General features: G+C 39.0%; 2 protein-coding genes and 1 pseudogene across 2 annotated transcripts; 2 read left to right on the top strand and 1 right to left on the bottom strand.

Moving 5' to 3' along the window:
• The first annotated feature begins 86481 nt into the window (after nucleotides 1-86481).
• On the top strand, nucleotides 86482-87060 carry LOC118855841 (annotated as a pseudogene).
• Nucleotides 87061-94027: 6967 nt separating this feature from the next.
• On the bottom strand, nucleotides 94028-269938 carry MCM9 (minichromosome maintenance 9 homologous recombination repair factor). The gene is made up of 12 exons (XM_036768640.1): nucleotides 269635-269938; nucleotides 250495-250808; nucleotides 248905-248986; nucleotides 227538-227738; nucleotides 216719-216844; nucleotides 214809-214928; nucleotides 153066-153240; nucleotides 114964-115166; nucleotides 113258-113461; nucleotides 107235-107317; nucleotides 99117-99262; nucleotides 94028-95990 (listed from the first exon to the last, which is right to left on the bottom strand). The coding sequence occupies exons 1-12, from the start codon at nucleotides 269936-269938 to the stop codon at nucleotides 94433-94435; spliced, it is 3516 nt and encodes a 1171-aa protein (XP_036624535.1). The 3' UTR covers nucleotides 94028-94432.
• On the top strand, nucleotides 192905-208763 carry ASF1A (anti-silencing function 1A histone chaperone). Its single transcript, XM_036768641.1, has 4 exons — nucleotides 192905-193566; nucleotides 198375-198490; nucleotides 203237-203413; nucleotides 208363-208763. The coding sequence occupies exons 1-4, from the start codon at nucleotides 193458-193460 to the stop codon at nucleotides 208573-208575; spliced, it is 615 nt and encodes a 204-aa protein (XP_036624536.1). The 5' UTR covers nucleotides 192905-193457; the 3' UTR covers nucleotides 208576-208763.
• Nucleotides 269939-288358: the final 18420 nt, after the last annotated feature.

The following is a 288358-nucleotide window of genomic DNA, read 5'->3' as shown; positions in this document are numbered from 1 at the left end:
TTGTCTGAGTGATTAAGTCCAGCATGAGAATTTTAGGTTAGATTCAAGGAAGAACTTTTTGATTGTAAAGGTTTTGAGGAAGACTATGAAACCTTTCAGTGGAGAAACTGAAGGAACTTGGGCCAACTATGGGCAAAAGAGCCAGGAAATGGGTTCAGGGAATGGGTACTGGGACAAAACTCTCTAAGGGGCCCTAGAAGGAGCTGCAAAAGGAACAAATTTCAGTCAGACAACAACAAGCATTTATTAAGTGTGGCAGGCACTGTGCCAACAGCTGGGGATACAAATACAAACAAAAAGAAAGAGTCCCTTAGGGAGATTGCATTCTAAAGATTGTACATAAAAGGAAACTGGTGGGGAAAAGCTTACAGAATTTACGGGATCTAGACATAAAATTACATAAAAATCTAGACATAAAATTACATTAAAATGCATATGATGAACATCCAAACATTATGTAACTAACTCTGTGAATATATGTACACATGTGTGTGTATATACATAAAATATACATATATGTATATACATAGTATGTGTGTGTGTCTGTGTGTGTGTGTGTACACTTGAGATCCTTTAGTCAAACCCCGTCTTTTTACGCAGAGGTGGTAAGAAGGAAGGTTGCATATTGCATTTCTCCTGAAGCCAGGTATTAATGTTTTGGCCCCACAGGGAGGGATACATGGTATGTCTCTCTCCCTCTTTCCCTTTTTGCTTCCCTCCCCATTCCTCTTTCTATCTCTTTGTCTCTCCCTGTATATAACCAAAAAGCTATAAAGAACTCTTTAGTACATACATTGTGAAATCTGAGGAGAGGTTGGAGTGATCAGGCCAACTTCAGGAATGGGAAATGAATGGGTTTTTTTCTGATAAAGCTTTATCAAAGAGATGAATTTTGAAGCTTTTGAAGCAAAGGAAGAAGCCTGGTTTATTAGAAAGGGAAAGGGGAAGGAGGAAAGGAATAAGCATTTCTATACTATCTACTATGTGCCTGGCACTGTACTAAGCGCTTTACAAATATCATCTCATTTGATTTTCATGATAACCCTTCAGGACAGGTTCCTTTATTATTTCCCAGGTCTTTTAACTCCAAATCCAATGCTCCTTCCACTGGTCCTTGGTGTACAGTGGTTAGGGGATGGACATGAGCTGAAACTGTGGGAATGATGAGGACATAGTGGTTTTAATTGAGTGAAAGGAAAATCTCCGATTGATTCTGTGAAATGAGGTGAGGGAGGAGAAAGAGAAGTTAAAAGATGGCTGAGCCTTAGAGCAACAGAGTGGCCCGCTGGATAACAATGGAAACTTTCAGAGATAGTGAGATTTTGTGGGCAGGACAAGGAGAGAGAATGAGCTGTGTCAGAAGCTTTTCTAAGTGGTAATTAAACCATACATGAATTTGGTGCCAGCCAGGAAACCAACCGACACTTTTACATACAATCAGTTCCAAATTCCTGGTGGCATAAAAGGTTAAATAATCACTAGAACCGAAGTAAAATAACTGAGCTTGAGTTCTAGCTTCTCAGCTTACTGGCTGGATGACCTTGGGCAAGTAATTCCACCTCTCTGAGGCGGTTTCCTCATCTACCCCTTTGGATATTGTGAAATAATTGTTTTGTGCATCTCTTAGACCGCTAATTATGGATTATAGTTATTTGTGTATGTGTCGTCTTCCTACTACTATTAGATCGTGAACTATGTAAGAACAGGGACTAGATTTTGCTGAGGGTAATAGCTCCCCTCAGCACCTTCCAGAGTACTCTGCAGGAAGTAGATAGACCCTTACAGTTAGGTGTAGGGTTAGGGTTAGAAACCTTCATCCTTTGATGAAATACCTGCACTAGCTAAATCATAGGGAAACAGCTGGGTGGTATAGTGAATAGAATGCTAGACCTGGAGTCAGGGAGGCCTGAGTTCAAATCCAGCCTCGGTTACTCACTAGTTATCTAATCTTGGGCAAGTCACACGACCTCTGTCCGTCTCAGTTTACTTATCTGTAAAATGGGAATAGCACCTACGTCCCAGGGTTGTTATGAAGATAACATGAGATAATATTTGTAAATTGTTTTGAAAGCCTTAAAGCACTATATAAATGCTAGCTATTGTTATTAGCTAGACTTATTGGAGAACAAATGAGATAATGAATCTAATATCCCACATAAATCTTAAAGGTCTAGAGAGGACAGTTAGGTACTGCTGCTAGAGTATTTACTAGCATACGCCGAGCTATTTCTTCCAGCATGATCTTTAAAATTTCACCCTATTTGTGAAATGCCCAGAAAAGATCTGTAAAGGAAATCTAGTTAATCACCGACCTACATCTCTCTTGGAAGAACCTATCTGTTTCAGTTATTAACAAAAGGGTCTTTTATTTCTCCCCAGGCAGGAAAAAATAGCAGAGGAGCAAAATTTTGATGACATTGTTGAAAGGGCAAAACATCCCATGCAGTATCATCACTCCTGCCACCTGCCCTGCTTAGCAACTCTCCAAGCCAGGAGGCAAACCCCTTCCTAGCTGATAAATTAAAAATTTTCTTTGATCATCACCTAATTTTCTCAGGTCATCAGTTTTTTTTTCTTTTGCTTTCTTTCTGACTATAATCTTTAGACATATTATGGTTTAAAAAGTAAGACAAATTACCCCCCAAATATTTGATGTAGGTTACTTTGTGTGTTGGATTCAGGTTGGATTCTGGGGTTAGTACCCTCCTTCTATTAATTATTTCCTATTTATCTTATATGCAGCTTGTTTGTATATATTTGTTTGCATGTTGTCTCCCTCATTAGATTGTAAACTACTTGAAGGGAAGGACTATCTTTTGCCTCTTTTTTATAACCCCAATGCTTAACACAGTGCCTGGAACATACTGTGTGTATATTAAATGCTTACTGATTAATTAAGTGGGGATATGTGGATATAGCACCTTGAAAACTTTAAAGCACTTTAAGTTATTATTATTCTTAGAAAATCTAACTTAGGGAACATATTAAAGGAAAGAAATTGCTTACAGATTAAATAAATGTCCTAGTAGAAATCCTTGGAAGACCTAATTTGATGAATAGATAAGAATGATTTATAGTTAGTAGATCAAATGTTTGTCTCCAGAAAGTGTTCCTAAGGACCTGAGACTTTGAGAATACTTTAAAAGTTTGAATCTGAATGCAGATTAAGGCAAACTATTTGCTCTCTCTTTTTTCTTTTTTTTTTCCTCTTTTTTTGGTGGGGGGGGGGGGGTTTGTTTCTTCTCTCTCATGATTCATTCCATGGATCATAAATCTTCTTTGCCACTTGACTATTGTATAAATAAGTTTAATGGGAAGGTTTATGTAGAATCTATATCAGACTGCATGCCATCTTTGGGGGGGAGGAGGGAGGGGAGGAAAGAAAATTTGAAACTCAAGAACATGTAAAACTAAGTGTTGTAAACTAAAAATAAAAAATCTAATTAAAAAAACAATGGTAAACTTAAAAAAAAGTTTGTATTCTTGAATAGTTTAACTGTTTCCCCAAATTAGCTTAGTAACACTAAAAATGATTTTATCAAATGCAATTAATCCTTAACTTTTGTGAGGGTAACATTTCTAGAAAATAGCACGAAAGTCAAAAACACAAATGTTGATACATTGAAGCTATGAGAAATAGTGTGTTAGGTTCCTGCAACCACCAAAGCCTATATTCTTTCCCTTTTTCAGCATACAATTCTTTATAACAAAACATTAATTCTGATAATATGCACTTTTCCTAACACAGTAATGGTAACATAACCCATAAAATGCAATACACAAAATAAAATTGGTAACATGCAAAACATTTTTTCTTGCTAGTAATGCCCTACAATTCTGTAACTTTTTGTGCTCTCAATTAAAAAAAAAACATTCATTTCAGACAATATTCACTTTTCATAATACGTGAATTCTATAGTACCATAAATGCTATACAGCAAATAAAATTCTTAAAACAAAAACATTTTTTAACCTGAATCTTACCTTCCACTGTGTCAGATGGTGGTATGAAGGTGTTTTATTGTATGACAGATAGTAGATTCATGTTATTTTATCATTAAGCTACATTACTGACTTTGCATGCTTGGGCTTGTTCTTGCATTATGCTTTGGGGGCATAATTACAACATAAAACTTGAGTTTCAAAGGCAAACAATGAAAATATGCAATAAATCCACGGGGATCTCTTTACAACAGTAGACAGAACAAGACCAGTGAAGGGCCTAGTAGGATTATCAGCTGCTCTACAAACTTACCCACATTGCGCCTTTCATTTTTTTGTTCTACTATGTATCATCCTGAATGTGTGCAGTTGCCAACGAGAAAGTGAAAATGAGGTTACTAATGAAATCATGAGAATGCTTGAAGTCGAAAAAGCTAAACATGAGAATGTAGAGGATTGACCGTAGTTATTTTATAAGTAATCTGCAGATAAGCCCTTGTCTAACTTACCACAAGAGGAGAGTCTGAATCAATGAGGTTTTTCTTCAGTTTGATATTCATACTTAGTTCAATAATAAAGTGTCAGAATCTTTTATAGAGGTGGGTATCCAAAATCTCAATAAAAGCTTGAGGTTTAAGAAAAATTCAAAGGCACTTCATGACCACCAATTCAAGAGGAACTATTCCAAAAGCAAAAGTGATAGAATTCCCTACTGTGGTGCTACCAAGGATCTCCTAATGGCCAATTCCCACGGCCTTTTTTCAGTCCTCCTTCTGGACTTCTCTGTATCATTTGACTCTGTTGACCACTGTCTCTTCCCAGATAATTTTTCCTGCCTGAATTTGCCTGGCACTGTTCCATTGTAAGTCTTCTTAGCTATATCATAATTTGAGATCGACCCTCAAATTGTGGGTGCACCCCAAGGTTTTGTCCTGGACACTTCTCTCTTTATATTCTCTAACTTGGTGATCTCATCAGCTCCCATTGGTTCAATGATCATTTCTAAGCAAATGACTTCTAGTCGCCTATATAGAACTCTAGAATCTCATTTCCTGTTGGATGTCATGTAGAAATGTCAAACTCAACACATCCAAAACATAACTCACTCTTTTCCCCAAATCCTCTTCTCTTCTTATTTTTTCTCTTTGAGTTGAGGGCACTACCGTTAATGATGGTGCCTCATATTTTCCTAGAGCACTTTGTTCTGAAACACCCCGCCTGTATGAGACTGACCTGTGTACATGTTATTATCACTCCTCACAAGGATTTATTAATGTGCCAGGCTCAGTGTTAAGTACTGAGTACGCAAAGAAAAAGTAGAAAAAGTTCTTGCCTTCAAGGAGCTTATATTATATAAAGGAACAAGCACCCAACTATGAGCATACACGATATCTACAGTGTAAATGAGAAGTGATTGCATAGGGAGATTAGAAAATACGAAGGACCCAGGTTGTGAAAAACTTTCAATGCCAAACAGAAGAGTTTCTATTTCATTGGGAGCCACTAGAGAGATTCCCCTTTGTAGGATATAAGTTCTTCTAGGGGTAGAGATTATATTATTTTTAAAACTGTTGTATCCCTAGCAATTAGCACAGTTCCCTTATACATATTAGGCACTTAATATTTCTGAATCAAATTTTCAGCAGCCAAGAGCCTCACAGAACTGTGTCAATGCTTATATTTCTAATATTTCACTCACCTTGAAACACACCCAGACTACCTGGGTTAGGTGACCCAAAGCTAACAAGGATTCTTCTATTGATGTCATTTAACTCAAGTCCTTTTAAAATAACGCAAGTTTTCTATTCACAACAAAAACACTACATACAGCTATTCCCCTTCTGTTGTATGAAGGTTAATAGGAAAAACATCTGCATAAAGATCTGGAAAGCTGATTGGGAAGATGGGAATGCTAACAAGAAAACAAGCCCACCTATAGTAGTGTAACCCAAATCAGGAAATCTGGTTTCTTGGCTGAAATTTCAGTAACGCTACTCCTCCTTGCTTTCCCAGGCCATCTCCCCTGTTCTGGCCTCCTTTTCCTCCCTTTGAAATCTTGACCCTAAAGTTAACCAGTCCAAGGATACACTGTTCTCAACTCTCAAGTCCCTTGCCCCTTCATCCTATCATAGCTCATTCCTTTGCAAAACTCAACCATGGATTCCTTCTATCATCTGCTTTCTCCTCCTTCTCCTTTGAAGCTGGAGGAAGTTGCACAAATATTGGCTGGATCTACTACAGATTTATGATATCTAATCTTACCCAGGTCCTCACAGCTACATAGCAATCCTTTTACTATTCCTATATCATGTGCTCCAAACTTTCTCTTCTCTCTTCAAATCATCTACAATATCCTCTCCCTCTCAGAGACCTTCCCTTACACTTTGATGTGAGAACTGAAGCCATAAATATTAGCTTTCTCTTCTTTTCATTTTATATCTAAAATCTCAACATTCTCCATTCCCTAATCCTTAGCTCTAACTCCAATCCAATCCTAATCCTGTTTTTGAAGCTTTTTTTTTTACTTCTAGTTTTGAACTATCCACCTTTGGATTTAGTGAAATCCATCAGCAGTTGTTTAAAAAAAATAAGAAAGATGACCACTTTTTTCCAACAATTTTCTTCCAGGAATTGCATTCCTGATTAGTTGAGGACAGTGTGCTGGTCAAAACCCAATTTGTGCTGCTCCCTCAATCTCTTCTTTTTCTCTGTTGAAGAAAAGGACTATTGGTCTGGGAGGTACTGCCACCTCGGAAAAAAAAAAAAGAAGTCCTATTCTTGCTGAAGTCAATCCCTCCACTTATGCCCTCAACCTTCACATAGTACCTGGCTTATAGTAGGTAGGTGCTTAATAAATGTTTATTGACTAACTATTCTCTTATGTCTCTTTCTGGAGCTTGACTCCTTCATCATCTTTCTTTCCTTAATTCTCCATCTCGTTTTTCCCATTGGCACCTTTCCTGATGCTTACAAACATGTCCAAATCCCCTCTGTTTTAGAGAATCTTCACTTGACCCTGCTATTGCTTCAGGCCATTATCCTATATCTCTTTTCTTTTTCATAGCCAAACTCCTAGGGGAGAAAAAAGATCTATTCTGCATACCCTTTCTCACCTACCAGTCACTTCTCAAATTCTTACAACTTGACTCCGGACTTCACTGTCCCTTCATTTACCAAAATCAGTAATGATCCCTTTATTTCTAAGTATAAATGGCCTTTTTTTCAGGCTTCATACTTCTTGACCTCTCTTCTGTTAAGCTGGACTAGCTGAAATAGCAAGGCGCCAAGAGGGAGAAACAGAAAGTAGTATATGACACACAAATCAAATCACCATCACCACCTTGACCACTATTTCCCATCGAACCCTAATGGAGACAACCTAGGACCCTAATCCTAAAAGCCTTGGGCATATCAGGGCCCCTCCTCCCCACCAAACCTCCAAACTTGTTTCCAGCTTAGCCCCCACAACTATCACTGAGGAGAGAAATCACTGCGGAGAGCACACAGTCTCTCCCCTCTCAATAGCCTTAGAGAGCATCACTGTCATCTGGTTCAGTATAATCAGAGCTAAACCTGTGTCATGAAGAAAAGGATAAATTGTGCCCAATATCATCTGTTCAAGAAAGCAGGAAAGTATGTAATACATTTTAGACATTTTCATCAGAAATCATTGAAATATATTTCAGATGATGATACTTCAAAACAGATAATCTGGCTTACAATGGTGAAAAATGAGGCATCATTGTATTTCTATGGGAAAATAAATTAATTTGGATAATGTCAAGAAATTTACTAGACCATGGTGAGAATTTGAGGAAAAACTGAGGGAACGATCCCAGGAGTTGTCAAGTCCGGTAGTTGTTTTTGACCACCTCAAATGGACAATCATTTTATTTGTGGGAACTAATACATTTTACTCCATCTCATTCAACCACTTGGATGATCTTTCATGGCATCATAAGGCCACTGGATGACTCATGATGTTGGGGGGGGGGCGGGAACGAGGGAGGGGGGGAAGAGAAGAAAGGCAGTTGGATAGGAGCCATATGTAACAGCTGCTTTGATTACAGTGACTCACATAGGCTGATATCCTTCACTCAACACCCTGAAACTTCAGTACCTACCTCATCTACCTCTTTGGGCCATAAAGGAGTTATCCCTTATTTGCTCTTATTCAATACCTTTTTTAATAGGAAGTTTCATGAAGTAGTTGGGTTGATCAAGGATCACCATCTTCCCAAGAAATCCATGTGTAGCAGGCGTCTTTTCCCAGGTTATCTGTATCAAGTTTACAGTTGTCATAAATTAATGTTTATTGAACATTAAGTGGATAGGATAGTCTAGCTTCCTTAGGCAATGGAGAGGGCGCAAAATTGGGGAAAAAAGACCAAAGAGAAAGAGTTAGTGTAACTTAGAGAGAGTGGCTAATAAGTTAGGAGAGTGTATTTACGGGTGACACACCAAGTAGGATTATAACTAAAAATAGATACAGCTTTCCAGCAAGGGCCTTGATTTTTAATTCTTTTAAAAAAAATCAGCTGACACTAAAGTTCTTTCTCCCTTTAACTCCTAGAGGAACACATAGGAGAAGAAATTATATCTTAATTTCCTATTTCCATTATGCCTTTGTCAGCCCTCAGATCCTTTGTGGGAGAGAAGGTCTCTCCTACACATGGTTAACCCTTCTACCTCTTACGGTAAGGATAAGGCTTGTAGGATAAAGATATGAAATTCTCACCTACTCTAGCAGACCTGCCTGGTATAGCTGAAAGTACACTGAATTTTGAGTTAGAGGTTTGGATCCTGCCTCTGCTACTTTCTATTAAATTCTGTAAACTCATTGGGTCTCAGATTCCTCATCTGTATAAGGGGGTTAAGTTGAATTTGGAGGTAGGGGAAAGAGCTCTGGGTTCAAATCTGTCTGTGAGGCTTATTGCCTGTGTAACGTTAAGCAAGTTATTCATCCTTTTTGGACCTCATTTTCCTCACTTACAAAGATCTATGATTCTATAATGTTATCAACCCTTGTCCTTTCTAAGGGCATATAGACAAGCTCTTAATTAAGCTTTTGTACATCCAAAGCTGTATGTCAAGCCCCTTAAAAAGCAGAGTCCTGGATGGCAGGCATTATGGTGTATATATGTTCAGCGTGTTGACAAAAGCACTATGAATGACTAGTATGTATTGACCTAACAGACCAAACCTAGAAATCTGTGTCACAGCAACAAAGTCCCTCTACCTCCCCATCCATACCACTCATACCAGTCTCTCCCTATCATTTTCCCTCTCTGAATGTTGTTTTTGCCAAGAGCAGAGCCAACTGGAAGCTCAGACTCCTTATTGCTCTCAAGCCCACAGACATCCAGGCAGTTGCTGGGGTAACCCTCCATCTGACCCAGCATCTGATCCTGCCAGCTGTGGTATGTTAGCATGCCCTCATCACATGCTTCAGCAATGGAGTCGTGGCTGCTGGAACACTCAGCCCAGCAGCTGCAAGATAGGGGTTCACAAGCCCCACATTACTTGGTTTCTCCCAATTAATCTTCCTAGTGGCTTTCTCGTCTGGCTCCTCTGTTTTCGTCTCTATACAGATGGGACTATACACTGAAACAGACTTCGTGATTTCATTTTCTCTCTATTCTCTCATCCTCTTTTTGTTGTCGTCATTCAGTAGTTTTCAGTCATGTCCAACTCTTCATTCCCCAATTCGGGGTTTTCTAGGCAAATATACTAGAGTAGTTTGCCATTTCCTTCTTCAGCTCATTTTACTACATAGTACTACACATAGAGGAAACTGAGGCAAACAGGATTAAGTGATTTGCCCAGAGTCACACAGCTAGTAAGTGTCTGAGGCGCTCTATCCCTAGTTATTTTCCCTCTACAATTCCCATCTTCTTTCTCACTTACTCTTTTATCTCTCTCTATCCTCCCAGTGCCCACCCTTCTCCTCTTTAAAGTTTCCAGTTCTTATGCAGTTTTTTTTTTCTTCAGCTGGGGTGGGGGGGACCATTTTGTGATATTAGGCTTGCATCTTCTCTTCTCTCTCACCCCATAAACCCTTGGTATAGGAAAAGCATAGCTCACCTGCCCTAAGTATAAAAGATCTTTCCTTCTTTCCTTTTTTGGAGGCAATCGGGTTTAAGTGACTTGCCCAGGCTCACACAGCTAGTAAGTGTCTGAGGCTGAATTTGAACTCAGGTCCTCCTGACTCCAGGGCCAATGTTCTATGTACTGTGCTACCTAGCTGCCCTTCTTTCCTCAAATGAATAAGAAAGATAGTATGGTGCTATGGAAAGAACACTGATTCAAGAGTTAAAAGGCCCAGGTTCAGATCCTCCCCTAATGTTTACTACCTGTGTGACTTTGGGCAAGTCATTTAACCCTGTTGGATCTTAGTATTCTCAACAGTAAAATAAGGGGATTGGACTAGATGGATTTTGAGGTCCCTCCCTGGTCTAAATCAACAGTTCTAAAATTACTAGGGAGAATTCAACTTTATGTACAGAGCAGAGGTAAGACCACAAAAAGATATCCACCCTCCGGGGAAAAATCAAAATGCAGGGCTGGGTATCTGGGCAATGGATTGCTAATGCACCTTATAAACCTCACAGCACCATGCAAATATGGATTATTAGGTTTAGGTTTGCAAGAGCTGGAATGGACACTCAGGTGTCCAGGGAGAACATTTCAAAATGGCATCCACCCTCTATCTGAAAATTCTAAGCCCTTTGGGTTGCTTCCCAGGGGAGGTTATGAGCTTTCATTGTAATGCATGCGGTTTGACTTAATACAAAATAAATGTCAATGAGCTATAGAATTTTCTGATATTAAAATATGTGCATTTATAAAAATAGTGAGTAGCTGGGTGACCCTGGACAAGGCATTTAACCTCTCAATTCCCTAGGCTCCTTTCTAAAACTAAAAATTGCAGAGCAGTTGCTGCCTCACACATTTACTAGCTGTGTGACTCTGGGCAAGTCGCTTAGCTTCTGTCTGCCTAAGTTCCAACATCTATAAGATGAGGGTAACAATAGCACCTACCTCCCATGATTGTTATGAGGATAAAATGAGATATTTGTAAAGCACTTTGCAAATCTTAAAATGATATGTAAATGCTAGTTATTATGATTACGGTTGGTAGAGGGAGTGTCCTAGACAAATGAAATTACAAAGCCCAACATAGATAGATAGGTAGATAGATAGATAGACAGATAGACAGGTAGATAGATAGATAGATAGAAAGACAGATGATGGACAGACAGACAGACAGGTAGATAGATAGATAGAGAGATAGATGGACAGACAGACAGGCAGGCAGGCAGATAGATAGACAGACACCGACAGACAGACAGACAGGCAGGCAGGCAGATAGATAGACAGACAGACAGGCAGGCAGGCAGGCAGGCAAGCAGGCAGGCAGATAGATAGACAGACAGGTAGACAAACAGGCAGGCAGGCAGGCAGACAGACAGACAGACAGATAGATAGATAGATAGATAGATAGATAGATAGATAGATAGACAGAAAGAAAAAGGGTCCCTTGTTCTTTACTCCCTACCATATGTTATACTTTATATGGTTCCCTGCTTTGCGTATGGTTTCAAAAATAAAAACTTTTAAAAATAGTCACAGTCCAGGAGACCAACAAAAACATCCCCAGCTCCTGTGATAAAAACAGCCAAATACTGACTTTTGGTAACCTTGATCTTCAGTTCTAGCTCTGCAGGAAGCCAGCATCAGGGTTAGGTGAGGTTTAAGGGAGGCTGCTTTTTACAGGGCATGGTGACATGTGTTTGTCATAAACTCCTCTGGGGTAGGGACTTTCTTTTAATTCCTCTCTAATCCATGATATACCAAGGCTAGTGACATGGTCACAGCCAGTGCCTAAAAACGGCTTCAAGTGACTGTGTGAGGCTTTTATTTTGGAGGTGTATCTTTTTTCTGCTGTGAAGTCTGGGATTCTGTGCCAATTTTTCTTCTTCACAATTGCCTTGACTTAAGGATCTGTGACAACCATTGACATTAAAATATTAAATGAAAAATTCTAATTCTGTCTGTGGATCAGATACTGTGGGCCGCAACCTCTTCCTTCATTCTCTCTCTGCTCTCAAGATCACATGACAGACTGATTGAATTAAAGTGGAATATTTTGCAGGACTTTCCCTCCTACCTCCTGGCGCATTTCTCTGAATGCTTCTTCCGAAGGGGGTTGGGCCTCAGTTACACAATATGTCCACCATTTCTGGTATGGTCTGTGACCTTGTCAAGTATTCTGTACACTTCACAAATAGCTTCTTTGCAATTCTGAGGCTGCTAAGAAATATAAAGCCATTACCACCACTTTCTAAAATGGCAATGCCTCTGTGTATTCCAGTAGTTTGGGGACTCGTAGGAGGTTTTCACAGAATAAACAGGCCAGTCAGTGATGCCTAAGGCAATAGGCTTTCATCACGGTGCATCCTAACTCACCCAACAGATCTGAGGAATAGAATGAGACACACAGGGACAAGGCACACAAGGCATGAGACATGCAAGAAATAAGGAAGAAGAATGCAGGGCAAAGGAGATCATTTAGTCCTTGTCAAGACTGGTGGGGGTGGGAAGACAGGGATGAGGGCAGACTTTAGGGCAATAGCCTTTAGCAAGAGAACATAGAGAACCAGGTATGATCCTGTGGAGAAGCTGTCTTCAGACGTGGCAAACCCAGCCACATCAGCCTTCTTGTCTCTCCTCCCTATGGGTGATACAGGAGAATTCTGTCCTATTCCACTGTGGGACAGCTGGATGTTATAATCATAGGGCGTGGGTTTGATGTTTGTAAGGGAGAGAAGAGATGTTTTTGCTTAGATGCCTCTGATTGGTTTCCCATCTCTGATGTCACAGGCAGAGAGATGCTAGGTTTTGACTGGCAAGGTCTTGAATGTATGGGGTATATGGAGTAGGAGTATGTCCCAGACAGAAAGAAGCTAGGGCTTAGCTGATGAGATCTTGTGATATATAGGCCCTAGGCACTGGCACAGAGCCAGTTCCCAGAAAGGGGCCAGAAGAGTGAGTGAGTCCACAGTAGAAGCTGTCTGCCACAGGAGCTTAAATGTCCTGCCCTCCCTCTCCCCCCCCCAAAATACAGCTCAGTCCCTAGGATCAAAAATATAGCTTTGCATTCCTTTATTATGAACATGAGCAATGGATAGACCAGCAATTTGGGAAAATCTTATTAGAAAGAAAATCTAATTAGGAAAGGAACTCTTGGAATGCAGTAGTAGGCACATTCAACAAGGTTTGGATGGTGGTCAATATTTAAGACCGTTACTTGGTGGGGAATTTTCTTCTGCAAAGAGTACAAAAGTGAGAGACCTCTGACTGAACAGCTGTTAGGAGCTTAGCACTAATAAGGCCAAGAGGAGAAGGAAGATGCAGGTATTGCCCTTTCCTCCTACCTTTCACCATTGCAAGGGCAATCAAAAACGGGGTAGAGTGAATGCTGGGAAACATGTAAGGGCATCTGAAGGTAAAGAGGGTATTGGTGTAGGTTGTTCTTGTTGCTGCCGAGTTGTGTCTGATTCTTCGTTCTTGACGATAATACTAGAGTGGTTTGCCATTCCTTCTCCAGCTCATTTTACAGATGAAGAAACTGAGGCAAGCAGCATTAAGTGACTTGCCCCAGATCACACAGATGGAAAGTGTCTGAGGCTAGATTTGAACTCAGGTCTTCCTGACTCCAGGCCCAGTATTCTATCCACTGCACCATCTAGCCACCCCTTGGTATAAGTTAGGAGTTTTTAACTTGTAGTCTAAGAATTGTATTTAAATGTAATAGGTTCCCTATGTATTTTATTTTATGCATTTAAGAACATGATTCTGAGCAGATGTCCATAGGCTTCACTAAACTGCCAAAGGGGCACATGGCACCAAAACAATTAGGCAGTGCAGCGTATAGAGCACTGGGCCTAGAGCCAGGAAGACCTGAATTCAAATCTAGCCTCAGACATTTACTAGCTATGTGAACTTGAGCAAGTCACTTTACCTCTGTCTGTCTCAGTTTATTCAACAGTAAAATGTGGGTAATGATGGCACCTACATCTCAGACTTGTAGTGAGGATCAAATGAGAAAATATTTGCAAAGTGCCTAGCACAGGGCCTTGCACATAGGAGATGCGTGATCAGTGCTTTCTCCTTTCCCTTTCCCTCCCAAGAACCCCTGGTGTTGGTGGTCTTGAGAAGATGGAGGCTAGGCTGGGTGCTTTAAGTGCAGCCTAAAAATCATCCAAATACTGACATTTCTATAGCACTTTAAGAAGGAGAGGCAGCCTGGAGTAGAGGATAAAGAGCCAGCATAGGGTTAAGGAGACCTGGTTTCACATCCTTCCTTGGACAAAATACTGGCTGCTGACTCCGGGAAAGTCACTTAACCTCTAAGCTATCTACGACTAGAGGTAGCAGAATAGTTGCTGATATAGCACACAGTAGGCACTTAAGAGTCAGACCACCTCTAATCCAAGTATAGGCATTTATTGAGATGGATGCCTCTCATGGAGCGGGCTAAGTTCCAAGTTCACTCTAGGTCAGTTCTTTACTATCACTGTGCAGGTGCACCTTAGGGAAAGTCCCTTCTATCATTTTGGGGTCCACATCCTGCTTGACGTAACAACGATGTTACTTGCAGCCATTGCGGAGGTATAAGGCCAAAAACACCGGCACACAGGAGAGCCGCTAGCACAAGTTTTTTGATCTGCTTTTCTAAAGGAAAGCAACTTTAAGGGGTTAACAATCTTACTTTAATTAAACATACATATATCATTCACTTAGTTGTTCAGGGGAAAAAGTCAGCACCCTGAACTTCAGAGCAAATACAGAGAAAACAACACAAATCAACAAACAGGCTTCTGACTGCCTGACTACATATAGAGATACCAGAAAGAGAAGCACCAACATCTGGGTTTTCAAAGCCAGGGGGCTCCTTAACAGCTACCCAGAGTCTTGTCTGGCCAAATCACAAGAACACTCTTCGAATGAGTGAAACCCAAAGCAAAATGCTAACTTCTGAGTATATATACACTTCTTCAGGACCAGAGGGCATCACGACCATGTGACTCAAACTCATATGACTTAGGCTTTCTTGTGACTTAAGCAGGTCATCAAAGACTCTTGATTCAGTCATAGACTCGATTCAAACAAAGGCAAGACTCAATCAAAGGCACTTGATTGCCTTAGTGCTGAGAAGCACGCCAAAAGAAAAAAAACAGCAAAAAGGCCCACTTTGCTTGCCATTATACTTGGGCATCCTGGTGGTGCTGCTTTGATTGGTTGACTATTGTGGTCCTGTCTGAGACTAGATGGATGTGGTTGTGGTTGCACTCATGGACACAACTGCTGTTTCTGTGGAAAATATAAGGAATGGATTTGGGGGCAGTAGCTAGCTAGGGACAGTGGCTGGGATCCTATCACATGGAGATGCCTGCTGTTCTGTGAGAAATATGAGTTCGTGGACACACCTGTTGTTCTAATGAGCAGTGAGGCATATATGAAGAAATTAGGATATTGAGTGGGTGTGGGTGTGTGTGTGAGTGGCTAGGTAGTTGGCAGTGGGCCTGCTGTTCAGTGGGTCCTATAAGAAAGTTAGAATATTGGGCCGGGGGGGTGCAGCTTTATTAGGATTCCATCAATAGGACAGAAAAAAAGAATGATAAATGTTGGAGGGGATATGGGAAAATTGAGACACTAATTTGCCATTGGTGGAGTTGTGAACCGATTTAACCACTATGCAGAGCAATTTGGAACTATGCCCAAATATTTATAGCAGCTCTTTTCTGGTGGCAAAGAATTGAAAATCAAGGGGATACCCATCAATTGGGGAATGGCTGAACAATTTGTGTTATAGGATTGTGATGGAATACTATTGTGATATGAGAAACGATGAGCAGGATGCTCTCAGAAAAACTTAGAGCAATGATGGTAATGTATAAAATCAGATTTTTTTGTTCTACTGTACCATATCTAAATCACTGGCATAACTGAGCTTAATGAAGGGCAGAGACTGGTTAAAAAGACAATAGGAGACAAAGGTCTACTGTTTTACAGGCCAGCACGCTCTTCTCTCCCAACAAAGCTTAGAAATATCAACTAGGAATAAATTTCCATCCTTTCAAGGGCTTGTAAGAAGGCAAGATGAGGGTGATTGTGAGCCCATCCAAATTAATGCAATTTTCAAATGATATGCCATCACCTCTTTGTCCTCACTATCTACCAACCACCACCTCCCCTTTCTAAATTAGTTGTGGCTTCAGGCAAAGTTTTCTCATTCTCCTAAGTGTAAAAGTAATCATGGGAATAAGAAAAACTTAAATTATGCCAAATTGACCCATCAATGGCAAGAAAAGAAAAATAGAAAGTAGAAGGGGCTAATATAAAATTTCATTTAATGTATTTTGATTTTAATAATATTTGTATCATATTACTTGTGTTAGTGTTTACCTGTGCCTACCTTTGGTACTTAGAGAAATGATTATTAATAACTAATGATTTGGGGAGATTCAGAGTTCCCCCTTTTCTCTATTCTCATTTCAAGACTTTAGTCTCCGAAAGTTGAGTTAACCTTCTCCTCTATCCAACCCCAACCAATCTTACAAGAAATCTCTAGTCTAAGGTGAATGCCATTCAATCAAGCTTGGCTGGAGACAGATCCTTTTGTCTAAATTGCTCAGGGCTGGGGGGGGGGGGGAGGGTGGTCTGGGTATAGAGGTAGTCTGTCTTTCTGTCCAAGGGAGACATGATGTCACTCTCAGCCCCTCATTGTAATAGTCATGCTCTCATTAATTGCTAACCAATCAGAGTTGATTGCCATCCTTTTGAACACTTCTCTTCCAAAAGAATATAAAAGCCACCATAATTGTTTTTGGTCTAAGAGAGAGACAGCCAAATGACCATTCTTTTATTAAAATGCTGGCATTATTAATAAAATGATTAAATTATGTCTCTAGAACCTTTTTAAACACCACAGGTACTCTAAATAGCAACACTGTAGAGCGGAATGAAAAAATTAATATGTAATTGAGAAATATTTAACAAAATAAATAAAAATAAGATAGATGATGTTGATATGTGGTTTTCAAAGTCAATATGATGCTGGCAGGAATCCTTAGGTATGGTTTAGTGGCTCCTGTTCCTGTTTGATTTCGATGCTACAACCCTAAACAATTAAGTTTTTTCACCCTAGTATAATAGTATTATGGTAAAATTTAGTAAAGTGTGAGATTCCCAAATGAAAGTTTTGATTTATTATGTACCTCAAACCAAAACCTCTTCGGAGAGTCTTAATAAGAGGAAATTGATTCTTTATGAGAAAAAAGTTTTTTTAATGTTTTTTGACATTTCTTTTCCTTTTTTTTTTTTTTTACCACAGTCTCATTTCCAGATATATCCCCATCCCCATTGAACCCTCTCTTAATAATGAAAAAATTAAGTAAAACCAACCTACAAAGAGACTAACAGCATTTGCAGCAGTTCTCACCACAGTACTCCACTTCTGTACTGAGAGGAGGAAGATAGGTTTCAAACTCTGTTCTTTGGAACCAAGATTGGTCATTATAATGAATAACAATTCAAATGCTTTTCAACATTTTTTATTTTATTTCAGCTATCACTCACATTGTTTTCTTGGTTCTGCTTACTTTACTCTCTATCCATTCATAAGATTATAGGGTCATTTCTTTATCTGACAATGACTTCCTGTCTGTCTACCTCTCCCTAGGCCTACTATTCATTCAGGCCCTCCCTATTCATAAACCTACTCTCCTAGTTGAGATCCTAAAAAAGATCTTCATTGTCTGTTTCACAGTCTTGTCTGTTTTAGCAAATCTGGCCCCATCCTAGCTGTATAATCTGTTTCCTACTAACTCCTCAATAAGCACCCTGCTCTAGTCAGTCTGGCTTTCTTTTAATATTTAATACCTCCCAGGGAGGTTATAAGGTCAAATGAGATAATAATTGTAAAACAATTAGCATAGTGCCTGAAGCATAATAAGCAGTATATAAATATTAGCTATTAATAATATTTAGCTCACCTGGAGGCCATATTCCCTTCTATTATTAATGGCTTCTTATTGGTTTATCTGCTTCTGTTTAAGGTCTTCAACTGAGTTTTCTTCTTCCTGGGATCTTTAGTAATTTCCATCTTTTTTCCTTATATTTTCCCTATTGTTCTCTTTCTGACACCATCCTCCTTGTGGTTTCCCTGAGAACTGGAGCTCAAAGCTATCTCAGTCTTCTCACATTTTAATGGCTTCAGTTCCTACCCCAAGTGATGTATCAGTAATTAAGGTGGGACTTTTTTTTACTGTTTTCTCTTTTGGAGCACTTATTTAATCAAGGGCCCTTGATGAGGCCAGCCTTTGTTTCTTTGATTAAATCAGGAGTCTTTGATGACCTGCTTACCTCAAGGGAAAGCATATTTTACATGAGTTTGAGTCGAATGTTTGTAATGCTTTTTGGGTCTGAGCCGCATGTTGTGATGCCCTTTGACCCTGAACAGGGTATATAAACTCAGAGGTTGGCGTTTTGCCTTTGGTGCTCACTCATGGAAGGAGTGTTGAGACTCTGGGCAAGCTGTTGTAACTGTCCCCCAGCTTTGCTAACCCAGAGCCATTGGTTCTTCTCTCTTTGGTGACTAAGTATGTGATGTCTTGATTAGACAAAGCCTGTATTTTCAATATTGTTATTTGATTTGTTGATATTTTCTGTTTGTAATTTCTATTTCTATTTGCTCTGAAGTCCAGGGTGCTGGCTTTTTCCCCTGAACTAAGTGAATGATATATGTATGTGTGATTAAAGTGAGATTGTTAACCCCTTACAGTTGCTTTCCTTAGAAAAACAGATCAAAGAACCTGTGCTGGCAGCTCTTGTTGCTGGCCTTGTTGGGTCTTACGCCTCAGCAGCAGCTGCTAGCAACGTTGTTGCTACAAGTGACCACTGGGGGAATAGAACTGGTCCCAGATGGATGCTGGGCTCTAGGTTAGTGGAGTCCATACATTCTGTTCCTCAGTTCTTTGGCTGTGCTTTACTGTAACAGAGCACTGCCATACTAGAGTCCCAGCCAGAGCAAGTTTCTTGCTTTTTGACTTTCTGGTGAAATTGGGAAACCATGGGAGAGGAGACAGAGTTGAGTTTTGTTTCAAGCCTGTGGATCAATTTACGCACCTTGCCAAAGGAGTAGCTGGTGGAGGAAGGGCACAGAGTGAGAACGTTAGTCCTCTTGGCTGTTAGTACACTGTGAACCTTCATCAGAGGTTGTTGGCATCTTAGGTTCTGGAGACAACTGAAATTGCTTTATCTCTCGCACACTGTTCCTATTTTCTAGAGGTTTAAGGGATTGTGAAGATTAGAAAAAATGTTTAGTCCTCTATCTTGAAAGTCACATCATCAGCCTGGTTTTCCACCAGTCCTTAGAAGACCCACACTACATGCACTTCCACCTCTGTGACTTTGCTGCTACTGTTCCTCCCATCTGGAGTGTTATCTCTCCTCTGCTCACTCAGCCTTACCCACCCAGGCTGGCCCAGTGCTGTCCCCTTCTCTTTTACGATGCTTTCTTAGATTAGTCCAAACCCTCTTCTCTATACTCCTGTTACACTTACAGTAGATACCCTATGTTTGAATAATTAATTTCTTCCTATTGTATCATATATTGAATTTTATCTTTTCAACTAGACTGGGTGTGGGCAACCTGTGGCCTCAAACCACATGTGGCTCTCTAGGTCCTCAAGTATGGCCCTTTGACTGAATCCAAACTTCACAGAACAAATCCCCTTAATAAAAGGATTTGTTCTGTAAAACTTGGACTCAGTCAAAAGGCTGCACTCAAGGACCTAGAAGGCCACATGTGGCCTTGAGGCTGCAGGTTGCCCACCCCTGAGCTAGACTCTGATCCTCAACTTTAAGGGACTCAGCAGATTAATCTCCCTGTCAGGGTTCAGTGTGGACAGCGTCCCCAGAATAAACCTTCACTAACCTTGTCTATTCTCAGAGCACCTAGCACAGAGGTGGGCATGTAGCAGGCACTCAGTATATACCTTCTGTCTGATTTCCTTTTATCATTTAGTCTCTAGTGGGGCTTCAGATCTGCTCTTTGTTATGACTTATAGTTGGGTGCTTGCTACCTAAATTATTTTGCTATTTGAGATTGAGTTGAAAGCACCTAAGGAAGAGATTGACCTATTGAGAAGCATGAAATAGAAATAAATTTTAAAATGGAATTTTAAAAAATTTTAAACTTATTGGTACTCAAATTTACGACTAAAAGTCCGAGTTTTATTCTGATTGATTTGTCCTTTTCTCATTACATGGAAACACTGGCACAACAAGACACACTACTTTGTAACTATTTGAAGTGACCTAGGCTTTGTCCAAGGCACCAAAATATAGATTTTGAGAAAATACAGACTAATCTTAATGTCTAGTTAGCAATAATAATTAGTTTTATTGGGAAGCTACCAGATGCTCTTTTCTACCAAGACCTGCCTGGTCCCCTACCTCTTTCCTGAGCGTATCTTCCACAACAGGGGACTAATATAGTCCTTCTCATCTTATAGACATGTTAGGCACTTCCCTGCTGCCCAACCAACTGATTCGCCTGAGGCATCAGCTAGTTACAACCTTGAAAGCAAAATATAAGGTACTGAATTGAGTATTAAATTTGGAGTCAGAAAAACCTAGGTTAAAATCCTGTTCCTGATACTTACTAACTGTATTATCAAGCTATTTAACTGCTCTGAGTCTCAGTTTGGTCATTTGACAAAATAGATCCCATAATAATTATAATGCCTATTTCACAGGGTTAACATGAGACTCAAATGAGATATTTATAGAGCGCTTTACTAATTCTACGAATGTCAGTTATTATCATCTTTATTATTCTTAGTGATGAAAGTCCTTTTAACTTAAAAGAGGTCCTTAATTCACTATTTTTAATCTCCAAGTCATTCGTAGAGCTTCTTGGGCAGGGGATAGATACCTTTGAAAGACAAATAATGAAGTCTTTTAGACTTCCTTCCGTGTTCAAAACTTTAAAGATTGTTTCACTTTTGCTTTTGGAATAGCAAAAACAGAACAAAGGAAATTGAACAAAGAAGAGGAGGCTTGGGTAGTAAGTAAAATGACAGAATGGGACCGCAGATTAGATGGTGGCAGGAGGCCTAGCGCTGTGCCCCTTTTCCTTTCTCATCACCCACAGCTTCGTAATGGTAGCTCAGACAGGAGGCCCCTACCACACCGTTCCTCTTCTAGTCTTAGGTCTTCAGACCTTATCCCACATCCTGAACAGAATATGATTGATTAGGATATGGTTTTTGCAATGGATCAAGCCTATCAAACCCAGAACTCACCTTGGAGCAAGAACAGTAACAACATCTATCATTTTCTACCTGGATTTATTCATCTCCACTTATGGACTGGAACTTCTCTACATAGCAATAAAAACCAAGGTCATTCTCCATACACAAAGTAGGTTATTTTCTAAGGGTACAGTGGGTAAGTAGAAAGACCTTTGGGTTAGACATCAGGAAACATGCATGCTAGACCTTGCCCTGACATTAATTAGCTGTTTGAGAGTAGAAAAGTCATTTGACCTCTCTGAGCCTTAATTCCCTTTTTTCTCAAAGAGGAGAATAATCTCTGTCTATTTCACTGGCTTTTGTAAGAATCAAATGAGATGATGTATATGATAAACACTTTGAAAACTGTTTAGGGCTCCACCAGGGCAAAGGGGTGGGTATCCAGAACACAAACTGCTATCGGTGTTAATTTGGCCGTTATTTTACCTTTAACCCACTCTCTTCCATCTCAGCTGAACACGAGATGTAGCAGCACGATGCAAAAGACAGATTTCAGTCTTGTCAGATTATAACTGATAGCCACCAGGTCCTTGGATTTCCCTGTAATCACCTGAAGCTGTAGTGGTGTGGTATACCACTGACCTGACTCAAAATAGGTGCCTAAGTAATGCTTGTTGATTGATTGATACATGAAGGGAGGAATGTGATCAGAATGGTGAGGAGGCTAAAGACCTTGCCATCTGAGGATCATTTGAAAGAAGTGGCATCAATCAGCCTGGATAAAAGAAGAGTTAAGGGGGACATTAGAGGTATCTTCAAATATCTGAAGGGCATACTTGCAGAAGAGACATCTCACTTATTCTTCTTACTTCCAGACCACAAAACTAGGAACAAGTAGAAGTTGAAGAGAGGCAAATTTAAATGTAATATAGAGGAAAACTTCCATCTGTTGACAATTTCCAAGTTATCCTGTATATGGCTTGTTTGTACATAACTGTCTGCATGTTGTCTCTCCCCATTAGATTATTAGTTCCTTGAGGGCAGGGACTATTTTTGCCTTTCTTTGTATCCCCAATGCTTGGCAAATAGTAGGTGCTTAATAAATGTTTCTTGACTCATAATTAGAGGTGACCTGAAGTAAATGGATTGTCTCACAGGTAAGAGGCTCCCCATCACCAAAGATCTTTAAGCAGAGGCTATCTGAGCCCTTGTCAGGGATTTCCTATCCAGATATGGGTTAGGCTAGAAGATGATCTCGGGGTTTTTCCAACCCTGAGATTCTGTGATTCTAGGAAGAGGAATCTTCTCTTCAACATCCCTGATTCACGGTGGTAGGTCCCCTGACTCCAAGTTCAGAAGTTGTTCAGAAAATGTAAATTCTCCCTAACCCAGTTGCATGGATCCTATACCTTCTTGTATTGTTTGGTAATGGTTTAAGGTGTGCTAAACTTCATTCCCTACTGAGATTGGAAACTCCTCCAGTGCAGGGACTTTTACTACTTTGAGATCTCTCCCTGGGGTTGGTATAATCAGTGCCTGGCCAGTGGTGGGCACTCCATGACCTCTTGACTGATTATTGGATGAAAGTTGAGAATGACTAATTGAAGCTTTGGTTTTGTTTTGTTTTTTGTTTTTATCCAAAATCTGTCACTTACAGTGAGGTGTAGGTTAAAGGGTGCTGGGTTTGGAGTCAGGGCCTTACACTTAATATTTGCATGAGAAATTTGCGTCACAGTCCTCATCTGTAAAATGAGAGAGTTGGCCTAGATGGCCTTCTAATTCTTTATCTATGATCCAATGATTCTTTCTTAAAGAGTTAGAGTTAGACAATATCCCAAACAATCTGCTGAAGAAAAGACTAATTGGAAAGCTTAATAGGCCCTATAGGGACTGGCATACAATTCCCAATCAAGTAAGAGAAGTTCTGTAGAGGGGGTGAGCACCCCTTTATGCATCAGGCACTAGCTTTTCCTGTGTATGTCAAAATTAATACAGCCTGAAAGGCGAATAATAGCTGTGCACCCAAGTAGAAGAAGGCTCAAGGCTGCCTGTAGTTGTTAATTAGGCATGACTAGAAAACTATCCCGAGGGTGCATGTGACAGTGTGTCTGAAGTTATTGAGGGTACAGAGATCGGTGGTATGGTTGGGAGTGTCAGATAAATAATAGTAGGAGTCTGTGAAGAAGGAGATTAAAGAGTGATACAGCATCCCCTCTGGGGTACTTCTTTGGAGTCTTCTGACAACTAGTCTCACTCATTTTTAGATCTCCTATGATTGGCTACTCCTAAAATTTTAGCTCTGACCATCTCTACCCCCACCCATCCACAGACACTGATGTGCTCTTCCTTAAACAGTTGATAAATCAAATAGCTCTTAGCAAAGGCATTTACTAAGACAGAGGAGTAGGAATAGAAACAACAAAATATTGCCCCTCTAAACCTGCTATGACCTGCCTCTCTGCTGGTAAAATTGCTCAGTTGGGCTCCCAGGTCTGCTCCTTACAAGGCACAGTGGTTCTCCTGCAAGTCTGAGAGTCAATAAACATTTATTAAGTACCTCCCTAGTTTCTCCCAGGGGAGTAGGAGCTATTCAGGGAGGACTAGCACCTCCGGTGTGAGGGCTGGCCCAACCCTTTTCAGGGCTGCTCATCCATCTTTGGGGTCCGCCTTTCATCCAACTCTCACCTGTGGCTCTAAGAAGCTGTTGCATAGGCAGTGGCCACACCCAAGGAAAACTGTCTTCACAGAGAAGGGAATCAGATTGAGTGTAACCAACAGGCCTCAAACCTACTGTGTGTTAGGGGAACGCCTACTCCAAACATGTGAAAACTTCCCCCAGCAGAATGGGGGGATGAGAACAATTTGTTCCGCCATGAAGGCGGTTGAAACAGGTGCTGTGTGAAACAGGTGAAGCACTTAGAGCTTGGTCAGACATCAAAGATCCCAAGTGCATCCACTGCATCCAGGGCCATCACCAGTCATCCTGACTTCAGTGATTCCAGAAGTAAGAGTGAGGCTGACGACTTTGTGCACCTCTGCCTTACTTGAATCCAATTCATGCACAAGTCAAGACATCACCCTGTGATGTCATCGGTCCTCTTTCAAAGACAAAGGACAAACTAACAATATTAAGTACCTACTATGTGCCAGGCACTGGATATAAAGTCACTTTGAGTCCATAGCTCACTCTCTTCTCTGCTATCGGAGGTCATGGTCATTGAAATTGCTTCTCCACAACTGTTTCTCAGATTTCTTCTCCAACTGCTACATGGGGTGCCTTGTGGGTGAATAATTCTTTTGCTAGACTCTGTTACTATGGCTGAGGGAAAGAGAAAATCCCCTCCAGTTCCTCCAAAAGTAAAGAGCAGGGGTTCTTTCCAGACTACTATCTTTCTCTTCAACTCTCTAGAACCAACAAATTCTCAAAATGCTTGACTGACTCCAGGGCTTGGCTCTTTAGAGCCATAAGGGGCATGGTTGATTTTCAGCCCAGCCAATTATTCTCACCCTGCAACTCAACCAGAGAGATGTTCATATTTATAAGAGAGATAAGAGACACTGTTGACACCTTGTTAATACAGGTTATCAGATGTTGTACCAGAAGTGAGCGAGACACACCACAGAATATAAGTTTTAAGTGGAGCAGTTATTAGCCGGTGGCCATTGGGGTACTGCACCACAAATCAATGGCCACCGGCTAATAAATTCTCCACTTAAAACTCATACTCTATGGTGTGTCTCGCTCGCTTCTGGTACAACACTATGATGATATCAACTGAGAATGCCTCTTTCCCCATTTTGCAGTATGTATCTCTAGTACTTTGTAGATGAGTGTGTGTGGAATCTGGTAGTTGACTTTGCCCACCTGGTAATTTAGAGAGTGTAAAGTGAAAGTAGCGTTAAGGTGATCTGGAAAGGCTGTCCAGTACCCTACGCCTGTGCAGCTAGTCAATTCAATTGAGTCCATGGTGGGTCTTAGTGCTCTACCTTTTCCCCAATTCCAGTATTCTAGGGACAGTAGTGAAAGTTATAGTACATTGCAATGGCATGGTTCTAAGTAAGACTCTTGGCATAGGAAAATAGAAAGTCTGGGGGATGGGAGTGGGATAGAGGAGCACCAAGGGAATCCAGAGCCCAGAGCACCACAAAGCAAAACAGAATGTGAATGTGATTGTGTCGATGACAACCTTCTATAGAAGACAAGTTCTTATTGTTCATTCTAACAAAATTTCATTGTATTCAACAGTGACTTAATCAGTATGGAAATAAACAAAAATCCTAAAATTTGGACTATTAATTAAAGAACGTATTCTGAAATCCTGAGAGGCAGTGTGAATATAGAGCCAGTCTAGGGATCAGAAAGACTTAGATATATTATCTGTGATAAATACCAGCTGCGTGACCCTGGGCAAGTTCCCAAACTTCTCAGTGCCCCCAGGCAACTTGGTAAAATTGTAAATTGTTGAGCTAGTGCTGATCTGCCTTGGTATAGGGAATTTCCTTATGGGCCATTGCTTATGCCAAGGAAATAATAGGTCTAGTCTTAAAAATTGGAAATCTTCCACTACATGAAAAATGTTCATATGAAATCCAGGAATTTTTAACAAATAGCCTGAAATGGAATTAATTTATCAAACATTTCTATCAAATGGAGGGAGCAGCAGACAGTAAGCTATTCTTGGAGTAAGAAAGAACTGAATTCAAGTCCCTCCTTTGACAGGTATAGACTGCCTGACTAGGTCACTTAATCTGGGGGGGGTGGGGGGGGGCGAGGGACATTCTCTTGAGAATAAATTGTGGTAAATATAGCTTTCTTCATCTAAAGTTCTCTGTACTAATGCAATCTCAAGTTTGGTCCAATTCTATCAAATCGTGGTTGTACTTGGTCTCTTGTGTTTGTGAAGAAATAAAAAACAATGCAGTTTCTAACAATAATACTTGATATTTGCACAACATTTAATAGTGATGGTAGTTCACAATAGCTCATATTTACTGAGGGATTTAAGGTTTGCAAAGTACTTTCCTTACAACAAGACTTTGAGGTATGTAGAAGTATTGTTCCCACCCATCCTCCAGATGAAGAAAATGGAGCTCAAAGAAATGCTTCTAAAGTCACTCAGCTAGAAAGCTGTGGGGCTGGGGCTAAAACCCCTGTCTTCTCACTTTCCCTTACACCAGGGCTGTCCAAAATACGGCCCGCAGTGAGACTTTATGTGGCCAACCTGTGGGTTTTAATTTTCACGAGCGAAAAAATAATATAATAATTTGCATGGAATGCGTGTTAGATTTTTTAATTCCATCACTAATAAATAATCTCGACGTTAATTTTCTTTGGTGTTTTAAAGCAGTATTATGGATGGAACATTTCGCAGAATTTTCAATTGATCTGTGGGATGCATTCCATCTGTACGATGCAGACTAGTCAGTATGCACCTACCTTTATACCTTTGTGTTGTAGCTTTGTTGTTTTGTGTTTGCTTTTGTGCTTTGCACTTTCACCTGTCGTATTGATGACGCGTGTTCCCCCACTTTCTATTTGTGTACTGTATTTTTTATTCTGGGTGAGGCCCTTGAATAATTATTTTATTTTAATTCGGCCCTAAGATAACCTAAGGTTGGACAGCCCTGCTTTACACCAAGATGCTGCTAAGCATCAATTTCCGAACCAGGGGCATGGTTAAGAACTAAGAAGCACTTGATGGATCTCTCTGATCTAGATGACCAATTTCATGACCTCCATTTACCTAAACTTTCTGTATCTAACAACCTTGTACTGCTTATTTTACTGGAGTGAACTGAGAGGAGCTATGGCAACACAGTATGGGGTGAGTGAACTCTTAGTTGAAAGCAGCTAAAATAATTCAACGTAAAATTGAGTCAACATTCACAACTAAGACAAATGCTCTAGAGGTAAGTTACACGTAGCAAGGACTGTGTTAACAGGATACATCCCCTCCGTAGAAAAAGACTGGCATGCTATTTCCCTGTTGAGTCCTGCAGCAGGCAGCCAACAAACATTTATTTATTTGCTTGTTTGTTTATTTATTTGTTGGAGGGAGGAAGGCAGGACAATTGGGGTTAAGTGACTTGCCCAAGGTCATACAGCTAGTAAGTGTGTCAAGTGTCTGAGGCCACTTTTGAACTCGGGTCCTCCTGACTCCAGGGCTGGTGTTCTACCCACTAGAGCTGCCACCTAGCTGCCCCCAACAAACATTTATCAAGCTCCTCCTTGTTATGGGCCCAACACTGCCCAGCAATGAGTATACAAATACAAGCCATAATAAAGATAACCCCAGCATTCAAGGAGCCTTCATTCTAATGGAGGAAGACAACACATAAAAGGTTGATAAAAAGCTGAGGGGAGAAGGAAGGTACCCACAGAAGGAGGTAGAGGAAATGGTGACAGTGACTTTGCTTTTCTAAGAGATGGAGTCAATCACTTCAAAGACACATTCAAGATCCTGCACCCAAAGTATTCCGATAAACGAGGAGAGAAAGAAATATCAAAACCAATAAATAAAGGCAGAATGGAGACAACGAAAAGAAACAGCTGATAACTCATAAGCCGTCTGTCTTGTTAGAATCTTGGGCAACCCTGCCCCCTCTCTCATCCACAACTCCTCTTATCTGGCAATGATGTCAGTCAGAAGTTAGGGTTATTCTCTATGCTGTAAGACGACTGGCAACAAGCCTGACAATCTGGCTGGTTTGTTTTTTTTTTTTTTGCTCTACAGTTAATGAGGATATCAGCTTGCAAGTGTTACTGCCAGGCAATCAGTCAAAAGCTGCTTATTGAGAGGTGGCTGTGGGGCATTCTAAAAGAGAGGAAGACAGGATCCTTGTCACATTTCAGCTAAACTGGGGCTTCATAAATTTTTCCTTTAGGTTCCATTCATTGGGTCAAAGGATCTTAGATGTCATTTAGTCCAACTTCCTCAATTTATGGAGGTGGAAACTGAGGCCCAGCAAGGTTAAGTAACTTGCCCAAGGTCATGGAGGTTTCAAGCCGGTAAGCTGGGATTAAAAACCAGATTTTTAACTGCATATTCAGTACTATTCCCAATATGCCACATTGCCTTCATTCATTTTTTTTTTCCCATTCAATCCTTTCCTCTCTGTGCTCACATCCTAGCCCCTACAACAGCATTATGCTTCAAGCAGAAAGGAGACGGTTGTGGGACGGCAAAAAGAGGTGACTTTTAAGATTCAGTATCTTATTTGGGAGCTGAGGATAAAAAAGGAGCTTTCCTCTGCTATACTCCCACCCCTCCATAATCATTGCCTGTGTTTCCAAGAGTAAAAGTCCAACCCAGTGTCAGAAAGGGCACCTGGAGGATGTCAGCTTTGATCAGACAAAGCCCATAACCAAAGACGCCCTCTGAAACAGGAACTGCCTAGGCTATGATGAAATAAGAAATGGCCAAAGCATCTGGTTGTTTCACTAAGCTGTACTTTATTACGAGGGTACTACTGGGCTCAGCTGGGTTAAAAAACAAAAAAACTAAACCCTACTCAGGCAAAATGCTCCAGGCAAAGTAGCCAGCTGTGGGGACCAGTCTATGATCTCATCATCTCTAAGGGAGCAGACATCTCCAGGTTTTCTCTAACATAGCTTTCCTTGGGGCTGTGCAGAGCACTGGGGTAGATTCCCTGAAAGAAGACTCCCTGGCTTCTAGGATTTGAATAGTGAACTTTTTACACTGACATTATATATAAAAGAACAAAGATAAAGCAGCGGGTTGTTATTTTCCCCATATCCCTGCTCACTGCTTCATCATTGCACCTCACTGTGTGTGTGCATCACTGTGTCTCATCAATGTCTGTTCGTTGGATTATCAAAGGACTTTATTCTCCAGTTTATGTTTTATAAATAAGCTGAGGGATACAGCAACACTGCACTTCTGTGGCAGGCTCCTTGGACACCCTGCCCAGGAGAACTATGGTTTTGAGGAATGTCTTTTCCAGGTTCTGTGCTGCTCTGGTCCCCAGAACAGACAGTTTGGAGACATATAATCTCCACCTCCACCTCACACGCACATAACCCCTGCTGTACCCACCCTTCTCCCAGAACCACCCAGAGATTGCTCGTTGAAGTTTTCAGTTTGTCAAACATGCCAATTATTGGATTTTTCTGGGCACGTTTCCACAAAGCTTACCTTCCCTGAAACGGTAGGCAGAACACACCCCAGCTCCGTGGTTTATCATACTCTCCCTTTAACCCTGGGGGCAAAGCTCACTTCCGAAAACTTTGAGATTCAGTCTGAAAGAACAAAACAGAAACCCAGGCCCCAGGTGGGTTTTAGGATCAATTTAAAAAAAAAATCATGAAAAAGGAAACCTGATCTTCCTAGTACATCAGGGTGTATACGTTAATTTATATACACAAACAAGCAATCAACAAAAATTATTAAGTGTCTTGAAGGCATTGTGGTAGATGTCGTGCATACAAAGACAAAAAATGAGACACATTCTAAAATAGTAAGTTTACCCTAAGTGGGTTACAAAACAATTTTTCTCTACCAATGCTTTCTGTAGTCACACCCCTCAGCCCCCACCCCAAAGGTGACATCTGTGCTTTTAAAAAATAATGGAGAAATGAATGGAAATGAGAGACACTGACTTGAAATGTATACAATTGTATTTTTCATACAGTTTGTTTACAATATTACCCGACATTGTCAGAAGGCAACCAATCTGGGAAGAAAATCTGCTGCGATGATGCGTGAATAAACCCAGCTAGAATGCTAGAATGCATTTTTATTCTTAGGAGACTGAGAACTGGAAAAGGTCTCCTGTTCTAAGTGGTGATTGGATGTGTTATAGCCACTGAAGCTTCAGGTCCCTGGAGATCCGATACCCTCAAAACATCAGCTGCAGGCAAAAGAAGAGCAGCTAACTTGATATCTAATCCATTAATATTAATCTTTTTCACTACAGCTTCAACCCCTTTGACCTATCATCCTTCCTTTCCCCGCTGTGTAGAGTTTCAGTGAGAGACAGTAAGACTGACAAGGTTGTTTCTTTGCCTTCTCTAATGCCACTAAGAAAATCATTAGAGTTTGTCTTTGAGAGGATTCTGGGTAACCTGAGCTAATAGCAGAAGTACATTAATGGTTCGCTGTGAGCTCTTCAGTCATTTTGATCTGTATTTTTTTTAAGAGTCAAAGAGCATTTTTTTTTAAAAGTAAACCGCACTAAACTGGTGGTGATTAAAAGGGAGAGCAATGGAACAATTTTTTACATCAACCTTAATGAAAAAGGAAGACCTTCTAATTACAGCATATCAAAACCATACCAGTGAAAGTTTGATTAGCAGCCTTTAAGCAAGTATATAAGTTAGAAAGTAAATTACCACCACACTCTTTGTTCCTCTTATTAATCACCCAAAAGCAGGCTCCAAGTGTCTATTTGGACACGATGCTGAGCAAAAGGAGCTCCAGACAGAGTCTCTGCTCTCTGGGAACTCCCAGTACGAGAAAGACTGACCTACACAGACTTGCCCAGGATATAGATGCAGTGGGATGGAAGCATTATTCAGTGAATGAAGGAAAGTTAGTGAAGTGTTAGATCATATAGAATTGACAAGTAAGTATGTTTTAGGGGTAGAGACTTGTCCAGGGTCACACTGTCTGTGTAAAAGGCCAGACATAAATCCAGGTATTCCTGACTCCCAAGGCTAGAATCTCCGTCCTGTGGACCAGAGGTTCCCATTTAGTGGCTGGATGCAGGCTGGCTCCAATGGTTCAAGGGTTTGAGCTAAAAATTCTTTAATGGTGCCTTGAGCAGTAAATAATTTCTTATGAATATTACCGGTGGTGTATTAAATTACCCTGTGGGTTTGCAACACATTTTAATTATTGTTATTGAATGAAATCGGATTGCAGAACAAAGAAGGTGGGTATCACTGCTGTCTCCCATACTTCCTCTCTGCCTTACTTGCTAGCTTTTGAAAGTAGTCTTAAAATCTGGAAATATAAAACCAAAAATAAAGCAGTTCCTGCCTTCAGTGGACTTATAGTCTATCAAAAAAAAAAAAGCTGTGTAACCAGATAAGTATAATACAAGGTAAAGTATGAAGGAAACAAGGGATAGTTCCCAACAAAATATACTATAAGAAAAACTGAGGGAAAAATACTTTTTTTAGGGCAACAGGGAAGGCTTCATGGAGGAGTTAACATCTGAGCCAAATCTCACATGAAGAGGAGGATTTTTTTTAACAAATTAATTAATTTATTTTTAGTTTGCAACATTCACTTCCATAAGTTTTAAATTTTCTCTGGCTCCCTTTCCTCCCTCCTCCCCAAGAGACTGCGTGCAATCCTATATAGGCTCTACGTATACACTCTTATTAAATATATTTTCACATTAGTCATGCTGTATAGGAGAATTAGAACCTATGGGAGGAGTCATGAGAAAGAAGAAACAAAAAAAGGGAGCAAATAGTATACTTCAATTTGCATTCAGACTCCATACTTCTTTGTCTGGATATGGATGGCATTTTCCATCATGAGTCTTTTGGAGTTGTTTTAGGTCCTTGCATTGCTGCAAAAAGCGAAGTCTATCAAAGTCAGTCATCACATAATATGGCTGTTACTATGTACAATGTTCTCCTGGTTCTGCTCCTCTTACTTGGCATCAGTTCATGTAAGTTTTTCCAGGTTTTTCTGAAGTCCACCTGCTCACTATTTCTTATAGCACAACAGTATTCCATTACATCCATATACCACAACTTGTTCAGCCATCCCCCAAATGATGGACATCCCCTCAATTTCCAGTTCTTGCCACCACAAAAAGAGCTGCTATAAATATTTTTGTACATGTGGGTTCTTTCCTCATTTATATGATGGGAAGGATTTTAAGAGGAAAAAAAAGAGGAAAATTGGAGATGGCTTTTGCAAATACGTGAAGAAAGGCAAGATTTTTATTTTATCCTAGAGTGGAAAGGGAGCTAGCAAAGTTTTTGAATAGGCATGTGAGACACTCAAATCAACATATTAGGAAGACTACCTTGGCAAGTATATAGAGGGTGGATTGGGGAAGAGGGAGAGCATAAGAAGAGAGAATAGTTAAGGGCCTGTTATAATGGTTCACTGAGAAATTATGAAGACTTAAGAGTGTGAGAAGAGGAAATAGACTCAAGAGACGAAATCGTGCAGGGACATTGCACAAGATTTGGCAACTATATATACATAGGTTTTCTCAGCCTTTTCCGAAAAAAGCGGAAATCCTTGTCAAGACACCAGCAAACAACAGCAACAACACAAAATACCAATCTCATTGGCTCAGTCTGGTTACCAATGCTTTTTTTTCTCCGTGGTAGAAAATCTGCAGCCTAAGATGCCAAGATCTTTAGAACAAAAAGCAGTTCAACTCTGTATTTAATGCCTTTAGAGTTACTCTTTCCTTTGGACTCCTCTTTCTTGTCCAGGAGAAGAAAAAAATGCCTTTCAGTCAGAGACCTTATTCAATTTAGGGTGATTTTCCATATACTTCCTGTTTTCATTCTCAGGAGACTAGACTAGGTAATAGTCCTTTATTTGATAATCAGCAGACAACTCTGAGGGCCTCAGGCCTCCAGTTTTTAAAATTATAATGTTTCTGCCTTCTCTCAGATTAGTTGTGGGGGATGGGGAAAGGCACCTCTGAGACATACCAAAATTCTTGGGACAAGGTCTTTGCTTCCAGCACAACAGAATTCCCAGCCCCTTTATATGAAGACATGTCCAATAAAAGTCTGAAAGGGGCTTTTCATCCTAGACCTTTAATATCAGTAAAAATACTGAAAAATACTTAAAGCCCTTTCCTACCTTTCCAGTCTTCTCACGTCTAACTAACTCCCCTCTACATACTCTGAGATCTAGAGACACTGGCCTCCTTACTATTCCTCGAACAGTCCATTTTCACTGGCTACCCCCATGCTTGGAAGGTTCTCCCACATCGCCTCTGTTTCTGGACTTCCCTCATTTGCTCAGATCCTGTTAAAATCCAACCTTCTGCAAGAAACGTTTTCTGATCCCCCTTAATACTGGTGCCTTCCCTCTGAGGTTATTTCCTATTTATCCTGTATATACCTTGATAGTACCTAATATTTTTCATGTTGTCTTCCCCATTAGACTGTGAGTTCCTTGAGGGCAGGGACTGGTTTTTTTGCTTTTCTTTGTATCCCCAGTGCCACTGCATAGGGCCAAGCATGCTGTTGTTGCTCAGTTGTCTAGTCGTGTCCAACTCTTACTGACCCCCTATGAGGTTTTCTTGGCAAAGATGCTGGAGTGGTCTGCCAATACCTTCTCCAGTGGATTAAGGAAAACAGAGCTTAAGTGCCTTGCCTAGGGTTCACACAGGTAGTGAGTGTCTGAGGCTGAATCTGAAATCAGGTCTTCCTGACTCCAGGCCTGGCACTGTATCCACTGAGCCATCTAGCTGCCTTCTAGCACATAGTAGGTGCATAATAAATGCTTTTTGACTTGAACAGAACTAGGCCAAAGGTTAACATCTCCTGTCAATGTTGTATCAATTCTCTCTCCAGCATAATAGAAGAAAATTGGTTTAATTTCTGTTGTCTAAGACTGCTCTATCTCCACATAAAGTCACAGGATTATAGAGTTAAAGCTAGAAGAAGCCTTAGAGGACATCAGGTCCAGCCTCCTCATTTTACAGATTAGGAAGGTCAGGCCCAGAGAAGTTAAGTCTCCCCAAGGTCAGAAAGGTAATAAATGCCTGAACTGGGATTTGAAGCTGGTTTTTTTTCTAACTCTAAGTGGAGGGCACTATTCAATATACCATACTACCTCACTGCTGCTCATGCCTCATTGTGGTAAAGAAGTGACCTTTTGTTCTTGAAAAAGCATCTACCAAGATGGAAAGGCTTTGAACATGGGCCCAACAACAGACTTAAATCAAGGACTACTAAACTAAAGGCTACTGACCGTAGGAATATTTCTTCAAACTCAGCAGAAAAAAAATGACAGCTGCACAAGCACCATCTGTCACAAGAAGTAAGGTAAGAAAGGCCTGAAAAAACCTCCTGAGCATAGACTAGGAAGGTTGCAAACTAATTTTTTCATTTGAAATCTGATTTCTAAGGCACTTGGCTTTCATTGAAAAAAGTGATATCTTTTCAGGGTTTGATGATCTCCAAGGAAGAAGAAAGGTCCGATTCTGTAAAAAATGAGGAGACAATTTCATTTGCCAAGTGTCTTGCTTCAAATGGAAGGGAAAGATTCTGTCATTAGGACATAGCATTCTGTTTTCCTTCCTTCCTGAATTCAGCACACTAGCTCTTCAGGCAGAAGTTGGGACATTTTCCAAATAATGTGCAAATTGCATAAAGACTGGAATGGGGCTAGGAGTTGCATCCCTATCTCCTCCCCTGACTTTTGTTCCTGAAAGCTCAGTATCTATTCTCAAAATCAAACAGATCTTCTTTGGGGAACTATGGGTATATGTAATGAAATTTCTGTAGTTTTGTAATCAGGACCTTAGCTACAGTGATGGGATTCTGTCTGGGAGGGAAAAGGTCCAAACACTATCCTGGGAAGTCTTCCATTGACCTAAGCTCTGGCACAGAGCCCTTCTCTTCTCTTGTTTTCCTCCACCAGTCTCTGCTCTCATGGTCACTGTTTCTAGGAGGCTGCTTTGCTGTTTCCCATTTTTAATGACTTCATTCACAGTCCAGTGGGCAAGCCAGCTTACAGCTAATATTTGGTCCCAGCCACCCTGTGGAGTCACTGAGAAGTTCACCACAGCTGGGCTAGGGAAATTTCCTAAAGCACCCCAGTTAGAAGCTCTGCCAAAGAGCTCTAACAAGAAAATATATGTCCCAGAGCCAACCCCCATAGAACTAGGGAAAGGGACAGGACAGGAAAGGGAGCACAGACAAAAGAGGAAGAAGCCTGGGGATTACATTTCCTCCCAAGAAAGAGCAGCCACCGTCAAGCAGTGCCTGAGCCCTAGAGATGCATCTGCTTTTTGCTCTGGTGACGTGTTTCTCATTTCCATATCCAGACCTCCTTCTCTGATGATATTTGTGCTTTCTCAGAACCCTGTGCTTGGGCCAAGTGCTCCAATTGACTAGTTGTGAATTCTATGTAACAAAAATGATCCTCTACCCCAGAAATTGGAGCAAATAAGGAGAGAATAGAGAATGATGTTGAGAGGACTTGAGGTATAGAATGGAGGCAAACAGAGGATCCAGTATAGATGACATCAATTTTCTTGATAAGTGATATATTTGAATTCCTATATGCTGAAAAGGGGAAAGAAAAGGGAATCCAAGAAGCTTGAAGAGAAAAGAGAAGGCTCTTCCCAGTGTGGTTTTGAGACATGAGAGAGGTGCAATAACCTAAACATTAGTCAGCCAGCCTTCTGGTGATGATGGGGTACAGTCTCTGGGAACCCCTTGAACTCTCCTTGAATATTCCCACTTGATCTGCCCTTCGCCTGAGGCCATAAGCCTTACCTTATTGCTAGGCCCAAGTGTCGGTTACCCTTAAACCTGCATAGCCCAGTATAGTCTGTTATCTCCAGGTGGCCTTCAGCTATTTGCCACCCTTAATCTCACTCCTGGAGTCTTGACCTCTAGTCACTCCAGTCCCATCGAGATCCTCCTTAGACTCCTCCTCAAGACCCTCCCTAAACCCCTCCTCTAGTCACCCCAGACTACTTGACCACCCCTCAATCCCTCCCATAGTCTTTCTGTTTCTAAGTCTCGTCTTGCCTCCATGAAGGTGCTCAGATTCAGTCTAGCTCTGTAGCTCAATCTGGCCCACTTGTGAAAATGAGCATCACAAATGGTGAGATTTCTTAGGACTACCCGTTATGGTGAATCTTTAATAAACTTTGTTTTTCTTTGGCTATGAGAAGACTTGAGTTGAATTCATTCGGCAGGACTCAATGTGTTGGTATTTTGGGGTCTCAGGCACCCCTAAAAACATACGGTTCCTTAACTTCATCATTTTATTTTTTTTTTGGCAGGGCAATTGGGGTTAAGTGACTTGCCCAAGGTCACACAGCTAGTACATGTGTCAAGTGTCTGAGGCTGGATTTGAACTCAGGTCCTCCTGACTCCAGGGCAGGTGCTCTACTCACTGGGCCACCTAGTTGCCCCAACTTCATCATTTTCTTTAACCTCATAAGTAATAATATCGATCACTGCATTTGGTCTGAGTTCTGCTGCCTTTTACTATTAGATTCTGACTAATTTTAAAACTGTGAATAGAATAGCCAACATAAACTTATTCTCTGTTGCTTCTAGGCACTTTGACGTTGGCTACTTTCAGAAATCACTGATTGAGGACTGAAGTATTGCGCTAACTTGGCCAGCTTCCTTCTTCCAACATGGCAGAAGCGAAATAGTTCAAGAAACTTACAGATAAGTGTTAATATGATGACAGAAAATGTTAATACCAAATGTAATATAGAATGCCACTCCCTTAAATGATCCTTGTAATGCCAGAATTTCAGTAATGTCCTTTCATTCCTATTCTCAAGGTTGAGCTGAACCATACCTCAGTGCCTCACTCAGGGATTTTGCCTTGTGGGGAGCCCATCTCAAATTAGATCTCAGCTTCTAGTGTCCTTGCCCCCTTCCATTGGGATTCATGGCGTGGAGGGCAAAACAGCCACAGTGAAGTGGCTTTCCTTGCCTGGCTTCCCGAGGACCACTGGGGTCTCATGACCAGACTTCGCTACTTCATATTGCCTCCTCCCCCTGTCCTCCTAAAGGCATAAGAAACTTTTGCATGGTTCTTGGAGTTGGGAAATCCACTGGACATCCCCCAGGATGGCAAGTTTTCTACCCTATTATCTCAATTAAAGATGCTTTATTCCTCAACTCATGGCTTTGATTTATTTCAGAACTTGGCAGAACCAGCCAATCTCTATAAAGTCCTTTTCTGGTGCCTCATTGTGATGGGGAGATCCTAGGTTCTTGAGAGGCATGCCATCAGAATTCAAGCTCTAGAAGGTTCTGCCATGCTGGAAAGGCTTTTATAGACCAGGCAATAGACTATGTTTGCTTCAGAGATACTGGCCTAAGTGTGAAGAGGCTTATTTCCAGGAGACTGGCCACTTGATGATGAATTCTTTGGCCGTGACAATTCATCAAACAAAGAAAAAATACAAAATTTCCCTTAACCTTATGGTGTTGTTTCTTCTTTTGCAGTGATGGAGCTAGATGGTGGTAAGAAACACAGTAGTATCTATCTCCTGCACTACCTAGCTAGGCATAGACTATTACAAACTTGTGTGTGTGTGTGTGTGTGTGTGTGTAATATTTTCTTCAAGGAGAGAGTTGGGAAGCACTGGATACTATAATCACTAAATAACATCACTTGAATGACCAGCAGGAATTTCTTCATTTGTAAAATCTACAGAGGAAGACAGCTGAAAATTTTGAAGTGTTTCCTCAAAAAATAAAACAGTGAAAGAAAATACAAATTTACAGAAAGCTTGGCAAGAGACCCAACTATTTCAAAGGCATTTAAGGATGAACCTGGAAGACAAACAACAAATAGAAAAGGTGAATGTATGTATGTATATGTGTGTGCACACATGTACACACATGCATACATACATACAGACATACATGTATGTACATACACATACACATACACATATGTCAAGAGTTTTATAATAAACTCTTCTCCATCAATGCTGGTGAGGCCACTACAGTTGGCCTCTAACATAAGGTATGAGATGGGAAGAGGCAGGGTTTAGCAGATTCTGTCTCATACCAGATCATGTCTTTAATGTCATACAATTGACTGAGCTATAATACACAGAGACATGTGATTGTCATTGCTATTTGCCAGTGTCACGGAGGTCGCCCAGTGAAAGGTCCAAATGCATAAAGCCCTAGAACATTACAGGTCATCCTAAAGGAGAGTCATAGTCACTCAAAAGAGTTTGGCCTATCTAGATAGGACTACGAAATGTAGTTGGATGTACAACCCATATAGGATGTCCATTAGCACATGTACCTTGGAGGCATTAAAGATGGGTAATGAACTGAGCCCAGAATTGAACAGGAGGACTACGAGACTGGAATTGCAGAGTTCTTTAACTACCCCAAGTTTCTTCCTGTAACAGGCGAGTTAGAGCCAACCCCTGCCTGCCCTCCTCGGACCTCCATGCCCAGGGCCTGCTGAGGTAAATTCAGGGCTCTGAGATACAGGAGAAGTGGTCTCGCCTTTGTTACCCATGTGGCAATTCCGGTTCCTTTGTCCAGACCTGCCTGAGCACATGGTACTTCCAGTTCTTTATCTGGACTTACCTGACTTCAGGGAGCTTGGGGGGATGGAGGGTGGGGAAGGGGAGGAGAGTAGGCGGGACCAGGGCAGTCCTAGTGCCTAAGTAACCAAAGATAGTACCTATGTCACCAAAGTTTGCTGCTAACCTGAATAAATCGGAGTTACTGACCACCTTTGCCTCCTGCTCCATTCATTGTCCGAGAGATCAGGTCCTTTGCTGGACAAAGGCCTGGGTGTTGGGGAGTAACAGACCCCAACAAGTTGGGTGTTGGCGATAGTGGACCCCAACATCTTCCTAAATCAATGTCCCATCTGTTAACATCAGCACTCTTCCAGTGATGCTGTATGGCTGTGATTCATGGTATGTCACAATTTCTGAAGAAAGTTGAGAGTCACCCAAAGGTCAGTGGAGAGGTAACTATTCACATAAAATTCAATAAATTCTTTGTAAACCAAAGTAAACATGATGCCACCGTCATCCATCATTGAACCTATCCAGCCATGAAACCATCAGGGTGTTCAAATAAAATATCATTAGAAGGTATTAAGCATATCTACTGCTTGTTCATATATGGATTTCTAATAGGGTATTCCTCAGTGTCACTGGATGAGTAAACATGAATTATCATAAGCAAATGTACTGATGAAGGAAGAGAGGTCGCTATTAATTGACTAGGCAACTCCCTTAATAGTGACAAGTGTAGGATAAGGCACCAATCATGTCCAAGAATGTTTGCAGCCAGTTAAAGTTCAGGAAGGCAAGATAATGAAAGATTAAGCTGCAAATTCATCAAACCATCAGCTGACTAGATAGCCTATTTCATTGTCAATGACGACATAGCAGAAATAATGAATTTCACAGAGAAAATTAGTTTCCCATATGAGGAAATCCTAGTTAAACAACAAAAGGGTATGAAAGAGAGAGAGAATGAGATACCAAGAAGATATAAAAGGGAGAAGTAAAAAATCCAGATATGAGAGGTCTTGAAGCAAATGTTGAGAGTGTGTTACACAGATTCAGTCACTAAACAAAAGAAAGTCCCCATTGGAGATTCTTTAAAAACAGAAGATGCCAAAGCATTCCCTGATCCATCAAAAATTCCTCTTCTGTAAATCACTCTTGTAAATTCCCTTTGTTCACTTTCAATGCCTAGAATTCTTTCTATTCTAACTGATAAATATTATGCATCCTGAAATAATGTTTCTTAATCTTATTAGAAGGCTCATTCAGAAATTCTGACCTGGGCTGGACAAATGTCTCATTAAGATTTTTTTCTGGATTTCTCCATCAGGATTTGGTCTGGTGTATTTTATAGATCTGTTTGGAAGAGTTACAATTAGGAGCTCAGTTACAATCCTTTTTTGTCCTCTGCCATCTTGTCCCTGTCTCCTCCAGTGGCAGGATTTGAACCCAGTTCTTTCTGACTCCAAGTTCAACACAATACCAATGGTCCATCTCTACCTTGAATTGCAAAATGTTACATCTATGACCAGTTCCGAGAAAGAGCCTGGGTTTGTTTATCACAAAACTCCTATATGTATTTATCCAGGGTTGTAGAATAAAAAAAATTTTATGGAATATTCATGTTAACTGAAAGATTGAAGAAAAAGCAGCAAAAGGACTGAGCAGATAGCCCTGTTTTCTCTTTGAAATCAAGATTGCACGTTCTCATAAGTAAGTAGAGGCAAATAGCAGTTGTAATTAGTACATTGACTTTTCCATGAGATTTTCCTTAGTGGCTGACAAATATTTCTTTCATAGTTCTCCAAGTGGGATTTTAGAAACTTTTGTGGACCTACAAGCTAAGGTGATTACATGGAAAAGACTTGAAATAGTCACCATTCACTGAAGACTTACAATTTTTTTTTCCAGAATATCTTTCTCTTTTTTGAGGGGGGAAGCCAGGGCAATTGGGGTTAAGTGACTTGCCCAAGGTCACACAGCTAGTGTGTCAGGCGTCTGAGGCCGGATTTGAACTCAGGTCATCCTGACTCTAGGGCAGGTGCTCTACTCACTTCACCACCTGTGTTGGTAACCAAAAATGGGCTCCTTAGCACTTAGTCAACAAGTGCCCTTGAATAGTTTGGCTTTTTCCCCTGAACTGAATGCTGTTTGTATGTTGGACTGGAGTAAGCTTGTCGGCCCTTTCACCTTGCTTCCCTTGCTTAAGCTGATGGAAAGAACCTGTGCTTTCCCCAGTGTACCTCACACCCCCGCAGAAGCTGCTAGCTGGATGGTTAAAAACAGCTTCCGTTGGAGCCAGAGATAGCTACAGCTACAGCTGAAGCTGAAGCAGGACCTGCCCGGTAGCAGAGCTGACCTACGTGTGGACCGAGGAGTGCTGAGCAAGGACTTGAGGCCAGTGGGTAATCTTTTTACCATAGAGGGGAAGCATGTATATGATTTTGCTTTATACCATCATGCTTCTCTGTGGCCTCCTGGTTACTCTTGTGAGGCGGACTTATTGGGCCTGGAGGCTTTTGAGTAATATATCAAAATGGGGATGCTGGTTTGTGGGTTTGTTACTGTGGAGCTTAAATATATGCTTTGATTCTTCTGCCTCCTACTTTGAGAATTCCTTATATCCGGTGGTTCTGAACCTTTCAGACATATATATGATTCTTTTTGAAATTATAAATTCTGCCCTCATAATACACCACCTAGCTGCCCCAAGAATATCTTTATCTTAATGACCTTTATATCAGGGTCTGGGTTATCCAGGTCTTGATAAATTAAATCCTTGAATTCTCTTTGCTGAAAATAAATTGTCAATAAAATACTGATAAATGCCCATTTGCAGTTGCTATCATGCCACAGGTCTCACATCTGATATCACCCCATCAGTTTCTCTAAACTGATACAACCTATGCCTTTCCTTGATCTCAACTCTCAGGATGCACTACCTTGGCTACAAAACAATTAATTAGGTGAAGAATGGAGTCTGTATTAAACAAATACATAGATGCCCAAAGGTTTTCAGTATTTAGATCATGGAGGTTATTAGAACTAGGAGGAGAAATTTGGTGTAATCATGAGACAGTGACGAGGCCAGGCTGCCTAGAGTAGAGGAGATTGTACCCTGGGGTTAGTGGCACTATAACTGGTATCAGGTGACTTGGGTTTGAGTCTCAGCTCTGCCACTTACTGAGTGACCTTGGGTAAGTCACTTCAACCTCTATTTCCTCATCTATAAAATGAGAATGATAATAATTACACTACCTCCTAAACAAGGTAGTTGTGAGGATTAAATCAAATGAGATAATTATATATATATGTATATATATATATATATATATATAATATACATACACACATGTATATATACATATATATATTTCTAAATAACTACTAAGTGTTATCATATATGTGACTTGTTCAGAAGTAGGGGAAAATAAGTTCAAATAGGTGTTAGGGCTGAGAACCTTAAGAGAAAGAAAGCAGGAAAAGGTATGGGGAGGACACAGAGATTGTCTATCAAAGAGGGTAAAGGCATTCACTTGACCTAGTGTAAGAAACCTATGAGTATTTCTAGCAACGCTTGGAGTATTATTGAATGAATGTAGCTGTGGTTGTTGTCATCACCAGTCCTTTGTGAAGAAGACCATGACATCACGGGGTGATGTCTTGATTTGTGTGTGAATTGTTAAGTGAGGCAGAATTGCACAAAGTCATCAGCCTCATTTTCTCTTCTAGGGTCATCAAAGTCTAGTGGCAAGACAGAAGTCAAGATGACTGGTGATGGCCCAGGATGCAGAGGATGACCTTGGTGTCTTTGATGTCTGCCCAAGCTTCACATGCTTGGGGTAGTTATCCCCTTAACTCAATGATAGGTTTGAGGACTGTTGGTTACCTACCCTCCACCTGGTCGAGGCTGTCTGCTGAGAGAGTTTTGCTGGAGTGTGGCTGCTGTGCATGCTACAGCTTCTTGGAGCCACGGGTGAGAGTTGGGTGCCAGATAATCACCATAAGTGGATGAACAGTCCTGAAAAGGGGTTGGCAAGCCCTAACACCAGAGGTGCTAGTCCTCCTTGAATACTCCATACACCCTACGAGTGTAATAGAAGAGACAAGGGACTGATTGAAGATTGAGAAACATTTATTAAGCTCCAACTATGTGTAGACATTATATGCCAGGCATTGTGCTAGGCTCTAGGGTTACAAACACAAAGAATGAAACAATCCCTATTCTCAGGGAGCTTACAGTCTGACAGGGGAGAAAACAAATACACATATACAGAGGGTTCCAAAAGTCTTAGTTTAGGGTTAAACTATTAAAGCATAACATTAAAGCATGTAAAGTTTCTTATCGCCTTTAAAATTGATCTCCCTGCCCAAGTTTTTCTCCATTCCTGGTGAGGGTACAGTCTCTGGGACCCCCCTTGAACTCTCCTTGAATCTTCCCACTTGATCCAGCCTTGGCCTGAGGCTATAACCTTACAGTATCATTAGGCACAAATCTCTACCTAACCTTGCCCTTTATTGTCCAGCTACTTCCCACCCTTGATACTATCAATATTGATGCCTTCAGCTACTTCCCAACCCTAATCCCGTTCTCTTGGTTCCTGGAGTCTGACCTCATCTCCGTCCCATCAAGCTCCTCCTTAGACTCCTCCTCAAGATTCTCCCTAACCCCCTCCTCTGGTCATGCCAGACCACCCCTCACTCCCTCCCACAATCTTTCTGTATATTATCTCCATTTTGCCTCCATGAAGGCACTCAGATTCAATCTAGTTCAGATTGAATCTGGCCCACTTGTGAAAACAAGCATCACAAAGGGTGGGATTTCTTAAGACAACCCATTATGGTGAATCCTTAATAAACTTTGTCTTTTTCCTTGACTGAGAAGGCTTGGGTCGAATTCTTTCAGCAGGACCCAGCATGTAGATGTTTTGGCGTCTCAAGCACCGCTAAAAACCTATGGTTCCCTACCATCATCATTTTTCTTTAACCTCTTCACTCCCATCTGCCCTTCTTATAACTGCTAAAACAACTTTCCTAAAAAATCAGACCTACTGAGTTACTTCTCTATTCAGTAAACTTCAGTGGTTCTCTGGTGCCTTGAGGATCAAATATAAACTCTCTGGCAACCATGAAGAGTTGAACTTGACTGAAATGACTCAACAAAACAAAACAACCTGCCCAAACTTAACTTTTCATATACATTAGACCTTCCTTGCATCCTGCATGCTGGGGTACAGCCAAACTGGCCTTCTTGTTGCTGCTTCACTGTGCCTTCACAGTGGCTGTCCCTCATGGTTGGAGAGCACTTTTCTCTCCTCTCCGTCTCTTACCATCCCTAGTTTTCTTTAGGAGCTGGTTTTTTATTGCCACCTTCTACATGAAGTTTTTCCTGATCCCTTTTTGCTCAATTGCTAGTTCTTTCTATTAAAGTAATGAGGATGGTATTGATCTATATGAGTAGAGAGGAGACAGATTCGAGAGATTTTATAAAAGTTGAAATGACAAGATTGGGCAGTTGATTAAACTTGTGGGGTGAGGGAGGGTGGAGAATCTAGAATGACACAGGGGTTTAGGTCCAGGCTGATTATAACGTAGCCTGGGACTTTGATGGAAATAGGAATGTTTGAAAGAGGGGTGGGCTTTGTGGGAAAGATAATGGGTTCAATTTTGGACCCATTGAGATTGATATGTCTATGGAATATCCACTTTGAAATGTGCAAAAGGCAATTCGTGGTTTGTAATCAAATCCCATACTACCATCACTCCAGGAAAGGTCTGTTAATTTGCTGCCTTTCGTGTTTGTCTTCCCCCATTAGAATGTAAATTCCTTGAGCACAGGGTTCTTTCTTTTCTTTCTTTCTTTCCTTCCTTTCTTTCTTTCCTTAGCATTTAGCACTGTGCCTGGCACATAGCCTAATAAATGTTTATTGACTGACAATGCTTTTTCATTCATTCATTTATACATTGATGGGGCTGGATATATAGATCTAGGGGTCCTTTCTTATAGAAATTTTTCTCTAGAACTCTTGAGGTAGAAATGATAATAAACTATAGAGTTTGATAAGAGCCTGATTCCCTTCTCTGCCTCTAGGATTAGTCTAAGCTCTTGAATCTAGGGCCAGAGGTTCCCCACCCCCATCTCTTTTTCTGGGAAGATACCTCTTTTTTCCCCGAAGATTCTCAAAGAATATGGAAGCCTACCACAAATTCCAGCTGGTTTTGCCAGGTGTGATGATGGACCTTGTCTTGTCATGTGAAGAACAGCCTAAATACAGAAGGTTTGTCATTAGGATATTAGTCAGAAAGTGATGGATTCTTTTGGCCACAGCAACTCATTAAACTATCTCCTAAAACGTGGGATGCATTCTGCATCTGTGGTATCCACATTGATGAAATCATAGATCCCCAAGGATTTTCAAAGCAGTATACTCAGCACAATGGCTGTGTAAGAAGGGGGAAAGGGATGAGGAGACAGAGATGAATAAGGCATGGCCCCTGTATGTACAGAAGAGGATGCTGGGTACCAAACGGTTCTGGTTGCATGTCTGCTCCATTTTCATTCAGCTTTTAAGGTTCCATAGGAAATGGGGGCAGCCAACGGGTTTTAAGTAGGCTGCAGATGAATAGCAAATTGTCCCAGAAACATAGAAGTGTCTCCCTTATCTGTAAAGAGCCATTTGCTTTGTTTTGCAGGATCTGAGTGCATATTAGCCATGGCCCTGAGGCCCCTTGAAAGCCTTCAAGTAGAATGATTCCAGAAACCATTAAATATCACGTTTAGAAAGAGGAACACCCAGGAAAGGGGGTCAATTTCTAGTTAAGAGTAATTCTACATTAAAAATAAACAACGAAAGAAAAGGAGTCTCAAAAGACCCTTCAAGACTAAAATTCTAAGAGCCTGTAAATCAGATGCCAAATTAAGGAAACACAGTAATGAGACCAGTGACCTAGTACTGAAGCCCTGGGTAACTATGGCTTTATATAGAGTAGGTTCAATATTGTGGGCTCCTCAGAAATCACTCTGTAGCTTGTGCCCAAAACTACAGTTTCCCTTAGAACATCAGAACTCGGTTTGGAGCAGCACGGTAGTACCAGGGATAGAGCAATCGGCCCCAGCTCAAGAAAACCTGAGTTCAAATCCAGCCTCAGACACGTATTCGATGTATGACCCTTCGTTTCTGTTTCAATTTCTTCAACTGTAAAATGGGGATAAATAATAGTTGTTGTGAGGATAAGGTAAGATAATACTTGGAAAACACTTAGCACAATGCCTAGCACACAGCAGGTGCTTAATACATGCTTCCCTTAATACATGCCTCCCTCCCCTACCTAGAAAAAGTGGCAGGGCCCAAAGCTCCCACGCAATCATTCAGGCTAATAACACATTAGACACTGGACAAGTTTTGTGAAAAAAATACAGAACATAAGGGCCTCCTACTCCCCAGCCAACAGTCAAGATCATTCTTTTTTCCTCTCTACCCAATTCTCCAAAAGGGAAAGCACTTGTTTCTCATTGGATCTCTTCAGTCTACATAACTCACAGTACCAGTGAAAGGCAAGGTGTGGGTTTGTTCCTCCACATCATGGTGTTGTTTCATGTTGTTCCTTGGCTTCTACTTCAACTTGGTCCTAGGCCTTTTTTTTTTTTTGAGGGGGGGAAGGCAGGGCAATTGGGGTTAAGTGACTTGCCCAAGGTCACACAGCTAGTAAGTGTGTCAAGTGTCTGAAGAAGGATGTGAACTCGGGTACTCCTGACTCCAGGGCTGGTGCTTCTACTCTACTCACTGTGCCACCTAGCTGCCCCTAGGCCTTCACACCTGTACCAGACCTCCTTTCCTTCTAACCAGGGAGCTAGGTCTAAGAATTCTTGCCATCTGTGGTACCCTGTGATTTCCTCCTCTTGTCTTGGGCATGTGATTCCATGGATAGAGTCTTGGACCCAAGGAATACTCAGACTTCTCTCTATGCAGGGGTGGGGAACCTGAGACCTTGGAGGCCATATGTGGCCCTCTAGGTGCTCAAGTGGGGCCCTTTGACTGAATCCAAACTTCACAGAACAAATCCCCTAAATAAAAGGATTTATTCTGTAAAACTTGGACTCAGTCAAAAGGTTGCACCCAAGGACCTAGAAGGCCACATGCAGCCTCAAGGCTAGGCCGCAGGTTCCCCACCCCAGCTAGGGAATCAGGATTTGCTTATGTCAGATTGGCTTTTTCTCTGTCCATCCTAATTCTATTTCCTTCTGGTTTTATAGATAACTATAAAAATAGCTTCTATTCATATTAAGCTTTGAGATTTGCAAAGCACTTTACATACATTACCTAATTTAATCCTTGAAATAACAATCTAAGGAAGGTATTGTAATCATCCACATTTTACAGATGAGGAAACTGAAGTACAGAGAGGTTAGATGACTTGTCCAGTATCACACAGTTAATAAATATCCGAGGCAGGATTTGAACCTAGGCCTTCTAGACTCCAAGTCCAGTACTTTATTTACTTCCCCAGCTGCCTCTTAGATCTAGATGTGTGTTTACTTTCTCTTAAAGGCCAAGTCTATGTGTTTAGGTCACGTATACAATCGCTATGTGTTAATCATCTTTGATGGTCAACGATGATTATTAATGGATCAGGTACCCAGGGTAAGGGTATTTGTGTGGGGTACAAGACCCTTACCAATATAAAATTATAAAGCAAAGAGGCATCTCGAGGTAAGAACAGAAAGTATTCAATTCTCAGAGAAAGGGGTATCACCTCCACTAGGATGGACTAGCGGAAGGAGGCAAATTACAAAAGGCAGGGCACCAATTTATATCCTAACGAAAAGATTCCTGCCTACCACTATCCCTCCTCTCCATTGGCTGGGAGGTGGGCTTACAATCCAGGCTCGAAAAGCTAGACAAAGAACCAGGAAATCAAGAACAGCCAATCCAAAGCATATCTCCTTATTTAGCAACTAGCTGCTGAGGTAGCAGTAATATGGCTAAGGTAAAGAGGAGGAACGATGGAGGGGAGGGGGAGTCTTCCTGGAGCAGGAAACAAACTACCCGTATGTAGTCCATTATATCCTTATCTGGTAAAAACTTTGTGCTAGCACTAAGGGAGAGAAAGGGAGAGCACTTACTGCCCCAAGTCCAGAATTCCTAAGAGTTAGGTAATCCACTCGCTGCAAGGTTAAATCCTGAGTCCATTTTAATCCCCCCCCCCCTCCAACTCCACTTACTTTAAGAATGAAAGAAGGAAATAATTTCAATTTTCTCTCTCTGTGAAGTCTTCACATAAGTTATCTCCCACTTATATTCATTCACATCCCATCAAGGACAGGTTATCAAGGTCCCAAATGTGCTGTCAATGGAGATGTGTATACCTGCTATTGGGAGATATATTCAATAAAGGTCACATCCTTTAACCTTTACAATCTTGATCATGCCTCTCTTGGTCACACACCCTCTACAACAAATTATTTTTAATGTAGAATTACTCTTAACTAGAAATTGACCCCCTTTCCTGTGTGTTCCTCTTTCTAAACGTGATATTTAATGGTTTCTGTAATCATTCTACTTGAAGGCTTTCAAGGGACCTCAAGGCCATGGCTAATATGCACTCAGATCCTGCAAAATAACTAAATTCCTATTCCAGGGTCTCATGGTGGTATGGAGATGGCTCTTGATTGTCAAAAGCTATACCAGGAGAGCACAGGCTACCACAGAGGTGCTACCAAGCTAGAAAGGTCTTAAGAATGAGACAGGCAAAGAAGTGATTGTCTATTGTGCAAAGACCAGTCAAGCTAAATGCAGATAATCTCATCTCCAGGCTGGCTTTGGGCCACTGCAACTCTAAAAGGGTGGGAGTAGGGGGTAGGGAAGGGAAGAGAAGGGAGGGAAGGACTTTATATCTGAGTTTCTTGAGAGGTTGAATTTGCATCAGTGGAGGGAACTCCCACACTAATGAAATCATAGCTCTTTGATGTACCAAAATATGGATATGTTACCTTGAAAGTGATGTCCAGATTTGACAATGAATTTAATAAGTGGCTATTAAGGCCCTACTAAAATAATTAGAGCTCACATGTTTAGGTCATATTACTTGCGGGAATAAGAAAGTGATAGTTCCACTATACTCTGCCCTCTCCAGACCTCACCTGGAGTATGGTGTTGAGTTCTGGGGACCTCAGTTTAAGAAGGGATTTGATAAACTGGAGAGTGTCAGGAAGAGGGTGATCAGAGTAATAAAGAACTATAAGTCTATACCTTATAAGGATCATAAATGGGCAGGCTTAGCCTAAAGAAAAAAAAACTCAGGAGGATACTATTGGGGTCTTAAGGTATCTGAAGGGCTGTTATTTGGAGGAGGGACTGAATTTTTCTTTTTACTCCCGCAGGCTGAACCAATTGGTCGAATTTGCAAAAAGGCAAATTTAGGTTTTAGACAAGGGGAAGCTTTCTCACAATTATAGCTGTCCAAGAGTGGAATGACCTAGCTCGAGAGGTGACGAGTGGGTGCTTTCCCCTTCCTTAGAGGTCTTCAAGAGAGGCTGCTAGACAGTCCCTTGTTGGGTGTGTCATAGAGATGTAAGGATGCGGTTGATTGATTTTACTCAATCAATCAAATCACTCCCGTCTCACTTGGAGTGGATGATAAAATGACCAATCAATCAATTTCAGTCATGGACCTTGAACTAAGTGCAGAAAGTCTTTAAAGCCATTTGATGAAGTGAAATGACTCTAGATGAGAGGTTCATTCTAATTGGCTGGGGAATTTCATTGCTCCTCCTGGATCGTATACAAAAGTATTAAGTTAGCTGGAAAGGGAGGGGGAAAGCATTTTTATAGCACTTACTATATTATCTCATTTGATCTTTACAATAACCCTGCAAGGTAGGCGCTATTATTCATTATTCTCATTTTAAAGTTGAGGAAACTGAATCACCGAGGATCTAAAGACAAAAACTAAGCAGTTCTTGTCCTTAAGGTGCTAACATTGGGCAGGCGGGGGGGGGGGGGGGGGGGGTGGGGGGGGGGGTGGTGGAGGGAACAACATATACATGGAAAATCAAATAATTAACTACAAAACACACACAAAGTCATTTCCAGGGGAAGGCACAGTTCTAACATAGGGCAATTTTCTTTTTTTTAATGACAGAATGGCGCTTCCAGGGAATGAGATGGAAAGAGGAGGTAGAATGGGTTTGGGGTTTGGGAGGTGTGAGCCTGATGTGGATGGGGATGAATAGAGAGCTGTCTAGAGAAAAGGAGCTTTGAAATCATGGAAGTTCTGAGGGAAGCCAAGCTGCAGTAGATGGTCAGATCATTCACAATGGCAGCGATCTGATTATTCACTTCTAAGGAAGAGGTAGAAAGGTGGGGAGGGGAGGGAGATGACCAATTCCTGGTCCTGCCTGATGACCAAGACACTCACGAGACAGGAAGGAAAATGACATCCTTTCACGTGTCGCCCAACGAGGAGAGTACTATCCTAGTAATAATTCTAACATAGCATTCATTGTCTTTCAAAATACTTTCCCATACATTATTAGCACATCTTGAACTTGGTCCTTGGAACAACTCTGTAAGGTTATGTTCCCCATTAGGCAGATGGGGAACTTGGGGCATAAAGAGGTTGCTCCGGGCACACAGCTGATTAGTAGCAGAACCAGGATTAGAATCCAGGGCTATTTTCTACTTAGTTGACTGCTCTTTCCATAGGACCACACCCAGACATTCTAATGACCTTCATAAATGGTATGGTTTAGACCAACGCATGGTTTAAACTAGACTAGGCCAGCTAGGTACTACAGTGAATTGAGCATCAGGCTTGAAGTCAGGATAGACCTGAGTTCAAATCCAGCCTCAGGGACCTGAGAGAAATTATTATTAAATAACTAATTGTTAATATTAGGAGACTCAGGATTTATCTCTTTCTGAAATCTTATTCTCTACTAGGCCAAACCAGCATCTGAAAGACATTGCTGATAATGAGATTAGATTAACTTTCAACTCACAGGCCCCACCCAGGTGGGGAAGTCTGTTGTGTTCTACTCAGGTTTGGGTGGAGATAAGAAGCTGGGGGTGGTTTAGAAGTAAATGACAGGGTCAAAGTCTCTTCCCCCAGCCCCTCATTAGAATAGGCCCACCTCTCATTATAATATTCATTCTCTCTCATTACTTGTTAACCAATCAGAGTTGATCGCTGCCCTCAGAAACACCCATTCTTCCAAGGGCATGTAAGCATTGAGTGGGTTCCCTGAAGTGTCTTTGGCCTTTAAGGGTGTCACTAACCCCTATTATTAATTTTATGTTAGCCTGATTAATAACACGATTTATCACCCAGAAATTATGTTTCTCAAACTTTTTTTAAACGTCACACCTAACTAGCTGTGTGGGGAAAGTTACCTGGCCTCTATTGGGCTCAGTTTCCTCATCTGTAAAGTGAATGGAGATAGTATAGCACCTACCTCCCAGGATTGTTATAAGAATGAAATGAGATAATAATTGTAAATCACAGTGCCTGGCACGTAGTAAGTGCTATATAAATGTCAGTCATCACTATTACCAGTCACTTCAATAACTCTAGCATCTGACCCCACAGAAGGGTATAGCTACTTGATTCTCCCCAAAATATCATGTAACTTAAGTTTAGCAGAACTCAATCAGCATTTATTAAGTGTCTATTCTATACCAGGCCCCTTGCTAGGCAGAGAGAATACAAAGACAAAAATGCAACTGTCTTTACTGTGGGCTCTGCAGTGGGAGTCAAGAAGGCTTATCAGCTTCTGGGTCCAGAAGAAAGAACTTGACCTCTCTGGAGCTAAAAGGAAAATTTTTCTCTGCATGTTCCTTTCAGATCACCAGAGGGCGCTGCAAAGTCCTAACACTACTGCTTTGGGCCTAAAGTCAAGTTTGGCTTTATTTCAAGTAAAAGGGATTGAGGAGACTTGACAATCAAATTGTGTCTATACAGGAAAAATTGAATAAAATACTAGATAATTGTCCAGTTAATTCTTTATATCTAGGCAAAGAGTCTAGATAGTATAATTAACAAGAAAACCCCCACTTAACAGTATTAAATAACCACAATTATGTGAAATAATTATCTCTTTGTATGTCTATACTGACTATAAAGATAGGTATAAGCCAGAAATACTTCTATTATCCTGTAAAGTCAAATTTATAGGTCTCCACTTTTCATGAAATTTACAAGAGTAAATCCTGGCTTGAGAAGAAACATCCGATGCACGTTAAAAAAAAAAATTGCTTCCAGCTTTTTCTATCCATGTCTCACTGCTGCGAGAGGCCACATAATAGGCAAAAAATGATGAAAAACAAGACAAAACAAAACAAAAACTAGTCTCAACCGGACAAGTCACAATTCACACTGTCTTTAAGAATTCTGTCTAGGAAGAGCAAAACCAACTGGTAGAAGGGTCTTCAGAGCACCCTCTGGTGGTCTGAAATCAACTTGCAGTCAGAAATAACAGTGGCCAGCTGCACAAGGCACTATTAAAGACAGCACTGAGATGTGATCCTTACTTGAGGTTTTCCATACTTCCCTTGTAAACTCCTCCCCTTCAGTCATGCGAGAATCTAAATATTCAGTGTTTTTGAATCAGCAAAGATAAGAATGATAAACTATCAGATGCGGAAGAGACTGCAGAAGAAATATGTGAAACATGAATCTCCTCCACCTGACAAGTAGTCCCAAACCCACTTGCATACTTGAAATGGGGAAAACTCATCATCTGATTGAGCTGTCCTTTCCATTTTTGGACAGCTCTAATTGTTAGGAAGTTTCCCCCTACATCAAACTAAAGTTTATTTCTCTTCATCTTCAACCTGTTATTTCCAGTTCTTGTCTCTGAAGTTTAAACAGGACAAGTCCAATCCCTCTTTTAAGTGCAGTCTTTCAAATACTTGAATAAAGCTATTCTGTCCCATCTGTCTAATCTTCTTCAAGATAAATATTTCCAGTCCTCTCAACTGATAAACCCTACTTAATGGACTCTATATGGATATCTTCATTCCTCTCCACTTCTTCTATCATGTCCCAGAAATTCTTTTGCTGCTGAAGCTCATTCTAGTCCTGGAATTCACGCTGCAGAAGTACCCTCAGCCCCTTTCTCTGTTTGGATGGCTCCTCTAGTATCTCCATTTTTTTTTTTTGGAAGGGAGAAGAGCAGGTAATTGGGGTTAAGTGACTTGCCCAAGATCACATAGCTAGTAAGTGTGTCCAGTGGCTGAGGCCGGATTTGAACTCAGATCCTCATGACTCTAGGGCTGGTGCTCTATTCACTGTACCACCTAGCTGCCCCTAGTGTCTCCATTTAAGGAGGGCACCCAACCCAGTCATATCTCATTCCTCTCCAGCTATACCCCAACTTCCTCTAACATGCTAGAATATTAACTCCCTTAGGGCAGTGGCTATCTTTCTTTTTGCTTGTATTTATATTTCTAGTGCTTAGAAGAGTGCCTGGAACATAATAATCTCTTAATAAATGCTTGTTTCCTGATTGACTCACTGTGACCTTCTCTGGACAGATAGATTCCTGATTATCAGTGTCCTATTGAAAGTTGGGCTGACTAAGTGACCCCATTGTTCCCAGTCCTGCCTGTCAATCAGTGTTGAGGGAGGCACCACTGAGTTTGCAGTTTTTGTATTACCTGCAATCCCATCTAGTAAGCTGGTCACTACCTACTTGTTTGTCATCTTCTACTGGCAATTGGGGAGGAGCTGAGACATAAGGGTCCATCCCCTTTTGCTATCTGACCAGATGAATTGTCTTTATTGAATTACAAAAGTCATCGGTAAAAGCTGGCTCCATCTAGAATCCCCAGCTGATCTTTAAAGATCATTAATCAGGGCAAAAAGAATTTTCCTTTTAACAGTCCTTCCTAGCATATGGCACCCAGAACTGAAGGGAGGAAACAAATACTTATTAAGTACGTACTAGGTGGCAGGTACTATGCCAAGCGTTTTACAAATATCGAATTTGATTCTCAGAACAACCCTGGGAGGTAGATGCTGTTAGAAATACGCTTGACGCTAAATTCAGATATCAAGGGCAATTTATTATTACTGAGGAATTCAAAGGAATTGGTAAATGTTCCTGGCCAGAAGCAGACTCCACCCTTCTTTCAGAAGGGGGAGTAGAGCATACAGGAGTGAGACCAATTTTATTCTGTTAAACTGACATAGATTGACGCATCATCAGCTCAGTACCTCCCTTCAGAGAACGGATTGGTCCACTCCCTTCTGGGTCACAATCTTCCCTATATGCCCCCAATATGCAACTCCTTGTTATGTTCCCCTCTCCTCAACACATGTCCCATGTTCAAAAATGGCGGAAAACTCCTCCCTGTGGGTAAGGTAATATTCAATTAGCCAATTAAGCATGCATGGTAGATATTTGACCCAGTTTTCTCTTCAACCCTGACCATTATCTGGCTGGTTTCGACCAGTTTTCCTAACATCCTGTTCAGAAAGCCACTAGCTATTCTCTCATTGGCTGGGTCCATCTACCCTAGTTAATTTTTATTCCCTTCTTTGTTCAAGCTGACACTTCATTAATTATTCTGTGGAACTCAATTAACTCTTCTGTGGAACCTAACTTTCCCTAACTTTTACCCATCTCTCACAATGCTGTTATTATCCCCTATTTTGCAGTTAAAGAAACTGAGGCAAACAGAGGCTAATTGACTTGTGAGATGAATGAAAACCCTGAGACAGAATTTCTAGGTGACTAATAATCAATTTATTAATTAGGCTAGCCCAGCAACCAATAAATTGATGGTTAGTAGTTTCCCTCAGTAATCAAAGACCCCCAGTGGAGACCCTGAGAACCTTAAACACCCTTCTAAAAGGGAATGCCCCAGACAAGTGAAAAATAACCCTGATTGGTAGAATTGGTAGAATTTAATGAGGACATTTAATGAGTTGGTTAACTGTCTTCAATTCTTCCTGCTGAGAATGTGGCTTGATCATGAGACTCAGCAGCCTCCAGCAATCTGAACAGAGGAATCCATCTCCATCCAGACCTCTCTGGCTGGTTTTCTCCTTCATGAACTGGGCCATCCTAAACTCTAATAGAAGGGTAGAAGGACAGGGGCTCCTTCTACAAGGTAAGGACTCCTTCAAACTGGATTCTGTTTATACTTTAAACAGAAATGAGGTCTCCTGGTTGGGTGTGGTCCTGCCCAAGATTGATAAGCATGTTCCTTGAGGACTAGGGGTAATCTTATCTATCAGTCCTGTCCATCAGAGACTGACTTTGACTAGAGCAGGCATTAATGAGTGTTATAAAAATAATCACATTGTCTAGAAATAAACAATACTCCTTGGAAAGCCAGGAAGCTTTTAATTATATTTTACATTTATTAGATTTGAATTAAAGGGTACGTCCCCTGAACAGAGTAAGGGGAGTACAAGGACTCAGATGGACGCCAGTTCTTTTCTTGATCCCCAATTCGAATCTCCTGCCAGGCACTTCATTGGCTAGATGCAACCCCTTGACTGCCTAGGTCATGCCCTTCTCAAATGGTTCATTTAAGCATGCGTACAAGCCTCTAACCTTTCACCCAACCAGAAGCCTGGTCTCTGCTAGACCACAGCTCTGATTAGAACTAGTTCTAGTTCTAATCAGTCACCTGACTTACATTTTGCTAAAGCTGAGGGGGGAGGGGCAGAAGAGGGATTATTTCAACTCTGTGGAAACAAAACTGCTTCCACTATTTCGTACAATGAGGAAACAGGAGAGAAGCCTGGATCACAAAATAATAATTAATTATTAATATGGCAGCATAATAATTCTCACTTGCCCAGAGTCAAACAGCTAGTAAGTATCTGAGGCCTAAACATAATAATCCAAATTTGGCCATAGTAAAGTGGACATAACATGGAAGTTTCATCTGTTGAAGAGTATTAATAACATTGAAAACATGTATCTTATGGCCAGGGCAAACCTATACCCTTACTCTCACTGTCAAAAGATATCAAGAGTTTAAAAGTTTACTCAAAGGCTATCACATTTCTTGCCTTCTCAATGAGGAGGTAAGTGGGTAGAAGGAGGTAGAGAATTTGGAAATGAAAACAAAAGTTAAAAAAAAATTTAAGGCTGTATAAGAAAAATGTGAGTGTGTGGGATGCAACATACGTAAACTATGGTAAGCCGAAGGGATCATAGATTTAATCGGAGCAGGAAAGAATCTTAGTGACCTTGAAGTCAAAATCTTTCATTTTACCAATGAGGTCTAGAGGTCTAAGAGTGGTTGAATGATTTTCCCAAGATTATACACTGTTCTAGTCTGGGCATGCTTCAGATAAATACCTGCTGTAGTTAGTGTAGGTGTGATTTTGGGACAAAATTATATATTCATATGTCATTCAACAGTTAACAAAAGGAGGAGATTCATCAAGGATTATACGGAGAACACTTTGAATTGATTCAGCTGAGTTCCCTGGCCCATCATGATTCATTAGCCAAGCATCAGAAAGCCCCTGGAAATACTCAAGCAAGCCAAGAGTGAGCTTGAGCTTTTAGTCCTTTGAACCAATCAAGTCTCTAGGCTGGTGTAAAATCTTTTAAGGAAAAGCTAGCCTAATTTGCATGGGGTCAGGGGTTAAGAAAGGTTGCTTCTACCACATATAGGAGGTAAGTAGCTGAGTCAGGATTTGTTAAGATTTTGACATTTAGGTGGCATCCACATAGCACTAAATAAATATTTGGTCATTTGTGGGAATTTTGTCAGTGGAGATAGCTAGGTATGATGGGGTATAGGCTCTTCGAACCCCCTTGAACTCTCCTTGAATCTTCCCATTTGATCTGGCATTCACCTGAGGCAATAATCCTTCCATTATCTGCTAGGCCCAAATCTGTTACCCTTAATTTAGCCTAACCCTCCCTTGTCTGTTGTCTCCAGGTAGCCTTCAACTATTTCCCACCCTTAATCCCATTCCTGGAGTCTGACCTCTAGTCACCCCAGACCCATCAAGATCCTCCTTAGACTCCTTCTCAAGACCCTGCCTAAACCTCTCCTCCCATCACCCCATATTACTTGACCACCCCTCAATCCCTCCCACAGTCTTTCTGTATTTAAGATCCATCTTGCCTCCATGAAGGTGCTCAGATTCAATCTAGACCAGATTCAATCTGGCCTGCTGGCATTAGCAATACTACCTAATATGGTGAATATTTAAAAAACTTTGTTTTACTTTTGCTGGGCAGGACCTGGTATGTTGGTATTTTGGGGTCTCAAGCACCCCTAAACCTCAACAGTAAAATACTTTGAATCTAAACAAAAACACTGCAAAGAATTAATTTTTTAGTTTTCTCCATTAATGAAATTCTAGGTGGGCCTTACATAGCGAGCCAACAGGGTTCTATCCCTCTGGTATCACTTTGGGAAAAGAAGGTTTCTTTGCCACTAAGAAGTGAAATCCCTTTAACAAGAGAAGAAGCTTCTCATTTGCCAGTGACACTGACCTCTTTGCTGCCGTGCAAACCAGACACTTCATCTCTTGGGCAGGCTCTAGTTATTCTCTGGCTGTCCCCCATGCCTGGAACCTTCTCCCTTCTCCATTCCAACTACTGACTTCCCTAGCTTCTTTTAATCCCAACTTCAATCTCACCTTCTACCAGAAGCCTTCCCCAACTCCTCTTAATTCCAGTACCTTCCTTTTGCTAATTATTTCTTATTTATCCAACAATTTGTCCAAGGTCACAAAAGTATAAATGTCAAAGCCAGAATTCAGACCCATCTCCTCTTATTCATCCTATATATAGTTTGCTTTTTATATATTTGTTTACATATAGTCTCCCCTATTAGATTGTAGTTTTCTTGAGGGCAGGGACTGTCTTTTGCCTGTTTTTGTATCCCTAGTGCTTAGCACAGTGTGAAATATTAATCAAGGTGCGACTTTTTTGCTGTTTTAGAATGCTAAATTAATTAAGTGCTTTTGATTAAGTCTTACTAGGTGCTAAGCCCCAGACTCACACCCTTTTGCTGATTAGGTATGAATATATGAATCCTAAAACCCAAAGGTTAGTATTTTGTCTGGGGCTCTCACTTACTGGAAGAGTGTTGGTGTGGAGACTCTGGGTAGCTGTTAAGGAGCCTCCCTCCACCCCCTTGAAGAAACCCAGATGTTTTGCTTGGGGGGCTCTCAGTCACTGGAAGAGTGGCGTGGGACTCTGAGCAAGCCCTTGTAACTGCTCCGGCTTTGCTAACCCAGACCCACTGGTTCTTCAGTAACTGAATTGTGATTTGGTCTGTTTATATTGTCTCTGTTTGTAATTTGTTTATATTTGCTCTGAAGTTCAGGGTGCTGGCTTTTCCTCCTGAACTAAGTGAATGATATTTACATGTTGGATTAAAGTAAGATTGCTAACCCCTTAAAGTTACTTTCCTTAGTAAAGCAGATCAAAAGAACCCGTGTTAGCAGCCCTCCTGTATGCTGGTGTTATTGGTCTTATACAGCCACAGTAGCTGCTAGCAAGATTGTTGCTACATGGAGCAAGCATTTAATAAATCTTTAATGACTGAGTAATAGCTAGCATTTATATAACACTATGTGCCAGGCACTCTGCTAAGAGCTTTATAAATATTATCTCATTTAATGCTGATCCTTACAACAGCTCTACAAGCTATTATTTCCATTTTATAAATGATGAAACTGAAGGGAAAAGAGGTTAAGTGACTGTGATCACACAACTAGTAATATCTGAGGTTGGATTTAAACTCAGGTCTTGACAACTCCAGGCCTAGCACTCTATCCACTGTATTATCTAACCTAGAGGTGAGATTTGAAAACAAAAGTACCAGAAGGAATAAATCCCTTTACTTCAATTTACAATGAGAGACTGTAGGTTCTGACAGTGGAGTAAGTAGAGAGGGACCCAAGGAAAGTGGGTAATTGACTAAGTGGGTAGGTACCACCAAAATTGGGGTAGAGTGAGGAGAGGTAACAGAAAAGGGAATTTTAGGGTCATTGATGACAAACTTTAGGTAGTTTTGCCTATGATTGATCCTGATCAAATTAATAGGCTAATTAACAAGATCAAATTAACAGACTAATTGCAAGAGCTCTATTTATTTCATTCTACGTAGGCACAAGCTGAGGTCACAGACCCACAGTATTGTCTTCCTTCTGGGGCATCACAGCAGCTAGGTGGTGCAGTAGATAGAGTGTCAGGCCTGAAGTCAGAAAGACTCATCTTCATGATTTCAAATTTGGCCTCCCTATGTGTACTAGCTGTGTGACCCTGGGCAAGCCACTTAACTCTGCCTCAGTTCCTCATCTATAAAGTGAGGTGGAGAAGGAAATAGCAAGCAACTCCAGTGTCTTTGCCAAGTAAACCCAAAATAGATGAAATAGTCAGAATTGAGATTACCTCACTTGGACCTCCCCTTCCAGAAAACTCTCTTAACCACAGACTTGTCACAAAACAAATGTTCTCAGGTGATAAGAGTTGTTGCTACAGTAGTTTAATTTGATGAGATTTTACTTTTTTAGGTTAATGAAGTTCTCTGGAAAGTGGGTGGTGGGTGAGGTTACAAAGGGGAAGACAAAAGGTTGACCTTTAGATAAGTTTCTCTGGGAATGGTAGGTGAAGCTTACTAGGGTAAGGAACAATGAAAGGGAATATTAAATCTAGCTTGATAAAGTCGTAGCAAAATAGAATTAAAGTCAATTTTCAATTTTACAAACTCAAAAAACCCCCAGATCCTTGAACACTGTATATTGAATTATTACTGTTGTTTAGTCATTTCAGTTGTGTTGGACACTTCTTGTCCCCATTTAGTTTGCTCTTTTTTTGGGGGGGGGGGGGAACAGATGTTAGAGAGGTTTGCCATTTCCTTCTCTAGCTCATTTTATAGAGGAGGAAACTGAGGCAAATAGAGTTAAGCGATTTGCCAGGGGTCATACAGCTAGGAAGTGTCTGAAGCTGGATTTGAACTCAGGTCTTCCTGACTCTAGGCTTGGCGCTCTTTATTATTATCTATGTTGTATTGTATTTTTTATCTATTTTGTTAAATAGTTCCTAAATACACTCTGAAGTCTGGGCCCTGAGTTTGACATCTCCGTTGGAGAATTCTTTTGTGGGGCAAAGATTGGAGAAGATGGCCCTTGAGGTCCTTTCCAAATCTGAAATTCTTTGAATTTGCTGGGGCAGTAGTGGATAGTTTAGCATGTCAAGAGTCATTCTGTAAATCTTAAGGGATCCAGCTGGATCACTAAGAGAGTTGACATAACTGGTGTTTGTCTTGCAGCTTTAGATTCAGGCTCAATGTGTGTTTTTTAAAAATGCATTAAACATGATTAACATTATTAACATGTCTAATGATAGGAAGGATTGATGGCGATGGGATCTGAACTCCCAAAAGGAAAAGATCATGTCTTTGGGATCTGGACCCCAAAAAGGAAAAGCCCCTGGACTTTCCCAGGTGGCCCAGGTCCCTGGCATTTGCTGGGCAATCAGCCCTTCCCAGTTAATTAACTGCCCTTTCATCATCTGCACCTGGCCCTACCCCTTAATTCTATGTCGACCCCTTCTCTGTTCCCACAGTTTTCTGTATAAAAGATCTATCTTACCTCCACAGAAGTGCTCAGATTCAATCTGGCCCACTTGTCACAAATGCTCAGATTCCTTAAGACTCTGGCCAATATGGTGGATTTTTAGAATCACACCCACCTTCTATCGGTGTTCCAATAAACCTTGTCTTTGGCTGAAAGAAGGCTCAGGTCAAATACATTCGGATAGGACTTGCATGTTGCTATTTCAGGGTCCCCTAAATCTCAACACAATGATTAGACTAGCGGTCAAGAGACCTGGGTTCTAGTCTTAGCTTTACCATTCACTGTGTGATCTTGGGTAAACCCTTTCACCTTTTTAAGACTCAATTTCCTGCTCTATATAACTAAGAATTGAGACTCAATTAATTTTAAGAAGCCTTCAGCTCTGACATCTGGCAATCTGATGATTCTCTTGCAAGGTTACTCCAAAGGCAGCAAAAAAACAAAGCTGTTGATTTACAAACTGTAGTTTGTTCCCGTCTTTTGACAAATGCAGTTTGATTGAATTATTCAAGATGAGGCTATACAGCTTTGGTTGTGAAACTGCCTGCTGTAAGAATCACAAAGCAGTGGCACTCTCCTAATGTGGGAGCTTTGGGCAGCTCCCTTATGTTTCATCTTGGCTGAGAAGTGAGATGGCTGCTAGACTGCTTGTATGTGTGAAAATTATTGGATTTTCTGCTTAACCAAGTGAGAATTAAAGAATATTCGCTGAATATCAGTCTATGAATCTGTAGCTATTAAAAATATTCTTGAGTATATCAAGCTGTAAAATCAAGCATTCATTTATTTATTGATTTATTCATTTTTAATGAATACCTACAATATATTAATTTGATAATTATAATAATGGCTAGCACATAGTTCTTTGAGGCTTTGCATAAATAACATGTTACCTAATGAGAGAAATGATTATTAAATAAATAATAAACAATAAATAAATAAATTACTGGGGAGATCCCTGACCTTTCCCAAAAATTTACCCCACCTAGACTATCTAGGTGGACTTGTTGCCTCACCCAACTAGAAAAACTTACAAAGAAGTTAATCTTAGGTGAATTCTGGCCCATTGTGTTCAGCTCCACAGGTTTGGGCAGGGGGGTAGATTCTTTGTCTAGATGGCCCAAGGCTGGGGGTAATTTGGAAGTAAATGACAGGATCAAAGTCACATTCTCCCAGCCCCTCATTGGAATAGGTCCACCTTTCATTACAATATTCATTCTCATTTCTTAACCAATCAGAGTCAATTGCCACCCTCCAGAACACCCACTCTTCCTAGGGCAAGTAACCATTAAGTGGGTTCCATGAGGGGGTTTTTGGCATTCAAGAGTGTCACTGACCCCTTTTATTACTTATATGCTAGCATGATTCATAAAATTATTAATTACCCAGAAACTATGTCTCTTGAACTTTTTATACCTCACACTCATTAGGGGTGTGTGTGTGTGTGTGTGTGTGTGTGTAAGGTCATTATTTATTTATTTAATATTTTTAGTTTTCAACATTAATTTTCACAAGAGTTTGAATTACAAATTTTCTCCTCATTTCTACCCTCCCCCTCACTCCAAAATGGCATATTTTCTGATTGCTCCTGTTATGCCCTACCCCCCCTTTTCAGTTTCTCCATCTTGCCCCAGCTCACTCTACTGTTTGTGTCCCCATCTCCACGGAAATCTAATTGTGTTCTTTCCCTTTAAATATTCTTTCTCTCCCTTTGCTCAGGGCTGTTCGATTTGAGTAATTACTCCAAACAGTCGCATGCTTCAATAAATCCACATTTAAATTTATATCTGGGTCTTGCTCGCTTTTTTTTGGCACAACACTCCATTCCCCAGTTAGCCCTCCCTTCTGTCACCCCAATCCCCCCCATCCCCTTTGCCCTTACTTTCTTGTAGGACAAGATAGATGTTTATGCCCCATTGCCTGTATATCTTACTTCCTAGTTGCATGCAAAATCTTTTTTTTTTGCACGTCTTCTTTTAAAACTTTGAGTTCCAAATTCTCTCCCCTCTTCCCTCCCCACCCACCTTCCCCAAGAGGGCAAGCAAGCAATTCAACATAGACCACATGCGTATCATTATGTATAACCCTTCCACAATACTCATGTTATGAAAGACTAACTATATTTTGCTCCTTCCTATCCTATCCCCCTTTATTCAATTTTCTCCCTTGACCCTGTCCCTTTTCAGAAGTGTCTGCTTTTGATTACCCCCTCCCCCATCTGTTCTCCCTTCTGTCATCCCCTCCCTTTTTTTATCTCCTTCCTCCTTCTTTCCCGTGGGGTAAGATACCCAATTGAGTGTGTATGTTATTCCCTCCTTAAGTCAAATCCAACGAGAACAAGATTCACTCATTCCCCCTCATCTGCAACCTCCTCACTCCCAACAGAACTGCTTTTTCTTGCCACTTTTATGTGAGATAATTTACCCAATTCTATCTTTCCCTTTCTCCCTCTCCCAATATACTCCTCTCTTATCCATTAATTTGATTTTTTTTTAGATATCATCCCTTCATATTCAACTCACTCTGTGCCCTCTGTATGTATGTATATATATATATGTTCCCTTCAGCTCCCCTAATACTGGGGTCTCATGAATTATACACATCATCTTTCCATGTGGGAATGTAAACAAAACAGTTCAACTTTAGTAAGTCCTTTGTGATTTCTCTTTCTTGTTTACCTTCTCATGCTTCTCTTGATTCTTGGGTTTGAAAGTCAAATTTTCTATTCAGTTCTGGTCTTTTCACTGAGAAAGCTTGAAAGTCCTCTATTTTATTGAAAGTCAAAATTCTGCCTTGGAGTATGATACTCAGTTTTGCTGGGTAGGTGATTCTTGGTTTTAATCCTATCTCCATTGACCTCTGGAATATCATATTGCATGCCCTTAGATCCCTTAATGTAGAAGCTGCTAGATCTTGCATTAAGCTGATTGTGTTTCCGCAGTACTCAAATTGTTTCTTTCTGGCTGCTTGCAGTATTTTCTCCTTGATCTGGGGGCTCTGGAATTTGGTGACAATATTCCTAGGAGTTTTCTTTTTGGGATCTTTTTGAGGAGGTGATCTGTGGATTCTTTCAATTTCTATTCTACCCTCTGGCTCTAGAATATCAGGGCAATTCTCCTTGATAATTTCTTGAAAGATGGTATCTAGGCTCTTTTTTTGTTCATGGCTTTCAGGTAGTCCAATAATTTTTAAATTCTCTCTCCTGGATCTATTTTCTAGGTCAGTGGTTTTTCCAATGAGATATTTGACATTGTCTTCCACTTTTTCATTCCTTTGGTTCTGTTTTATAATATCTTGATTTCTCATAAAGTCACTAGCTTCCACTTGCTCCAATCTAATTTTTAAGGTAGTATTTTCTTCAGTGGTCTTTTGGACCTCCTTTTCCATTTGTGTAATTCTGCCTTTCAAGGCATTCTTTTCCTCATTGGCTTTTTGGAGCTCTTTTGCCATTTGAGTTAGTCTATTTTTTAAGGTGTTGTTTTCTTCAGTATATTTTTGGTTCTCCTTTAGCAAGTCATTGACTTGTTTTTCATGGTTTTCTTGCATCATTCTCATTTCTCTTCCCAATTTTTCCTCTACTTCTCTAACTTGCTTTTCCAAATCCTTTTTGAGCTCTTCCATGGCCTGAGACCAGTTCATATTTTTCTTGGAGGGTTTTGATGTAGGCTCTTTGACTTTGTTGACTTCTTCTGGCTGTATGTTTTGGTCTTTTTTGTCACCAAAGAAAGATTCCAAAGTCTGAGTCTGAATCTGAGTCTGTTTTTGCTGCCTGGCCATGTTCCCAGACAACTACTTGACCCTTGAGTTTTTGTCAAGGGTATGACTGCTTGTAGAGTAGAGACTACTTTGTTCCAAGCTTGAGGGGATGTGCTGTATTTTTCAGAGCTATTTCTACATAGCAAGCTCTGCCACCAGCGCTCCTCCTCCCCCAAGAACCGCCAACCCGAACTGGACTCAAATCTTAAGCAGGCTCTGCACTCCTGCTCTGATCCGCCACTTAATTTCTCCCACCAGGTGGGCCTGGAGCTGGAAGCAACTGCAGCTGTAGTTCTGTAGCGGCACCGAGACCTCCGCCGACCCCCTGGGGCAGTGGTCAAACCATGAACTCCTTTCATTCTATCCCCCGCAGCTTTTCCCCCAACCTTCTCTGTTGTCTTTGGTATTTGTGGGTTGAGAAGTCTGGTAACTACCACAGCTCATTGATTCAGGGCTCTAGGGCCTGTTCCCCCTGGCTTCTGGTCTGGTTGGTCCAGGCACAGCCCATGCTGGGCTCTGCTCCTCTCCGCTCCCAGCTCCATGCGCGATAGACCTTACCCAGCAACCATCCAGGCTGTCCTGGGCTGGAGCCCTGCTTCCCTCTGCTATTTTGTGGGTTCTGTGGTTCTTGAATTTGTTCAGAGCCATTTTTTATGGGTATTTGGAGGGTCCTGGAGGAGAGCCCTAGGCAAGTCCCTGCTTTCCAGCCACCATCTTGGTTCTGCCCTCACTCATTTGATTTTCAAAACAACATTTTAAGATAGATGCTTTTATTATCTCCATCTTACATATGAGGGAACTGAGGCAGAAACTATGACTTGCCCAGGGCCACACAGTTAATAGGAGTCTGAGGCAGGGTTTGCACTAAGGTTTTCTGGATTCTAAGTCCAACATTCTATCCACTGTGCCAACAACCCATTTAATAAGAACAACCACTATTAGGTACCTCGTATGTATAAGGCAAAAATATCAGACATTTCTAGAATGCCTTAAGAGTTTTAGAGGGCTTTCCCTTCATGATCTCATTCAATAATCACAACAACCCCCATGATAAGTGCTCTCGATACTATCATGCCTGTATTATGGATGAGGAAACAGTCTGAAATGTTCAGTGACTTGCCCATGATTACATGGGCACACCACTGGTAGGTGTAGGAAGCCAGATTCAAACGGGATTCTAAGTCCAGCAATCTTTTCACTATACCACACTGTATGCACTGTGCTAGACCTGTGGGGAGGAGAATGATGCAAAGATGTACAAGACAGTTTTTGCCTCACAGTCTCCATACCTCAAAATCTATGCAAAATATGTTGCATATATTCCATAAAAAAGAACCCCAAAAGCAAGATTGCTTTTCTTTCTTTCTTTTTTTTCAAGGTTGCTTTTCTTAAAAGAGAGCTTCCCACACAACAGTGAGAGCAAACCAAGGATGCATTTCACTGATCTTTCAAATTTGGAGATGCACTTCGTGTTCTAGAAAGAGGCAGGAAGCATCTGTTAGGGACACTCTAAGATCCCCACCTTAGGTACTTTAAAATCAACGTTTTTGTTTGTTTTCTGCAGTGATGCAGGAACTCCATTGTTTATTCTCCAGCAAAGGTAATTCTAATAGCATACAAAAAATTCACAGATGTTGTTGACACCCCTCTCCTTTGTAAAGAGAACTTTGGGTGGTGGGAAAGACTTTTTTTTTAAGTTTAATTTTATTTTTTTCAATGAACAAAAATCTATTTTCTCTCTGTCCTACTCTTCTGTCATTGGAAAACAAAATAATAGTAGAGAATACTTTAGAGGTAATGTATAGGCTTACACAATTTTCCCTAAGCACAGGACAATGGGATCTGTGCCCAGTTACAGTGCCAATGGGCTCGTTGGGGCTTCTGAACCTTTCTATTCACATAGATTGGCTCACTCAGGGGAAGACCTACCAGCACGGACTCTACTCTAATGGGGATCTGGCCCCCTTGGCTCATATCTCCGAACCTCGCAACATTGCCCAGATTAGAGAAACAAGACATTGAGAGGCAGAGCTGTAACTAACAAATTTGGCTCCTATGATAAGCTACACAAAATACGGAGTAGGGATGGGGGATTTTGAATCTCAGGATACAAGTCCCCATTAGAGGAAAGAACACCTTGTCAGTGAGGTGGTTTGCCCCAAGGCCGTTGCTGGAGAGGTCATCACTGAGGAGAAGGAACAGAGTAGGGCTGAGCATATTGTGGATGAGGAAAAAGCTCATAAGCTCCCACTGTCTGTTTTCCCCCATTATTATGGGGGAATCAGATTTTATAATCTGATTATATACTATAAAGTATATATACTAATATATTATATAATACAGTTTTATAATCAGATTTTAGAGAGGGATACTTGTACTTGGACAGTTGGTATAAAATATCCCCCTAAAAGTCTGCAACTTATTTTTTTCAACGAACAAAAATCTGTTTTCTCTCTGTCCTACTCTCCCCTCACTGGAAAACAAAATAATAGTGGGGAATACTTTAGAGGTAATGTATAGGCTTACACAATTTTCCCTAAGCACAGGACAATGAGATTTGTGTCCAGCCACAGTGCCAATGGGCTGAGCCCATTCTACCAAAACATACAGATTCCAAGGTAAAAGGGTCACTCATAGTTCCTGATTGCTAGAAGCCTTTTTCTCCCCTTGCAGGGTATTTATGCCCCTTGAGCATGTTATGTCTTTCTTACTGGAGTCCTTGTGGAGCCCTGAATCTCCTTTTCCTAATGACATCCACTCCATTCTCGGATCCCTGTTGCATACATTGCTGGAGCCACTGCTGTTCTATTGGCACCACTAGGATGATGATGGAAAAGGCCAGATCCTCTGGACCTTTAAAGTCCTCAAGATCCTCTTATAGCCAAGATGGGGAGGGAGAGGCAGGAAGACACTCTCTAACATAACCATATAACAAGCCTTGAATTGTGGGGTTCACATATTTCTGAGGTGTAAATGTTCATGCTGAACATTTAACATTAGGCTCCAGAGCTGGTTGGAATAGGTTTCAGCACACCCCAGGACAGTCTTCTTCATGTCTAGTGAACAATCGGGATATGCTCTCACTTAATAAGTGTATCAGGGCTATCCCAGTATGGTGGGATCCCATCCTTACAGAGGTATATTGCCAGCTCTATCCAAGTAGGGCTGTCCCTGCATGGTTAATTCCTAGGCTGTTGACAGGCATATGTAAATCACACTATGGACTCCTTCCCATTTTTACACCTTTTAAAAGGACGAACAGCTTTGAAGAGGAAAAAGAAGTCGCAAATGAGAAAACTTTCTCTATTTGGATGGAATGATGTAGTGCTAGTGTGTGGTTAACAGACTCAAATCTTTTTTAATGCCAGGGACCTGAGCTATCTCCTCCCTGAGAATCATTGCACCATAGCTCCCCCTATTGTAGATATATGACATTTCCCAAAGCTCAAGCCAAGGCATTTGTCCCTAGTATCCTGTGTCCTCAAAGGATGCCTGGGCTTTAAGAGGAGACAGAGACGTGCTCTCTGGGGTCAGAACTTCTTTAAGCTCATTGGCCCAGGTAATACTCCAAGGTCATTAGGGAAATAAAATGTGTCCATAAGCGAGAATTAGGCTGGTGATTTTTTTTTTTCTGAATGAAATGCAGGATTAGTCATTCCAATGGTCTAACACTTTAAAGAATTTTATTTCAAAAATGATCCCTTTCTATTAACTCAGTGAAGTCCCCTAGAAAGTCAGAAAAGATCAAAACTGCTGATTTGTTTTCTTCTAATTAACTAATTCCGAACTCTAAAAGCTATTTCCTTCTGAATGGGGCAAAGATTCCTTGGAGGCTAATTGGAAGTCCTAGATTTTGCATAAAAGCTCCAAGTGATTGTTAAGGATTCTTTTGTGGGATAGAAACTAGAGGCCTTGTGTCATTTAATAATAGTGAATGACCTGCTGTGACTAGGAGGGGGAGATCTATTCATCTGGTTCATAATTAAGCAATAATATTATCCCTAGTGGGACCAAGAGAACCTTGGGCATTGGTTCCTCCAATTTAAGGTTTGCTTTGGAACATCAATTTCATTGATCCAATAAACTTGTTGATCAAAACATTCCTCCTCATCAAAGTGTCTCCATCCTAGTCTTGTCTCCTCCTGTCTTTTCATCTCTGGGTATTTGAGGGTGGAAATTACAAGAAATCCAAATAACCTAAGGCAGTTTCCCTCAAATTGGAGAGGAAGAAGGAAAAGTTTGGTCAGGGGATTCATCTCAAATACCTTCTCTAAGAATGGGTTCCAAGGTCTGTGCATACTTGACTTTTTTTCCTTCTGTCTTCCTGTCTTCTCTTTCTCTTCTTCAATGGGAGCACAGATAGTATAATGGAGAGTCTGGCACAATGGGAGCGTTTGGGGCTTCTTAATGAGCTCCCCAGGCCCCCCAAGCCTAGTTGCAGCCCAGCATGCATAATACATGATCACTGGTAATGTCAGCAGAGTTTTAGAGAAATAACAATTGTTTAGTTACACTAGCAGCAAGGCTCATAAGCATAACAACTTCTGCTCAAATGATGACTTCCCCTCTCTCCTTTTCCTTAATTTATGAATCCCCATTCCTTTTCTCACCTCATCCTCCACTATCATAGCCATTATCCCATTGCCCTCCCTATCACTGCCTCTTCTCTGCTGGATGAACAAAGGGACGATGCTAGCATCACTCTTTTCTTAATAGCATGGGTATCTGGGCTTTGCATGAGTATGAATGTATTTATATGAGTGGGCCATATGGTTAAAATGAGGAACAACTGATGAATAGGCTGCAGGTTCCATTGCCATCCATACAATCTTGTATTAGGACATATTGAAAAAAGTGCTTGATCATTTTGGTTGGATCCCCTGTGCCACTGGTTAGCAAAATGATGGGAAGATACAGATAAGAGATGCACATAAAGAGGCAGCTTGGATGAGTTGTGACCTGCATAGTTGGAGGGAATACTCATGACAGTAAGATAACATATTTTTTGGAGTATTGGAGTATATGTGTATGATGTATGTACATGTATAACTGTGATTTTAAGCTTGGGGCCCTTGCACAAGACTTTCTGATGAGGGCACAGTCTCTGGGAACCCCCTTGAACCTGAAGTACAGTCTCTGGGAACCCCCTTGAACTCTCCTTGAACCTTCCCATTTGATCTAGCCTTGGCCAGAGGCTATAACCTCACATTATCATTAGGCTCAAATCTCTACCTAGTCTTGCCCTTTATTGTCCAGCTACTTGTTTGATACTATCAATATCCATGCCTTCAACTACTTCCCACTCTTAATCCCATTCTCTTTTGGTTCCCAGAATCTGACCTCATCCAGGTCCCATCAAGCTCCTTCTTAGACTCCTCCTCAAGACCTTCCCTAAACCCCTCCTCTAGTCACCCCAGACCACCCCTCAATCCCTCCCACAATCTTTGTGTATATAGGTCTCATCTTGCCTCCATGAAGGTGCTCAGATTCAATCTAGCTCAGTAGATTAAATCTGGCCCGCTTGTGAAAACATGGGTCACAAAGGGTGGCATTTCTTAAGACAACCCATTATGGCGAATCCCTAATAAACTTTGTCTTTTCCCTTGCTGAGAAGGCTTGAGTCGAATTCTTTTGGCAGGACCCGGTGTGTCGGTATTTTAGGGTCTCAAGCTCCCCTAAAAACCTATGGTTCCCCAAACTCTTCATTTTTCTTGACCTCTTCATTTCCTCTTGGTGAAGAAAACGATGACTCAAAACTGCGTGCCTACATGAAGGTCAGAGCTATAGAAAGAGCTTGGAAGAGGAGAACTATTTTTCTTCCTTACTGTTTTGAGTGATAGGTCCCAAACTCTAGGGAGAGAAAAGATAACAAAAGGAAAACAGGGGAAAAGTTGACACCTCAAGGACCTAACTTCCAGTTTGCCTCCCAAGGTACTCTGGGAAATTTCCCCTAGGGTGCTATCCAGGATTCTCTTTCTTGGTTGAGCTGAGAGATCTTGTTCCCAGTAGGAGGACTTATTCACTCTGTTTATTGTCTGCTATATTCTGATCTGTGTAATTTCTCTATTTGCTCTCTGCCTATTTAAATGAATTTACTTACTATTCACTATTTGTGATGGTCTTTTGTTTGACTGGTATTTTTTGGGAAGATACAAGCTTGGGACATCCCTTATTCTTTAAGGGACAATGATCAAAAAAGTGACTTGAACCTAAGGAAAAATTCATTTATCCTAGACTAGTAATATTAAGGGAGGCAGATAGATGTAATCCTAGTCTGGTGTCCTTTCTGAGGAGAGCAGAGTAGCTAACCTTGTGGCACCTGTTCCTTCTCTCATCCAGTCAAAAATCAAAGTATCCCTTGGAGAGTGGTGGGAAAGATTTCCAAGATATTTTATCTATGCCCTCCCTATGATCTGCACTTAAGTCCTGTGGATATATAAATAACCTATGTGAGCAGCAAACACCTTATACATCTATGTGTGGATATGTGTGTTTAATATGTATATTTTGTATATAAGCAAGCTTCCTGAATAAGGATTATTTATTCTTATTTTTATCTCCAGTGCCTGGTGCATAATAGGTTTGTTAATTGATTGATATGTGTGCATATGAAGGCAATATGAGGTATTGATACATGTATGATCCAGTTTGGCTGAATATAGAGTGAACATACTTGATGACTATGAGAAATGAATTCATGCCCCCAATCTGCTTTTTGTGGCTTAACCTGAGTAGGGAGTTCACTTCCCCAAGTGGTCCCTGCCTGGACTAGCCTGAGACATGGCAGCTGTCCAACATGTATTTCCAATATATTAGATTTAATTGCTCCTTGTGGTATTAAAACTTTTTTTTTAGGTCGTTTAAGTGTTTCCTAAAAGGAAATGGCTAGTAAAGGAAAAGCTAAATGAGAAGGGAGTAAACGGTCATCTCTGTTTCTGTTTTTTATGGCCTGATGCCTGCCCAGAGTATGGACCAACTGGTTCTAAAATCCCAAAGGTGATGTGAGCAGACCTGGGAGCACCTGCTGGCTCAGCTGCCACCTTCTAATCTTTCACGCTCTTTTGAAAACCTCTATCCCAGCACAAAGAACGGGAGATAAATAGTGCGTTTGGAGACATCTCTCACCCAAGCCCAGACCACTTGTGATAATGCCATAAATTACTCAAAATAGTTGTCTAGATAACGTCAGTTAGCTCCATTCTTCTGACATCAGTACTATCCTAAAATATATTAACAAGCTCAGAAATAATGTTTAAATTATTACCCAGAGTGATGTCAGGTTAAGAGAAATCATAGAGCCATAGATTTAGATCTGGAAGGGTCCTTAGAGGCTATTACGTCCAACTCTCTCATTTTATAGGTGAGGAAACTGAGGCACAGAGGGGATTAAGCAACTCGTTCAGGGTCACACAGCCAGTATGTGTCTGAGACACTTGAATCCAAGTCTTTGCAACTTGAAGTATGGAGCTCTACTACTCTGAGATCCTTTTCAAAAGTGAGTCTTTATGTACAAGCAAAAGGTATTACCTACCTGACCAGCCTTTAATTTCTTCAGAAAATGGAATCTGATGTTCGGCATCAGTTAAATATGGAAAGAAAGGTGTTTTTGGTGTTTCCCATTCCTCCCAGACATTGGGCCTAACGGGCTATTGTGGTTTCATGTTAATAAAAATTGTAAATGCATGGGTAGTGCTTAATAAGTCCCAGAACCAAGACAGGCAAAAATGGCTTTTGGCAGGGAATCTTACATAAATTCTCCCAAGAAGAAAGGGTAGCTATTAGGATTTGACTAACCATTTATTCCCAATGGGACTATTATCATTATTTATTTGTCTGTGGCCAGTTCAGCAGGGACCTGAAGAGCTACATCTGTTTAAATTCAGTGAAAGACTTTTAATTCAATTTATTCAGGGGGCCAGTGGGTACTGGCCTAAGACAAAAGGGCTTCTGAACATATGGTGAACTGGGAAAACTTGGACTTCTTTGCAAACTTTCACATAAGGCCGTGTTTTTTAAAAGTTACATTTTTGTCTACATTTTTTGTTTTTACACCACCTACATTTCCCAATGTAATACTCCTTCTCTTGGACAGCCTCCTCGTCCTCTTGGACAACCAAATTTTTTAACAAAGAATGAAAAAAAGTGGGGTAGGGGAGAGAAATGTTTAACATACAATAGAAAGAGCACTCACTGTCTCTGGAATTTGAGGACTTGGCTTAAATCCCATCTCTGTCATCTCTTACTCACTGGGTAATCTTGGTCAAGTCACATAATCTCTTTGGGTTTCTATTTTTTCATCTATGAAAAATGAAGGGGTTGGGCTAGATGTCTGCTGAGGTCTGCCAAGATGATCTATGATCCTAAAATTAATCAATATATCAGGAAAGGCTGATATATGCATATTCTACCCCTAAAGTCCAGTCCCCATTACTATAAAGAAAATGGAGGGGGTAGAGAGAGATTAAGAGAGGTCTTTAATTTGCCAGCACTCTAATTCAATTATTTTATTACTTCTGTTTATATTGTGGTTGACATTGTATGTATATTGTTTTCCTTGTCTCCTTACTTCACTTTGCATCAGTTCATATATGTCTTCTCATGATTCTCTGAATTCATCACTTTTCCCAGTGCAGTAATGTTCCATTACATTCAAGTATCATTACTTGTTTAGCTATTTTGTAAGGATAGTTGTTCAGTCATTTTAGTTGTGTCATGTTTAGTTTAGTTGGGTTTTCTAGGCAAAGATACCAGGGTGATTTGCCATTTCCTTCTCCACTCATTTTACAGATGAGGAAACTGAGGCAAACAGGGTTAAGTGACTTGCCCAGGGTCACACAGCTAGTAAGTGTTCTAAGGCCAGATTTGAATTCAGGAAGACGTCTTTCTGCCTTCAGACCCAGCACTCTATCTATTGTACCATGCCATTTGTAAGGAATAGGTATCTATTAAAAAAAAACCTTTGTTGATACATTTTGCTTTTCCACCACCCATTTTTCCTGCTATATCCCTTCCCCTTCTCACTCCCAGAAAATCATCACCTATAACAAAGACCTTTTTTAATTTTTTTTTGTTTGTTTTCTTTTGGAGGGAAAGACCTTTTTTTAAAAGGAGAAAGAAATATATAGGAAAAAATCAGACAACATATGCAATGTTCCCTCTACCTCCGCAAAAAAGTAGGGGGAGTTAGCTTCTCCTATATTTTCTTTAGAGCCAAGTTAGTTCTCTGTAATTTTGCAATATTAATTTTTGATTGCTTCGTGGTGTTCTATTCCCATTGTTGTAATCATTGTATATATCTTTTTTGGCTCTGCTTACTTCACTCTGCATCAGATCCTTCCGTGCTTCTCTGTACATGCTATGGTTGCTATTTCTTACAGCACAGTACTATTCTATTACACTCCTATACCACAGTCTATTTAGCAATTCGAACTGAGGAAAAAGTGGAGTTTAGGACCCTAAAAATGATGCAGGCCTGAACTAAATAACCCCAATTCATCTGCCACTTTAAATAGGAACAACGTAGATCTGCCAAGACTTTTTAACTAGCAATTATGAAAAAATAGGCAACATCCAGTCTATGTATAAGAGGGGAGGCAGTGTGGTATTGTGAAAAGAGCTCTGGCATCAGAGGACTTCCATTCAAATGCTACCCTTAAATGTTTACTACCTATGTGACCTTGGCTAAATCACTTAATTTTCTGGGCCTCAGTTTTTTACAATCATATCTTCATCTGAAAAAATGAGAGGGTTTTGCCAGATGTCCTTGTAGGTCCCTTCCAGCTTTAAATCTATAATCCTATGAGCTCTTTTTTTTTTAAAGTAATTTTTTTTTCCTGAAATGAACCTTGGGCTTTTGTACTTCCTAAGATATTCCCACTTGGCCCCTAACTGGAAGGCCCCATGCTCAATAGCAATAATTCAGGTGTTTGTGGGTATCCCAGAGACATGGGAAAAGGCACAATTTATAATTTATGAAAGTCCTGCCACTTCTATGGAAATACAGAACACTTAATACTCAGTTTACCTCATCTTTCCATTGATAAACACATGCTCTTGGTGATGTCATCCTGCGTCATGTGGGTGGGTCACACATACAATGAATGATTTTTCTAATTACTGATAGACTTCACTCTTCCTTAAGCTGGCTTTTCCTGCTTTTAATTTCACATGTCTTCTTTTGCAAATGACATCATCTCATATTTTTTCCTCACACCAGCCAAAGTGCCCTGAATGCAGCCTAGAGTTTTATTTGGTTCAATACTGGGACAAATCTGAATCCCTATGTAATTATGTTCTAAAATACAGCATAATTAGGCTTCATCAATTTTATAGAAGGCATAGACCCACTCATACCATATGTTCCATTGTGAGAAAATGCAGCAAATTCATTTAGAAATATTAACAGCCCTCCTATTCTTAGCTTTTTAATAAACAGGTGAAATTTAAGACACTCGTTTATCTACTTTGGGTTTATGAAATTTCTAAGGAGAAATAAAAATTTTTCAATGGATTCTTCTCCCTCTTTTTCTACAGTCTTGTGGGGGTAAAATGATGCGTCAATAATGCTGTACGAAATGCGAAAACAACATAGCTTCCAGTGGCATCAGTGAATTTAAATGATTCTTTTTCAATTTTCAGTGCTTTGATAATTTTGGGGTTCTTTTTTATACATAAGGCACATTACAGGCTTTATATCAGAGAACAAAAAAAAATGGACCATATGTGGTAGAGCTCAGAGGAGAAAAAGGCTGCCCACCATAGCCCCTGTCCATCCAACACCCTTATCCATCCTACTTTACTATCACCAAAGAAAATTTCATTTCAGTCAAGACCTAGACTTCTGGCTTTGGTCAAACCCAGAGAGATCCTGGCCTACCTATGATGAACACCAAGAGTCTAACAGTAAGGTAGCCTTCACATTGTCATAGAGAAGAACCAATGCCTTCAACTAACTCTGGCACTGAGATAGCCTTCCCAGGATCCTCCCCTCCTGACTTTGCTTCCAGATTTTGCCACCATACCTTGAAAGATGTAGTCTTATCTGAGAGCTTCTATTAGCACTTGGCGCCTTCTCACCCTATAACATTGTTTTTTCTCTATGACCTTCTCCAAACCATACCAGGGCCCTTCTTCCTTTGATGAATTTCTCCGGAGGCCTCCATTTTGTGGAGAGACCCAGGCAGGCCAACCTCTCTGCCCTTAATTTAATTTACAATGTTGTGATAATCGTGTATATTGTTCTTTTGACTTTGCATTTTAAACTCTCCCTCCTCTGCTTAGAATACATAACTCCCTGGCTTCCTTTAAGTCAACTAAAATACTGTCTTCTATAGCAGAGGTTCCCAAACTTATCTGGCTTACTGCCCCCTTTTAAAAAAATTATTCAGCACCCCCCTGGAAATTTACTTTCTTTAACCCTTCAGTGTTTTGGGTTTTTTTAAATTTGCATCATTAAACATTTTTTTTTTTAAAAAATGACATTTTAAATTTAACATTTTTTTGGTAAATTTGTGGGGTTTTTTTCTGCATTGAAATTTCGATAACACAATATTGCATCATGTAACCATACAGTATCATATCGTAAACAAGTCATTACACGCACATATTCCTGTGGAAAAATGCTAGACTTCCCGACAATGAGTGACATGCTCGCCTGCCAATGCTTGCTTGTTAAGACCTGTTGGCAGACTTGACCACTAATCGGTTATAACATGCATTTTGTGTGTTTATTTGGAAAATAATGTAATCATGATGATTTTAACTCTATTACACAAATAGATGAAACATGTACAAATCATTTTTCAAAATTTTATTCTCTTCTTTCCTTATGCTTCCACTGATCCCTGATTTTTATTCAATACCTCCCAATTGCACCCAAGGCTACTACCACCCCCTGGATCATTCCAGTGCCCCCCCACCCTCTCACCCAGGGGGAACCTATATATGTACAGGAAGCCTTTCCCAAACCCTATTAATTCCAGGGCTTTCATTTGGTTAATTAGAGGGCAGCTGGGTGGGGCAGTGGATAGAGTGCCTGGCCTGGAGTCAGGAAGACTCATCTTCCTGGGTTCAAATCTGTTCAAATCTGGCCTCAGATATTTACTAGCTGTGTGACCCTGGTCAAGTCACTTAACCCTGCTTGCCTCAGTTTCCTCATCTGTAAAATGAGCTGGAGAAGGAAAAGGCAACCCATTTCAGTATCTTTGTCAAGAAAACTCCAAATGGGTTTAGAAAAAGTTGGACACAACTGAAAAAAAAAAACCAGAAATACTCTTATTTCCTATTTTTCCTGTACAGTTTGCTTTGTTTATATTTGTTTGTATATACATATCCCTTAGGGACTCTCCTTACAGATTGTAATGCTGTCCTGGCCCTGAAAGGGGCCATTATTTCTAGAGATAAGAAGACCAAAAACAAATCAGCTGATTAAGTGATATACCTAAAACACATTCTGAGACTCTGGATCCTTCTTAATGTTCACAACTTCTCATTTTAAAAAAATCCCTTGGTCAATCATAGAGATTTATAATCTAGAAGCGGATACCTTATCAAATGGAACCCATTTGTTCACTTCCAGATTCTAGGTTACAAAACTGATGATGCCTAAACCTCACAGTTAAAATTCTGGAGGGAATCCAAGTCCTGTCTGCTCCTTCTTTCATTAGGCAGCCATTGTCATCACCTAGAGAGGACAGATGGGTGTTATCTAATGATCTACTTCCCATGACTCATGTGGATTCCTCACTTTTCATCTGACTCATACTTCTTAGTTATCTGTGTTCTCCCAAAAAGTGTCCATGTGTGACTGATGTACGAAAAAAAGTTTTGATCTTGAAAGATGAATGCTCTGTCTTTTGACTGTCACCTCATAAATTAGTCTATAGTCCTTTTAGTTTATCCATCAGAGACATTAAATATCATCATACTGATGCAGTTCAAAGCCAAGGCTTGACCTATTTCTATTTTTCATGCTGCAGGCTATTTCCTCACTAGGACAATAATTGTTCAAGAAATGAAAGTATAGATAGCTCCTCTTAGGATGATTCTCTAGGGACTGGTTACTAAAAATTCCTTAAGAGGGACACATTCTTTATAGGAACAAGGGAAAATGAGACCCCCAAATTTGAATGTGTTATTAAAAAATCAAAGGGAACCTGTGTGTTTCCCCATACTATGTAATAATGACTCGCTTTTATATAGCTTTGTGGCTTACAGCACTTTCCTCACTGCCCTATAAAGTAAATAGCGTGAGTATTACCATTCTCATTTTGTAAATCATAAGAATAAAAGATGGAAAAAACCTCAGAAACAAATGAGTTTGGTCTCTTCATTTAACAGATCCTAGGATCGTAGAGTTGGAGCTAGAAAAAGCCTTTAGACGTCATTTAATCCAACCTGTTCGTTTTTCAGATGAGAATACAGAGGTCCACATGAGGATTTGCCCAAGGTCACGCAGCTAAGTGTCAAAGGCAGAATCTGAATCCCCAAAATAACTCTCTGTTCTTTTGACCAATGTTCTTTCTATCCTACCAGCCAGAGTAGTCAAGCGATTATGGACTCCCCTACTATGGACACCTAAACATAGCATCTGAGTGTCTATATTTAGTATACTCTTACACTATTCTTGTAGAGAAGATAGAAAGATGTGGACTCAATGTTACCACGATTAGATGGATTGAGAACTTAGCTGAAAGGCTGGACTAAAAGAGTTGTTTTCAATGATTCGGTTTCAATTCGGCATGAAGTTTCTAGTAGAGTATCCCAGGGATTTGGACCATTCATATCCAAATATTTATTTGGATAAAAATGTATTTAATTTACTTGGATAAATAAATATTCATATCAATGACTTGGATCATCAAATTACAAATAATACATTTCTGAGAAAAATTGCTAACACACTGGATGAGGGTTAGCATCTGGAAAGATATTGAGAGGCTAGAGCATTAGGCAGGATCTAAGAAGATGAAAGAAAGTTAATAGGAATAACACTTACACTTGGGTAGATAAAAAAAAGCTCATAAGTTCAAGATGAGGAAGGTGGTTAAATAGCAGTTTTGAAAAAAGATCAGGGGTTTTTAGTGGACTGCAAAGTCTCTATGAGTCAGCTGTTTGATGTGGCAGGCAAAAAAAGCTAATGCTATTTTGAACTTCATTAACAAAGGCATAGCTTGCAGGAATAAGAAGCTGATAGCCCCAGGCTCTGTCCTCCCTAGACTTCATCTGGGGTATCGTGTTCAATTCTGCATGGCACAGTTTAAAGACAATAGTAAGTTCGAGAGTGCCCAGAGAAGGCCAACCAAGTTGGTAAAGGGATTTCATTCCACATCAGTTGAAGGAAATGGGGATGTTTAGACTGCAGAAGAGAAGACTTAGGAGGAACTGGGTAGGGATGAGTGGTAATATGATCCCTGTCAAAATATTTGGAGGAGCATCAAGAGAAAGAAAGATTTGACTTGTTCCATTTGTCCCCAGGAAAGGAGCCAAGAGCAATAGGTAGAAGTTGCAGGGACAAATTTAGACTTGATGTCAGACCTTGAGAGGTGATGGGAGACCCTCCTTGGAAGGCTTAATCAGAAGGCTGGATGCCTACTTGTTATGGATGGGACTCCTTTTGAGTATCATAGGCGTGGTGGATAGAGTGCCAGGCCTGGAGTCAGGAAGACATATCTTCATGAGTTCAAATCTGGCCTCAGACACTTACTGGCTATGTGACTCTGGGCATGTCACTTAACCCTATTTGCCTCAGTTTCCACATCTGTAAAATGAGCTGGAGAAAGAAATGGCAAACCACTCCATTATCTTTGCCAAGAAAACCAAATGGGATCATGAAGAGTTGGAAATGACTGAAAGAACTCAACAACAAATGACTTGATTGCCACTGAGGTCCCTTCTAATTTACAAATCCTGTGATTCTATGACTGGAGGGCAGAAATTGCATGGCCTAGTGACTGCTTGAGAAGAAAAATGGGCAGGCCTTGTTCCATGCTGGTCCTCTTTCTGGCTTTTCCAAGCAGGATTGGGAGAGGAGCATAACTCCTTCTACATTATGTCTAACTATGCCCAGTTTAAAATAGCTCTGTCCCCTTTCACTTTGTGGATTGTTCCTGGGAAGGAAATGAGTCTCATCTGCCATGTCAACGTCCCTTCTGACGAAGTGCTCATGTTTACAGGACAAAAGAATCAAATTCAATCCACATGATTCTGAAATCTTTATTGGGACCAAACCACTGTTTGGATTTTGTTGTAGTATGTTATTTCTGGTCTCTGAGATTTATTTACTTAGTTATTTTACCATATTAGGTCTCATACATAAAGGGCTTGATTTTCCTCTAACAGCCCATACTGTCTTTGTTCAGGTTTGTTGCTAGGATGAAATGAAGTACTTGCAAGCCATTGAAAAGTTAACATGAGGAGGTTTACTTTGCCTTAACCCTGTAAGGACATGCAACAAGGATATAGGGGCTTCTCTAAATACACCCTCCTGGTCCCCCTTTGTCTTCAAATGGAACTGCATATGGATATCAGGGGAGGATGTGGTGAAGGACATAACAACTTGCATCATCTGAAGAAATCCACCAAATCAGAGGGGCCCTGACTGCCCTTGGTTGGGACTACTTATGCGTTTGTTGTTGTTCAGTCATTTCAGTCACGTCCGACTCTTCATGACCCCATTTGAGGTTTTCTTGGCAAAGATACTGGAGTGCTTTGCCATTTCCTTCTCCAGCTCATTTTACAGATGAGGGACTGAGGCAAACAGGGTTAAGTGATTTGCCCAGGGTCACACAGCCTAGTCTGAGGCCATATTTGAACTCATGAAGATAAGTGTTCCTGACTCCAGGCCTGGCAGACTATCCACTGGGCCTATGATACCCAAAAGGAGTCCCATACATGACAAGCAGACATCCAGCCTTCTGATTAAAACCCTCCCAGGAGGGTCTCCCATCACCTCTCAAGGTTATCATTATACTTTTGGACGGCTCTAATTGTTAGGAAGTGCCACCTAGCTGCCCCTTTTATGTTTTTAGGCGACCATAAAGCTGTGTTGGACAGGCTAGGGCCAATCGGGTCTTGGGGACAGTTTTGTCTCTTTTTCAGAAAAACTAATCCCTGTCCAAGGAGGGAAGGAGGAGGGACCTTGGCCTATTCCATATTGAGTGGGGTGAAGGAGTTGGACCAGGAAGGGAGGAAAGAAGTTGCATCAAGGAAACACTGGTATCACAGGAGGACACAATGTACCTTTCCAAGAACGGACAGGACACACCTCTATTCCACATTGAAAGCATCCTGAAGCCAGGACTCATCTAAGTTACCTCTGCTGCTCACACTACAGTGTAGGAAACTTCAGTGGCCAGTCTGAGGTGTGTGTGTGTGTGTGTGCAATGTCAATAGTTCAGAGCTTCACAACTAGGAAGATCAATAGTATCAGTTGGGTCACTGAATAGCCAGACCCCCAAAATAGTCATTAATCTTGGCCCTATGCTGTTTGGCAAATCCAATAGCCTTTTCTCAAGTCTTTGATATCCCTGGTCTCTCTATAGCTTTTGTCACGGCCAACTATCTCCCTCTTTCCTCCCTTGGTTTCCTTTGTTCTCCTATCACCTATTTGACCACTCCTCAGTCTTCTTTTGATGCATCCTCCTACTCTTACCCATCAAGTCTGTGCCCTCCCTAAAGGCTCTGCCTTGATCTCTGGTCTCTCTACTTATGTTATTCTTTGGTGATCTCATCAGTTTCTGTGGATTCCATATATATATATATATATATATATATATATATATATATATATATATATATATATATATATATATATATATATATATATATAAAATATATAAATATAAATATAAAATTCAGCCCTCCCCAGAGTTTCAAGTACACATTAGAAATTGTCTGCTGGTCTTTTCTGGTGGCAAAGAATTGTAAATTGAGGGGATGCCCATCAATTGAGGAATGGCCGAACAAATTGTAGTATGTGGTTATGATGAAATACTATTGTGCTATAAGAAATGATGAGCAGGATGCTCTCAGAAAAACCTGGAAAGACTCACATGAGCTGTTGCAAAGTGAAACGTGCTCTGTACAAAGTAACAGAAATATTGTGAGATGATCAGCTATGAATGACTTAGCTATTCTCAGAAATACAATGATCCAAGACAACTCTGAAGGACTTAGGATGAAAAATGCTATCCATTCCCAGAGAAAGAACTAATACTGTTTGAATACAGATTGAAATATACTTTTTCTACTTTATCTTTCTTGAGGGTTTTTTTAAATCTATGTTTTCTTTAACATGACTATTATGGAAATGTTTTCCATGACTGCACATGTATAACCTATATTGAAATGCCTGCCTTCTCAATGCAGGGGTGGGAGGTGAGGAGGGCGGAAGGGAGAGAGAATTTGGAACTCAAAGTTTTAAAAATTAATGTTAAAAATTGTTTTTACATGTAACTGGGGAAAAATAAAATACTACATACATCTCATTATTGCCATCGTAAAAATAATTGTCTGCCGGACATCATCATTTAGATGTTCACTAGACACCACAAAATGAACATAATCCGAAACAAAATTCATTAGCTTTTACCCAAATCTGTTCCTTCTTTAAACTTCCCTATTTCTGCTGCGAGGACCATAATCCTTCCAATCCCCCGGGTTCACAACCTTGAAGCCATTTTTCTCTCTTCCCTCTCTCTCAACCCCCATATCAGTTTTCAAATTTTGTTGATTTTACTTCCAAAAAATCTTTTGCGTCATCTCCTTCTCTTCATTCACTATTTTAATTCATTATTTCTCACTTGGTCTATTACAATATCTTTTAACTTGTCTTTCTACCTTCAGTTTTTCCCTCTCCATCCTTGATGTAGCTGACAAGTTAATATTCTTTTTAAAAAACATTATTACTACATATATATGTATATATATATATGTATATATTGCATCATTTACACTTTCCAGAATATTTCTTACTCTTCCCCTCCAGAGAGCCATTTGTTAAACAAAGAATAAAAAACAGAGGGAAAAAACAATTCAGTAAACCTAACCCACTTATAGAAAGAGTTTGATGTTACATTCAATGTTCCTTTTCTTTTTTTTTTCTTTGGGGTCATTGGGGTATTGTATTTCACAGTATACATTTTTATTATTTTGCACTTTTATTCACATTGTTGCAATCATTGTGTATATTGTTTCTTGTTTCTGCTCATTCCACTTAGCTGCAGCTTAAATATTTGAAGGGTTGTCACAAAGAAAGGGGACTAGATTTACATTTCTTGGTTCCAGAAGGCAGAACTAGGCTGTAGTTGGGCAGATTCAAACCTGATATAAAGAAAAACTTTTGAAAACAGTTGAGTATATTGTAGAATTCAGATATGGCTTGGATTATGTGGCCAATTTGGTTCCTTCTAATTCCAAGATTCTGAGTCTTTGATATATTCTAGTGGCCTTGGTCGTTCACATGTTCTCAGGGCTATGCGGCAGGTTCACAGTGGGACACAGTATCCTAGTGTATTTCCACTAGATTCAAAACACATTATCCTGCACCCTACTCTTGTATGCCAATGGACTACTTTCATCAGAAGTTTTAGTGGATTTCAGAAAAATCTGGAAGGACTTACATGAACTGATGCCGAGTGAAGTGAACAGAACCAGGAGAAAAGTGTACACGGTAACAGCAACATCGGACAATGACCAACTTTGATAGACTTAGCTCTTCTCAGCAAAACCATGATCTAAGACAATTCCAAAAGGCTCATGAAGGAAAGTGCTATCCACTTTTAGAGAAAGAAAGAACTATGGAGTCTGAATGCAGATTGAAGCACACTCTTTTATCTTTTTTTTTCTTCCTCATCTCTTTTCATATTTTTCCTGATTCTTGTTTTACAACATGACTAATGTAGAAATATCTTTAATATGATTGTACCTGTATAGCCTATATCAGATTGCTTGCCCTCATGGAGAAAAGGAAGGGGAAGGAGAAAAAAAATTTGGAATTCAAAATCTTATAAAGGTGAATGTTGAAAACTATCTTTAAATGTAATTGGAAAAAATAAAGTACAACTAAGTGGGGAAAAAATAAAGATACCAGAATAGCAAAAGAAGAAGGAGCAGGAGGAGGAAGAGGAGAAGGAGAAGGAGAAAGAGGAGGAGGAGGAGGAGGAAGTTTTAGTATAGCTTCCCATCTCCTTGTCAGATGGAGTATTAGGTACTGGATATTCAGCATGGACTTTTTTTAAGCTTCACTTGAGGGAAGAGAGATCATTCAATCAAACAATCTTAACAGAGGCGGGCACCTGAGAAAAGCTTTGAAGGAAGCTGAAGATATTGGGAAGCAGGGATGAGGGAATATATTCAAGCCACAGCAGAAAATCTGAGCAAGTGTAAGCAGGTGGAAACTGGGAGGGTGAGTTCAGGGAACGTAGAACTCATGGAGGAGAATAATGTGAAGTGAGACTAGCAAGGTAGATTGGAGCTAGACCACGGAAAGACTTAAATGCCAGGTTGATGAGTTCGTATCTTATCCTACAGCCACTGATGGGCATTGAACAGGGGAGTGACATGCTCAAACCTAGGCCGTGGGAAGATTTTTATTTACAGCTGAGTAGAATGGAGATCAGGGAGATATTTAGAAATGAATAAATGAACAAATAAAAAAACATTAAATGTTTTCTACATGCAAAGTGCTATGCTAAGCACTGGGGATATGAGGACAGTCTCTGCTCTCAAGGAGTTCACATTCTCATGTGAGGGTGAAGATGACACATATTTGAGCTTGATATCAAAAGAAACTGCCTAATGTTTAGAGCTGTAATAAAGTAGAATGAGCTGCCTTGAGAGGAAGTACCTCACCCCCTCCTTGGAGACCTTTAAGCAGACACTGCACATGGCCAGAGGACAAATGTGAGAAATACCATAGAAGGAGAATTGTTTAGTTGTTTCAATCGTGTTGAACTCTTGATGACCTCATTTGGGGTTTTCTTGGCAAAGACACTGGAGTGCTTTGCCATTTCCTTCTCCAGCTCATTTTACAGATGAGGAAACTAAGGCAAACAGGGTTAAGTGACTTACCCAGGGTCACACAGCTAGTAAGTATCTGAGGCTATCCTAAAATAGAAATACCAAAATCAATTCAAATACTGAAGTCTGATTGGTCCCTATGGGAGATTTGAAAAAAAAAGTTACTTTTTTGAGTCAAATCATTTCACCATTACAGAGAACTTGTAGTGAGGAACCCCCCTCTACCAACGTAGGTCAGTTACTGCTCTGCAGCTTATATAGTCTTAGAAGGTTGCTTGAGACACTCAGAGGTTTAGCGACTGGCCTAGGGTTATGTAGCCAGTACACGCATGCGCCAGAAGTGAACTAGGAACCTAGGTCTTCCTAACCCTGAGGCCAACACTCTATCCACTACCCCATGCCACCGCTTAGAAGAAATCCTTGTTGGTACTATCTTAATTCAGTTTAATAATAATAGCTTTTACACTATTTACACTATATGCTTTGCAACAGGGCTGTCCAAAATATGGCCGTGGGCCGCATGTGGCCTGCAGTGAGATTTTGTTCGGCCTGCCTGTAGGTTTTAATTTTCACGAGTGAAAAAATAAAATAATAATTTGCATGGAATGCGTGTTAGATTTCTTAATTCCATCACTAAGAAATAATCTCGTTGATGTTAATTTTCTTTGGTGTTTTTAAGCAGTATTACGGGTGGAACATATCGCACGGAATTTTCAATCGATCTGTGGGACGTGTTCTGTGTCTGTCTGATGCAGATTAGTCTGTATGCGCCTACCTTTATACTGTTGTTTTGTCACTTTGTTGTTTTATGTTTGCTTTCGCGCTGTTCCCCCACTTTCTATTTGTGTACTGTATTTTTTATTCTGGGTGCAGCTCTCTAACAATTATTTTATTTTAATGCAGCCCTGAGATAACCTAAGGTTGGATGGCTCTGAAGTAGAACATTTACATATCACTTACCACGCATCAGGCATGGTGCTTTACAGTTGTTATCTCATTTGATCCTCATAATAACCCTGGGAGTGGGGGTGCTATAATTATCCCCATTTTATAGATGAGGAAACAGACAAATTAAGGTTATATGACTTTCCCAGGGTCACACAGCTAGCGTATGAGGTTGGATTTTGAACTCAGGTCTTCCTGTCTCCAGGCCTGGTGCTTTATCCATTTCACTATCTGGCTGTTTTATCTTAAAATTTTTAATAAGTCAATTAATTTGGTCTAGATTGAGTTGACATATTATGGACACATTTAATTCAATTGAAGTTACAATTTCATCTCTTTTACAGCACTCACAAAGCAAACAATGACACCAGGTAAAAAAAAAAAACACCCAAGCAGTTTTTTGTGGATGCCTTCCTCCTCAATAAGAGGTCATACTGGGGCAGCTAGGTGGTGCAGTGAGTACAGCACCAGCCCTGGAGTCAGGAGGACCCGAGTTCAGATCTGGCCTCAGACACTTGACACATTTACTAGCCGTGTGACCTTGGGCAAGTCACTTAACTCCAATTGCCCTGACTTCCCCCCTCCACAAAACAAAAAACAAAAGTAATAGGTCATGTTGTGCAGATACACAGTTCTTCAATCTTTACAAGTCCTCAGGGAAACTATATGCAACTGAGCCTCTCTAAGGACTTGCTGTGCTGCTGGCAACAGACCATTTTCCATTCCCTTTGAACGCAACATAAATTGAATACCCTTGAGAGAAGGTGACTACAAAGGTCTTGAGATCTAACAAACCTTCCAAGGTAGTTTTAAGTTACAATTTCTTGGATTCATTAGCAGTTTAATTTCCTTGAGGATGATCAAAAAATCATTGAGGATAAATTTTACATTATTAGATGACCTAAAAATGTTATGAGCTACCATTTTTATTTTAATTTTGAGCAAGAATGGAAATATGAGGACTAAGATATAGAGGTACCTTTTAAAATATATTTCTTAAGGTAACTGTAAAACTGAAAATTTGAAATAATGTTGTACTTTTATACCACTAATATCTTGACTGCGAAGAGGGATTTTTTTCCTCAATGAGCATAAATTCCAGACATGTCAGAATTAAAGTAAACAAATAGACCTCTTTGCATTTCCCTTTCATATAAGAATTTCTGAGAATTACAGTATGAAATACTTAGGATTCCCTTTTCACACATGGGAAAAGAGAAACATGAAGAACAAATTGCCTTAAATGCCACAGTAAGTTATTCCTGACTTCTGTGTTCACTGTCATAGAAATGTGGAGCTGGAAGAGATTATACTATCATATGAGTTATAGTTGGAAAAGATCTTAGAGACCCTGAATCTAAGGTTTAGAATGGACCTGAGACCTATTGTTTTTATAATTCAATTTTAATATCAGTTCTGAAGTCTCTTCCACCATTGAGAAGGCAAGAAAAACCAAACTCATTACAAATATATAAAGTCAAGCAAAACAAATTCCTACATTAGCCATGTCCAAAAAAAAAATATGCTTCAATCTGTATTCTGAGTACGTTAGCTCTCTCTCTGGAGGTGGATAGCATGTTTCATCACGAACCTTTTGGAATTAAGGTTAGATCCACCTATTTTACTCATATCTGAACAGGAATTCCTTCTATAACATCCTCAACGAATGGTTATTCCCTTTCTTGGTTGGGTTGGTGTTCAGGAGAATGTCAGCATGAGAGTCGACATCTGCCAAAAGGATTGGAAAGTATGGATCAAGGAGCCCAAGAGTCAGGACATCTACCTGTGGCTGCTAGTGAAGCTATACTGGTTTCTGGTCCACAGAGCCAACTTTCAACAAGGTTGTGCTGAAAAGACTAATCATAAGCCAGACCAATTGCCATCCCCTCCCCTCCCCCCTTCCTTCTCCATCTCCCTCCCATCCCTGTTCCAGATGATCAGGAAAATGTAGCTGCTGGGCAGGGAAAACAAGACAGCTGTGGTTGCTGGAACTGGGACAGATGATGTGAGGATCCAGGATGTCACTAAGCTGAAGGTGTGCGCCCTTCACGTTACTAGCAATGCCCATGATTGCATCCCCAAGGCTGGTGGTCACTTTTGACCAGCTGGCCATAACCTCATGCAAGGGCTGGGGCACGGTCCTGTTGTCTGGTCCCTGGGTCACCAGGCATGCAGGCATTTTGGGAAGGCACCCCACACTCTCCACAGCCACATCAAACCGTATGTCTGATCCAAGGGCTGAAAATTTGAATGTGCCAGGGACTGCTGTGCCAGCCGGGGCTACAAAAACTAATCCCCTTCCTCCTTGTTATATTAAACGTTTCTGGATGATGACAACAACAACAAAACAAAACAAACAAAAAACAACAGTTATACAGCCTACATTTGAAGACATCCAGTGAAGAGGGGGAACCAACTACCTCCTAAGGGAGACTCATTCAACTTTTGGAGAGTTCTAATGATTAGGAAGTTCTTCTTTCCAGATGAAGTCTGCCTATCCGTAATTTCTACAGATTTCTCCTTACCTTGGGACAAGCAGCAAGAGGGTATTCACCCTTCCTTAAAATAATCCTTTAAATACTTGATGACACCTATCATTTCCCTTCTTTTCAATTGACCCTCATATGGTATAGTCTCTAGTCCCTTTGAAATTCTGGTCATCCTCCAGATCACTGATGTCTTTTCTAAGGTGTGCCATTCAGAACTGAGTAAGATTCTTCAGTTGTAGTCAGACTAGGGCGGAGTACATAAAAAATATTAGTTCCCTTATTCTGGGTACTGTGCCTCACTAAAAGGACCAGGTGTGTCAATTGATGTGAATTATTTCTTTGATAATGTTACTACAATTTCTTCTATCTATGCAAATGTGGGTAGCTAGGTGGTACAGTAGATAGAGTGCCACACCTGAAGTCAGGAAAACACTCATCTTTGTGAATTCAAATCTGGCCTTAGACTTTACTAGCTGTGTGACCCTGGGCAAATCACTTAACCCTGTTTGCCTCAGTTTCCCCATCTGTAAAATGAGCTGGAGAAGGAAATGGCAAACCACTCCAATATCTTTGCCTAGAAAACCCCAAATGGGGTCATGAAGAGTTAGACATGGCTGAAGTGACTAAACAACAAATATACTTTATATATGTATAATTATGAGCAGGTATTATACCACTATCTATTTCTATAAGAAAAAGAACAAGGATGAAAATTTTTATTTCAAAGTAAAATTATACCTGGTAACATTATTGACTTATATTGAGCAGCTCATTAAACCCTCCAGGTCTTTTGAACATACACACAAATGTAGTCATACCTCCTCCAGCCTATATTATTATTATTACAGAGGATTTTTAAAAAAACAAATGAAGTACTGAACATTTCCCCTTAAGTTCCATGTTATTGGATCCAGCCTATCCTTTTAGCCCATAGAGATCTTTTTGAATCCCAACTTTGTCATGCAAACTTGTTAGCCTTCTCTCCTATCTTTGTACTACGTGTAAATGTGATCCATGTGCCCTCTATAATAGTATTGCATAGTGCTTGACCAAGGACTGATCCCTGAGGCATTGTTAGACATATCCCTCCCAGGTGATTATCAAACCATACTCTTTTATTTTAGCCATTGGAGCAGTTCCCAATTTTCTGTCTATATGATTATCTAGCCCATATCTCTCTGTTTTGTCCCAAAAGGTAGTGAGAGATTTTGCTGGAACCTTTGCTGAAATTTAAATATAAACATACTCCTGATCCAATTGCCTTATTAATAAGGGAAATGAAGGTGTCTAGCTGGACTAGACTCCATGAAGCTATAGTAATGTAATAGCCATCATTTCTTTAAGAGCACACAAACTATGTCTTCAAAAGCTTTTGCCAGGAGTAGAAGTCACTAGCCTATAATTTTTCAGACTTTACTCTTTTCTGTTTGTGGAGAAACAAAACAAAGCAGTCCTTGTCCTCCAGGAGCCTATATTCTATATAGACAGATTAATATCCCTGACTCTAAAAGGAATGCTACCAACTCTTAACCTTATCTGACCTCCTCATGAATGGTGTGTTCAAAGATACTTTGGGTCTACAGCCAGAGAAAGAATGGAATCTGAATGCAGATTGAAGCAAACTATTTGCTCTCTTTTTTTTCTTTGTTATTTTATTTTATCTTTGGCTTTGTTACATCTTTCTCATGGTTCATTTCATTGGTTATAATTCTTCTTTTACAACTTGATTATTGGGAAAATAAGTTTAATGTGAAGGTGTGTGCAGAACTGTAGCAACAATCTCGCTAGCAGCTGTTGTAGGGGTGTAAGACCCAACAAGGCCAGCAACAAGAGCTGCCAGCACAGGTTCTTTTGATCTGCTTTACTAAGGAAAGCAACGTTAAGGGGTTAACAATCTCAGTTTAATCAAACACACATATATTAATCACTTAGTTCAGGGGGAAAAGATCAGCCCCTGAACTTTAAGGCAAATACAAACAGAAATTACAAACATCAATAGACAGACCTTGTCTGATTCAAATCTCAATGCATAGTTACCAGGTTTAACAAAGTCCCAACATCTGGGTTTACAAGCCAGGGGGCTCTTAATGGCTGCCCAGAGTCTCTTCAAGTCACACACCACTCTTCCAGTGAGTGAGAGCCCCAAGGGAAAATGCCAACCTCTGGGTTTATATATTCTGTTCAGGGTCAAAGGGCATCACATGTGACTCACCCATGTGACCTAAAAGTGGCACAAACATTTGACTCAAACCCACCAAAGCCTCAGGTGTCAAAAACATCCCTTGAGGCAAAGACTCCTGATCCAATAAAGAAACAAAGGCCAGACTCTTCAAGGGCACTTGATTAAATAAGTGCTAAAAGAGAAAACAGTAAAAGAAAGTCCCAACTTAATTACTGATACAAGAACCTATTGCATGCCATCTTGGGGGGGAGGGAGAAGTAGAGGGAGGGGGAGAAAATTTGGAACTCAAAAACTTGTGGAACTGAATGTTGTCAACTAAAAAAATTAATTAATTTTAAAAAAAGATACTTTGGGTCTTCTGGCCTTAAGACTTGTGCACTTGCAAAAGGTTCTGGGTCTTAATCTACTGTAGCATAAAATTGCATAGCTTCTATAAGAATTGTAGATCATCCAGAACCCATGTGATATTTGGACCTATTTGCCTGAATTGTGGTCCCTGTGTACATAGACTTCCTCACGTCACTCCTGGACTACTGAAATAGCCTGCAGGTTGGTCTCTCTTTTGGTTATGAGTTTCTCTCCACTCCAGTCCATCTTCCACTCAGTTATTAAGGTGATCCTCCTAAAGTGGTGGTCTGCCCATGTCAAAACCCCTCCCTTCTCCATTTGGACAAAAATTTTATAGCAACTCTTTTTGTGGTGGCAAAGAATTGGAATTGATGGGGATGCCCATCAATTGGGGAATGGCTGAAAAAGTTGTAGCATATGATTGTGATGGAATACTGATGATGATGTTTCAATCATACCTAACTCTTTCTGACCCCATTTTTGGGGTTTTCTTGGCAAAGATACTGTAATGATTTGCCATTTCCTTCTCCATCTCAGTTTGCAGATGAGGAAACTGAGGCAAACAGGGGTGTGACTTGCCCAGGGTAACACAACTAGCAAGTGTCTGAGGCTGGATTAGAACTCCAGTCTTCCTGACTCCAAGTTTTGCACTCTTATCCACTGTGCTACCTGAGCTGCCCAATGTAATACTATTGTGTGGTAAGAAATGATGAAGGGAATGGTTTCAGAAAAATCTGGGAAGACTTATGTGAACTGATGCAAAGTGAAGTGAGCAGAACCAGGTGAACATTGTATACAGTAACAGCAATATTGTATGATGATCAAATTTAAATGTCTTACTTTGATACTCTGATCAAGACAATGACCTGAGAGAATTCCAAATGACCCATGACGAGAAATTCTATCCATTCCCAGAGAGAAAATTGATGAACTCCTGAGTATAGATTGAAAAATACTTTTTCACTTTATTTTTCCTGTTTTTTATGTGTGCATGTGTATTTTCTTTTGCAACATGTCTATTATAAAAGTGTTTTGCATGACTTCACACATATAATCAATATCATATTGCTTGCCTTCTCAAGAGGTAAGGGAGAGCCGAGAGGGAGGGAGAGAATTTGGAACTCAAAACTTTAAAAAATGAATGTTAAAATTAAAAAAATGTATTTGCAAAATGTTTAACAAAGTAAGAAATGTTGTAAATTGTTGAGAAGATGCTGACCTGCACTATTGGTAGAGAGGAAGTTTCCTCGTCTTAGAGTTCCCCATGCCAATGAAATCATAGGTTTAGTCCTTTTCATGAAATCTGAGCTAGAAAGGAGATTAGATGAAAATATATGATTTTGACATAATGTATTAAAATTTGCAAAATGCTAATTTGTGTCTCAGAAAAACCCTGTGAGGTAGGCACTTTTGTCATATGCATTTCACAGTTGATGAAAATGGGGCTCAGAGAGGTTGAGGGATTTATTTGCTCATGGTCATAATTAGTAATTCTAACTTGGGATGTGAACCCAGGTCTTTCTGACTTCAGAGTCTAGCACTCCATATGGACTCTCAAGAACCTCGTCTAATACTCTCACTTTATAAAAAGAAGGCACTGAGACCCAGAGAAGTATAGTGGACTTAACCACAACACTAGGAAGGATGGAGTTCAGACTAGAATGAAGATTTCCTGACTGCTCATCCCCATTACCATGCTGGGCCACTTCGTGTCAGTAGGCACTTAAAAAACAAACAAACAAAAAACTCATACTGTATTTGAAAGATCTTGACTGACTTTGGTTACTGCAGAGACAGTAAGTTCATCCCAATTCATAAAGGGCTCAGTGCAAACCCATTGCATCTTGGGAGCCCATCCATTTTTGTAGGACATTAGGATAACACTTAGCAACTCACAACTATAGAGAGTCTCATGGAATGAAACAATTGGTTTGCTTTCACAAGATAAATCATTTCTTCTCTACTTCTTGGTGAGATTAGGACCAATACAGATTTACTAGATATAGCGGATAGAATGGTGGCATTATAGTTAACTGGATCCAATTCCCACCCTTGGCAAAACAACGGCTGTGTGATTCCGAACATGTCATCTGCCTCTCAGTGTCTCAGGCAACTCTCTCAAAACTTTAAGTTGAGAACAGCTGTCGATCTGCACTGACGTGGGGATTTCTTTGCTGGAAGTTCCCTATACCAGTTAAATCACAGGTCTGGTTAAAAATATCAATTTTTTTCCTTTTTGAATATTTGCCTTTATTTTCAAATTTATATTATAATTATTTTACAGCTACAACAATTTCACGTCATCAGAGACATATAACTCCCTATTATAAACACCTATACTGTGTACTCTCTATAAGCATCCTAGGTGGAAAACGGAATAGGGCTGAGGCAGGAGAAAGGAGAGAACTAACTTGAGAGTCAGCTCACAATCTCTAATCTTCCCTATGAATAATCTGGGTGGTTGTTTGGGGTAAGAGTGGGCTTTTCCTTGTATGCCACCAAGGGTTCTCCTCTCTTTATACTATAAGGAGCTTATAGACACTATAGACAGAAGCACAATGTAAGCCTGTTGCCCATCTTTATCCTATGTACATGTACATGACATTTGGGATAGCCGGGCTCCTTTGTGCTCTTTTGCTAGGCAGGCCCAGGGCTACTGACAACCCAACACATGGGGAGGAATGGGAATGTCAGCAATGAAATGCGTGAGATAATGTATGTCAGAGTGCTGTGTAACCTGAAAGTGTTATATATTATTATGCTATTAAATTCAAATTCCTCCTATCTTCTCATACCTGCAAGGTATTCTACTTAGGGGTGTCACCAAGTTTTTAGCGCAATGTGGCCTCCAGCAGATTTTCTAATTTTAGGACAGAGTTAAGATTTCCTTAAAGTTATGGATTTGCTTGAGGATTGGTCTAAGGATTCTTTTGATTGGTGGACGTTTATTTATTCTGTCATTGGTCTCTAAGTCATTCTATCAATTGGGCAGAAAGTACTGTACTGTGAGAAAGGATACATCTTAAATACAGAAATCAAGAGTACTCTACAATTAAAGAGAATTTAACACAAAGTTAGTGCTGAAAAGTCATTTTCCTCCTGTGTTTGTTAGAATGGAAAGTTAATCTTATTCAACTAAGAATGGACTTGTGCTCTTCTAAAATTAGGTATGTCTAGCAAAAAAAAAATTTGTGTATTTTAGTTGACATGGATCAAAGATAACAATCTCATAATACTTGTACATTCTCTTTTTATTTCTCAAAAATATGGAAGGAAAGGCAAGAAGGAAGGAAATCAAGAGGGCAAGAAGAGAAGGAAATTCTTCCACGCCACTGCACCTTGACAGAATGGCACACGGACATATCTTCATTAGGAGAGAGCAGCATTCACAATATTATCCAGTTCGTGTGCTTCAGCATAAGCACATTAGAATTGAATCTGGTGCAGTACAATGTGAAGAACAGAAGATGGTGTAACTTTTAGAGCGTTTAAATGTTCTGACACTATGAAAGTGTTTGCAATGAGATCATAGGTTTGAAATAAAAACCGTCTGACAAGCTGATTCAGAGTTAAGAAATAATTCTTAAACCTTTTTTCTTCCTTCAATATATACTGCTGGCTCTTTATACTATATGTTTTTTTCCCCCAGATGGTTTGAGTAAGCACACAAAATTGAAAATTCATTCTTCAGATAAGAAAAAATCACGATGATGGACCCTGTGAAGCACTAGAAAGGTACATGGAACCCAAAGGAAGAATGTTTGAAAAGAGCTAAGAAAAACAGCTTAAATTACCTCTTGTCACCAAAGACACAATGGGGCCAATGAATCACTCAAGTAGGGCTCCCAATTCCATTTTGTCTATCTGGTTAGCAGAGATATGATGTGTGATTTGGCCCTATCCCACATGCTTTTCTTCTCCCTTCCCATCCCAGAAAACAAACTGAATGAAAAGTACATCGTAAGATAGAAAATGGCATGAGATAAATGAGATGAAATGAGATGAAAAACCCCAGAAAGTTTAACTCAAGGCCAACATAATACAAAGCTAACAAAGAACAGTAATTGGATACGTTAGTCATTATCATGGAATGAGTAAGGCAAATTCATAAAAAAAAAAAAAAAAAAACATTTCAGACGAATCTAAATCAGACATGTGACAAGAAACACAAAAATAACAGGCAAAGAAAGTCACATGATATTTGCGAAACACATATCCCTAGTGGCAGTAATTTCACTATGATATAACCCAAAGAATCAAGATGTAGAAAGATAAAAATTAAGGTTCGTTTGCTATTTTCCTGTCCTCAGCTCTTGTTAACAAGTGACTGAAATAAACGATCCAGGAGAGGCTAACTCAGCAGAAAGCATCTGCTGGAACACAAGTGGTTTGTTAACAGAATTAAGAACAAGGTCACTGAGTTATTTCTTATGAGCAGAAGCCACTAGACTGACTTAAAATGACCACGTCACTTTTTCAAATTGTGTAGAAGCACACAGGAGTTCAAAGTGAAAATCACAAAAGCCTGATGGAGTGTCAGGGATGAGGGTCCTGTCTCTCCTTCATTGGAGACTCTGCTGCTAGTCACAGGAGAGCATATCACTGACACTCTGCAGCTGCTCTACTGAAGGAAGAATGGTGTAACCCTACAATTTGGGGTTCTTCCTCATTTCTTCCTCCCAATCAAAATCTAATGCATCATCATCATCATCATCTAGGTCTGTTAAGGTAAAGAGAGATTTTCCTGAAATGACAGCTTTCTCTCCAGCCCCCTCCAACTGAAAAGTTTTCCTTCTGCCAAGGGCTGCAGCTGGGCTTGTAGGAGGGTGCCTCAGGCCGCCCTCGCTAGAGTTTGTGTTGCCAGGAGTGGGTGGGGTCCCTGGTTTGGATTCAGAAGGGCCAGTAAAGGAGAAGCTTGCTAATTTAGCTAATGTGCAAGCTCGAACCTTGCTTTTAGGATTGGATGGATCCTCCTTTTTCTCTCTCTCACCAGCCAAGAGGCAATGGTTGGCCTGGCTTTCAATCCCAGATTTAGTGTGAGTGACCAGGCCAGATTCTCTTGCCTCATCTTTTTTTTGTGGCTGCTGTGCCACCTCCCTAGTCTCACTGTGCATTAGCTCCATCAATCTTCTCTTCCCAGAAACAGACACTGGCTTTTCTGGACCCTTCCTGAGGCAGGTTTCTTCTTCCTTCGGCTGTCCTTCATTTGTTCTATGGCTAGAAATCCCAGGAAGTGTCACTGAAGTTTTACATGCGGCAGGAAGAGGAGCGTGGTTGTTGTTTCCAGAAGAGTGGGTCAACTTTGACTTATGTTTGAATGTAAACTTGGCCAGCTTTGCCAATGGGGGACCTGGAACCTCATCACTCTCACGAGCAGAGGAACTCCTTGTTATCCTTTCTACCTCATCCTCAGTTTTGTGTCTTTTTCTCATGGCCGATGCCAGACTTTCCTCTGAAGGAGTCCTCTCTGAGGGAGTAAGGTGAGGATGATGAGGGAGAGTTAAACCAGATTCTGAATTTAACACTTCCCCAGTTATCCCAGCAGGAGGAAGAGGCAAAATGATCTGAGAGTCTGGTGCCTTTTCAGAGAATTCCTGGGATTTCTGCTGTCTCTTAGGGACATGCTGAGTAATCACTGAGTCAGGCTCTTCTGGAGACACTGCTTCTTCAGTAACTGTTTCTGACTGGTTGGGTTTTTTTTTAGCAAAACGAAAAGGCCTCTTAAGTACCAATGGAGCATCTGTATCGGCTGCTGCTGGAAGCTGGTCAGTTTCCGCTTTGCTCCTTGCTCTTTCTCCCTTGCCATGGGATTTGTCATTGGGTGCCAATGAAGCCACACTGTCCTTGGTCATCTTGGAAATAGGAGACAGAGCCAAGTTGTTTTCAGATTCTACGAGCTCACTTGCCATGGAGTCAAACCAGTTCAAACCGGTGTCTCTGTCTTTCTGGTTAGGCTTTCCGCGGGTTTCTGTCCTTCTCTTTTCACTTATCCCTTGGTGTGATGGGGACCTGAAGTGTGTACTGCTCTTGGCCTTTTCTCTAACAGAAGAGGTCTGTCCATTACAGTTGGCTTCTTGTTGTTTGGAAGGGTTGGGCTGCAATACGTACTCTGGTTTTTCCATCTGATCATTTCCCAAAGACCTGCAAGTAGTTTCTACTCCCTTCTCTCCAGGCTGTGACATGAGTGAATTTTGGTCCTTTAGCCTAGGAGGAAGAAAAATGGAAAGAAAATTGTAATCGTATAAAAAGGATTCATTTTGAAGTTTTAATTCCTCCTGGCCTGGTGGTAACCCCCTGATGTCAGGGTCAGGTACTGCTTCACAAAATTAATTAAGAATTCATAGGACTGACAGGCCAAAGAGACCTTAAACATCATCTAACCTAACTAACCCACTAATTTTATAGATGAGGAAACGGAGGCCCAGAAAGGTTAAATAACTTACTTTCTCAATATCACACAGAGATAGGAAGAGAGCTAGGTGCCCTGATTCCAGATTCCATGCTCTGTCCACTACATTAGGAAGGGGCATTTTCCTGCTTCAATAATCTCACACAAACACACCCAGACTTGTAAAAGGAACTTCTAGCTATCATTATCATTCTAGCTATTATTAGCACAAATTTAGGTGATATGACATATTGGTAAAGGGGAGCAAGAACAGCTAACCAGCCCAAAGTTCTGAGTCATTCTGGGAGTCCATCTGAGTCACTTAAGACTAGCTGAGGGTCCAGCCACTTCTTCCAATCAGCATTGTAATAATAGTAATAATAATAATAATAGCTAGCATTTATGTAATATCAACTATGTGCCAAGTACTGTGTGATGTGCTTTACAAATATTAATCTCCTTTAATCCTCACAGCAACCCTGGGAGGTAGGGGCAATTATCATTCTCATTTTACAGATTAGGAAACTGAGGCAAACAGAGAATAAGTAACTTTCCCAGGGTCACACAGCTAGCAAGTGTGGATCTGAATTCAGGTCTTCCTGACTCCAGGCCTAGCTCTCTATCCACTGGCCCAGAATAGTGAGACTGTAGGGAAAAGAATTTACAATCTTTGAATTTTAGATCTGGAAGGGGATCCCAGGGGTCGTTGAGTCCAATCCTTCTGCAGAAGAGAAGCCTGAAACCTATAAACGTTAAGTGGCCTGGGTTGGGGGGAGTCAGGGCTAGATTCTTTGCCCAGGTCTCCTTTCATTTGATCCTCAGAAGCACAAACTCCATTTTCCTAGCCAAACGTTTACTTTAATAATTAAATTTCCCCTGTTAAAAATGTCTGCAGTTTACTTTTTTTCCCCTAAACATGGCTCTTATGATTCTTTCTTAAGAGATGATTAAAATGGCCATTATTTGCCACACGGGCTTTTTAAGCATTTAGGGATGAAAAGGTGCTATATAAATATAAACTGTTTGATTATAATTATATAGTTTCCCCAAGGAATAAAGAATTTTTTCCTAAAGGGAAAAAAGCCATCTGCTTCTTGCATTTTCTTACTCTGTGAAACTAGATTATTTCTTGTCAGAATCTCCAAGCTGCATCTGGTTTTGTTGCTCAGAGTGGTTGCAGCAATGAGGCTGTCTTTCAATACAAACATACAGCAGAGAGGAAGGCTTGAAGGCAGAACCATACACTTCTATTTTCCCCTATTCTTCTTCCTCTGGGAGGGTCCTCCTGAAGTTGGGGGTGGGGGGGGAAGGAGTATAAGTCACCCTGCTGGAGTCACACTACACAACACTCATTCTCAGCTGCACATTCTTCCCTCCTTTCCTTCCCCAGACCTCCCTTAAACTACAGGCGCAGGGAACTCTCCTTCATTACTGAGGAGCAGAACTTCCAAAGGCAAAAGGTTAGACCTGTGAGAACCTTAAAAGGAACTGTTACAGCAAAAAGTAAACAACACAAAGGAACAGCTTTGATCTTAATTTGCTTCTCTTGATCAAGAGAAGGATTCCAGCAGGCCAAACAGAAAAAAAAAAAGGCTATTTTTAAATACAAAGTGAAAATTTACTGCAATTTGACTGGGTATATAACATTATTAATTATTTCTGTGAGTAAGTTTGTCATGCTTAAAGTTGCAAAAGCTATTAGCAAAGAAAGCTATGAAATAATTTCCAGTCATTTTTGAGCAATAAAGATTTGGAACAAACAGAAGTACTACTTCTTTTATGGATCTGCCCAATTTGGCCAACAAAGGGTGGAAATTCAAGACACCTGAATTTGTGTGTGTATTCTGGCAGGAGAGTGGTATTGGAGAAGGAATAGGGTGGTCAGCATGGGCTGACAGAGATATTACTGTGTACATAATGTTATTAATTATTTCTCTTTTTAAAGTAACTGAATGAGTCACTTTAGGCATATCAACAAACCAGTTTAAGTTTCCTAATAATATATGTGAAACAAATTTAGTTTTCCATATTGGGATAATATAAAATTAACTAATTACCATTTGTAAAAAACAAACAAACCAGAATGTATCTCGGAAGAATGTTTTCCATCAATGCTAAGAACGCTTTTATACATGTTCAATATTTCTGTATGCTGCCTGCTTGGGGTAAAGGAGTAATAATAGTAATAACTGCAATTATTATTATTATTATTCTTATCCTCATCATCAGAATAATAGTATTTCTAGCAGATGGCACTTTATATACATTATATCATTTGGGCTTAACAGCAACCCTATGAAATAGTTGGCATTATTATCCCAACTTTACAGATAAGGAAACTGAGACTCAGAGAGGTCACGCAGCTAATAATTATCTGAGGTGGAATTTGAACCCAAGTCCTTCTTGGCTCCAGTCCAACACTCTTGTCTGATATGCCATGCTGTATCTCTAGTAGATCCTGCCAAAATATATTTCTCTTGGGTAGGACTAGGAAGGGCTACTCCACTCTCTCTCCCTTTCCCCCACAACATCTCCCTTCTCCTAACAATACTTGCCTTGTCCTTATTTTAGTTCTAACAACAGCTCACCAGAAGAACAAGAAAACCTAGCAAAGGGCACGAGGCAGATTTGCCATCCAATAAATTCTTGTAGGATGGGATTGGATTAGATTAGATTACCAAGGTTTTCTGGCTCACCGAGCAGCCATGTAATGCTTCTAAATTGACTTGAACTCTGAATTTTTTGTTTCATAAATGGGACATTACAACAGAATAGAGAAGTAAATTTTCAGCAAACCAGAAAATTAATTATTTAGCAAACTATAACATACTGTAGTATGTAGAATTTACAGGCTTTTTCCATTTAATATGCTAATTCTTATTACAGTCATTATCAGACGATTATTATTTTTTTTAAGTCTTCTCTGGCTTTTCTTTTCTTACCTATCAAGTCTTCTTAGTTCCTCACTCAGAAGACTCTGAAGCTCCAGCTTCTCCAGAATCATTTCACACTGCATTTGGTACTGCTCCAGGGGATTTTCAGGAAAGGATGTATGGAGTGCATTCACACCTCCCAGAAGAGCACCTCCCTAAAGGGGCCAAACAGTCATGATGTTAACAAAATGCCACCCAGTTTCTTTACATGAGCTCCCCTATCAACACAAGGGTTTTAGCAATCCCAGTAAAGCCGCATTAGAGATTCCAGGGCCTGAATCAGACAGCAAAAACTCCAAGGGCTCAGGTAACATTGTACTCATTTGGGCTGACTTTTTCCTTCAAATCTTCTGTCTTACATCTTCTCTGGAGATATAGCATTGCCTTTCAGGGAAGACTCTAAGGATCCCTGGGCTAAAGAAGATGAAGATGATATCCCAGAACAAGAAACCAAGCTCTCTAGGGCCCCATTACTGTTGGGACAGAGCACCTGCTATTTGAGAGAATGCTTAGAAAGTCCGGAGCCTCTCAATTAAAAAAGGGGCACTTGGCACTAGCCTGACATCTCAACCTGCTCTTCTGTGAGAAATCATGGCAACTGCTTCTGACCTTGAGCTAGTCAGTGCCTTACCACCTGACTTCTTAGCTTCTCTGAGTCTGGTCATCATGACCATCAAGAGCATCATTGGCCATTCCCTACCTCCCTACTCCTACTCCACTGGAGCTTACTATTTTGTAGTATGGAGTTCCTACTTCTTCCCTGCCTTCACCTCTTCTAGCCCTTGACCTCAGCTCAGACTTCCTGATATCAATATCCAAATCATCTGGATCAAGCACTTGCCCAGCCCCATTCTAAATTGCTAGTCTAGATAATAACACCAACCCCAATAGCTAGTTTCCTTCTTTCATATCCACTCACAAACCTCAAGGATCCAACCTCACTCTGGAGAGAAAGTATCCTAAGAGTACACTCATCTTGGCTCCAATTCTCAGCTCTCCCTCCCTATCTAATTAGGCAAAAGGTAAAAAATCAAAAACATGATGACAACTGTTTTAAGCTAATAATCTTAATTATTAATCAATCAATTAATTAAATCTTTAGAAAATATATTCTTGGCCAAAGAAAACATTAACATTATTATTGTCCTGTTTGGTAAATCAAAAACCCTAAATATAAATTAATTTCACTTTATTGTAGAATTTTGTCACGTTTCACAATTACTATAAAATATAAACAGGAAATTGCTTGGGTTAGAGCAAGTGTTCTAATTAGCAGAGGGAATTCTCCCCATCTGAACTTCTCCCTAAGCATAATTATATATATGCACACATACACATATATATACACACATAAATACATATAGATACATATATGTATGCATACACACACATACATCTGTAAAGTATCTTGAGTAACTTTGATTAGAACTCAGAATTCAACAAAACATAACATGTCCAAACACATTAGAAAAATAGTAATAAATGGGCCCTTCCTTAATATAGTAAACATTGTCTATCTAAAACCAAGAACTAGCATTATGTAAAATAGGGATCTTTTCAATAAGATTGGTGTAAAACAAGGATGTGCATTACCAACGCTACTATTTAATAATATATAGCAATAGGTAAAAAAGAAAATTATAGCTTTTTTGATGATGTAATAACAGTACTTACAAAAACCTTAGCTAAAAATTAAATGAAACAATAACTTCAGCAAAATTGTAGGGTATAAAATAAATTCAAACAAATCATCAGCATTTTTAAAAAAAATTATTTATTTTTACCATTCATTTTTTTAAAAAAATTTGAGTTCCAAATTCTCTCCCTCCTCCTAGCGTCTCTATCACGTACTGAGAAGGTAAGCCATATGATACTCATTATACATGTGAAGTCATGCAAAGCATATTTCTATATTAGCCACGTTGCAAAAAAGTAAAGTGAAAACCAATATGCTTCATTTGGCATTCAGAGTTAGTTCATCAGTTCTCTCTATTGGAGTAGATAGTATTTTTCATCATGAGTCCTTTGGAATTATCTTGGATTATCGTATTGATCAGAGTAGCTAAGTCTCTCACAGTCGATTATCACTACAATGTTGCTATTACTACGCACAATGTTCTCCTGGTTCTGTTCACTTCACTTTGCGTAAGTTCATATAAGTCTTTCCAGGTTTTTCTGAAACCATCCCTTTCATCATTTCTTATAGCACAAGACTATTCATATATCATAATTTGTTCAATCATTCCCCAATTAATGGGAATCCCCTCAAGTTCCAATTCTTTGCCACCACAGAAAGAGCTACTATAAATATTTTTGTACAAATAGGCCCTTTCTCCTTTTTATTTGATCTCTTGGGGATTTAGGCCTAGTAGTGGTATTGCTACATCAAAGCATTTGCACAGTTTCATAGCCCTATGGGGATAGTTCCAAACTGTTCTCCAGAATGGCTGGACTAATTCACAACTCCAACAACATAGGGCATTAATGTTCTTCTTTTTCCACATCCCCTCCAGCATTTACCCTTTTCCTTTTCTGTCATGTTAGCCAATCTGATAGGTGTGGGGTGGTATTTCAGAGTTGTTTTAATTTGCATTTCTCTAATTATTAGTGATTTAGATCATTTTTTCATATGACTATTGATAGCTTTGATTTCTTTTTTTCTGAAAACTTCCTGTTCATATCCTTTGACCATTGGGGAGTGGCTTTTATTTATATAAATTTGGCTCAGTTCCCTATATTTGGGAAATAAAGCCTTTGTCAGAGAAACATACTGTAATCTTCCCTCAGTTTTCAGCTTTCTTTCTTATTTTGGCTACATTGGTTTGGCTTGTACAAAATCTTTTTAATTCCATGTGGTCAAAATTATCCATTTTACCTCCCATGGTCTTCTCTATTTCTTGTTTGGTCATAAACTCCTCCCTTATTCACAGATCTAACAGGCAAAATTTTCCTTGCTCCTCTAATTTGCTTATGATATCACCCATTATGTTTAAATTGTATACCCATCTTGTTATACAGTGTGAGATATTGTTCTATGCCTAGTTTCTGCCAAACTGCTTTCCAGTTTTCCTCGCAATTTTTTCTAAGTACTGACAAAGCATGGATCCCCAAAGCATGGATCTTTGGGCTTATAAAACATTAGATGACTATGGTCATTTACTACTCTAAATTGTGTGCCTTACTTATTCGAATAACCTGATCAACCACTCCATTTCTTAGCCATAGCAGATTGTTTTATTATTACTGTTTTGCAACATAGTTTGAAATCTGGTACTGCTAAGTTGCCTTCCTTCACATTTTTTTTTTCACTGATTCTCTTTATATTCTTGAACTTTTGCTCTTCCAGATGAATTTGTTATTATTTGTTCTAGTTCTATAAAATAATTTTTTGGTAATTTGATTGGTATAGAACTAAATTAGTAAATTAATTTAGGTAGAATTGTAATTTTCATTATATTAGCTTGGCCTACCCACCAGCAATTAATATTTCTCCAATTTTTTTAGATCTGTCTTTATTTTTTACTGTTTTGTAATTGTGTTTATGTAGTACCTCTGTATGTCTTGGCGAGTATACCAACACCTCATACCATATACCAAAATAAGTTCTAGATGGATGTATAACTTCAATATAAAAGGTTATATCATAAAAATAAATTAGAGGAGAAAGGATTAGCTCATCTCTCTAATCTATGGACATGACCAAACATGCAACACAAAGAGTAAAACGGACAACTTTGATCACATAAAATTTAAAAGTTTCTGTATAAAATAAATCCAATACAGTTAAAATTTATAAGGGAAACAGTTAATTGGAGGGGAAAAAGTTTCTCTGATAAAGGTCTCAATTCCAAGATACATAAAGAACTGATTCAAATTTATAAGAACAAGAGCTATTCCCCAATTGATAAATGGTCAAAGGACATAAGCAGACAGTTCTCATGCAAAGAAACCTAAGCTATCAACTGAAATGAACAAAAAGTGCTTCAAATCACTAATAATTAGAGAAATACAAATTAAAGAACTCTTAGGTTCTACCCCATGTCCATTAGATTGGCAAAGCTGACAAAAAGGAAAATGACAAATGTTGGAGGGGCTTCAAGAAAACAGGCATATCAATGAACTGTTGGTGGAGCTCTGAACTGATACAGCTATTCTGGAAAGCAAAGTGGAACTGTGCTCCAAAATTTAACCATCCTTTTGTACCAGCAATTCCACTAATTGGCTTCTCCCTCAAAAAGATAAAAAGAACTGGAATAAGATACCTATGTACACAAACATTTATATTCATGACAGCTTTTTTTGTAGTGGCAAAGAACTGGAAACAAAGGGGGCATCCATAAATTTGGGAATGTTTAAACAAAATATGGCAGATGAATATAATAGAATACTATTGTACTGTCAGAAATAATGAAAGGGACGGTTTGAGATTAGCCAGGGAAAACTTGCATGAAGTGATGGAGAATGAAGTGAGCAGAACCATGAGAATAATTTAAATAATGCAATGATGACAACATTTAAAGACTAACTTTGAAAGACTTAAGAACTCTGATTACTGCAATGACTGGCTGTGATTCCAGAGGACCAATGATGAAGAACGTAGCCTAGCACAGAGAGGCAATGAAATAAGACGCACATTTTAGACATCGCCAATGTGGAAATTTGTTTACTCAACTAAGCATACTTGCTTTAAATGTTTTTTCTTTCTTTTGTTTTCCTAGTTGGTGGCAGGGTGGGAGAGAGAGAAAATAAATGCTTGTCAATTGAAAAATATAATTACGAAATATATAAAATATCTGAAATTAAACAAATATACTAAAACATACTTGAGATCTATATGATTACAACTATAAATCTCTTTTTGCAAAAACAAAGTTTAGAGACTAGGAAAAACACAGAATAGATTCTTTTCCACATATATTTCTCTTTCTTTTCACTGCCAAATTCCTAGAAATAAAAGTCTACACTGTCTTTATTTCCTCATTATTCACTTCTCAATTCCTTGCAATTTGACTTCCCACTAAACCACTCTTTCCAGGGTTACTCAACTATTGGGAAATCCATTGGCTTTTCTTTCTGTCAAAGAAAAAATTCTTAAAAGCTCAGCATTTACTATGACCAACAAAACTTGCTCACTAAGTTGTTTTTTTTTTTTAAATCAAGCTTATGATTTCATTAGTATAGTGAACTTTCAATGACAAAATTCTCTTGACCAATATAGATTGGTTTTCCTCTACAGGTTCCATTCAGAATTTTAGAGAATGTCTGGGGCACTGAGGGTTAAATGACTTGCTCAGGGTCACATACGCAGTGTGTGTAAGAGGTAAGAACTGAACCCAGGTCATCCCGGTTCTGAGACTAGCTCTGCATTCATTACATCATGCTTCCTTTCGGCTTAGTAACTATTTACATTTAAATTAAATAATTTCAGTCCATAAAGTATTCTTTCCAGCACTCTCTTAGTCTTCATCAAAATTCTGTTTGTCCATTTATTCTCACTCATTTTTCTTACCTTCTGCTTTTTTTTTTGCTTTGCATTCTTTTATAAAGGTCTTTCCAGATTTTTTTTTTTTACATTTTACACTTACATTTTTACTTTGCTGGCTTTAACTGCATTATAGTATTCCATCACATTAGTGTACCACAATTTATTAATCGGTTCAACTATTGTTAGGCAGGTCATTTCCAATTTTCTGAGATTACATATAATGCTGCATAAGAATCTTTGCATAGATAGCTTTTAAAAAAATTTCTTCCTGAGAACAATTTCAAGGCATATTTTCTTTTTTTTTTTTTGGTTTTGTTTCTTCTTTCTCATGATTCATTCCATTGGTCATAATTCTTCTTTACAACTTGACTATTGTGTAAATAAGTTCAATGAAACATTATATGTAGAAGATATATCGGATTCCATGCCATCTTGGGGAGGGGGGGGGAAGGGGGAAAGAAAATCTGGAACTCAAAATTATGTGGAACTGAGTGTTGTAAACTAAAAATAAAAAAAGAAATCTTAATTATTAAAAAAAAAAAAGAAGTCGAGATGTGCTGAGTCTAACACAGACAGACCGGATGACAGTGCAGGACTTCCTAGGAATTTCAAGGCATATTTTCAAAAATGGAATTATGGGTTAAAGATTATTTTTGTGACGTTTAATATGCACTTCTAGATTCCTTTCTGAAAAGGTTCTTCAGGTTTACAATTCTACTAGCAATGGATAAGTAGACCTTTCCTCTTCAACTCATTTTCATCAGCTTTCATGTATTTAATGTGGCTTTTATTTTTCCCATTGGATGGGTATAAGGTGGCACCTTAAAGTTTTTTTCATTTACTAGCTATTTGGTTATTAGTAAGTTTAACATTTTAAAGTGATTATTAGCAATTTTCATTTTCTTCTTTTGAAAGCTGTTCATATCCTTTGACCATTTGGTCTTTTCTCAGTCTTCATCTTTTTGGAAGCTCTATGTAGCTTTTCAAACTGCTGATTATGTTTAGAGACTCTTTTGCTTTGGCTTCTATGATACTGCTTTCTCTTAGTTCTCCTACCCATCTGACCATTCCTTCTTAATCTCCTTTACTGGATTATCATTCATTTCCTACTCCCTTAGAGTGGGTAATATTCCTCACTCACCCATCTTAAGCTCATCCTCCACACAACTGTCAAAATAATTTTTCTAAAGCACTGTTCTGAACATGTCTCTCCTAGACACAAAAACATCAGAGGCTTCCTATTGCTTACAGGATAAAATACATTCAGCTCAATCAGGTAACGCAAAAAAGCAATTGTTTCTGCTTTGGCCAGACACCCTGAGGACTTCCCTCCCAGCTGGGATTTTTTTTTTTGACTAGGTAAAGAGGCCATTCTCTATCTCATTTCTTATTAAGCCTTAATCACTCAATGAGCGTTGCCTCAGTCAACCAGAGATCTGTTAAAGACTCATTAGCTTGAAAAAGCCAAGGTCCCCTACTTCATCTCAGGCCATCTCCAGTAGTCCAAATTATATCTGGCCACTGGACCCAGATGGCTCTAGAGGAGGGAGTGAGGTTGGTGACTTTGCACAGCTCTCCCTTTCTTAAATCCAATTCACTTGCATGTCATGGCATCAGTTCCTTGATGCTATGGTCCTGTTGGAGAACAAAGGACAAACAATGACAATAACAAGTCCCTTTCCAATACTCTAGTCTTACTTCTTTTGACTCTCCTTCATGAACTGCACATTTCAGTCAACCTGGGTAATTAGTCATTCCCCAAACTCAACATACCACTTCTTGCCTCCATGCGTTAGCACAAGCTGTTATGCTTTTCTGGAACATGCTCCCTCTACATCACTGTTTCACAGAAATGTTGTCTACCCTCAAGGCTCCATTCAGGTACTACTTCCTCTGGGATACCTTCACTGACGCCAAAAGTTGTTATTCCCTGCCTCAATTTTCTTGATTCCATATACTTCTTGGCATACATGTTATACTCCTTCAGCAGAATGTAAGTTCTTTGAAAACAGGGACTGGTTTTTTTTTGTCTTTTTATCCCTGATGCCTTACATCTAGTAAATTAATTATATAGTAGTTATGTGATTAATAAATATTTACTGAATTGAATTATATAACATGAAGAACTGGTTCTAGAAACCCTTATGTTGAAAGCTAGAAGATTTACTAACAGGTTCAAAGTAAAAAGAAATCTTGAATACTTAGACACTCAGACATGAATTATTACTTATCCAATAGTTAAAAACATTAACTGTGAAGGATAGACAGAGGAACAAAGTTTAAATCATCTGAAATGAACAGACAACTAAAGAAATGGAAGAAATATTAATGGAAAAAGTTAGAGAGGCACATATATACAATATGAACTAAATTAGACAAACACTTACTGAGGGCCTACTAAGTAAAAGACACTGTACTAAACTCTAATATGGATACAAACATGAGGAAAATGTTAGCCTCAAATTTACAATTTAGTCAAATGTTTAAAAAATTTATATGAGTATATTACAACAAAGACTTACATGCTTGCCAGATTTCTTTCAAGGTTTGGATCTTTGAACTTATGACGGTTTATTTGGTTACAGAATACTGTTTTTTCCCACCTAAGTGTTTACAATTAATATCTCAGCATCAATACTTACCTGCATTGAGGATTCCATCACGGACACCACTGTAATAGCATCTACCAGCGTCACCGTATCTCTAAACATCAGCCGGGCATGAGCTAGGAAAATGATAATTCATTCAGAGTCACCAGGACACAAGTCATTTGCTTTACATGAATGAGTGGGGATGGTAAATGCAATTCTTCTAGCCCAGGAAAAAAATTTATCTTCTGAATGAACTACTAATGACAAATTAATTTCCCAATAACAAGCATAAAAGAGCTAAATTTAAATAGCTTTACAGATGGTTTCTATAATAATTGAAGTAATATATTCCACCTACTTCACCCACAGATATTTGGTATACTTTGATATAGTAGTTTGAGCTCCTTCAAAGAAATAGGCTGTATGAATATAAATTCAACACTACAAACCATTTTTAAATCCGCCTTTGTGATCTGCTATAATAGTACATTGGTATGGGACTAGCCACACTCATATCTCTCATAAACAGAGGAGAAACCTCAGAAAACCGGGTTCAGAAGGGGCGAGGGTACAGATTGTTTATTTGCCTTCTTTACTAAAGGATTCTCTATGGACAGGTCCAAGTTGGGTTTCATGTGTATAGGCTAGAAGAGGGATTGTTAACCTGGGGTCCACAGATATCCTGAAGGTTTCAAGGGTCCATAAACTCAAATGCGGGAAAAAATTACATCTTTATTTTCACTAGCCTCTAACTGAAATTGAGCATTTCCATCAATCATTACATTAAGGGTATCTGGAAAAGGCTTCTTACAGGATTTAGAGTTTTAGCTGAGATTTAAAGCAAGCCAGGAGATATAGATGAAGAAGAGGAGAATTCTAGGCATGGGGAACAGTCAGTAAAAAATGAAGAATTGAGAATTGGCGTGTCTTGTTCAAGGAGCAGCAAGGAGAACAGTATCACTGGATCATAAAGGAGGTGATTAAAGTATAAGAAAACTGGAAATGTAGGAAGGGACTGGAAGGTTATAAAGGGTTTTAAAAAACAAAGGATTTTCTACTTGATTGTGGAGGTAGCAGGGAGTCACTAGAATTTATGGAACCACATTGGGGCAGGGCAGGGAAGATGACATGGTCAGATCTGCCCTGTCAGAAAGTCACTTTGCAGCTGAATGGAGAACGGACTGAAGTGGGGAGGGATTATGAGGCATGAACACCAACCATAAAGCAATTGCAACAGTGTAGGAGTGAGGTGACAAAGACCCGCACCAGGGTGATAACAGGGGCAGAGGAGAGAAGAGGGAGTATAAAAGAGATGTGGAGACGGTAGAGTCAACAGGACTTGGTAAGATGTCAGATGCGGGGTGGGGTGAGAGGGAGTGAGGAATCGAGGGTGACACACAGATTGTGAGTCTGAGTGACTAGGAGGATGATGATTGTAATCTTGATAGTAACAGGAAAGTTAGGAAGTGGAGAGGGTGTCAGGGGGAAAGATAATGAATTCAGTTTTAGACATGCTGAGTTTAAGACATCTAAAGGGACATCCAGTTTGAGATGTTCAATAGGCAGCTGGAGACGAGAGTCTGGAGAGATTAGGGCTAGACAAATAGATATCAAAATCATGTGTATAAAGATAATTTATGGAATCAAGCAAAAATGGAAGGAGAAGTCCCAGAACTGAGCCTTAGGGGACAGCCACAGTTATTAGGTATGACCTAAATGAAGATCTAGCAAGGAACAGTCAGATGGGTAGGAAGAGAACCAGGAAAGAATACTGTCATAAAAACCTGGAGAGAAGAGAGGATGAAGAAGAGAGTGATCAAAAGTGTCAAGAGGTACAGAGAGGTTAAAGGGGATGACTACTGAGAGAAGGTCATTACATTCGCCAATTAAGATATTAGTAATTTTGAAGAGAGCAGTTTCAGCTGAATCATGGGGTCAGAAGCAAGACTGCAGTGAGAGAAATGGAGGCACAGGCTTCTCAAGGAGCTTATTAGCCACAAAAAGGAGGAGAGACATAGGACAATGGCTAGCAAGGATGGAAAGGGAAAATGTGGGTGTTTTTTAAGGATGGGAGAAACATGGACATGTTTGTATGGAGAAGGGAAACAGTCAGTAGATACAGAGAGAGTTCCCTTTCAAGAAGAAGTTATGGGCTTCTAAGAGTCCTTCTAGGGCCCCATGTTTTTTCTTTATTTGTTTATTGACTCCTTTGGGTCCTTTGCATCTTCTGTATTTCCATGGAATGGAATAAAGGTTGTTCTCTACCCATAAACATTTATTACCCTGAGTGGCTGTATGTGAGCTGGGGACTCTGTTACTCACAGTTGTGGAAACCTAGACATGAACAATATTTGGAGATTTTCCTGGAGTAAGCTTCAGATGGGAGAAATGAATTTTTAAAAGATGAAATGATCCTTTTGAATTTGTGTGAGCCAAAGTCTTGAGGGAGGAATGGTTGGTTATGGGTCACATGGTGACATTATGTATTATTGCTTAAGGAGGAATTTATATGCCTTATATAGCAGACATACAAGAGGCAAATTTGATATTCTCTTAGGAAAGCCAGGTGCCTGACTTGAATAGTCATTCCAGTACGAAGTGGTTATTTCGCTTACACAAAGGAGTAAATCATAGGGATGCCTGAAGTCAGGAACAACATTTTCCCTCAAAAGCTAGTTTTGCATCTTCTTGAACATTAAAATGAGTACACAGTCGAAATTTTAGGATGATAAGACTTAAAGCCAGAAGGGACTTTAGAGATCATCTACTTCAACAACTTCATTTTATAGATGAAGAAACTGAACCTCAGAGAGGAAGTGACTTGCTGAGCTGGGACGTAAATCCAAGTCTTCTGACTTTAACTCCGGTGTTCTTTTCCTTACACCACACAGTTGACAAGCCAGTCTCCTATCTTTTCTGGGAAAAATGTCAAAATTCTCTGAAGAACTGGGCCTACCAAGATGAGGTTGATATATGAGGTATATTACTATAAAAGTAGTTAAGGATTTAACAAGGAATTGTTACTTTGAGATATAGCTCTTCTTACTTCTCGAAGTCATCAATAAGTTATAAGGTTTGTAATCCTGCCAGCTGTGGGAAACCTCTGACTTTTAAAAACGATATACCATTTTAGAGGCTCCTGAGATACGTCCTAAGGCCTTTCTTGCTGTTCATCTTTCATTCTTGAAGAGGACCAATGACATCAAGAGAGTGATGTCTTGACTTGACCAGGAATTGGATTTAAGTGAGGCAGAGCTGGGTAAAGTTGTCAGCCTCACCCTTTCCTCCAGTCACTGAAGTCCAGTGGCAAGAAAAAAGTCAAGACCTCTGGCAAAGGCCCAGGATGCAGTGGATGACTGTGGCCTTTCTAAATTCAGGTCTTTCCCAGGCTTCAGCTTGTCTGAGGCAACAACCATTCAATGATTAAGGGCTAGATATGAATTGAGACAAAAGATGGCTTAATTTACCATCACAAAATTTCAGTCTGGGATGGGAGTAGGGACAATGATAGCCTATTGTGAACAGGAAAGTCATTCCCCTGTCCATACCTTATTTTCTATGAGCAAATTGATTCTGGATGTTCCTGTAGATTGTATTTTGATATTTACTTCGGATAGGGCTAGTTGAAGAAGCTGCTGTGGCCCCTTTGGTTAGCCAGAATGCAATATGGGTATAGTTGGGGAAAGGGACTAGGTCTATGACTTCACTGATATAGCAAAATCCTAGGTGAGGAAACTCCATCTACAAATATTTATTGGCACCTTCTCTGCAATTAATGGTGTTAGCACAGTGCTTGGCATGTAATTAGCACTTGATAAAATGCTTCTTGACTTGACTAGAAAGTTCTCTAGAGAACTGAGAGGTTAGGTGCAGTGTCTTGTCCTGGGTTATACAGTCAGTTTGTGTCAGAGGCATGATGTGAAGCCAGGTTTTTCCAGCTTAAAGGATGGCTCTCTGTCCACTACTGCCACACAGCCTTAAAGCTTAAAACTGCACTAAGACTTTTGGGACATCCTGTGCTATTAAAAATACCCTCAAGTTTTGGCTGAGTACAACAGGGATGACAAATGTATCCAACGGCAGCTAGGTGGCATAAGTAGAGAGGGCACTGGCCCTGGAGTCAGGAGGACCTGAGTTCAAATCTGGCCTCAGACAAGTACTAGCAGTGTAACCCTGAGCAAGTCACTTAACCCTGATTGCTCCCCCTGCCCCACCCCCCTGCACCTCCCCCCAATACCAGATGTATCCAACTTTGATAAAATGACTTCAGAATATGGAGCTGAAAAGAACAGATGAACTACAATGAGAATTAGGTCATGTTTTAAATTTGTGCATATAACAAACTCACCAATACTTCAGGTATTTTAATGATAGGGTAAAATATGGTTTTCCCAGCAATGATCAGCCTCAGGAATATGTCAATTTTTTTGTCACTTCTTGAGGAGGGGGAGTGGGGAAGGCAGGGCAATTGAGGTTAAGGGACTTGCCCAAGGTCACACAGCTAGCAAGTGTGTCAAGTGTCTGAGGCTGCATTTGAACTCAGGTCCTCCTGACTCCAGGGCCAGTGCTCTATTCACTGCGCCACCTAGCTGCCCCGAAGATTTTTCTCAATGGCACATCAGTAGTGTGAGGTGGACTGATTCATGAGAGGCAACCTAGTTCTGTGGAAAGAGTCCTAGACTTAGAGTAAGGAGACCTGGGTTCAAATCCTGGTTTTGCCATTACCTCTCTATGACCTTGCAGGTCACTTCTCTCTGGGCTTCAGCTTCTCTCCCTTTAAAATGAGGGAACTGGACTAAATGACTTCTGAGAGCTCTTCCAGGTTGAAGAGTCTCTGGTTTAAAGAAGTTGGCAAGAAGATTAAACAACTGTCCAGAGGCAGCTGGAGTAAAATGTCTCAAGACCACTAGATAAGCTATACCTACTCTGCACTCTGGCTAAGACTTTCCTTTTTATCCAGGACCTCACTGGCCTCTTGCAGCCCTGGCTACAGCTAAACCTCTGCCCTGGGGCCAGCCACACTGACTCTTTTCATATCACTCCTTACTCTCCTGATCTCTCTTCCCCCTCCCTTTCCACCACCTTGCCACATTGCCCACTGTGTGCACAGTGGGCGCTGTGGCAAGGCAATGGGCACTATATTCCATCATCCCATTCAAGAACAATGACAGAGTTGAATTGATCTTGGTTCATGGTTAAGGAATTGGAGAAAGGGAACAAAAAGGAGGGAGTGGGAAGGAAGGAAAGGCGTGGGATGGGTCAATTTATTCTACAATCTCCACCCCCCCTAACTTTCTGGATCAAAGTGGTCCACCTAGGTCTCCATTCCCCATTTGTGGTTTCTCCCCTATTAATATGCAAGCTCCTTAAAGGGACTCTATCTTGGCTTTTGTATTTATATTCTATTTAATAAATGCTTCTATTTTCTTTATCTCTTAACTTCATTGCCAACAATAAGTCCATTGCTCTGATCTCTCCTCCCCCCCTCCCCAACCTAGCACTCTCCTTCCGGCTTTTCCTCCTGTCCCAACACCATAAACACCTCTAATTTTGTCTTATCTTGCCAAAAACAAGGCTTCTAGGATACTTCTCAGTGAATACTGCACCCACCCCCCTTCCTTTATTCTTTCTGCCTTCCCTTCGGAATTCCTTTCTGCCTTCTTTCCTTCCTTCTTATCTCTCTTTTTTATTCATTCATTCTTGATACCTTTTGTTTTCATATCACTTTCACTTCCAAATATATCCCTCCTACCTCCACTATCTAGAGTGCCATCCCTGTGGCAGAAAATCAAAAAGAGAGGGGGAGAAAAAATTCAGCAAAACTAACCAACACAGTCTATGCAATGCCACACTTGTCGTCTCCCACCTCTGCAGAGACAGAAGAGAGGTGGGTGCCTTTAATCATTTCATTTTCTTGGTCAACCTAAGACTCCTTCATCAAGAACCACTCTCTGAGAGAGCAGAAAGGAAGCTTAGAAGAGTGGAATCCTAAAAGCAATGCTTAAGTTTCACAACTACCAGACTTGACTTTTTAAATGACTATGCAGACCAAGAAGGTCCCATGCAAAACTCACCTTCTGCTAAGCGGATCAAGCTTTCCAGTAAGCGGATAGTTGTCCGGGCTGCGTTTCTACAGTCGCTCTGGCGCTGCATTTGATAGTAACGGAGAAGAACCTGGTTGCTCACATCAGACAGTTTGGGTTGTAGGTTCCTAATGAGGCAGAAGTAGGTTTTCATCTTTTCCATGCTCCAGAGCTTTTTGGATTTGCTTGGGCAACCTGTGGATTAAATCAGTGTTGGGTCCTTCATTTCTAAGGTCAAGCATAAATCTTCATTTTTTTTTACCAATTTCTTTAAAAAGATTGCCTTCCTTTCTTATTCATGTCTTGTGGCTCAAAAAATCAAAATAATACTAGGTTCTAAGTATCTTTCTCTAGAACAAGTACATAAAGAATTAAAGTTATAATAATGGCAAGCTTCCTATTTCTAATGCTGGAAGCTAAAACCATTTATGGTCATTCTGGTCTGTTTCAATATATTGGCCAGCATTTCAGTGTTCCTAATTAATCTTAGTTGGGATATTTTGTAGGTTCAACTTTTTGTTTTATAACTTAGCCCAATTCTCCCTGGATACAAGGTAAGCTGTCTAAAGTCACTTGAGGCCATCCCTTCTCAAAAAGAGGGCTACTATAGAGTTAGTTAATGCCTTGTTACAAATCTCATTCATGCCATAAAAAGATTTGGTCTTCCTCTCTCTGACTCACTTCTTCGCTAGGAATCTACACACGTATTTGTTCTAACAACTATCAATGTTTAGTTTGTGAATCAGCTAGTTGGCTTTTTTTCTCAGACAAATCTCATTTGTTCACGTCTAATCTTCCTTTGCCCCTTTGGCATTGCAGCCTCCCCACGTTCTTTTTTGTTTTGGCCAACTATGTTGGGACCTAACTGGCTAGTGCCATCTACTAGGTTTTAGCTACCACCCCTTTCTTGTATTCACCTATTCCTAGCTGGTTACAGTTTCTTCCTCCCCAATTCCTGTTCCCTGAAAATAGCAGACTGCCACCTTAGGTGTTTAAAACAATATAGGGAAACAACTAAAGGGGGTTGATGGGGGTGAGAATATGAAATGAAAATGAGAAAGAGCTTTATACCTTGTAAGGTTCTTATTATTTTATCCCTTTAGCTTTGTATCTTAGTTTGTTACGAACAGAGAAAAAGTCTTACTCTTTCTTATCTCCTTCCTTCCTTCCACCAGGTCTTACTGTGATATTAGGTCATCTCTAACTCTCTCACTGCATATGTGGATGGCCACACTCTAGTCTTCCAGACCTCTTAATTTTGCTTCTCTGGTCCTCAATTGTGACTTTGAGAATCTAAGGTCTCAAGTAAGTTCCATGAATTTCCTATTGTCTTCCCTGGTCTGGCCATTCCTTAGAATTCTTCATCTTAGACTGCAGGTTTAGAGATCTATGAGTCTAAGTCCCTGGGGAAGAGTGGATATGAGGGAAAAAAGATACATGTAGCTCCTCAGTTACTGGCTTACAGACAAACCTCCAAGGATGGATGGACACTGGATCCAACCACTTCCTGATCTCATGATAAATAATAGCCCACCTTGGGCCACCCACACCTAGGGATATCTCGCCCAAATTACTTGTTTGCACTACCATTATGCTGTAAAAATGCACAAGAACACAACAATATCAACATATTCTTACTCCCAAACCCCCACAATTGGGTAGGATTATTTTAGCACGCCCCCTTTATCTTCACTTACCTTTATTTTCTAAAATAAAAGAAGAAATTATACGATCCCAGTCTTCATTTTTGGTGTCAAGTAAAACCAAGACCAAGTCAAATCTACTTAAGAGCGGGCTTCCTAGGGCCACATTCACTGAGACCGACTCATAGGGGTCATACTGGCCTTTGGGGTTGGTGGCTGCCAGGATGGTGGTTCTTGTGTTCAATTTGCATACAAGGCTAAGGACAGAGATGTTACAGTTCATTTTCTGATATCTGCATTTTTCATGTGACTTATATTTTTAAAAAAGCAACAATAAACTTAATTTACTGATAAAAGAGATTCTTGCTGTGCACTTATACCAAGATGATATAGAGGTAAATAAATGAAAATGTAATTATCATGTGAAAGAAAAAAATGATTCAGGGACATAGCAGAAACATTAAACTTTATATATACACATACATATAGATAGATAGATATAGATAGCTATTATTCTTTAGGACGAACAGCAAAGAAGAGGAACAAATAGTAAGTGATTTGTTTTCATAATTTTTAATGGTGGCTAATTTTTCAAAATAATACTGCAAAATTCTTTAATGAGAGGAAATATAATGTGAAATTTCTCTTTAAAATATGTATATTCTCCATTTGTTTTCTCAATTTGGTGCCTGTTCTTATTGCAGTGGAATACTCCCAGACGAGCAGTTATAACTCGAACTTTCGATGATTACATCAGCAAATTTGTTCTAAATTTATTTTATTTCTGATCTATTTCCAGTTGGCTCTAGATTAGCAATTACCTCATGTCCTGAGCTTTATTGTACCTTAGAGCCAACAATCTTTACTTGTGACAGAATTCACAGGGAAATAACCCTGGCTCCTTGAGGGTAGAGACTGTTTTGGTGTTGTCTTCATAATTCTAAAGTCTATCAAGTGCCTTTCATGTAATAAAAGCATATTGATTTAGATTGGCACCTAAAAGATGAACAGGTACCTTTCACCGAACAAACCACCCAACCCCATTTAAAAACGAGTAACAATGAAAACTAGTGTGTAGGCAGAAGGCATCTTCAAGGGCTGTTCCAAAACTCATTTGTAGCGAAATGCTTATAAATCAGAACCAATTTTCATCATACAAACTAGATTTTATTTAGTAGTATGATTCTCAGGCTAGCCATAAAAAATTATTTAATCTGCAATGAAATAACATTTTTAAAGAAAAATAATGACATTTCTCATTTTTGTATACCATGGGGTATACAATGGGGAAGATGAAGATAAAGGAGACACAGATTCAACTTTCAAGAAGTTTATGGCCCAGTTAGGGATATAATATTAGTATGCAAAGAAATATGATAAAAGAACATGAGACATGACATGAGAGTTACAAATAAAGATCTATGGGTGAATCAGAGGAGGGATATCATATCTAGTTGAGAGTGATCAAAAGTAAATATTCTTTTTGATAATTCTGTGTCTACGTGAATATCTTGTTTACTTCTATTAGGATTTCCTCAGTGTGGTTAAGTAGGGTTAAAACACATTGTTTATAACATGTAGTAATGGTCCATTTCATTCCCAACCACTATGCCAGAGCTTTAAGCCAAAAGGAGTTCTTTCTGACAACACAAGAAGAGAACTGAGCAGTAATAGTGAATTTCTCTACCATTCCTCTACATTATGTTTATGTGTGAAATAAAACATTATTATTAATTTCCAGCAAATGTCCTACAAGATTTTGGGTTCCTTAGCCTTCCTCTCTTTTCACTCTATACTATATCATTTAATTATCTCATTAGCTCCAGTGGATTCAAGTTGTCATTTCTATACAGATGATTCCCAAATATCCAGCTCAAGTTTCTCTCCCAAGCTACAGTCATGGATTGCCAACTATCTATTGGACACTTTGAACTGGATATACGATAGCCATCTCAAACTCAACATACTCAAAATAGAATTCATTACCTTTTCTCTGAAACCCTTCTTTCTTTCCAACTTTCTTATTACTATGGCACCACCATCATCCAAAGGCTCTTAACCTTCGCGTCATCATTCTTGATTTCTCACTCTCATTCACCTAACATTGTCAAATCTGTTGCCAAGTCATGTAGATCATAACTTCACAGTATTTCATACAGATATCCTTCTCTTCACTCACACAAGCTCAGGCCCTCGTCTCTTCCTGCCTAGCCGCCTATTACAATCATCTTCTAATTGGTCTCCCTGCTTCAATCTCTCTCCTCCACTCCATCCTTTACTCAACTTTACCATATCACTCTCTGCTCAGTGAAGTCCAGCGATTTTCAATTAGCTTTACGCTCAAATATAAATTTTTTTTTTGTGGTATTTAAAGTTCTTCATAACCTGGCAAATTTCTACCTTTCCGGTCTTCTTACACTTTACCCTCCTTCCCATATTCTATTATCTATTCACATTTGCCTACTTTCAGTTCCTTAAACATGACACTCCTTCCTCTGGTCTCCACTGGCTGTTTCGCATGTCTGGTATGCTCTGTCTCTTCACCTTCACTTCTTCATTTTCTTGGCTTCCTCCAAGGTTCATCTCAAGTCCCACCTTCTACAGGAGGCCTTTCCTGGTGCCTCCCAGTTGTGAGTGCCTTCCCCTCTCAGATTACCTTCTATTTACTGTTGAAAGGAAAATTCTTAGGGCTTTCACCCTGTTTAAGGACAGAAAACTCAGGACAAAGAGAATCAAAAGGAGTTTATTGTAAGTACTTCAAGGTAGGAACAGGCTGGTCACTGGAGATCAAAGTGGGGCCAGCTTTTATTGACAACTTGCATGAGATAAAGAATTCTGATAGGTCAACCATAAACAAAAGAGGTTGGGCCCTGGCATCTCAGTTCCTCCCTAAGGTAGAAGTACATGACAATTTCCATGTACAAACAGGTAAGGGGTGACTTTACTATGTGATAAATATTAGGGAACTGGGTGATGCCTTTCCCCAACACCAACTGACAAGCAGGTCTGGGAACAATGGGTCACTGAGTCAGCATGAATTTCAATATTACTTTGTATATATCTTGTATGTACCTAGTTATTTACAGGTTATCTTTCCCATTAGAATATGTACTTTGATGCGAGGGACTGTTTTTGCCCTTATTTTGTATCTTTAGCACTTAGTACAGTGCCTGGCATGCAGTAAGCACTTAATTAATTAATGTTTGTTGACTGACCATCTTGTGTCTTTTCCATATACAAACTGAATCTTGAGAAAAAAATGTTAATATACACATTTTGCAAATTACAAATACTTTACTTGTAAAATTTCCAACATATCCCTGTATACTGTCCTGCTAGCAGAGAAGCCATTCCACCTACTCTGTTCTTATATCTTTCTGCCTGTCTCTAATCCTAGTCTACCTCCTTCCCCACCTTTGGAGAGTAACTAAACTGTACTGGACCAATGGTGCCACCTGGTGGTGGGTGAAAGGAATCATTTTACCCAATGAATGAATCCTAGGATGCTTCTTGGGGGTGGGGAAGGGGAGGGAAAGGAAGGGGAGAAGGGGATCACGCATATACTTCATGGTCCATACCTTTTCCTGTCTTTCACCAATCATAACTCAGTCAGTTGCCTGAGACTGTATTTCATTTTCATATACATAAATTATTCTCCCTAACTCTTCCTTCTCGTTTTTCTTCTAATTCACATCCACCTACCTCAGGAAAAATCTATGCTCTTCTCTTTGGTTTTGTGTTCTGTTTGTTTTTTTCCAGTTCCTCTCTGAGACAATAAAAATGCCACCAATCATGATGAAATGGAACAGCCACTGGACTGCAAATCAAGAGAGGTAGGCTCTAGCCTTAATCTTGGCATTGACTGTGTGCAAGGCATTTAGAGAACATATTTAGACCTGCTTCTTGTAAGCATAAATAGTTTCAGATAAACAAAACTGTGGGTGTGGTGGAAAGAGTGCTGGATTTGGAGTGCAAAGACTTGGATTGAATTTCCAGCTTTCTCACTTACTAGCTTAACATTTCCAACCTTGGGTGAGGCCCTTAACATCACTAAGTCTCAGTTTTTTTCATCTATAAATTGGAGATAATAATGTTTGCTCTACCTGCCTCACAGAGCTGTTGTGGGGAAAGCACTTTCTAAGCGGTAAAGCACTACCTAAATGTGGATTAAATTAAAATAATTTCTTATTCAGTTTTACTATTTTAGTTATCAATATTACAATCATATTGCTTATAATTTTTCATCACAAATTTTCAGTATTTCAGCAACATCACGGTTTACATAAAGCTTTGTGCCCTAGCTTGGGAATCTAGCTACCATTGAAAACTTTATTTCTAAGATAGGAATCAATCAACTGACAAGTATATGCATAACTAACATCTGCTGAATGGGTGAATAAAAGAATTAAAATAGATGTGGGCTTCAATTCAATTCAATAAAGATTTATTAAGAGCCTACTGTCTGCCAGCCACTGTGTCAAGTGCTGGGGATGAAAAAGAAGAAGAAAGACAATCCCTACCCTAAAGGAGCTTACAGTCTAAAGGGGGAAGACAAAACACAAAAGGAAGCTGGAAAAGGAAAGGGATTGTGGAGAGACACCTTGGGGTTCCCAGTGAGGGCATCTTGTTCTGTGGAGTTGAAACCAGGCAGAGCTTCACATAGATAGCGGAATGAGTTAGGAGTTCAATTTCTAATCCTCTATAAAGGAAAGCTTTGGGAGCAGTTTAGTATTCTACCCTCCAGTCCTCTCTACTCAGAGATCCTCATAAAGAGGAAGTGTATGAATACCATATTCTACGGTATACTAATCATTAAGTGGGAATGAAATCAGAAAATATAAACCATCGAGACAGGAGTCTCTGAGATTTATAGCCTCCATTTATTAATTGCCCTTTGTCAGGTTACTTACAGACTAAGTGCCATTGTAGCTATGATTGAAAAAAAATTATAAAATCAATTATATACATGTATATGTAAACACACACACGCACACACACATCCCTATCAAAGGCTACAATTTCTAAAACAGCTACATCCTTAGAGAGAAAGAAGAGACCTAAGTGGGAAGCTTCAAACAGCAGAGAGCTGAGTCTGCAGGTATTCATCTCATCATTGGTTGATTTCCCCCTAGTGCCTACTTGCTCCAAATTCCTGTGCTGCTAGCCTTTGCAAACAAGACAAGTAAGTGGTTTTGCAACCGCATCTGAAAGAATACCCACATAGCATAACCCCCCGGACATCTTCTCCAGCCAAAAAAATAATGCACCAAGTTGGCAAAAAGAACTTACATGGAAGGAAAAGAACCCAGAAACCTCAAGCTGACCATGACTGCATCAGTTTGTATTAAATGTTTCTCAGTGACCACTTTAAGCTTGAGCCCTGCTTTGCAGGCACTGCCTCCAGTTACCCAAAGCAGGTAATTGGTGAGTCTAAGGAACACCCACCAGACAAAATCAAGGGGTATAGTCAGAAGCTGCTGGGGGCAGAAAGTTTAAGGGCTAGTGCCCACCACTGGGCTTGAAGAAAAGAAGACTGCCACGAGGAAATAAGAGTTCCCTATTCTGCTACAAATTCAGTCTGACGGCACTGGCAGGGTAGAATATCTTAGTTTGTTCTTTCCATCTGTCTTAATAGTTTGTGGATGGCATATCATTGTGAGGAGGAACTGAATCTCCAGTCTCTTCTACAGGCTCCCATAAAACTATGAGATTCATCAATTCTGGTCCTTCATCTGAAATCTAGGTCACAGATCCAAAGTTCAAAGAGTCCTGAGAGGATATCTTGTCCTTTTACAAGGACTTTTTGCAATTGAGGCCTAAGGAAATTAAGTAATTTACCCAAGGTAACAAAATAAATAGTAGGTGTCAGAGGTCCTCTGTTTTCAGAAGCACTGCTTTTTCCACTGTATCATGCTGCCTCCCTAATGATTTGTGCCAGAAAACTGTAACTATAACACTTTTTTGTGTGTGGTTTTTTTTGGGCAGGGCAATTGGGCTAAGTGACTTACCCAAGGTCACATAGCTAGTACATGTGTCAAGTGTTTGAGGCTAGATTTGAACTCAGGTCCTCCTGACTCCAAGGCCAGTATTCTACTCACTGTGCCACCTAGCTGCCCCAACTATATCACTTTTTAAAAGTCCTAGGCTACAGAAGGAACAGAAGGCAATTTGGAGCAACAGTCAACACAGAAGCAATTGTGGGATGGTAGGTACACTTATGCATTGTTGTTAGAACTGTGAGCTGGTACAACCATTTTGGAATTATGCAAATAAAATGAATAAAATGTCCATACTCTTTGACCCGGAGATACTATTACTGGGCTTATATCCCAAGAAAGCCATTGATAAGAAGGAAGTCCCCACATACACCAAAATATTTATAGTAGCACTTTTTGTGATAGCAAAGAATTGGAAACAAATACGACTCAAAAGAAGAGGTTTACGGATGTTGCACATTTCCCATATTTTCAGACTTTTAAAAGATATTGATAGGTTATACTGGTTCTTTTCCTCTTTTTTTTTCTTGAAAATACTATTGTTATATGGGGTGGCTCTGGGAAAAACTATGATGATGCAAAAAACAAAAGACATCAATAAAAATTTATTTTAAGCAAAAGGTGATTTGGGGCAAGGGATCAGATAACACAATCTAGAAGAATGATTACCCATCCCAATTACAATGATGTGTTCTTGGGACAGCAGCAAATTAGTCATAAGGCCTATTATTATGTAGTACCAAAGTTCTGGGGAAACATCTAGCAGCCACCGGAGTCTCCATGGTCTTCATTAGGGACACTAGTCATATTCATGTGAGATTGTTTGAGAGCAGTCCAGATTCCAGTACCGTTGCGGGACGACATTCTTGGCCCAAGTGTTGTTTCCTGCAATACACTATTCAATTCTCAGCCTCCCAGGTGTATCTATTGTTTTTCTGTACAGTGTACTGCTAAATGCAGACCTGTGTCCACAGAGAATTGTAATCATGTAAAACTGAAATTAAATGACTAGGTGCAATAAGTATGTGTTTAAATGTTGCCATTTTGCTATAGATTTTTCATGTTGAAATACTGCATATGGATTTAGTTTTATAATATAGGTTAAACTTAATAAGATCATAGGTTAAGGCTGGAATAGACCTTAATTCATTTTAGAGATGAGGAAACTGAGAGGTGTTCAATGACTTGTTCAAAGTAACACAGGCAGCAGCACCATGGTGAGATAAATTATGTGGATTGTCCCTACTCTGTAGGTATACTTATATTTTAACATGGAGTTTATGAAACCTAGGTAAGCTAATGCTGTTCTACACTGACTGCCAGTATAATGCTTCCAACTATAGAGAATATGGAAAACATGGTTCGTTTCCTTATATTGTTACACTTGTTGGCAAACTCCAAGGTAACACTCAAGTATCTAAAATACACAAACGGATTTATGATCTCATAGGTTTGGGAGTTCCCTCCAATGATCTTATCAATTGGATATTCCTATCCATGGCTGTTCATCCTGTGTAACTTTTGTCCATGTCCTCTGAAAAGTGTGCCATGGGGATATATACAACATGCTGGAAGCCTTCTTTACTTTTCCCCCTACATTGAGAAGGCACCAGTGAAACACTCTGGCTGTCACCTCTCATCCCTTGCTCTTACCATAAGCTTAGCCCGATTCCTCTTCCTATCATAAAATTCTTTGCTGACACCCTTTACTCCTTTTGTTCTTTGATTTTTTCATTGGCTATCTGTTGTTGCATTCTCACACTTACCACGCACATCTCTGCCACCCTCTGTATGATAATTGTCTTTAAATCTTTATAAGTAGTGATGCTCTTCCTGTCGTATAGTAATACTGGTAAAATGTTAGTACTGAAGAGATGGACTTTTGCTTTCATGGGAAGCTTGGAATCAGAAAAAGCACTTTGCAACTTCCCAAAGGCAATCTAGCCCAATTTCATTATCCTATTTGACCCTGGGTCCAGCTCATTGTCCATCTGTACTGTTTATCCCAAAGGTACAAACTATTGAATAAACTCTATAGGTGTTTATCCAAATGTATGGTAATACAAACAGTAAAATATTATCCCCAATTAAATGACTAATTCATGTAATGAGCAAAGCTTAGTACATTTCAAAACAATGGAGTGGGGAAGGGATAGAGAATAAGCATTTATTAAGCACTTTACAAATATTGACTCATTTGATAGATAATATGCTTGTCTTATTTATGGAGGGTATGTATTCTCTACATACACATGAAATATACATGACAATTCCTAAAAGATGGTCCTAAAGTCTAAGAGAGCTAGCTATTAACAAATGATAAAGCAATTTCCATGAAAACTCACATTATAGGCTATAATTTTAATCAAAATTTTGCCACAGATCAATTAAAATATATCCCTATTGTTGTTCAGTTGTTTCAGTAGTGTCTGACTCTTTATGACCCCATTTTTGGGGTTTTCTTGGCAAAGAGAATGGTAGGGTTTGCCATTTCCTTCTCCAGCTCATTTTACAGACAAGGAAATTGAGGCAGACAATGTTAATTGACTTGCCCAGCGTTACACAACTAGTAAGTGTCTGAGACCAGATCGGAACTCAGAAATATTAGTGTTCCTGACTTCAGGCCCAGCACTCTATCTACTGTACCACCCAGTTGCCCTTCAAAATATATCCCTATGAGACAGTAAAATGAAAAAGCAGATGAATTCAAAGAGTTCCTGAAAAAGATGATTCAAGAAGTCAAATCAAAAAAAGAAACAATAGAAATGGAGTTAGAGAAATGAATAAAGAATTCAGAATGACAAGATAATGGTAGTTCAGGAAAAGAATCCTACTTCACATTGTAGAATCTTTTGTATTTCCTACCCCCAACAAAGCAAAAGCCTGATTTATTTTTTAATGAGATTTAAAAGAAGATTAGGTTTTATTAAAGGTTGTAACAGGAGTGGGTAAGGTTCAGAATATTCTGATTTTGTAGAGCTTAAGATGCACATTGATCTCTTCCTCCTCACACTTATCCTTTCAGGACTACTGTTAATTAACATCCTGTCCTGATAAGCCTTGCACCTGTAGGGACCTGAACTTCAGAATTTAGCATTCAATACAGAACTCTCTATTACATCAGGCAGTGAGACCAGTGAGCTTAAAATGTAAGAAGGGCACATTTAGATTCTGAAAATGAGAGACTGGCAGATAGAATGAGCTAAAGTAAATAAGAGAAGTTCTTTTACGTGGAAACTGGCACCAAAAATGGCCATCAAAAAAATAGGAAAATGAGTGACTTCCAGTCAAGATGGCAAAGTGAGAGATTGAAAGGGAGCCAACCTCTTTAATTTCCCCACAATACAGACACATCAAAAGGATTAGAAAAGGCTAAAAACACTCACAAGATACTAAAAATATGCCCCCAAATAAAAAGAACAAAGGGGATAAGAGCATCTGTACAATAAAAATCCTAGAGAAATGTACAAGAAACAATGAAGATAGAAAAAGAAATTATATAAGATACCAAGAGAGATGTCTTCAAATAGTTAAATGATCCATTTACAGAATTCAAAAGAGAAGTATAATTGGTAAAAAAAAAACCTCAAGAGCTAATAGAATAGCTTTTAGAAATTGAAATGTTATGGGAGGAACTACAGTTAGAATGCTAAAAAATACTGGAAGGAAATAAGAAAAAATGAACAATAGGGGAAAAAAACAGAAGGAATCCAAAACTGACTTAATATAGTAGAAATAAAAAATTGTTGATAACATAGGTGAAGTGAAAAAATAAGCCCAGAAATAACTCAACTACTGTGAAAAGTGGAAAATATGCAAATCTAATTGGCACAGCTAAAAAAGTCAAGTGCAGCAACCTCAGCATTCCTGACATCCTAGAAAATTTGGAAAAAAGAAAAAAATCTCGAGTATTATACTTTGGGAAGTTCCTCAAGAAAATTTGCCAGAAATATCAAAAACATGTCATAATATATAAGCAGAATGAATCCACAGGATTCTGATATCAAAACATTTCCATAAATAACAACACTACAATTACAAAGACAAAATCCTGCAAGCTGAAAGAAAGCAGAAATCACATAGCAGACTTACATGACACATACAACATTCAGATGAATGAGCCATGAAGCTAGAATTATCTTTCCAGGCAAACAATTATGCCCCATGATGGCAAGATATGGACATAGACTAGGCACTTGGACTTTAAAATATTTTCACATACATTCTGTTTTAAAATTAATTTACAAATGAAAAAAAATCTTTTTTTTTGTTTCTATATTACTTTTATTTCTAAATGTCTACCTCTCTCCTCTACCCAGGTATACTATCCTTTGTATGAAAGAAGAAAAGAAAGAAAAAAAGCAGTTCAGTACAATTAATCAAAACATCAACCCAGTCTGACAGTACAGGGTGTTCCTAAAGTCTGGACACACAGGCAAAAATACATATTTTCAAGAAATGAAATGAATGAAATTTTCAACAACATTTTGTTTAATTGGAATATTAACAAATAACATCTTCAACATGATTTCCATCATTTGTGACACAAAGGTTAATGCACTTTGCAAGATTCATGTGAACTCGATACAGTAACTCCACATTGCTGTCAATTTTAGCACATTCACTCTTTATGTGTTCAATCAAGTGTGTTGCATCTGTGATTTTCACTGAGTACACCTTCTCCTTTAGCATACTCCAGAAAAGGAAGTCAAGGGGGCTAAGTTCTGTTAATATTCCAATTAAATAAAATGTTGTTGAAAATTTCATTCATTTCATTTTTGCCCATGTGTCCAGACTTTAGGGACACCCTGTACATTCAGTATGATATACTGATAGTCCTCACTCCTGCAAAAAAGGGTAAGAGATACATTTCCTCATCTCTTCTTTAGGGCAAAGCTTGTTCATTATAATTACATGGAATTCATTTTCTTTCTGTTGTTGTTGTTCTTGTCATTTACATTGTAGTAGTTACAGTATGTACTGTTCTCCTGGTTCTCCTTATTCTGCTCTGCATCAGCTCATCACTCTTCCTATGGAGAGTTGGATGTGATTGAAATGACTCAGCAACAACAAATGTTACTCTGAATCCTCCATATTGGTTCTTGTGGCACAGCAATAATACCACAATTTGTTTACCATTCCCCAGTTGCCGGACATCTACTTTGTTCCTAGGGTTTTGCTAGGGTAAAAAGTGCTGTGAGATACATACATTTTAAATGAGCTATTAAAAAAACAACTAAGCTTTCAGGCAAAGCCATAAAACACTTAAAACAATTTCAAACAGAGATAAACCAGTTGCTAATTAAAAATGAGAACCTTCAGAGTAGTATATTGGCTAAACCATTAAATTTTTCAGAAGGTTGTTCGAAAAAAATAGAGTAGAAGAGAGGAAGGATCAGAGGTAATCCCAAATTAAAGCTCTATCTTCGTTAATTTAGAAATCTAGATTTAAAGATAGCTAGATGGTGCAGTGGAGAGAGTGCCAGGCCTAGAGTCAGGAAGACTCTTCTTCCTGAGTTCCAATCTGGCCTAGTTCCAATCTAGCTGTGTAACCCTAGGCAAGTCCCTTAACCCTGTTTGTTTCCATTTCCTCATCTGTAAAATGAGCTGGAGAAGGAAATGCCAAGTCATTCTAGTGTCTTTGCCGAGAAGATCCCAGAAATGGGGTTACAAAGAGTCAGACATGACTGAAACGACTGAACAACAACAAGATTTAAGGAACCCTAAATAGTTACCAGAATAAGAAAAGAATTTTGAGTGTTCAGGTTACGTTTGGATTAGATGAGTACAAATTGTATCATCTTTTAATAGAGTAAATAATCATTTTATAAAAAATAAAACAAAAGCCAAATTTAGCAAGTATAACACTCACTGTAAATCAACAAAACTCACTAAAAAAAGGGGGCTACGAATGTATTAAAAAGTGGAAATGGAATTTTTTTATGTTAGAGCAATAAGAATCCAGAAAAGCCAGCTATGTCAAAAGTCCCTCAAAGAATTTTAAAACATTGCTGAACGCTTTCCCTTCCAACCCTCCCTTTCAAAAAAAGAAAGATCACCAGAAAAGAGGGAGCTACTGTTATTACTGTAATCATAATAAGCTGCTGCTTATGACACCATGGTATATATTGCTATCCTGAAGCCAGCACTGACCCTGATACTTCTAGTTATAGTATGTTACCACCCCCTCCCAACCGACTCCAACTAGCGTCCTCTACCTACTCATTTGGATTGAGAAGCTACGAGCTGCTTAGGCTTTCTCTTACTCTATTTCCCATCTCATGTGCTGATTAGTCCTGAAGTAACCTTGAGGGTAGTTGTTACCCACGTGCAGGCTCTAGACACTCAGAAAAGAATCTCAACCCTACTTCCCAATTAGAGCCCAGAGTGCCATTCTACCTAACTGACCCAAACACCCTGATCCTGTCCTCCTTGAACCCCATGCCTCACCAAACCCCAGGGAATTCTCAGGCTGCCTTGCCTTATCCCAGCTCATGCCAAGGCAATGGAGAGTCTTCCCGCCATTCTTCCTTCAATCCCATGAAAAGTGATGCCCAAGGTTAAAGGGAGCAGGCATTCTCCCTCCTCAGCCCTAGCCTTATCCTCTTCTGCCTTTGCTAAAAGCTAAGACTGGTAAGGAAGGAGACAGAAGTTCTGGCTCTTCTGCTATACCACTATCTTCCCCTGCCTTGTCTGAAAGCAGCAAGATTTCCTGTTCCCACCCTACCCCCAAAGTGGAGAGGATTCCATGAACCCGAAAGCTGAGGAAGTTCTCTGTTCCTCACAAAAAGTAAGAGGGTCCCTTGCTTTTCCCCCGCTCACCACCAAAGAGAACACAGGGAATACCCTCTATCACTCCAATCCCTAAATCTGGTCAAAGCCTCCAGCCTGGCAAACTACACCACAGAAGTGCTAAGGCTCACACACATATTACCTTAGCTAGACTTACCCCTTCTTCCGCTACTGTCCTTGAATAAAGAAATAAGTAGTAAGTTTTTAAAGACAAGAAAGAAATTCAGTGACACAAGAGATCTAAAAGATAAAATCTCTTCAAAAACACAAGTTAAAGCATCCACGTAAAGAACAGAAGAAATTCCAAATGATAAGTTAAGTTGGATAATAAACAAAGAAATTCAGTTAAAAAAAAGGTCAAAAAGAGTTAAAAGAACAATGAGAGAATTCAATAGGCAACAAAAATGAAAAACAAGCCCAGGATATTTAAAGAACTGAAAATTTAACTAGGCAGGACAAAGTAACAGATTATGAAGACAAAGCAGGAATTATAAATAATTTAATTAGGATCCCAAAAGACACCAAAAGGGAAAAATGCTTGACATAATTAGAAAAAACTTTCCAGAGTGGTCAAGATCAAGCAACATATTGTTTAAATAGGGAGAACATATAAGGCCCCAGAGCATGGAAAAATCCTAATGACAATAAACAGCCACAGAATTGTTAAATTATAGAATTTCAGAGACAAAGGAAAAATTCCCTGGGCATCTAGAAATGAAAAACAAATATGTTAGAAAAAATACTAATTAGAATTACTCCAGGCTTTCAACCACAACACAGAGAAGCCAGCAAGGCTGGACAAAAAAGGGCAAAAGTCTTTAAAATTAGAGCTGGAACCCACAATCATAAAGCCCACAAACATGACCATATTGTTTGTAGACTAAGAATGTACTTCACAAACAAGACCTGGAAGAATGTACCAACAAAAATCCATGATGAAAAACTCAAAAAGCAAGGGAGGAATGACAAACTGGCTAAATGACAGGTGTAACAACTATGATAATATTAAATATCAATAGTCGTAAAGCAAGTTTAATTGATTACATTAAGATTTAAAGTTACATTTATAAAAAGTTATTTAAAAAAAAGCAAAAATATGTTGCTTGGAAGAAAGACATTTAAACCAGAGAACGTTAAAAGAGATAAATAAGGATGGTATAACTATATTAAAAAGTTCTGTTTAAAATGAGACCACATAAATTTTAAATAAGTACTTCTCCCTGAAACACTCAGTCCTTTAACGTACTCACCTTCCACGATTACTCCTCCACCCCACCTCAGCTATACACAAAGACGGTCATACCCTCAATCCTGCCATCACTCATAAATGTACAATCTCCATGTTCAAGAATTAGAAAATCCCCTTATCTCACCATAATCTATTGGCTTTTTACTTCTTCCTCTGCCTTCCTTTACATAACCCTATTCTTCATCTACACGATAATCTCCGTCCTTTGATCACTCAATTCTCTCCCAGGACATCTTCCCTGCACTAGCCACTCTCTCCTCTTCCCACCCTGACTCCTCGGTGAACCAATTCAACTCTACACTGTCCTCCTCTCTTGAATCCCTACCCTCTTAAATCACTGATTATGCCCAGCCAATCTTCAGCCTTGGATCACTCCCATCATTCATCACCTTTGCTCTGAACTCACATGCTGCTGAACCAAGGTGGAGAAAATCACACAACCTTTCTGCCTGGGTCCACTACAAATTTATGTTACATGACTTCAACTGGGCCCTAACTACTGCTATCCTACTATACCTCTCTTATCAACTCATTATTCTGCTCTCCACATTGGCTCTTTCAAACCTTTTCATTCCTCTTCAAACCTCCTATGGTTCCCCTTCCTCCCACTCTCTCACCTGAGAACCTTATCTCATATTTTACAGAAAGAATTGAGGCCATTTGCCATGAATTCCCTTTACTCCCTCCCCTCTTCCTCATGTCCTATCATCCATGTGCCTTCTGCCACTCTCTCTTCCTTCACTCCTGTCTCACATGATGAAGTGATTTGGGGGTTTTTTTTTGGTTGATTAGTTGTATCCGACTTTTTGTGACCCCATTTGAGGTTTTCTTGGCAGAGATACTGGGATGGTTTGCCATTTTCTTCTGCAGATCATTTTGCAGATGAGGAAACTGAGGCAAACAGGGTTAAGTGACTTGCCCAGGGTCACACTAAGTATCTGAGGTCAAATTTGAACTCAAGTCCTCCTGGGTCCAGAGGCAGCACTCGTACCAATAAGGCAAGTAAACACAGCATCAATGATACTTGTGAATATACCCAGCACTCTATCCACCACACTACCTAGGTGCTCTATAAGTGGCCTTACTCCTTACCAAAGCTAACCCCTCTACTTACTCAAGCAATCTCATTCTTCTGTCATCCCTACTCTTTCATTTTTTTTCAGTCTTTCCCTCTTTACTGGCTCATTGCCTACTGCCTACAAACATGTCCATGTCTCCTCTATCCTGAAAAAAAATACCCCTCATTTAAGCCTTCCATCCCTGCTAACTATCATTCTATATTTCTTCTACCCTTTGTAGTTAAAACTCCTTGAAAAGGCCATCTACAATAGGTGCCTCCACTTTCTCTCCACTCACTCTCTTCTTAACCCCTTATAATCTGGCTTTCAACCTTATCATTCCACCAAAACTGCTCTCTCCAAAGTTACTAATGATAGATATCTGGTTGCCAAATCCAGTGGCCTTTTCTCAGCCTTTATCCTCCTTGATCTCTCTGCAGTCTTTACCAGCGCTAATGACTCTCTCTTCCTTGATATTCTTTTTTCTCTAAGTTTTAAGGACACTACTCTTGCCTTGTTCTTCTCCTCCTTATGTGACTGCTCTTTCTCTGTCTCCTTTGCGGGATCCTTTTCCAGAACATACCCTCTAACTGTGGGTGTCTTTCAGGGTTCTGTCCTGGGCCCTCTTCTCCCTCTATACTACTTGGTGATCTCATCAGCTACCATGGATTTAATTGCCACCTCTATGCTGATGATTCTCAAAGCTAATTTTCTTGCCTCAATTTCTCTGCTGACCTCCAATCTTTCATCTCCAACTCCCTTTCAGATATCTCAAACTGTATGTCCACTAGACATTTTAAACTCAGTATGTCCAAAATAGAACTCATTATCTTTCCTGCTGAACTCTCCACTGCTCCTACATTTCCTGATACAGAGGGCAACACTATTTTCCCAGTCCCCCAGATTCATAACTCAGGAGTCATCCTGGATTCCTTACTATCATTCCCCTCCCCACCAAGCTGTTGCCAATGCCGGCCAATTTCACCTTTGCAATATCTCTCAAATACAGGCAGGCCCTCGTCACCTCACAGCTAGCCTGCCGGGGAGTCTTACTGCCTCAAGTCTTGTCCCATTCCAATCCATCCTTCATCAAGTCACGGAAGTGATTTTCCTAAAGCAAAGGTCCAACCATGTTACCCTTTCTACTCAATAAACTCCAGAGGCTTCCTATTGCCTCCAAGAGCACATACAAAACACTCTGTTTGGCATTCAAAGCCCTTCACAATCTACTTTTCCCTCCTACCTTTCCAGTCTTGTTATACCTTACTGCCCAACAGATACTTTTTGATCCGATGACATTGGCCTTCTGGTTGTTCCCCAAATAAGACTCTCCATCTCTTTGCCCAGGTTTTTTCTCTGCCTGTTTCTCATGCCTGGAATGCTCTCTTTCCTCAACTCTGACTACTGATCTTCACGGTTTCCTTTAAGTCTCACCTTCTACAGGAGGGCTCCCCTAAGCCCTTTTAATTCCAGTGCCTTCCCTCTTTTAATTATTTCCTATTTATCCTACATATAGCTCATTTTGCATATATATATGTTTGTACATTGTCTCTTCCATTAGACTGTAAGCTCCTTGAGAGCCGGGACTGTCTTTTGCCCCCCTTTGTAAGCCCAGCTCAACACAGTGCCTGGTACATAGTAAGCACTTAATAAAGGTTTGTTTATTGACTAATTGATGTAAATATGATTCTATAGTAAAATTTATAAAGGAAAAGCTTCCAGCGCTTAAAAGAAGGAACAGATTAAAAAAAATAACTGGAGCTGTTAATAATCCATTCTCAGAATATAAATCTAAGAAAAAGTTAAATAGGCATATAAGATAAATTATAAAGAATAAATCACAGGGAGCAATCCAGTAAGAAAATTCAATTAGCTAAACATTTATTAAGTGTCTATTATGTTCAAGTTACCATGCTAGGCACTGGAGACAAAAAGTTACTTTTAAATTTTTTTAAAAGTTTTTTTGGGGGGGAATCTTTTTTTTTGAGGGGGGAAGGCAGGGAAATCAAGGTTAAGTGACTTGCCCAAGGTCACACAGCTAGAAAGTGTGTCAAGTGTCTGAGGCTGGATTTGAACTCAGGTCCCCCTGACTCCAGGGCCGGTGCTCTATTCACTGCACCACTTAACTGCCCCTAAAGTTGTTTTTTAATATTTAATTATACAGAAACATAACAGTCCCTAATCTTAAGAAGCTTACATGTAGGTGGGAGTGAGGATGTATACAGATAACCAAAAGCAAAGAAGATACCAAGTCGTATGAAGCAAGTTCAAAATGGAGGGCACATTAATAACCAGGCAAGTCATGAAGAGTTTCATGCAGAAGGTTGTGCCTAAGTTGTGCCCTGAAGGAAGGAATTTTGAGAATGGGACAAGGATGGAAAGAATTTGAGACATGGGGTGCCACCTGTGGAAAGGCACGAAGGGGAGAGATGGAATGTGCAAAAAGAACCACTAGCAAAGAAGTCGGACTGGAACAGAGATTGTGTAAGGGAGAGAAATAGGAAATAATCTTAGAGAAGTAGGTGGTAGCCAGATTGTGGAAGGCTTTAAACTGAGAATTATGTGTTTTATTCTAAAGGCAATTGGGAGCTACTGGAAAATAGGGCAGTCATCTGGTCAGATCTTTGCTTTAGGAATATCAGTGAGACACATTATGGAAGATCGATTGGAGAAGGAGAGACTGAAGGAAGGGAAACCAATTAGGAGGCTGATTATTTTGCAACAGTCAAATTGAGACATAATAAAGGCCTTAACTAGCATAGACACTCTGAGTTAATCAGTTAACAGACATGTATTAAGCTGTTACTAAGTATGAGGTTCTGTGCTAAGTACTGGGGATGCAAAGAAAGGCAAAAACATGTTCCTTGCCCTTAAGGACCGCATATTCTGGAGAAAGACAGCAAGCGAACAACAATACATAGAAATGACAAGATAGATAGTATAGATGGGAGGTAATCTCGGAGGAAAGATACTATCAATGGTGGGGATGGGAATGAGACCTCCTGGAAAGGCCTCCTGGAGAAGTTGGGATTTGACGTGAGTCTTGAAGGAAACCAGGGCATCCAGTATATGGAATAGAAGGGGGAGAGCATTCCAGGTAAGGGGGACAGTCCTTAAGTTGGCAGAGATTTGGGAGATGGGGAGTTACGTGCAAGGGACGAGAAGAAGGCAGGTGTTGCTGGATTATAAAGTACATAGAGGGGAGTAAAGTACTAGAAAATTGGAAAGGTAGGAAAAGGTCGGGTTGTAAAGGGATTCAAGGGACCAATAGAATATCTTATATTTAAACTTGTTGGTAAAAGAGCAACTAAAGTTCATGAAGGGGCAGAGGGTGATATGGTCCGACCTTCAGTTTAGGAAAATCACTTTGGCAACTGAGTTGAGAATGAATAGGAGTAGGGAAAGCTTTGAGGCAGGTTTGAGATTGTGATTCTGGGTGACTAGAAGATGATGGAGTCTTCGATAATAATAGGGAAGTTGGGAAGACAGGAAGTTTTGGGGGAAAAGATAATGAGTTCAGTTTTAGACACAGTGAGTTTGAGAAGCTACAAGATATCCAGTTCAAGATGACTAAGAGTTGGTATTATGAGAAAAGAGCTCAGGAGAAGGGTCAGGTCTACATATGGGAATCATCTATGGAGAAATGATAATTGAACCTATGGAGGCTGATAATATCAATAAATGAAATAGTATAGAGGGAGAAGTACAAAATCATGGAGGACACCCATGGTTAATGGACATGCCCAGGATAAATAAGCATAAAGGACCCTGAGGAATAGCAGTCAGGCAAATAAAATGAAAGCCAGGAAACAGCAGCATCACAAAAACTTAGAGAGGAAAGAATATGCAGGAGAAGGTAGCAATAAAGTATCAAATGCTGCTATGAGGTCAAGAAGACTGAAAAAAAGGTCTTTAGATCTGGCGATTAAGAGATTATTTGTGACTTTGGAAAGAGTAGTTTCAGTTAGCAGGTGACAGTCATGAGAGATATGGAGGAAGACTCAACAAGACTTAGCAATAGATAGGAAATACATGGTGAAGGAGAGGGAAAAGTTAAAATGAGTCCAAGGTCATGAACTAGGATGAGGGGGTCCTCAACAGAAAAAAGAGAAAATGAATGAGGGTTGAATTTTGGGGAAAATAAATGAATTCCATTTGGACATGTTAATTTTGAGGTGCTCCTGGGACATCCATAAGAAGAGATTTCATATGCGATTATTAGTGCAGGACTGAACTTCAGGAAAAAAAATTAGGGCTAGATATATAGATTCGATAGTTATCTACATAGAAAGGAAAACCGAACCATGGGAGCTGAGGAGATTACAGGTAAGAGAGCAAAGGGGTCCAAGGAAAAGCTACGCTTGTTAAGTAGGAATAGAATGAGGGAGGCATAGCAAAGGATATAGAAGTAATTGTAAACAGGTAATGGGAGATTCAAGAGAAAGGAATTTCATGGAAGGCAAGAGAAGAGAGAGTTGTCTAGGAAGAGGAGCTGGTCAACGGTGACCAAAGCTGCAGAGATGTCAAAAAGAATGAAGACTGACAAAAAGTCCACTGAATCGAGCAATTAAGTGATCCTTGGCAACTAGAGAAAAATAGTTTCAGTTTAGTGGAGGGTATGAAGCCATATTGCAAGGGACTGACAATAGGTTTAGATGGTGAAAGATACGCTAGAAAATATAGATCAAGCTTAAGGAATAAGCTATAAACTTTTAGGTTATACAAAAACTTCACTCCTATATATTATTAATACTTTTATTAGGAAAAGATCAGGAAGAGTCAGACATTGTGAGCATCAAATAACATCACAAAAATGAAACTGATCATATTTTGATATGAAATGATATTACTGATGTGTGTTAACTCCTGAATCTAGGTACAAATCATAGTGAAAAGTATTTATTAAAATAACAATAAAAGAATACAAAATTAGTAGAGAGAATGAAAATGAGAAAAAGATATGATGTGCAAACTGTTGACACCAAAAATTTGAAATAGATGGAGAAGTGGATATCAACATTGAACAGAACAATTTCCAGAGGGAATTTAAGTGATTTAAATCATTTGTCATAATAAGGAGAACAAAAAACCTAGAAACCCTCTTAGCCAACAAATACAATCTCTCTGCCAAAGGAAGTGAAAAGGAAGGTTAAGGCAATACCAGTTTAGAGTATAAACTTGTTTGTAAAATTTTAGGAAGAAAGATGGTGAGAGTTTACGAGCAGTACCACTTCATAAAACAGTGAGAAGCAGTAGAGGGGAAAATGAGTTTATAGAAAGTTTGGCAAGAGATCCAACTAAGCAAAATCATCCCAAGGGTATGTAAGGATGAAACTGGAAAGATAATAAACATTAAAACTGGAAAAGATCTGTAAACTATTTTTACTAAGATAAGACATCAGAGCCACAATATTTGGATTCTAAGATCACATTTCCAGATGTGCCGCCTGAAGAAGTGGAAATGGCACTGAAGAAAACAAATATGGGACAAGCACTTAAACTAGACCTAGTACACACAAAGAACTGTGGTATAGATAATGCAGCTTGCAGGACATCAAGGGAGAGATTCTCAAGTTATCTGAAAGAGAATGTACCAAAGGGGTGAGTGGGGGGAATTATAGTTCTTATTATTACCAATAAAAATGACTATCAATAATTATTAACCAATATAGATGAATGAATGAAAAAGTATTAAGTGCTTACTATGTATCAAGCATTGTGTTAAGCACTAGAGATTAAAATACAAAAAGTCATATGCTTAGTTTTCTATCTGTAACCCTACTTTTGGCCTGTCCCCGAGCCTAAACCTATTCACAAACTCCTCCAAGTAGTTGGACATCTATATAAAAGTTGTTATAGGAATAGTCTACACCCTAATTGAAGATTTCCTTGGTGATAGCATAAGAAAGGAATAGGTATAGTTTTGCACAACAGGTCACATTTTTATAATTACATAATTGACTGAAGGGGACAGAGAATGCTAATTCTCCCTGTGTTTGTTATTAGTTGAATATAAAAAAAGCACTTATTTTGTGGTGTAAATCAAAGTACCTCCCATATGTATGTCAGAATCATACTACATTCCTTGAAGGTATAACAGATATAATTTTTATTGATTATTAACATCAAGGAAAATATAAAACAGGGAGGTGTATACTAGCCAAAGATTTCTACCACTGTCATGGAGTACATTCAGGGCAGAGACAAGAAAGAAGGATTCCCTACAGATGCTATGTCTTTCCAGATGTTCCTATTTGTTGATATTGTGTTGATTGTTATCAAACCCAGAAATACTGCAAACCCACCTAAATACGATTCAAAATCATTCAAAAAAGTTCACTTTATCTACTGGTACATATATCTTAGAAAGACCATGCGTGGACAATGAGGTAGTCCTGGAGGTGAACAGAAGAAAAACAATGGGCAACTTGATAGTTCTTAAAGACCACAAGCTTCTAACTAAAACAAAAGCTTTTTCACAACATTATTCTTCTAGGGATTTTGTATGAGGGTGAGTCACAAAATACTATTTCCCAAGAATTGTGATTGAGAATCACCCAAAGGGCAATAGAGAATCAGATATTGAGTCTAAGCAGGTTGGATTACATTATGAATGAGAAATTATGAAGAAGTGGGGGAAAAGATACCACTAAAAAAAGGCAACAAGAAAAAAAGGTCAGTCAACTACAGTCAATCACAGGCATTTATTAAGCACTTACTATGTGACAAGCACTGTGCTAGGCATAAGCATAAAACGTATGGACAATCTCCACTGACTTCTATATAAGATCAAGCTGATGCAAGAAAGACCTACTGAATTGGCTGGACTACCTCTGGAATATTTGTTGGAGTACATGGATGACAGTTGCACAGATGGGCAGGCATGGATGAATCGTAATTTACATTCTTGGAGGGAGTGGTCACATCACTGGGATCAAAGATGCATTAGACAGAGGTAGAATAGTTCTTTTTTTTCTTTTTCTTTCTGCTCATTAAGACACAAATGGTTCCGATTTTGGAGTTTTGGTTGGAAATTAAACCCATATATACTTTCATTATTAACTGGTGTTTATTATGAATTGTGCAATTATATTAATAATAATACAATTTTAAAAGAAATAAGAAAATTAATCTAAGAGAGCTAGTACAATTTACCAAAGAGATTTTAAAACTTTAATTATTGCCCAATATGACTCTTATAGGCCACAGAGAAAGAAAAAATAGTAAGAAGGAAAGAAGATTTTTAGATAGACTTTTTCCCTAGTCTCAGATCAGTCTAAGGCCATATCTTCACAGCTTTAATTATCTGAACGACATGTTGCCATTTTTGATTATTACATCATATTTACAGAATGCCATTTCTGCCCAGTTTTTGCTTATAACTCTGATTACCTTCTCATTCTGATGCTCACCCACACCAACTATGTGTAAGGATGGAGGCTAAGAAAAAATTCAACTCCCCACTATTTAATACAAGTGTCAAATGATTGCACATGTATAATCTATATCAGATTGTCAGCCATCTTGGGGAGGGGGAAGGGAAGGAGGAAGGGAGAAAAATTTGTAATTCAAAATCTTATAAAAAGTGAACATTGAAAATTGTCTTTACATGTAATTAGAAAAAGATAAAACACTATTTACATTTTAAAAAAATAGGTGTCAACACATCTCATTAAATTAATCAATCAAAGACTTTAGACTATGTGGAAAAAGTCCTTGATACACTGGTATGACATGGCATAGGAAGTATGTTTGAATTGTCTATGGAAACTTGGTCACATTCTGTGACTATAAAATCTATAAAATATCATTTCAGTTTGGGCCCAAGGAGATTTGAGCAAATGAAGAAAAAAGAGCATGTAAGCTAAATCTCTGAAAAGGAAGTGACTGAAGGGGGAGATACAGAGTCCTAGGCCCTGGTCTCAGTCTCCTCCCCCTCCCTTAGATTAAGGAAATACCTTGTGAACTTGAAAGGACTTCTCATCTTCCTATCACCATTCTTGAGGCATACCAGGATTGGATGATGGTAGCATTTGTAACAGAACTAAAGGTCAGAATGGATGCAGATTCAAGACTCTACAAAGGACCCAATAGAAAAGTTACCTAAGGGGATTATCTTGAAGACTTTAGCAAAAGGACTTTCAGGATATGTAAATTACTCCCTTGCTTCACATAGTCTCTAAATTTGAGCCTATTTTCCTTTGGATTCTATATACTTATCTCTTCCACATTGCTACTTTCTCCATTATGGTTTCGATACATCAATTGGCATAAGAAATTGAACGGGAATGTTTGTGGAGTTTTACAGAAGCTACAGATGACAAAAAAAGGTCAGCAGATGACAGAAAAAGTTTAGAAACTCAGAAATGCATAAAATATACATACAGTTTTATAAAATATCAACATATTTTATCTTTTAATACCATAATAATTCAGATTTCTCTGGTACGAAGAGAGGGCCAAACATTTTTATGCAGATTTTCTAAATTGCAGGAGCACTGTACCCTTAACCCCTGCAATGTAAAAGGGATAACTACACTCCAAATGTTTATGTGGACTATTTGTGCCCAACCTGTGATAGAGTCTTCCAAGCTTATATTGGTCTGCTCAGCTACACTCAGACACACTGTATTTGACTCCAACACAGTGATGTCATTTTGGTCCTCTTAGAGAACAAAGGACAACAACCAACCAACTAACTATACTCGTGAGAATGTGTCACAAACTTTGGAGGGGGTGGTACTCTGTATCATGTCTTCTTATTAGCAACTAGGTGGCACAATGGATAGAGCTCTGAGCCTGGAATCAGAACGACCTGAATTCAAATCTAGCCTCAGAAACTTATTAGATATGTGACTCTAAGTCACTTAACCTTAGTTTGCCTCAGTTTCCTCAACTGTAAAACAGGGATAATATCAGTACCTACACCTAATAGGGTTGTTGTGAGGATTAAATGAGAAAATATTTGTAAAGCGTTTAACACAATGCCTGGCACATGTTATGTTGTTCTGTCATTTTAATCATGTCTGACTCTTCGTCACTCCATGGGGATTAACTTGGCAGAGATACTGTAGGGGCTTGGCATCTCCTTCTCCAGCTCATTTTATAGATGAGGAAACTGAGGCAAACAGATTAAGTGACTTGCCCAGGGTCACACACCTAGTAAGTGTTTGAGGCTAGATTTGAACTCAGGAAGATGAGTCTTCCTGACTCCAGGCCAGGCACTCTGTCCACAATGCCAGCTAGCTGCCCCTGCATGGCACATAGATACTATATAAAAGATTTGATGATGATGATGATGATGCTTAGCAGAATGCCCAGGAAATTATATAAATGTCAATGAAGGACAGTAAAGCAAATGAGACATATGTATATGTAGGGCATGCTCTGAAGCTACTATCCAAACCCCTACTCACATTGACAGTGATAATGGTTGGTAGTGCAGCTGAAGAAAACACTACTTCCTCCACATGAAGTTTCAGGCTTTTGGTTTGGGTTCATAGCCACTGTATGGAAAGTCTATTGTTCTTTCCTAGTTTCATGACCCAGTCAGCTCAACAGCTTAACTCAGAAAGAACCATTTGGTTTCCCAGAAGCTCCTCACCAGTCCATATCTCTTTTGTTGCTCTTTTCTAGTTACTCCCATGTTTTGCCTTGTTTTTTGAAGCTGTTCTTCAGGGCATCTGTAAAATGTTTCTTTGGTTCTGCTTGTTCCCATCCACTCTGAAGGTATCAATCATCCTCTTAGTAGAATATAAGCATGTTGCAGACAGAGACTGATGTTTTTTCTCTGCCAGTCCAGTGTCTTGTACAGTACCTTACACATAGTAGATGTTTAATAAACATTTATTGAACAGAATCATTCGTTTGTTAAATACTTATATAGTGTTGGTGAACTTTGCAAGGTAGATGGCAGAACTGAAATCTGCTAATGCTTCCATGATTTTGAGAGGTATGATGAATAAGATGAGAAATGAAGTGTCGTGGAATTCAAAGAAGGAAATTATGGGCATACTTTTTTGTACATGACAATTAAAGAACAAATACAAGAGATATCATCAATATCTCTAAACTGTTTTGGTTGATATGAAAGTATTTAATTTACTATTTTTCCCCTTAAACAATGTCTTGTTCTACCTTCTTCTTGGGCAGTGCAAATTGCCCAAATGTTCTCACAATCAGAGAATAAAGAAGAGAGATGCGTGATATTATTTATGTCCTTAAGCAGATAAGAAAAATAAAGAATGTTGTAAAATGATTGGTCTAAAGCCCCTGAATTTCACCATTGCTTCTAAGACCCAAGTACTTTCTGGGGGCTAAGCATTGTTCAGAATCTGACAATTTGGATGGGTATCTCAACAAAGCCTTTCCATCGTACTATTATAATGGACAGATAACTTCAGATGGATAATTAATTATACCCAAAATTGCAAGGGAAGAAAAAGAGTAGGCTGGATCATATTTGAGAATCTGCATACTACTTTTAAATCACTTTCAGTTTCTCCCTAAAACAAAGGTCAGTCTTTTAAACATCAATACTCTACTGCTACAAGTGATGGAATACTGGAATACTCATACAAACTGAATTACTCTTTGACTTGAGAACAAAACTATACTTTCCCATTTCCATGCTTTTGCTCACACTGTTCCCTAAGCCTAAAATATACTCCTTTTCATTTTTAAAATTGCTATCTAGAGGGGCAGGGCCAAGATGGCTCTGTGAAAGGAAGGAACTACCAGAGCTCTCTCACAAATTCTGTCAGATAAATATAAAAAAGTGAATCTGAGCAGATTTGAGAAAGTTAGAAGCCACTAGTAGACTGAGAGGGGTAGGAGCACCTGGCACACGGATCGGCACCAGACCAAACCAACTGGGAACAGCAAACCCCAGGCAAATGCAAGGGCACCAGACCAAACCAACAGGGAACAGCAGAGGAATCCGGCCAGCCTACAGGTCTGGGAGAGCTCTGGGTGAGCGAAATGCCGGAGCAGGAACAGGCCCAGGGTGAAAGTATCTGCTATGGCCACGATCGAACCCCAGGCTTCTCAGCCCAGGACGATGGTCTGTCGGAGCGCAGAGCCTGCAGCTGTGGGAGCAGCTAGCCTGGAGGCCTTCAACCCACAGTCTAAAGGTTTGAAACTCACCTTCTTGGACTCCAGGTAGCCAGGACGTGCAGGTAAAATGGCTCATAGCCCTCCCTTGAGTAAACCCAGAAAATAAAGCCTCAGGAGAAACACAAGGGCCAGAAGGGGGGCTTCAGTAGCGAGAGAAGTGGAGGAGAAGGCCCTTCCTGTGGTGGTGGAAGGAGACTAGTACAGGAAGAGAGGTGTCCCAGAAGCCCTCACCTTAGCAGAACAAGAGAGTAACAGCCCCAGGGGGTGGAACTAACTAGCATCAACTCCAGGACCTCAGACTTGGCTTTGCACAGCCAGGGGAAGTGGCAGACACCAACACAGACACAAGCTGAGACCACCTCTGCTATTGAGCAGTCCTAGGGAAGAGGAGACTCCCAGCAAGCAGACCACCACTACCCCACACCTCACAAAACCAGAGGCCATAGCACATAAAGCTAGATCCCAACACAAGAAACTTGGGACAGAGCTCCCTGAGCCTCAGAAACAGAGATCCGCTTCAGAAACCAGGAGAGGAAAAAAAAACACCATGAAAAAGAACTGTAAGAAGCTTTCAAAGACAATTGACTCATATTATGGAGACAGGGAAGATCAAATTACCAAATTAGAAGAGGACAACATGGACACTACACCCATATCTGAAACCTCAAAAGGGAAAGTGAACAGGTCTCCAGACCAAAAAGCTTTCCTGGAAGAATTCAAGGGGGATTTTAAAAACCAAATTAGGGAGGTAAAAGAAAACATGGAAAAAAAATTCACTGGGGAAAAAAAATCTTTAAAAGGTAAAATCGGGGAATTGGTTAAGGAAAATCAGAATATAAATGGAGAAAATGTCTCATTGAAAAGTAAAATCAACCAAATGGAAAAGGAGATAGATAAGACAAAGGAAGAAAACAAAACATTAAAAATTAGAATTGGGCAAGTAGAAGCTAATGACTCTATGAGACATCAAGAATCAGTCAAACAAAATCTAAAAAATGAAAAAATAGAAGAAAACGTCAAATATCTGATCGGAAAAACAACCGACCTGGAAAATAGATCCAGGAGAGACAATCTAAGAATTATTGGTCTACCTGAAAGCTATGATAAAAAAAAAGAATCTGGACAGTATCTTCCATGAAATCCTTAAAAAAAATTGCCCGGAGGTCCTAGAACCAGAGGGTAAAACTGTCATCGAAACAATCACCCCAGGAAAAGGATCCCAAATTGAATACTCCAAGAAATATTACAGCCAAATTCCAGAACTACCAGGTCAAGGAGAAAATATTGCAAGCAGCTAGAAAGAAACAATTCAAATATCACGGAAATACAGTCAGGATCATGCAGGATCTTTCAGCTTCCACATTAAATGACAGGAGAAATTGGAACACAATATTCCGAAAGGCAAAGGAGCTTGGACTACAACCAAGGATCAACTACCCAGCAAAACTGAGCATAATTTTCCAGGCAAGGAGATGGATATTCAATGAAATAAGGGAATTCTAGACGTTCCTGATGAGAAGGCCAGAGCTCAATGAAAAATTTGGTCTCCAAATACAAAACTCAAGAGAGACATAAAAAAGGTAAATGGGGGAAAAAAACCACTAGTTAATCAATAAAGCTAATTAATTACATCCTTATATAGGATCATTTTGTTTTATATATGTTTGATATGTCAATCTTGAGAATAGTATACTTAATATGACAATTGAAAGGGATATTCATAGACTGTGGAAGTCACTATAAAATAACCAATATAATGATGAAAATATAATTATAGAGGTATAAAGGGATGGTTCTGGGAGAAGAGGTAAGGAGGTAGTAGAAAAGGGTAAATTACATCACATGAAGAGGCACAAAAACATATTGTAGTAAAGGGAAAGAAGGGAGCGAGATGAGCAGTATCTGAGCTTTACTCTCATCAGATTTGGCTCAAGAAGGGATAACATATCCAGATAAGCATAGAAATCTAACTTGTCCTACAGGCAGTAGGAGGGGAAAGGGGGAAAAAAGGCAGGGGGGTGGTCAGAAAGGAGGGAAATAGTAGCAAGTGGAAAACAGGAAGATAAGAGAGGGGAGTCAAGAGGAAGGGTAAACTGAGGAAGGTGGTGTTCAAAAGCAAAACTTTGTTGAGGAGTGGAAGGGGAAAGGGAGAAATAAAAGCATAAACAGGGGGGAAAAAGGATGGAGAAAAAGGCACAGATAGTAATCATAACTGTGAAAGTAAATGGGATGAATTTTCCTATAAAATGGATACAGATAGCAGAATGGATTAAAAATCATAATCCTACAATATGCTGTTTACAAGAAACACATTTGAAACAGGGGGATACACACCGGGTAAAGGTAAAAGGCTGGAGTAGAATATATTGTGGTTCAGCTAAAGTAAAAAAAGCAGGGGTAGCAATCCTAATCTCAGACAAAGCAAAAGGAAAGATAGATCTAATTAAAAGAGATAAGGAAAGACACTACATCCTGCTAAAAGGCACCATAAACAATGAAGCAATATCATTGTTTAACATATATGCCCCAAGTGGTATGGCATGCAAATTCTTAGAGGAGAGGTTAAGGGAGTTACAGGAAGAAATAGACAGCAAAACCATAATAATGGGAGACCTCAACCTCCCCCTTTCTGAACTTGATAAGTCTAACCTCAAAATAAACAAGAAAGAAGTTAAGGAGGTGAACAAAATCTTAGAAAAGGTAGATATGATAGACCTCTGGAGAAAACTGAATGGGGATAAAAAGGAATATACTTTCTTCTCAGTAGTACACAGCACATACTCAAAAATTGACCATGTACTAGGGCATAAAAACCTCACAATCCAGTGCAGAAAGGCAGAAGTAGTCAAAGCATCCTTTTCAGATCATGATGCAATAAAAATTATTTGTAATAAAGAACCAGGGAAAAATAAGCTAAAAATTAATTGAAAACTAAATAATCTAATTCTAAAGAATGAGTGGGCCAAAGAACAAATCAGAGAAACAATTAATAACTCCATTCGAGAGAATGACAATAATGAGACAACATACCAAAACTTATGGGATGCAGCAAAAGCAGTTCTTAGGGGAAGTTTTATATCTCCAAATGCTTACATGAATAAAATAGAGAAAAAGGAGATCAATGAATTTGGCATGCAACTGAAAAAGCTAGAAAAAGAACAAATTGAAAATCCCCAATTAAATACCAAATTAGCAATACTGAAAGGAGAGATTAATAAAACAGAAATCAAGAAAACTGTTGAATTAATAAATAAAACCAAGAGCTGGTTTTATGAAAAAAAAAAACAATAAAATTGATAAACTTTTGGTCAATTTGATTAAAAAAAAGAAAATCAAATTACCAGTATCAAAAATGAAAAGGGTAAATTCACCTCCAATGAAGAGAAAATTAAAACAACAATTAGGAATTATTTTGCCCAATTGTATGCTCATAAATTTGACAACCTTAGGGATATGGATGAATAGCTACAAAAATATAAATTGCCCAGGTTAACAGAAGAGGAAGTAAAATTCCTAAATAACCCCATCTCAGAAAAAGAAATTGAGCAAGCCATCAATGAGCTCCCTAGCAAAAAATCTCCAGGGCCAGATGGTTTTACATGTGAATTTTATCAAACATTAATTCTTATACTTTAGAGACTATTTGGAAAAATAGGTGACTAAGGAGTCTTACCAAATTCTCTTTATGACACAAATATGGTACTAATACCCAAATCAGGAAGAGTCAAAACAGAGAAAGAAAATTATAGACCAATTTCCCTAATGAATATTGATGCAAAAATTTTAAATAAAATATTAGCAAAAAGATTGCAGTAACTTATCACCAGAATAATACACTACGACCAGGTAGGATTTATTCCAGGAATGCAAGGCTGGTTCAATATTAGGAAAACTATCAGCATAATCAATCATATCAACCACAAAACTAGCAGAAACCATATGATCATCTCAATAAATGCAGAAAAAGCCTCTGACAAAATGCAACACCCATTCCTATTAGAAACACTAGAAAGCATAGGAATAAATGGAGCCTTCCTAAAAATTATAAATAGCACCTACCCAAAACCATCAACAAGCATTATTTGTAATGGGGATAAGCTAGATGCATTCTCAATAAGATCAGGGATGAAACAAGGATGTCCATTATCACCCCTACTATTCATTTTGGTACTAGAAACGTTACCTGTAGCAATAAGAGAAGAAAAAGAAATTGAGGGAATTAGAATAGGCAAAGAAGAAACTAAATTATCACTTTTGCAGATGATATGATGATTTACTTAGAGAATCCTAGAGAATCAAGCAAAAAACTACCTGAAATAATAAACAACTTTATCAAAGTTGCAGGATATAAAATAAACCCACATAAATCCTCAGCATTCCTATACATTACTAAAAAAGTCCAACAGCAAGAGATAGAGAAATTCCATTCAAAGTTACTATAGATACTATAAAATATTTGGGAGTCTGTCTGCTAAGACAAACCCAGGGCTTATATGAACATAATTATGAAATACTTTTCACGCAAATAAAGTCAGATCTAAATAAATGGAAGAATATCAGTTGCTCATGGTTAGGCTGAGCTAATATAATAAAAATGACAATTTTACCTAAATTAATTTATTTATTCAGTGCCATACCAATCAAACTACCAAGAAAATATTTTACAGAGCTGGATAAAATAGTAACAAAATTCATCTGGACAAACAAGTGGTCTAGAATATCTAGGGTATTAATGAAAAGAAATGCTAGGGAAGGTGGCCTAGCCATACCAGATATTAAACTGTACTATAAAGCAGTAGTCCTCAAAAGTACCTGGTACTGGCTAAGAAACAGAGCCGTGGATCAGTGGAATACAATAGGTACACGAGACGCAGTAGTCAATGACTGTAGCAATATCCTTTTTGATAAACCCAAAGAATCCAGCTTCTGGGCTAAGAACTCACTATTTCACAAAAGCTGCTGGGAAAATTGAAAAATAGTAGGGCAGAAACTGGGCATAGGCCAATATCTTACACCACATACCAAAATAAAGTCAAAATGGGTTCGTGATTTGGGAATAAAGGCTGATACTATAAGCAATTTGGGAAAGCAAGGAATAGTTTACCTATCAGATTTATGGAAAAGCAAAGATTTCAAGACCCAACGAGAGACAGAGAGCATTAAAAAATGCAAAATGGATAATTTTGATTATGTTAAATTGAAAAGTTTTTTGTGTAAACAAAGCCAATGCAACCATGATTAGGAGGGAAGCAGAAAACTGGGAGAAAATCTTTACAACTAGTGTCTCTGATAAAGGCTTCATCTCTAAAATATACAGAGAACTGAGTGAAATTTATAGGAATACAAGTCATTCCCCAATTGAGAAATGGTCAAAGGATATGAACAGACAGTTTTCAGAGGAAGAAATTAAAGATATCTATGGGCATATGAAAAAATGCTCAAAATCACTACTGATTAGAGAAATGCAAGTCAAAACAAGTCTTAGGTACCACATCTCTCCTGTTGGATTGGCTAAAATGACAAAATAGGAAAATGATAAATGCTGGAGAGGATGTGGGAAAATTGGAACACTGTTACATTGCTGGTGGAGTTGTGAACTGATCCAGCCATTCTGGAGAGCAATTTGGAACTATGTCCTAAGGGCTATAAAAATGTTCATACCCTTTGACCCAGCCATACCACTTCTAGGGTTGTATCCCAAAGAGATCACACAAGTGGAAAAAGGACTCATATGTACAAAAATATTTATAGCGGCTCTTTTTGTAGTAGCAAAGAACTGGAGATCAAGGGGATGCCTATCAATTGGGGAATGGCTGAACAAGTTGTGGCATATGAAGGTAATGGAATACTATTGTGCAATAAGAAACAGGGATGATATGGACTTCATAATAACATGGAAAAACCTACACAATATAATGCTGAGTGAGTGGAGCAGAACCAGGAGAACATTATACAAAACCACAGACAAATGGATTCTGTGATGACTAACCCTGACAGACTTTGCTCTTTTCAGCAATACAAGGTTCAAAGACAACTCGAAAGGACTCATGATGGAGATAGCTATCTACATCCAGAGAAAGAACTACGAAGTATGAATACAGATTAAGGCACACTGCTTGCTCTCCTTCTTTTTTTCTCCCTTTGTTTTTTTTTTTTTTGCTTTTGTTTCTTCTTTCTCCTGATTCATTCCATTGATCATAATTCTTCTTTACAACTTGACTATGGTGTAAATAAGTTCAAAGAGAAGTTATATGTAGAAGATATATTGGATTCCATGCCATCTTGGGGAGGTGGGGGGGGGGAGAAAATCTGCAACTCAATATTATGTGGAACTGAGCATTGTAAACTAAAAATGAAAAATCTTAATTATAAAAAACTTCAAAAAAATAAAATAAAATTGCTATCTACCTTTTAAAAATCCAACTCAAATGTCATCCCCTTCATAAAATCTTCCATGATCTCTAGGTTAGTAATGATTTTTCCCCTTGGACCTCTCAAAGCATTTTGTTTTACAACTCTCAAAGGCATTTAAAATGTAATGTTGTACATTATCATTATCTATCTTTGTGTCTTATACTCTACCATAATGCAAGCTACATGAAAGCAGGCAACATATCTACATTTTCTATCTCCCAGTTCCTGGAACAAAGCACTGTACACAGTAGCCTCTTGATAAATGTTTGTCAATTAAATGAATGAATGAATAATGAATGAATTGTGAACTTTCCATCTTGGAGAGAGGGTGAGGATACATTAAACAGATTAAGAGTGAAGTGGGACAACAAAGTGTGGGGGTGGACAGGTATCATGAACTATCCTGACACTACTCTCTCATGTTATGTGAGATTACAGCAAATGAAGCTTAGCAAATTATCCCAGCAGCGTTTAATTTCTGGTTCTTCAGGCAAAAATTTTGGATAAGGCTCACTTTACCACCGTTAATGTGAAAAAATAAAAAGACCTCCAGCAGAAGTGGAAGCCAAAGCTGCTTGCCTCCTCTTTATGCCTATGCTTCCAGGATTATCTGGGAGTTCCTGAGATGTTGTTTCTCTCTAAACTTTCAAGAGAGGGCATCGTTGTGTTCAGCAAGGCATGTAATTGTACATTTTCAGTTTCATACTTTTGGTGATGCATGATTACTATAATAGGGATATGCTATTCAATACTTTAATATGGCTAATATGTCCTTGCAATTACGTTTTCCAAACTAGAGTCTCTGATTTCTTGGTTTGTTCCTCATTCCTCAGCTCACGAAGCCTTCCTTAGAAGTATGAAATCTCTTGGAAATATGCTGAAGTTCAACTGTAATGGGGACAATGTACACCCTCTTCCTCAAAAACATCTGAAATCAGAAACACAAAGGGCAGGCTAACAAAAACCCAAAAGACTCTTCCCACCCTTGTCTATGGCAGAATGACTTAGAGGTTCATTTGTTGATTTTTATTAAATGCAAGAATTCTAGCTTTTTTTTCCTTTTAAGGAGACATTCATTAGCTATATTTTATTTATTTTGCTACTTAGTGATGGTGACAGCTCTGAGCAATCTTATTTAGAAGTCATAAAGAAAAGGAGCCATCAGAGTATGATATAATGTGAAGAGCATTCAACTGAGAGTGAAGAGCTCTAGGATCGAGTTCCAGCTATCTTGCTCACTAGCTGTGTGATCCTGGGAAAGCTGCAATCTTTCTGGATCTGTTTATTTAGCTATAAAATGAGGGTGTTGGACTCTAAGATCCTTTCTAGCAATAAAATTCTATGAAATTTTGTTATCTCTTTATTACAGATATCTGCTCTCACTGATGGATCATGCTTTAGACTACACTGGAAATATTGTTAACTATAGAACTTAAAAACCAAGGTGGAAGACAACTGAACACAGATCCTATTATTTCTATGGTTTTAATGAAAATTAAATTATAATGTTAGGACACGAAAAAGTGACTTATAGATTTATGATTTACATTCTTGCATTCCAATAGAAATTAAAGGCCTTATAGGCAGTACTGGATCCTTGTCACTAAGTGGTTGGCATGGCTGAGGCAAAGAGGAGAGTTAACTTTTTTATCATTAAGAACAGACTAGAAAGACATTTTTGCAAATGTGACTGTTAGTGAATTTGAAGGACGTCACAAGATCCCAAGCATTGTTAAAATGGAACATTAAGGCAGACAGAGCCATCTTACACTTATTTATTGAATAATTAAAAAAAAATGAGAATAAGGTAATATTTAAAGGAGGTTAAAAAAAGAAAAAGAACAAGCCAACCATTGTTGGGCAGCTAGGTGGCTCAGTGGATATAGAGCACTGGGCCTGGAGTTAGGAAGACCTGAGTTTAAATCTAGCCTCAGACAGTCACTAGCTATGTGACCCTGGGATCCACTGGAGAAGGAAATGGCAAACCATTTCAGTATGTTTGACAAGAAAACCCCATACAGGGTCACAAAGAGTCAGATATGACTGAACAACAACAACAACAATATCCATTATCACGCACCCTTTATCTTACATATTCCTTATACTTCCTGCTCATGTTCAAACTTAACCTGAACTCTGACCCACTTCCTCATCCTTTTCATTCTCCTCCCAGTGAATGATGGACTCTGCTCCAGGATGCTGGGCTCTGATGGGTGAGCTTTTGCTGTAATTTGGCTGGAATCAGGCCTGTTCATCATTTCTTGGCCATTCCCAAATGATGCTGCTATGCTTGTCATCTCCCTCCCACCCCCCGGCCACGCTGCCTGTACTGTTTCTAATTCCCATTTATGTGTTGTCTTCTTTGTGGACAGGGACTGTTTTTCTTGTCTATTTGTATCCCCAGTGCTTAGCCCAGTGCCTGCCATTCAGTAAGTACTTAATAAATGCCTTATCATACATTTATTTGTGTGTGGACTTCCATCGTAGCTTGTAAAGCTTTTAAGGCAAAAGTGTCATTATCCCCATGGTAGAAAGGGAAAACTGTGGCTGGGAAGGGTGAGTTACTCAATTAAAGTAAAACAATCAACAAGTGGCAAAACCAAAACTTGTCCCGTAAGTCTTGGATCTCCTTGTTTTTCTCCCTATGTCACAATACACCTTGTATACCATGGAGCCTTATTAAAAGTTCATTGTATAATCAATAATAATTTTTTTTAAAATAAAAAATTCATCAAAACAACGGTGAAATGAATATTATTCTTTTATGCATCTTAAAAGGCTTTTTAAAGATAACAATAACCACAACAAGGCTCTAGAAAGTCAATAAGTACTCACTGAATTGAATTTGTTTAAGTCTTGGTCTGATTATAATGTCTTGAGAACAAACTTCTTTCCATTCTGGAATTTACCAGATAAGAGTGTTAGGAACTATGCATCTGGCAAGTAACACTTGGGGACAACAGCAGTACTGCAGCATAAGCAATCTGAATGGGCTTGTATAGTGCCTTCCTTAGGTCTACAAGATGAGAGCAAGCCCCACCTAGGGGGAGAATTCTTAAATAAACAAAAATCAGAAGTGACCGGAGAAGAGAAAATGGATCATTTTGATTACACAAAATTGAGAAGGTTTTGCACAAAACACCCGATATCCAAACCAGTTAGAATATGAAGGGAAGCAGCAAAATTCTCTGATACATATTTGTTATCCAAGACATGCAAAGAATTGATACAAATACATAATAAAACTAAATGCCATTCCCTTGCGGAAAAGCGGTCAAGGGATAGGAAGAAACTGTTTTCAAATAAAGAAGTGTAAATTATCAAGAATCCAATGAAGAAATGCTTAAATTACTACTCGTAAGAGAAGAATAAGACAGGGACAAGGACTCTAGATCTGTGATATAATTGGTATAGGGAACTCCAGGCTAAGGAAACTCCATCTACAATGCAGGTTATATCTGCTTCTTAGACTCCTAGAGAGTTATCTAGAACATTGAAAGGTATAATGACTATTAAGGGTTCCAAGATGTGTCAGAGATAGGAAATGAACTCAGGGATTCTTAGCTCTTTAGATGGTTCTTAATCCACTACACCCCACTGCCTCTCAGTGATAACAGTAGTGAAACTTATTCAGCCTCATATCTAGCACATAGGCAAAGATAACGAAAGAGGGAAACAGCAATTATTAGAGGGGCAATGGGAGGACAGGCCAACTAGTACTGTTGGAATAGCTATGAACTGATCCAACTATTCTGGAAAGCCATTTGGAACTATTCTGTAGGAGGACTTTCCTCATCCCCCCAGCTGCTTCTGCCTTCTCCTCTAAGGTTACCTTCCATCTCCTGTGGTATTATCAGCTATGTACCTATTTGTGCATAGGCTGTCTCCCCCATTTGAACATGAGTTCTTTGATGGTACAGATTAGTTTGCTTTTCTTTGTATCCTCGGTGCTTGGCACAGGACTTAGAACATATTAAATGCTTAATAAATACTTCCTGATTGATTGATTATATACCCAGAGTCACTAAACTGGGAATGTGGATACTACTAGACATATACCCCAAAGAGATGAAAGGAAGAAGGAACAGATACAAATGCATAAAACTATTTATAGCAGCATTTTTTATTATAGTAGCAACCGGAAACAAACTGGGTACTCATCAGTTGGGGAATGGCTGAATAAATTATGGTATGTGAATATGATAGAACATTATTGTGTTATAAGAAATGATGAAGGGGGTGGTTCAAAACAGAGAAGACTTGTATGTACAATAAAGTGATAAGAACCAGGAAAACAAATTATGCAAGAACAACAGTACTATAAAGATAATTGACTTTGATACAATGACCAACCCCTATTCCAAAGGGCTCATGAGGAAACATGCTATCTCTGCTCCCAAATAGAGAGCTGACAAACTCAGAGTATAGATTGAAACATATTTCCTTTTATTTTTTGGACATGGCTAACAAAGGAAATTATGTATGACTATATATGTTTGTAAAGAGTTTTGTTTTTCTTGCCTTCTCAATGGCTGGAGAAGGGAGAGAATTCAGGATTAAAAACAAAATAAAACTGAATTTTAAAAATTATGACATATAAGTATGTGTTATAATTGTGTTTTAAGAAGTTATGAAAGGTGCAGACTCAGAGAAATCTGGATTTCCACAAAGGAATGCAGATTGAAATGAACAGAACAAGAACAATTTATACAATGACTATAGTAAAATAAAATGACCAAGTCTTATGAACTTTGATCAACACAACGGTCAATCAGGACTACAGAGGACTGAGGAGATGGACTAGATATACAGAATAAAATATATATTCTTCTTTTCTTTTTTTTGGCAGGGCAATTGGGGTTAAGTGACTTGCCCAAGGTCACACAGCTAGTACAAGTGTCAAGTGTCTGAGGCCGGATTTGAACTCAGGTCCTCCTGACTCCAGGGTCAGTGTTCTACTCACTGCGCCACCTAGCTGCCCCAAAATATATATTCTTAGTCATAACTAATTTTTAATTTGTTGTGTTTGTCTATATTTATTGGTTACTTTGGGAGGCTTTTCAAGGAGAGAAATTGTGGGAGTAGTTAGTGATAGTGATGAAAAAAGATGAGCCATCCATGAAACTTTACAAAATTACACAGACGAGAGCAGAAGAAAGTTCAGAAGGGGACAGAGACAAGCAGGGTATTGTTTATACATATGAAACTATGAATCTCATTATGCATTTTAATATACACACATATATTAGCATATATTATCTATCTTATTTATCTATCCACCAAATTCAACAAGTTAATTTCAAAGCAGTCTCACTTGTCTGTGTTGCCCTCTGAATTTCCTTCTGACCTCTGATGTGCATTTTAAAAGGTGCTTCATTGGCATCTTTTTCTTTCTTTCTTTGGCAGTTCTACTAAACTCCCATCTGCCCATCCTCCAAATTAAAAACAACTACCCCTTGTAATAAGTCAGCATAAACAAGCAAAATAAACCCACAAATCAGCTATCACAGATTTCTAAAAAGAAAATCTTACCCAGCCTTGGCAACACTGATAGTCTGTTGTTCCATTGCTTCATGGATACTGGTTCTATCATGCTCCCTGAGGCTGTTAAACTCATCAATACAGCAAAGACCTCCATCTGCAAGGACCAATGCTCCAGCCTCCAAATTCCATTCCCCAGAATCCTTCACAGCAGTCACTGTCAAGCCTACAGAGAAAGGCATGTCATTCAAACTTAATTTTTGCCTTAAGTATAGTTAATGCATATAAAAGGAAGGAAATAAAGGTTGGCATCTATGTGGTGCAAAAGCATTTAACATACATTATCTCAGCTGAGCCTCAAAACAAATTTGTTGAGGTATGTACTAAAAGAATTTTTTAAAAATTATTTTATTCGTTACAGCTTTTTTTTTTTTGAGGGGGGAAGGCTGGGCAATTGGGGTTAAGTGAATTGCCCAAGGTCACATAGCTAGTATATGTGTCAAGTGTCTGAGACCAGATTTGAACTCAGGTCCTCCTGACTCCAGGGCCGGTGCTCTACTCACTGTGCCATCTAGCTGTTATACTAACGAATCTTGCTTCAGTGATTACACTGACCATCAGTGACTATATACCCTTTTACTGGATTCTGGACGACTATTTGATCTACCCTCCTAAAGATCTGATTCTGTTGTACATTCTATGCTACCATTTGCATATATGATTAAAAAGGTCATCCTCAGTTATTAAAAAAATTATTTTATCATGAACTAATTATCATCAACAAATATGAACATTTCAATATGGAAGAAAGAACTAAAAAGGATTATATATGAACCTGTGAATTTTGTTACACATAGAGCACTGGGTTCTAAGCCAGGGAGACTTGAAACAAAGCCAGCCACAGACACTTACTAGCTGTATGACTCTGGATAAGTCACTTAACCGCTGTCTGCCTCAGTTTCCTCAACTGTAAAATAAGGATAATAATACCACTTACCTTACAGGGCCGTTGTGAGGATCAATGAGATACAATTTGTAAAGCATTTAGCATAGCGCTTAGAGCACGGTAGGTGCTATATAAATGCTAGCTATTATTGTTATTATTATATTATTATAGTTTTCTTTTATTAAACCCCAAGATATCATTTTTTAAAGTTTATACATGTGTAGTTATGCAAAATATATCCATAATAGTCATGTTGTGAAAGAAAAGACAGACAAGAAAAAAATTCAAGAAAATATAAAGTTAAAAAAAAAGTATGCTTCAATCTGTATTCGGTTGTCTTGGATCACTGTATTGCTGAGAATATCTAAGTCATTCACAGCTGATCATCTTACAATATGCTGTTACTTTGTACACGGTGTATTTCACTTTGCATCAGCCCATGCAAGTCTTTCCAGGTTTTTCTGAGAGCATCCTGCTCATCATTTCTTCTTGTACAATAGTATTCCATCATAATCACATACTACAATTTGTTCAGCCATTCCCCAATTGCTGGGCATCCCCTCAATTTCTAATTCTTTACTGCCATAAAAGAGCTGCTATAAATGTTTTTGTACATATAGGTCCTTTTCTTTTTGTTTTTTTTTTTTAATCTATTTTGAGGATACAGACCTAGTAGTGGTATTGTTAGGTCAAAGAGTATACATGGTTTTATAGTCCTTTGGGCATAGTTCCAAATTGTTCTACAGAATAGGTGAATCAGTTCACAACTCCACAACAGTGCATTCAAGTCTCATTTTTCCTACATCCCTCCAACATTTGTCATTTACCTTTTCTGTCCTATTAGCCAATCTAATAGGTATGAAGGACTACCTCAGAATTGTTTTAATTGCATTCCTCCAATCAATAGTGAGTTAGAGTATTTTTTCATATGGCTATAGATAGCTTTATTACTTCATCTGAAAACGGATAATATCTTGATCATTTACCAATAGGGGAATGGCTCTTATTTTTCTCAATTTGATTCAGTTCCCTATGTGTTTGAGAAATAAGGTCTTTATCACAGAAACTTGCTTCAACATTTTTTTCACAGTTAATATTGCTAACTGTATTTCCCTCCATCCTATTCCCCACCCCCATTTATTCTATTCTCTCCTTTCACTCTGTCCCTCCTTCAAAAGTGTTTTGCTTCTGACTACCCCCTCCCCCAATCTGCCCTCCCTTCTATCACCTTCCCCCCCCTTCTCTCATTCCCTTCCCCTCCTACTTTCCTCTAGGATAAGTAAGATAGATTGCTATATTATAGTTTTCTTAAAGTATATATTAAGTTTAACACAGTAGTAACAAAATTGCTTCATTTGTGTCTGGTTCTGAGTTTTCTCTATCTCTTCCTGCTGGGTTTTGTTGGTAATATATAGAGGTGCTGATGATCTATGTGGGTTTATTTTATATCTGCAACTTTGCCAAGGTTGCTAATTGTTTCAAGTAATTTTTTGGTTGACTCTCTAAGGTTCTCTAAGTATACCATCATACTGTCTGCTGAGTAATAGCTTTGTTTTCTCATTGCCTATTATTCCTTCAAATTTCTTCTTGTCTTACAGCTATAGCTGGCATTTCTAGTACACTACTGAATAATAGTGGACATCTTTGCTTTCCCCCAATTTTATTAGGAAGACTTGTAGTTTATCCCTGTTACAGATAATTCTTGCTCTTGGTTTTGGATAAATATTACTTATCATTTTAAGAAAGGTTACATTGATTCCTATGCTTTCCAGTGTTTTTAATAGGAATGGGTATTCTATTTTGTCAAAAGCATTTTCTACACTTATTGATATAATCATGTTATTTTCATTCTTATAGTTTGTTATTGCAATGGTCAATTACACTCAGTTTTCCTAATATTGAACTAGCTCTGAATTCCTGGTAAATATCCTACACCAGTATGAGCTTTGTGATTGATATATTTATGTAATCTCCTTGCTAGTATTTTATTTAAAATTTTTGTATCAATATTCATTAGGGGAATCGGTCTATAGTTTTCTTACTGTTTTTATTCTCCCTGGTACAGGTATCAAAACCATATTTGTCATAAAAGGAATTTGGTGGGACTCTTTACCAATTTTTTCAAATACTTTATATTTTGGGCTTATATCCAACCTTCATTTTTTTTTCCTTAGAAATCTTGCTTGTAGTTGCTTTCACATCATTACCTTCTTCTGAGTCTGTATCTTGAGCTTCCCTATCACCATAGTAGCTTTTAATGGTAAGGTTCTTTTGTTGTTGTTTCCTCATTTTTCCAGTCTATTTCTTAACTTCGAATTTTTTGTTAAAGTTGGGCTCTGCTCACCTGGTGGGGGGGAGGGGGGCAGTGGGTTATTCTCCCAAGCTTCAGGCTTTTTCCACATCTCTGTTTTCACAACTATTTCTGGAGATTTTTAAGTTTTTAATGCTTATGAGGTGATGTGATCTGGGGAGTAGTGTAATTATTGCTTTCCTGGTCTGTGCTCTGGTCCTTTAGGGCCTCTGCTCCCTTAGAGCCCAAAGTACCAGGACTCCTCTCTGCACTGGAACTGTGACCACCAGAGCCCCTGTACTCCACTGCGACTGCAAGTACTTCCCTCTGCCTTGAAACTACAACCCAGGACTGAGTATGTACAATGAAACTGCTACACAGCACCCAGTCCTGTGCCCAGTACCAGCACAGAGTTTCCCTGTAATCTTTCTGAACAGTTTTCCAATCCCCTTACCATCTCTAGACAGAGTTCCTAAAGCTGTAGCTGTTGTCACAGTGGCCTTCAAGACTCACAAGTGGTGGTGCTATACCAACTCCCACCCCAGTGTCACAGACTTCTCCTTCTGACTTTCTAAGTTGTCTTGGGCTAAAAAAATGTCTCACTCTAACCTTTTATTAGCTATGCCAATTCAGAATTCAGTTTGAGGCATTATTTAAAGTTGTTCGAAAGGGAATATTGGGAAAACGCAGCTATAGTGTTTTCTCTAATATACCATCTTGCCTCCCCTCCTTCCATGTAAAGGTATCATTTCTACGATACGTAAGGAATTGAGTCAAATTTATAAGAATAAGAGCCATACCCCAATTCATAAATGATTAAAGGATATGAACAGTTTTCAGATAAAGAATTCCAAAATATCAATAGCCAAATATAAAAATGTTCTAAATTAATAATAATTAAAGGAATTCAAATAAAAAACACCTCTGAGGTATTACCTCACACCTTTTAAATTGGCTAAGTTCACAAAAAAAGGAAATGGCAAATACTGGAGGGGCTGTGGGAAAACAGGTATTTTAACGCAGCGATGACAGAACTGTGAACTGGTCCAACCATTTTGGAAAGCAAATTGGAATTATGCACCCAAAGCTATTAAATTGTGAATACCCTTGACCCAGAGATATTGTTACTAGGTTTATACCAGCAAGAGATCAATGAAAAAGGAGAAGGACCCATACGTACAACAGTATTTATAACAGCTCTTTTTGTAGGGGCAAAGAATTGGAAACTGAAGGGATGCCCATCAACTGAGGAATGTCTGAACAAGTTATGGTTTATGAATATGATGCAATATTATTGTACTATAAGAAATAACGAAGGGGATAGTTTCAGAACAACTGAAGAAGACTTTTATGAACTGATGCAAAGTGAAGTGAGCAGAACCAGGAGAACAATCTACATAGTAACAGCAATATTATAAAGATAATCAGCTTTGAAAGACTTGGAAACTCTGATCCACACAATGACCAATCATAATTCCAAAAGATTCATGATGAAATATGCTTTCCACCTACAAACAGAGAGCTGATGGACTCAGAGTGCAAATTAGTGAATGTTCGTTCATTCATTCATTCCTTTTGCTTTTGCTTTTTTTCTTTTGACATGACTAATATGGGAATTTATTTTGCATAACTATCACATTAGTAAGTGGTTTTATTTTTCTTGCCTACTCATGGATAGAGGAGGGGAAGCCTGGAAGGAGAGAAATGAAAATTTATAATAAAATAAAAATGAATATAAAAAAAGAAATCATAGAAGAACTTTTAGGAACTACTGAAACCATACAAATATGTCACCACTGATTAGGAACTATTGAAACCATACAAATATGTCACCACCAAATATGACACAGTCAGAAGTATGACAGCCAAACTCCACTGCTTGCAGATCAAAGGAAAAAACCTACAAGAAGCCAGGAAGATACAGATCATATAACAAGGAATCTCACTCAGAATCACTCAAGATTATGCAACATAATATAAAAAAGGAAAGAAAAGACGAAAAAGAATATGCCAAAAGTGAAGAGAAAAAAATCCAGTATCTAAGAATAACTTATCTTACGAGGATGAGCTCTATCCTACAAAAGTAAAAAGGCGTTTAGTAAAAATCAGTGACTTCAAAGAGGGTGGCTGGAAAGCAGGGACTCGCTTAAGCTCTCCCCTAGGTCCCTCCAAACACCTGTAAAAAATGGCTCTGAACAAATTCTACAGCTGCAAAAACCACGAAATAGCAGAGAAAGCAGGGCTCCAGCCCAGGACAGCCTGGATGGTCTCTGGGAAGGGTCTATTGCATGGTGCTGGGAGTGGAGTGCAGCCCAGCATGGGGCGCCAGGACCAACCAGACTGGGAGCCAGGCAGAACAGGCCGTAGCTCCCTAAATCAGTGAGCTGTGGCAGTTACCAGAGTTCTCAATCCATAAACACCAAAGACAACAGAGCAGGTTAGTGGAAAAACTTCTGGAATGGAGTGAGAGGAGTGCGTGGTCAGGCCCAGCCCTGGGGGCAGAGGAGATGGTGCACTGCTGGGGCTGTTTCCAGAGCTCCAGCTGTAGTTGCTTCCAGCCCCAGGCCCACCGGGTGGGAGGAATTAAGCGGCTGATCAGAGGGGGAGTGCAGAGCCTACTTTGCCCTGGGTTGCAGTCCTGGTTGGTGGTTCTTGGGGGAGGAGGAGCACTGGTGTGGCAGAGCTTGCTGTGTAGAAGTAGCTCTGAAGACAGCAGTGCAGCCCCTAAAGCTTGGGATAAAGCACTCCCTACTCTACAAGCAGTCAAACCCAGACAAAAAGCTCAAAGGTCAACTAGTCAGCTGGGAACATGGCCAGGCAGCAAAAAAGGCCCCAGACTCAGACTCAGATTCTAGAATCTTTTTTTGGTAACTAAGAAGATCAAAACATACAGCCAGAAGAAGTCAAGAAAGTCAACAATCTTATATCAAAAGCCTCCAAGAAAAATATGAATTGGTCTCAGGCCATGGAAGAGCTCAAAAGGGATTTGGAAAAGCAAGTAAGAGAAGCAGAGGAAATATTGGGATGAAAAATGAGAGTGATGCAAGAAAACCATGAAAAACAAGTCAATGACTTGCTAAGAAGAAAATAACACCTTAAAAAACAGACTAACCCAAATGGCAAAAGAGCTCCAAAAAGCCAATGAGGAGAAGAATGCCTTGAAAGGCAGAATTACCCAAATGGAAAAGGAGGTTCCCCACTGAAGAAAATACTATTTTAAAAATTAGATTGCAGCAAGTAGAAGCTAGTGACTTTATGAGAAATCAAGAAATTATAAAACAGAATCAAAGGAATGAAAAAATGGAAGACAATGTGAAATATCTCATTGGAAAAGCCACTGACCTGGAAAATAGATCCAGGAGAGATAATCTAAAAATTGCTGAACTACCTGAAAGTCATGATCAAAAAAAGAGCCTAGACATCATCTTTCAAGAAATTATCAAGGAAAACTGCCCTGACATTCTAGAACCAGAGAGTAAAATAGAAATTGAAAGAATCCACCAATAGCCTCTTGAAAAAGATCCCAAAAAGAAAACCCTAGGAATATTGCAGCTAAATTCCAGAGTTCCCAGGTCAAAGAGAAAATATTGCGAGCAGCCAGAAAGAAACAATTTGAGTACTGTGGAAACAAAATCAGGATAACACAAGATCTAGCAGCTTCTACATTAAGGGATCAAAGGGCTTGGAATATGATATTCCAGAGGTCAAAGAAGCTAGGATTAAAACCAAGAATCACCTACCCAGCAAAACTGAGTATCATGCTCCAAGGCAAAATATGGATTTTGAATAAAATGGAGGACTTTCAAGCTTTCTCAGTGAAAAGACCAGAGCTGAATAGAAAATTTGACTTTCAAATATAAGAATCAAGAGAAGCATGAAAAGGTAAACAAGAAAGGGAAATCATAAGGGACTTATTAAAGTTGAACTGTTTTGTTTACATTCCTATATGGAAAGATGATGTGTGAGACCCTTCTCAACATTGGGGTGGTTGAAGGAAATATACATACATACATACATACATACATACATACACACACACACACACACACACACATATACCTATATGTTAAGTGTCAAGTGTCTGAGACCAGATTTGAACTCAGGTCTTCCTGACTCCAGGGCCAGTGCTCTATTCAGTGTGCCACCTAGCTGCCTGAGCATACAGTTGTTTTTTTTTAGCTTTGCACAGCATCTTTACAAATACTGATCATATGCTAGAGTATAAAGAATGAATAAACAAATCCTTTAAAGATCACAGTGCAATAAAGGGTTATAATCAATAAAGGGAACTTTAAAGAAAGGATTAAGACTTAAATGGAAACTAAATAAGATAATCCTAAAGAATAAGCGGGTTATAAAATAAAAGGACATATCTATAAAAATGAGAGAAGTGGAGATATCTTTCACAACTGTGTCTATGCGAGAATTCCTACCTAAATAAGAGATTGAGATGATTGTTGTGCAGTTACTTCAGTTGTAACTAACTCTTCATGGCCCCATTTGGGGTTTTCTTGGCAAAGATACTGAAGTGATTTGCCATTTTGTTCTCCAGCTCATTTTACAGATGAGAAACTGAGGCAAAAAGGATTACATGACTTGCCCAGGGTAACACAGTAAGTATCTGGGACCAGATTTGAACTCAGGAAGGTGAGTCTTCCTGACTTCAGGCCTGCCACTACATTATACCACCTAGCTGCCCATAGAGGTGATTAAAAGAGAGGAAACGGAAAATTTTGGTCACATAAAGTTGAAAAACTTTTGCATGAACAAAATAAATGCAGTTAGAATTAGATGGGAAACAACTTTATAACAAATGTCTCTTATAAAAATTTAATATCTAATATATAAAAATAATTAAATACAAATATATAAGAACAAGAACCATTCCCTAAAAATAAGTTGTCAAATAATAGTTAACATTTATATAGTGCTTACTACGTTCCAAGCACTGTGCTAAGCACTTTACAATTATTATTTCATTTGGTCAAAAGATATGAATAGGTAGTTCTTAAATGAAGAAACACAAACTATCAATGGCCATATGGAAAAATAATCCTAATCACTACATAGCACTCCCTCTGGTGTTACACCCACAACTTACATTCACACTGATAGGTTGGGTCCCCAAAGATGTTACTACCTTGAATTCAAGAGAAGTCTGTCGGTTTGCACTTCTAATTATAGCTCACAAACCCTCATTGGTACACTTATCTTTAATAGTCAGCCAATATGCACAATTGGCTAAAAACAAAGGCATTTACTAAGATGATATAATAAGAACAATAGCTATAAAATGTTTCCCTCCTCCATAAACCTGGGACATAATATCCCACAAATACACACAAGCATCAATGGTGTCTGTTTGGCAGATTGCTCAGTTGGGCTCCCTGGGCCTGCTTCTCTCTGCTGCTCAACTACTGACTGCAAGGGGTAATCCTATACTTAATCCAAAGTTGGCTTTCTTCTCTGCAACCAAGAGACACCTTTGAGACACCTTCACCAACTTAACTGTTTCCTGCTGTGGGTGGTATCTCCTACTAGGAGAGTAATTCTGATGTGAATATCTCCAAGGCTAATGGAGTAGTGGGGCAAAGAGAGAAAGATGCCTTCTAGTAGAGGCGCAAGTGAAAAGACAAAAAGTTATCCCTATATCAAGAACTGAGTTCTTCCTCTATAGGTGTCTTTCTTCTAGATTGCCAGGGGTCACCCTCCTGGGAGCTGCTTTCTTCCTCTAATGTTTCCAGAGCTAGCAAGCTGTCGAGCTAGCTTTTAAATGGATACCAGGAGCTGTAACCAGTCTTCAGTCAGACAGTTGCAAATTGTTCTATAATTCCATCAGGGAAAGCTTCACACTTCATAAAGAGATAAAAGGGTTTAAATATGTCTTTGCACTTCATTTAACATGCTAAAATTTTGTTGTCTCTGTTATCTTCCTCTCCTATGATTTTATCAACTCAGCCAGGGAGGGGTAGGCTGACCAATTCACCTGCCTTCTACAACTAATAATAAGAGAAACGTAAATTAAAACAACACTGAAGTTCTATCTCAGACTTATAATACCATTAAAGATGACAAAAGAGGAAAAAAAAATTGGTGAAGAAGTTGTAGGAGAAAAGACACACTAACACACTACTATAAGAGCTGTGAATTGGTTCAACCATTTCGGAAAACAATCTAGAACTATATCCAAAAAATCCCTAAATTACATACTCTTTGACCCAGTAATACTACTATAAGGCATATGCCTTCCTCTCCCAAGGAAGTCAAGGATAGAGGACTCATATATACAAGAATATTTATAGCAGCATTTTCTATAGGAAAGAATTAGAAACAAACTAGATGCCCATCAATTAGAGAATGGTTGATCAAACTGTGGGGTGTGTAATGGAATATTACTGTGCCATAAGAAATTATGAATTTTATGAATACTTACCAAAAAAATCAAGATGAATAGAATCCCTAGGGAATGGGGACTGGTGGTAGAAAAACCTTTGTATTTTAAGTCTCTATAGTACATAAATTGTTGATAAAAATAGAAATATCACAATATTTTAATGAGACACATATGGTACTGACACCAAAGCCAAGAAGTGATATAACAGAGAAAGAAAACTATAGACAACTAGCACTGATAAATATTGGCATTAAGAATTGAATTAAACATAATCAACAAAGCTGTAGCAATGTATTTTAAAAATTAATCCGTATCCACAAGTTGGACTTATATAAAGAATGCAGAGATGGTTCAATGTTAGGAAAATGCCATGAGATGCCCAGTGATGAACTCTTGTAGCTGTGTGGGCAGAACATTCATGAAGTTTATCTGAGTTGATACTGTACTGCTGAAACCAAACAGGCATCATATGATTAAATCAACAGATGCAGAGAAAAAAGCCTTTGGAAAAATATAGCACTCATTTATGTTTTAAAAAAATGGAAAAGTATAGGAACAAATGAACTTTTCCTTACCAAAATAAAGAGCATCTGCCTAAAACCAAGAGGTAGCATTTTTTTTTTGAGGATCATAAATCAGCATTTATTATTTAAGTTTCAAAACTGGTTATGAAGGGGGTGGGGTGGAATCCTAGGAGAAAGGGAAGAAGAAAGGAGACAAGGAGACAAGAGCCTCTCATTTGCGTCTTCTCTAGACAGGGTAGATCCTGATTTCTGAGCCTTGGTCCAGGGCACACAATGATGCACACAATAAGATGAGGTTCCAGTGGGTACAGCTTCAGGAAAACATCAAAGGATGGCCAAAGTTACACATCCAACCAAAGGTAAGGGCTGGGATTCTCCTTGGATGAGCAGCAACTGCTTCCTTTTAGGAATTGAAGCATAGTGATAAGTTCCATCCCACTTATTTCAGCGCTTATGAAACATTCTTGTAGTTAAAGTCTTTGTGCTAAAGAATTCTTTCATTGACTCTCTAACTTCTTGTACTTTGCTTCTAGTTTCTTTGAATATGCATCCAATTTGTAGGTTGCCTGCTCAAGAACTGTGACTTGCTCCTCAATTAAAGTGATCTGATCCAGATAAGGCTGAAGTGCTACATATTTCTCGTTTAAGTCCTTTAGGTTTCTCCTTGGGTTTACAGCAATGTCTTTCATTTCTAGAAACTTCAAATCAGTTTGTTCATATTTTCCAGAAGTGTATAGTCTTCACTAGTGGCTGTCAGCTTGCCTGTCAAGTACATGGCCATTTTGGAGAACATGTCCTGGCACAGTCCCACGACGCACGTCTGCGGCTTCGTGGCCTCCTTGGCTGTCTCCATCATGGCAGCGTCTAGGCCAAGGAAAGGAAGGAGAAAGTATGGAAGGAAAATGGGGATGGGGGAGGGGAGGGGAGAGGAAGGAAGAGGAGAAAAGAGGAAGGGTCGAGGTAGCAGTTTTTTTAAAAACAAAAAATCTTAACTCTATTGATACCTTACCAAGGTGATCAGAATTCTGAAGATGGATGTGTAAGTGGTTTTTGGGTAGAAGCCTCCCATTGTTTTGACCTTCCTTGACTCCATTGAGAAATCTGCCCTAAACTGAAGACTGGAAGAAGGCTGATGTGACTAACAGATCCATTCTCTCAGTCTAAAAGACTGTGGGCATTTGAAGCTGTTTGAGTGTTGAGACAGTATACCAAGATGGAAAGCAGCACACAGAAGCAGGAATGGGGGAAAGAAGATGCTACCATGACATGTAACAAAGCTGGAGATTGGAAGAATGGAAGCCACAGAGGAAAGCACCACTAGCAGTGAGTTTTGGACTCTTGTAGCTGTGTAAGCAAATCATTCATGAAGTTTATCAGAATGGCTACTCTGCTTCTGAAACCATCCCATTCCTCCCCTTCCCCCATGGCAATGAAGCTCCTATTTTTCCTTTTCCCCTCTGCCTCTTTTGCAAGAGGGCATCTGCCTGTTTCCCAAAATTTATCAGTTTCTTAAGTCTTTATCTTTTCTGTTTACATTACTTTTTAAGTGTGATAAACATAATTAACCACTGAACTACTAGTCTGTGAGTATCCTTGCTCAAACGTAGTGAGAACGAGCCATAAAGAAACATCTAGGAGGTGAAAAGAGATTTACAATTGTAGTATTTTGCCACAGCCAGTTCTCTGGCTGGGGGCTCAGTGCTGCAGAAAAGAATATTATTGATTCATTAAGACCAAAAACAGAATATTTATAAGCAAGAGTCAAAAATCTGGTTGGTGTGGCTGTGACTAACTGGGCTGATATTGGAGGAAGAGACTTCATACTTTCCTTCCTTCCTTCCTTCCCTCTCTTTCTCTGTCTCTCTCTCCCTCTCTCTTTATGTACACACACACAAACACACATACATATATACACACACATACATACATATATCTAATATGTATATATATATACACACACACACACACACACACATATTACACACACACCGTAGCCCAGTTTGAAAGAAAATCTACTTCTCTGGAGCAAAGGATCTGAGGGAGTGGCTGGAAAGAGCAACTAGGCCAGCACAAAGGTAAAGATAACTGCCTGGACAACTCCATTCACCAGCAGTATACCACACCATTACTATACCTTCATTCTGACTATACCTCTCTCTCTTTACCCTGTCTAGAAAGCCATCCCTTACAACAAAGAATAAAAAAGAAAAAAAGTAGGTCAGAAAAGCCAAACAATACCTCAACCATGTCTGAAAATATATAAACATTCCATATGCTTAATCCCCCACTTCTACAAAGACAAGAGGACAATATGTATTCTCAACATTTTTGTGGGGCTAGGCAGATTCTCATAATTACAGTGTTTGGTTTTGGTTTTTTGTTTTTCTATCTAAATTGTTGTAGTCATCATGTATATTTTTATTATTTCTGTTTACTTCACTTTCTTTGTTTGTACAATTCTTCCCATGGTCTTTGAATTCTTCATACATATTGTCTCTTATCACATAGTAATATTCATTTATATAAACTTACTACCATTTATTTAGGCATTCCCCCAATCAATGGTCTTCTACTTTGCAGAACTTTCCAGTTCTTTGCTACCACGAAAAGTGCTGCTATGGATATTTTGTCTTTCTCTATTACAATGTAAATTCCTTGAGGGCAGGGACTGTCTCATTTGTCCTCCAAAGAATGTTATACTAGAACCATATATAAGCTGTCAGGTGTGATATTGTACACGAAGGGGCAGAGGAAAAAGAGCAGTAGTGGGTGATTCCTTACTCAGGAGTACTGAGGCAGTTATTTGTCAACCTGATAACAACAGAGAGATATGTTTTCTTCTTGTGGTATGTATCTAAGATATGACAGAGAATGTCCAAAGTCATCATGATGGATGAGAACTACCCACTTTTGATGATGCATGTGGACACAAGCAACCCTATCAGAAGGAGCTTTAAAAATATTGCCAATGATCATGAAGTCTTAGGCAAGAAACTTAAAGACAACAGAGGCACACGGGTTGTGTTTTCTTCACCACTGCTTATTGGAGGTAAAAAATAAGTAAAAGAGAAATTAATTTAGGAAGTGAACATACTGGCTAAGAAAGTAGTATCTGAGGATGAGATCTGGATTTCTAGATCATGACTTTCAATAGAGGGTTGATAGATTTTTGGCCAGAGATGCAGTATACCTAACAAAAGCTGGTAAGAATATATTTGCCAGGTGTCTTGCAAATTTAATCAAAATGTCTTTAAACTAAAAAGGACAGCAGAAGGCTGCCTGTGTATATCCTCAAAGTTAGACACTTGTAGCATTAAAATGATTAAAGATCTTCCCCACCCATTCAATAGACCTTGGGTGGGGCTAGGTGGGAAAGCTTAATTATATCTTTGTTTGTAAGTAGGCCTAAAGCCTCTACTTACCAGGTTCTAAGCTAATTTGGGTGTGACCCTAAGGGCCCTAAGGGGAGTTGCTAAGACCAGGGCTAATGGTAGGGGCACTGAATTCTAGTCAATCATGACTTCAGCCAATCAGACACTGCTAGGACTGTATATAAGGAGAACCCAGAGTGTGAGAGAACCAGAACTGAAGAGGGACAGAATTGAAGAGAAGCAGAACTGAGAAGCAGACATCAAGAGGGCACTGAAGAGCAGACACTGAGAGATCCAGTGTCAACAGAGCTGCAGAAGAGAGTGCTGAGCGGACGTTAGGATTCATGAGTGACTATTTACAGGAAGGTCCTAGCAGGAGGGAAGGTTAAAGGATGACTTGGTCCCTCGCTATAATATTGTGTTATAATTTCCTTGTTGCTACATTGAGGCTTACTGGTTTTGGAATATAATTACTGCTATATTGAATTGGAGTTATTGGTCTTGGGATTTTATCCTCTGGAGTCTAAATAAATATTATACTTCTTCTGCCTTCTACCTAGAGAGTTTCTCATACTTTCTGATTCCGAACCACACAAGCATGTTCATGGTCGTCCTCAAAGTCATGAATCTTGCCTTACTGATACAACACTATAGTGAACAGTGTCAAAGAAGGAAGAACAGAAGCTGAAACAACCAGAAACTTACAGGAAATAAAACCCAAGAAAAAAAGCCAATAGTAAAAACATGTACCTTATCCACAAGCATTTATACACAAATATCCAAAGTTTAGGCAACAAAAAGGAATGAGAGATCCTAAGACAAGGAGGCAAATTTGACCTCATCCATGAGAATTAATTAGTGAGATGAAACTTATTATTGAACTATATTCTGGATGAGTACACTTTTTTCAAAAGAAAACGGAGAGGTAAAAAGGACAGGAGAGTTGGGTAGCACCATACGCTAAGAAGGAGAGATTCAATCATTTTCAATTGTATCCAACTTTGTGGCCTCATTTTGGGATTTTCTTGGCAAAGATATTGGAGTGGTTTGCCATTTCCTTCATTTTACAGATGAGGAACTGAGGCAAACATGGTTTAGTGACTTTCCCAGAGTCATATAAGTTCTGAGGCCAGATATGAACTCATGAAGATGAGTCTTCCTGATTCCAACCCCAGTGCTCTATCCGCTGCACCACCTGCCTGCCCTAAGAAGGATACAATCTGGAGTAAGAAAACCTTGAGTACAAATCTGGCCTTGGATACTAGTTGTGTGATCCTGAGCAAGTCACTTAATCTCTGTTTGCCTCTGTTTTCTCATTTGGAAAATGGGAATGATAATAATAGCACCTATCTCCCAGCATTGTTGTGAAATCAGACAAGATAATTGTTAACTGCTTAGCATTGTGCCTGGCACATAGTAAGCGCTATACAAATGTTATTTATTCAAATGAGAAAATCCAGGAACTAGAGCAGGGAAACATGATATTTGGGCAAAAGTCAGAGAGGGAAGAAACAGAAACGATTTTTTTCACTGGAATATACTACAGAACACTTGAACAGAAAGGAGAATTAGATGAGGAGTTTGGGAACCATCACAACTCTGGCACAGTGGCATGATGTAGTAGAGATGGGGGATTCAATTATCCAGACATCTGCTGGAGCTCTTGCTTGGCCAAAGACAGAGCAGCTAACTTCTCAACCTGACTAAGTGATAGTTTCATCATTCAAAAAGTGGAAGAACTAAGACAGAAGGATTCTGTCCTTGAATGAATTCTCATTAACAAAGATAAATGGTTTAGGGTTTATTATGCTAGAGGAGGAGAAAACTTGGCTAGTCTGCCATGCATCCTAGATTTTGGGAAGAGATTATAGTGGGTTCAGAGGAAAGACAGGCAGTAGCCCATGGACTAAAATGCTTCAGGCCAAGTCAGTCCAGGAGGGATGGGAAATACTGAAGAATGATATTTAGAAGACCCTCAAGGCAGAATGTTTTAATGAGGAGGAAAAAATTGGATTTGCTTGAGAATGTGGATGTGTATGCACAAGGAACTCACCAGGCAATTTAGGTTTAAAATGAGAAATGTACAGATGATAGCAGTAAGGTCGGGTAACAGAGGATAAATATAAGAGCTTGACATGGTCTTGTATAATATCAAGAATGGTAAAGCTCAGAATAACCTGAGGCTGGTGAGGGAAGATAAGGACAAAGGAGAGTTTTTAGTTATATTGGGAGAAAAAGGAGGATCAAAGAAGGGAGAGGACCTTTGGGGTAGAAAGGATGACAATAATTGATAACCAAGAGAAAGTATGAGCTGCTTACTTGTTATTTTGTTTCTATGTTCCCTGCAAAGGAGAATGACTTTTACATCAGAAATAAGAGAACAAAAATGACTAACAGGGAATTAGTACCCGATACAAGTAAGAAGATGGTAAAAAAGCACTTAGCTGTCTTTGATGGTTTCAAGTCAACTAGCTGAGGTGAACTGGATTAGCAGATGTAGTAGCTAAGCCACCTTCAGTAATATTTAAACATAGTAGCTCTTTTCCAATATTTGAAGATCACATAAATTGGGTGAAGTACCCCAAGATTGGAAAAGGGCAAATATCTTAACTTTCAAAAAACGTTAAGAAAAAATAGCCTGTAAATTATAGGTCAGTGAACTTGACTTTGATTCCTGGGAAAATTCTAGAGAGGATTATTTAAAAAACTGGGTGGCAAAGAGAGGTCGTAATTACCAATAGCCAGCATGATTTCATCAAGAACAAAGGATACCAGATTAATCTCATTTTTTAAAACAGGATTACCAAGCTAGTAATTTAGGGGAACACTACATATAGAGTTTACCTAGATTTTAGCAAAGTTTTGATAAAACATCTCATATTTTGAGGGGAAAACGGAAAGATATAATTTAGAAGGACAATAACAGAATCAGATTCAGAACTGGTTGGCTAACTGGGCTCAAAAAATATTAACAAACAGCCCAGTGTCAACATGGCAGGTCTCCAGTGGAGTACCCCAAGGATCTGTACTTGACCATTTTAATGAATGACTCGGATAAAAGCGTAGAAGGCATGCTCATCAAATATACAAATGACACGATGCTGGGACTGGGGGGAGCAGGGGAGAGGGAAGGAAGTAACACAGTAGATAATAAAATCAGGATCCAAAAGGTTTGATAGGTTAGATAGATGAACATTGGGCTGAATCTAGTAAGATACAACAGAGATAAATGCAGTCTTGCACTTGGGTACAAGAAATCAACTCCACAAACATAAGATGAGAATAGCCCAGATGGACAGCAAGTGGCCTGAAAAGGATCTGGAGTTTTAGTGGACTGAAAACTCAATGAATAAGCAGTGTGATATGAAAGTGAAAAAAGCTGATGCAATCTTGAACTGCAGTAGGAAGGGCATAGCTTCCAGGAACGGGAGGATAATAATCGCACTGAAATATGCCCTTGACATACTTCATCTATTCAGGGCACCACAGTTTAAAAAGGACACTGATAAGGCTATAGTTTACCCAAAGGAGGGCAGCCAGGATGATTAAAGGCATTGAGTTCATAATATGAGGATTATTTGAAGGAACCGGGCACGTTTACCATAGAAAAAAGAAGATTCAGCTGAAACAAAGTAGTTCTTTTACATTATTTGAAATGCTGTCACATGCAGGAGAGATTCTACTTTTTCTGTTTGGCCTCAGAGGAAAGAAACAGGAGCAATGGGTAGAAACAATGGGCATCATTTAGGATTGATGCTAGGAGAAACTTCCTAATAATTGCAGCTATTCGAAAATGGAATGGCTTCCCTCAGGGGAACATGGAGTCCACTCTCATTGGAGGTCTTTAAGCAGAGGCTGATTGACCACTTAATGAATATATTATAGTGGGGGTTCCTCCATGTATAGGTAAGATTAGATAGCCAATGGGTGCTCTTCCAACTCTCCTGTGATTTGTATCACTAGCGACTATATCTGGCACATATTAGGTGCTTGACAAATGCTTTTTAATTCCTTCATACCCTTTTGATCCAGAAATCCCATTACTAGGCATATATTCCAAGGAGTTGAAAGTCAAAAGAAAAGGTCCTATAGGTACAAAAATGTTTATAGCAGCACTTTTTATGGGAGCAAAGAACTAGAAGGAAAGTGGTGGCCATCCATTGGGGAATGGCTGAACAAACTGTGGTTTGTGGATGTAATGGAATACAATACTGTAAGAAACAATGAATATATAGAATTTGAACAAATTTGCATAAGTTAGTTCAGAGAAATGTAATTATAACTAGAAGAAACAATTTATATAATGACCACAATCTTATAAAGGAAAACAGCACCAAAATCTGAATTCTGATTAATTCAGTAACCAATCTTGACTCTAGAGAACTGGCAATAAATCATTCTTCCCTTTTCTTGGAATAGGAGTGGTAGATTATGGGTAAAGAATGACAGGCAGAATGTTGACAGACGTGTATTGGTTTATTTCATTTAACTATGCTTTGTTAAGGATTTGCAAAGAAGGATTCTTCCAGGAGGAAGTGCCATCAGGAAAGAAAAGCAATGTTGTTGTTGTTTTTTTAACCATTAAAATATTTTATTAAATTTTTTTTTCCTTAGGGCAATCTAATCTAGTCTCATTTCCTCCCCCTGCTTAATTTTAGGCCCAGCTCTTTGTCTATCTTCAGTGTTTTCCACATATGTATGTATGTGTGCATATATATATATATACATACACACACACATATATATATATATACATATATATATACACACACACACACACATATGTATATGTATATAAAAAGTGATGGACCAGCTTTGTGGTTATATTTAGATATCTCAGTTTAGACTTCTTCTCTAGATAACAGACATTCTTCATCCACTTGGTTTTTCCTGTGTGGCTGGTCAAAATCTTTTGAATAGTTATGGATTATGAATGTTCTAGATACAAAGGTCATCAGAACATCATCCACAAGCAGAAGCATCTAGGGGACACCTCCTCATTTATAGGAAATACTTCTTTAATTTGGAGTTTTTTCTTGATTTCTTCCAGGACAGTGGCAAACAACTTTGGTGATCACATCTCCTGTTTTATGCTTCATTTAATATTGACAATCAGAGAGTCATTAAACAAAGTTATCTGTTTCTATATCTTTTACAGAATATTACGTGATTCTAAGAATACATTGTTAGAAGAAAGCTTTTTAGGAGGGCATTTTGCTTTTTAAACTCAAAAAAAACTTTTTTTATATTCAGCAAACCATAGAAACAGTGGGATACTGTATTCACTGTGTCTTCCAGTCAATTGTGGCTAAAAATATGATCTGATGTTCCATATCATTTACCTGTTACTCTCTCGAACTTTCAACAACAATACCCTTGATAAGTGTATAGATTATTCTCATGAAGATTTTGTAGACATTAGAAAGTAGAGATATGATTATCTCTCAATAACCTTTTTTGGTTAGTAATAGGGCCAGGGATTTTTTTCCCCAAGGGTGTGCTAGGCTTCCTTCTTCCAGTTGTCTTAAGAGCCCTCAATGCTCTGAAAATGGTGTTACTGCCAGCACAAATCTTTGTGTACTTAGTCTGTTCTCGCTCCTGTGATGTTAAGAGTTCAAAAGTCTGGGGCAGTTAGGTGGCCCAGTGAGTACAGCACTGGCCCTGGAGTCAGAAAGACCTGAGTTCAAATGTGACCTCAGACACTTGACACATTTACTAGCTGTGTAACTTTGGGCAAGTCACTTAACTCTAATTGCCCTGCCTTCTCCCCCATCAAAAAAATGTAAAAAAAAAAAAAAGAATTCAAAAGTCTTGGGTTTGAGACTTCTCTGGAGCCAAGATGGCAGAGTAGAAAAAGCTGAACCCTCCTAACATTCTCCTCTAAATTACTTTAAAATTACATCTTGAATCGAATTCTAGAGTAGCAGAGTCAACAAAAGATCACAGTGAAACATTAATCTAGCCCAAGACAACTCAGAAGCTTGGAAAGAGAGATCTATGACATGGTGTAAGAGGCTGCCCCAGAGTTCACGTGGATAAAACACTAGTGGTGCAACTAGGCCATGGTGACAGAAACAACAGGAGCTTCAGGAGCTACCAACCCAGAGATGGTAAGAGGACCTGCCAACTGGTCAGAAAGAGACTACAGGGGACCCCTGTGCTGGCACTGGATGCAGGACTAGATGCTGTTAACAACTCCATTGTTTATACCCATTTCTGGGTCATAGTTCAAGGGCAGAGAGGGACCCTTTCATTCAGAGGGAGTAGAAACCCTTGGGAAAGTATCACTTTTGGTCCCAAGGGATCAGAGACTCTGAGAAGCAATACTGATTGCAGTGCCAAGGGAGCAGGGGCCCTTCCTGGGTAAAGACCAGAGTGCAGACCACAAGGGCAATGACCAAACCTCTCCCAAAGTTACACTACTTTGGAAGCACCAAAAACTTCCAAACCCTCAGAACTAGTTCCAAAAACAGTAGTGCAAAAAAAAAAAAAAAAACCCAAAAAAACCAGAAGCTTGAGATGGTGGACTTCCAACTTCCCCACTGGTAAAAGAGTCCAACATTAACACAGAGTTCCAAATCAAGTGGAAAAATAGTGGGAAAAGAAGCTAACAACAAAAAAAGAACCTGACCCTAAAAAAAAAAAAAAGCTACTATGGGGAGAGTAAAGATCGAGACAAACTCAGAAGAAGACAATGAAGTCAAAATAGCTACAAGCAAGGCCTCAAAGAAAAACATGTGAATTGGACAAAGCCCAACAAAAATTCCTGGAAGAACTAAAAAATTATTTTCAAAATCAAATAAGAGTGGTAGAGGAAACATTAAACAAAGAATAAAAGCAAAGGAAGAAAATTATGAAAAGAGACTTAACAGCTTGGTAAAAGAGGCACCAAAAAGTCCTGAAGAAAATACCTTAAAAAACAGAATTGGCCAAATGAGAAAAGAGGTACAAAAATTCACTGATGAAAATATCTCCTTCAAAAGTACACTTGGCCAAATGGAAAAAGAGGTTTAAAAGATCAGCTAAAGTTAAAAAGGTAGGGGTAGCCATCATGATCTCAGACAAAGCAAAAGCAAAAATAGAGCTAATTAAAAGGGATAAGCAGGGAAACTACATCTTGCTAAAAGGAACTATATACCATGAAGTAATACCAATACTAAACATATATGTACCAAATCATATAACATCCAAATTCTTAAAGGAAAGGTTAAATGAATTACCAGGAAGAAATAAACTATACTACTAGGAGACCTCAACTTTTCCATCTCAGAATTAGATAAATCTAACCAGAAAATAAATAAGAAAGAAGTCAAGTAGATAAATAGAATCTTAGAAAAGTTAGATATAATTGACCTTTGGAGGAAAATGAATAGGAATAGAAAGGATTATATCTTTTTCTCAGGTGTACATAGTGCCTTCACAAAAACTGACCATATGTTAATTAGGGCACAAAAACCTCACAAAGATGGAAGACTAGATTAAAAGTTAATTGGACACTAAATAATCTAATCCTAAACAATAGAAACAACCAATTATTTCATGAAAGAGAATGACAAAAATGAGAAAACAAAAATAAAATTTGTGGGATGCAGCCAAAGCAGTAGTTAGGGGAAATTTTATATCTCTAAAAGTGTACATAAATAAATCAGAGAAAAAGCAGATTAATGAATTGGGCATGCAACTAAAATGAAAAATGGACAAAGAACAAATTAAAAAATCCCTAAACACCAAAATGGAAATCCTGAAAATCAAAGGAGACATTAATAAAATTGAAAGTAAAGAACCATCAATAAAGATGAAACTAATGTAATTATTAGGAGTTATTTTGCCCAACCATATGCCAGTAAAACTAACAACCTAAGTGAAATAGACGAATATTTACAAAAATGTAAATTGTCTAGATTAAAAGAAGAGAAAATAGAATACTTAAATAACCCTATCTTAGAAAAAGAAATTGAGCAAGCCATCATTTAGATCCCTAGGTAAAAATCAACAGCACCAGATGAATTTACAAGTGAATTCTGCCAAACATTTAAAGAACAATTAATCCTAATACTATATAAACTATCTGAAAAAACAGGGAAAGGAGTCCTAACCAATCCCTTTTATGAAACAAATATGGTTCTGATATGTAAACCAGGGAGAGAAAAAGCAGAGAAAGAAAACTATTGACCAATTTCTTCAATGAATATCAGTGAAAAAATTTTAAATAAAATACTAGCAAGGTAATTACAGCAATGTATTACAAATATCATTCATTATGACCAGGTGGGATTTATACCAGGAATGCAGGGCTAGTTCCATATTAGAAAACTTATCAGCATAATTGACCATATCAATAACAGAAATCATATGACTATATCAATTGATGCAGGAAAAAACCTTTCAAAATATAGAATACCCATTCCTATTAAAAACACTAGAAAGTATAGGAATCAATGGAGACTTTCTTAAAATAGTAAGTAATATCTATCTAAAACCAAGAACAAGTATTATCTGTAATGGGGATAAACTTGAAACCTTTCCAATAAGCTCAGAAGTGAAACAAGGATGTCCATTATCATCAGTATTATTCAATGTTGTATTAGAACTGCTAGCAATAAGACAAGAAAAAGAAATTGAAGGAATAAAACTAGGCAACAAGGAAACAGAACTATCATTCTTTGCAGATATAGTATACTTACAAAACCCTAGAAAATCAACTAAGACACTAGTTTAAACAATTAAGAACTTCAGTAAAGTTGCAGGATATAAAACAACCCCACCTGGATCATCAGCATTTCTACATACTACCAACAAAACCAAGCAGGTTTTAAATTCCATTTAAAATAATTGCTGACGATATGAAATACTTGGGAATCTACCTGCCAAGACAAAACCAGGAACCCATTGATCAAACCCATTGAACACAATGACAAAACACTTTTCACACAAATAAAGCAAATCTAAAAAGCTGGAAAAATATTAATTGCTCATGGGTGGTAGACCGAGTCAATATAATAAAAACTACAATTCTACCTAAATTAATTTACTTATTCAGTGCCATACCAACCCAACTACCAAAAATTATTTTGTAGAACTAGAAAAAATAACAAAATTTATCTTGAAGAACAAAGGGTCAAGAATATATCAAGGGAATCAATGAAAAAACGTGAAAAAAGGTAGTCTAGAAATTCCAGATTTGAAACTATATTGCAAAGCAATAAGCATCAAAACAATCTGGCACTAGCTAAGAAACAGAGTAGAGTGGTGGATCAGTGGAATAAATACAAAGCAGTAAATTACCACAGTAATTTAGTGTTTTATAAACACAAAGATCCAACTAACCTTTTGACAAAAATTGCTGGGAAAGCTGGAAAGCAGTTTGGCAGAAACTAGGGATAGCCCAACATCTCACATTGTATACCAAGATGAGGTCAAAAGGGATACATGGTTTAGACATAAAAGGTGATATCATAAGCAAATTAGAGGACCATGGAAAATTTTACCTGTCACATCAATGAATAAAAAAGGGTTTATGACCAAACGAGATAGTGAGAATTATAGGATGTAAAATGGATAATTTTAATAACATGAAATTAAAAAGATTTTGGACAAAACTAATGCAGCCAAAATTAAAAGGAAAAAAACTGGGGAAAAGATTTATAGCAAGTTTCTACGATAAAGGCCTCATTTCTCAAATATATAGGAAACTGAGCCAAATTTATAATAAGAACCATTTCCCAGTTGTTTTCAAAAGAAGAAATTGAAGCTATTAATAGTCACATTAAAAAATGCTCTAAATCACTATCGATCAGAGAAATGCAAATTAAAACAATTGTGAGGTACCGCTTCAACATAACAGATTGGCTAATATAACAAGAGAAGGAAAATGACAAATGTTGGAGGGGATGTGGGAAAATTGGGACACTAAACACATTGTGTTGGTAGAGTTGTGAACTAGTCCAAACATTCTGAAGAACAACTTGGAACTATGCCCAAAGGGCTATAAAACTGAGCATACTCTTTGACCCAGAAATACCATTACTAGGTTTGCATCCCAAAGAGATCAAAGAAAAGGAAAAAGGGACTTATTTGTACAAAAACATTTGTAGCAGTTCCTTTTGTGATGGTAAAGAATTGAAACTAAAGGGATGCTCCTGTAACCAGAATGGCCTTTGTTTTCTTTGAATGACTCAGCTTACCTCATTGAGCCTCTGGACGCTGTGGCATGCTCTTCCGGGGCAGGAAGCCCAGAGAGCATGCCAGGAAGCAGACAACTTCCTGTGTGATGAGTCTTGGGGCTGGCTGAGGGGAGGTGTTAACGTCTACGCTAGGGGGAGGGCCCAAGTCAAGAACCAATCAGCCCTGGTCATTCAGGTGGTGCTTGATGATGTCAAAAACTCTATAAGAGAGGAGAGGACAGCTTGAAGCTCTCTCTTTTCCTCTTCCAGTTGGTGTGGGAAGCAGCGGCAAGCAAGCGTGACTCTGGGCCAGCCCTTGCTCTCGGGCTGAGCCCAGATGTTGGTAACTATGAATTGTATTGGGTCTGTCTGTTGATATTTGTAATTTGTTTGTATTTTGGTTTTGAGGTTTGGGGTGCTGGTTTGTTTTTCCCCCGAACTAAATGAATGTTTTGAACCTCAGGGTGCTGGTTTTTTCCCCTGAAGTAAGTCAATGAATCTGTATTTGGTCTGTCTCTTGATGCTTGTCTGTATGCTCCCCTGAACTAACTGAATGCTAACTGAATGCTGGCGTTTTCCCCTGAACTAAGTGAATGTTGTCTGTATGCTAAGTGAATGCTGGATTAAAGTAAGCTGGTCAACCCCTTCACCGTGCTTTCCTTGTTTAAGCAGATAAAAAGACCTGTGCTTTCCCAGCGTCCCAGAAGCCTCCTGGGTGCCGGCTGTGGGGGAGGGATCTTATGCCCCCACCGTAGCTGCCAGCTGGGTTGTTAAAACAGCTCCTCAATTGGGGAATGGCTGAACAAGTTGTAGTATGTGATAGTGATGGAATACTATTGTGCTATTAACAATTTACAAAGGAGATAGTTTCAGAGAAACCTGAAAAGATTTACATGAACTGATGCAAGGTGAAGTGAACAGGACCAGGAGAACGGTACACAGTAACAATAATGTGGTAAGGATGATCAACTGTGAAAGACTTAACCACTCTAATCAAGACAATGATCCAAGACAATTCCAAAAGATCCATGATGAAAGATGCTATCCACCTCAGAGGCAGAAATGATGAACTCTGAATGCCAAGTCAAGCATTCTTTCTTAAACTTTCCTTATTTTTATTGTTTTATTTTGTTTGTGTTCTCTTTCACAACGTGGCTAAATAAAAATATATTTTGTATGCCTTCATATGTATAATCAATATTAAATTGTTTGCCTTCTCAAAGAGTGGGTAGGGGCAAGAGAGAGGGAGGAGAAATATTTGGAACTCAAAATTTAAAATAATGAGTGTTAACAAATTTAAAGATGTTTACATGTAATTGGGAAATATTTAATGAAATAAAAATAATTTTTTAAAAAGTCATGGGTCCACTGTCACTGATGGACAAATGAGTTCGTAAGATATATCTCAATAGGCATTTAAAAAAAAATCTGGTTGTTGTCCTTCCAGTTTCATCTTTAAATCTTCTTGGGGTGATTTTAATTTACTCTAAGGTGCTATTTGCCTTATTGAAAAAGTTTTTTTTTTTAAAAAGGCATGTATATGAGGGGGACAGAGAAGATTTGCAATTGATTAAAAGTTGGTATTTGGGAATTTTTTTCTTTCGAGTTTTGGTTTAGAGGCTTTGGTAGGAGATTGGGAGAAATAGGTAGTTTTGTAGATCTCATTCACTGCTTGATTTCCCCCATTGGATTAGAAGAATATTGTCACAGAAAGTCCACCCCCCCCCCAGCCCAGGCTGGGAAATGGAGATGAAAAGAGAAGAAAGTAATGTACAGCTGGCAAAGAGCAGAGGAATGACTATATCAACTATCCCTTAGCTTTCTCCTCTCTCTACCTAAGTTAGTTGTTCAATGTGCCTTTAATTTAACCCTTTGCCCATCCTTGCAAAGACAAAGTCCATTATACTTAGAAGAACCTTTCTTAGTAGTTCTGGTTACTGAAGATATTTTAAAATATATATATGTGGGGGAAAATATTTAGAACTAACATGCTTCTTGTTTTCTTCTCAAAATATTCGTTTTACACATACACACACATTACCACATAAACAACAGTAACAAAGCACAGATTATGATCGTAAATTTTCTTGTATTTTATGGGCTCAATTTCTGGCCCAGGCATAAATGGAAACCATACCGTTGGCTTCATTAACACTATACCTTAGTACTAAACAGTCCAGACCTACTTATGGGCCTTTCTTGATTTAAATAAGAAAAAAATACCAGCCTGAAATGAACTGCTAAACTGAGTAGAGTGTTGCTTATTTTATAGTGGAAAGAAACGACCAGAAAGGGCTATTAATAGTAGCACTATATTCCCTGCTAACTCATGGCCTACCTGGTTTTATAATTGATCTGATGAGTGCAGATACAGTGGTGGGATGTTGCATGGAATTTTCTTTCCAGCATAAATATTAAACATTCTTCATGTGTACATAGAGCTATGGTTTCAGGAGCTAGTGGATCAGGCTGGGGAAAACACTCTTTACAGAGAGAGAGAACTTAGGTACCATGGGGTTAGTCACAAGCAAAGAACAACAGCTATATTTGGAGTAACAGAGAGAGGCAGGGTTAAACCTATGATCCTGCAGCATGCCACCAAGAGGCTCCCTAAGGGTGAAGTTTATGCATATTTGGTTCCAAAGCTATACCATGTACAGCTTCTAGAAATATAAAAGCCTACCAACTAGCCACTTGCCTGTTTTGGACATGACTTCCTAGGAACTCCTCTTCTTTTACTCCCTAGCTTTTGATCCCGTCCAAGTGCCTTTTTTAAGGTCCCTAATCTTACAAGGCCTAAAGCATCCCACTTGCCCTGCCTCTGCCAAGAGTGACTCCTTCTTTCTAATGCTGTCCGTCTCTATAGTAACAGGCTGGAAAAGCTGCTACAGCATGAAAGAACTGTTTTCAGCAGTGGTTTTACGCAAGCAGTGGGCCCAAAGGCCAGAGACTTGTTAGAGAATCCTGTCCTTCTCTTACCACCACCAGTGTGCCCCATGAAGGGAAGCTGTTGAGAAAATGGTGAAATCTTAAACAGGATGGGTGAAGGTGGAAACTGAGCTTGGGAAAGAGAGGCGTGGCATTTGGGAGGGACTTAATTTGGAAAGGTTAAAAAATATGCAGAATTTGAGAAAAACCAAGAATATGGACAAAATGAGTGAAAAATAATGATTAAGGATTTTCATCTACATTTTCATCTACACAGACTGGGTAGATTATATACCATGGTCCTTCATAATATTAACTTGGATTATATTCAAATTTTGAAATATGTTAATAAAAGCAGTTAATATTTTTTACAAAGTACTCAAAAAGCAAACTGTACTTGGCTACAGAGTAATGACTATATACAGTTTCTGCCCTTCATAAGCTTATAATATGCCATGGGTAGAATGTAAGCTCTTTAGGAATAAGGACCATTTCCTTCTCTGTGTTAATCTCTTTTGTGCTAGGACAGTGACTGCATAATGGAAGCATAATAAATGTTTTTGATTGGTTGGTGGTAAATGAGTAGAAAGGAAATGAACTTGTGATTTCTTTGGTTTAGGGAATTCCCTATACCAAGAAAGGCTGGCATCTCCTCTGCAAGTTGTAGTCTCAGAATTGCCAGCAATGAGATGCTAAGTGATTTGTTCAGGTCACACACTGAGATCTGAACCCAGGTCTTTGTTTTAAAATTGTCTCATTAGACATCAGTAAATGGCCAATATCTAAATATAGCAATACCTTTATTAATAAAAAGGATTTATTTCAAAGGCAAGTCTTAATTGTCAGAAACATTGCTACCAGAGATAGAATATAGGCTAGTATAGTGATCCATTTTAGCACCCAAATTCTCTCTCCTTACCCCTGTTTTTGGGAGTCTATTTTCTATTCCCTCTATGCCCAAGTCCAATTTTATTAAAAAGAAGTTTCATTTTCAGAGGATTCATTGATAGAAGCATCACTAAAAATATAATACTTTCCCAAATATTAAGGTTACTTTAAATTCAATCTGTAGCAGTGTAATGTAGTAAAAGTAGTAGACTAGGTTTCAAAAAACCTGTATTTTAGTTCTAATTCTGATTCTGCATCAATGAGTTTGCTTGGGCAAATCACTCAGTATCTCTGGGCCTCAGTTTCATCATCTCTAAAATGGGGATAGTAATGCTGGCCCTGCCAGCCTTAGAGGCTGTTAGGTGGCAAAGTGGATAAAGCCCTAGGCTTAGTTAGAAAGACCTGAATTAATAATAATAACTAACATTTACAGAGAGTTTACTATATGCTGGGCACTGTGCTTAGCCCTTTATAATTGTCATCTCATTTGACCCTCACAATATCCAACAAGTTAGGTGCTATTATTAATAATCCAAATTTTACAGATAAGAAAACTGAGGCAAACAGAGGTTAAGAGATTTTTCCAGGGTCACACAGCTATTAAGTGTCTGAGGCCAGATTTTAATTCAGGTCTTCCTGATTCCAGGCCAGGCACTCTATGCGTGATACCACCTAACTGCCTAATTTGCTGTATATGCTTACTAGCTATGTGACTCTAGGCCACTCACTTAATAGCTCTCAGCCTCTACTTCCTCATCTGGAAAATAGGGATGCAAGTAGGCCAATAATAACATTTATTTCATAGGGTTGTTATGAGGATCAAATGCGATATCTCTAAAGGGCTTTGCAAAATTTAAAGGTTTATACAAATATTAATAATTATTACTATTAGTTTGTTACAAAGATTAAATAGGATAATGTGACGGTATTTGGAAAGCTATAAAGGTTACTATCATTACTACTAATAATATATTTATTTTTCAATATTTTTTATATTGTCAACTACATTAAGTTCAGAAAATCTGTATGCAACTAAGCACCAGAAAAATCTCTATCCTATTTAAAAAATATTCTCAGATATTGGCAACTTGTCTTCTATAAAAGAGAACACTCATTCAAAAAACATTAATAAATACTATATGCAAAGCACTATGTTAGGTGCTAAGAAATACAGAGCTTAGATAAGATATGGTCCTTGCCCTCCTGAGGCTCACAGTCAAATAAGGGAGAAGAGCTTACCATAATATAGAACATTGTATAAATACATTCGAGAGCATGAGTAAAGATGTGCCACCTACATATGCACATGTTGGCTCCTTCAGATATATAAGAAGCTCCTTTAAAACAAGCACTGCTTTCACTTTTGTTTTTGTATTCCCAGAGGCTAGCATAGTGCCTAGTACATAGTACAGGTACTGAATAAATTACTGATTACCTACATAGGGAACAGGGAAGGCTTCATAGAACAGGTGTTATTTGAGTTGGATTTTGAAAAATGAGTACAGACTCATCCAGAGGTTCCCAAACTTATTTGGCCTACCACCGCCTTTTCAAAAAAAAATTATTCAGTGCCTCCCTGGAAATTATTTTCTTTAACCCTTTAATGTTTTTTTTTAAATTTGCATCATTTCAAAAATATATAAAATATATTTTTAAAAATGACACATCTTAAATTTAATAATTTATTGTAGATTTGTGGGTTTTTTCCTGCATTGAAATTTTGATGACACAATACTGCGTCATGTAACCACATAGTATCATATTGTAAACAAGTCATTACACACACATATTCCTGCTGATACATGGCTGGACTTCCCAACAATGTGTGACATACTTGCCTGACAACACTTGCTTGTTAAGAACTGTCAGTGGACTTGACCACTGATTGGTTATAACTTGTATTTTGTGTGTTTATTTGAAAAATAATGTAATCACTATGACTTAAACTCCATTACATAACAGATGAAACATGTATGAACAGTTTTTCAAAATTTTCTTCTCTTCCTTCCTTATGCTTCCACTGCTTCCTTATTTTTATTCAACATCCCCCAATTGCACTGAAGGCTACTACCAATCCCCCCAGTCCTCCCCACCTCCACCCCCACCCCCCCTGCCCTGGGAGCAATATTGCCCAATTTGGGAACCTATGGACTCATCAGTAAGAGAAAGAAAGAATTCTAAACATAAGAGGTACCATAAGGGTGCATATGTGTATGGTATATTTGGGGAACAAAGAATAGACCCATTTTACTTATTATATATACAATGCAGTGCATTAGCTAGAAGGCTGAAGAGGTACCAGATTTTGGATGGCTCTGAATGCTGAGTAAAATGGCTGAACTTCCTTTGGAAGTAATCAGGTAAGCCACTGAAGATTTTTGACATGACAAAGTGACAGCACTAAATCTATACCTAGGAAAGATTATTTTGGTAGCACTATAAAAGATGGATTGGAAGAAAGAGAGAGAGAGAGCAAAGGTGAGAAAATGTTAAACAACATAAAGACCATACCACAGACGGGAAAAATCTAAAAAGAGAAAGACAAAAATAGAATTCTGCATAGCAAAGACAATTAGGATGGTGCTACTTTTCTTGTGAAAATACCTGAAATAGCCAGGCATTGAGGTTTTATTTCCTGGTTTCATGCCAGTCCAATTCAGTCCAAAAAACATTAAATGCTTACTATGTGCCAGGGATAGTACTAAGTCCTGGGGATAAAATTAATAAAAAGACAGTTCCTGTGCTCAAGGAGCTTACAATCTAATGGGGGGAGACAGCACACAAAAGGAGGCAGGAAAGAGGGGTGGGGGTAGGGGAGAGAGACCAGGAGGTGCTCAGTGGGTGGGCATCTTATTCTGTGGAATTGAAACCAGGAAGGGTGGTAGATGAAGAGTGAAATGAGCCCCAAAGTCTAATTTCTGCCCTCTACAAAGGAAGGCACTGGGAGGGCTTTAGTACTCCACCCTCCAATCATAGTGGAGAGGAGGCTAAAGAAGGTGGTATCAGTCACAGCTTGAATTAGCAGCATAGTGATGAGACTAGAGGTGATGAACTTAACCTGGGATGGAAGTCTTGTTCCAAGGAGTTGAAACCAGGCAGAGCAGTAGATGCCATTTTAGTTCAGTCAACTTTTTCCTTTCGTAGAATTTGGAACAGAATTTATCTCGTTTCATGTTTTTATATATCCTCCAAGTGAAGCCAACAAGAATTTATTAATCATCTACGACATGCCAAACACTGCTAGTGCTGGGGATACTTTTGTGGTTCAGTCATTTCAGTCATGTCCAACTCTGTGACCCCATTTGGGGTTTTCTTGGCAAAGATACTGGTGTGGTTTGCCATTTCCTTCTCCAGCTCATTTTACAGAAAATTGAGGCAAACAGGGTGAAGTGACTTCCTCAGGTCACACAGCTAGTGAATGTCTGAGGCTGGATTTGACCACAGAGAGATGAGTCTTTCTGACTTCAGGCCTGCCATTCTATCCACCGCGCCACCTAGCTGCCCTCTGGGGCTCCAAAAAGGCAAAAAACAATCCCTGCTCTCAGGGAGCTCACAGCTTAATTGGGGAAGATATAACTAGCATTAATTTAAGGCTTCAAGGTTTGCAAAGGGCTTTACATTTCTTATCTCATTTGATCCTCCACAATGTTTAATTTTCAATAGCATACTGAACCTTCTCTCTTGAATGTGGGATGCCAGCCCAAGAGACAAGCGCTTCCTCTCTAAGGAATGCTAATGCTAAGCAATGATTGACTCCTAGTCCCAACTAGCACACTGGTAAGATAATACTAATGGAATACTTAACCACATGAACATAAACTCATAAAAATCCTCAAAACGAAGTTACAGCTGCAGGTTCATAAGACTCTGAGCTAGAAAAGGGCCTTAGAAAAGAGCACCTAACTCCCTCATTTTATAAATAAGGAAACTGAAGCCCAGAAATGTGAAGTGACTTGCCCAAATTTATACAGTTTATAGGAGGCATTCTTATATTTAGTGTGTGTGTGTGTATGTGTCATAGGCCCCTTTTGCAGGCTATGGACCATATCTCAGAATAATGTTTCCAAACAATGAAGGTATAGATCTAGAGGATGCTGAAAATAAAGATATAATTTTTTTCCCATCCAAATTTGTGGATCCTGTGAAATTTTCAGGTCCATGGACCTCAGGTTAGAAGCCCTGGTTCTTATAAACCCTTGGTTGATAAGGTCATAGGATGTAGAGTTTGGAGGTCATCTTGTCCAATCAATTATCAAACATCTATTAAGTGCTTTCTATATACCAGGCACAGTACTGAACACTGGAGATACAAAGACAAAAGCAATATAGTCCATTCCCTCAAGGAGCTTACATTCTAATAGAAGAGGCAACTTGCATATATATAATTTTATATGACACATATAAAGCAGATGCACTTTATCCTTGGATAGGTAGGTAGTGACAGCTCCCAGGACGAGGAAAGGACTCCTGCAAAAGGGGACACTTGAGCTAATTCTTGAAAGATAAGAAAGCAGATAAGTGAAATAATTTGCCCCAAGTCACACAAATGGCAAATTGCAAAAATGTGTTGCAAACTCGAGTTTTCTAACTCCCAATCCAGTGTTCTTTTATTTAGTCCTATCTTATGTACTACATTTGTTTTTTACCATCATGAACAAAAACCAGCCTGCAAAAAACACAATTCGATTAACCTGAAATTAGTGAGGAGGTTTTGGGGAAAAGGTGATAGGAAGCTTCATATGAAGAGGGCAATAATATAGCACAGACTACATAGTCTCCAAAGCATAATGCTATATTCCCACACTGGGTACCTAATAAATGTTGATGATCATGGTAGACTGGTTTGAGGGAATTTGGTTACCTATAAATTATGAAGTACAAAGCAATAAGCACTTATTAAGTGTTTACTGTGTTTCAAGCACTGTGAATTACATATTTTGTCTGTTTACAGGTCACTATGCTGGCTGAATATATAATATTTGCCAGTTTCATACAGGCAGGCTCTTCTAATTGCCTATACTAGTAGATACACTCTTCTAGTAGTATATCTACCCTTGAATTACTTAGGTTTCTTTATTAATCACTCTTTACAACCTGAGATTTTTCCTTCAGAATCATATAGTGGTTAGTTAATGAATTGCTGGCTCTCTTGATGTTTAAAAGCAGTGTGGTGAGATAAAACTGAAAGAGGAAAAAAATACAGGATAGCAACAGAGAACAGGGATAGATGCTGCTTACTATACATTACTATAACCAGACCAACAGAGTGATCCAATTTCATAGGCCTCAGGGAAAAATTGGGGGAGAAAGGGTAGCAGGTTCCCCACCCCTGGGGTAGGGGTTCAAAGCAAATTTCTTAGGACTTAGTTCTGTAGATAGGTCCATTACTCTATCAGAGAAGACAGTACCACAATAGATCACTCTCATGCCAACGATGTTGATTACTAAAATAAAAATCTTCAGTCCTGTTGATTATTAAAAAACATCCCTTCAGTTCAGGGGTAGTATTTCACCAGGATGCCATGCTGAAAATTGAGGGAATACACTATTATTATAGTTGCCCCCAAGCATAAGGAGAGAAGCCCAAATGGCATAACATGAGGAAAGGATGGCTAAGTACGGAAAAGACAATCATTACAGAGCAAAGTGTGACATTGTAGCCTGTAACTCTTCATACAAAAATCTTAGAATGATAAACACCAAAATCAAGATGACATTACAACCCTACCTGTAGACAGGCTAGTTGTAGACTGCTTAAATGCCCCTGAAATTAAATATGTGATCCTAGAGTATGTGCACAGCTCTTTGCGTGTAGTCTTCTCCATTATAATGTTAATTTCTTGAGAGCAGGGATTGTCTTGGCTTTTCTTTGCAACACCAAAACTGAGCAAAGTGCCTAGTGCAGGGGTGGGGAACCTTAGGCCTTGAGGCCACATGTGGCCTTCTAGGTCTTTGGCTGTGGCTGTTTGACTAAGTCTCAGTTTTACAGAACAAATCCTTTATTAAGGGGATTTGTTCTGTGAAGTTTGAATTCAGTCAAAGGGCTATATTGAGGACCTTCAGGGCCACTCAAGGCGGAAGGTCCCCACCCCTGGTCGTATACAATAAGTTTAGTAAATATGTGTTGACTTGATTTATACTCAGAGAGCCACCTGCTGATGTCTAGATCTGTGCATAAAGGTGAGATAGGGCCTGGACTTAACATTTTGTTTATATAGGGAAACTCCAGACAAGGAAACTCCATCTACAACACATGTTGGCAGTTTCTCTGCAATTTACTGTTTCAGAGTGTTGACTAGAACCCAAAGAAGTTAAGTGGGTTGCCCAGAGTTACAACAACAGTATGTAACAAAGACTTCACTTGAACTCAGGTCTTCCTGATTGAAAGGATGGATCTCTCTCCACTATACCATAATGCTGCTGAAATTCTGGTAACTTTGTTTTGTTTTTAACAGAAAAAGATGCAACAACAATCTAACAATACCTCACAATTCAACTATTGCATTTGTTAAGGGCTTCTATCTCTAACTTTTGCTTCAATCTTTTTCTTCAAGAATTTTTTAAATGTGAGAAAATCATGCTAAATGTTCTGGTTCTAAATCATTTAGCTTCCTAAGAACATCAGCCATGTGAAGAGAAAAAAAAATGTGTTAGTGAGTAGAAACCACTGTTAGGAGAATAAAGAACTCCATCCATAACAAAGGTAAAGGAGGAGGTAATTGCATCTTTTTCCCTTGGACAGGCCAATTATCAGGATTTTCCCCTCTTCTTTTTTCCTCCCTACAACAGATACATTAAGACAGAATTCACTACTGGCAAAACTTGCCATATGTGTGTATACATGCATACGGACAGACACACACACACACACGCACACACACACACGCATACATGCATGCATGCATACGTTCATCCTTAAAATAAAATGAAACAAAAAAAGCCTTTGACCCTAAGCTTCAAGGAGGAATTATCTATATCCATTATCTATACTTCCACAGGAACCATTCATCCATAACATGTATGTATATGTATATACACACATATATCTATCTATGGAGAGAAGATTAGTTTAACAAAATTAAATATTAAGATGATAATTATCCCAACTACAAAAAGATACTCCCATGTGGGTAAAATGTAATGGATTAGAAATAGAGACCTGAGTTCTAATCCTGACAGCCATTACTAGTTCTGTAACCTTGAGGAAATCATGTCTCCAGTATTCTTCTTAAAATAAGAGGCTTAGACTAGTTGATCTCTAATGTCATTTCTAACTCTGTAATTAGAGCTTTAGTATTCCAAAAATAACATGTGCTCATTGAAAAATGATGCTCACACTGGGAAATAAAATATACTGGCAATGGGGCATAGAAGTCGATCTTGCCCTACAAGAAAGTAAGGGGGAAAGGGATAAGAGGGGGGTGATAGAAGGGAGGGCAGACTGGGGGAAGCAGTAATTAGAATGCATGCCATCTTGGGGTGGGGGGTAGGGGAGAGATGGGGAGAAAATTTGGAACTCAAAATCTTGTGGAAATGAATGTTGAAAACTAAAAATAAATTAATTTAAAAAAAAGAAAAATGATGCTCACTTTGGTATACATGTTGATGTCTCCTCAAACAGTCATCAATCTCAATCCTCATGACTTGTACTTTTTTTTCAACACCACAGTAATATTTTTAGATAGTAATATATTTTTATTTCATCATCAGCATTCAGTATTCCACCTTCATGTTCCAAAACCCTGAAATTTCTTTCTGACCACATAGACTCAGTCTGCTGTCTGCCAAACTGACCTACTTGCTATCTGACAAACTCCATCCCTTTGTACAAACTTATATCCCATGCCTGGAATGCATGTCCTCTTCCCCCTCACCTCTTACGATCCCTAGGTAGTTTCCTTCAAAGCTCAACTCAGCTGCTAACCTCTTGTGGGTAGGACTTCATGATTTTCATAATCACCAATATTCTCTCCTTTCTCAAAATATATCTATTTATGCTTCCATGTTGTATTTCCCTAGAACATAAAATCCTCTAAGGCTAGAACTATTTTTTGTTTGGTCTTTGTATGCTCAGCACCTAAACCAAGTGCCTTGGAGACAGTAAGCACTTCATAAAGGGTTGTTGAATTAGACTGCATTAAAGCCTAATTGTTCTGAAAAAATGGTTGTATGATAAAAAAAAAAAAAGAATTATGTACTTTCCCTAGGCCTTAACAGATCCCTCCAGAGACTGAGGGGTAGGAGGTAGATCTTGTCTCACGTGAGCAATTGCTAGACTAAGATTGTTCAATAAATACAATCTTTTTCCCACATGTGGTGAATTTATCTATTGTGGTTAATTGAGTCTCTGATGGGGGAATAGAGAAAGAGCTATTACAATGTTTGTTCACCAATCTGAAATATCATCAAATGGTCTTTCTCTAATTTTGCTAGCCTCCTTCCACAGTATTAATTCATTCGTATTAATTCATTCTTCTCCTTCTCAGTACTCCCTTCCCCTCTCTTCTCTCCCTCCCCCCCAAATATCCATAGGTTTATTCTAACAAGTCTCAAAATATTGTTAGCTTTCAGGTGAGTAGCAAAACTTACAAAATACCACCAAGAAATAACAGTGCTTACAAACCTTTTGTTGTTCCGAGGATAGACATGTTAAAATGTTATGGCACCCCTAAGGGTTAAAGGAGTTGTTTTTGATCATTCCTTCATTCAGTAAAGGTTTTAAGAGACTCAGTGCACAAGGTATTGGGCTAATTGATAAGGGACCAGTTAGAGTCAACTAAGAAGAATAGGACAGGAACGCAACCAAAATGGACCTTCTAGTGTAGTGGGGTAAATATACACTTACACAAATAATCTTCTTTTTGACCTTTTGTTTATTGAATTTTGAATGGAGAGGGGGATGGTATTGGTTAAGAACTCAAGAAAAGTAAGTCTTTAAAATCTTCAAACTATTATAATTAGGGCAACTAGGCGAAGAAGTGGATAGATGGTAGAGCCTAGAGTCAGGAAGACCCAAGTTCAAATATGGCCTCAGACACTTACCATCTACCATCTGTGTGACCTTGGATAGAACCAAGAACTTTACCCTGTTTGCCTCAGTTTATTGGAGAAGGAAATGGCAAACCACTCCAGTATCTTTGCAAAGAAAACCTCAAATGGGGTCATGGAAGAGTGGGACATGACTGAAAATGACTCAACAACAAATGATAATTAAGAAAGAGAATAGAAAATCTGGGCCAGTAAGGAGCTGGTATTATAGGAAGATGCCAGCTCACTATGATAATCAGTGTGATCTTCAAGAGACACAGGAAATGTGCTATCCTGACACAGCTGAGAAGTAATGAAGGAAATGGGCTGAACTAAAGTTGAACTATTCAGACATTACTCAAGGGGAGCCAACTTTCCCCACTCCCCACCCTACATAAGCATTATAATGGAGTTTTATGACTTAATGAGACTTCTTAAGAATGTGGAGACTTTCCCATCGAGTTGGCTTTAAGGCCAGGCTCTTTTCGTAAGATAACAAAATTCTTTGAGTTGGATTTCACTCCATTTTTAACGAGTTCATCATTTTATACTTACAAAACAACAGAGGAGGCATGGTACCAGTGGAAAGAACACTGGCTTTAGAAAAGAATGAACTGGATTCGAATTTAAGCTCTGCCACTTTAGACAAATTATTTAAACTCTTTGGGTCTCAGTTTCCTGTTGTGTAACGTGAAGGGGTTGGTCTAAAATCAAAATTATAGATCAGGGTTCTTCAGTGTGTATGTGGGGGAGAGGGGGTGGACCTTCTTTTGGGAGTTTGGTGAAGCCAATGGACTCCCTTTCTATTTCAGATTGGTAAGCAAACATTGTGATAGCTCTTTCTTCAAATATTTGAAGGAAATGCTAAATATCCATTAGCAGTTAGTGAAAATAAAAGTGCAGTTTTTTTTTTCTTGCCAAGTTCACCCAACCGCAATATCTATCCACAGGAATCCATGGACCCCAGATTAGATCCCCTACTCTAAATGATCTCTAAAGGTGTCTTCTAGTTCTAAGCACACGATTCTATGACCTAGAATTTCCCTTAGGGTCACTACAACAGTTTGGAAATTTTATTTACTATTATTAAGACATTTACAGCAAGAAAAAAAAATTTTGTTTGCAGTGACATTTTACATTTTATATCCATCCAGGGTATCTTTCTGAGCAGGGGGCAGCTTCTACATTTATTATAGTTTTGTTATCAGTCAGCTTGTCAACACAAAGGATAACTATCACTCATATGGGCCTATCATCAACATATAGTACCACTTGCAGTTTGGTTTCATTACTCTGACCCATATGCTATATGTACTAACACCATGAGGAAACCATTTTGGCCCATTTCTATATGTGGCAGTTAAATGCTTTTGTAAGTGACACACTCTCCACTAAGCACCAGATGGAACCTAACCTACCTTACTTTCTAGGCTGTGAGTATTGAGATAAGTAAAAATATGGATGAAGGAAAGGATCCCTACTTCAAGAACCAGATCTTTGGAACTAAAAAGTCTTGCAAAGATCATCAAAATCAATCTTTCTGGGTATGAAGAACAATACCTATTTAAATTCAAACACATGCATTTTTGCAAAGAAATTGCCACAGGATTTTAGAGCTACAATAGGTCTTAGGGAAGATGTAGTTTATTACTTTGGAAGGCTGTGTGTGAAATGTGGATTTGGAGGCAAAGGGCCAAGTTTTAATCTTGGCTTTTTTACTTACTACCTATGACCTATGTGACCATGGGCAAGTCTTCCGGACTAATTAATTTCCTTATCTTTAAAATGACGCAGTTACACAAGATGGCTTCTAAGGTCTATATTTTTATTGTACTAATTTCATACAGAGTAGAGAATAAACCTATGATTTCCTTGATATAAGAAATTCTTACATGGGAGGACTTCTAGGTTGGCACCTTCTTTGCAATTTATCATCTTAGAGAGTTGCCTAGTGGAATGAGAGGTTAAGGATCCAGGGTCCTTATGTGTGAGCATTAGGACTAGAACCCAGGGTCTCACTACTCTAAACCCAGGATACTTTCCACCATGATTCCTGTAGGATATGTATGAGATTATTTTATTTTAAATTTAACTACAGCTGGGTAGTTTTTGTCATGAATATTTTAAAATAGATGTTTTGTGAATGGATTAAATGAAAACTAATTTTCATATTAGTTTTGCTATATCAGTAATTGCTAATAAGTTAAAAATGGTAAAAACCCACAATATATGTTACGAGCACCTTCTTTCCCAAGATTAAAAAGCCCATATTAGCAGCAAAGGGCTATAAATGAAATCAACACTGGATAGGCTTTGGGCATGCAGAGGCTCCTTTGACTGTTTCTGAGGGCTAAAAATATGTCTAAAGTTACTAATAATTTGGATCCTGGATTTTGAATTATATCTAATGGCTGGCAATGCTTGCTTGTCTTTTTTGCTTTTCTCATCTCTCCAATGTTCCTCTTCTAGCCCTTCTAATTTTTAACCCCACCCCCTTTATCAGTAGAGCTGAGGAACCTTATTACATCTCTAACTTTTGATTTAGGAAAGGCTTTCTAGAACTGGAAAGACTTGGATGGGTTTCTTAACTTGGGATTAAATTTTTTCTGATATTTCAAAATACTTGGATTCTTTTGTCATCTTATGTATTTTATTTTAAGCATTTAAAACATAATTCTGCAAAGTAGCCCATAGGCTTTACCAGACTGCCAAAGGTGTTCTTGACATGAAAGGTTAGGAACTCGTAGAAAGGGGGGATCCTCAGACTTTAGAAGATGGTAGACCTGTAGAGATCTGCCCATGCGGAGAGCAGGGGTGAATTTCCTGATTATCCCCATTACTTCAAGTTAGGAAGGCAGCTTGTTTGCTAAAATATCAAACATATTCACAAGGAAACTTCCCCTATGTGTATGGTTCACATATACTAATACAATTATTTCTATAATGCATATGGATGCATTGATCTGCTGAACTCAACAGAATCCTTAAATCTGAGAGGAAACAGTGCTGATAAGCTTAAATAATGCAAAGAAAGTCAACGTTCTTTGCCCCCTTCCCATTCCTTTCCTTTCCCACTCTTCCCTTTCCCTCCACTCCTTTTCCTCCTCTCCACTTTCCCTTCCTCTCTGTCCTTTGCCCTCTCTTCCCCTCCACTTCTTTTCCCTGTCTCCTCCGCCTCTTCTCCCTCTCCCTTCTCACCCTTCTCTCCTCCCCTTTCCTCTCTCCTCCCTTCTCTCCTCTCCTCTCCTCCCCTCCCCACTCCTCCCCAGTCCCCTCCCCTCCCAGAAGCCCGGTAACTACTGGCCGACACACCCTACGTGAGAAGAGCGTGGAAACAATCCCGTGGGCGGAGCTTCCCCGCTCTCCTCGGCTCTCTCCCCCTGTCGCCCGCCAGCCCGCTCCGCTCTGCCCCGCTCGGCTCCGGAGGAGCCCTCCCCGGCGTTCCTCCCAGGCTGTCACCCGGCTCACTTTGTTCTCCGCCTTTGTCCTCGCCTGCGCCAGCAGGTGGAGCAGCCGCGAACCTTTCGGAGCCCGTTCAGGGGAAGGGAGCCCATCTTGCTCTCCGCCGGAGCAGGAGCTGGAGGAGGAGGAGGGTCAGAGCTCAGCGTGCAGCCAATCGGGGCCCACGCTGCTAGTTAGCCGAGCAGAATGGGCTGTAGTTGAGTGAAATAGGAAAGCTGCAAAAACACTGTGGAGTTGTTTCCCGGTGTAAATAAAAAAGAAGAAGAAAAAGAAGACGACGACGACGAGGCAAAGACAACCAAAAGTTTCCCAAGTCGCCGCCGCCCGCCGTTGGCCCGGGGCCGGTGCTGGAGCGGGGCTTCGCCCAGCCAGAACACGTTGGACTCGGCTGTGCTGCAAGAACACCCCATTCCTATTGTTTGTGTGGGGTTTCTCTCCCTCTCTCAAAATATGGCAAAGGTTCAGGTGAACAATGTAGTGGTGCTGGACAACCCTTCCCCTTTCTACAACCCTTTCCAGTTCGAAATCACGTTTGAGTGCATAGAGGATCTGTCGGAAGGTGAGTAGACGGGATCCCGCCAGGGGGGCTTCAGCCCGGGGCGCTCGGGGGCAGGTTTTTCTCCGCGAAAACTTTCCTAAGGCCTGCTGTTTTTTTTCTTCTCTCCCTCCACTCTTTCCCAGTTTTATCCTCCGCGGCATCTAAGGGAGAGAGGGAGGGAAGGAAGGAGGAGGAGGAGGATGGGCTGCCGCTGCTCCTGCTGCTGCAGACCTGCAGCTCCGGAGGGGTCGGCGGGGCTTTGGCCGGGGCGCGCGGCGGCCGCTGCTGCCCCCGCTGCTGCTGGAGGGAAACTTGAAGCGGGTGCGTTTCACCATTGTGTCCTTCGCCCCGGCGGGGAGACCGAGTGGGAGGGAGGGGAAGCCGCCCCGGTTCCCAACGCTGCCTTTTTGCAAAGCCGGGCTGAAGTTGCGAGTAACTTGTTTGAGTGGTGGTAGCCATGTTGTCAGCTTTGTCTGGGTGTGGGAGAAGGGTTAACGGGAGGAGAGAGGAGCCCCGCGGTCACCCCCGCGAGCCTCAGTGCCCCTTGGCTGCCTCTAGACGAGGAGTTGGCTCAGCCGAGAGACCAATGCGGAGGAACCCGCGAAGGGAGAGGGTGCAGGACCCCCGTCTGCATGGCCTGGGACTGGGGGGGGGTGGTGAGTAGTGGAGAGGAGATTTTTTTAAAAAAGAGCTGTCTGGTGTGTGCGCGTGTCTGTGCTCGCCGGAGAGTTCGAAAACGGAGCCATCTTTTACCCAGAGTGGAGACTGAGCTGTGAGCCCCTGGCGTCACCAGCCCCACCGCCTGCACCCCCCGCTCGCTGTAAGTGCTTCTAACTCCGAGCACCTGCCCACCTCCCCGACTCCCACTCGCAAAGGCCACAACTCCCTTAAAGTTGCGCTACTTCATTCCGGGGGCCCTTGCTCCTCCTAGCCTAATTAGACCGGCAGGAAGAGCCGGGGCAAGCTCTCAGCCTTCCTCTCCAGCTTCCTGAATCGAGCGGGGAGGCGGGTACCGACACAGGCATCCACACACCCCCTCCCTCGCCGCTCTGACACCCGCCCCCCGCCCCTGTCGAGCCCGGGAGAGGGCAGGGTGCCAAGCCGTCTTCCCCGGGGATTCTGACAACTGCAAATAATTGGAGAGGCTCTAGAGGGAATCACCTCCAAGCAGCCTTGGCTACGAGAGGGTGTCCAGGATGCCGATGGAAAGCTCTTTGCGAACATTAATGCGCTATAAAGGCTAGCTGGCTATTATCACCAATAATTCTGGGAATAGTAATTAAAAAAAAAACTTTAAAGTAACTTTAGGAGAAAACATTTTCCTGTATGTTTCAGAAGGTAAATAATTGCAGACCCTCCAAAATTATGTGGAGCTCACTGGCATTAATGAGTGAAAGATGTTAATTGTAGGACTTCATGTGTGGGCTCGGAAATGGGACCTGTTCAGAAGCCAGTTAAGAGTGCTGGAGCTTTCCCAGTGGATATCTGGGCTGCCACCTACTAAAAAGACCACGCTCAGGAACTTGTTAACATGCTATTAAGCTAAGAGCTCATCCACAAGTGAAAATTGTACTTAAACACACTCACATATTAAGAGAAGGGGGTAAGGGAAATAAAGTTTTAAGTGCTTAAAAAGATCTTAGGCTTTAGAGGCCGAAGGAGTCCCTAGAAGGAATAATTTAGTTCAGTGCCTTCGATTTACAGACCAAGAAATTGAATCCAGAGAGGTTAAGTGACTTGTTCAAGGTCACATGGGCAGTAAATATACTTTAGGGGCTCAAAAATATTTTATTTTTCAAAGATGAAAATTTCATCATCTTTATTTTCATCTATATGGTATGTAGAATAAATGCAATTTCAGATACCATAAAATTTACCTCCGAGGTCTTTTAAAAAATTCTCTTGAATTTTGTGAAATCTTTAGTTTCCAAAATATGAGATTTGTCACTGACGTACTATATTGTGGGTGCTATATTTTAATTGAGAATGGCTTTGAATTTCTCATATGGACACATCAAAGTAAACTTCATAAAGTATCTTTTCTCTTGATTATTAACTGACATTTCCTGGAGTTTTTAAACTACTTGTTAATCTTTGTACACAGCTTTTGGAACTTGATGGATCAAGAAATGGGCCAAGTTTTAAAAGTTAGCAGAATTAAAATAAAATAAAGCTAAATAATAGCAAAATACAGGATTGCTTTTCTATTTTCTCGTTCAAAAGCACCTTTTTCATTTTGGACAGCTGTAGCCTCCCAGCCACCATCAGTATTAAATATAAAGTGAATGAACAGATTAAAAAAGGGGATGAGGGGACGAATTGCCAGAACAAGCGTTACTTATTAATTCAGTATGAGTTTCTCAAGTCATAAACAGTTTTTGGTGGTGCCTCCTATTTTAGGTCTCAACTAATAAGGAATATAGGAGTTAAGGACATAGATAAAAAGCCTCTCTGGGTTCATGATCTTGGATAGTTGAAAGCTATGACAGGCAAAGCGACATTTTAACTTTTAATTGACATCCATTCAGAAACCAGTTACAGTATTGAGATTTGCAGGGTTGAGTGTCAAGGATACACCAACTATCACTTAAGAGCCATCATTTCTCTGAATAAACTTTTGAGCTGAGTCATAATTATCCCTACCCCCAAGGGGCCAAGGAGCTCCTTGAAAATGTGGTCTGCTTGAGTGGATTAAAGGAACCTCGTGTATTCCATACATACTTTTAATAATGTAAGTGCCACAATGGAGCTAGTACTCTGATTTTCACATGTGTTTAATTTGGCAACCTCAAAAATTTTTTTTAATTGTTTTTTTTTTAAAGTTTTCTTTTAAAGTAACTTGTAGTTGGCAGCTGTTACGGGGGGCAGTTAGGTGGCTCAGTGGACAGATAGATTGCAAGTCAGGAAGACCTGAATTCAAATGTGGCCTCTGACACTCACTAGCCATGTGACACTGAGCAAATCACTCAACTGTAAAATGGGGATCATAATAGCTTCTACCTCTCTGCCTTGTTGTGAGGATCAAATGAAGAGAACTTTTGTCAAGCACAGTACCTGGCACATAGTAAGTGCTTAATAAATGCTTGTTTAAAAAACAATAGCTGTATTTTAAACATTTTATTCCTACAATCATAGGATTTGGAGCTGGAAGGCCTTTAGACATCATCCATTCCAACCTCTTCATTTTCTAGATGAGGAAACTGAAGCCCAAATAAGTTAAATGACTCGGGCAAGGTTATACATAAAGATTTTTTAAATAAATAAATTTATTTTTAGTTTTCAACAGAGTAAAGATTTGAACTCAGGTCCTCTGACTCCAAATCTGCCCCCAGGTCTCCTGCATTTGGATGCAGTAGTCATTATGCTACCTAATACTATACGTGGACTGCTTCCCCTGGTAGGGTTGGTTACTGCTCCAGAACGATACTGTTTTGTCCTTCCAGAGCCTGGACAAGCTTTTTGAATATTCTGACCTAAGAAAAGAGTGGTAGTAAATGGTAACTCAAGAAAGTAAAGTGAGGGGGCATGGCAGTAGTTAACCAGACTGTGGATTAACCAGACCCCAATGATCTTCCCTCAACAGGAATAGCAAATATCTAAACAGGCATATAAATTCATGCACAGACACAATCCCCCAATTACTGAACATTCCATATATTATTTGAGGCTTTCTTCAGTTCCTATACAAAACCAAGGAGAACAGATGTGTTGTTAGCCCTACCATATTCCTTTCTCCTATGTTGAACCTATGTTCCCTTGTGGTCATTTTCCCCATCAAACCCACAAAAACTGAGTACAGGTTAGAGTCAAAATAGTATAAATTTGCTATGAAACAGTTAGTGCTAATAGTCCTGTATGTAAGAAGAGTTCTATAGGTATTATTATGTGCCTATCTGAGAATAAAGAGAAATAAAAAAGTTGACTGTTAAAATGGGAAATTTCATTACACAAAGTAGAATGGAGTTTTCCAAAATAATGCTATAGGAGGAAAAGCTGTTCAACCAGCTAGATATGAATCATCATCAATAAATGTTTGTGTACGCAGCAATGTGCCTTGAATGCTCAATAAATGTTTGTGAAATGAATCAGTCTCTCAAGAATATTTCAGTCCAGTTGGGAAGATGAGACGTTGGCTAAATAAGTATTGTAGACAATAAGTGTCAGGAGTTTGTATATACATAATGTGAATGTAAAGGTTACCCCAAACAAGCCTACCCCATTGAGCTCCACCCCCACATGCCTCATTTCGTAGGGTTTATTATTTCGACACAAAGGATAAATTTTACCTATGGGGTGTTCAAAGAAAACATATTAACTGTGCCAATAGTTGGTTCAGGTGAATGGTTCCTTAGTAGGAGGTAACCTTCTCTAGACCAGGCAGGAGTAATTTTTAAAAATCTTTATCTTCTCAGCACATAGTAGGCAATTAATGTTTGCTGAGTGAATGAATAAAGGCAAAGATAGTCATTAAAGCTGAAGTGGGCAGCTTACAAATGATTTTCATGCCTCTGATTATGGCAAACTTAAGAAAGCCTTACAGAAATATCACAGTTGGCTGATGTGTTCATTTTGCTGAATTGCCATTTTCCCCATCTTTTTTACTCTTTGTTTTAAGGGTTGACTCTCTTAAGTGAGAGGTTTTGCAGGAGGAGCAGGGGATGGAAAGGATTAGATTCCTCAGGAAACTGAGAATCTTTTTTGAATCTTCTGCTATGGCGAGGTGGATGTAGGGACAACAGATGTGAATCAGTTGATATTAAAGGGGGTATTGGAATTTCAGTGTTGTAATCCTTGAGTGTAAAATAATGTGTATTGGTCTTTAACTCTAGACTTGGAGTGGAAAATTATCTATGTGGGTTCAGCAGAAAGTGAAGAATACGACCAAGTTTTAGACTCTGTTTTAGTGGGCCCTGTTCCTGCAGGAAGGCATATGTTTGTATTTCAGGTAAGACTACTGTTAAATATTCGTACCAATAAGTTACTGGAAAGTCCATTTTGTATTTGTAAAATCTCACTTTTATTTAACACCATGCCTCTATTAATAAAAGCTAAAAATAATAGCTAACATTTATATAGAACTTACTATGTGCCAAGTACTATACTAAATTTTAGCCTTACAATTGTTATCTCATTTGATCCTCACAACAACACTGCAAGAGGGGTTCTATTATCCCCATTTTATAGACAGAGAAAATGAGGCAAACAGAAGTTATGTCTACTTTTGCCTGAAACTACAAAGTGCTTGACTCTTATGGAGGGAGTGTTTTTAGAAGTTACTCTCCTGTTGTATTATAGATGTTTGTCATTAAAATGTCACCAATGAAGAATAATCTAAATAAAAGTGTGATCGACTTATGCAAGAAACAATATACACATTGTTATATTATCAACTTGAATATGACAAAAGGCCAGACCTATGGAATGACTCCTTGAATGATGCTCATGGACCACTAACTTTCTGCTGACCTCACTTTGAGCATCACTAACATGTTAAGCCTTATTTGGGATGGAAAGGGCTGTATATATAAGTGGATGTGACAGGTGATTTAAATTTAAAATAAGGTATGTAGCAAAGTGTGTAGGTCTTTTGGGGCTGTGGAAAGTAGAAGTTAGAGGTGTGAGGATGTATATCAAGGAAATAATTTTTGGAGTGCCCTATAATCAAGTTTCCTAGCACATCTTCTCATTGTACTAATTATCCATCCCCAATTCTACCAGCACTAAAATAATCACTTTACTAGGTAAACACATCAGTGTATAATTTTTCTGAGCTGAGAATACCACATAATGGTCCTTGCTAATCACTTAAGGGGATAAACTATCCTTCCTCTCAGTTGACTCAGGACCATGTTTTTGACTGGTAACACCTTCAGTTATTTTCCAACATGAACAGAAGCAGACAAAAAAAAAAACCCCTTACGTGAATTCTTGAGTACTGCTATTCAAAAATAAGTCACACCCTCTGACTTAGCACTGTCTTTGCATAAGTGCTTGCTTTGATCTAGGACAGTTCTAGGCAGAACAATTCAGCTCTCAGTTATCCCAGGCAATGGAGGGGAGTATAGCATTGTGAAGTTCTCCAAATAATAAGTTCTTAGCACGTGACTTGGGAGCTTGGTATCTCTTAACAAATTGCAGTACTCCAGGCAGAATTTATATTGTGAGTCTATAACTTAGAAGAATATGGAAATTTTTTTCTTTCCCATCCTTAACACTCATCTTCCCTTACATTACCCACCTCTCCCCACATGGATGACATTATAATAAATATAGTAGGGATTATTATAAAAGGGCAGCAGATAAAAAGTTAAACCTCAACAAATAATTGAATAAAGAAGTTGATATCATTAAAGGGGGAAGTATTTGTCCTATTTCCTATGATTTAAAGATTTCCTTAAGAACACATGAGCAGTTGGAACTTATTTTGACAGAATTTTTAAATACCTGGAAGGCTATTTTCTTTCCTTTTCAGCTTAGTAAAGCCTTCCCTGAAGTTTTTTTGTGTAGAGAAGTAGAATTAGTTCTGATCCATGAGGTGAGCCACATGGTCTATAGAGGATTCATGGTGTGGCAAAGGCTGCTGCTGACCCATGCTAAAACAGGAAATTGCTTATTGCTTTTTCTATTTTATTTTGAAGTAATAGTCCATGTTAGGCTGCTGCAATCATGTACTAATAAAAGGATGTACATATATTTATTGATGACTTTTGCTTTATGTTCAACAAAACCTGTAATGGAACCTTTCTTGTGTATTTTAGGGTAGGAAAAGGACTAGGCCTATGATTTCATTGATACAACAAAATCCTAGGTGAGGAAACTCCCTCTACAAATGTTAACTGGCACCTTCTTGGTAATGGATAGTCTCAGCAGTGTTTGGCGTATAATAAACAGTTGATAAATATTTCTTGGCTTGACTTGACTAGAGAGTTCCCTAAAGAACTGAGTTAGATGACTTGTCCTGAGTCATACAGTCAGTTTGTGTCAGAGGCATGTTTGGAACCTAGGTCTTTTTGGCTTAGAGGATGGCATGCTGTCCACTACTGCCACACAGCCTTAAAGCTATTAGAGAAAAAAACTGCACTAAAACTTTTGGGACACCCTATGCTATTAAAAATATCCTCAAGTTTTGGCTGAGTGGATCAGGCATGTCATATATATCCAAAAACTTTTGACTTTAGGATGTGGAGCCTAAAAGAACAGATGAACTACAATGAGAATTAGATCATGATTTTAAACTTGTGCATATAACAAACTCACCAACATAATACTTTAGGTGTTTTAATAGGGTAAAGTATGGTTTTCCCAGCAACGATCAGCCTCAGGAATACGTCAGTTTTCTGTCACTTCTTGGTTTGCTAGCATATAATTAAAAGATTTTTCTTAATGGCATGTCAGTAGTGAGATAGGTGAACTGATATGAGAGGCAACCTAGCACTGTGGAAAGAGTCCTAGACTTACAGTAAGGCGACCTGGGTTTTATCCTGGTTTTGCCACTACACCTATATGATCTTGAGCAGGTCACTTCTCTCTGGCCTTTAGTTTCTTTCTTTGTAAAATGAGGGTATTGGATTAAATGACTTCTGAGATCTCTTCCAGGTTGAAGAGCCTCTGGTTTAAAGTAGATGGCAAGAAGACCAAACAGCTGTGCAGAGGCAGTAAAATATCTCAAGACCCCTAGATAAGCTATGCTATACATACTGTGCTAACCAAAGGGACCTCTGCAGCTCCTCCAACTAGCCCTATCTCAACTAAATATCAAAATGCAATCTAAAGGAATATCCATAATCAATTTGTTCATGGAAAGCAAGGTATGGACCAGGGGAATGACTTTCCATTTCACGATAGGATATCTTCTTTCATTGTTTCTACTCTTAACCAGCCAGGTAGGGAAATCTTCAAGGACCTCCCCGAGTCAGTCTGACTACTTGAGTGGTTGTACTTCCAGGCCAAAAGCAGACCTTCCCTTCCCAGTCCTGCTTCAAAATATCATCTTTTCATAAAGCCTTTCCTTGCTGAATACACACAAATACATGCGAATACCCATCCCATTTCTGCCAGTGACTTAAATACCAGGCGTAAATCAGAGAAGCAAGTATAGCCTATAAAGGAGCACCAAACTGCACGTTATTAATGAGGGAGGGGGATAGGGAGAGATGTGGAAAACTGGAGGAACTCCCAGAGTGAATGTAGCTGAATGACTTCTCTAGACCTTGGTTTCTTAATCTTTTTTTTTTTATAGTTGGGGAGAGGAGTTGGACCAGATCAGGGGAGATCGACTTGAATTCTATGAACTTGTTTTTAAAAACAAGTTTTATGCATTTAAAAACATTACTCTGGTGGGGGGGGGGGAGCAGGATGAGTCCCTAGGCTTCACCAGACTGTCAAAGGGGTCTATGACATTAGAAAGGTTAAGAATTCCTGGACTAGATGATGTCTAAGAGACCTTTAAACTCTAGCATTCCATGATTCAGATTCAACCCAGAGAAATACCCACTCCTGTATTATAAGCCTCTTGAGAGTAAGAGGAATGTATTAATAACTGTATTTTTTGTACAAAGCACAATGTCTTATTAAACATAGTAGACACTCGAAAAATATTACTGATGATCAATCATAATAGAGGTGCTCAACAGAGGCATATTGATATGTATTGGGCTGTAGTAATTACTGTGACCAAAAGATATTTCTGTATGACCAATTTTCCCTGGTATTTACTAAGCTATATATTCCTCAGCAACTTAGAAGATCAAGTTCAGATTTCTCACTGTGGCATTCTAGGTCTTCTAAACTGGCCCCACTGAACTCATTCAACTCCATTTCTCATTGTCTAGTGTAGAGTATACTATAGACCCCAATCTCCCTACCATATTTTGCATATGCTGTGCTTATTTTCACCTCTGGGCCTTTTTTTCTCCTGCCTGGAATCTCTTCACATGCCTTTTTTCCACCTTTAAAAATCCAACCCACTTGGCCCTTTGTGAAACCTTTGACTAGCACAAAATTATTTTTATCTTTTACTGAATTTTTGTGAGTTTGTACATCAGTTTGGCACTTGGATTACATCTTGCTTTGTGTTATTCTTATATACAGTTTTTATATTATGTACTTACATACAGTCAAGTGGGGCACACAGATGCCACAATATGTTTTGGGAATTAATGTGTTAGTTCCTTCTAAAGATGATCCTGAGATATTAGTCTGTTTAGTTGCTTTAAATCTAGACCAATAAAATGGCTGTAGGTAGTGGATGTTGAATGAGAGGACTCTGGGTGGTACAGGAAATTGGCGGGATAAATCTTGTTCGACAATCTGTGTGTTTTTGGATAATCAAATTGATGACTTTGGTAACTTTTATCTTTAATTGCTTATTTGGCTAACATAACATAAATCCTTGATTTTGGATGTTGCCAAATTCTTCATGAAACACCAAAACTGGGGGAAGAATGACAAGAATCCCTAGATAAAATGATGCCTTCAAGGATCCAGGGGTACAGAGGTGCACCATAGGAGGCACATGAACTCTTCCTTCTAGCTATAAGTCTCAAAAATAAACATTTGCCTTCACAGCACGATTGCAAATATCTTCTAGATCTTACTGCTCTATCTTCATCTGATGTGCTCAAGGTAACTAAAATCCTCATCTTGCCTGCAGTTAACCTTTCCTCCCCACCTTCTTTTTTAATCATTCTAGGCTGATGCACCAAATCCAGGCCTTATTCCAGATGCAGATGCAGTAGGTGTAACAGTTGTGCTAATTACATGTACCTATCGAGGTCAAGAATTTATTAGAGTTGGCTATTATGTAAATAATGAATATACGGAGACAGAATTAAGGGAAAACCCACCAGTTAAACCAGACTTTTCTAAGGTAAGTAACATTTCAAGCTTATCTTTTAATTAATTTGCTTTTACCACATAATTCAAAGGTGATAAAAACTGACTTATGGGAAGCTGCAATTTATATTACATTATGTATGTGGCTTTTTTTACTAAGAAATAGTTATGAGTCAGATTCTGAAGTTTTGGTGCTAGTTGAAGTGCACAATTGAAGTCTAACTGTCTGCATAATTCATGATGACTGTAATTATTGTCTTTCCTTGTGAAGCTTTGGTAATTGATGTTTGTAACATGCTTTTGAGATCCTAAAACAAAGGGGACTACACCTCTCTTGGCTCAGCTAACTAAATTAGACCTGTGGCCTTTAGGAGGGCATTTGCCTACCCAGCGTTTTCATTTCAAAGGTTTTAATAACCTTTCCCCATATTCAAAGTAGTGTTGCCCTCCAGCAATAATACCCATATGAAACAGGTGAGGTTGTTACTTAAAACTGACTTGATAGTGCCATGTACCCAGGGGATGTTTGGTTAATGTTCTTCATAATAAAGGCCACCTCCTTCCTCATCCATGTGTGTGTGTGCCCTTCCTAGATAAGCAATCGAATTCAGAGCATTGTGGAACCACACTTAACCAGCTACTTTTTTCTCCCTGTAATGTTCCAGTTTTGCTTCATACTCGGTTTTTACACATGCCAAACAATGTAATTTGGTTTCTTATTTCATCCAAGGATGAAGGTCAGTAGTTTAAATCATGGAAGAAAAATGTACCTAAGAGCCATGATTCAATATTCTAGTAGCAAGGATATGTACAGAATATTCAACCCCTTTGTAAACTTTTTCCAGTTTTTTGGAAGTTACATGACATTTTAGGCACTCACTGCTACAGTAGTCCACCTCTTAACAGTTTTGTTGCTACAGTGAGCACTGGATTTGGATTTGGAGACCTGGGTTCAAATCCCAACTCTTACACTTAATATCTGTGGGACCTTGGGCACATGAATTTCCAAGCTCCAGTATTTTCATCTTTCAATGAAGGGGTTGGACCAAATGGTCTCTTAATGGCATTTCCAGTTCAAAGGGCTAGCAATTACGTAATACCTTGGTCTTAGAAAAATAAAATTTATGACCCAAAGAGCAATTAATTAATAGAATTATGGTGTCCATATATAAGCTGCAGTATTTTACCAGTGAAAATGAGAAACAGTAGGTAGACAGTAGCATGGCGTGGTAGGAAGAATACTGCCTCTGGTGTCAGAGGACCTGGGTACAGATTACACATCTGATGATGATGACTTCTGTGATTTGGGTATGCCATACCCTCCTAGGTCTCAGTTTCCTCATCTGTAAACAAAGGGGCAGTCCTAGGTCTGTGATTTTGTTATCTGATGACAGCTGAGAGCTATATAACAGGAAAGTCTATGAAAGGACACAGGGTTATGTGGAATAGGTGAAAGTGTGGAGAACGTACTCACACTTTTGAGATAAGTACTTCCCAGTACCAGAGATCTTCAGTTTTTGATGCCAGAAATTGAGATGGGGATGAAATGACTTTGATTCTACCCTCTCTTCATCTCTACTTAATCTTTTCTGCCTCCTGCAACCCAATTCATTTTCTGCTCCTAGCCGAGAATTCTGTGACTATTGCTGTGGACAAAGAAAGCATCAAGCAGATTTCTATTCTAAAGCCACTTCTATGTTTAAAAAAAATTCTCTCTCAGTTAACTAACATTGTAGTTAACCTAACCTCATAACCTATAATTGTGGGTTTGCTTGTCAGAACTTGAAATTGTGTCAGAACCCCATTATTTTAGAATCATGGTAAAGAAAATTACTTAATTATCAAAGCTTTTGCTCATATGTAACTTGAACAAATAGTGCATTTAATAAAATGTAAAACCTAAATAAATTGTAAAGAATAAGTTAAAAACATAATGCAATAACATATCACCAACAGAGACAATATTGTTACTACAGTTCCTAGTTAAAACCAAGTATAAAAGGAAGATAGAGCAAAGACCTTGAATCCAAAATTTAATAAAGTCTTCCTTTGTGAAGGAAGACTTAAGTTTTGTTTTGTTTTGTTTTGTTTTTGTAAAGAGCTAAGGATTCTTCTTATTTTTGTATGTGTATATACCTTTTGGAATAGGTAAAAGAATATGAGGAACCAAGGACCAAGATGAGGAAATGTTGGGCCTTGAGTCTGACGGAAGTAAATTTGTTTAATGTCTTTTGTTTCTTTTTAAAAGAGCTTCTACTTCCTAACTATTAATGATTCTTAATTTTTATTTGTTTTTTTTTATTGTATAGGTAAGAAAATCTTATACTTTTCCCCTCTGTATGAAAGATCAAAATGATTGTATAAATGAGAGATGTGCAAATTTGGACAGCTTTTCAAAAAGTTGGCTACCTAGATCTAGCTAGTCCAACTGTCCTTATTTTAAAAATGAAGAAACCGAGTCCCAGTGAGTTTAAATAACTCGTCTAATGTTACACAAATAATTAATGGCAGAGCTGGGAGTTAAACTCATGGTTTCCTGTGCTTTCTTTAATTTATTCAGATGGAATACTATTGAAATAAACTGCGTTGAATCTAACTGGTAATGTTTTCAGTGAGTGAAAACAAAAGTAAGTGAGGTTGAATATAAGAGCAAATCTGTCAAACCAATTCATAGGGAATACACAGCAATAGAATTCGTTCATATGGGTGACTAAGACGATCCTTTTCCCCCCTCACATTGGCACATATATTAGATAATACAGATTAAACATTTACTGTAGGCCAGGCACTATGCCAAGCACCTGAGATACAAATACAGGCAAGCAAGATGTCCCTGACCTCCAGGAGCCTATATTCTAATGAAAAGATGGTACATAAAGACAAACTAGAAAGCAGGTGGATGGTGGTATACTCATATATGTCACATGTTGTAGAGATGGCCTGGAAGGGGCATGGGAGTTTGGTTCTGTGTAAGCCAAGACCAGAACAGAGGGAACAAGGGTTGGAGTCAGGAGGAAGATGAGCGCTGGGATTTAATGAAATTTAATTTATTCCTGGTGCCCAGCAGGATAAGATGAAGAAAGCCCACCTATCAGATGGCCCAGTTGTTGGCAGTTGGGGGTGGAAACAAAGTTGTAAGATGGGTGGGATCTAATGAAATTTTATTTAATTAGTTACATATTATGCACAAAAGGCAACATATGATAGTGTGGATAAAGTGCCTGCCTTAGATCTAGGAAGACTAGGGTTCAAGTTTTGTCTCTGACACATGGGCAAGTCACTTCACCTCTGTCCCAGGCAACTCCAAGCTTCAGAGGAGTTACCAATCTATCAGTGGAGGAAGTTTCCACACCAGGCGTCCCCTTGATGAAACTGCAGGTTCAGACCACCAACAGCCCCCAAACCTGGTCTATAGGTTAAGGTTTGTATAATAACATTCCTTTCCTTTTACAAAAGATGAAAAAAAATTCAAGTTTGTTTTTTCTTCTAAGAATGAATCCTACTATTTAAATGGCTGAGAAACCACTAATGAACAGAGGCAGATGGTGGAACAACATGGAAGTTGTTGATATCGTAGTTCTTGTTCTAATGTACATATTTTCCATAATTAACAGCATGAAATTCCAAACTCGGAAGATCATTTTGAAAATTGATCTGCCCTTTATAACTCTACTACATGAATTTTAAGCATTTTAAACAGATAGGGCATAGACCATCGCTACCTTTATTGCCTGTCAATTTTGAATTTAGGAAGAAAGGGAGTAGTCTCAACATAACACTATTGTACAAGGAAACTTAGTAGTGAAGTATTGTGACTGACCTTTTAGAGGGTGAATGAGTGGTGAAACCACTTGACATCCCACAAAGTAAGTGCTTAATGAATTCTTCTTGACAGATTGACTGTAGAAAAAGGTAACTATTAATCCTATTTCTAAAAAGTACCAGAACATTACTTTTGGATTAGATGAAGCATTTGAAAAACAAAAGAGAAATCTTTCCTTGATCTGCAATGTATCTTTACTATTATCAGATGGTCATTTAAGTTTTAAAAAATGTTCTTTTAAGCTACTATAGTCGCTCTCAATAAGCCATCTCACCAATGGAACAGATAAAACAAAATGGCCTAAACTGATCGTCTAAAATATTCTGTGTTATTCTCCCCTCCCCCCTTTTTAATTTTTTTATTTTTTTTTTTTTTTGCTTTTTGGCAGGGCAATTGGGGTTAAGTGACTTGCCCAAGGTCACACAGCTAGTACATGCATCATGTGTCTGAGGCCAGATTTGAACTCAGGTCCTCCTGACTCCAGGGCCGGTACTCTACTCATCCCCACCTTTCTAAAAAAGGAAACAGACATTTAAACATTTAAGTTTTTTAAGTCACTTCTCCTGATTCCCCATTCATTGCTCTTTCCATTCACTCCTAATTGCTGAATTCGTTAGAAAAAGCTATCCTTTCTAAACTTCATTTCTTTGCTGTGGCCGCTTACCTTTGTAATTCACTAAACTTGATTTACAGTATTAAAGCTGACCCTGAAGACCTCTTGGTGAACAAACATCAAGACATTTAAAATAATAATAATTACCAACATTTATTTAGTGCTTTAAAGTTTATACATACACTGTGAAGGTTTTATACATACATTTTTTTATACATACACTGTGTAAGGTTTACCTACATTACTATCTCATTTAATCCTCCTCACAACAGTTCTGTGAGAGTAGTTCTTATTATTATCATCATCACCCCCATTTTACAGATGAGGAAACTGAGACAGAGGTTGTGTGACTTGCCCAGGGCTGGCACAGCTAATTAGTGTCTGAGGCAGAATTTGAACTTGGGTCTTCCTGATTCCAAGGCCAATGCTTTAGCCCCTATTCCACCTGACTATCTGATTATTTATTAAGAGCTTAATTGCATACCACATTGTACTAAGTGATTTAGCCCTTACCATCTAAATGTACTTTTTCCTTCCTCACTTCTAGCTTCAAAGGAATATTTTGGCATCTAATCCCAGGGTTACAAGATTCCACATTAACTGGGAAGACAATACTGAAAAACTGGAAGATGCAGAGAGCAGTAACCCAAACCTACAGTCACTTCTTTCAACAGATGCATTGCCTTCAGCATCAAAGGGATGGTCAACATCAGAAAACTCACTAAATGTCATGTTAGAATCCCATATGGACTGCATGTGACTGACTACCTGCCACGCCTTTAGTACATGTTAAGCTATAAAAACAAACAGAACTATTTCCCTGAAATTCCGCAAGTACATAGTCGAGACAAAATGTGAAGAATTTGTTTTAAAAACATCCTGTAGAAAGTTTATAAGAACCAGTATTTGATCAAATTGTGAAATATAAATACAACTATTTTTAAGTAATTCTTTTTTCTCTAATGTGTTATTTTATTTGCTCTAAAACTAATCTGATTAAAGTATATATATTATATTTTCTTCTTCTCCTCTGTAATACCAATCCAAGCACCAACAAGGAAAAATATGAATCCTTAGACCAGGATGAAAAAAAATATAATAACATGATTTCGTGGATAAGATGAATAAAGCAGACTACAGGTTCACCAGCCATTAATAAGAGGTTGGAACACTTTAACCAAATTGAAAAGAAAAAAAAAAAAACCTTTCTCTTTATTAACCTAAAATGTCTGCTTCTGTGAAGCCATATAGTGAGGTATAATTTTGGGAGCAAATTTCCATTTCTTTTAAAGCACATGTTTATTCCTTAAAAGAGGAAATTTGAAATCAAATCTCGACAAAGGATTTTAGCACATGACCTCTCTCACATGACATAGTCTTCTTATTGTTCAGCATTGAGCAAATGATTTAGTGTAGGGAGAAAGAGCAAAATATGCCAACAGTTTAATTGTTTACAAACTTATTTAAAATATCTATGGAAATATAAACATATATTTTTAAAAACAGGCCAACTTCCTAAACAACCTTTCCTGCTTCATATCACTATGACAAATTCAACATACTAAAAAGAAAAGAAACCAAAGCCCCTCTTATTTTAATGGACATGAGGCTAGGTTAGCTCCCAATTCTTCCACTAGGTATCCAAAACAACTGCTTAATGTTTTTTTAATAATGCATAACAATATATTTCTGACAACACGATTATAAAAATTATGAACTCAACAAGGGGGTCTATGATTTTATAACACTAGGTAATTAGTTGCTGTTCTGAAAAGTATGATTTTCAGACATTGACTTTTCCCCCCATTTCTACACTAGATGCAGACAAAAAAATGAGGTTAGGTGTATTTAGAATTGAGATTCCCTAAAGGTGTTTTTTGATGGAAATTTTAAAAATAAATCTTCAAAGAGATATTAATTTTAAATGATAGTTCTTTTCATGGGTTCTATAGATCAGGGCTGTCCAAAATGTGGCCTGCAGTGTGATTTATGCAGCCTGCCTACAATCATAGAAATTTACATTGATGCTTTAGTAAACGAAGCAGAGCTACCACAGAGCTCTCACTAAAATGGCAAATCAAAATATATTGTCTATTGTTTCAATAAGAACCCTGCTATAGATGATCTTCCCATTAAAGTTATTAGTGACCATTTTATAGATCCCACAGACCAAGTTTTACAGCCATACGAGTGCCTTCATATATGAAACTTCATGCCACAATTTTTTTAAAGCTGTTTTGAGGAAGAGGAAATCTAAATATGAGTACTCTATTTTGCTAATGCTTATTGTCACTTTAAAAATAAAGGCAATTTCTTAACTGGATAATTTTGCAAAATGTTATATAGAGTCATAGTTTTTAGAGCTGACATATAGGACCTTAGACTTTCCCCCCTTCCCTTTCATTTGCAGAAAAGGAATGTAGGCCTCAGAAGGTAAACAGTTTCGTTCCAGGTTGCATAGCCAGTCAGTGGAAGAGTCAAAACTAGAACCCACATCTTTTGACTTCACATTCAGTGTTCTCTTCCCTATGCCAGGCTATGCCTTTGAAATGTGATATCCCAGATTATTAAATATTCATTTATAAATAATTAATTTTAAAAGCTATATGAATTAATGTCCAGTATACTTCAAAAACTTTTACTCCCTAATTTAATTTTTTTGAAATTATCTAAATAACTAAGGATAGGGAACAGATTTCACTGGTATGACAAACTTCCTGATGAGGAAACTCCTTCCAGCACATGTTAACAACAGTTTCTCTATAACTTACAATCTTAGGGAGATGCCTAGAGCAGGGCTTCTTAAACTTCTTCCACTTGCAACCCAGAAGTGCTGGCCTAGAGCAGAGCACCTGCCCATGACCACAGACAGAGTCAATGTTGGCTAGAAGCTGCATGGAGGAGTGAAAAGCCCAGGAACACAAGAGTTCGAGTCTTGTTGCTAACACAATGCTAGCTGTGAAACCCTAGGCAAATCACTTCACTTCTCAAAAGGCTAGGCCAGGGGTGGAGAACCTGTGGCCTCCAGGTCTAACTAAAGGTTGAAGGGAAGGTGCCAAGCTGTTGGTAGAGGGGAGCATAGCACCTTTTTGTAGCTCCCTACACCAGTGAAATCCCAGGGCCAGTCGTAGAAATATCCACTTAGAAATGAATCAGCATTTTTGTAGGGAATGATCAGTCACCAAACAAAAAAGAACTTTCGAAAAAGAAATTTAGAATGATACCTTCTAATAGTTGATCTCTCTAAACCTATTAAAACTACAACGTCTTTAAGCATGTACTTGGCACACTTCTTCCTGGTTACTCTAACTAATATGAAAATCAGTCATATATACTTGTTAGAAATAAAATTATGAGGCAAAATAAAAAAGAAAGTAATTTTATCACTGACTTTTGATTAGGAATATAAGAGTGATCAGTTTGTAATAAGATTCAGCAAATTTACCAAAATTTGTAAATGGCTCATATTGTCTGAAAGCTGTATAGAGCCAAAAGTTTAAAAAAAAAAAAACTTAAAATCTAAATCGCACAGTTAGAAAAAATGATTTTAGATCATGAAGTTCTAAGTCACATAAGTAATTTCTAGGTGTCATAACTTTGTGGTTATAAAAAGGCAATTTTTAGACTTTAGGTATAAAAACAATTTGTATCAAGCAATTTTTTTCTCCTTTGTACTCACATTTGTATTTACACAAGTTATCCCAAACTGTACTGAAACACATCTGAGAAGTTGGACACTAAATTATTATTTTTAAATATTTAAAAAATTTTTTTTACTCCATTAGTTCAAATAATTGTGTGCTGAGAAAAGAAGGCTGAACGGTTTACTTACGCAATTGAACAGATGGATGAGGGGGTGGGAGAGAACGAGGACAACCATTTGAGCTGATAAAACACCAAGCAAGTGAGCAGAAAGCATGGGTAATCCATATGTAGGTCTTGGGATTCTTCTCACAAAGTGACAAAGGATGCAGGTGGGGGGAGTCAGGTGGGTTTAAGGAATTCTCAACTTATAAAGATCAAGAGGAATAAAAAGGACAGGGTGGTCCTTCAAATAGGAAGGAAGAATTTTTCTCTATTCTTTACTGTATATTTGTTACTCTTTATACCATCTTTTCTCTCACATGTTTTAAACATGATACTGGCACAAAACTTGGAAAAAAAAATGCTGGTACAGTGAATCAGCAGCTGTTCATAGCCATAGGGAAGTCTCCATATCCATCTTAAACTTTGTAATGTGTATCCATAGACTCTCTTTGAAATTACTAATGCCCCATACAACAATTGTTCTTCTTTGGCAAGCTGGAAGAGAAGCACCATTCTGGCTTTTGCTGTCTGTCTCTTTGGTAGCATGTTAATATAATTTTACAGAGAATGAGGATAGCTAACATTTAATGCAGTGTTTTGATTTTCAAGCATCTTTCTTACATTATCTCAGCTGAGCTTCACAACAGTCCTAGAAGGGTAGGTACTACAGGTCCATTTTACAGATGAGAAAACTGAGGCTCAGAGAGGTAATGTGATAAGCCCCCAAATTAGTAACTGTTGGGAGCACAAATTTCAAAACCAGGCCTTGCTAACTTCCGGCCTAGCACTGCATCCACTACAGAAAAATATATGAAGACTTAGAAAAGCATACAAGAAGCCACTGTTAGAAACTGCCTGTTTCTCATTCAAAACTCGTATTTCTAACCCTTTTCAATTCAGAAATCCTTATCTACTTCAATATTTGCATGTGGAATGTAACAATGAGTCATTTAAAAAAAATTTTGTGTTCTCTTATGTTCCTTAACTTTGGTCCAACTTAGAATTCAAAATTAGTAGTCAGGTATGAAGCATTTTCTGTCAGCTTCCTAAAAGAAATTAATTCCATACCACTGAAATCCAGGCTTATGTTGTAACAAATGATAGTTGTGTTATGCAAAGTATTTTAGGTGGGAGGGACTCAAAGACTAAATTTCTCTAATTAAAACTGTAGCAGAAATTTAGAGTGACAGCAAAAGACTTTCACGATCAAATTTCTGTCAATGCTAAATTTCCTACATAAAAGAAATATAAAAGCAGAATGAGTAATCTTAACACATCTTACAAAGTTCTTAATGTCTTTTGCTGAAGGATCATTACGAATATAAAGCTAAAAGGTGCACTTTACACTGTAGTAGTTAAAACTACTGCTGCTTTCCTTCTATGGAAACGTGGTTTCTAATTTTTGATTAAAAGGCAATTTCAAAGAAGTATATGTATCTACATAAATCTGTGAGTGCCTTCCAGCAAAGTTGGCTATACAAGCCAAATTTATTTTGCTACTAATTCCATTCCGGAATCAGAAGGTGTATGTATATCATCGTAGAAAAATTCCCCTAGCACACAGATCTGAAAGTCTTTGGTGAGAATGGGGTTAAGGTGATTACTAGCCACAATGCAGTATTATGTTAATATGGCTGTACTACTTCTCCTTTCCAACTCTTTCTGATATCTTGAATTCTTCTTTGACCATCAAGCCACCCCTCAGAATTACACCCCCTTTTGTAGTACTGGAATTTCTCTCATGCCAGGAGTCTCTTAAATACTAAGTTTCCAAAGCTTTACCTTGTATAGTATGTCTGGATCTTTATGATGTCTGATAGAGCCTTAATACATTTATATCAGTTGGTTCTGCTTTCTTATTCCATGATAGTCTATAGCCTGAAAATTCCTTAAGGATCTGATTATGCACAATCAATTGAGTTCCCTGCTTCATGTGTTCATGCAACAAGTGTTTACTTTCACTTTGGGGATACTGAGATGATTACGATAGCCCTGTGTTCAAAGAGCTCATGATTAACGGAGAAAGGCCACATCAGACAAGTTAGACAAGTACTACAACATAAGACTGAATATGAAAAATGCCATTGGAGTTACAAACAAATCAAGGGAATGAGAGAGTACAATCATTAGGGAGAAATCAGGGGAGGCTTCAAGAAGGAAATGCCATTTGAGCTAGGCACTGAAGGATGAATAGTTTCAAGAGAGAAGGAAGAAAGCCATTCATGTAAACTAAATAACATCTGCAAAACATGTGGCCTGTTTAGGATATAGCAAATAATCTGGTTTGGGTAAGGGCAGGGATGCATTTAAAGGGGTAATAGAAGATAAGAAAAGAAGGGTTGGTTGGGGCCAGAGCATGGAGACCAGTGTAAGGAATTTGGACTTGCAAGTCTGAACCAGAGGAATGACATAACCAGAGCTATGCTGCATTAGTAATTTTAAAATTCTATACGTCGGGTTTAGTTGGAATGACTGACGCTTGTAGTAATGTATATTTTGTCTCATAAACGCATCTTTAAAGGTCATCATTAAAATGAGATGTAAGAACGACACAAGAAATAAGCATGTTTTTCATGCAGAAATAATTAAAAATACGTAGATCCTTTTAATATTTTTCAAAGGATAGCTAAAAGAATCTGCCACTAACATCTCACTCTAGTGCCTCACTGTGGCATGGCCCTGAGTTCTTGAAAGTCTTGGCAGGCCCTGTCAAGTTAGAAAGGCCTTGAATATGGGCCTATGAGTATGTACATCTGCCATCTGAGGAACAATCCAGCTTTTAAGTACAGAAAGGCTCATCACCAGGTGATTAGGTTTTTTTTGGCTTCAAAAACTCATTAAGGTCATCAACCAAGACACAGGGGTTGCAATGTGAGTTACCTGAGGGAATGATGACAGTAAGAAGATATTTAAAAGGATAGTTTTGATTGTTCATTCTGAATATTTCCCTCATTTCTAGGTCAGGACTGCTAGCCATTTTCATGCTGCCAACACAAAAGAAACTATAAAATCTCTATTTATTAAAATAAAAATGTACCCAAATTTCCTAGTCTTGCAAAAATATGCATTTATTTTACATACCTGCTTATATGTATGACTTCCCCTACTGCTTTTTCTTTCTAGCCTATAGACAAATCCAGGAAGCTCTGGTACTGTCATATAATTCAATACTGTGACATCAAATACCTGCACTGGTAGATCCAATTCCCGTGGTAAGCACAGATCTCGGAGTAATCTTTGCTGCATATTTGAGAAACTGAGATTTCCCCGTACCAGGGTCTCCAACCAGTAAAAGATGGGATTCACCTAGGAAAAAGTAAACATGTAAAGCTTCACATGGCTATGAAAGACAACGCAGGATACTTTTAATTGACTAAAAACTTTTTTTAGATTAAGTGAATTCTGAAAACTAACAACTTAATTGAGGGTGAAGGAAAGTAGGTCCTGGATCTATGGACTAGGGAACATCTAGAAAGAAAACTCCCTCCATCCATGTAGATCTGCAGCTTGCTGGTAACTTAAAAGTAATAAAGTTTCCTGGGGGCAATAAAAGGTTACGTGACTTGCTTCTGGTCACAAAGCTAGAATGTATGTGTGAGAGAGGTCTTCCTAACTCTGAAGTTGGCCCTCTATTCATTCTGCTAAGCTGCCTTTGATGAGCATATAATGGCAGAACAGCATTCAATTCTGGCATGAAACTTAGATATCAAATTTTCTCTTTCAATATAGACATTATGATGCTGTCATTTTATACTGAATATGATATTCAAAAATCTGTACCAAAAAGTTTTGTTCCATTCTTTTCCGGCTATTTAGACCTACATGTAGTGACTTCTCTTTGTCAGCTTATTTTTAAATACCCATCTACTATCTCTGTCTTTTTACTCTTGAATATCTAATCACTGTTTCCACATTTCAGCAATTAAGTAGCAGGAACAGAAATATTCTTATATGTGCATATATGTACACAAAAATAATAAAATATGAAATATTTCAAAATAGGATTTTAAAACATAAAATATCCATTTGCGTGTCTAAGAGAGCATGCACTTCATTGATGCAATACTTAATCCAATATGACTTTAGCAGTTAGAATTCAAAAGCATTTCTAAAATTTATTCTAATATTTATATAACTCTATATGGAAGTTGTAGAATTCAGAGCTGTTAGAGATCTTAAGAGTTCATCTAGCCCAACTCTTAATTTTACATGTAAGGAAACAAGCCTAAATAGCTTAAGCAACTTGCTCAAGGTCACACAGATAGTTAGGAGCCCAGCCAGGATTCAAAGCAAGATCTAAGGCTTCCAATCCAATACTTGGTCTACTGTACCACACTGCCTCTTTCTCTAATTCAGATACAAGCGTAACATAGTAAAGCTTTTGTTTTAATATTGTTCTAGGAACTACAGCAATAACACTGATTTAAAACCAGATTCTTTCAATCCACTAGTTAGTAAGCCTCTTTGTATGGAGTCAGAGATAGACCCATCATACTCAATATAGGTGCAGAGAGAGCTGTTAAAGCTAGCATACAGTGACACTGGCAAAACTATAACATGCCCTTATAATAATCTTTGAATCTGTGACCTACAGTAATGTCTCACCGCAGATGGTTCATTTACCATCCACTGGCAGAAGGGGAATCAGCAGGCAAAAAATTTGGAGCAGCAGGTCTATGGGACTTGTGCTAACAGTCACAGATGGAGAGTGAGCTGGTCGTGTGACATTAAAGAGTATTATTTCCTTTCTTGCTCTCATAAAGAAAGGCCAAGAACCCAAGTACAGACTCTACCCAAACACACTAATGGGAATGTTAATGGTTTATTCTTGGGGACCTAAGCATCCCCACTGAGAAAGTTGTTATATCTGAGCCTTTCTGGAATTTCATTAGTGAGGTTTTGGTAGAAGTTTGATGTATTACCAGAAACACAACTATGTGAGGTTGTCAGCAATATTGCATTTAGACAGTTGCTGATTTAAAAAGATGGTTAGAAAGAACCCCAATCTTCACTAATGGGCTTTTCATTCAGGAAAACAAAGAGTTGTGCCCTCTGTATCGTTATGTGTTCCTTGGAACATAAGAACAGGGACTAACCTCGGATCCTTGTTCCAGTAGCATCAGTCCTTTGGACGCCACCGGCAAGCACCATGGCTACAGCAAGCTTTACCAGATACATCCCAAAAACTTGAGGACACAAGCTAGCCAGGATTTCATTCCTTCCTAGGAGATGGGGTAAAAATAAGAAGTCAGCAGAGATTTTCAAGAAGGACTTACATTATAATCCACATCCCCAGTGATTCCTATGAACAACCATTTGACCATTTTTAGACTGCTTCAAGGGTCTTTTTCTTTTGTTCTTTTTGGTCTGAACCTGTGATTATATTGGTCCGGGGAACTACTGATGTCAAAACTCCACCGATGCAGTCTGGCAACTTAGCTGCAATTTATAAACTTTGAGTGTAGATTGGTGCCCTAAGAAGCTAAGGGACATGTTCGTGGTCACACAGTTGGTATGGCAGAGATGGGACTTTTCCTGACTCCAAGGCCAACCCTATGTCAAGGTCCATTCTGCAATGGTGCCTCTCAAAGACCACTGTATTATAGTTAATAAGCAATCAGAGAGATAGAATAGGAGGCAGAATCACTTTGTTAAAGTTGCAACCTCCAAGTTCCTGTAGCCATAATGGCTTTTGTTTTCTTTGAATGGCTCAGCTTGCCTCATTGAGCCTCTGGACACTGTGGCTTGCTCTTCCGGGGCAGGAGGCCCGGGGAGCATGCCGGGAGGCAGACGGCTTCCTGTGTGGGGAGTCATGGGGCTGGCTGCGGGGAGGTGTTAGCTCCAGAACCTGGTCTACCCTAGGGGGAGGAGCCAACTCAGGAACCAATCGGCCCTGGTCATTTGGGCGGAGCTTGATGATGTCAGAAACCCTATAAGAGGGGAGAGGACAGCTTGAAGATTCTTCTTCTCTTTCCTTTTCCGGTTGGAGCCAGCGACAGTTACAACGACCGTTACAGAGGCAGTTACGACCGTTACATCGTCAGTTTCAGTTGCAGCTTCAGTTTCAGAAACAGACACAGCTGAGGCAGGAGCTGCCAGCAGCAGAGCTGATCTACGGGAGGAAGCTGAACAAAGACTTCAGTCCAGTGGGTAATCTTATTACCATCAAGGGGGAAACATGATTTTGCTTTACGCAATCATGTTTCTCTGTAGCCTCCTGGTTACTCTTGCAAGGCGTACTTATTGGGCCTGGAAGCTTTCGATCAACATATCGAAATGGGGTTGCTGGTTCATGGGTTGGTTACTGTTGAGCCTAAATAAATGTTTTGATTCTTCTGCCTTCTACTTTGAGAGTTTCTTATATCCGGCGATTCCGAACCTTTCAGACATGTTTATGATCCTCTTTGAGATTATAAACTCTGCCCTCCTGATACATTTGGCGTCACGAACAGGATCGCTAGGTATAAGATCTCTATTTAGAAGCAGAACAATTCCAGAGGAAGAGATGAATATCCCAGGATGGGAGGATCCATTTTATTCCTCCCTAGCAAAAGAATTGGCTAAAAAAGCTGGACCCTGTGAAAACTGGGAACCAAGGCTACGGAGAGGAGATCCTAGGGATTTGGAAAAGTGTTTACGAGAAGTTGGGATTCAGTCAGGGGCATCACTATCTAGGCAAAGCTGGATAGTGTTATCAGCCTACCGGCTAGTATACGAAAGATTGAGATTAAGTGAAAGACATGGGGGCACTCCTACCCCACAGGAAGAAGGGGAATCTCAAATAGCAGAAGACCAAACTGACTCAAATGAGAACTTTTCTATTAATGTGGCTAAGAGCAACAGGAGACCAAAAAAGCCCAGAGTGCATTTCAACCCAGCCCAGAAAGAGCCTGACTGCCTGCTTCGTCCTAGCCATGGTGGCAGAGGAAGTGAGTGGGGAGAAAATGAGACAATGTTAGAGGCTGAGGCACAAAACACTACTGGGGTTCAGGATGTGCCTCACACAGAGAATAGGAGATGGTTAAATGATCAGACAAGGGTTCGACCCATACAAAGGAGGAAGACAGAAACCCGAGGTGAAGATTCAGTTACAAGGGAAATTCAGGAAGATTTCTCACCGCAAGAGGTCGCAGATATTTTGAGTAGATTCAGCCAAAGAATAGGAGAACCATTGATATCTTGGATGGTAAGACTCAGTGATCAAGGGGCCGGTGGAATATCAGTAGATGGGACAGACTGCATGAGATTCATAGGTATCAGCCATGATCCTCTAGTTCAACAAGCTTTTAGGGAACATCATCAGCAAGGAGATGGTGATAGCAGGACTACTCTGTTGGCATTAGCCGCTGTGGGATGCAATAAGAGATATGATACTGATTCTATGTGGCCCACTGAGCACAGACCCTGGTATTCACTTAGAGATTGTATCATGAGACTAAAGGAGGAGGTAATGAAGACTGCCATTATGACAGGAACTGCAGACAAATATTACAATGATTCAATGGAACTGCCTCATAGGAATTTAATAATTAGGACAGCTCCCCCTGCTTATAAACAACTAATTTTGAATTTATTACTTGGAGAAGTAGGGAGCCGTCTTACAACAGTGATAAATAAGATTTTACAGTTATATGACTTAGGTGACTGGGGAAGGGATAGATCTCCTCGAGAGAGAAGAGTGTATAACCAGCAAACTTGGCGCCAAAGGAGAGTAACAAGGAAAGAAATGTTTACTACTTTATTGAGAGCAGGGGTAGGTTTTGAAATGATAGATGGAATTCCAACCAATGAATTATACAGAATGTATAGAGGACTTGATAACACGAGAAATAGGGAAATAAGAACTGCTCCTGCAAGCCCACAAGCCACTCAGAGTGAAGGTGACCTTGTGTGATTAACGGATGAAAACTTGTACATTTGGGTAAAGGCTGGGAGGACAATCTTAGTCTATATCTAGGGTGGGATCCTCTTGGCTTCCTCATTATGTTCCTTTTGAAAAGAAACATTTCTCACCTGAGTTTGGCTCTGATGTTGGATCTTTGCATAACTGAAATCTCAACCAAACTTGAGATGATTTTATTTGAAGAATTATAGTCCATACTTGTCTATTCTTTTTGTCCTTTGTTTTGGCTAACCTTGTTGCTAGTTTTGTTTCCTTCAGGCTTAAGCACCCTGCACTTTCCGGTGACTGCCTAAGCATGTAGCATTCTTGGAATTCCTGCCAGCTCCTTAAAGAAATGACCTCTGGAATGGGACTTTTTGGGGGCAGGGCCATCTCTACATCCAATTTCAGCATGAAGAAGCTATGGAAAATGAGACCTTCACCCCTCACCCCAAGATTTTGAGCCCCAATCGTTCAAGGGGGGGGTGGAAATGATGATAGTGTTCTGTTTACTTATTTTGTGTTATCCTTGCTGTGTTGTTTTATTGTTATGATATTATTGATCCTATGTAATGGATACAAGGATTTAGGGGTGGACATTTGAATTATTAATAATTATTTTGGGGATGATTGATTGAAGAGATTATCTTGCTGGGACCTAGGGGTGGATCGCATTTGAATCGTTAAACCAATGTTTAGGAATGTCACCAAATGATATGTTTTGCTTTATAATGAATGATATGTTTTAGTTTCCTTTGTAATTGAATCACAATGTATGTTCTAGGATACATGGCTGATTAGATTATGTATCCTATAACAAGGGGTGGAATGTAGCCATAATGGCTTTTGTTTTCTTTGAATGGCTCAGCTTGCCTCATTGAGCCTCTGGACACTGTGGCTTGCTCTTCCGGGGCAGGAGGCCCGGGGAGCATGCCGGGAGGCAGACGGCTTCCTGTGTGGGGAGTCATGGGGCTGGCTGCGGGGAGGTGTTAGCTCCAGAACCTGGTCTACCCTAGGGGGAGGAGCCAACTCAGGAACCAATCGGCCCTGGTCATTTGGGCGGAGCTTGATGATGTCAGAAACCCTATAAGAGGGGAGAGGACAGCTTGAAGATTCTTCTTCTCTTTCCTTTTCCGGTTGGAGCCAGCGACAGTTACAACGACCGTTACAGAGGCAGTTACGACCGTTACATCGTCAGTTTCAGTTGCAGCTTCAGTTTCAGAAACAGACACAGCTGAGGCAGGAGCTGCCAGCAGCAGAGCTGATCTACGGGAGGAAGCTGAACAAAGACTTCAGTCCAGTGGGTAATCTTATTACCATCAAGGGGGAAACATGATTTTGCTTTACGCAATCATGTTTCTCTGTAGCCTCCTGGTTACTCTTGCAAGGCGTACTTATTGGGCCTGGAAGCTTTCGATCAACATATCGAAATGGGGTTGCTGGTTCATGGGTTGGTTACTGTTGAGCCTAAATAAATGTTTTGATTCTTCTGCCTTCTACTTTGAGAGTTTCTTATATCCGGCGATTCCGAACCTTTCAGACATGTTTATGATCCTCTTTGAGATTATAAACTCTGCCCTCCTGATACAGTTCCCTATCTCCTAACTTCATGAAAGAAACTGAGTTTTTCTGGTGCCATCTGTGCATCAAGTTTTAATAAACTCCTCAAACAAGAGATAATGATAAGGTGCCTTTTTCTCTCTTTTATTTATAGACTTTAAAAATAGTTTCTGCCTCACTCTATTGCTTCTTAACCGTCTTTTCCTATCAAGGCTGGTTCAGGGTGAGAAACCCTGTGGCTCACATAAGAGGAAGTTCATTAAACTTCTCACAAATGATACAACCAACAGTAGAAGCCCAAGTCTCTTTTAGCAATGCTCTATTTGTGGCCTTCAGAACTTTAGGGAGGGGATGGAATTAGCAGTAAATTAACCCTTCTGGTCAATCTAGATACAGTTTTGAGAAACTGTATATTAAGTTCTGATCTGTAAAAAAGACCCAAATTTAGCACTGGCTTGATAGGAGGGTGAATAAAGACTGTGTATTTCAAAACCTGGGTCAGTCTCTTGTATTCCAAACTTTACATAAATAATGTCAAAACACTTAATCTGACAGTTTTGTTTTACTGGCAGAGCAGACAGACAAAGCACTGGACCTGGAATCACGGAGACCTGAGTTCAAATCCAGTCACATAACATTTACTAGCCCCATGATTCTGTGCAAGTCACTTAACATCTGCCTGCCTTACTTCCCTCATCTATCAAAGGGAGGTGATAATAATAACACCCACCTCCTAAGGTTGCTGTGAGGATAAAATGGAGGTAATATTTGTAAATTGCTACGCAAAACTTAACTCTCTATATAAATGCTATTACTATTATTAAAGTCTTCAATGAATTAGGGTATGAAATGAAGACTGGTTACTGTGCTTGCTTACTTACTCCAAAAAGGTTTTTAGAGAACTTGTATTAAGAAACTTTTAGTGAACCTTTTAAAACTGACTATTCATTATATTTACACTTGTAATATTAAGGATAATCCTCTTGTTGTATATTAGTGGCCCTAGAGGTTTTCAGGGATTCATTAGCATTTGCTGTTACAGGAACTGTTCCATTTAATGTCACTGAATGGCTCCAAAAAAAACTTTTGGTGAAACAAGATTGCAGGGGTAGTCTGATCAACTTCAGTAATGCTCAAAATGGAAGATGTGGTTCTAGGAAGGCAAAACCAATCTTTGGTTTTGAGAGACTTAAGTCAACAAAAACACAGGGCAGAGATGTTTGGACCCAAAGTGTGGGGTACACCAAAGAGCTTAAGCACCAGAGCATCTCCTGAGGTTTGGAGCTGGCAATCAGTAGAATTGAGAGGCATAGAGCAAAGGAAAAGGAGTAGCTGGATAGACAAGACTGAAATCACACCATACGGAGGGGATGAGGAAATAGGGCTCCTCTCATCCTTGGAAATCCCCACCTCCAATTCAAGATCTAGTAGGAAATAACTTAGACACTTTATCTTAAAAGATTAAAAAAATCCATTGCACACAGCTGGGGAAATTATAATCCATATCCTCAGAGAATCTGAACAATTAGAAAAGTACTAAGTTCTGCTGCAACAAGTGGAATAGGGAGACTGACTGATGAGAATGTACATCTTCGAGACATTAATAGGGTGACCTATTGGACTGTGACCTTGAACATGCAAATGTTGGGTATTAATGGGACCGCTCCAGGTAAGGGTATGGCCCTTATAAAGGAACCACTTGTACAAAGTACTTAACATCTCAGTCAGTGTGGTTTATGTAGTGACTAGAGACCTGGATTTGGAATAAAAAAAACCTCAGTTCAAGTCTGTCTCTAGCACATACTGACTGTGTAATCATGCTTGCAAATCATCTAATGTCTAAGGGTCTCAGGGAATTTTCAAAAAATACAAACTACAGACAATCAGGAAATCCCCACACCAATGAAATAACAAGTCTATACCCAAATATTCCAAAAACTTTTAACAGCTCTATGATATTTAACAGCTTAGGAAGAGAAGAGAAACCACGTCACATCTCTCTGTGATACTTAGCAGTCTAAGAGAAGAACAAAGACTCTAACTAGGCAGAGGTCTTAGCTGGGATTGGTGATGTAACGTGACCTGATTTTAGGGTGGAAAGTTTGGCTAAAATGTATTAATGATATTGGTCAGATCATAGGGTATGTCTATATTCGGTGTGAGAGTGTTGGAACTTGCTCTTTGCCTATGGTTTTTGTCACTTCTTTAGGAGAGGAAAATAAGCCAGCCACTCCTAACTGAAATTTCAAGTCCCCTCTGCAACCTTAGGAAATAAAAGCATGACCAATCATTCCCCTCCTCAGTTTGTGTATTTGTGTCCTATTTCCCTTCTCTAGAGGCCAAAAAGTCATCAAATGTACGGGTGCGCTTTGGAAAACTAGTTTTTATGATGATCCGGATTGACTAAGAAATGACTAAGCCACAATGCATGTGATGTTGGGCAGCAGACATGATGAGAAAAGAAAACTTTAGGAAAAAAAGGGGGGGATGTGAAATTAATGGTTTGATACAGGTTTGAGATGGTGCAGGGGGCATGAAATGTTCAGAGAAGAACTAATGAGAGGAGGGATGATGGAGCACAGGGATAGGGAAGCACTGGGAGGAGAGAGGAAGGGAAGAACAGAGATAAAGAAGAAACGTTTGCTTAAGAAGTAATATATTCATAGGAGAATAGATTTAGATGTAGAAAAGACATGAAAGACTACCTACTCCAGTCTCTTCATTTTATAGATGTGAGGTCTAAGGCCCAGAGGCAAAGTGATCTGTCCAAGGTCTTTAGAAAACCATCCAGGAAAAAGAGGTAGAACTAGGATTTGAACTCCAAATACAGCACCCTATCCACTCTACCACTATGCCTTTTGGGGGGGGAATGGTCAAACAAGTTTTGGTACATAATTATAAAGTTAGATCTATGTGAGCACAGATGCATGATCATCTAGCCCATAGTGGATAGAATGTTAGACCTGGAGCAATGAAGATCTGAATTCAAATCCTGCCTCAAACAGTTGCTAGTTGTGTGACCTTGGGTATGAAGATATTTATGTGAACTGATGATGGGTGAAATAAGCAGAACAGAGAAAATAATATATGTAATGACTATAATGTAAATAGAACCAAAAAATATGTAATTATAGTGAATGACCAAACTTAGCCTTGGAGAAGAGTCAAAAAAAATGTACCTCCTTCCTTTCTTTGCAGAGATAGAAGACTATGGATGTGGAATCCTGTGTATACTGTCAGACACAAATTGATGTGTTGACTGGTTTTGCTGAACTGTCTTATTTCTTCCTTTTGTTTTCATTCTTTGTTATAAGAGATGGGTAGAAAAAAAAGAAAAAGGAGAGATGGGTAGGCAAGAGGTATGGATATATTAAAAATGATGGTAATATAAATGAAAAAGGATATAAAACTTTTTTAAAGAGGTGTTAGACTGCATAAAAAAGGAATCCTATCTCAAGTTCTAGGAATCTCTGGAAAGGACAAATTAAACTGGAAATAAAGGAGTTATAACTGAAGGCTTCTAACAAAGATCTAAGGATATTCAAGATACAGGGTTAGGAATGTGCAAGATGGCCTGAGGGAGAACCAGGAAGGAACTATTAATAACTAGATGCCTGTATTGTTGAGTCAAAATGGGTTTAATGAACAAGCTAAGAATCTGTGTTAACCACTTGTATAAATATTCTGTACCTCAAGATTTCCTCACACTATATTACAGCATTTTTGCCTTCTAAATGGCTAAGCACATGATATTTTTCATACTCTCTTGGAAGTGTTACCAGGAACAGGTAGAGAGGAAAGTCTATGCTCCATAACAGAAGATCCTTAGGTCTTGGTTTGGTGGCAATGAAAATGATCAGTGACCAAATAAAGAGTACTTTATATTCAAGGGTTTCTGAATAGTTTAGTCATAGGAGCAAATGCAGTGGATTGAACACTATTTTACCCCATCACTGCCAATAGAAACTAGCCTGGTTCAACTCTAGTTGTGTAGATTTGGCCTAAAGAGAACCACATGAGATGTATGTGAGAGGTTTGGAAAAACCTTAAGTCATTATATAAATGGCAGCTATTATTGTTAAACTTGCATTTAGAATGTAAACAATGTTAATTCCACTTTGGTCTGAAACAGCCTGTAAAGTCTAACATAACTATAATTCAAACCCCAATCTGAAGTGGAACACTCCCAGAAGCTAGTTGCTTATAGGGTCTATTTGGTTTGTTTTATTCCAGAGTGAGTATAGAGTGGCCTTGAGGACTCGAGACCCTTGGCAATGAGTAAGCCATTATTGAAGAGTCTTGTACTAACCTCCAAATATTGGTATAAAACCTAAAGGTGCTAGGTTCAAAGTAGTCAAGACCTGTGGAGTTAAAAGTAATCTGAAATTGAGCCAGCCAATGGGAAACAGTTAAAGAGTGGGGCACATGAGTAATTTACAGTATTTTCAGGCTTTTTTGGCCAACATAATGAGCTTATTTGTTAATTTAAAGTGGCTCCTTTCAGGGTCACTCCCTCTTATTTTGAGTTAATGATACCCAGAATGCTATTTTATGTTTTGTATACTAAGAAGGTTTTACCAGTTTATGCTAAAATGTTTGCTGTGTATCTGTCTGGCCTCAGTTTCCTCATGTGGAAAATGAGGTTAATAATAGCATCTATCTCCCTGTTGTTATGAGGATAAAATCATATGATAATTGTAAAGAGCTTTGCACACCTTAAAGTACTTTATAAATGCTAGGGATGATTTTAATTATCCCCAACTATCGTTTTCTTTTATTTCCTTCTCGAGGATACTGTCTTTGATGAGGAAGGACTTCTCCCCTTCTGGGTCCTCTGGTCAGTGTTATACTACACTTTAATCTTTGCATGAAGTGACTGAAGAATGCTTTGATAGTCTCCTTCTGTGAATCACCAATATAAAGCACTTCAGGATGACAAGAATGGACTTGATTATCCTACTTTACCAACATGCAGAACTGAGCAATAGTTATAATAAGCAGGAAGTGACTTTGGTAGTTAATATGGAAGCTCTTCCAAACAAGTATTCAAGTGGTTTATGAAGAATATCAATGAAATTTACTTTCTGAAACTAAAAAAAAAAAATCTTTCCAAAAATTTGACCATCATACTGAGTGTGTGTCTGTACACACACACATAGACACACATATGTACACACACACATAAAATATATACAGTGTGTTCCTAAAGTCTGGACACAGGCAATTGACGGCAATATGGGGTTACTGCATCAAGTTCACGTGACTCCTGCAAAGTGCATCAATCTTTGCATCACAAATGGTAGAAATCATATTGTGGATGTTATTTGTTAATATTCCAATTAAATAAAACGTGGTTGAAAATTTCATTAATTTAATTTCTTGAAAATATGCATTTTTGCCTATGTGTCCAGACTTTAGGAACACCTGTATTTTAAATTTCAGAGTTTGTTAGAAAGAATACAATTATGCAAGAAAAATGGTTCCATTTATATATACCCCATTGATATGATAAGGGGACTAATCAGGAGTAAGTTGTCTATACATACAAAAATATCAGCATTAGTTGCACAGACTTTTTAAAAGATCACCAATATTTAGTATTTAGTGAGATGATGAATATCTGATTAAAATAGACTATGTGAACACTGATAATACTTTTGTGCTTAGAATATGCTATGATTTTGACTTAATGACAAATAAATTCATAGTAGATTTATAGTTGGGCATGTCTGAATAGCTAATCATAAAATTTCTCTTACTAGCTTTTTCCGCCCCCCAGAAGATGCCTCCAGGAAAGAATTAATGGTGAAGATCTGACATTTCAGGAGTTAAAAGGTGTTGTACCTATTTTAAAGATTTAAACAAGATAATGTTTTTTTTTAAAAAAGCCTTACCGTGATATTTTAACATGTGTAAATTATAGCATAGCAATTTATATAAAGACAGAAGACTTTTGCTATGTGATGAAAACTTTTAACTGAATTGCACTAGTTTCTTCACTAACATCTGCCCTTTTTCCCCTTCCTATCCTCTTCTGTCTCTCTCACATACATATATATTCTTTCATTCAAAAACTCTAGGTAAAAATCTTATGAGCTATTTATGCACCAGAAAAAGAAATAACCTTACAGAAATATAGTATTATAGAAGAACAACAGAATTTGTTTTAAGGAGATATTGTGTATTTAATTAGAGGCTGCACATGCATTCCTTCTGAAATCTATGACAAAACAAAAGGCACTCTTCAGCTGTAAGAAGTTAAGAGTTTCATGAAACTCAATCTTAACTTCCCAAGAAGTTCTTTCAACATAGATGATAAAAGGCTTGCAACACAGAATAAATGTAGAGGCACTGATTCTGGCCCTATATTAACCTAGTTGTTGAATTACACAAAACACAAATGTGTTCTAAAAGTATTCATGATATTCAAATAACAAATGAAACATCAGTGAAAACTACCCTCAATCACAAACCTGCCAAGGGATCATTCTTATAATGTTTCCAAAAATTCTCAAATTCCTTGCGAACTTCCTCATCAATGATGTTGCTTATGGACTGTTCATTGTTCACTTGGACATAATTGGCTTTCAAGACTATCTCCACATCACATCGAACATCTTGATGGAAGGGGTTCCACCGCTGCATCACTACCCCATAAATGGTGAGGTCATCACCTTGGGAAGAAAACCAAATTAGTTAAAAGAAAGTGTCTCACAATATAAATCACTGTCCCTTCTAGTTTTTAGAATTCTGGGGAAATTTTACAATATACTAAAAAAGAAGTAAACCAGCACATAATAAGTGCCTATTACATGCCAGGCTCTGTGGTAAGCATTTTATAAATATTATCTCATTTAGTCTTTTCAACAACCTTGGGAGGTAGGTGATACTCCTATTTTATGTTTAGTCCCTATTATCTCTATTTTACAGTTGAGGAGGCTGAAGCAGACAGAAGTTAAGTGACTTGCCCAGGGTCACATAGCTAGTCATTGTCTAAAGCCACATTTGAATTTAGATCTTTCCAACTCCAGACCCAGCACGCTACCCAGTGAGCCACCTAGCTGCCTTGCCACTAGGACTCACAATTTCCATAGAAAACTATATTTGCAAAGATAAAAATGATGCTAACGTTAAAAAAAATTCCAAGTCTATAAGAGAACTAAAATACTACTCTTTACTGGAAAAGTATTTTGTTGAATGATAATTCACTTCTTCAAAAGATCCATGATTTAATCTCCTTCCACTGACACAGAAATCAAACCCCACCCCATGCCTTAGGTGATGATCTTCATTAATTTCTGTATCCCCCCAAAAACCCCAACCAAAACAACTCATCACATGGTAGCCAACCTTGTGGTGATAAGCCTACAAATTTAGCTAGTCTGGTCTATGGATGACATTCTGTCACTTGGCTGTACTACTAGCTTTCTCTATATTGGAAAGACCTGCCAAAAATTTGTTTCATTGGGAGAGCCTTTAAGAATCTAAAGTCACCTCGATACCCTTTATAGCACACTTAACAATTATATCATCATCATAATTATGTGTGGAGTACCTTTCCCTGAGGCTCTTAAAACAAAGAATAAATAAAATGATTTGTGTTAAGAGATGTAGAAATTGAGGCAAAGAGAGTTTAAATTACTATCAACTTGATGGTGGGAGAGAAGAGCAGAAGAAAGCTGTTTATTTTCAGAGCTGGTATCTCCTTTTTAGATAGTTTAATTGATAGTTTAGTTTAATTGATCCCTCATTATGCTTCAAAGACCTTTCACATAAATTTTTAAGAGCATGGGATTAATTAATTAATTAATTATACACCTCTGTGTCAGGCACAGTGCTAGGCAAGGAAAGAAGGTGGGAAATCCCTACCCTATTTTATCATCACAAGAAACAAGTACACATAAGGAAATACTAAATGCATACAAAATAGATATCAGGTGATCTTGGTGGGACCATGAGGGGCCCTGGCAGCAGGGGAGTTGCTAATCTAGTCATTATGAAGCTTTGATGGTTCCTTGGAGTTATGTGGTCCTTATTTCATTAATTTCCACCTAAGGAGTTCCTCTCTTTAAATTTACAGGTATTTTCTTCCCATAGCACAGTGCAAGGCACATAGTAAGCACTTAATAAATGCTTGTTGACTGACCCAAGGTTCGCAGGATTTTAGATTTAGAGCCAGAAGGACCCTAAAAGGTCTACTTCAAATCTTTAATTTTGTAGATGAGGAAAAGGTATACAGATTTAAGTGACTTGATTTAAGTCATGCAAGTACTAAGTAACCAAGCCAGAATATGAACCAAGATGCTCTCTATCTTCCCACTTATCTTAGATTTCAAATTCCCTAACCTGCCATTTTTGTTCAATCTTCTTTAGTACAAAGATTATTATTCTTGCAAGACAAAACAGAAGAAAAACAAAAGATATATAGTTGTGTCTTCAGTTACCATTCTCCAATCCCCACACCTTCATCCTGAGGGATTAGTGGAATGGAAGCTCGCTATGATTCTACAGGGGATTCTACAGGGTGACGAGGTACCCTACTGTACAGAACAAGGAAGGTGATACAGTATTGTCACACTCAGCCTTTGTCAGACCACATCTGCTCAGTTCTAGGTTCCACGTTTTAGTCAGAGGAGAGTGAATAGTTTGGTAAAAGTACTCTTAAAACTGAACCATACAATTACTGGTTGAAGAAAGTGAAGATGTTTAGATTAGGGAGGGAGAGACATGATACCTGTTTTTAAATGTCTGAAGGGCTTCCACATGGAAAATTAATTTAAAAAATTTTTGAACCTAAATGAAATAATAATAACAGATATGTATGTTTGCAAAGCATTTTTTATATAATATCTTATTTGAAAGGGAAGAATTAGAAGCAGTGCACTGCAGAGACAGAGAAGAAGATTTCAGCTTGATATAAAGTTCCTAACAATTAGGGCTATTTCAACAGGCTGCCTTGGAAAGTAAGGACTTCTACTTGAATTGGTTCCTGCTCAGGTGCAGGTCACTCTGAGGTCACTTCCAGCAATGAAATTCTGTGTCTTCGGCAACCTGCCCATTCATTTGCATATCACAGACTGGAAAGGTGCATTTTTAATTAATTTTGTTTCTCCAGTATGGATGGTTCAACCAATATTTGTACATTCTGATGGATTACACTGAGGAGGCTCTTAAGTACTCGAGTCTTAATGCAATTAGTATGATGTCATCTAAAAATATTTGAAGAATTTGAAACATTTGAAGAACCTTGCCTTTAATAAGTCATCATTCTTTGGTTTGGACTTTGTGTCATATCTCCTGTGAAAATGGCAAGTTTCTGGGCCCCAAAGAAACATATGATTGCAGAAATGCTGGCCCGTGGTGGGGACATCTGCACAAACAGCTCAAACTTAAGGAGATACTGTACTGCCAAATTAGCCATCACCAGCAAAGCCAAAGTTTGCATCCTGAACCTCTTTCTGGTCTCATCTACAAGTGCTCTGGGGATTATGTAGCTTATCTGTATCTCTGGCCAAATTCTCAGAAGGACATTTGCAAATCAACAGCTTTTCACTATTTTGTGAGACAGTAATTTCTTGTTGTCTCTCATCATCCACTATAATGTCTGGGTCAAGGTCAGTGTTTTGCCTTAGTTAAATTTCCCTAGGATGGGACCAGAAAAATGCCATTATTTTTGTCCATTTCCTTTTGGTCTGGGTTGACAGTTTGTCAAAACTGACCTGATACTTTAATCGGTGTCTTCTCCCCTACCTGACGGAGATTCAGTTTCATGTACAATCCTCTCCTATTTCCAATTTATATATGGAAATGCTAATTTTACCTGGTATTTGTAAAGTTCAGAATAAAGAGAATATAAATTGGAAAAAAAAAATCAGTGCCTTCTTATGTTCCTCCTTTGTTCTAACTTGCTTTTGTACCTCTGCTCTAATGAGTTAATGATGGTGACCTGTCTGCACACAGAGTATTTCTAAAGCATTAATAATAATAACAATAATAACCAAGCAGGCAAGCAATCAACAAGTACTTATTAAGTACCCAGTGTGTGGCACCTAGTGTGTGACAGGTGCTATGCTAGGCTCTGGGAATGAAAATACAATGAATTAAAAACCCCAACTTGAAAGAAGCTTACATTTCAGCAGGGAGCTAACAGGCCACATAGAAATAGAACAGACATTTCTATTGTGCTTTCAAGTTTGCCAGGAGTTTTGTATTCATCATCTCATTTGAGCTGTACATCTACCCAGGCAGGCAGGTACTATAGATATTATTCCCATTTTAAAGATGAAAAAAACTAAGCCGGATTAAAGTGACTAAAACTGACCTTTGTTAACTTTTAGCACCTGAAAATAAGACTCGGCCAATCAATTAGCAAGAACCTACAAAATGCCTCATATGTCATTGTCATGGTCCCCCAGGGCCACCCCCAGCTATTCTACATGTTGTCCAGGATATGAAAAACAAAACGTAAGATGTCATCACTGCCCTCAAGGAACTTGTAACATAGTTGAAACATAGGGTGTTAATCTCAGGGTTCAGCTCTGGATCCTGGCCTAGTCCTTATTTTACACAGAAGATGCTTCCTCTGTGCTAGGAGTTTGCTATTCTTCATTTCTAATCCTATGTCCTCAGCTCCTAACCCTATATACTTAATGTAGCGTCAGTGCTGCAAAATGTTTTCCAGTGCTGTTAGTGCCAGAATAATGTGCCATTCCTAGGCAGCTTCACATACAATCTGCAGGCAGAACTCTGGCATTTTGCAAAAAGCACTCAGTAAATGCTAAATATGTAGAATTCATGCTGCTGACTCACAGAGTGAAATATTACACACATATATTTCTAGTCAGGGGGAGCTTCACATAAAATGTCAAGAAGCATAGTGTTTAAACTATGGAGTGCCTCACACATATACTAAAGATCTTTCCGGAACTATTGCTCAAAATATTGATGAAACTTAATGGGAAAAGAAATTGGCTAATTCTATAACATCACCTCACTAGCATTTCATGGTATGGGAATCAATATATAGCAAATTTATTGATTGATATCACTTTACATGCAGCATTCAGAGAATACTAAGGGCATTTTAGTTGATCTTTCTGGTTGAAAAGATTGCCTTTTAGATCATTTCTAAACTGATCAAATAAAGCTCTTAGATTTCACATATGGCACCTACTGGAGAAGGACTATATTTTGTTTTGTGTGTTTTGTACAGTAAATACTAAATAAGGTACAGGAACTCAATCGCCATATCCAGAAATAGGTTTTTAACAAGTCTGTGACCAAGTTTCCCATCACCACTGTAGTTTCCCCTGCCTCTCAACTCTTCCCTACATTCCATGGGGCTACGGTGATGTTGCATCCAATACCAGTGACAACCTCCAGTATATTACTACCAACATTACCCTTCATTAACCTAGTGCTTTATGCTTTTCAATCTCTTTCAAATGTGTATTTACATACACACACACACACACACACAGAGTCATTCACAACTCGCTCTTCACTTTCTCCAGATGTGGTCACCAAGACTCAGCTGCCTTCTTACCCTGGAACTCCCCTAGGTGCCTGGGGCCTTCTCACCCTGCTTCATCTCTCCATCATGCCAGTTCCCTTCTCTAGACCCACCGTTTTGGGGACAGAACCTGGCCAGCAATGCTTCATTCCTCTTTCAGTCCTGCTTCACCACTGTGCAGGTCCCTAGTCCCTAGCTTTAGCATTTCAGCTCCCTTTTATGTACTGTATTACCTCATTAGAATGTGAGCTCTCAGAGGGCAGGCCCGCCTTTCTTTTGGCTAATATTAGTATCACCGGTGCTTAGCATAATGCCTGGTGCATAATAAGTACTCAATAAATACCCACTGCCTTGCCTTGTTGCCTGTCTCAGGATCTCTTCACAATAACCCTATGAGGCAGGCAGAATAAACACATGTTAACTTCATTGTTACTTAAATTTCTTACCTGCCTCAGGCCTACGTTCTTTCTGGCCCAAGTAAATTTGCATTGCTGTATTATCACATGATGATTATCAAAGAACGAAACTTAGGTAAAAAGACTGGGAATCATGATTAGCACAGCTTCTTGACCATTCTACAACTATACTTCAAAGACCTTGAGGTCCCCTTGTACCACCTTACTCCCCATCCTAGATATATAGAAATGAGATTTAGATCTAGGAGTCATCTTAAGAGATCATGTAGTACCATCCCCTCAAGGCCCATAGAGACATGGAGAGACAGCATCCCAAAGATACGGGACCTGGCTCACTGCTATACCCTATTCTTTACCATCATTCTCAGGGATTTCAATATTCAGAGAGAAAATGAGTGGCAGAGCTGTTTATAATCTTGGAATTTTCTTTGATTCTTTTGTCTTACCCTTCAAATATAATCAGTAACCAAACTTGTTGATTCTATCCCTACGATACCTTCCAAAACCAGTCCTGTCCTTTCTAATCCTATTGCTACCACTCTCTGAGAGACCACCAATAGTACCCACCTAGATTACTGCAATAGCCTCTTTACAGGATTTCTGACCCCTACTCTCTTCCTCCAAAAATGCATCCTTCATACTAACTACTACCAGAATTAACATGCATAGGTCTAGTTACATCATTCTTTCATTCAAATATCTCCCAATGACTCTCCTTTCATCTGAATCCAGTTTAAACTCCTCTTCTTGGCATAATACCAACCTTTCCAGCTTTATCTCCTATTACTCTTCCCTAGAGTCTATGGTCCAACCAAACCAAATAACTTTGCTCTCTCCACACCCGCTACCAGTCCTGGTGTTTTAGCCAGAATGAATTTGGAATGCTGATGGGCTAGGCAGAAATGTCTAGTAAGCTTTTGGTGATATGGGACTGGAGGGCAGGGGAGAGATTTAGGACAGTATATGTAGTTTAAAGGGTCATCAACATAAAAAAACTGAACCCATGAGAGCAGATGAAATAAAAAATGTAAAGAGTATGCAGAGAGAAGGAAAGATGGTTGAGGGAAGAACCTTGGGGAAGATTCATGGTTGGGATTCAGGAAAGACATGGACAATGATTTAGCAAAAAAGATTGTGGAGAAGCAACGATTCAAACAGGTACAAGGAGAAGAAGAATGCACTGTCCCAGAAGTCAAATGAGGAAAGGATATCTATAAATTAAGGGGTGGTTAATAATGTCAAAAAGAACAGACAAGTCAAGGAGGATCTATTCTGAGAAAAGGCCATTGAATTTATTTACTTTTAGGGAACCACTTTCTATTAGTAATTTATACATCTATGGAATCTTGTCTAGGATCAGAACTGAAATGTTTAGTTTAAAAAACAGCAAAACAACAACAATCAAATCTGTTGGATAAATAGGGGGTGGAGGGAGAGATATTCTATTTCCACAGTCAGTTGAAAAAGACAGGATCCCAGAAGAAATGCTTAAATCAATGGGCATCAGGAAGTAAAATCCTATTACCATGCAAATTGAGACTAAGACATATTATTTAACAAATGAGAAATTCATTTGATATATATTCTTTCCATTTTAGTAATTTGAAATATTACTGGTGACGATCTTTTTTCTATTTAGATCTCCAAAGTCACAAGCTAATAATATCATTTATATAGCACTTTTAAGGTTTGAAAAAGCAGTTTACATACAGTAGCTTATTAAATCCTCACAACAATCATTTGAAAAGTGTTATTGTCATCCCTGTTTTATAGAGGGAGAAACTCACTTGTCCAGGGTCACAAAGCTAAGTAGTAAATGTCTCACTTATAATGGGAACTCATGTCCACTTGATTCCAAGTCCAGTACCCTATTCCCTGTACCACCTAAGTGCCTAAAATCATAGCCAGAGAACTGGGAAGGACCTTAGAGGCCATCTAATCTTACCCTGATTCACAGATAAGGGAACTGAATCCCAGAGAGATAAAGAAACTTGGTTTAGATCACAAAGCTATTAAGTGGAAGAGCTTAGATTTGAACCCAGGTCCTCTTACTCTAAATCGAACACTCTGTATTAAAACACCCAGTCCTCCTTTAATGCCTCATCAGAGAACAAAGGCAAATTCTTAAAGGCTACAGTAGAAGACTGAGATCTGGAGGCACAGATTTTGAGAATGAGCCAGCGGAAGGGCTATTTGCCTACAATCTGTAGAACAACTGAGATTAAGTTTGAAGAGGCTAATTACAAGAAGGGCCACATTAAATAGCTTACTAAGACTTGGGGTGTGTGGTGGGGAGGAGGGTGAAGGTCATTGAGGAAGAGGGTGAAGGTCACTGAATTGAGCAGTTTAACCTTTAGAAGAGCAATTTCAGCAGAGTGACAGGGCCAGAAACCAGAATGAAAGGGGCTAAAAAGTGGAAGCAACTATATTGACAACTCCTTCTAGGCCTCTGGCAGAAAAAGTTAAGAGAGAAAAAGATACTAGAGCCTAAATGGAGGCCAGGATCAAGTGACAGTGTGTTTTTAAAGGATGAGGAAAACCTATAGGCAGCAAGGAAGAAAACAATAGACAGCAATAGCTTGAAGAAGAAAGGCAGAAGAGAAAGTGACTGATGGGAGAAGTTCCCTAATGAGACATAAAAGGACCGAATCAAGGGCATCCCTTGACGAGTGAGGAAAGCCTATAATTAGTCACATGAAAATAACGTAAACATATTTTCTTCCTTTCAAAGAGATCTCATTTTAGGGGACTGGTATATGTTACATCCAACATATTTAATCTGATTCTCATAACACACTGTGAGGTATAAAGAAAAGTAAGTTGTGTGACTTGTCTAAGGTCAAACAGCTAGTTTATGACAGAATCAGAAAAAGAACTTGGGTCTCTTCCTGTAACTATTCCTTCCTCTGGAAATGGTCACTTATCACTCTACCAATTTTAGCAGATGACCAGAAGTCCACGAAGCATGGAAGTTTCTGGTTTATCATTGCTGCTTTTTGTCATCATTATCGTCATCGCAATAATATTAACAGCAGCTAACATTTATATAGTTGGGTTATGGTTTTTATTGGGCTTTACAAATCTAATTTGGTCTCTATAAGAACCTTGTAGGATAAATACTACAGGTATCATTGTCTTCCTTTTATAGATGAAGAAACTCAGATTAGGAAAGCAGAAGTGTTTGTTCTTGGTCACACAGCTAGAAGGGCCAGGTGAGATTCAGCTCAAGTCTCTCTTGACCTCAATTCCAGAACTCTTTTACACTAAACTACTCTAATTTTCCTAAGGGAATGAGCAGGGAAAGCTCTATAACTGTACCCACAACCTTTCCTTACTCCTATCCATCAATATATTTTATCTTTCATAGATATACATTACGTGAGACATACCAACCCACAGAGTCAGTGGAACATTCAATTTGAATGCAGATGATTTTTAAATTAGTGATAATGGATTTATGCTGAGTTATCCATACTTTTTTGGTTCCCCATATCACAAACAATATATCCATTCTCAAGACAGCTGGAGCAGTTTTTCTCCATTAGAAGCTAAATGGTTAGCATGGGAATCAAATTCATAATCTAACCAAACAAGCTCATTAGTCCAGATTTATCCGCATTTTTGTAGACAAAAGCCCCTACAAAGGCACAGCAAAAGACACAATTAAATGACTTTCATGCAAGAGAATGTACTCATTGAGAAAAGGAAAGGGAGAAGTATCAGAGACTCTTTACCTGGCTAGGATTTCAATATAGGTACAAGAAGCTTTTTAATGTATTGTCCCCTTCCTTGGGTTAGGATTTTTTTTTTAATTTTCTTTTTTTTTTCCTCCTGTTTTTCACAACTGTTATTGTTAAAAGCTAGGTTGATCTTCTGTGTTAAAACACTTTGAGAAAGTGTAGCTAAAGAGTTAGCCACAAAGTTAAAAGTCTTATTTCTGAGTACTACTAGTTTTGTGATTCTGGACAAGGCACCTAACCTTGAAGGCAACTCTCTAAGATTGTAAATTAAAAGCTGAGTTGCCCATCTGCAAGGAGCAGAGCTTATCATACCTGAAGAGTTCCTACCTGAATGAAATTAAAAGGTCCAGACAGAAGTAATAATAACTAGAATTCTTAACGAGGGCAGAGGCCATTCTTCTATGACTCCCTCTACGTTAAAATGATGAAACAAAGCAAAAAGTTCCTTTTACTCCTAGAACAGACTTTTCCCCTAGACCAGTTTCCTTTTATGGGTACACAACCAACTTCTAACTGAAAATCTTACAGTAGCTTTTCAAGTCAAAATCCAAGTAATTTCCCACATCACATAAAACATTTCTATCTCTTCTTAGTTTACCCCAACAACTCACACTGGTTTGGAATATCAATCAATAACCACTTCTTAAGAGCCTATAATGTTCCAGGTACTATACTACGCACTGAGTATACAAAGACAAAATACACAACGATCCCTGATCCCAGGGAGCTTCCATTCTGCCAGAGGAGACAACACTTGCAGCTTGTTGCTGCAGAATGGTCGTGTAAGGGCAGGAGTACGGTGTGCTGGCAGAGACTGCAGCAGTAGCAGAGAAACTGCTGAGAGTATCCCAGAGTATAAGCTGATGGGCAGGACTATGATGCTCCGCCAAACAGCTTGGGGCTGGCAGGGCAGGAGTTGCTGCATGACCAGGTTAGAGAGTAGTCTTCTCAGCCCTAAATTCATTAAGTTTCTCCCTTGTTAGTCAGCTTGATTTATTGACCTGTAGATATGGCCAATACTTTACATCTTGTGCATAATTCCTATTTGAGAGAGTTTGTGAGGAGTAGAGAAAATGTCTAGTCTTCCATCTTGTTGGTGACATAGCCTGCCCCCTCAGTACCTTTTCACTTTCCATTCCTTATACCTATAACGCACTCCTTCTAAACCTCTACCTCATAGAATCCCATACTTCCTTCAAGACTCAACTTAAGCATTCCCTTATAAACGTAGCCATTCCTGACTGCTACTGCTACTCTTTCCCTACCTTATATTTAATTATCTTAAATTTATTTTGAATTTATTCTATATGTTGTATACGTGTACATGTTGTACACATTTATCCTCTATATACATATATGTCTGTGAATTTAAGGAATATAACTTTGTCAGCTGTGTGGAACATGAACAACTAAGAAAGATTTGAGGCAGAGAGAGCAACAGTAAGCCATTTCCACTTTTCGTAAAATCTCATTGAGGAGGATATTAGAAGATAAAATGGTAAGAAGCAGTTGAGAGAAAAACAAGAAACCCAAGAAGAACAGATCATTCTAAGGATCACTTAGAGATGAAACTGGAAGAAAGACAATGTGCAAATTTAAAAAAAAAAGGTTTGTCAAAATTTCTGTAATAAAATTTTTTTCTTGCAATGCTAGCAAAGCTACCATATTTGAACTGTAATATCACAGCCCCCAGTATATTGCATGAGGAATTAGAAATGGAACCAAGGAAAATAGAGATGGAAGAGCCACTGAGCTAGAGCAGACAGGTGCTAGAAGCAATACAATTTGGGAGGCAGTGAGAGAACAATTCTTATAGCTGGGAGGGAGTACTTGGTCAATAAAAATGTATTAAGTGCTTACTATGTGCCAGGCAATGTGCTAAGCACCTGGGTTACAAAGAAAGGCAAAGCATAGTCCCTGCTCTCAAAGAGCTCACAGTTTGATGAGGGACACAACAAACAACTATGTACAAACAAGCTATGTATGGGACAAATTGGAAATAATCAAAAAAGGAAAGGTGCTAGAATTAAGAGGGACTGATGCAAATACAGTACTTAGAAAAAAAAATCTTAGACATAATACCTAAAAAAAAAAGAAATTAGGAAAATATCAATATCCACCTATATGTTGACTTCCTCATTATTTCTGCAAATCAAGGATATCATTGAGAAAACTGCAAGACAGGAACAGAGGGGCTTTCACAAACAATATTCTACAGCAGACGATACTTGGACAATGTCACAACTGACTGAAAGATGTCTGAGATTTAAAGCCCTTCACAGTCAGGCTCCAAACTAGCTTTCCCAGCTGATTATACATCACTTCCCCTCACATGTTTTACATTTCAGACAAAGTGAATTACTTAATGCTTCCTGTACACATCATTTCATCTCCATGCCTTTGCACAGGCCTAGAACACTCTCCTGCTTCGTCTCAGACTCCTGGAACCCTTAATTCTCCTACAAGGCTCAGCTCAAGCATTATCTCCTAACAAGAAGCTTTTTCTGATTCCTCCTGTTCTAAGTGTCCCCATGCCTAAAATAAGGTTGTCCTTCTATCCCCAGCATTTAGCATAGTTCCTAGTACATAGCAGGTGATAATTGCTTGTTGATCTGAATTGAAAGGAGAAGACTATGAAATCACATCAAGCTGATTGTCTGATGAGCATAAAAAGGCATCTGATTTGATAAAGCAAATGCCACCTTAAAAGACTCCTTTGACAAAATGCCTCCCATGGATATGTCAAAATCATACATGGTTTCTTGAGATATGTAAAAACATAACTGTTCAACAGGCCTCGCATTATTAGTATCAAGCAAGGCGTAAGACAAGGTGACACGCTCACTAAATGTGTTTGCCGCTGTCATGGAAAATTTCTAGCACACAGTCCCAACGGAAGAGGGATTATACCCGTGCACATGTGTAATTGCAGGCAGGTAGTGCAGTGGATAGAGCACTAGACCAGGAGTCAGGAAAATCTGAGTTCAAACGCTACCTTAGACACTTACCCGTGTGACCCTGGGCAAGTCTAACTTCTGCCTCAGTTTCTTCATGTATAAAATAGGGATAATAATAGCATCTATCTCCCAGGGTTGCTGTGAGTAACATTTTTAAGCACTCTGCAAACCTTAAAAAGCACTAGAGAAATCCTCCTCCTCTTTCTTTTTCTTCATAAAACACTACTATGGATGGTGAGGACCTTCGGATGTCCCTGTTTATGGATGACTGCATAGAGCCCTAGAATACTGCGGAGTCTCTCCAATGAGATCCATAATTGCACTATATAAATGATCTTTTAGGAACAGTTTTAGAATTGTTAAAGCTCAGAATTAGCTGAGGTTGGTAAGGGAAGCTAAGAACAATCAAAATGTTTTGGTTTTGCAGGTTGGGGGTAGATTTTTCTGTATTAATGTGAAAGCATAGTTTTTAAAAATCTCATTTTCAGTTTCTCTAGAAATGATACATTTTTGGTCTAAGAACCTTTCTAGTCTTGTTCCTTTGGGAAGGTAGGTTAAAGGACAAAAAGCCTTTTTAAAGGAAATAGAGGAGGGAACCAAACCTAAAACAAAGCGTTGTTCAGTCATGTCCAACTCTGTGACCCCATTTAGGGTTTTCAGGACAAAAATACCAGAGTGGTTTGCCATTTCATTCTCTAGCTCATTTTACAAATGAGGAAAGCGAGGCAAATAGGGTTAAATGACTCGCCCAGGGTCACACAGTTAGTGTCTGAGGTCAGATTTGAATTCAAGAAGGTGAGTCTTCCTGACACCAGGCCCAGCACTTTATCCACTGCACCACCTAGCTACCCCAAAACAAAGAATACCTCTTATCCTTTTAAGATCCTAGTCTTTCCCTGTCTCCATAAGACCTGAAGTAGGACCCACCTTTCTCTACTCAGAAAGGACTGAGATATCGCTCATAAGGAAAAGACCCTTTCCAATCATGGAGGAGACGGGGGGAAGGGGAAGACAAGCATCTTTTAAGAACCTACTATGTGCCGGGCTCTAAACTAAGTACATTACTCATTTAATCCTCACAACAACCAAAGTAGGTCCTGTGATGATCCCCATTTTATAATTGAGGAAACTGAGGCAGAGAGAATTAAGTGATGACAAAGAAAAGGTAGAACAGCTCATTTCTCATCTGGCTTGTTTTCTCTGCCCAGGAGAATGATTTCTGGACCAAACAAGAGTCAACGAAATAGGAAGATGATGACCAAGACAAGCAAGGAAATACTCAAAGAGCACTGAGATCACCCTTGGTAAGTTCAAATCAACTGGCACAGATGAACTGTATCCTCAGGTGCTGAAAGAACAGCCCAATCAAAGAAAGACCATGGAGGAGGAAGAAGCTGACACAGAACTGGAGAAGGACAAACATTATCCTAATTTTCAAAAAACTGAAGAGAATGGAGTCCACAAACTATAGACCAGAGAGTCTGATTTCACTTCCTGGCAAACATCTAGATGATTAAAAGGATGATTTGTGAACATCTAAAAAAAGACATAGTGAGCACGTAGAGCCAGCCGTGCTTCATCAGGTCATGCCAGATTAATTTTTACATTATTATTCTGTATCATATTATTATGACTTTTATTTATTTTTAATTTAGGTTTCTAGAATGTTAGAGCAGGGAGCGAAATGTACATATAATTTTAGATCTGAGCAAAACTATTCTTGTGCAAAAGATGGGGTCAAAGAGAAATAGCCAATAGCATAGTTAGATGGATTTAGAACTGGTTGAATGTTCAGACCCAAGGAAGTGACATTAATGGCTTAATATCAGTTTGGGAAGTGGTCTCCACTGGAATACCACAGGGATCTGTAGTTGGTCCTTTGGTGTTTAATATTTTTATTAATGATGTTGGATAGGCATATCTTTTAAATCTGAAGTGGAAAGAAAGCTGGGGTAGGATAACTAATAAGCTGGATGACAGAACAAGGATTTAGAAAAATCTTGTTAGTCTAGAACACTGGGTTAAATGTAACAGGTATGGTTAAATAGGAGTTCTGGGGAAAAAACTGGGGGGTTGTAGTGGCCAGAAAGGTCAGTAAGTTAGGCATATGATATGGCAGCCAAGAAAATTAATTTAATCTTAGTCTACATTGAGCCACAGCTTCTAGGAATAAGGTGATAGTGCCATTGTACTCTGCCACGGTCAGACCATACCACGTTGAGTTCAGTTCTTGGTAAAAAAGGCATACTGTCTCTTTAGGGCCTTTCTCATAGGGAAGAAGGTGGGGAAATAAGCATTTATCATATGCCAGGTACTGTGCTTTGCAAATATTATCTCATTTTATCCTCACAACCCAGTGAGCTAGGTGCTGATATTATTCCTACTTTACAGTTGAGGAAACTGAAACAACTGGAGATTAAGTGACTTGCCCAAGGTGACACAGCTAAAAAGTATCTGAAGCCATATTTTAACTCAAGTCTTCCTGACTGGCAGGAATGATGAGAAAGGTAGAAAAGGGTTTTTTTTTTTTTTTTGGTAAAGGAATTAATTTGTATTTATTGTCAATGGATACAGGATGTCATGGATATGTTTTTATTACTAATATAAGTATAAAAAGATTTGTTTTGAACTGCTAAAATATGTATATTTAATTTACTAGGAACTAGAGAAATACTAGAATAAAGAAAGTTTCAACGGCACCACAGAAACGCATGACCATCACTAATTTACATACATGTTTTATGACTAGAGGATAAAATTAAGAAAACAAGCAACTATGTAAACATCTAGAGACTGGGGTATGATGGAAAAAGGACTGTTAGATTTGACAGAAGCAAATTTGGGAAATTGTGACTGTTTTAAGTAAAAGGTGAGTCATTGAGAGTCTAGATTCTCATTTAAGCCACTGAACACCACCCAGATGGTCAACAGGCATCCCACAAGACGGCAACAGATGGAGAAGAGGAACCTGTTAGAAGCAGTCAACTGAGAGGCTTCAGCTCAGTAATTCCTGATTGGCTGGAGGAAATTGATGTCATTGGTCAAGAGTTCCAGAGACAGCTATTGCACTTCAGCACCACCTAGCGCTGGAAAAAGGTGAAGCTTTTCATAAGGACTTGTTTTCTGTTGCCACCTCTGGATTGAGCAGAAAAAGCAGAGATTTTGTAATTGCTGTATCTTGGGGAGCTGGTTTAAAGAGTGAACCTGAATTGTGCTGCTGTGAGTTTCTTTCTGATTGATCAGGGCAGCATCTAAATGAGTAACTAGCTAGGATGATCTGTATAACCCAGAAAGACCCAGTTTGAGGAGCTTAGTCATCTGTCTGAAAGAGAACAGCTACTCACATTAAGAACTTAAAACCCTCTTAATGGTATAGTGGACTTCTAGGTAGCCCAGTGGATAGAGCACTGGGCCTGGAGTCAGGATGACCTGAGTTCAATTTTAGCCTCAGACCCTCAGACATTTACTAGCTCTGTGACCCTGGGCTAGTCACTTAATCTTTCTTGCCTCAGTTTCCTCATCCGTAAAAAGGGCAAAGGAATGGCGAACCATTCCATTATCTTTGCCAAGAAAACCCCAAATGGGTCACAGAGTCAGACATGACTGGAATAACTGAACAACAATTAATGGTGATGGTTAACTGAAAAACTTAAAAAGCTATGTTGGAGAAGCATAGTGCCTGGCTCTTAGTAGGCACTTATTAAATGCTTATTGATAGGCAGAAGTAAAAAAGATGCCCCCAGCTGAAGAGTGGTGAGGATCAATAAGCAAGCAGTGAGTTGAGAAGCAGTTTCATGTGGCACAGATGTTTATGAATGGACCAGTAATACTGAAACCAGAAGTTTAAAGCTGTGGTACCCTAAGCATTAGTTTTCCTCCATTATGTGTTTCCATACCTCTAAATGTGTGCCCAATCTTTGCCATAGTCTAGAATGCACTGAGTGTGATATGAGTTTATATGGGTACTATGATGTCTTTCATTCTTTATGTATTTGCCTTTAATATTGCACACCGTGTGGATGCATTGCCTCCTGAGTGGCTGATTGTGTGGAAAATGCATGAGATGGGGGCTTAAGACCTAAAGCAGTGGATAGCACAAGTATATTTACCCTCAACAGGATTACCCTTAGGACCCTGAGAGTCTGAATATAACTGAGTGGTTGGTGGTGGTCTATCCCTTGCAACTTAGATTTGCTTAAGATGGGTGCAGTTTGGAGAATCAAGCTAAATTCAGAGAAATAATGGGGTTTTGACAAGTTTAGGTGTTGGACTGCATCTGATGACATCACCCTATGTAGCTGTGCTCCACTGACACCACTTTTAAACAAGGAGAGAAATAAGCTGGAGTAGTCCAAAGGTGGGAGCCTAAGATTATATATATGTGATTATATAAATATGATTATATATATAAAATACATATTATATAAAGAACCTACATATGTACACATACATATATGATTATATAAAGAGTTCATGCCACACAAGGGTAAAAGAAAATGGGTATTTTAATCTAAAGACGACTTGGAGGGAAGTTATATGTTGTGTGTGCATGTGTGTGTGCGTGTGTGTGTGCATGTGTGTATTTACAGGGCTCATGTGGAAGAGTGGCAGACTTGTTCTCTGGTCCCAGGAAGCAGAATTAGGAGTGGAAGTTGCAAAGGGGCAAATATAGGTTTGATGCAAAGAAAAACTTTCCTAACAATTAGAGCTACCCAAAAGTATAATCCACTTCCCCAAGAGGTAGTAGGTCCTTCCTCATTGGAATTCTTTAAGCACACCAGGCTACATAATCACTTATACACTGTAGAAGGAATTCTTTTTTTAGAAGAGGGTTGGACTAGATGACTTCTAGGCTATCATCTTAACATCTGAAATTCTGTCATTTAAGGGACGTACCTAACCATCCACTTAGGAAAACTGGTATTAAGAGTGGTCTGGGCTATGGGAAATTGCATAGTGCTTTTAATGACCGCAAGCTTCTCCCAGAAATCAAGTCCCATTTTTTTAACATTGTATTGTAAGGGTCATGGAATAATATCACAGGTCTGAAGCACTAAAGTTGTATATCAGTCAAAAAGAAATGGATACACATGGGGTGGAGAGGAAGTGAGGAGAACATCTGAGGGGATGTAAGTAAGCTATAACACATTACCACAGAACTGTGCAGGAGCAGTTGATTAAAGACAAGTATCAGAGAGAGATGTATGCCTGGAAGAGAAAAAAGACTGGTCATGCAGCAGGAGAGAGGGATAACTCCTGCTTGCATCACTGGAAGTTAAAAGATGGAGGAAGACCCTAAAACAGTGGGCAGACCTAAACATGCTCCCAAGTTCTATCTGAATCCAATTAAAACGCAATTGGGAAAATTTAACAAAATAAATAAAAATACAAGAGAACACAGCTAATGTTATTATGTAGTTTTCTAAGTCAATATATGGCCTGCAGGCTTCCTTATGGTCTAGTGGCCCTCTATTTGAGTAGTGGAGTTATGAAAGGATATACAGAAATCACACAGAATGTGAAGACACAGATTGCATGTGGTTTGCACGGATGAAAAGAATACTTGGATAAGATTCACAGATCCATTGAAATACCAAAATTTTACATCCCAAACAAGATTGTTTGAAGGCAGAAATTATACCTTATACTACTTCAATATTCCCTAAAGAACTTAGTATGGTTCTGAGAACATACTGAAGTCCCCTCATTCTTCACTATTAGTTACACTTGGAAAGGGAAACAGAAGGTCCTATAGAACGTTAATGGGGACAGAATCCTGTTTCCAAAGAACACCATTACAACATTAGCTCATTTCCATTTCTAAGCTGACATCCCATACTAACAATGTTTTGGTAATGTAGCTATGAAAAATTCCATTTGAACTGAAGTCTTACATAAAGGATGACTACACAATTTTTTTTTATTTTAGCATTATCAAAAATTATCAAAAATTTTAGTTTCACTATGTTATCTACATGAAGCAGCTATTCTAAGATATCTATACAATAATATTATGTATTTTAAAGGAAATTTGACATGCTCTTCAAATGTGTTGGTTATAAATATATGCGTACGTGTGTGTGTATGTGTGTGTGTGTGTGTGTGTGTGTATATATATGTGTATATATATATATATATGTATATATATGTATATGTATATGTATAGATACATATCTCTCTATTGGCAAAGAATGTTTTCTGGTCACAGGTGCTTAGATTGGTGGCTTCGAGGGTTCCTAAGTAAGTTCCTAAGTGTAGTAGCAATTTAGATTTGAAGATCTTTCCTATCCATTAATAGGCCATGTGACCTGCTTCCATCACAGGAAGCCTAGGACATGTGGTGGGAGGAGCTTCCTGACAGTAAAAGGAAGTTATGTCACAGGAAATGCAGAAACAGAGAGAGAGCAATTATGGCTGCTAATGGCCGCCCTCGTGATGGTTAGAACTGAGCAGGCTGACTGAGCTGCACTGTCTTTGGGAAGACCCCAGCAGAGGGTCAGAGAGGTTTTGGGATGGCGAGGCTCCAGGTTGTTATATTGCGTGTGGAATGTTTTACTGCTCTGATAGACTGGGTAAACAGCTTGTGGGATCTGGTTCTCTGGGGTCTGAATAAATGGTTTACTTCTTCTGCCTTCTATGTGGAGAGTCTCGTATACTTTGCGATACAGAACCACATCAGCTATATTGTTATTACTGCCTTACTGGTACACTAAGTAATCATTTTAATAAAATATCAGCTCAGGAGTTATTCAATGTCATGAGCACCTGGAACAGTAAAAGGGAGAAAGAAGGAAGGACAAAATATCCTTTTTCAGCATACTATAGGGGATATCTTAGATCATGCAAAAGGAAGCTGTGGATTAGGATAAAGTGACTGGACATCCTAGTTCTAAACCTCTTTTTGATTGGACAAACTCTTCTACTTGCTTTTGGTGTGAAGACATGGGAATTTGGGTAGACGTCTGTAATATGCAAGTTGGAGAGGGGTGAGGGAAGTTGAAAGGTAATGGATGAACAAAAGGGTCATGAACATTTGAGCTATAGTTAAACTACAGGTGGCAGGGTGTTAAGAGTAGAATAGCAAATCTTGCCTCTGAGGTACTTACCTCGGTAAGTGACTTTGGGCAAGTCATGAGGCAACTACATGACATAATAGATAGTGGGACTTTAGAAAAGACTTCAAATCCTGCCGAAGATAGTTACTGGCTACTGACCTAGGGCAAATCATTTAATCTCTCCTAAGTCTCAGTTTCCTAATCTTTAAAATGGGGTAATAATACCTACTCATGGGATTGCTGTAAGGATCAAAATGGGATGATATATGTATCAAGTACTTTGCAAACCTTAAAGCACCATATAAAAGCTACTGGCTGTTACTATTTGGTCATTTTATCCCCCTGGGCCTCAACTTCCTCTGATACAAAATGAAAAGTAGATGGACTCTAAACGTCTATGATCTGTTAGTTCTTTCTCTTTTCCCCCTTCCCACCTTCATTTTTAACATCACAGTAAATTATCTAGTTGCTCAATAAAGAGTATAACCTTCAGTGTGGTTCCCGATACTTGGCTTGGTCAGGGAAAGGGGAAAGCATCAGCATTTCTCCTGTTCCTCCCCCTAGAGAGGTAGGAGTTAGGGCTTGGAACCTTATGGGGGGAATGGAGATCTAGGTCTGATGGAATCAAATTTCCATTCTATTTCTAGAGCTGGAAATGTCAGTCTCAAGGAGAAAGAAGATCACAGGATCAGAAATTTAGAACTAGAAGAGACCTTAGAGGTCCTCTAGTCCAACACTGTCCATTTACAAATACGGAAAGTGGGGCAGCAGGAAATTAAGTGATTTGCCTGAGATCACCCAAGCGAGTGGTAAGTGGCAGATCCAGGATTTTAACTCAGACCCTCTAAATTGAAATCTAGCACTCTTTCCACTAGGCTGGGCTATCTCCCTGAATAATGCCTACATATGCTCTAATGAAGCTTAAGAAAGCTGCTGTCTTAGAGCTGGTACTGCCTCCTCAGGACCTTCAGTAAACCCCACAGAGTGGGGTGTAGTAGTGGCCTCTAAGAAGGAAATGGAAAATGAAGAGGTAGGTGATAATTTATTTATTAATTCTTATTTACTTCCTTGGAAGGTGTTTTTGGAAATTTATTGCTCTGCTAGCCCTGAGATTAGTTCTGAGCTGAACAGCGCCTTATGTTCTAGCTCCCATCAAATGGAGTAAACATTGTTTACAGACATACACACACACACATATGTATATATCTGGCCCCACTCCAGAAATCACCAACGCTGCACGTGAAAAAAGCAAATTTTATTTAAAATATCTGAGAGTGCATTCAAATACAGTTACCATAGAACACAAATTAGCATTTACTCTTTCAGGCACTACGGCTCTTAAGTAACATCCTCCAACTTATTGGTTTGAAAATATAGTCTATAGCTAATGTGTTCTTAATGTAGGTCAAGAATTTTTTAAAATGTGATTTCCTCCTGTATAGAGCACCAAAAGACTTTTTTTTTTCAAAACATGTGGAGACAATGTAGTAATTTTAAGTTTCTTCCAAACTTATTAAAAGAGTATTCTACCCAAAAGTATTCTTTTAATAATGAATATACTAACAGGAATCCTCAAATCCTAGAAAGCAATGTTTTGGTCCATCTTGAATGCTTATCTGATAAATCTCCAAGTGAGATGCCACAACCACAAACTTCACTCTGAAGTATGTCAAAATTCTCAACAGTATATCTTAAGCACTTATTAAGCACTAAGTACCACACACTGTGTTACATGTTAGGTGGCACAGGAGAGATTACAGTGCTTAGAGTCAGGGAGACCCCAGTTCAAATCCAGCCTCAGACAATAACTAGATGTGTGACTCTGGGAAAGCCACTTAATATCTGTCTGCATCCGTTTTCTCATTTTTAAAATGAGGATACTACCACCCAGCGTTTTTGTGAGGATAAAGTAATATTTTAAAGTGCTTTGCAAAGCTTTAAGTGCTGCTATATAAATGCTAGCATTATTATTATTGTTACCAGCCTGTAAAGTCTGTTCCAGCTCTAAATCTACGATCCTATGAAGGCTTCACTTCCCCTTCTCCACCCCTGATTTCTACCACCCCCACATAAGGGTTGATAATCTCAAAGGTTATGGAAAATGAAAAGTTCTTTGCAAAAAGGGCATATATCGAATAGGAAATTCCTCTTAATTCTCACCAGATTTACAACTGTCTACCAAGTCATCTTCTAGGACGACTTTCATAGATCGTGGAATACTTCCTACAGATAGCCTTTGGACCTAAAGGAGAAAAAAAAAAGAAAAAGGATATTTAATAGGTTTACATAAAAAGCCAGTCCTGGACTCAGGAAGACCTGGGTTCAAGTCCAGTCTTCAACATATAATCTTTTATACATATTGGCTCTGTCATGCTTAGTGACCTAGGCAACTCTCTAAAAACATAAATTGGCAGAACAGTTGGCTATCTGTATTGATAGAGGGAGTTCTATACCAGTAGTTTTCCCAAACCAATGAAATCACAGATCTGGAACCAAGGGAAAAATGTCATCTGGTGAAATCCTAATAGTTCTATTTGTCAAATTAAAGAATCCATCTCTCAAAGAACTGTTTGTCTAATATGAATCACAGTTAATTTTAAGATTGAGGATTATTTTACGGTGTTTTTATTTCAAATTTTTTCAAGTCCTTACTATGTGTGAACCACTGTAAAAGATATCAGAAATACAAAAATATGACACGGTCCCTGCTCCCAAAAGGGAGTCCAAAGTAAGTGGAGTGGGGAGAAAAAGCAGTAACAAATATACATAAGGAAGAAGTCCAGGGAAAGTGCTCTGAGAAGTTTTAGAATGAAGAGATTACCTTCAATTGTGGAAGACGGAAGTCTTTGTGAAAGTAGTACCTTCTTTGGACCATGAACTAAAGGGAAGAAATTCAACAGAGGATAAAAAGGAAGAGTCCATTAAATGCAGGGATGGGTGGGGCAGCATAAGCATAGGCACAGAGATGAAAGAGGACAAGACAAGAATGGAATGTATAGGATATGGAAAGGAAAATGGTATGACATGAGGCCAGAAATGCAGTTTGAAGGAGCCTCCAACCAAGATCAGGAATTTATGCTTTATTTGATAGGAAACGAGAAGCTGGTTTTTAAGACAAGGGACAATCAGATTAAAAAAACTACCAAGACTACTTAGGGAGAAATTAAAGATAAGTTAGAGAAAGAAAAGACTGGAGGCAGAAAGACAAGTTAGGAAATTACTATAATAACCTAGATGAGAAGGGAAGAAAATATGAGCTAAGTTAAATGGGAATAAAAGAGAAGGGAAATCATACCAAATTAAAGTCTCAAAGTGTATTAAAGCTGTAGGTTATTATAATAATTTCCTAATTTAATCTGATTGTCGCTCTTCTTAAAAACCAGCTTTACATGTATTATCTCATTTATGTCTCTAAACAACTCTATGAAGTACTAGTTATTAGTACCCCTGTTTCAGAGATGAAGAAAATGAGGCTGAATGATAGTCACACCCTTAATAAATGTCTGAAGCTGGATTTGAACCCAGGTCGTTGTCATCATCATTTTCTTCTCTGTCGTCATCATCACTGATACAATTTACATAGCATCTACTATGTGCTAGCCAGCATTTTACAATCATTATCTTATTTGAGCCCAGCTCTCTATCCTCTTAAAAAAAAAAGTGAGAGCCTTACTATAATTAAGAGCAAAAAAGATTGTATTTCTTCAAATTAATGTATGTCCTTCCTTCCATATTTCCCAGTTTTCTTACCTGTTCCTGAATTTTTATTTCTTGATAATCTCTACAGCGTGTAGAAGATGCTGAGCCTGAGAGACAGGTGAATTTAGAAGAACTGCAGCCTTCTTTGTTGGGGCATGATGATGGACGGCAGAATGTATAATACTGCTCAAAGTCAGCCTTGACAACAAAAACATGTTTGCATTTGTTACACATGTAATCCCGTTCATACTCCAGGACCTTCACCATACTGGTACGAATGACCGTTCCAGTGACAGATAAAAAGTGTCCCACATCTTTGGTTTTAGGAATACGCTCTCTCATCAGCTCAGGACAGACTGGTAGACCTGATAAGTGAAAAGTATCAACAGTCACTTCATCTTGTGATGTCTTACCATATGTGAAAAGTGTATTGTTCAAATTTGGAGGCAAAATTCTACAGATCTCTCTCAAACAAAAACATTTTTGTATTTTGCTTAAGAAACAATTTTAAAAGAATCATAGAATCTATTTCATTAATAGAGAAATCATTTCTTTCACAACATGGCTAATGATTTGCATAAGTATGACCTATATCAGACTGCTTGACATTGGGGAGAGGGAAGGAGAAAAATTTGGAACTCATAATCTTATAAAAAACATGCTGAAAACTATCTTTAAATGTAATTGGAAAAAATAAAATACTATTTACAATTTTTTTTTAAAAATAGAGGAACCATTTGAACTTTTTATTTTCAAAAGCTGAACACAGATGCTAAAAGCCTATAGCTAGATTTTACAATGAATGTAATGAAACCTAATACTTTACAACTTCAAAAACTTCACAGAATTCTGCAAGGGAGTGTTGCTACCTCTGAAAGAACAAGGCCTGAGTTTGACAAATATATCTCCCCTCCATTACAGAGGACTAATATATTCCTTACGCCCCCAAACATTACAACAGTCAATGATTTAATCACTGAACTACCAAGCTGAGTAACAATGTGTTAACACTTTGAATAAGCAAATGGCACTCAATGTTCTCAAAAGCTATTGTTTCTTTTAGTTTAAATCAAGTTTCTGCATAAATTTGGTTGCATGTTTTTACTAACTAAGCAGAGAAAGTTTTGCATTAATTTGCAGGTTTACCCTTGGCATCACCTTTTCCTTTCACAAGCTTATGTTTCTTTATCCTTCAGAAAGTGAAGGCAAATGATACTGTGGAGAGAGCTACAGGGCTTCCCGTGCTTAATGAAGAACGTGGGAGGAGAATGACAGGAACAAAACAAAGAGCAGGAGGGACAGCAGCAAGGTACAGCCAGGAGGGAAAACCAAAGTATTTTTCATTCAACATTCACTCTATTCATTCTTCACTACTATTCCTGGCATACACATGTCTCTGAAAGCATTTCTGTGTATTAATATAATATGGTTAATTCAGTAAATCCGTGCTGGTATTCTTTATTGATACAACTGAATAGAAACACTACAATTCACAGAACTTTTCCTTGAAACCAGGCTCTGTCCTAACATTCACATGATTTCTATTCTAGGTAAGACATCATCTCTTGGTTTCTTGTCGTGTGTAGAACCCCTGTTTCACAAATAACACATGGGAGGCACTGGAGTTTTTGGTCTCCAGTCTCTAACAGGTTTACTCTTGATCTGTTCAGACAGGAAGTACAGAAAGACAGCTTCAGAGGGATTAATAAGCTTGCTTTATTAGTCTACTCAAAAGGGTTGCTGATAATGGGAGCACCAACTCCTACAGCATTCCCTAATCACCCTTCTTGCATGCACCAGTGAGAGGGGTGAGGGGGAACCAACTACCCCAATGCCTCATCGAGGTCAATTGAGATAGGCACAGCATTCTAGCTTGTGCGCTCCACTAAATTCCCTCAAGTCTCAATTCAGGCTGGCTGAGGCAGGTACATGCATTCCTCTATGCATTACCCAAATCCCAAATGGGTTCCCCACTTACTGACCAGTGCCCGCTTGCTTTATAGGGCAACAGACAAAGAAGGCACATTGCCAGCAATAGCCTCACAAGTTAACTTTAGCAATACTGTCATTCAGCACAAGTGTAGTTAAGTATCACATTATGTCACCCTTATATCTCACTGCGCAACCGTGGAGATGTTTACAAGTCATACGCCTGGGAAATATTATCTAACACCTGGAAACTAGAGATTGTCATGGCCATGGAGCCTGGGAAACTAAACTCTAAAAAGGATAACAAAGTCCTCCTTACTTACATCTCCCAAAATGGTGTCTGTTGCTTGATTTACCTAATCAGAATAAATAATGTCAACATAGCTCAACAATTCTGGTAGTCTTACTTACTATTCTTTAGTTCCCCAGACTTTCCACTGAAGTTTGGGAGTTAATAACATTTTAAAAATAATTTTCAAAGAGTCACTAAATGTCCTCAAATATAACAGCTGATTGATACTAAAATGAAAAATGTGATATTTAAACAAATCTATTCTCTAAAGTATCTGAAAATCTTCCCACAATTATTACTAACATAATTATTGCTTCTCACAATTCTTATGACAGAAGAGAGAAAGGAAGCAAAAAGATGGAAAAAACACAAACCAATTAGGATTTCTCAAACTGGCCACTATTCTGTTTGGAACATTGACATGAAGCCCCATTCTTGTTTCCTTCCAAGTTCCTTCATTTGAACTCTCCTTAACCACTGCTTCCAGTGTAAACCAATTCCCTTAGGATCTGACTTTTATAAGCCTTGAATTCACATTCTCTCCCTAACCTAAGTTTGCCCTCCCCAATTCATCCCTTCTGCTAGCTTCCTTCTACCATGCCTTGTGGAATTCCTGTTCCACTGTAGGCAAATTCCCCTTAATCTTACAACTTTTCCTTCTCTCTTTCCTTCACATCATTATCTTAACTGAAACCTGCTTCTCTCCTGAAGAGTTATCATTCCCAGCTGTGTACTCCTGCTGAGAGGAACAAGGATCAGTCCAATAGTAAGCTTCTGGGGGCTTGTATCCCCAGAGTCCAGCACAGTACCTAGTATTTAACAAATGGTTCATAGACTTTTAGATCTAAAGCTGGGGGGGACCTCAGAGGCTAGCTAGTCTAACCACTTTCAAGGGGAGGGGTGAAGGCCCTGGGAGATTTAGTGACTGGATCTGGGTTACACAGCTTTTAAGTATCACAAGCGGAGTTTGAACCTGTCCTCTGATTTCTGAGTCCTCTGGAATCATGGGTATCACTGAATTGATCAGAGTTCCTAAGTCTTTCAAAATCTTTGTTTTTACAATACTGCTATTATAGTATGAATTGTTCTCCTGGTTTTGCTCACTGCACTCTGCACCATCAGTTCAAAGTGAGGTTTAAGAGATGCACTTCTCCCCTCCCCACTTCTTTGTTTATATAAACATATACTTTCATCCCTTGGTAAGAAGCCTCTCCCCATTTCTTCCCTACCTTTTTAAAAAAAATGTACCCCCCCCACACACACATTGTCCCTTTACTTTCTCCTTTTAAGATAAAGCAAAACAGAAACCATGCCTAGAGCCTCCATCTTATTTGATTCCTTCTATGACCCCTGCTGCTATCACTGTTCTTACAGGACTCTTGTATCATTTTCTTTCCTGATCTCTATCCCCTTTGAATGTAAACACTTCACCCTTACAAAGGTCTTTCTGATTGCTCACTTGTATTCATCTTTTTATGATTCTCTTTACTCCTGTGTTTATATTAAAAAGTTTCTAATAAGCTCTAGTCTTTTCATCAAGGATGCTGGGAAGTCCTCTATTACGTTCTATTCCACTGTAAGGTTATACTGTTTTTCTGGGTAAATTATTCTTGATTATAGACATACACCGAATGCTTTCTGGAATACTGTATCCCATACACTCTGCTCCTTTATGGTTGTAGCTGCTAAATCATACATGATCCTGACTATAGTTTCTTAGGGCTTAAACGCTTCCTGATTGCTTATGGTATCCTTCCTTTGACTAGAAACTCTAGATTTGGGCGGTAACATTCTTAGGAGTTTTCTTCTTGAAGTTCCTTTCAGAGTGATCAGTGGATTCTTTCTTTTTTCACTTTGCCCTACTTTTCTTTCATGACTTCTTGAACATGATATCCAGCCTCTTTTTTTTTGTTTTGTTCATTACTTTAAAAAGGTAGTCCAATGATTCTTAAATTCTCTCTACCTGATCTATTTTCCAGGTCAATTATTTTTTACATGATACTTTATATTTTCTTCTATTTCTTCAATCATATAACTTTGTTTTATTATTTCTTATTGTCTCATGTAGTCATTAACTTCTGTTTGGTCCACTCTTAATTTTTAGTGAATCTGTTACTTGGCAAGATTTTCTATCTCTTATTCCAATTTTCATTTCAAGTCTCTCCTCCATAGCTCTTCTTTCATTTTTTTTTAAATCAATGAAAGTCCGTCTTCTCTCCTACCCATGTCCTCTTCTCCCCCAATGAGAAAGAAAACCAAGACTCCTGTTACAAATCTGTATAGTCGAGCAAAACAAATTCCTATCTTGGCCATCTCTGAAAAAATGTCTCACTCTGCAATCTAAGTCCATCACCCTCACCGTGAGGTGGGTAGCATGTTTCATCAACTCATTTCTTCCCTCTATTGCTCTCATTTCATTTTATAATACCTTTTAAACTCAATTTTAAAAACACAACATTTTTTCTAAAAAGTCTAACTGCTCTTGTGGGCAAGCAGTATCATTTTTTCCAGAGATCTGCTTTGGACAATCCATCACTGATGGACTAGCTGGGGCTGAATCTGTGAACACAGTCCCTCTGGGAGACACCCTTGTGCTGCTTTCCTAGATCTCTGAGTCCAAGATCTACTCTGGCCAATACTAAGTTAGGGGGCTCTGAGCCCAGACTCTTGGACCCACTGGAGGACCTTTCATTGTAGACTTGGGATTAAGTCTGTGATTGGCACTAGGCATATTAGTGCTACTAGCCTAGCTCAGAGCTTGGGGCACTGAGTCTTTCTTAGTCCCCATTTACAGGCCTGGGCATCCTGCTGACCTACCTCAAAGCTTTATGTGACTCCTTGCTGTTGGCTTGGGCCCAAAGCTGAGTCTATGGTCAGCTTTGTGCTCTGAGCTCTGGATGCTGAATCCATAATCCTGGCTCACCCTTGTTTTATGGTTCCTGGCTTGGTCACAACTATAAACTGAAATTTGTGATTTGGATTGGAAAAATTGCCTACTGTAGTTTCTCCTTATTTTTCCCAATCACTACTCTGTCCAACATTCTTCTTAGATCATTACTGGAGTAGTTGTAGGGGGAGCTAGGTTCTATTGCTTTCTTCTATTCCGTCATCTTGGCTGGTCTCTTTTCTTTCTATTCTTAATGTGACCGCTGCAGTCTAAGTTCTTATCACTTCATGCTTAACTCCTTAGATAGACCTCTACATGGTTCCCCTGCCTCCAGTCCCTTCCCTTTCTAAGCTAACCTTTTCTAATAGATCCAAAATACCACCACTAGATCAATCTTTCTAAAATACCTATTTAATCATGTCATTCTCTTGCTCAAAAAATTTTTAGTAAGAATCAGACACAATTGAAATGACCAAGCAACAAAACTGCTTACAAGATAAAACACAACTCTTCAATCTGCCACTCAAGGCCCTCCACAATCCAGGTGTACCCTGCTTACCCAACCTTATCTCCCCCATTCAAGATCAACGAATAACACAGTTATTATTATATTATATATTGCATAAATTATATTATGATATATATCATGCAGATATGATATGATATGATATATATGTTATGATATGATATGATATATATGTTATATGCCAGGCACTGTTAGAGGTGCTGACGACCTCTCTGTTTTGGTCAATCTAGACACGCCCCTCCAAAAATCATGTTCAGTCTAGACTCCAAGACTAAAGTCATACTTCTCCTTCCAACTGAAATGTCCTTTCTCCTCATCTAAATCCTATCTATCCCACAGATCCTAGCTCAAGTTTTACTTCTTTTATAAGACCTTCTTTAACAGATCCATTCACCCTCTAGTTTCCTCCTCTTCTCAAATCTCAAACCAGGTATTATTACTTAACTGCTTCATTTGTGTACAGTGTTTCCCTAACTGGGTTGTTTGTGCATGTATGGAAGGTATAACATATTATATTCTTTTGTATTACATACAATGCCATTCACAGAATCACAAAATTTGAGAGTTGGAAAAGACTTCGAAGTCCATCTAGTCCAATCCATACATGAAAAGAATCTCCAACAAGGAGAAAGAATATATCAAGCAAGAAATCATTTAGCACCTGCTAGAAGATCTTTAAGGAAGGGGAACCCAGAAAATCTCTAGATGATACATTCCATTTTTGAATTGGAATAATTGTTTGGAAGTTTTTCCTGAAATCAAACCTAAAATTGGCCTCTTTGCAACTTCTACCAATTGCTTCTTATTCTGTCCTCCAGAGATACACAGGATAAATCTAATTCCATTTCCACATGACAACCCTTCAAATACTTGAAGATAGCTATCAAATCCCTCAAGTCTTCTCTTCTCCAGGTTAAACAAGCCCAGTCTCTTAAATGATTCTCATATGGCACAGATTCAAGATCTATTAGAATCTTGGCTGTCTTCCTTTGAACATTCTCTAGCTTACCAATATCCTCCTTAAACCATGGTGCCCAGAACTGAACACAATACTCTAGAAAAGGTATGACAAGGACAGAGCACAGGGAAACTATCACCTTCCAATTTCTAGAAGCTAGTCTTCTCTTGACTTCTACATCACTGCTGACTCATAATGATTTTGCAGTTCACCAAAACCTCCAGATCTTTTTCAGAATGCCTATCAAACCATGACTCCCCCATCTCATACTTGCGAAGTTGATTTCTGTACTCAAGAGTAAGGCTTTACGTTTGTCCCTATCAAATTTCATCTTCTTTGATTCAGTCTAATGCTTTAGCTTGTCAACATCTTTTAAGATCCTGACTATTAACCACCATGTTAGCTATGTCTTCCAGCACTGTGACATCTGCAAAACTAATGACAATACCATCTAGGCCGTTAGCCAAGTCACTGGTAAAAGTGTTAAACAGCTCAGCAGCCAAAGTAGATTCCTCAGGTACTCTACTACTCCTGCCATGATGACATGGAACCGATAACAAATATTCTCTTTAAGTATGATTGCTACCCAACTAGTTCAGAGTCTATCCCAAAAGACTAGTAAAAGATCCTTTATCAAAAAAGCTTTGCTAAGATCTGGGTTAACCACATCCACAGCATTTCCTTCAACTACTAGTTTAGTAACCATATTTTAAAAAGTTAATAAAGTTAGTTTGACATGTCTTAATTCTTGATGAAGCAATACTGGTGCTCTGTAATCACAGCTTCCTTTTCTAGGTATTCACTAACCATCTTATTAATGGTTTGTTCTAGAATTTTCCTAGGAAACAAAATTCTCTAGTGTATAGTTTGTACTCTGTTCTCTTCTTCTTAAAAATGGGATCCTACTTATCTTTCCTTTGAAATATGCCTTCCCCAAACCTAGAGTGTTTGCCAGGCTATGCCCAGATTTTCTTTCCTTCTCCATCACAAAATCTAGGAGGGAATGATCACTTACCCTGGGTTTCCCATCATTTCTCTCCTAGCAACCACTTACTCCCTGTTACTGACAATCAGCTCTAGGACAGAATTTCCACTTGTTTCTTCCAACTTTTAAAGGATGCAATTACCACTAAAGCAAGGCACGTCATGGCACATGCTTAATAAAATACATGAGGGAAAAAAATGACTAAAAGGCCTGGGAAAGAAGAAAAAGAAAGAAGAAACTACTGGTCAGGGCACAAAACTCAAGAGGAATACAACCGCTAGAAGTTGTGATGTAAAAATTATCTTCCAATAAAAGATAATCTTTCAACCTCTGGAAATTTGATTCATCTTTCAGCAGAACCATTAATCTTAAAGCTCTCCAAGCTAAAACCTTTTTGCTTAGTAGGAAAAGAACCTGGATACAACATTAATAGGGGGTGTACCTGAGATTTCACCTCATACCCAGCAAAGGGAAAAAGATGAAAAGTATATAATAAATATAGAGGAGCATGAAAAAAACATGAACCAAGGCACAGTGAAATAAGTAGAGCCTGGAAAACAACACAAACAATAACTACAATGATGTAAATGGAAAGAACAACAAAACAACCAAAATTGAATAATGAAAATCGTAATGACCAAGCTTGGTCCCAAAGAAGAGAAGCGATAAAGATACCTTCTCCTGCTTCTTTGCAGGGGAGCACACATGACTGTGAATATCAGACTTTTTCATGTATGTACATATGTATGTATCAGTAATTAAGGTGGGACTTTCTTTTATTGCTTTCTCTTTTAGCACTTGTTTAATCAAGTGCCATTGAAGAGTCTGGCCTTTGTTTCTTTGATTGGATCAGGAGTCTTTGATGACCTCCTTCCCTCAAGGAAAAGCCTGGTTTGCATGGGTTTGAGTCACATGTTTTTGATGCCAGAGGCTTTTAGGCCACCTGGGTTTGTGTCACATATTGTGACACCCTTTGACCCTGAACAGGATATATAAACCCAGAGGTTGGTGTTTTCCCTTGGGGCTCTCAGTCACTGGAACAGTGGCGTAGGACTCTGGGCTGTTTGAAGAGACACCCAGCTTGTAAACCTAGATGTTGATGCTTTCCTGGTAACTATGAATTGTGATTTGGTCTGTTTATGTTGTGTATGCTTGTAGTTTGTTTGTATTTGCTCTGAAGCTCAGGTTGCTGGCTTTTCCTCCTGAACTGAGTTTATATATATATGTTTGATTTAAGTAAGATTGTTAACCCCTTAACGTTGCTTTCCTTAGTAAAGCAGATCAAAAGAACCTGTGTTGGCAGCTTTCTGTGTGTTGGTTGTTGTGCTACAATATATTAGTTTCAAGTCAAAGTTCATCTTTATTTGATGTCTGGCAGCCTCTTATTTTTAGATATTTGGGGAAGCTGCTTTTTGGGCTGGTACCTTCTGGGCTGGCCCCTTCTAGCCTTAGGCTTTCAGATCCTTCTGATCTGGGCTTTCTTTTAGCCCTTGACGTTCTTAGTGGGAATTTTTTTGGTACAGACCTTTGGTAGAAGCAGGCGCTGTCTTCTAGGCTACCCCCATCTTAGGATATGTCTTTGGAGCAAATTGTCTTTTGGAGCTTCTTCACACTATGCTTATGCTTGATATTTGTTTCACATTTTTTTTGGCCTTCACAACTTTTAAAAATTTCTCATTTTGACTTTCCTTTCTTTAGCTGCAATCTTCTTGGCCTACCTTGTAGCTGTCCATTTTGAATTGATAGTTTCTTTCAAGCAGCCTAGACATATTTCTGACAAGCACTGTGCAGAACCTGAGAACAAAGTCTGTGAGATGCATACATTTGAATGGCTTAGCCTGCCATCTTACAACACTGCAAGGTACCAATACCAAAGCCCTGTTCTGATGATGGTGATGATAATGAATAGCAGCTGGCATTTCTATGCTGCTTTACGATTTATAAAGCACTTTACACATGTTAACATGTTTACACATGTTTACACATTTGATCTTCATAACAATCTTGTGAGGTAGGCACTTTTATTAAAAGTACATTGTACAGATGGGGAAACCGAGGCAGAAAACAGTTAAATGAATTACCCAGAGTCACAAAACTAGGAAGTGTCTGAGGCAGGATTCAAATTCAGGTAACTTGTCCAGGGTGACACAGCTAGTAAATATATATGATCCATATATGATCCAAGTGCCTCCAGCACTTATAACAGCTACCAGTTTGAAAACATATGAGCCAAAGGAAATGAAAACCACCAGCCAATTTCTACTTAGTGCTTGAATATGGGCTGTGTGCTATGAGGCACACAGTTAATACACTATTAACTGTTCTGTGCCCCATGTTTCTCCTCTCTAAGTAAGGGACCCAATCACAGTACACTGTCTCAGATAATCTGTGCTACCCAGGAAGGTAGAACCCAGGCCTTCTCTCCTCCCATGCAAGCCTGGGGCTGGCACTGGGGATGAGGTCAAGTATCACAGCTCTACAGGTTAGTTATGTTTAACTTTTTTTCTTCCTTTTAAAAATTCTTCATTGTAATGAATGGCTCTCTAGGACAATATGAGAGAAGGAGACAGTGGGAAATGTAGAAGTAAAAACAAAACACATCATTAATTTTTTTTTAATTTAGGGTATAATCTCTGACAAGTTACTTCATCCTTTTGTGTTTCAGTTTCTTCTGAATAATTTCATCTGTAAAATTAATATAACTTCCCTATCCATTATAAGAACAATTTTAAATATAGAATTAGATTTACATTCAATCTGCACACATGGAATTTTAAAATTTTAAATTAATCAAAGTGGTTTGCTCCAGTATGTAGTTCATATTCCTCCAGGTCACTTGTATGCATTCATTTCAAGATCTGATTAGTTTATTTTATTTTGCATAATGAGACAACTGTATTAAGACAAACCAATAATAACTTAGGGAAGGACATTTTTTAATTTTCAGCACTTTTTTTGTTAAGACTTGGATCTCACAGTTACTTTAAATCAAATTTATTAAAGAAAGACATTGAAATATGCTAGGAAAAACTGATCTTTCTCATGCAAAAACCCTTCAAATAAGAAGGCTATGATGAACATTAATTCATTCTAATCCTACTAATGTCTAATTGCATATATTCTTCAGATTCTACAATGAGGCAGAAAAATGTCAAATCTCCAAGGTCAGACACTAAGCCATCATAAGAACTGAATATAAAAACTGTTAATGCTCTTTGGCATGTAGGCTATCAGGACAGAGGAATTACAGGAATTTCATAAGTTTTATCATGTGAGTTAATGAGAGAAGTACATCCATCATTTTAGATAACACATAAATGTCATTTCTCCCCCATTTACTTCCCTCTTCTTGTTATAGTTCAATGCCTTTCACAGAGAAATCACATACTCTGAGTTGGAAAGGCCCTTAGAGGTTATCATCATCTTAACTGACATTCACAAAGCAATTTAAGGTTTACAAAGTACTTGACATTCATTATCCTATTTTAGCCTCACAACAATCCTGTGAAGTAGATATTATTATCCCCACTTTATGGACAAGAAAACTTCATAATGAAGTGACTTTCCCAGGGACATACAGCTTGCAAATACCACAGCTAAGTCCTTTTAACACCCAGTCAGTCAATCAACCAACAACCAAGTGGCTACCACAGGCTTTCAGCACTGCACTAGGGGCTGGGGATACAATGGCAGCAGGGGCAGGATGGAAGTCTCTGACAGCAAGCCACTTGCATTCTAAAGTAGGTGAAAATGTGACACATTCTAGTATATGCAAAATAAAATGCAGGGTAATGGGGTGAAGAAGGCACCAGGAACTCGAAGATCACAAAAGGCCTCATCTATAAGAGACAGTGTTTGAGCTGAACTTTGAAGACAATTTGGGGTATTTCAAAAAGCAGAGGTAAGGATGAAGTGCATTCCAGGGAGGTCGGAGAGTTTGTGCAAGGCTGCAGATGGGAGATGGAATGTCATGGGCGAGAAACAGTTTGGTCAGTTTGGTTGGATCGAAGAGTGCACTACAGGTAGTAACGTGTAATAAATAACCCCAGTAAAGGCAGGTTGTAAAGGGCTTTAAATGCAAGTAGGGGAGTATAATATAATCACAACACAGCCATGCCTGCTCCTACTGTGCTACTCATCCTTTCCTACCAAAAAATGAAACACTTGAATGGAAAGGGCTTACTCACCAACCACTTAGTATCACCAACCACTGTCTGACAGTAAAACTTTCCTGCTGAGGGGCCCCTGCTGCAGCCAAGAGGAGGAGGGGGTGGGGAAAGCCTGTAGCCGCTGCAGGGTACTGGAGGGGGTTAGGTCAGAACCATCTTAAGGGGCCCATTCCCACAGTAGTCCCACAGGAGCCTGGCAGCAAGAGGAGGGCAAAAAAGCTGAATGCTGAAGGTGGCAGTAGAGTTTTGCTAGAGATAGACTTAAGATTGGCTATGAGAAGAGAGGGAAAAGGGATTATAACCCTTCTTCCCATCCTCCAAATAACTGATCACATACCCCTTGAGTCATTCCACAGCTCTCATTTGAAGACTACCGAACTACTCCGCATCCTTCTATCTTTCCCACATGAATATCATGAAGACTTTAATAAATGTTTCACCAAGCTATATCTACAGCATTCCCCTGCAGTAACTGTCAAAAAAGGGAATCAATTCAGTAACTATCAAAAAAGGAAATAAGTTAGTCTCACATGACCTGTTTTGTGGCACAGTGAATAGAGCATGGACCTAGAGTCAGGAAGATTTGAATTCAAATCTCCCTTCAGATACTTCCTAGCTATGTGACCCTGGCCAAGTCACTTAACTGTGTGCCTCAGTTTCTTCATCACAAAATGGAAACAGTAATAGCACCTATCTCCCAGGGTGGTTATGAGCATAAAATGAGGTATCTGCAAAGCTCTTTCAAACCTTAAAAGCACTACATAAACGGTAGCTATCATTATGTGATGATAATGAGGAAGCCAAGCTGGCTTCTTTTTATAATCACTGCTTCCTTTTTAAAATGTTCTCCAGCCATTCCTTTGGTAATACACTCTAGAATTTGGCCAGCCATCAAAGTCATGTTCACTGGCCTATAGCTTGCAGATTGCTTCCTCCCCCCTCCCTTCCTGGCTTTCTCTTTTAACATCAGGACATTTTCTCCTCTTCAATTCTAATACAAAGACAATTCCATCTGTAGCTCTGAGGATTACTGGGGCAACTAGAATTTAATTATCTCAACACAGCCTTAGATAGCCATCTAAGGTTGTGACATTTAAAAAACTACTATCTAAAAATTATTAAAATTCACCTCAGTTCCCCTGAATGCCAATCCATGTGCAACCCTATTACAAAGGAAAAATTCTTAATTCCAGTTCACAATGACCTAGTGCTCTGATGGATGAAAACTAACCATGCTCGTAATTTTTATCCCAGTGAGAAAATTTCCAGATGCTTTTATTTCACTTAAATCAGGTGGCTCATCTTTTTGGAATTTTACTGAATTAACTGTTCCAGGATATCTTAGAACAATCTTTTTACATCTGTAACACTATATCACTATTTTATTTAAGCAACACTTCCCCACTATCAGTAAACTGGTATAGCATATGTTTCTCCTTTAAATGAAACAACCTAACCTAAATGTTGCTCACATATGACACTCCATCTCCCATGTCATCCCAGGCTCCTGCCCTGGCCATCTCCATGTGTGAAAAGAACTCTCTCCCATAAAAATCCCCATTTCCAACCTCGAAGATATACTCGCTTCCTCCAAATCAAGCACCAACTTCCACATGAAAGCCTTTCCTGATGCCCCATCTGCTAGTACCCTCCCCCTCAGCAGTCTTATATTTATTTTGTATTTATTCTACATATACACTTCTCTTCCAGTAGAATCTAAGCTCCTGAAGAGTAAGGATTGTTTAATTCTTTTTAAGTGTATCCCCAACACTTAGCACCATACCTGGCACACTGTTGTTCAGTTGTGTCTGACTCTACATGATTGTCGATGGGGTTTTCTTGGCAACGATGATGGAGTGGTTTGTCATTTCCTTTTCCAGTGTGGCCCCATTTTACAGATGAGGAACTGAGGCAAATAGGGTTTAAGTGCCTTGCCCAGGGGCACACAGCAAGTATCTAAGGCCAGATATGAATTCAGATCTTCCTAACTGCAGGCCCAGTGTTCTACTCATTGTGCCTCTTAGCTGCTCACCAAGCACACAGTTTGTGCTTATGCAACAGTTGTTGACTGATTCTCTTCCAAGGCAGTCTTGCACTTAAGGGCAGCATTAATAGTTAAGGGGCAGCTAGGTGGTGCAGTGGAGAGAGTGCCCGCTCTGGAATGAGACACATCTTCCTGAATTCAAATCTGGCCTCAGACACAAGTAGTTGTGTGACCCTGGGCAAATCACTTAACCCATTTAACTCAGTTTCCTCATCTGTAAAATGAGCTGGAGAAATGGCAAGCCGCTCCAGTATCTCTGCTAAGAAAGCACCAAATGGGGCTATAAAGAATCAGACACAACTGAAATGACTAGTTGTTAAATACATTTTCCCTAAATTAATATTAAATATGCAACATCTCAGTGCTCCTAGTTCTGGCTGCTGGGGCCAAGCAGAAAAAGTCAAAGTCCTTCAAACATTTGAAGATATCAGTTACAGCCCTTCTTTATCCCATATCTTTTCTTCTCCAGGCTAATTGTCCCCAATTCTTTCAACTAATCTTTATAAGGACATAGTCTCTAGTAGCCTTACCATCCTGGTTGCTTTCATATGATTTATAGCTGAAAGGAACATCAGAAATCATCTAATCAAACTTATTTCTTTTATAAATGGGAAATTGAAGTCAGAGAGGAAGTGCTGTATCCAAGATCATACAGACTGAAAGTGAAAAAGTTGGGATTTAAACCCAAGACCTCTAATTCTAAATCATTTCACTAAACTACACTCCTCACAGTTGAGGTCATAAAATATTTGTGACCTAAGATTATAAAGTAATTACTTTTCTACTTTCTTCACTGTTCTTGTTTTTAAGATCCTCCTGACTACCTGAACAAAATTCAACTGAATTCTCAAACTACTGACAAAAAAGAATCAAATCCGATACAAAAGGGGATCCAGAGGTACCAAGCTTCATCAAACCAAGAAACAGTGCATTATCACAAAATCTCATCATAACAAAACAATTTGAATTGATGCTTACTTAGTAGGAAAGATACTACAAGGGGATCTTATTTGGAAAAGATTAAGAAAATAGTCAACAAAAATCAAGGGAAACCTAAACTTTTTTATCTCAACATTTCAATAACTTGAGATAGGGTCCCCTTTAAGCCATGGTGCCAGAAGGGACTACCTAAGTGGTCTACCTGCATTTGTTGCCTTATGAGAGGTGTGCCTATTTAATCAGTAAAACTGAGATTCAATTGAATTCGCATTTATGAGGTATCTACTATGTATATGTGTAACAACAATGTTGCTAGCAGCTGCTGTGTAGGTGAAAGACCAACAACAAGAGCACACAAGAGGAATGCTAACACAGATTCTTTGATCCACTTTTCTAAGGAAAGCAACTTTAAGGGGTTACAATCTTACTTTAATTAAGCATGCATATATCATCCACTTAGTTCAGGGGAGAAAACCAGCATGCTGAACTTCAGAGAGTATACAAACAGAAAATATAAGCATACATTATATAAACAGCAAAATAACACAAATCAGCAGACAAGCTTCTAGCTGGCTGATCAAGACATTACATACATAGTTACCAAAAAGAGAAGCACCAACATCTGGGTTTTCAAAGATGGGGGCTCTTAACAATGGCTACCCAGAGTCTCGTCTGGTCAAATCACATGACACTCTTCCACTGCGTGAGAACCCCCAACAACCTCTGATCTTATATACCCTTCTCAGGGTCAGAGGGCGCCACAACCATGCGACTCAAACTCATGTGAACTAGGTTTTCTTGTTTTTAAGCAGGTCATCAAAGACTCTTGATTCAATCAAAGAAACAAGAGCAAGACTCACCAAAGGCATTTGATTACCTCAGTGCTGAGAAGGACTCAAAAAAAAACAACAAAAAGTCCCACTTTGCTTGCCATTACATTTGAAAGGCAAGACTCAAAGGTACTTGATTACCTTAGCATTCCAAAAGAGAGAACAGTAAAAACGTCCTACTCTTCTTACTATTACAATATGCTAAGGGATAGGGATTCAAAGACATTTAAAAAAGCAGTTCCTACCCTGAAGGAGTTTGTATTTTATTGGGGAAACAACATAAACCGTTAGTCTATTCAAAGTGCTTTTGGGGAGGGAAGAAAAGAGAAGGCCTTGTGTAAAAAGTGGCATCTGAGCTGAATCCTGAAGGCAATGAAGTATTTCAAGAGGCAAAGGTGAGAAGAGAGTTCCCCAGACATAGAAAACAGCTTTGTGTAAAGTGACAGACATGGGACAGCCTGTATGAAAAACATTAAATAGGCCAGTTTGGCCAGAATGCAGAGTGCGGGGGGGGGGGGGGGGGGGGGGGGGGGGGGCGGGGGGCGGGGAATAGTACATTAACTATGCTAGAAAAATTAGCTAGAGCCAGATTATAAAGGGCTTTAAATAGTAAACAGATGAGTTTATATTTTATGCTATAGGTAACAAGAAACTACTGAAGTTTCTTGAGCCAGGGGAGTTATATTGTCAAACCCCTTCTTTAGGCTACCAATGACTGAATGGAGAAGGGAGAGACTTAAAGCAGGTGGTTATTGCAATAGTTCAGGTAAGTGGTGATAAGGACCTGAGCAAAGGCTATGGCTTCATAATTAGGAAGAAAACAGTTATGAGAGATGAATATAGATATAGAACTTGGCAACTGGGGTGAGGGGGGAATGAAGAGCAGAGGATGGCTCCTAGATTGTGAACCTGGGAGACTGGGAAGTGGTGTCCTCGAGAGAAACAGGAAAGTTAGGGGAGGGGTAAGTCTAAGGGGAAAGGATGATGTGTTTTATTTTGGTTATGTTCAGTTTGAGAGGCCAAGGGGACAGCCAAATAACAAAGAGTAGGAAAAATCTCAGAAATTTTTTACATTTTCATGAATCCAATTAACACAATCTTCCTAACACCAGAGTACCTTTGGCTCACGGGCAATAAAATGCTTACTGCTGTCTAACCAAAGCTCTTTTCCCTGAGAGAGACACCAATGGCGGGGCTGCACCAGGGTAATTACACTAAAATGTACAGAGATTTCAGCCTTAGGGGTCAAATACAAGGAAAATGTATGTAGAATAAAAGAATGTTCTTTAACTTAAAAAAAAAATAATTCCCCCTATAACATATCTGAAAACATGGTTATCCACCAATGAATAAAAACACTACCCACCTCCTGAGAGAAGAGTGACAGATTCAAGGTGCAAACTGAGATATACCTTTTTGAACAGACAATATGGGAAACTGTTTTTGTTAGACTACTGAACACTGGTTATAAGAGTTTTTTTTTCTTTTTTTTTTTCCTGAGGGGAGGGGAAGTGGGAGAAGGAAGGAAGGGAAGGAATAATAATTTATATAGAACATACTATGTACCAGGCACTATGCAAACTATACTACCCACTTTGACAGATAGCTCATTTAGGGCAAGGGCACTGAGGATAGGATTGCAAAAAAAAGAAAAAGGAAAGAATGAAAAGTGGGTCGTTAAAGCACAGGAAAAAAAAACAGAAAGAAACAGACAAGACAGACAGCTTTATGTGTTGAAATCATTATATACTTAAAAGAAAAAGGAAGCTATACTTATGAGAATAAGCTATACTTAATTCAATTACAATCCTTTTTATCTGTCTATGTATACCAAAATATTCATTTTAAAAGTTCAGAATAAAAATTAAAAATGTTCAAAGTGATCCAGTATTTGCTTGAAGAGTTCCAAAAGTGAGAAGAGACCATTATATTTCTGGATACATTTAACTGCTAGGAAATTTTTTCTTATGTCAAATTTCTCTTCAACTTTCATGCATTTTTTATGATGGCACTTTCCATACTTGAACTATCATATCCCTCTCCTAAAACCTTCTCCTTTCCAGGCTAAACCCCGCCCCCCCCCCCCCAATTCCTTTAACCATTCCTCATGGAGCAATTCTTCATGAATATCCACATCAACCTTATTAAAGAGCTCCCTCTTTTTTTTCTTCATTGGAATCATTTCAGTTTGTTTTCAGAATTTTATCCTTGAGAGCTTCCCATCCTCTTGGACCAACTTTCTCTGTAAAATATCACACCACGGGATCCCATCTATCTCTTCTCTCAACGTTGTAAAGTCTACCCTCCCAAAATCAAATTAGACTATAACTGACTTTCTTCTCCTTTATGCAATCCACCCTCCACACGACTGTGAAAGTGATATTCCTAAAGCACTAGAACTGACCATGCCACTCTTCTGCTCAAAAAACTCCAGTGGAGCCAATTATCCCTTGTATAAAATACAAAATCCTACTCTTTCTATCCTCTTCCACTGATCAAATTTCAGAAACCTCCTCCTGCGTTACCTCTTCTCTATTTCAGCTCCTTTTTATCAGAGAATCATAACATTTAATAATTGATCTGGTCACATTTTACAGATAAAGATAATGAGGCCAAGGGAACTGAAGTGATTTGCCCAAGTTTTGTTAGTATCAGTCCTGAAGCTCAGGGTTGTTTGCAATGTCTACAGAAACTTCTGAAATTCTTTTCTACCTCCTTGCCACCTTCCTTCATCTCCACCCTAATGTCCCACTTTCCTGATCAATCAATCAATCAATAGTTATTAAGCACCTACTATGTGCCAGACAGTGTGCCAGTGTTTCCAAAGGACCCCCAGGCAAGCTCACTTCACTTCCAGACTTCCATGCCCTTGACAGCTGCCTTGTCCCATGTGAACACCCTTCTCCCTTCTACCTGATTTCCAGCTTCCCCCATCAGAATATAAGGGGAAGACTGACTGTCTTTGCAAACTAGTATTTGTACTCCTAGTGCTTAGGACATGGCCTATGGATAGCAGTGCTTAATAAATTCTGTAACTAGCCATCTAATGTCAAAAATAGAAAGTTATCTTTTAACAAAATTTTGTAGAAGAAATAACCTTTATCAATCTATGTGTCCCAACTGGATATTGGAAAATTTGGTCTCTGTAACCATATCACAGGACCTCCTTTCTAACAAAGTTCTCACGAATAAAACAATCAGTCATTATAATTGATGATGTAAATGCCATTGAATCCTCAGCCCTCCCTCCTTCAAATCAAAGTCAAGTGCAAGTCATGTCAATATTTCCCTGAAGTCATGGTCCTCTTCAAGAATGAAGGACAAACACAACAAGCCATAGAATCCTATCTGTCTCTTATCTTAAAACAGTAACAAGAAACACTAATTAATCCCTTAACTCTTTCTATGATATAGGTATTTCAATTATGATTTAAATTCAGTAAATATTTCTCAACTACCTACCGTGTACTCTGCTAGATTATGACCTCCCCCACTCCCCTGCCCCGGAATACAACATCCCTTTCTTTGTCAGTGGATTTTTTCAATGTAGGAGAAAGCCAGAACACATAAATTCTTTCTAAGAAAGGAAAGATTACTAACTGGAGGGACACTGGGGAAGATAAATGACTTACCTGATATCCTAGCATGAAGATTCTGCTTCATACAAAATTCCCCAGGTGGTGAAAGAGACTGTAGAATTGTCAGGGCTGCCCTTCTTAGGGCACTGTCAAAAATAGGGAGTACTTCATTGGGGAATGCATTGAAATATTCCCCAATTTCCATGTTCGTCTCAAAAAGAGTCATGGCATCAACCACTACAGGATAGTGATTATCTTCATCTCTTTCTTTCAAGATCTGTAAGACTTCATTCTTGTGGTATTCTGAAACATAGGATTCAAACACCTGACCAATCAGGGCCACTTGATCTTTATTCATCTTGGACCTGGATAGACAGAGAAGGATTTTAAAAGAAACAACAATTAACAAAAAGTACACTTCTCTCATATTTTGAAAGTGAAAAACATACAATCTTAGAAAACTTATGGGTCACCATTTTGCATCAGTTTCTATATAAACAAAATGTATTCATTAGCATGTTAAATTCCTCGATTTTTAAAATAACATTCTCAAGAATAGCTTAATTTTCTACCAGAATTAATAAGCATCTCTTTAAAATCAGGAAACTAGAGCCTAAGGGAAAGAATTATTACTTTAGTCCAAAATTTGATCAACTATCTTTCCCTTCTTCGGGTTAATTTATCTTCCTGTTAACTTCTTTTTTCCTCACCTCCTTAGTATCTAATTGAGTCTATGATACACTAAGTACAATTTTGTTTGTTTTGCTTGGCCACATTTTGTACAGAGAGTTAATTAACTCACATTTACACAGGGCTTGAACATTTGTAAATGTTAATGTTCTGACTGGTTAGTTTTATCTTGTGGCAGGCCTGAGTATCTAACCTTATGGTTCCTGATGACCCCTTGGCCATATGGCTGATTTACCTAAATGCCAATAAGTACCGATGTTTATACAGTGCCTTACTTAAAATCTGCAAAGTGGTTTTAAGTAATCATTTAGTTGGTTCTGAATAAGCACATTGTTATGATGCTGCCTCTGCTTATAACCTTTTTACAGGTACTGTGAGCCTTAGAAACTTCTATTTGGAGATTGAGTTCATCCTCAGTCTAATGCACATGGAAAACTGTATCTGTTTTTTCTTTTTCCTCATTTTTTCATAATTACATACTTGCAAATTCAAATAACTGTTTTCCTGATTCTCTTTATTATATGCACAAAGGGTCATAAATTAAAGGCAAGTAATTCTCCCTATGGTCAAATTTGACCAATTAATACAAAAAAAAACCAAGTACATCAGATTTTGAAATTCACGTCTATAATTTTTGAGGGGAGCAAAGATTGTGAAAATGTACCTAGTCATGCTAATACTAATACATTTTAATACTAACATGCTAACATCTTTTTTTTTCTTTCCACAAGCAATAGCAGAGTGTGAGTGATGTTAGAAGGAATTTGGGGAGAGAAGAAAAAGATATGATTTTATTAGCTGGTAACTAGCAACTATATAGTGCTTTAAGGTTTGGAATAAATATCTCATTTGATCCTCATGACAACCCTGGAAAGCAGGTGCTATTATTTCCATTTTTCGGATAAGGAAACCAAGGCAGAGGTTAAGTAACTTACTCAGAGTCAGCCAGCTATTAAGTACCTGAGGGAAGATTGGAAGTCAAGTCTTCCTGACTCCAGGCCCAAGACTCTTGTCTATTCACTGTGCCACCCACCTGCCTCCATACAAGCCAATCTGGGATTGTGGTGGGCAATCCACAAAAGGATAATAATAATTACGATAATAATTCAGATTGCTGCCAAGAGTTAAAATAATATAAATTCCTTTCCCTGAACATTTAAGGTCATATGAGCAGAGATATGGATAGGATGTGAACTTCATCACAGGAGAAATTACCTACATGGATGAAATCGCAGATCCATGTAACTATGGGTGCAATAAAGTGGGACAGCAAGGCTTGCAAATAACTTTTCTCACAACTCTTTGAAGTAGGTAGCAAGTGTTTTTATCCCTATTTTATAAATTTTATAAAAGACACACTACTAGTAAGGTTTAAGATATGAACCCAGATCTCAACTCCAAATTTAGTCTTACTAGTTAATTGGGTGGATTTGTTACTTTAAAAAAATCAATTACAAGGACTGATGTCATGTGATTCCAAAAGCATGGAAGTGAATGATTGTCTATGAAGTTTGACATCGTACGTAGTTTTTAATTAAGAAAAAGCAAAAGCGACTGAGGCAACTGTCAAAACTCTCCCGAGTCAAAGAATGCCAACATAGGGTATATATACAAAATTCCCGTGGGAAAACCTTAAGTGGATCGAAATTACATCCTTGCAGGGTTTAAAAAAAAAATCCACGTTGTGGAGATTTGCAATATGGCTTCAAACTGAGGGCATTGTAAAAGCAGCAAAGAAAGTTAGGAGCTTAACGCAGCCGGAATTCCTTCTAGAGAGCCCAGCAATTCAGACGCTCCACCATCAATTAGAAATTCTATCTCTGCACTTAGTTTCAGCGCAATACTAAGAATGCAACTTAGCTGACAACTTCCTGAGGCTCATCCGAACACACTCAGGTTGAGTTCACTTTAGTCCTTTCAAGGCATTACTAGGAAAACGACAGTTCGCTAAATTACAAGAGCCCAGCTTTTTTACTAAGCGGGGGGAGGGGAAGTAGTGAAAAGCAAAATCTACAATCATAACTTTGCCTTCAGTCAACTACGCTACTTTCATCCCACGTACCTCTCGTTTACAGGGAGCATTTAGATAGCGCTTTAGAGTCGGCAAAGCGCTTTACCAGTTCTCCCAATGGACTATCAGAGTTCGCACATCTGTAAGGGATCCCCGTGCCACGACCCAACTTGGCCAAACTTTCTGGCCCCGTAGAATCGCATCCCCAGGGCACTGGCCCTGCTAGCCCAGCCCCGCCCCCTTCCCCCTGCCTCTGCACCCACCAGCGTGTGCCGCGCAGCAGGCAAAAGCGCCCCCGAGCCCAGCACGACCCGCCACCTGGCTCAGCGCATTCCGAACCGCACTAGGGGCCCGCGGCCGACAGAAAAGCAGAGAAAACCGAAGGACGGCGGAGAAAGCCGCTTCTTTTCACTGGCCGGCGGACATCGGTGTCTGGAAGCCGCGAAGAGCAAGACACCTCCGCGGGCTAGGCGAAGGGCAAACGCCGGCTTCGCCAACCAAGTGGCACGGTCTGTGCGCGGGCGGGCTGGCTGGCTGGCAGGCGCGGGTGCGGAGAGAGGAGGGAACGCGGGTACGGAGAGAGGGCGCGCGCGGAGAGAGGGCCAGCGGGTGCGGAGAGAGGGCGCGCGCGCGAGCCGGCGAGGAGGGGGCCGCGGCTGCCGCGCATTTCCCTGGCGGCGCTGTGGTGGCGGCTGTTCACGTCTCTCACGCCGCGGCCCAGCGCGCCAGCCTGTTGGTCGGGCCCTTGAGGAGCACGCGGCGTTACGCTTTCCCGGCCCAGAGTGGGCGGGAAAGGAGGGGCCTTTCCCGGCTGACGTGGGAATTCGCCCCAAAGGCCGCTCCGCCGGTGGGCGGGACTGAGCTGAGGCATCCAGCGGAGGAGGGAGGGAGGGGAGGCGCGGCCTGGGCGGTACCTGGCGCTCCGCTCCTCCTCTCCCTCCTTTACACCCGGCGCTGTCCAAACAGCCCTCATGATTTAACAAATGTCATTCCTTTTGCTTTAATTTGCAAAGCTCTCCTTCACTCCTGTGAAGGGTTGCAGATATTACCCCTGTTTTTAAGATGAGGAAACTGAGGTACAGAAACAGGTGACCGATAGGAAAAAGCAGTAAGGCGCTTTTGGAGTTAGGAGGTGAGGGTTCCAGGCCCTATTTTGAAGTTCGAATGAATGAAAAGTCACTTATTAAACAGGCAGCTAGTGATAGAGTGGTGTGATTAATGCGACGGATCTCCACCAGTTCCCTCCCTGCCCCGCCCCCACCTCATCATGGTTCAGGCTACTTTTTTCCCCTAAAAGGTGACGGGCGAAGCAGTGCCAAGGTAGTGATAGGCCCCTCCTAACCTCTGATTCTACTGATGTGGCCCCCTGGTCATCTAAGGGTAGATTTAAAAAAAAAAAAAAAACCTCATCATGGGTGAGTGTCCTGAGTCACCACATGCTGTTCTACGAATCAGGTTCAGTCATATGGAGAAGGGCATCTAGGTGGCAAAGTGGATGGAGCACCAGGCCTGGATTGGGAAGACTCATCTTTCTGAGTTCAAATCCGGCCTTGAACATACTAGCTCTATAACCCTGGGCAACTGATATAGCTATTTTTGTCTTAGTTTCCTTATCTGTAAAATGAGCTGCAAAAGGAAATGGCAATTTACAAGAAAACCCCAAATGGAGGAAAGCTGTCTGCCCAAATAAAGCTACTATCTTTGGTTTTGTTTTAGTTTATTTTTGAAATTACAACTTTTTATTAACCAGTCCTTCCCAGTAACCTCCTTCCCCACTTAGCAAATTAAAAAGAAGAAAGAGGAGGAGAGAGAGAAGGAGGGGGAAAAAAGGAGAAGGAAGAAGGGGAAGTTGAACTAATCAGAGTTCTAAAGTCTTTAAAAGTTTTTCTCTATAATGTTATCAGTGTATAAATTATTCTCCTAGTTCTGCTCACTTCACTCAGCATTAGTTCATAAAGGTCTTCCCAGTTTACTTTGAAATTGTCAAGTCTCATACAACAATATATTACATTACGTTCATATACTTCAGTTTGTTTAGCTGTCCCCCAACGGGATTCCTTCTCAGTTTCCAATTTTTTTGCTACCATGAAAAGAGCTGCTATAAATCTTGTACATATCCATCCTTTTCTTCTTTCTTTGATTTCTTTGAGGTATAGGCCTAGTCATAGTATAGCTGAGTCAAAGGGTATGCACAATTTAGTAACTTTTGGGTCTTGGTTACAAATTGCTACAAAAATGACTAGCTTAATTAGTAGCTCTACCAACAGTGCCCTATCTTCCCACAACCCTTCCAACATTTGTCTTTTTCCTCTTTCACAGTCTGAGAGCTGCACTTTAATTTGCATTTCTCTAATTACTAATGATTTAAAGCATTTTCTCATATGATTGTTGATTACTTGGATTTCTCCCTTTGAAAACTGCCTACTAATAACTTTTGGCTATTTATCTATTGGGGAATGGCTCTTAGCCTTATAGATTTGAATCAGTTCCTTTTATTTTTCTTTAAAATAAGACCTTTATTAGAATAACTTGTTGCAAAGATTTTTTTTCCCAATTAACAGAGTGTTTGCCTGAACTAAGGCCTGTCCCTAACAAGTGGACGGAGTGCTGGATTTGGAGCCGGGGAGACCTGAGTTAGACTTCTGCCTCAGAAGACTAGATGTTTAACTTTGGGCAGCTCACTCAACTTCTCTCAATCTCAGCTTTCTCATCTATAAGGGAAGGGAATGTGCATTTATATAGCCCCTACTGTGTGCCAAGCACTGTGCTAAGCACTTTTTACAAATATTAAGTCATTTGATCCTAACAACTCTGTGAGGTAGGTGCTGAAAGTGATGTTGTTGACCTACTCTCTGTAGGGCACGTACTTGGGTGGCTTTTCCTTGTACTGCTACATGGTATACCTCTTTTGGCTGTTGTGTTTGTCCTTCGTTCTCAAAGAGGACCACAACATCAGGGAAGTGATGACATGATTTACAGCTGACTTGGATTTGAGTGAGGGAGGGTTGCGCAAGGTCACCAGCCTCACTTTCTCCTCCAGAGCCATCTGGGTTCAGTGGCCTGATATTCACCAGGACGACTCAACCCTTTTGGCAAGCTTTTATTAGATGCCCATCTAGAGTTGGGTATGTGGTTCATGTATTTTGGAATAGGACTAATGGCTCATATTGGGTTGGAGCCACTGTCCGGAATTTCTGTACTATTCTTCAGCCAACCAGGGCATCTAAGAAAAAATTGTCCATTATGCTACTTATAAGGAAAATGCTACTTTCAGAATTAAAATTGAGCAGGTCTAAGCTATTTTGGTATAATTTAGATATCACACTTTTAGAATTTCTTCCACTGCTTTCGGTGATTAGAGTAATCTAACTGGGGGCATAGAATGGAGCTAGAGGGGGGACTGATGAATGAGAATGTAAAACTACACAGCAGTACACATTGCCCCTGAAGTACTTTGCCATCACTGAGATTTCTGAAGTTTTGCCCTCTTCTCTCTACATTCCCCACATCACACCCATTAGATTAGCTAAAATGGCAAAAAAAAAGAGGTAAATGACAGATGCTGGAGGGGCTGTGAGAAAACAGGCCCACTAATGCACTACTGGTAGAGCTGTGAACTGGTCCAACCATTCAGAAAAGCTATTTGGAACTATGCTCAAAAAACTATTAATCTGTCCTTATACACTTTGACCCAGCAATACCATTACTAGGTCTATACATCAAAGAAAGAGGACATGGACCCATGTGTACAATAATAATTATATGGAAGTTGTTCTTTTTCTAGAGGCAAGGGATTGGAAACTGAGGGGATGCCTACCAATTGGGGAATGGCTGAACAAGTTATGATATGTAAATGTGATGTCATACCATTGAAATGATGCAGTTTGAGGGAGGGGTGATTCTAGGACTCCTCAAGGACTAGAGTACTGGATAGGGTCGTCTGGAATGAATTCACAGACTCAAGTGTCCTTTAAGTCAGGGTGGCAAAGATTTATTGCTATGCTTTTCAGTGAGCAAGAGTTCTTAAGGAACCTGCAACTTAACAGGAATGATGCTAAAGCTTATGTGGGAAAAGTAGCGGATTATCTGGCAGATATGCTTATTAGGTGATAACTTACAACCTTGGTCACTGGTGTCATTCCCTGCTGGAAACCAGGGGAAAATGTTTCTCAGTGGTGTATTTTTGGTCTGTTAAATCTGTAGCAAGATAGCTTTGAGAGTTGATGTCCATAGCTTGACCTCTGAACTGAATATGATAACTTTGAGAATCAATACCTTATGTCTATGGTTACAAGATTGTCCTGTTGTATTTATGTTTAAGAAAGTTTATTGGGATTTATGGTATGATATTCTCTTCTTAAAACATGTCCTATAAGCTTGTATATAATTAATTTTCAAAGAAACCAACCATTTTCTTAGTGAAGAGTTGCTATATATTTGTTTATATCCTACTCATTTTAGTGTGTTGTCAGTATGTAGATTTGGTAACTCTCAGTTAGCCACAGTTCAATCCAAGTGTTTCATGTGGGCCTTGCTATGATCCCAGCTTCTTAGTTTCTGTGGAGGATCAAAAATGTAAGACCTGGTTCCTACCTTCAAGGAAATAGAATTAAGTTAATGATAATAAGCACTTATATACCACTTTACATTTGCAAAGCGCTTTACAAATAAGATCTCATTTTATGCCCACAACAACCTTGTGAAGTGGGTGTTATTATTATAATTCCATTTAGAAAACAGCACTCTATATAAGCAAGAGCTATATGATATGACTTAGTTCTGTGCCTGGTCATAGAAGGGAAAGTGACTTCACCTGAAGTAATCAGGGAAGGCTTCAGGAAGGATGTGTGTTTTCTTTTTTTTTTCTTATTTTCTTATTTAGTATTTTTTGGTTTTCAACATTGATTTCCACAAGATTTTGAGTTACAAATTTTCTCCCCATTTCTACCCTCCCCCCCACTCCAAGATGGCATATATTCTGATTGCCCCATTCCCCAGGCAGCCCTCCCATCTGTCACCCCTCCCCCCCATCCCCTTTCCCATTACTTTCTTGTAGGGCAAGATAGATTTCTATACCCCATTGGCAGTATATCTTATTTCCCAGTTGCATGCAAAAACAACTCTTTTTTTGAGCATCTGCTTTTAGAACTTTGAGTTCCAAATTCTCTCTCCTCTTCCCTTCCCGCCCACCCTGCCTAAGAAGGCAAGCAATTCAACATAGGCCACACATGTATCATTATGCAAAACACTTCCACAATAATCATGTTGTGAAAGACTAACTATATTTCCCTCTGGAAATCCTATCCTGTCCCCCTTTATTCAATTTTCTCCCTTGACCCTGTCCTTTTCCAAAAGTGTTTGCTTTTGATTACCTCCTCCCCCTGTCTGCCCTCCCTTCTATCACCCCCCTCCTTTCTTATCTCCTTCCTCCTACTTTTCTGTGGGGTAAGATACACCATTGAGTGTGTATGTTATTCCCTCCTCAAGTCAAATCCGATGAGAGCAAGATTCACTCATTCCCCCTCACCTGCCCCCTCTTCCCTTCCAACAGAACTGCTTTTTCTTGCCACTTTTATGTGAGATAATTTACCCCATTCTATCTCTCCCTTTCTCCCTCTCTCAATATATTCCTCTCTCACCCCTTAATTTAATTTTATTTTTTAGATATCATCCCTTCATATTCAACTCACCCTGTGCCCTCTGTCTATATCTATGTATGTTCCCTTCAGCTACCCTAATACTGAGAAAGGTCTCATGAATTACACATATCATCTTTCCATGTAGGAATGTAAACAAAACAGTTCAACTTTAGTAAGTCCCTTATGATTTCTCTTTCTTGTTTACCTTTTCATGCTTCTCTTGATTCTTGTATTTGAAAGTCAAATTTTCTATTCAGCTGTGGTCTTTTTACTGAGAAAGCTTGAAAGTCCTCTATTTTATTGAAAATCCATATTTTGCCTTGGAGCATTATACTCAGTTTTGCTGGTGATTTTTGGTTTTAATCCTAGCTCCTTTGACTTCTGGAATATCATATTCCAAGCCCTTCAGTCCCTTAATGTAGAAACTGCTAGATCTTGTGTTATCCTGATTTTGTTTCCACAATACTCAAATTGTTCCTTCCTGGCTGCTTGCACTATTTTCTCCTTGACCTGGGAGCTCTGGAATTTGGCGACAATATTCCTAGGAGTTTTCTTTTTGGGATCTTTTTCAAGAAGTGATTGGTAGATTCTTCCGATTTCTATTTTACCCTCTTGTTCTAGAATATCAGGGCAGTTCTCCTTGATAATTTCTTGAAAGATGATGTCTAGGCTGTTTTTTTGATCATGGCTTTCAGGTAGTCCAATAATTTTTAAATTATCTCTCCTGGATCTATTCTCCAGGTCAGTGGTTTTTCCAATGAGATATTTCACATTGTCTGCCACTTTTTCATTCCTTTGGTTCTGTTTTATAATATCTTGATTTCTCATAGAGTCACTAGCTTCTACTTGCTCCAATCTAATTTTTGAGGTAGTATTTTCTTCAGTAGTCTTTTGGACCTTCTTTTCCATTTGGCTAATTCTGCCTTTCAAGGCATTCTTCTCCTCATGGGCTTTTTGGAGCTCTTTTGCCATTTGGGTTAGTCTATTCCTTAAGGTGTTATTTTCTTCAGTATTTTTTTGCATCTCCTTTAGCAAGTAGTTGACTTGTTTTTCATGATTTTCTTGCATCCCTCTCACTTCTTTTCCCTGGCCTGAGACCAATTCACATTTTTCTTGGAGGCTTTTGATGTAGGCTCTTTGACTTTATTGACTTCTTCTGACTGTATATTTTGATCTGCTTTACTAAGGAAAGTAGTGTTAAGGGGTTAACAATCTTATTTCAATCCAACATACAAATATCATTCACTTAGTTCAGGGGAAAAAGCCAGCACCCTGAACTTCAGAGCAAATACAAACAAACTATAAATGTACATTATTAACAGACCAAATATAATTCACAGTTACCAAGAAACCATCAACATCTGGGTTGAGCTGGGAGGCTCTTAGAGCAGCTGCCCAGAGTCCCACACCTCCAGGAGTGAAAGCAAATAGCTCGGTTCTCTCTTTTTATACACTCTTTACCTGTCATCAGACATCGTCTGAGCCACCAGAACTCAGGCTCCTACTATTGGCTGTGGTCTTAGTAACTCCCTTTAGGACCCTGAGGGCTTCATGCCCACATAGGCTTTGCACCTAGTAAGGCTCAATCAAAGGAACTTAATTTATCATTCTAAAACAGTAAAAACGTCCCAACTTGATATCACAGGAGACAAAGTAATCCCTTCTCTTCATGGCCTACAAAACTTTCCATAGTGATTTCCTACTGTTAGGTTGTATCTACTTATTGTTGAGTTTTGACAATTTGTTACTTTATTCTCATCATGAAACAAAAGCCACATCTTTAGTTGATAGTACATGATAATCATTTAATATCAATTTAATAACTTCAGTAAGGGCCAGAGCCTGAACTAATCAACTAGAAGAAGAGCCTGGACCTAACAGCCTCTTTGTTCTCAGAGTTTACTCAGAGACTAACTCTTCCTATGTTGACAAGGCCACATGGGGCTGCATTAAGAGCATTCTTTCCTCTGTCTATGGCCATTAAGGATGAAACCCATAACTTGAGACTTGAATCTTGAATACTGTACCTTTTTCTTATCTTAATATTTTATGGGCATATACTATGCTATGGTATGTCAATGGTAAATTAAACACAGAGATCCTGGGTTGTAATTTCTATTGACACTTTGTCAACTCTCTTATCTTATTGTATTTACAACCTATTAAAATTTAGAAAAGTCCTTTTCTTGTATCATGGTTAAACATACATGGAGATCATAACATTGAGTAACACAGACACGTTGAGTTTGGACTGTTCTAAAAATGTATTTAAACTTTCTCATTCTTTTGTTCAGACAGTCAGATTTCATCTGGCTCCATACATGTATGTATACTGCTAGCTTTAAGGGAATAAACAGTATGAATTTACATATCACATAGTTTGCCTCCTTTAACCAAACTTTCAGGTCAACATATACAAACCACCATGAGTAGCAGCATTGTTTAAGTTGGCTCATTAGCTTATGCTTAGCATTTTTTCTGTTTGTCTTTCTTACATTTGCCTAAATTCATCTTTCATTTCTAAGGAAAAACATATTTTAATCTAGGACAACTACTTCTGTTAATTTTTTTTTTTTTTTAATGCAATTTATTTATTTAACATATTTGGTTTTCAGCATTGATTTTCTGTTAATTTTTTAAAAAAGAGAAATGGGGGTAGTTTGGAAGTGAAATGTTGCATACACTTTCAGATGTGCTTGTATTATTAGTTTTACTTAACTATTTTACTTTAAGACCTCTAACAAAGAGACTTATATACATTTAAATGTACATAATGTAAAAAAACAAACACATCAATAAAATTTTATTAAAAAATTAATCTACAGAAGAGTTCATAAATGACCATTCCTCTCCCCACTTTTTTTTATTAAACCTATGCAATATTTGTATAGCTTTGATTCTTCAGCTTTATTTAGGAAGACAGTTGAGAAGTATGAGAAATAAATGTCAATGAAATTTTTTTCCCATGAGAATTGGTCTCCCCATTTCTCATAGCCCCTACCTTTCACAGGCCCAATTCCACTACTGATCAGCATGGGAAATTTTGAAAACCAGTTCCATTTCTACTCTGGGCTCAACCTGGAGGTTTTCTCCCTCTCTCTGATGGGATTTAGACTGTGGGAGCCTTGAATCTTCCCACTAGGTGAAGTGTTTGTCTGAGGCCATAAGCCTTTCATTATAGCTAGGCCTAAATTTGGTTACTCTTAACCTAGCCTAGCCCTCCATTGTCCTGCTACTTCCCATCCTTGATCCTAGCAAAGTGCCTAAGCCCAAATCTGTTACCCTTAACCAACCTAACCCTGTTAGCTCCAGGTAGCCTTCAGCTACTTCCCACCCTTAATCCCATTCTCTTGGTTCCTGGAGTCTGACCTCACCCTAGTCCCATCAAGCTACTCCTCAGACTCCTCCTCAAGACCCTCCTGAAACCCTTCCTTCCATCACCCCAGGACCATCTTAGATCCCTCCCACAATCTTTCTGTATATGTCTCATCTTGCCTCCATGAAGGTGCTCAGATTCAATCTAGCTCAGTAGATTGAATCTGGCCTGCTCCTGTAGTGTCACAAATGGTGAGCTTTCTTAACACTACCCATTATGGCAAATCTTTAATAAACTTTATTTTTCTCTTTGGTTGAGAAGGCTGGAGTCGAATTCATTCAAGCAGGACCTGGGGTGTTGGCATTTTGGGGTCTTGAGCACCCCAAAACCTCATCATCTCCACTCCCACAGACTCACCATATTGCTGTTATACTTAGTTTGGACACCTAATTGCTCAAGCAATTCACCAGTTTCAACCTCTCCAAGGAAGGTTTAACCAGAGCAGATTTATTTTGTTTGACTATGCTTATTTCTTACGAAGATTTGTGTCTTTCCTTTTTTATGGGGGAGGGTGGTGAAGAGAAGCAGAATTTAGGTAGGAAGAGAGAGCCAGCAATAATGTTGAAAAAAGAAAAAGATCATTGAAAAATCTTTTTAAAATGCACAGAAAGGAATTTAGAGGGAAACATAGACAAGCAGGATGGTTTTGAAAGTAACATGTTGAATTTATTATATTCTTTTTAAAAAAGCAAGCTGTATATAATAGAGATTGTATATCATATCTTATTCTTCTGTTTTGTATATGGAAATGTTCTCTTTTTTGTATGGTATTTGTTAAATCCACAATAAAAAATAAAGTAAATTATCTTTGAGAATAAACATATCTCAGTAATCTTAAATGTTTTAAACAAGAAAAAAGATCCTGTGGTTCATAATAAACAACAAAATCATGTTTTATGCTGAGACACTTTTAAATGTTAATGGAGGGGCAGCTAGGTGGCGCAGTCAGTAGAGCACAGTCAGTAGAGCACTGGCCCTGCAGTCAGGAGGACCTGAGTTCAAATCCGGCCTCAGACACTTGACACATGTACTAGCTGTGTGACCTTGGGCAAGTCACTTAACCCCAACTGCCCTGCCAAAAACAAAAAAAAAATAAATGTTAATGGAATAAAATGCTATTCAAAATTTCAGGAAAGAAACATTCTTTTTTTTTTTTTACTTTGCATATGTCACTATAACCCTAAGGTAGAATTGCATTCTTGATTTATGCATATATATGATGTGTGATGTAATTTGTATATTAAAGTCAAAGTATAATTGCAAATTAACTTGGAGGGGTGATAGAAATAATTGAGCATATTTTAATTAGTACTTACACACAAATGTTGGTAACAGCATGATGTAGAAAGGTGAAGAATGAACTACCTTGATTAAATTTGATCATTTAAAAACCAGAGTGATTTAGTTACTTGACTTGTTTGTGAATTGTTTTAATATATTTAGCTTAATTTTTCAATGAAAAAGTTAATAAAAGAAAAAATATCTTTAAAAGAAAGATGTTAATGTCACTTCAAATGGAGATAATTTTATTAAAAAAGCAATTCCATGGGAGAAAATACACTTAAGCCAAAGCCTATGAATAGAAATAATTTGACATAATATTTTGATAACAAATTTACATGATGTGATGTGTCAGAAAGTGGTGAATAATGAAAGGACTGAGGGAAGGGCAAGAGATAAGGGGAATAATCTGAAATGAGAAAGGTATTGAATATGCATAAAAACAAAAAATTATATAACCAAATAGAAAAGGTTTCATTCAGTTGAACATATATTAAGCACATAACAATGAAATAATTCTTGCCCCCAAGAAGCTTATATTCTACTAGGAGTGGATACAATATGTATACAGACAGGTACAAAGTAATTTGAGAGGGAAGAAAACATTAGCAATGGGGGTTTCATAGACAAAGTAGTACCTGGCATAAGCATTGAAGGAACATAAGAATTCTAAAAGGCAGAATTGAGGCAGGGAGGTCTTACAAAATGTAAGAGGAGATAAAATGTCAAAGTTAAGAGGATATAATTAGAAGCAAAAAATAAAGGTTATTAGAACAAAATCTAGATCATGTAAAACGGTAGGAAAAAGTCATCTAAAATAATTTGCATCACCTCTAATTGAAAACCTTTAACATGGTCATCTTTATCTTGTCTAACCACAAAACAACTGGAAATTTAAAGTTTACTACTGTATATGCTTTGGAGGCAGCTAGGTGGCTCAGCGGATAGATTGCTAGGTCTGGAGTCAGGAAGATCCCGGGTTCAAATCTGGTTTCAAACCATTACTAGCTGTGTGACCCTGGGCAAGTCACTTAATGTTTTATTTTTTTAACCTTAATCCACTGGAGAAGGAAATAGAAAACCACTTCAGTATCTTTGCCAAGAAAACTCCACAGACAGTGGCACCCTGTGGTCTATGGGGTCACAAAGTCAGACATGACTGAACAACACTTGAGTCCTGTCCTGGTTTCCTGAAAGCAACATTGATCCTCCTCTTCTCTTAGTACATACCTTTTACAACCAAAGTTTATTTCTGTTTCTTATATATCTATTTAGTCCCTAAAAGCTATTGTTAAGGTAAAATTGTGGTTAGTCTAATATATTACTTGGCTTTCATGTATTTCATTTGCTCAAAAGCAGCTGAGAGAGAAGGCATGGCCAGTCTTCCCCAGGTCTTCATCACCTCAAGCTCGTGGTACTATTATTGCAAAGTCATTGTGTCTCTGCTTCAATTCTTTCTCTGCTCCAACCCATCCTTCCCTCAGCTGCCAAAGGGATTTTCCAAAAGTGCAGTTCTCATGTCGTCACTCCTACCCATCTTGAACTCTTAATAGCTCATCATTACTTTCAATCGTATATAAGATCCTCCGCTTGTCTTGGAAATCTCTTCACAACCTGGCCCCTTTTTATCTTTTCACTTTACTCTTCCTCTCCATATTCTGTGGCAATGGCCTTCTTTGTTGTCAATCTGTGGAAGTTTGGCTATCTCCCACGCCACTTATGTTTCCCTGGCTTCCTTTGATACTCAGCTCAAATCCCACCTTACTCAGGTCTTTCCTGGTCACCCCCTCCCACTAAGCCCCCCACTTTTAGTGCCTTCCTATTGAGATGATCTTCCATCTACTCTGTATATATCTTGTTACGTACAGTGGTTTTCATGCCTTCTCTTCCATTAACTCCTTTAGGGCAGGAACTGTGTTTTTGCCATTCTTTGGCTAATCCCCAGAGCATACCACAATGCTTACCATGTAGAAGGCCCTTAATAAATGCTTGTTGACTGACAAGACTCTCTAATTTGTTGGGATCCCCAGTTGGGAGCTCAAGATAAACCAAAGAGATTTTTATTGATACTTTTTATAGTTTTCCAAAAGCAATCAACACGTACTATATGCCAGGCACTCTGCTAAGTGGCAAAGTAGGGAAAAGTTTAAATAAATCTAGAACTGATGCAGGAACCTGGACACAAAATTAATCAGGAGTATTCTAGGGATAGGAGAGTCTGGTAAATACAGGCATACCTCAGAGACATTGTGGGTTTGGTTCTAGAACATCCCAATAAAGGGAATGTCGCAATAAAGTGAATCACATGATTTTTGGTTTCCCAGTGCATATAAAAGTTATGTTTACACTATACTGTAGTCTATAAGTGTGCAATAGTATTATGTAAAACAAAAAGATGTATAAACCTTAATTAAAATACTTTATTGCTAAAAAAAGCTAATTATCATCTGAGCCTGCAGTGAGTTGTAATCTTTTTTTTTTGGTTTGTTTTTTGGCAGGGCAATTGGGGTTAAGTGACTTGCCCAAGGTCACACAGCTAGTACAGGTGTCAAGTGTCTGAGGCTGGATTTGAACTCAGGTCCTCCTGAATCCAGGGCCAGTGCTCTACTCACTGTGCCACCTAGCTGCCCTGAGTTGTAATCTTTAATGTAATCTTTTTGCTGGTGCAGGGTCTTGCTTTGATGTTGGTGGCTGCTGACTCCTCAGGGTGGTGGTTGCTGAAGATTGGGGTGAATGTGGTAATTTCTTAAAAGTTCCTAATTGGCCTAATTTCAATATTGTTGTGTCTCAGGGGAGGAGAGGAAGACGGAAAAGAGGCAGGTCAGTGAAACAACCAGAATACACACATTTATCAATTAAGTTTGTAGTCTTATATGAGCAGAGTTTGTGGTGTCCCAAAACAATTACAGTAGTAACATCAAAGATCACTGATCACAGATCACCATCACAGATACAGTGAGAAAGTTTGAAATATTGCTAGAATTGCCAAAATGTGACACAGAGACATGATGTGAGCACATGCTGTCAGAAAAGTGGGGCCAACAAACACACTCAATACAGGGTTGCCACAATTAATAAAAAAAAAACCACTATCTGCAAAGTGCAGTAAGACAGGGTATGCCTGTAGAGAAGTGGAATCACTTCCCTGGGAAGCAATGGCATCAAGCTATTTCCTCTCTGATTCCCACTCCCATGTACACAAAGCAACTCTTGCCTGGCTCAGGTGTCTACAAGGGCATGACTTTTCCCTTAAATCACTGCTCTTCACCTCATCCTTCAGGAATAGGAGCATGGGATTTTTAAAACTTTCAGAGAAGAACAAAGGGGAGGGAAGTTGCCTAAAGCCACTGCCTTCCAGAAACAGGATTCCAGTTCTATACTTATCAAATCTTCTTCCTAACAGAACATTGTTGACTCAAAACATGTCAGTTTCTTTTTGGTCAGTATTCATTTCATCTTTTTTCTGCTCTGGAGAATCTATAATTCTAGGGGTTCATAAAAATCTCTTTGGTTTATTCTAGTAGCAGCATGCACTAGATAGAGCCTTTGACCACTCCACACCACACTCGCACAATTTCTGTCTCAGATTTCTGCTCTCCCCTTTCTAGATGACAAGGGGAGAGTATCTTTTCCCAGGGCACTCTCAGCCTTCTGCGGCCTTTGGATCAGAATATATAGATTTCTGTCCCATCCTACAGACATACACCTGTGATTTGGGAGCATTTTGTACATCTGTTTGGAGAAGTTTGGGCAGAGAGTTCACTGCACTGCTTCTTGCTACTCTGCCATCTTAGTTCCATCTCTACAGGAGAAAGGAAAATTTGTCTGGCAGGTAAAGCTATTTACAATTTGATCCCTTCCAACCTTCCAGTCTTATACTTTACTCCCTTCCTTGCATTCTCCAGTCTTTTCTTCCATTTCCTCATATATCTCTTTGCCCTGGCTGTCCTTTCTCACCTTCACCTCTTGGAAACCCTGAAATCCTTTCACATTGTAGACTCATATTGAACTTCCAATATAGATCTTTTTCAGATGAACTGCTCTCTAACCAAAAAGAAGAAAATAAATAGGAGGGTCATTGTAGCATTTTAAAAATACACAGAAAGAAATGGAAGAAAGTTCAGGAGGAAACACAAGTAGGACAGCTTTGAAAGTAACATGTTAAATGTATTGCATACTTTAAAAAAATCAAGCTGTATATATAGAACTTCACAGTTTCACAAATAATTCTTTTTATGTTTTCTTATATTTGTTAAATCCAGAATTTTAAATGGTAAAATAAAATGTAATTACTTCTTATTATTGGTATGCTACCTTTACCTTGCAGGGGCAAATTGTGTTTTTCCCAAAATATCTGCTAGCTATTTTTCATCATTTGGTAAATTTGGAACAATTTAAGAAGAAAAATGTATAACTCACCTTCAAGTACAACAACTATTTTAAGCCCTTTGCCACAAGGGAACTTGGCAATATGAAACTAAGGATTTTCATGTTGCTTTGAATCTCATTACGTCGACAAAACTGTTGCTTGTACAGTAGTGACAAAAGCGAGAGTTAATAAGCGTATCTAAAGGAAAAAAAAAGCTTGGTATGTCATGGGGAATATGGTGGATTTACAGTTATCTTTTTGAAGTCAGTTATTAGGTATAGTTAGTGTGATCAACGTGGATAGGCAAAGATTCATTTTCTGAATCTGAAAAATCACTCCTTCCTACAGAAAATTGGAGCTAGCCTGGGAAGGCACGTTCTCTGAGGCAGTGAATGAATATTGTGTGTGTGTGTGTGTGTGTGTGTGTGTGTGTGTGTGCGCAGGTGTCCAGGTTTTGATCATAACCACTTTAAGTAGCTGACTTCTTATGCAGAAGGGGAGAGGTGGGAAGTTTGTGCATTGATTTATTTAGGGCAGTGATGGGACAAAATGGGGCAATATTGGCTGATAATGGGTGGAGTGATGGTGGGATTGTGTTGAGAGAGTGAGATGCAACTGATTTTCCTGGTCGGTCCCACATCCCTTGTACTTTCTCAGACACCTACTACAGTGTTCTATTGTACTTTGGAGACCACTGGGCTAGATGACTGTACTTTTAGATGAATCTGGAACTGGCTGACTAGCTAAACCCAAAGAGCAGTAATGGTTCAGTGTAGATATATAAAATCTCCAGTGTTGTTTAACATTTTTATTAATGAACTAGATTAAAGGCATCTTTTTCAAATTTGTAGATGACACAAAGCTGGATTGGACCCCTGCAATAATGAATGTTAGTATTCAAAAAGGCTGAAAAAAGTGGTTCAAATTCAAGATGAAATTTAATAAGGATAAATGTAAAGTAGTATATTTGGGTTAAAAAAATCAGCTTTCCAAGATAAGATGAGATGTTGCGAGAGAGTTTATATGAAACAGATCTGTACTGCAAGCTCAATATGAGTCAGTGCATAATGTCATTTTAGGTTAAGAGAAGCAGATCATCCAAGTCCAGATCCAAATACAGAACTTCCACACAGTCTGAATTTAATGCTTCAGAGTAGCATAGAGGTTATCCAGGATTCTCAAAGCTTATTACTGAAGGGCACAAGATCTGGCAGGTTTGACCACATGAAAGATTTTGTGTACAGTCCTGGTGAGAGACTGTTTCTGCTTTCTGAAGATGCAATTATCTAAGGATAGAAAAGCCCCTTAACGATGAGTTCTTTATTCCTGTCAACCCACAAGATAAAGAAAAATACAAAATGGCCCTCAAAGCTGTGTGGCCCCCTTATGCTTCCTGAAGAAAATAACCAAAC

Source organism: Trichosurus vulpecula, chromosome 7, assembly GCF_011100635.1.
Source record: "Trichosurus vulpecula isolate mTriVul1 chromosome 7, mTriVul1.pri, whole genome shotgun sequence".
NCBI classification, from domain to species: domain Eukaryota; kingdom Metazoa; phylum Chordata; class Mammalia; order Diprotodontia; family Phalangeridae; genus Trichosurus; species Trichosurus vulpecula.
Note: the sequence above shows the minus strand (reverse complement) of the source record. Positions and strands in the feature narration are given on the sequence as shown.

What these genes read in the sequence shown, in the direction of transcription:
- ASF1A (XM_036768641.1), top strand. Translation starts at nt 193,458, where the DNA reads ATGGCAAAGGTTCAGGTGAACAATGTAGTGGTGCTGGACAACCCTTCC. An exon ending in CATAGAGGATCTGTCGGAAG is followed by an intron (nt 193,567 to 198,374) that starts GTGAGTAGACGG and finishes CTTTAACTCTAG; the next exon opens with ACTTGGAGTGGAAAATTATC. An exon ending in TTAAACCAGACTTTTCTAAG is followed by an intron (nt 203,414 to 208,362) that starts GTAAGTAACATT and finishes CCTCACTTCTAG; the next exon opens with CTTCAAAGGAATATTTTGGC.
- MCM9 (XM_036768640.1), bottom strand. Translation starts at nt 269,938, where the DNA reads ATGAATAAAGATCAAGTGGCCCTGATTGGTCAGGTGTTTGAATCCTAT. An exon ending in CTTGATCCGCTTAGCAGAAG is followed by an intron (nt 107,318 to 113,257) that starts GTGAGTTTTGCA and finishes TCATTTTCCTAG; the next exon opens with CTCATGCCCGGCTGATGTTT. An exon ending in GAACTAAGAAGACTTGATAG is followed by an intron (nt 95,991 to 99,116) that starts GTAAGAAAAGAA and finishes TCTTCCTCCTAG; the next exon opens with GCTAAAGGACCAAAATTCAC.